At 41.5% G+C, this 288,358-nt stretch overlaps 2 protein-coding genes, 1 long non-coding RNA gene and 2 pseudogenes across 15 annotated transcripts; 3 read left to right on the top strand and 2 right to left on the bottom strand.

The window, feature by feature from the left end:
• Window positions 1–9,068: 9,068 nt before the first annotated feature.
• RIC8B (RIC8 guanine nucleotide exchange factor B) lies at window positions 9,069–117,822 on the bottom strand. 9 transcript variants are annotated; one of them, XR_013764297.1, is made up of 13 exons: window positions 117,331–117,822; window positions 116,729–116,788; window positions 108,921–108,968; window positions 77,933–78,541; window positions 68,598–68,692; window positions 57,168–57,396; window positions 56,302–56,397; window positions 46,560–46,704; window positions 36,765–36,909; window positions 25,557–25,676; window positions 22,145–22,228; window positions 16,894–17,852; window positions 9,069–10,998 (listed from the first exon to the last, which is right to left on the bottom strand). XR_013764297.1 is itself a non-coding variant. In XM_079143096.1 (11 exons), the coding sequence occupies exons 1-11, from the start codon at window positions 117,412–117,414 to the stop codon at window positions 10,887–10,889; spliced, it is 1,743 nt and encodes a 580-aa protein (XP_078999222.1). In that variant the 5' UTR covers window positions 117,415–117,822; the 3' UTR covers window positions 9,069–10,886. The 9 variants fall into 9 exon arrangements, 5 of the variants coding, with proteins under 5 accessions (XP_078999222.1, XP_078999224.1, XP_078999223.1 ...); XR_013764298.1 differs by lacking the exon at window positions 22,145–22,228 and having other exon boundaries at window positions 16,894–17,070; window positions 17,714–17,852; XR_013764296.1 differs by having other exon boundaries at window positions 16,894–22,228.
• On the top strand, window positions 43,849–44,809 carry LOC306662887 (ribonuclease P/MRP protein subunit POP5-like; annotated as a pseudogene). The gene has a single exon. The product of its transcript is annotated as a ribonuclease P/MRP protein subunit POP5-like (transcript).
• On the top strand, window positions 93,264–107,001 carry LOC306662889. The gene is made up of 2 exons (XR_013764301.1): window positions 93,264–105,219; window positions 105,257–107,001. It is a non-coding gene; the product is annotated as an uncharacterized lncRNA (long non-coding RNA).
• Window positions 117,823–128,297: 10,475 nt separating the features above from the next.
• Window positions 128,298–287,363, bottom strand: RFX4 (regulatory factor X4). 3 transcript variants are annotated; one of them, XM_079143091.1, is made up of 18 exons: window positions 287,178–287,363; window positions 262,627–262,713; window positions 238,845–238,905; window positions 224,566–224,689; window positions 202,850–202,911; window positions 198,931–199,144; window positions 197,422–197,499; window positions 190,954–191,117; window positions 170,137–170,237; window positions 168,129–168,187; window positions 165,358–165,502; window positions 163,146–163,240; window positions 162,668–162,785; window positions 151,984–152,103; window positions 151,492–151,653; window positions 139,975–140,137; window positions 138,257–138,395; window positions 128,298–130,278 (listed from the first exon to the last, which is right to left on the bottom strand). In XM_079143091.1, exons 1-18 carry the CDS (start codon window positions 287,218–287,220, stop codon window positions 130,006–130,008), a joined length of 2,208 nt encoding a protein of 735 aa, XP_078999217.1. In that variant the 5' UTR covers window positions 287,221–287,363; the 3' UTR covers window positions 128,298–130,005. The 3 variants fall into 3 exon arrangements, with proteins under 3 accessions (XP_078999217.1, XP_078999218.1, XP_078999219.1); XM_079143092.1 differs by having other exon boundaries at window positions 151,492–151,650; XM_079143093.1 differs by lacking the exon at window positions 262,627–262,713.
• Window positions 184,150–185,527, top strand: LOC306662295 (G patch domain-containing protein 4-like; annotated as a pseudogene). Its single transcript has 2 exons — window positions 184,150–184,516; window positions 184,625–185,527. The product of its transcript is annotated as a G patch domain-containing protein 4-like (transcript).
• Window positions 287,364–288,358: the final 995 nt, after the last annotated feature.

Below are 288,358 nucleotides of genomic sequence, written 5' to 3'. Positions count from 1 at the left end.
CCCCTGAGTTCAATCCCTGGTACACCACCCCCAAGAATTTCAATGTATTAATTGGTCCCTTAACAGAAAATATAGGGCTGCTTACTGGAGAGCAGTTTGGCTAGATGTAACCAAAGCCTTAAGGATGTTTATTCCTTGCTATCCAGTAATCCACTTCTAGAGGTCTATGCTAAACAGGGGACCAGAGCTCTTTACTGATGCCACTGTAGTAGGGCCCAAATAATAAATGACTAAAAGAAGCCAGCTACCTACCAGCTGTGGGGACATGCTTACGTTATGACGGTGAGCCTCATAAAGCACAGATTCACTGTGCGACTTGTTAAAAGCCAAGTGTTTCAGAACATACAGCAACACAGACCAATGCTCGTGTATAATAATGAACTTGTGAAAACACATACAAACCTCTATCCAATGGGATCACAAATAAAAAATGTGTAAATGTGAAGGGAAAAAAAAGAGACTCGCACGAAACAGCACACTGTTGACCCTGAAGACGTTTGGTCAGTAGGTTGGCGGCCCACGGGTCTGGCCACCGCGGGGCTTAGCTGCTGGGCAAAGTTCAGCCTCCAGGGTCCCCAGGCCGCTCCCCTCCCTGAGCACCACCAGGCCAGTGTGCTCGAGGGCTGGGACAGACTCCTGAGGCTGGGAGAATCCCCGGGCACACCTCAGCGTGATGCGCCTGCCCTCTGACAGCCACAGAGAGGGCCTCCCTGAGGAGGGCAGCACGGGGGGCAGAACCTGGGAGCCAAGAGCCAGAGAATGGCGAGTCAGGCTCTGCCTGTGCCTCTGGGCTCCCCCGGTTCCCCATCTGTGAAGCCAGAGGAATGGCCCTCCATGATCTCCAGGCCGCCTTTGGGCTTCACCATTCCCTGGTCTCCGTCGGTGGAGCAAATCCTGGTTGCTCCAGGCATGGCAGGGCCTCCTGGTGGCGGAGGACAGCAGGGTCCTTGACTTTATTCCACAGGCCCGCCTTCCCTGAGCTCTTTGGTTCTCACCTCCCCTTTCCCACTTCTGCCTCCGTGTCACCAAGAGTGGTAGCAAGCAGTCCCTTTCTGTGTGGCAGTGAGAAGCCCCTCCTGAGCCGCGTCCATGCGTTCACTCCGTCAGGAACCGGCCTGCTGCTCTTCACAACCGCCTGCGGTCGTCCCCCTGTGCACTCCTTTCTCTCTTCGAGCGCCTTCTTTTCCTTGTTCCTCTGTCTTACTCAGCTGGCCTTTTTCCATCTAAAAGAACACGCTCCCGTGGCGAGTGTGTGAGTCAGGGTCCAGTCGAGGCATGGACGACTGGGCCTGCTCATGCCAGGCACGGAAAGCTCCGGAAGGGGTGGCGGAGGACCAGAGAGCTGGCCCCAGCAGGGCACCAGTCCGCACGTGGAGCTGAGCCTGGGGGTGCCGGGGCCTCGGAGAGCTGCCGCCTCTTGGGTCGGGAGCCAGGTGTCTGGTGCAGGCCTGGGGTTGAAGGACTGGACGCGGGGTGGCCAGGTAGCGGTCCACCACTGAGCTGCAGCCTCGGCCCTGCGCCTGAGTTTTCTCATGTGTAAACTGGGGGCCATGCATCCAAGCCTGCCCCCTGGTTGTTGGTGAGGTTCAAAGAGGATACGGAAGGGCAGGTCTCACAAACCCTCAAGGTCCCCCGGGCGGCCAGGGCCTGCTCACCTCTCGCAGCTAGTCATGCCAGAGCCACGGCCTGTCTTGGGTCTCCTGACCCCGTGTTTTCAACCATAAAGTGACTCAGCCTCTCCCTCTTTTCTGCCTTTTTCCCAGGGGCAAGGTTCAAATAGACCCCAAGTCTGACCGTCCGGGGGCATTTCTCTCAGCCAGACCAGCCCTGCCCCCCACTTGGCGAGGCTGCCCTGGGCCAAGCCTGGCACCCGTCCGCTTTGGTGCGCGGGCTGGGATGGGCCTTTGTTGCTCTCTGGGCTGCGCCCCCCTTGCCTGTGGCCACTTTTGCTCGTTTCTCTTGGGAGCTGCCTAGCTGCAGAAAAAGCCTTTGGAACCCTGCTCTTTTCAGCCAGCCTTTATTGAATTTTACCTCCATGTTTTTTCTTTCCAAATAGGAACATCATTTATCTTGGACTTTAAGTCGCGGAGGTCTTTAGACGCTTTCTCTGTCCCCAGCTGCGTTTGTTGACACACAGGCAATCTGTTTCTTGCTTCCACTCCCCTCTCCCCCATGCAGCCCCCCAAGCAGGCCATAAAGTGTCTACAGCTGTGCCTTTTATGGCCCTTCCTTTTCTACACCCACAAGGGGGACGAGCTGGAATATAGCATGGCCATGACTGCTGACAAAAAGGGACAATTTTAAAACATTTTTGCTTTTCATCAGAGAAGCTGATGGCACAAAAGAAAGTGCATCTTTTTATTGTAAATGCTTTTTAAATATGGGTCGCTTGGCCCTAAGCAGCCCCAAATGATGGAGAAGTTCAAGCCCAGAAGCAGTCTCGAAGATATCGGTTTCACTCCCTGGCCTTTTAAATTATGCTAATTGACACCAAAAGAAACAGGGAGCGGGTGGGGGTGGGGTAGGGAGGCTGGTAATGGCCAGCAGGCCCCCGACCCCTCGGGTCTGCCTCCAGCTCTCTCCTCGCCTCACAGTGAAGAGCACGTGAAATGTCTGCCACGCTGAGCAGGACGGGCCCAGACTAGTCGAAATTTCTCACTTTTTTACTTTTCTTAATACTTTCAGAAAGTATTAAGGGCTGGTGGCCTGGCTGTCAGGACCGGGCAGTGTTCCCAGCCTTTCTGGAGAGGAGACTCTTCTTATGTTGGCTGAAGACCCTAGAGAGGGAGCTGTCGAGGGCCTCCTGGGGTCGTCAGGGGGGCGGTGGGAACAGGGGCCGAGGGCAGAGGTGGGCCTGGAGGGTGGAAAGGCTGACACCTCCCAGGGGGTTTAAAGGTAAGATATCGGTAGCAGGGCTGCTCGGTTACGGGGTGAGCCTGGAAGGAGTCGTCGTACCAGGTTCACAGTAGACCGCCCGCCCAGCCCCCAGCTTCTCTTCTCTGGCGCTCTGAACCAGGATCCGCCTCGTGGGAAGGAAGCAGGACCGGAAGGTCTGGACCATGGGACTGAGGATGAGGATGCCCACGCAACTGGAATGAAGGCTGGGCCGTCTACTCCTGAGAACCAGCCGTCTAGGTGGCTCAGAGAAACTGGATGTGCACTCAGGCTGGACTCAAGTCCTGCCTGCTCTGTCCGGGTACCTCTCTGAGCCACAGGGTCCCTGTCTGTGAAATGAGGTTGACAGCGGAGGAGCTCACCGCCCGGCGTTGCTGGGAGCAGTAAATGAGCTGGTGTGTGGGAGGCGATGCTGGGGGCATTCAGCAGTCCATGACAATGTCTGATGAAACGGAATCTGACCCGCGAAGAGGACACCCAGGATACAGCTGGGCTGCCTGGATGGCTGGACGGCTTTTCCAAGACATTCAGATTTGAAACTAGAAAGGAAGGGTATCAAGGGGTGCTTAGAAAGCCTCCCTAGGTGGAGATGCCCAAGGAAGAGGCCCGTTGGACCAGGCTGGGTGTCCCCTGGTTGGCAGAGCGCGTGGCTGAGGATCTGCCTGACTGCTCTCCGCTCCAGATCTCCTGCTAAGTAGGCAAGCCACCCGACCTGCTCAGCGTCCAGTTCCCCTCTGAGAATGAGGAACAGTGACGGCGATGGCACAGGTGGTTGTGAGGATGGCGACCTTAACCATGGAAAGCCCGCGTCCACGTCTGTCAGAGCTCCTGCTCACTGCATTTCACTGTTCTTCCTGAGAACTCAGGCGGGACAAAGCACCGGTTGAGGATGGCTTAGCTTCCCGTCCCTTCTCTTCCTTCCCTCCTGGAACTTTCTTCCCTCAAATGGAAGAGAGTGATTGGTTGCCACAGGATTCTCTCTCTCTCTCTCGTCCATATTTTTTACTGGTGTACTCTAATCTTACATAGTGGTGGGATTCCCTGTTAATGCTTGTACATATTACTTGTATGTATTAATATTTGTATGTATTACAAGTATTGCAATAAAATTTGGCGATACAGTGATACAATTGGATAGGTGCAGACGTTTACGGAGTGGCCGCAGATCAGCTCATGACAGTGTGGTGTAGTAGGCACGGGATCTTCACTCTGCCAATTCCAGCTTTGTTACTCTGAGCCTTATTGGTTACAAGGTCCTTCCCTATTGATGACAGTAGTAAATGTCATAATACATGGAATATTTGTCTGTCTTCTGACCATTTTATTCAGGGATCCTTAATATCCAGTCTCTTCAGATTCCTTCTTTTCCCAGTCAGAAGCGTCCTGGCTGCCAGCGCTCGAGAAGGAGGCCAAAGGCACCAGGCAAAGTGGGAGGTCTCTTACCTGTTTCAGTGGGGAACTCCTCCCCATCTTCTGTGCCTGAGTCCTTCGAATTAATCTCTTCTCAGGGAAACTCTGGCTTACACTTGGTGTGGTAGGAAGAGAACAGGATAGGAGTTGTGTGGAGGACAGTGGGGACTTGCCTGGTTTAAACCCACACTCTCATCCTCATGTGTACTGGTCTCTGACTCGGAAGCCATTCTGGGTTCTGTAGGGTCTATCAGCAGTTGCTGCAGATGTTTGATTGGCTTTCTAGGGAAAAAGCCCTGACTTACAGTGTTTGCTGATTCCCCAGCGTAAACGCTTCCCCCATAGCAGATTCCAAGTTGCCATCATGATATCCTGAGCATGGATTTCATAAATCTCTTACCCCTCTGTAGTGTAATGAGATCCAGGTTTGGCTGAGACTGAAACCTGGCTACATCTCTCTTCTTTCCACAGCATGCCTGCTCCTCTCCTTCCTTTACCAACGATATCTTCATATTCTTTCAATACTAAGCTAGTCCAATTTTACTTCCTGATACTTGTTACCAAGGGTTCTATGTCTTTTCAAATACAAGTATCATTATTTTTAAATTTGTTCTAATTAGTTATACATGACAGTAGAATGCATTTTGACACATCATACGTAAGTGGAGAATTTTTTTTTTTTTTTTTTTTTTAAGTCTGGGTTTTCCAGGACCTCCTTTCCACATGATAGCTGTTTATCATGTTTTGACTGACAAAATACAGATGGGCAAAAGGGTACTGTGAATTCAATAATGTCTATAAATGAACTTTCATTTTAGTAATCTCATACACAGAGTACTTGCATGTTCAAGGCACTGTTTATTCCGTATATGCTGGGTGAACTGCTGTAATTTTTGGAACATCCCCTGAGGTCCTTGTGTTAAAAGTTTCCTCCCCAGCTTGGCTCTACTGTAAGGTGATATAGACTTTAAGAGACGGGGCCTACTGAGAGGTCTTCCTGACACTGGGAGTATGCTCTTAAAGAGGATTATGGGATCTCAGCTCCTTCTCTTCATTTCTTTTGTTCCTGACCATGAGATGAACAAGCAGGGGGCTGCTTCTGTGATGCAGTCCCCACCATATTGTGCAATCTTGCCACAGGCCCAAAAGCAACAGGGCCAACTGACCATGGACTGAAACCTCCAAAATAACCTTTTCTCTTCATAAGTTGATTATCTCAGGCATTTTATTACAGAATTAGAAAGCTAACACAAGGACCATATAAATTTGCAGTATTTGAAGTAACTTTTAGCTCTACTCTTTTGCTCTCAAAGTTACTTAGTCAATAGATTAGGAGCCAGGGTTTTAGATTATCTTTCCCCAAAATCATTCTCATTCCTGAGTTGAGTTTCAATGAGCTTTCTTGCCTTTCTCTAAGACCAACTTGTTAACTCAAGCTTTTTAGTGCTTCCTGAATCCACCCCTTTGTCCACACCCACTGCCAGGGCTGTAATCTGGGCCCAGTTCCTTCTTCATATATTGAGGCAACGGCTTTCTGGTCTCTTTTCTCACTGTCTGTCCTTTCTGCAATCTGTTCTCTATCCTGTGGCCAAAGTGACCTTCCTGTGTTCCTTTCCTGAAGTACTGCTACTCTTGTGTCTAAGACACTGGATGCCTGTTTCCATTGCAATGCGGCTCCTTGAGTCTGTACACATCGTGTCCATTTGCCCAGGATCTTGTTTGAGCCTGGTGCTTCTGGCAGGAACAGCTAGTGTTCACAGCAGGCACATGCTCAGGTTCACGTGTCACCTGTGAAATTTCCTGTTATCACCCCACAATGCCCCTGACATCCTTCAGATTTCAGTCATGGACTTCTCATGCTGTGGGCACTGTGGGGAGGGGGCTTTGGTCATATTTGATCAGGCACCTTGAACAGCACCTGGTACTCAGGTCATGCCTGATCAATGCTTACTGAATAAATTGATGTGGATCGGTGTGCTGGTGAGATTGGGCTTCTTTTTGAGACTAACTCCAGAATGGAAATCTCTGCACTGTAGATATGGAAGTGAAAAAATGTGGTAGGAGTCAATTTCTGTTTGACTCAATTCTGTTTTTCAATTCTCAATTCTGTTTTTCCTGTTTCAATCTTCTGATTTTTTTTTCTTTTAAATCAATAAAAGGACTATTGCATTTTATTCTGATTACAAAAACATTCATGCATTCTGGTGTCTGGCTTGAGTTGAAATTTTGCTATGTATAGCAAATTAAAAGCAGAGAACAGAGAAACAACATGTATCCCATTTGTTTACAATAAAAAAAAATACAAATACAAAAAAAATAAAACTTTTATATATCTCACCATTGGAAAAAAAAAAAAGCAAATAGTGTTTTTTAGTTTTCTCATCTGAAAAGTGGGAACTTTTACAATAGGACTTATCTCCTAAGATTGTTATGAAGATTAAATCAGAATGTGCATGTGAAGTGCTCAGCACAATGTCCACCACAGTGTTGCTCCATGTATTTTTAGCTGTGATTTTGTTCAATGCAGAAAAGGTGGAGGTCTTTGAGACGTGGATACAGCTGCAGGCTACTGCTCAGGATGGTCACTGTGTTGTGTTAAATGTGAACCTGACTCCAGTAGTCTTGGAGGTTTTTATCTTTTTCTCAGGCACAGCCTTTTCTGGCCAGGGTTCACCTAGACCACAGAACGCAGTGACTGGAGTCCGTTTCAGCCACCTTGCTACTGGAGACGCAGAGGGGAGCATGTTCAGCACCTGACTTGGGCGCAGTCCCTATCTCCCAGCCCCTCTGCTGCAAGGAGGGCGGCTCTGAGGGCTGGCGCCACGCGACTGGGGGTTGGGGCACGGTTGCCTCCAGCATGCGCTCTAGAAACCTCCCTTTCCTTGAGCTTCTCAGTTGTTACAGGTCTCTCCCCGCCTCGCATGATTTGTTCCTTTTCCACATTGTGCTTGTCACAATCAATATTTGTGACAGGCATCATTGTTTTTCTTGTGATAACACATGGCTCTGTAACCTTGGTCACTTGCTCCACTTTTGGAATTAAGTTTCTCCAAGAAACCTAATGCCAACAAGTGGCTGCACACTGAACATGGGTGACTTTTTTTTCTTTTTTTAAATCATGCAGACATTTCTAAGTTGTCTGGCTCCCTTGCTACCTCCCAGTGGCTCTCCTTGAAAGCTGTGGAGTCACCCTGGCATTCAATCTAGCTGTCATGTGTGCTGAGGCTTCTGCAGGATGGTGCTACAGGGTGGAGTGTCTGCTTCTCCTGGGCCACTCCAAGTCCTGTGGCTGCAGTGCTGAGGCTCATGCTGCCTCGTGGGAAGACGGCAGGCATTTTTGGTGGCTGGGAGCAGGGGCTCTAGGCCTCGATGTTTTGTTAGGAAGACTACTGGGTAGGCAATCACTTTGCCAGTTCATATTATGGAATATCATATAGCCATTAACTTTTGAAGAATATTTATTGACACGGGAAAATGCTCACAATGTGTTAAAGAAAGCAGGATACAAATCTGTCCAAACAGCATGATCCCAATCATGTAGTAAAATAAATTATATACGCATAGAAAAAAACACAGGAAGGAAATACACTGAAACATTAACAGTGATATCTCAGGGTGGTGGGATTTGGGGTAAAATTATTTTATTGCTTTTTGCATTTTCCAAACTTCCCACAAAGAACACGCATTATTTTTATCATCAGGGTAAAAACGGAAATGAATGCAAGTGACACCTGGTCCTGGGAGGCGGCTAGACTGATGTGGTACTAAGGTGCTCACTCGTACAGCCTGTCTGTGTGCTCATTCCCGAAGAAGGGGTAGCATCTGCCCTGCCCACCTCCCGGGATTACCATCATCTGGCAGTTGATCTTCCACAGCAGCAGTTCGAATGCTTTATTCAAGACATACTCTGGCACCCCACTTCTGAGGTCAGCAGGGGTGTAGGCAGAAGGGCCTGCATCCCTGGCCTCTGACCTACCTACCCTCAGGATTCCGGGTCTCCATTTGAAACCCAGTACTACCCAATGAAGCTCGCTTCCCACTCTGGTTCCCTCCCTGATGAAAACATTCTCTAAGGTTTTCAAGCTCTGCTGAAATAGTTATTGCTTGAAATGGCCTGAGACTGACCACCCTCCCCGCCCGACTGTTCCCCACACTCAAAGCCTAGGTCGGGGCGGTGTGCTCCATTGCACAGTGGCGCAGGGCAAGGAGGGTGCTGGGAGTCAGGCGGCCAGTCTGACCCCTGCTTGCTGCGAGATGCCTCCGGGAGCCCGCGTGCCATCAGCACCCACAGGTGTCAGTGCTTGTCCATGTTCAAGGTGAGGTCACTCCCAACTTCTCCCCTGCAAATTCTCCCTCTTTAAAACCGAGGTTTGACACCCAGCACTGGGAATGCAAAATGAAAGGAAATCACAGCTACTTAAACAGGGCCATTCACTTGCTCACTGCAGAGCTGGCAAGATGGCCTTCCACCACAACGTCTTCATGACGCAGGACGACACTCATGCCGAAGGGATCTGATTTTAGAAATTACAAAAATTCACTTGTAGAATGAAATAACAAAAATATTGTTTTAAAAAACCCTTTCCCACTAAATCTAAAATTAAGAATTGCCAAGTTTTATTTTGTTTATTGTTGGCTAAAACAGGTCATTCACAATCTCTTCCTCAACTATTTTGGATGAAATTCCTTAATGTCTTCACTCTTCCTAAGTCTTTTACAAAGTATTTTGGTTAATTTATTCTTTTTTAAAAAATTCACACACAAAAAAAATTCATGGGCAGAGAATGAGTTTATGGGCCATATTACTAGAAACACTTATTTTCTGGGTCAACTAGGGTATCCTTTGGTGAGCGGAGTCTCGATTTGCCACGTCTTGACTCGTTTCTTCTTATCTTAACACTGTTTTTGGTGGTCTTTTCCGCTTTCAGTCTAGCAGCCTCTTGTCTTTTTTTTTTGGCAGGGGCAGATACTCAACATGTTGAGAGAGGTATGCAGATTTTAGTAGAAAGGCTAAGAGTGATCATCCGCGGACCTCTCCTGTAAGTAGTTGCAAGAAACTTGTGACATCTCTCTGGCAGCTCCAAGGCCTTTTAAGACTCAATTCCTGCCTTGTTTTGCCAAAGAAGTAGCTGTAACTTCTGGATAAATGACATTTTCACTGATACTTCACCTGTTCTCACAAAGGCTATTATGATGACAATGAGATAATGGTTGGAAAAGCATTTTTAAAAAGCATTAATTGTGAAATAGTGTTGTTCAGCCCACGCAAAGAAACACACACAGATGGCTAAATTGAATCAACCCCAATGTTTTATTTAATTTAAAGTTTTAAAAGGCAGTGGTTAAGCACATTATCTATGTGTGTGTATACATATGTACATATGCATGTGCATACACACACCACATACATACATACATACATATCAAAGGAAACCAATCCCTTTCCAACTTTAGCCACTGATTAGCTGGGCCCGCTGTCTACGACGGCATGACGGCGTCTCTACATCTTCATATGACCAATTCTAATGGTAAAAATAAACAGCCTTAATCAGCTTAATGGTAACTATTTGTGTTTCTTTCCTTTTTTTTTTTAAATAAATAAAGTTACCATTAAGCTGATCAATATGGTAGAAAGGTAGAATACACACACACAAGCATACACACTGACCCCAGTTTAAAACATGATGTATGAATGACCTTTATGTACAGATGGCTGCCTCTGACTCTCCTACCAGAAGAGGCCACAGAACAGCTCCTGTTAGTCAGGGAGTGCCCCCGCCCTGGCTGGGATGGAGGGTGTGGATGTTGCCGGCACCCCGAGTCAGACCTCAGAATGCACGCTCCCCACGCAGCGGTACATAGTCCGGTTCTGCAGTACTAGTGTTCAGGTACATTAGGGAATAAACAGGCATCTGTAGCTGCCTGGAAACTAAACCATCATTCATAATTCCCTACAGGGAGAAATGTATACTGAAGTTTTAGTAAAGTGACATACAAACTTCTAGTGTAGCCAGTTTTTAAGTCTGGGGGCTCTGTGTGTGTTGTGTGTGTGCTTCTGTATTTATATAAAATTGAAATGAAGAGTGGGGCTAGATTTACAGAGCAGCTGCCTGGCTTCCATTTAGTCAGTACTGATCTAAGGAGTCACTTGCCTCCGTCCTTATTTACTAGCTCATTCTGCTCTCATGCGCCTCTGGCTGCTGGAGACTCAGAAGGGGCCGCTCACACAAGTGAGGAAGGACCTGGCTAAATTTTCTGTTAAGAATCTTGGCAAACAGAACTGCCAGATTTGGCCAGGGCTGCTTTACAGAATGAAGTCCTTCGTTCCATCTGATGAAATGGAATCACTGTTTTCCTGCTTCTAGTCCCTGTAACTCTGCCTAACTACGGCTTTGTATGAATGCCTCAATATCGCAAAACACAGGATCACCTCTTCAATATGCTGGGTTCTCAATGAGTAAACCAGTTAATGTGTTTCTAGCCAAAGCAAGGGCATAAATGTTTTAGAGAAAAGATTCCCCTGGAGCTACAGAGAAAAGATGCTGATAAAAGCAATACTGAGAGCTGAGCAGGTGACGCTTTCAGTCTGTGTCAGAGCTGGTCTCCTCCAGGACAGAGTACTGGTTGAGTGCTTCCTCCAAAGGCGTTATTGTCCCATCAGGTTTTAGTCCCATTGGTTTAAGCAACTCCTCTCTGGAAAAAGAGATAAAAGAGAGAAAAAAAAAGTATTCACCAGCATCACACATACGCCCCACCCCCACCCAAATCCACATCCTTTTAAAAGAAAAGTCTTTAAAAACCAAAGTATTTTCTCTCAAGCTCTCTCTGTGTGTTTGTAATAGGAAAGATGAAAGGGGCATGGAAAGAAAGAGAGATAAAAGACTCCATTCACACAGGCCAAACCTACTAAGCCAATTAAAAGTATGAGAAGTCAAGGTCTAAATGGGCTCAGGACAAGGAGCAGGTCTCTTCTGTTTTGAATAAGTAACTTTCCCCCCCCTTTTTGTGGATTTGTTTTGTTTTAGTGAAGCTAAACCTGCCAAAATTTCACCTGCCCCAGGCATACAATTAAATGGCCGATTGGGCATGTATGCGTTTCATTCACTGGTAGAGATGTGTCCGACTGGATTCTGCTTTCGGTCTCTAGTGACACAGAAGTACTTGTTGATTCATTTCAGATCAGTTGGCCTTCCTGATTTTCTTCCCCATCCCCCCCCCTTTCTCCCTTGCTTGTTCTTTCCCTTCTTCTTGTTTAAAACACCATTGCTTTTGTTTGTGGCAGTTTAATTATGGGATTGACAGCCATTTTAATCTCCTCAAAGCTCCCCAACTGCCTCTTTTCAGCTAATCCAATTATATCTACTCCACAAGTTATAGCCTCATCTGAAGATGATTAATTATTGATTAAACCAATCAAAAAGCATCAGCAAAGATTTATTTCATCTTTTCTTGGACTATTTATTTATTACATGGAGATTATGGCCAATGTACCTGTGGAGTTGCTAACTCAGTCCTCCTCCCACCTCAAAAGGTCAGCAGTATACTTGAGGGGCCTTAGTGCCATGAGCTGCTTAAAACTTATTTCTCACAGAAATGGGTATCGCTTCCCCAGAACATGGTGGCGGCAGCTGTAATGTTGGTGGGATGTGCACTGAAGGGAAACACTTCCTATCCCCCTGCCTCCCTCAGGCCAGCACAAACAAGGGCTCCCTCCCGGGAAGGGGCAGTCACACGGCTGTGTGATGGTGTTACAGGCACCCAAAACCTGGGGTGAGAGCAGCTCAATGGTCGCCTGTGAGACCAAGAGGAGCCTCCTGGAGAAGCTCTGGCCTGCCGGGAGACTATTTCTGGGAGTCTGAAAAATCCATCTGGGAAATGTGGTGGGTAGGTGGCTGGCTGGCGACACTGAGGCTCCTTGAATGTTACAAAGTAGGCAGTGTTTCCTGATCCAAGAAATGGGGTAAAAATCACAGAGCTTAAAGTTGGAAGGGGCCTCAGAGATCATTTAGTCCAACCCCTTTCTTTACTAGAGGAGACTGAGTGACTTACCCAAGGTCACTTATCTAGTGGCAGAGTTGGACTTGGGACATGGGTTTCTGGATCCCAGTCCAGGGCTCTTTGCGGCACAACACATCTGAACTAACTGCCTACCTGCTCTGGTGCAGTGCACCTGAGTGCACTTGTTCAACATCTGCTCAGTGACTATGTGACAGGAACCATGTCACATACTGGGAAGACAAGGAAGACTGGGTCCAGCTGCTACCTTTGATGAGCAAGTGAAATAAATATATGAAAAATAACTTAGAACGTAATGGGGAGATGCTATGAGAGAATCATGAACAAAGAACTGTGGCAGCTCCTGAGATGAAGCACCACCCCAATGCCTGGGGGGCGGGGGGGAGGTGCTACCATGGGGTCCTGTGCCAGGCAAAGGGCATATTTCAGGCCAAGGAGACCAAGTCAGTAGCTCTGCATGTTCCATCACCCGGTGGGGCTTTGGTAGACCTTTTAGGATTGTGCCAGTTCATCTTTTCTATCTGTGTGCTCTCACAAAGCTGGAAAAGGGCCTGGTGTTTGGACAGTGGACTGACTCAGTGAAGGGACGGCAGGTGGGATGGATGCCAAGGTCATCTGCCATCCAATAGTCAGGTGTCTTAAATGCCAAAGTAAGGAGCTCAGACTTCATTCTGTAAAGAGTATTCGATCAGGTTTGCTTCCTCTGGCAGCAGTATGGGAGACCACACTGGAAGAGGTGGCAGAGAGACAAGTCCTTAGGAGGTCACTGTAACAGCTATGTGGGAGAGGAGATGGAGCAGGGTTATCACTGAGGTTGTGGGAACAGAAGGCAACACTTCTGGGGGAGATCTGATGACCCACGTAGGGGAAAGGGTCGGTGAAGGCAAGGAGGAGAGTCCCTATAGCTGCAGGGTAGATGGCCAAGTGGATGTGACATTATCTACTGGAGCAGAACAAGGGAGACAGAACAGATTTGGTGGGAGACACTGGTATCTTTCAGTACTTGAAGAGTTTGAGTTGCCTGTATGACAATCAGGTAGAAATGTTTGGTGGAGAGTTAGAAATGATCTGTTTCCATTAAAACTTGTCTCTAGCATGGACACAAACTATACAGCTATAATTTACAATATACATCTTCCTAGTTCCGACCGACTGTGCTGAAGAACTCTGTGCTGTTGTACACTACATACAAACAACCGAGGCAAAAGGAGAGTGGGGGCAACCTGTGGGGAATGGAAACTGAGGGATGAGGAAGTTCGAAGGCCTCTATATAGGGCTTGGTGAACTGAGGGCAGGGAGGTGGGGTAGGGACAGCAGGGTAGGGAGAGGCAAAGTAGGCCTGGCAGATGGGACTAGAGTTCTACCAAGGACACTGATGAATTGCTGGGGGGACAGTATCATCACCCTCTGGACTAATACTACTGCATCTCTTTGATAACAGGATGATTCTGGGGATAAGCTACCAACTTGTATGAGGCATCTAGCACTTTCTCATCTAAAACCAGGGGGAACATTTTCAAATAAGGTCTGTAAGCTTCATCCTTATTTCCTACTCCAACTTTACAATGGAAAAGTATTACCTAGCATTACGGTCAAATTATGGGAATTCGTTTACAGAACAAAATGCCTCATACATATCTAGTTCTCACTTGTGAACTATTTAAGTGTTCATTTTTTGGTGCTTTGTATCTGCCCTCCATGGAATGGAAGCTCCTCAGAAGGCGTGGGTTATTTTTCTTTTCTCTTCTGCATGGCTGCATGCAGTGCTCCGGTGTACTGGCCTTTCTTCAGGAAAGATACCAGTGAGAACTGCCACTTATGTAGACGAGTTAAGGCAGCATTGTAATGTTGTGGAAAGAACAAAAGGATGTGGAGTCAGGAGTTCTGTCTGAAGTCCTGATTCTTCCACTTACCAGCTGTGTGCTCTTGAGGAAGTCTCTGAGTCTGTTTCCCCGTCTGTGAAATGTGGGGGTCACGCTAATAACTAGCTCTACTTACTTCCTAGTAATGATGTAAGGATTAATAATATAACAGTGGCAGTAACAATAATGTAAATCAAAGAGTTCTGTGAACTATAAAGGACTCAAACATTTACTATTATTGTGATGTAATTAAAAAAAAAAATACATACAGGTTTTGGAATCAGATAGAGCTGGGTTCTAATTCTGGATCCAACCTTCCCTAACCATAAGACCTTGAACTTCCTGAACTTCAATCTCCATATCTGTAGAACCAGGATAGGAATACCCACCTCAGTAAGTTGTCATGAGGGCAAAGACTATAATACATATCAAGTATGTAAGTATAATGGCTGGAATGCAGCTGGAACCCACAAGTTGCACTCCTGTTCCTATATGCTTCCAGGTTTTCCCAATGCCAGTTAGGAATAAGTGGGGGAAGAATATGCAGAAGCAAAAAAAGAAAAAGAAAATAAAAAGGAAAGAAAAAAGAAAAGAAAAAAAAAGACATGGTCCCTGTCCTCAAGAAGCTTTTAGTCAGTTCAGAAGATAAAACACACACACATTAAACAATATTGAAAGAATTACAGAACAGCAGATCAACAAGCTTGAGATGATTAACAGGCAGAGTCCTGCTTTCCCTAAGCTTTATAGTTCATGGATTCACCCTTGCTGTATTTGTATTTTGTTTAAAGGAGGTTTTTTTGTCCTGTGTGGGAGTAGGAAAGGATCATTTATAGACATGAGACTGTTGCATGAACACAGGTTTCTCAATCTCCCATCCTAATTTTCTGATGTTTCTATTCTATAACTATAACCCACAAACACCAAAATGAAATCTTTATTATAGAGACTCACTCCTAAAAGGCTTGGCAAACAACCTGTTTACATTAGACTGTTTTCATTAATTTTCTGTTGTATTTAGATCAGAAAGATGTGGACAGAGAATGGAAAGCTGTAATGAACACCACAGAAATGTTCCTCCACCAGTCATATGGGCTATGCATGTGTGAGGGACATAGGAGGAGACAGGGACACTGACTACAGGCTCCTTGCAGGAGGTGGACTCAGGGCCAGGCTCTAATGGCAGCGATAGACATGGATTCATGGGAAGAAAAGCATCCCCAAAGCAGAAGGATTAGTCAGGCGAGGCACAGAAGCAAGAGTTAGTTGTGTGCAGGGATTGCCAAGCAGGCTGGTTCAGCAAAGGAAAAGGAAAAAGAAAGCTCACAAGAGATATGGGGTATGAAAGGATCTGAATGGAGACCTGAATCCTAGGCTGACAAGTCTGGATTTGAGTTATGAAGGTATTTTTATCACCTATTTCAAGAGCCCCCCATATTTAAGAATATTAAAAAAAAAATAACTGTCATTACAAAGTTTGAAAGCTATGAAACAATACTATTTTAACATATTAAAAAGAAAATATATTTGCTTTAGTTAATCAGTTTCCATATCCGTACGTGTCTACACAATGCCTTGCAGAGAGCAGAGCTTCAATAAGCGTCTATGAACTACTTTTTACTTGCACTTGATATCACTTTGCATCTTCACAAAGAGAAAGGCAAGTGTCTTACGGGACTCCTAATAACTAAACCATGAATAAGAGGTAAACTAAATTTGTGGTTAAAAGATTCATCAAGATTGAGTTTGGAAAGGTGTTAATATTACAAAGGAAATTCTGCTTTATGCTTTCCAGAGATTTCTTGTTCTCACTAGACTATGAGCAACTTGAGGGCAGAGTCCATGTCTTATCTGGCTTTAATCTGCCAGTACCTAGTATAGAACACAGCACATAGTAGATGCTCAGTGTTTACTGAGAGGCTATAGTACATGGGTCATGACATAAAGGGAGAATGGTAGAGAACCATTTGTCAGAAATCATTCTCATATTATTTTAACTGTAATTATTTCCTTGATGAGTCAAGGTCATCAGACATTCTGATGGTCCAGAAGTCAGGCCCCATTTCTGTACAGCCTAGAATTACCAACCACTAACTGGTACAGACTTGGCTTTTTGTGTATGGGACATCAAGAGATATCTATTCTAGTCTCAGATCTTCTACTAACTTGTTATGTGTCCTTGGGCATGTCATTTGCCTTTCCAGGCTTGAGTCTCCCTATCTATAAAATGAGGGGTTGGACAAGATGATCCCCAAAATTCTACACTAAGTTCAATAGTCTAAAGTTACTCAATAATTTTGATCTATTTAAAAAACTGCTAGATTTAAAGACACTCAAAGTTATTATTCTAGCCTCTGTTTCTAATCAAGATAGTCTAAACCTAAGAGTGAAACACAACATCCTACCTACCTGTCAGTGGAATACACCGAGACCACAAACCCTTTCTGCAACCTACCAGCAGATGATTAAAATGATTATGTAGGTAAATCAAAGCAATGGCATGTGTTACACAGAAGAATCCACATTCCATCATGGCCCTCAGTAAAAAGGCCATTTTATGAAAAGTTACTGGTCCTGAATTTATAAAGGTCCTGTCTAAAAAGGACGGCTAGGTGTCAGATATGTGTATCATGATAAAACGGAGATACTGTATATTGAAATGTGTATCAGGATTAAGATATTCACATAGCAACAACTCCTTCATACTTACCTTCAATGCTATACACAGGCCTTAACATAGGTTAAGACTGCCCTCGTTATCATCAAAAAGTACAGTGATGTCTACTGGATAAAGAGCCCATTCTAGGCACTGTGACAGTATCATGGCGGGCTTCTCATCTGATCAGGCATCTGGCCAGGGAAGAGATAAGCCTCCAAGAATGTTCAACTGGAACGAAACATCATTTAGAAATTTGATCTTACTAAGCGACAAGGAACCATAATCTATAAGGGCTTGGCCAGGCAAGAGGACACAGGTAAAGCACGTCCAAAAAAGGAAACCCTACTTTGCCCCAGCCTAACCCTTTGGACTGCTAATGGAAACCAAAAAAAATTTCTTAATGATCTAGGGGTGGGAGATTATGGGATTTATATATATTTAAAATTTTCTGGCTCTTTTTTTCCCCAGATAAATATGTTAACAGTTTCCTGAGCCACCATTCTCCTGTAAGGATGGCACTCTGGAATGCCTGGGCTTATATAACTTCTCAGGAACTTAAGAGAAGGTCCCACTTTTTAGGGCTCTGGTTCCTGTGTGACTCTTTCCCCCACAAATGAGAGTGCAGAATTGGGGCTCAGATACTAATGTACCCAATTGCACATTACAGAATAGGTCAGATGTGTGTGTGTATAGAACACCTTACTTGACCTGGAAGCAAGAGAATACTCTTGTCCACAGCACGTTTTTGTGCAATACAAACAAAGCATTCAATTCAAGTGTACTTGCTGAAAAACAGGACATAATTAAGCAGTTGGTAAAATGCATTCTTGTTTCCCACTTGCAGATCTCCCAAGAGTCCCTTCGAATTTACCTATACGAGTTTCAGCTTCCCGCTTGCCACTTAGCTTGATAACGACTCAAAAATCATTCCCTTGTTTTCAAGGGCTCTTCTTTCTTGTCTGCTCTGTGTACTACAGGGCAGTATTGACACATGGAATTAATGACAGGGTCTGTAATGAAACAACAGTCATGCAAACACCAGTCTGCTCTTTTGATAAAACAGCATGTTAGAGACCTATTCACCTCCCTCTAATTGAGTACTGCACAATCGTTCCGATTCTTTTATGTAACATATTTTGTTCTATGATTAGAAAAGAAAAGTGTGTATGTGTGTATGTATGTGTGTGTGTGTGTGTGTGTGTGTGTGTGTGTGTGTAATCTATGAGGCATTGCTTCCTTCAATCACCCCTGATTAATTCTCCGTTTTTAATGAGGGTGGCTGCTATTTAGGCAGGTTCTGTTACATACTTGTTTTGTTGACTTCTGTACAATGTATAACAAAACCCAAGACAAGATAATTGGGAACCATTTATTTGGCTCAGGGATTCCTGCTCTTAATGTAAGGTTGGCTTGGAAAAAAGAACCCTGACATTTTAAGTTAGCCATTTCATATTTAATTCCTTTTCAAAAACATTTGAAAGATGGGATGAAAAGCTAGTATATAAATAAGAATTTTCATTAACACAGACCTTTTCCAAGAATGCCTGCTAAATGGAGCCTGTGATAGCCCAGAGAAAGCAACTCTATAGTCTTTGCTATAATTCCAAATCTGGGAACAATCCTTATAATCCACTGCCGTGCAAGGTCTTTTCAAAAAGCTGTGATTTTGTGTGTTTTTAACCCTTTTTTCTCACAGAAATTGCATAACCTTTGAGACTGAGGCTGGTTATCATGTTCAATTACATACTGTAAAAGTGTCCTTTGCGTTTGGACCCTGACCCTCTTTTTTTTTTTTTTTTCAGTGCTGGAGATTGAACCCAGGGCCTTGTGCTTGATAGGCAAGCACTCTACCAACTGAGTTATATCCCCAGCCCTGACCCTCCGCCTTTCATTGCATCTTTCATCTGGTGGCTTCTGAGTACTGGCCAGTTCTATTGATTTTTCACTAAGCCTTTAACCTAGTAGGAAGGATGGTATGGTGGCTCTTCCAGTGCAAATGTGAGGTTTTCCAGCTATATCTTTCAAAAATGATTCTGAGATTCTCCTCTTAGTGCTCACCATCATACTGTGAGATTAGGTACAAGTGCGAAAGTAAAATATTACTCCCAAGACAAATAGATATGGTATACTGCTCACATCACCATGTCATTTCACTTTGTAAAGGTAATTAGGAATTGTCTAAAAGTTAGTTTTTTTTTAGTGTGATATCATGTAAGAATCTGTTAGGATACCCATTATCCATTCTCTCTTTTAAAATAATTCAAACCCAGACCTTATAGTAACAGAATTATAGAAATGTTACAGTTTCCCTCATATAAAGCTTTTCTTAAAAATATAACTATTTCTTGAATACATGATCTTATCTTTGGTAAGAGCTCAGCTATGATATGAAAAAGCAGCCTGCACGATGCTTGTCTTCTCTACATCTTAATTATCTTTCAAGGTAGACATTTGTGCTTACTATTGGTATTTTGAGCTCTGCATTTATTTAAAATTTAGAAGTCTTATTTAAATACAATCAGACTGACAAACTTTTGAGAGCTGTTGGTAAGTTTTCAAAACAGTATAATATCTGGAGTCTGAAGACAGAACCAAGTCCTGATGGGTGTCCTTAACTAGAGAACTGATCTGGGATCAGTTATTTAATCTTTAATATATTTACTTCTTAATAAAATTCCTCTTATTTAATTCACAGAACTATTTTAATGATCAATGGAGATAACATAGAGAAAGAAGCATTTTTTATAGTTAAGCACTATGTAAATATTAGTGTTTTATTATTGTTCTCATTTCTGTTAGATTGCATGCAAAGCTTCTAAATATTTGCTACCAAACTCACATTAATCAGCATGGTTAAGAAAATAAAGAGAAAAATTAGGAATAGTGCTAGAAGAATAAAATCAGTTTTATTCTTAAGTGATGATGTTCTTTATTATTTCCTTGTAATCTACTTATAGAACGTCTCTACACTGTAGTCCAAACTGACAAAATAAACATGAAGCAGTCAGCATGCTAACTGACACTGTTGGAAAAGAAACAGTACAAACAGAAGTCCTTTTATTATCGTCCCAATTAGGAATACTTAAAAGTTCAAAACTTTCAACTTGTAAACAGCTAGTAGAGATCATTCTATTTAACACATTTCTAATGATCAAAAGTCATTTCAGCTAGTGCTTTAACCTGCACTCCAAGCAGTCATTCCTGCTACAGATCTAAAGGACAATGACTACCAACAAGGAATATGGCATCCTGCTCAGGTGTCTTATCACTGGAAGGGTCTTCTATGAACTAAGACAGAAGTACTGAGCTTCTCAAATTAATCCTCCCTTGCCCTGTATGCTATTAATTTAACTGGATCCAAGTCCCTGTAATTGAATTTCCAAGCAACCTTACAGTACATTTTAATGATGGAGAGCAGTGCTGTCTAATAAAAATATTATGCTAGACAATGTAAGCTATAAATGTAATATTAGGTATTCTAATAGCCACATTGAAAAAAAATAGTTAAAATTTAAGTGTATTTTATTTAACTTGGTAGATCAAAAATACCATTTTGACAGGTAATCCATATTAAACAACTAGTGAGATATTTAACATTTTTTTTTTTTTTTTTTTAATTATAAGGCTTTCAAACCCAGTGAGTATTTTACATTTAGAGGTCATCCCAATTTGGACTAACCACATTTCAAGTGCTCAATAGTCATATAAGGCTAATGGTTACCATACTGGACAGTGCCGATCTGAAGGATATTCTGGTGGAAACAATTAGATCTTTATACATTTATACCTACAACAGGGCTTTAAAAATTGGATGTTTCTGAAATGTACCTGAAAAACATTTTCTTGACTAACTCATCACAAGGTAGATGTAATCACAGTTGTTATTTTTGTAAGAAGAGTAAAATATATTATTTATAAGGAAAAACTATATAATTTTACATTTCAGTCCTAAATTACTCTTGGCCTTAGTAAGTTAAAAAATAATCTTTGGACTAAAGCAATTATTTTTATATTTGGCACCTGCATTTATTAAGAAAGCCACATCCCAAATATCATTATGGCTGGCAAAAAATAACATTTTTTGAAAAACTACAATTTTTGGCTAAGTGAGTGGATGAGAAAAGGAAGAAATGGTAGGACAATTATTTATTTATATATGTATAAATTTTAAAACAGGTTTTAATGGAGAACAAAGGCAAACAGGCAATGTACTTTGATAGAGTGAAGGTGGAGTAGTAGATTAATCAAATCTGGCATCAATTAAGGAACTAAGAAGTCAAAACTAAACTGTTTAACTTGGACTATCATTCCCTTGGTTAGTTTAAGCTTATGTCAATCAATGTTCTCTACCCTTTTCTGGAGCAGGCTTGTTACATGGGAGCCACCTGGTGCACCCAAGCAGACGCGATGCTGTTAGGCACACTGGACTTTTTTTCACACAACCAACATTCTCATCTCTGACAGGGCTTTTACCACTGAGCTACATCCTCGGTTCTTTTTATTTTTTAATTTGAGACAGGGCCTGCTAAGTTGTTGAGGTTGGCCTTGAACTTGTGATCCTTCTGCATCGGACTCCCAAGTCACTGGGATTACAGGCATGTGCTACCATGCCCAATCTAGGCTTCAATTCTTATGTTTGATAAATATTATAATTATCATTCTATAGTAAAGAAAATTATGCACCCAAATATTTAAATTGGCTAGTCATGATCTACAGTGCTTTGTAGAATTTTCTTTCAGCTATGACTTTTATCAAGTCTGGACAAGAAATGGAACTAACAAGTATGCCTCTAAGTCTTAGGACATGTAGGCTACTTTACAGAGCAAGAAAACTGACCTTCAAATTTGGGGACCAGCTGTTTTATCATTTCATCATCACACACTGAGGAGACCAAAGGTACAAGACACTATACTAACTAGATACGATGGGATTTATAGGATTCAGGTGATTTTCTAACTCTGAAGACCTCCAGGTGCACTGCCAATCCCTATACAAGGGACATAAACATCTGTCACGATATAATCCTTATACTAAAGAAATACAAAATCACTTACAATACTACTAAATCATTTGGTATTCAATGGAAAGAAAATATTTGAGCACTAATCTCTCCACTGTCTTTAGAAGTCTAGTTGAGAGAAAGTTGCTAGGGTGGTGAGCTCCTTGAGGGAGTGGCTAAGTCCAGCATGGGGACAAAATGAAATGTAGTTTTAAGTTTTACATTGGTGGTTTACACTTTTTAATAGTGAGTAACATCTATGCCCTACACCAGGCTCAGTAACAGTACTTGGCATGACCAACCTTAGTCATCACTTTGGTAAGTGCTTTGGCACGGGCCATTGTTGCTAACCACCATCCTGGTGCAGGTCCTTCACCTTTGCTCTCCTATGGATGGAAAAAAGGAAGTGTGTAGTGTCCATTCCTTGGCCACGTCACCTCCAACCCTATCCTTTACTCACATGCCTTTCAATTCAGGTGCAGGAGGAAATGATTTCATTTTGAGAAAGGAAGTTAATTAGACAAAGCTGAAGTACACTTTTAGCATAATAAAGGCTTGGTTGAATGCAGAACTTCCTAGAGAGACAGCTGAGGGAACTAACCAATAGTACAATGCTGAGAGTGATTAGGAAGTATTCTGGCAAACACTTCCTGTAACAGACAGACACAGTAACACAATGGACAGAGCAAAGATCTTGAGTTCTGGAAAATGAAGTTCCTAGGCTCACTTTATAATGAAGCTAGAAAGATGTATGTGAAAGTGTTTTGTAAACTGTCAAAAGGAAAGGGATCGTCATTAATCAATAGCTTAGAAATGTTTTGGTCAATTCTTTGGTCCTTGCTTCCCCCAGTGATAAATCTGGTAACATACTATTAATCAAATAATGATAAAACAACCTAAGATCTTTGGAAGAAAGATACAGAATGCAAATACCAAAGACTTTTTTACTAATGAGATTAAATTTTCCTTTACCTGCAATGAATATTCATTTTTCCATTAAATACCTTTTAGATGTCAAGAATCAGCACAAATGCTACTACCTTCCCTGTGAAACACATCCTAAATCATCCAGACAGAATGAACTGCTCCTTTTCCTGGGTGCTTAAGTTCAACATAAACCTCATTTTGTCATTATTTCCTTCTACTTTGTATTCTAGAATAGATTACACTTGTTAGGATGTGAGTTTTCCAAAGGCAGAGACTGTCCATTTACCTCTGCATCTCCCTTGGATTCCTAGGATAGTGTAGCACAGAGCATCTAGCAGAGAGTATCTGTTTAGTAAATGTTCCCTGAATTGTACTGAAGTTAATCTATTTTGGCTTAATGACATTTTTTTTTTAACCTCAAAAAAAAAAAAAAAAGTGGAAAGAGAGAAGAAACTTAAGACTAATGAGAAATACAGCACAACAACAAACATGTAAAACGCATAAAGAATGGTTACATTCTTTGCATTCCTACTTTGGAATGCCCACTACCAATCTTCAGACAGTTTTGTCATTCATTGTTATTAGTGAGAGCAAATGTTAGAAAGCACACAAAGGCAGACATTGTAAAAAACCCACCACATATCATGCAAAAAGTGTATGTGATTTAGAATTATTCCCAAGGTAGTTGTTTGCTTCAACTTTAATGGCAAAATTGGGACCATCAAAGCCTACACAAGACATATATGCTTTGCTTTTATTCATGCAAAAATCAGTACCACCTTCCAATTGAGTTGGGTATTGCTGGGTGCCTCCTGGTTAGTGTGCATCTTCTTTAAGGCATATTTTAAATTAGATGAGAGTTGAGCATTTCGGACTTGATGTTTGTGTATTTATTTATTGATAGCTTCTAGAATATGTGGATTCCACTGAGATTAAAAGAGGGAACTGGCACCTTTATCTTCTGTGCCTGTATGAGGGATGCCTTATGAAACTGGTAGTATCGCTAATGATAAGCCAAGTGCCCAGATTATACTGCATTATCTTAGGCAGTTTTTCCCCCATCTTCTACTTTCCTAGTTTGGATTTTACTCATTCAAGGTAGATAGGCCAGTTGAAGAGCATCTGTGTTAACCTTTAAAAATTCATATTGTTGTTCAGAATATGAAATTTTTCAACTTAACCAATTCACTGTCCTAAAACACTAATAATGCTCCACTCAGGTCTCTGCTAAGGATTCCCCCTCCAGTTTCTACCAGATGGGCTCTGGTGGTTCTCATCCTCACTTGTACTTCCACCCATGTTTCATTTGTTATGTCAGACCCTTCTGGAAGCAGCCAGCACATTTGTATCTTATTTTTGTATAAATACGTTTAAAAAAAATGGTGCTCGGGATTAAACCCAGGGCCTTATACATGCTAAGCATGTGCTCTACCCTGAGTTACATCCCCAGCTAATATATTTTGTTTTTATACTTTCACTTAGAACTTGTTATTCTGCCTCAAATAGCTTTGCCCTATCTCAATATCTTCTCTGTGACTATTAATTCCTTCAGGGAAAGAACATGTCTGTTCCATTCAAAGGTATGGAGAATATAATTGCCAACAGTCAAAAATGTCTTTTGAAGATTGTGAGCACAGTCAGCTGTAAACTTTAATCTTAGGAATAGACAGATAATTAAAAGGGGTAGTTGGCAGTCCTCAAGCTGTAGTTATACTTTATAGATAATGAAGTTAGTTACTTCTAAACAACTTCTACCATATTGCTAGCATCATTTGAAAGCTCAGAGTGCAGTGTCAAAATACCCACACTTCTTGTCCTTCCCACGTCAGTCTCTCAACCTCACCTATTTCTACGCTAAGCCTCCTGCTCTATCCTTCACCTGTGCTTATTTTTTTTGTAACACCTTTCCTTTTCCTGGGTTGGCTTCTTCTCTTGACTGAGGGGTAGTAGCTCTTTTTGTTTTTTGACCCACAAAGCTACTGTGAAAGAGGAGATAACCAAAGAAGTTCACCTTAAAATGGTAGCTGCCACCAACACACAGAAGCACTCACTCAAGATGGCTTAAGGAGACAGTGACCCAATGTATGACTGGAAAATAGAGGGATTCAGTCAAGTATGAAAGGATTTTTTTCTAATAAGTCCTCTAAGATGACTTGTTGCTGATTAGTATATATTTGGTTTAATTATTTTCAAAACTGGTTATTTTTTGGAGGGCAAGGAGATATGAAGCAAGAGGGGAAGGGCAGATTGTTTTTAGAACCCCTAATTAATGCAGTGCCTGCTTTCAGAAAATCCTTCGTTTGAGCTATTTCTTTTCACTTTTTCCTATTGGGTGCATTACATTTTAGAATTCTTGGTTTCAGCAGCAACCCAAAAAAGCAGAATTGCAAACTCGCACATCAAAAATGAAAGGGAAAGAAAAGCGCATAATGATTTGGAACAAAAACAAAAACAGGCTTAAACAAAAATACAAGAAGCAGCAAAATCATTGAACCTAACTCATAGCATCTTTTTGAAGACAGGGAGGTTAGTTGGTTAAATATTACAGTGATCTAGTAGTTACTATCTTAGCTTTGAGAGTTTAAATGTTTAAGAATGCACATCCAGAAGCGGCACATGTAGAAAAACCATGGTAGCCAAGAGGTGTCTGACTACTGCTGCCTGGGCCACCCTGTTCCAATCAACATGGATTTTCAGAGTTGCTGTTCTATGGTAACTCTCAGTGAGAGAGACAAAGAAATAGAACATTTTCAGAAACCAAGCAAAAAATGGATGGGAATACAATACCTGGAAAGTTTATCAAGCATGTTGACAAGTTTCATGGCTTCATATTCTTTTTGTTCTTCTGTCATTTCATCTATGGGGTTTGGCATTGGTTCCTCTAAATGACCAGTGATAAGATTAATGCTACAAAAAGAAAAAAAAGTTATGCTGTATGTTTAAAAATTATGCTCTTTCTATACTTTTCTGGTCCAAGTTTTAAGTTATAATAAGAAAGAGTATAATAGCCAAAAAATTGGCAATAATTCTGGTAGTAATTTTATGGTACAGAATTGCTGCAGTAATTTTAAAAATTGACTTCTAATTTGGGAAATGGGCTACAGTCATTATTTAAAAAAAAAAAAAAACTAGACTTGCCAACTTTTTTTTTTGTAAAGGCATGGTTGCTTTTTAAAAATATAAAATTTGGTGCCGTTGGATAAATATCCTTGGATGCACAGTTTATTCATTAATTATAAGGGGACAAATGACTTCATAGAAGGTGAAATGAGGAAATCCATTTGTGATACAGCATAAAACAAACATGTCAAAAAAAACTGGAAAAATGATGACAGAGAGGCTGCAATCTGGAAATGAAAGCATGCCAATTTATAATCTCAGGAAATTAGTCCATTAGTGAGACCACAGAGGGCAATGAGTGTTTAAATAATAAAAGGTAAAGCAGAAGAACAATTTTAATTAGATTTGATCTGACCTAGGTAAAAAAAGGAATGAAATCTAGCCCACCAAGAGACAATGTACCATCTTGGCTTTCTAGAAATAGATTTAATACAGTTCTTATAAGGAATACTTGGCAAAAACTTTGTATGACATTTTAATACCAAACAAATTATTCTCTTAAATAAAAGCCATACTACTACTACTTTCTTTCTTTTCTTCCCCCTGAAGTGGGGAAATAAAAGTCACACTTCCAAGGGCTGCTAAATCTGTAACTTAAAACATTTTTCTAGAGAAGCAGACAAGATGTTATATCTTGTACCAAACAAGTACAGACAGTTGTTGTTGCTCTGACTAGGGACTGAACCCAGGGGTACTTTACCACTGAGCTACATCCCCAGTCCTTCTAATTTATATTTTGATACAGGGTCTCACTACATTGCTGAGGCTGGTCTTGAACTTGTGATTCTTCCTACCTCAGCTTCCAGAGTTGAACAACCCCTGCAAATAGCAAACTGATAAATTGTTTTCTAGGGTCTAGAAACACCAAAGTTTTCAGAGGTCAGCCCTTCAGGATAAGCAAATGAATGAGCCATGTGGAGTGCCGTAGACTAGAGTAAACTTGAGAACAGTGCCAGTCTGAATTTTAAAAGACATCATGCGAGCCAAAACAAAGATGCTGTTATCAATCAGATCCTCTGGAAGCCCATACACAGCCCCCATTTGAGACTTCTGCTTAGACAAGTCACTTCCTTCACTGACTAGGGCTCAGCTCATTTGAAGTAAAGCCTAGCTCACAGGATATTATTATCTATTACCTTGCATTTCCTTTCTTTTTCTACATTACTCGCAGGCTACATAATTACAAATTTTGTAGGAAAGCTTAGTGCTCACCATCCTTGAAAACCAGAGTTAAAATGCGTGTTGTCATTCTTGCATAGGACATATATGTCTAGAGCTCTGGTTAAAAAACTTGTTCCCTTCAGAAACTCAATATTTAATACAGAAAAAAAAGCAGAATTGTTTAGGCAAAAGGGGGAAAGAGGGCAGCTGAGGAGAGTGAGGCCTACGGCCCCTAGTTTGTCCTCCCCTGCTTGCTTCCTCTTAAGGTACCCTCTAGGCACTTTCAGGAATGCTAGGGTTCTGGGAAACCTAAAAACCCACAGGCTAGTCACTAATTTTTAGCTTGGGCAGATGTATACTGGAATCACTTAGGAACTTCAAAGAAAAAGTCTGAGATTCACCTTAGATCAACTAAATCTGTGTATGTGCATGTGTGTGCACCAAAGTTTTCTAGGTGATTCTGACAAACAATGAGATTAGGAGCCTCTGGGCTACAGTGCCTGTGCACACACCCACTGTGTGCTACTAATTCCTCTTCTTTTTTCAGGTGCTCATAAAAGAGAAAAAGACCTCTAGTCAGAGGCCATCAACAAACAATGCTGAATGGGTCACTGTATTTCCCAAAAATTCGGACAAGGGTTTTGAGAACTATGGAGATATATCCAGATGCCATGCTGAAAATACAACATGACCACCCATCCATTATTTCCTCAGGCATATGACAAGAAGTCATTTGTTTTCACTGGTTTCTCCTTTGCTACCTGCTAAGTTAGAAAAAAACTACTTGTCTTAATAAATGAATAAATGTACTTATTACATACACAGACCACTTCCCAAACAGATGAAGGAAACCAGGTCTTGGAATAAAGTACAAGGGAAGGTAGATATATATATATTAACTATGGAGATCATGCTCAATTGTCACTTGAGAGAAGGTTTCTCTTCTCAAATTTAATGGAGGTATAATTTGAAAAATTAGATCTGTAGACTGTTTTGAATATGACATCAGCACAAAACATCAGGGACAACTTATCAGGAGGATGTACTGGTAAGCCCTGTGGTATTGTGGGCACCACAGCACACAGTCAGATATTAATTCTTAGATTAGAACATGCTGGTTCTTTTCTTGGTTTCTTAGTTTAGTGGAAATGATGTCTATTTTCTATAGCTGACTTTAAGTCTCCTAGCTGATAAAATGACTTCATGGCTTGCTCTGAAATCCTTTGCTAGTAGGAGCTTAAGCACAGCAGTCACAAACTCATTCTTACAGAGTAAAATCTCATCTTCTATCCATGCAGTAAAACATTCCAACCTCTCCAAAGTCACCTCAGGGATCCATGTTTCACTTTTTCCTTTAAAAGGACATTTTACCCTCTTGATAGAATGCAGACAAAGCCACAGAAAACAAGTCAGGGCACTCAACTGTGCCACTCTCTTATAGGGAAATGCCACTGTCCTGTAGCTGGAGACAGACAGTTCTTTCTGTCCTCCTGCCCCGCCCTCCTTCAAGTCAGTCTCCTGTAGTGTCCCTACCCGGAAAAGGAAAACACATAAAAGTCACCATGACAACTATGATGTGAGATTTCATAAAACACTACTGTCAGATGAACAAACACCTGGCACCTTAACAACCTCCCATAGTAGTCTGAAGTTTAACTGTGCAGGTTTCAAAATCTTAGCTCTATTAAATCTTAGGGTTACTTTTATTTTGTTCTAAGAGTGAGTCTTGGACACAGCCTTTAAAGCTCTGACTGGTGGACATTTGATTGTGTTTACATTTATCATATTTTCTCCCTCCCTGTCTCTGCTCCCCTCTCCATCCTCCTAGCACTCTAATCCTGTGATTATTAATGTCTTCCAATTAGGTGACAGGAAATATCTAAATTCCTATGTTTGGACACTTCATCATGCACTTTTTATTATTATGTTAAACCACTGTATGAACTGACAGCAGCTATGGGCCTAGAGACAAAAGGATTAAGACATAAAAAAGTCTTAGCAGAGGAATGGATGTGTACAAGCTGAAAAACATTTCAAATCTTCCACTCTTTCTTCACATTGTTTCCATTTTTGGCCAACAGCAACAGTACTAGATCATTCAACAACAACAACAACAACAACAACAACAAAAAGCCATTAAAAGTTCTCTCAAAGGGCTGCTGTGGTACTCAACAATGTGATAAAGCACTTTTCCTAGCAAACTTGAGGCCCTGGTTCTATTCCCAGCACGGGGGGCTGGGGGAAATCCCCTTAGCTACATGAAAGTTAACTTCAATTTCTAAAATGTAGATTAAATTTTACTCAGAGCATTCTGGTAAAAGAAGCAGCTCTAAAGTCAAATCCCTACAGGGACAAAGCAGGTAAGATGAAAGTGAAGAGAGAGGCTGTGAAGCTAAAGGAATCTGTGCCTGATATGAAGGGGGCTGCAGCTACTCAATTCCAGCAGCTGGTTGCTCCGTGAGGACACAGGCCCTATTGGAACTGCCAATTTTTCCAACAAAGCTAGAAATCCACATTTTCATCCAAAATATTTGAATTCTAAATGTTGGCAAATAATTAAATTATCTTAAGAAGCACTATGTAAAATAAAAAGCAAAAACCAAAACCACATAACCAACACTAAATGGGTAAGCCAAACAAAACATGTTTATGTGAGCTAAATCCAGCCTATGTACTGACAATTTACAACTTTTAGGAAACAGGTCAGGGTTTGGGTAAGTGGTATTTTGTAAGTCCTGACCAGGGAAGAAGGAAGCAGGTGGGGTTGGAAAGGAGACATTATACGGGAATGAAGCAAAAATGCCCTTCCAGGACACTCCACAGAATATTCCCCCACTGAATAACAACACGGTCATTAACCATATCCTGTTTTTCTTTAATTCCATTGCTTGGCTCCCTCTCCTTAACCAGACAAGGGGCTTGGTGAAGGTAGGAAACTCGATCATCACAGAATCCTAATGCTGAGGAGGGGCTGACCAACTCAAAAAAGTACCTTATTTAACAATTCAAAAAAATGAATTAATTCAACAAAAATTTATTGAGTACCTACTGTGTGCCAGGCATTATTCTGAAGGACATCTTAATGAAGAAAAACTGATGCAAACAAACCAAACCCTCTTTCCTCATGGAGTTTACATTCTAGTGGAGGAAACAACAGATTTAATGAATAAGGAAGCTTATGGTGAGGTAGGAGGTGGTAAGTGCTGTGAGAGAAGAGCAACACAGGCATGGGGTGAAGTGGTGCAGGCAGGAGTGCTGCTACCCTTAATAAGAAGCTGATACCTGAGCACAGACTTCAAGGAGGGGAGGCAATAGGACCCAGTAGCATTCCAGGCAGAAGGACCCTGAAGGTAAAGGCCTCAGACAGAAGTGTGTCTGGAGTGTTTAACAAACTGTGAAGAGCTTGGTGTGGTGAGGGCACAGCAAGACAAAGCCCAAGTATGGCTGAGCATGGCCAGGACTTTGGTTCCTGGCCATGGTAGGGTTTTCAGCAGTTGATACAGTCTGATATATATTTTCTAAAGATCACAATGACTACTGTGTTGAAAACAAAATGAAGGTGGTCACAGAGAGCTGGGCATGGTGGCATAGGCCTGTGATCCCAGTAGCTCGAGAGGCTGAGTCAGGAGGATCACAAGTTCAAAGTCAGCCTCAGCAACAGTGAGGTGCTAAGCAACTCAGTGAGACCTTGTCTCCAAATAAAATACAAAATAGGGCTGGGAAGTGGCTCAGTGGTCGAGTGCCCCTGAGTTCAATCTCCAGTCCCCACCTCCAAAAAAAAAGGTCACAGATAGAATCAACAAGACCAGTTGGGGGGCTGGGATATAGCTCAGTGGTAGAGGGCTTGCCCAGCATATGTGAAACCTAGGTTCAATTCCCAGCACTGCAGACAAAAAACAAGCCAGCAGTGGTGCATACTAGGAAGGCTGAAGCAACAGAACTGCAAGTTTGAGGCCAGGCTCAGCAATATGGTAAGACCCCAACTCAAAATTTAAAATAATAATAATAATAATAATAATAATAATAATAATAACAATAATAATAATAATAATAAATAAGAAGGGCCGGGGATTTGGCACAGTAACAGAGAGCCCCTGGGTTCAAAATAAACCAAACAAAAACCCAAGACCAATTAGAAGGCTATTAAAAAGATCCTGGAGAGTGATAAAATTTTAACTTGGTAGCAGTATTGACAATAAGGGGTGACTAAATTCTGAGTATGATGAAGATACAGTCAGAACTATCTGACAGATATATATGCATATTTACAGAATTTGAATGAATCAAATAGAACTTTGTGTTTTCAGGGATATCAGGGTATATAAAGACCCATTTACTTTCTCGTTTTCTGTTCTGATTATGTCAAAGTATAGGGAAGCTATAATGAAGGTAAAACACATCTCCCTTTGAAGGGCTTGGAGGCAGAACTCAGTAGCAGTTAAACCAAGCTCTGACTTCACACCCACTCGAATGGTTATTATTGAGAACACACATACTCACTCCCCTCCAGAACACAGCAAATGCTGTGAGGAAGCAGAAATAAGGCAAGTCCCGAACCCTTGGTGGGAATGTAAAATGGCTGCAGCTGCTATGTAATGGTGTGGCTATTTCTTAAGAAATTAAGCATACAACTACCAGATGATCCAGCAATTCCACTTCTGCATATTGATCCAAAAGAAGTGACCAGGGACCTGAATGGATGTTGGTACACTCATGTTCAGCAGCATTATTCATCACAGTCAAAAGTTGAAAGCAACCCAAGTGTCTGTTGATGATGAATGGATAAATACAATGTGGTGTACACACAGAATGAAATACTATTCAGTCTTAAAAAGGAAGGAAAATTTGACACATTCTACAATATGGGTGAATCTTGAAGACATTGTTCTAAGTTAGCTAGTCACAAAAGAACAATTATGAGTCCATGTACTTTAGGTCTCCAGATTTCAGGGAGACCAAAAAGAATGGTGCTTACCAGAGGCTAGAAGGCGGGAGAACTTCACTGGGGAAGATGAGAAAGTTCTGGAGATGGACAGTGGTAATGATTGGGAAATCTTATGTTACGTATACTTTACCCCTGAAATAAAAAGGCAAAGTAAAGAGCACAATAAAATGTGCTCCGCCTACCTCAAAAAACAGTAGAATCCCTCAAACACCACAAGCTCTGGAGTCAGGCTGACTGACATGTATGGACTGTCTGTCCTGAACAAGTTACTTGACTTCACTAAGCTCACCCGTAAAATGGGAATAACTCTACCTCAACAGGTTGTTGTGAAGATGAGATAATATTTGTGAAGGTTTTAGAATAGTGCTTGACACATATTAAGCAATCAATAAATACCAGCTATTACTATCATAGTTGAGGCACATGCTGAGAAATAAGAAATGAAGACTTCAGATGATCCAGGAAGTGATTTATTCCATTTAGTTATCACTATGGAGACATGTGTATAATATTTATTCACTAAAGAAACCACACAACAACTAGGGGTTTTGTGGAGTTTGGTATAATTAAATTCACATATAAGATGTTGTGAAGAGATACAAGTTCCTAAAAATGTCTCAAGTAATTTTAGAATTAGCGTATAAATGTTAACACTAATTCCACATTAAAGAAGTAGGATAAATTATGAAACCACATCCTAATCCAAGTCTTTGCATTAGATTAGCAATGGAAAGAACTAGGTAATGTGGTGTCATTCTTTTATTTGTCAAGTAGTTATTAAATGTTTACCATGTATCAGCCACACAAATATTGAATACATTTACATGAATATCAAGATGCATGTATGCAAGAAGAGAAAGCTCCAAAATGTCTTTTTAAGTTATAGTACTTTACAGGGCTGGGCTTGTGGCTCAGTGGTAGAGCACTAGCCTAGCACATGTGAGGCACTGGGTCAGATCTTTGGTACCACATACAAATAAATAAAATAAAGGTCTAGTGGCCATCTACAACTAAAAAAAAATTTTTTTAAATTATACTACTTTTAAAATGTTTCCTATTAGGCTATTTGATTAGGAGTGCTACTTTTCTATAAAGGGTCTAGAAAACTGATGGCTGTGAAGCTACAGAAAATGGAAGCTGGAGCAAAGCTCAGCACTGTAGTTCAGCTAATACACCTGGCCTCTTGATGGTCTCAATCCAGACTAGAATACGAGGGAAAACTGAGTTCAAATTTGAAAGTACAAAATTGATATTACTGCAACAATTACAAAGGGGTAAACTTTTGGAGCTGGTGTGCCATGGCAGAAGTGGCAATGATTTTATTTTCAACTCTGGTCTTTTAGTGATCTGAATTTAGATGTGCTTCATGAATGCTTACAGTAATAAACCCCAGTTCCTAGAGAGGCTATATATCAATTATACCATGACAGCCCAAACTGGACAAAGAGAAATCATGGTTTTTGGTTCACATACTTCAAGAAACATTAAAAACAAAGGAATTATTTATATAACCCAAGCATAATGAGACAGCTATATTAGAACTTGATTTAAGCAGCACAACAAAATCTTGACAAATAAAAGGAAAAAAAGGATCTTGCCTTATGCTTAAGAAACTATCTATTCAGCTGCTGCCACAGCTACAGCTAAGATAAACAGTCAAGAAGGAAATGCCCCTGACTTTGCTTAGTGCAATGATTTTAAGCTTTGGACATAATTATGAACTAATGTGGAGTGTGAAGAACGTCAGAGGTATCCTAGGGAGTTTGCCCACTTTTGGCTACCCCATTTCCCCCTCCATAAAGACATCTCTTTAGACCTCAGACATTGTGTACCTAATCTGAAAGCCACTGTTCTAAAATGAGACAAATGTCAAGCATACAACATTCAATTGATGTTTAGAATGATATAAAGCCATGTTAGTCAGAAGGTAATGTGTCATTCTTTTATTTTTATCTATATAGTTAAGGGGTCTCCATGCTCAGAAACATAGAAGAAATAGGTTTAAAAGTTAGAATTTAGACATTTGGTTGCCCTTTGATAAAGGACCAAACTTCATCTGAAAATGTAACAAACCTGGCTAGACATATACCAAAAACCTATGTGGCATATAACTTAATTCTATTTTGTCTAAATGTGCAAACTGCAGAAAGTCATTTCCAGCCCATTAAATACATTTATTTTGACATAAAAAGAATTGCTGTGATATTAACTGTCTCTCATAGACTGAATGTAAACTCCATGCAATTCTCAGTTTCAGATTCCAATAAAGGATTACAGGTTACCTTGGTGCATTAATCAGAATCCACTTACATTTTTGACAACAGGACTAGGGCCAACTGGATGAAGAATAATTTCTCTGCTTCTGCCAATACTAGCAACTGTTGTGAATAAATGTATCATAAGAAAAGCAAACTGGATCTTGGGAACTCTGGTGAAAGGTAATCGGGGTAGGAGAAAAGGCAATCCTCTCAGATGCCAACTTTTTAAGCTTGACTAGATTAGTAAGAAGTTTTCATTACAAGTTCTTTAAGCTCTGTAGATTGCTCCTAGAGTACAAAAGGTCATCCTGCTTACGAAGTACTGTGTTTGTCACCACTTCCACAAGTACCACTGAAGGAGTAATACAGTAAAGATTCCACCACACTTTTCACCTTAAAGAAGAACAATTAAGAGAAAAATAGATGCAAATCTACCTGAAGGGGGAAGATGTGATGCTACGTGAAAAACATTTATATTTATAATAATCAATATTTAAAAGACACAATATTTGACAATGGTGATCATTCTAATCATACCATAACACCACTCCTATGAACAGCATAAACCAAGTTCAAAGACTGAAAATGATTCCAGTTAAGATGTAAAGCTCCAATACAGTCTTCCCATAACAGAGCCAAAATATTAACAATATCAAACATCACAGTTATTGATTTAGACAGAAGGTGCTCTAGTGAAATCTTCTATGTCAATTCTATTTCCTATATTATTAGGAGAGACCCAGCGCTCCTGTGTTCTCTCTGAGCTCCTTCTTACCACAGTAGCATTATGGAGCTTGCTAAGTATATGACCATGAGTATTATAAAAGTTATCCACCAAATAAAACAGATAATACACACTGAGATGCAAAGATATGAACCAACCATGAGTATTCTTTGAGTTTTCTGCCTTAGCTGACTGTCCACATGTCCTGGGAGTCAATGAAAGCCTACAGTAATCACCTCATTTACAATATGAGATGTTTAGATGGGAATCGGTGGCACACACCTATAACCCCAGATGCTCAAGAGGCTGAGGCAAAAGGATTGCTAGAACTCACAGGTTTGAGATCAGCCTGGGCAACTTAGTGAGACCCCATCTCAGGGGGGAAAAAAAAAAATGCTGGAGGGTGACTTTTCAAGTAGGGTGTTTTTACATGTCAAATGAAGAGATATAAAACATTTAATTGCTATGGAAACATAATTAATGGAATGGAAAAACCAAGAGCTAGTATGACTAACTTAGCATGATGACTTAGAGAAATAAAGAATAATTCCTCTATCTGAACTTGTAATATTTGACAGAGACGCCCAATCTATAGCATCTAAATAGTGGCAGTCTTAAGAACGTACCGTTTAGTCACTGCTAGCTTCCGCTGTATAAAGATCCTTTTTCCCTAAGACACATTCTGTAAGATCCTGTGGAGGATGAGAGATAGCACTGGGAATGCTAAAAGCAACACTACCTACTCAGACCTGATTTGGCAAGAAATAGGTCACTTATCTTACTATTCTATAGGGAATGTCACTTTCCTCTTCTGACAACCTGTTACTTTTATGTCAACAGGGCATAATCTGAATGTAAACGCCCCCAAACAAAACAAACCCCTCCAAACCAAAATTTTCAGATTATGATCATCTATACTTGATCACTTCATACTATCAATAGAAAACAATATCTCAACATTACTGATAATGCCAAAAGGGAAGGGCACCTTCTTAATGTTCAGTAATGGAATCCAGCAAAAACTGCTCAAATAATTACTAATGAATGGAAACTAAAAAATTTATCTGAGACAGAGGTTGAGGGGAATGAAAAGGATGGGGAGGGAGCAGAAGGAAGGACAGGTGGTTTGTTGGGGGCGGGGAGAATTAGTGATTTTAATTTGTAAGCACTGACTTTGACTTCATAGTTTCAGGTTTGCCTTTTCAGTGCACTGATAACACTTGTTAAAAATTGATCCTTAAGTGTACGTTTGATTAAAATTCAATGTGGAGCCAGACTTCTTCCTTTGGATAGTAATATGCCTTGTTGCAATATTTTTTTGACTTGTAAGAGTTCTTCCGTAAGGGAGAACATCATAATGTATGGAACTAACATTTAGATTTCTGAGAAAGACTGAAATATCAAGTAACCAAGTTAAATATTTGGTCTTGGTTAGACCATATAAAATCTCCTATGGAAAGGGAAGGAAAATAATAAGCAGTCATGTTTTTAGTAGATGATAGACTTCTAAAATCACCAGCTCTCTTAATACTTGAGAGAGGACAATGAACACGTTGAAAACATCATGGGACAGAACATTTCTTGCAATATTATCCTTCCTCAATCACTTTAAGTCATTCTCTAAGACACTAGCTATGAAACTGCCTCTAAAAACACCATTAAAAGGAAAGCTTCCAAATCCACAAGAGAAAAGAATCACTAGAAAATGAAAGACAAAGAAAGTGAGAGGTAAATAACCAACTCATAGGCACAGCTATAGTTAGATGAAAAGAAACTTGATACTATACTTTGGTTTTGCATTTTTGTATTCTTCAGTGTCTGTGTCCTCGTCCTCTGAGTACCAATTATCTCCTCTTCCTCCAGCCAAGAGGCCTCTGGCCGCCAACAGTCCTGCGGCGTTCCCATAGCCAGTGTATTTCAGCAGGCTATCCACTGTAAAATAGAATAGGGTTTTAGACAGGCGTTTCCGGGTGCTCAGCATCATCATCAACCACTCACCGACCAATGCAGGGAGGTTTGTGAAAGTGGTTATGCCAAACTTCCTACAGATTCTTTTATATGCTTTAAGGACTAACAGCCTTTTTTGGAAATCAGAAACTTAAACAGCTGTTCCAAACACACTTTTGGCGGAAGTGCAGGTCACTGGTAAGGGTCATGTTTCAATACTAAAGTTTCTAATCTTAAATTTTACATTTCTAAAGTTCAGTTTTAGAGAAATCACAAGAAACTAGAGATAAGAAAGGTCAAATTTGAATTTTGCCAATACGATTTGTAATGTAAAATCTTAGGCTTTGTAAGAATCAGAGGTAAAAGGTATAAGAAATAAGAAAATTTAAGGGTATTAGTAAGTAAGTTAGTTTAACTTACTACTATAAAAAAAAAAAGCAACAATATGTAAACACATGAAGCCCACTGAGAAGATAGGCCCAGAGCCAGAGAGGTGAAGTTCCAATAAGGACTCTATCACTTAGCGACCTTGGGTAAGATATTCTGCAACTCTACCCCAGTTTTCTAATCTATAGATATGGAATAATAGCCATCTACTCCACAAGTTAATACCTGCAAGGGATTTAGAAAAGCATCTGGTTACTTTAATTCTTTTCTCTGATAATAGTGGGTAAAAGAATTATTTCAGGACCCCCCCACCCCCCACTGCCCACAAAACAAAAAACAAAAAAACACCTAAAGAAGCATCTGGTGCAGGTCTTCTGTAAGTATCACCTTGCCAATCGTGTGTGATAGTATCTCTAAAACAAGCTGACAAATCAAACTTTTGCAAAGAAACCCTGTACTATTGGGATTGTGTGTGTGTGTGTGTGTGTGTGTGTGTGTGTGTGTGTGTGGGAGGGAGGGAGGGAGGGAGGGAGGGAGAGAGAGGGAGAGAGAGAGGGGGGGGTGGGGGGGGGGGAGAAAGTATTTCTAAATACTTTTGTAAAAAAGAACCTAAGAAATAATTAGCCATTTATTTAGAAGTACCTTCCTTTTCTTGAGGTACAATTTCAAGGTGAATACTAGTGTAATTTAATCAAAAGATAAAAGTGGACAAAATTTACTTAAGATCTTCAAAAAAATGTAGATAAAATGTCACCCCCAAGAACAGAAGTAGAAAACAAAACAACACAGATCTTAATTATGTATAAAGCCATAGTTTAATCTACATCTGAAATATTACTGTAATTCAGGTCACTTTTCTCAAAAAAGACAAACAAAGCTGGAGAACAGTCAGTGGAGGGCAATTAAAATAACTTTGGGGGTCTAAAAAGGGTAGTGGGTAGAGAAACAGATGGGTAAGAAAAGGGGCTATATGTGATCAGAGTATGAAATCATGAAGGGCATGGACATGATGAATATTCCAGGATAGTTTGTTAAATTTTTGACCTAAAGGGGACCTTCTAAGACACTGAAATTAGGTACTCTGGGGACAAATAAAATAAAATTCAAAGAATGTAGCAAACTCGTGATATTTGTGCAAAAGGAAACATGGCTTAATAATATAAGTACACTAAATGAGATTTACTAGTTATTTTTAATCTTAAAAGCTATTGGTAACTGTGGTCTCTTTAATGATAACTCTCAGTGGGTGCTAGATAGGATTGTATTAGAATTTAAAGAGGGATCATGTAACCTAAAAGCTCCCTGAATAAATCTGATGTGCCCCTCTTGTGACAGTGGGTCCCCATGATACAGTGATTTAGATAAATTAATGGATTATTAAACTAGGGAAATAAATCAATGTTCAGTGTATACAGGCATTTTTTAATATTCTTGGAGGTCAGACATGAATTTAATGCATGGTCAGACACAAAGCCACTGAGGACACAGATCACAGATTTAAACCCATGTAGCACTGATGCTCTCATTGCAAGCACTGCTGATAAGGCTTATTTTCATTTTTATTTTTTTGTGCTGAATTCAGGGCCCGGTGCATATTAAGCATATGTTCCACCACTGAACTATACCCCTAGCCCCAGGCTTATTATTATTGTTGTTGAAAATAAATAAGTATGTTCAGTGCTTCCAGAAAAATAATATTCACTGAAATCATTAAAGTCTAAATTGTGGCAATAGGAATAAATGGTTTCAATGAATATACCTAAAAACTAACAGCAATTTAAAATGACATAAAGCATTTGGCTAAAGATTAAAATAGTTTACGAAAACAAACGTGATGAAAGCCAAAACAGAAGTAAATTTAATACCAAATAACTGCTCTTATGCAGAAAATTCTTCTGAAAGCTGGTTAACAGTAAAAATGCCTGACATTTTTATGAAAATATTTACTGTTCTTTTACTGGAACAAACATGTGCCAACTCTGTGACAGGCAGTGTGGGTTACAAAGATGATTTAAGACACACTTTGCCTTCAAAATAATTAAGGCTGCAGCCAGTAGTTTTAAAGGCAAATGAACTTTTGCTAAAGAGGTAAAATATCTGAAGGGAGTTAGAAAAAGGGAGACAAATGGAATGCAAAATCCTCCCTGAGAAGCACTGGGGGAGTGTCTGAAGTTACTTTTTATTCTATTTTCAAATATACCATATAATATTCTATTTGATGTTGGGAAAGTAGAAAAAGAAAAGTGACTGACCTTGGATGTTAAGGTAAGCTGCTAAGACAGAAGATTTTCTGGTGGTTCTAATGTTTCTCCCTCTCTCTCTCTCTGTCTCTCTCTCTCTGTCTCTCTCTCTCTGTCTCTCTCTCTCTGTCTCTCTCTCTCTCTCACACACACACACACACACACACACACACGTTCTCTGTCATAATAATTATCCATGTAGTTAGGTAAAAATGTTGCTGAATAATTCAGCATTCAGGCAGAAAGTTTCACGTAGCATTTCACCACTCCTTTACCAGGATGCTAGAGGGCGCTCTCTGAACAGAGCAGAGAAACCAGGGCAGTCAAGAAGAACGTGGCAAAATCAGATCCAACCAGACATCCTTCTCCCTTCTCTGTACACATCCTTTTCTTTCTGGTCAAATACAACTTTTAGAAATCCATACTAGTAGTTTCCTAACTAGTGTCCTTATTCCAGAGTCACATTTTTCTATTCCTTATTCTACATAACTGCCCAAGACATCTTTGTAAACAGAACTGATTCCTTCCACCAAGGGTTAAACTCGAATTCCAAAACGGGTCTAAAGGGCTTTTCATTTGGTGGCCTTTGCCTTCTTTTCCCAACTTATCTCATACACTGTGGACTTATCACATCTTGAACTAGTCTTTTTTTTCTGTCCCTACCAGTTATTTCCCATTTCTTTGGATCCTTTTGCAAAGACATTCTCTGACTTCCACACTCCCTAATCATTCCTTCAGTCAGGATGCCATATTATTACTCCTCTCTCGGGGAACTTACTACAGTATAATGAAGTTATTTTTTCTTATATGGAGAAATACATAAGATGGTACATTCCCTAGACTGGATTTATAGAGAGCATATATAATGCTCTTTTATTAAACAGTTATGGAGCACTTACTTTCTATAAGGTTCTTTGTTAAGCATGGGGGCTCCAGAGATGAGTACAACATGATCTCCAACTTAAAGAGATTCAATGTCTGGAATTCAAGCTCAACCAATAAAGAGTGACAACGTGGCAAATATCAAGTTTTAAAAACAGAGATAAATAAAACTGGCACAAAGGAAAGAATGATTTACTCTGCTTGTAATGGTGAAAGAAATCTGCAGAGATGAGGCTCAAGCTGGTCTTCCAGGTTCAAGGAAAGTAAAGCTTACCCCATGATAACAAAAATGGGGAAGGCATCCCATGAAGAAATAAGGCACGCAGTATGATTAAGCAGGAAGGGTAGCATGGCAATAGCTGTAAAATACCCTATATAGGTAAGTCACAGAGGTAAAATTTGCATTTTACTGTGCAGGTGTCAGGAAATCATTTAAAGTTTTACATGGGAGAATGACAAGATTATATCTGTTGACTATATCAGTCCCTCTGTTAGCCACGTAGAAAATAAACTGAAGAAAACCTGACTAGAAACAGATTTATTTTAATAGTTTAAGAAAATAATTTTAAGGGCCTGCACCAAGGTAGTGGCGTGGGAACAGAAAGGAAGAAATAAATAAAAGAGGTATTTAGGAGGTAAAATATATATGATGTGTTTATTAATCTGCAGGTAAAGAAGATATTTGGGGTAACTCCTGGAATTTTGTCTGTAGTAAGTAGACAATGGTGCCTTTCACAGAGAAAGTGATCAAAGGATAAAGAAAACACTGAGGAACATGGGAATGGAGATAATGAACTTGACTTCAGATATCAGTTGGAGGTACCTGTGAGACACTCAAGTGCAGAAGTTCAGTGAGCAGATGGATAAGCATGATAAGTTCAGGAGAAAGATTGGGGCTGGAGACAGAGATTTGGGAAGCTATTCAGCAAAAAGGTTGAAGCAAAAGCCAAGGGAGAGGTAAGATTACTCAGGGAGCAAAGTAAAGTGTGAATGGGGTCAGAAGATGACTGTAGGGAGAATTAGGAATTAAATATGGAAAAGACAGAAATCAGCAAAAGTGACTGAAAAAAATAATAAAGAACAGAGGGGGTCAATGGATAATCTAGGAGTGTGTGGCAGCATAGAAACAATGTCAGTTGTCAGCAGTGTCAACTGTTTTAAGAGTTATAGGCAGATAAAGATGAACTTGGAAATTGCTGGCTTGCAGTAAGTTAAACACTTGGGTAGGTGTAAGGACACTGAAAAGAAAAACAGGTAAGTCTTTCAAGATGTCAAGATCTGAAGGACAATGATATAAGTATGTATATAGTTTAAGGAAAGCACATAGGGAGAGTTAAAAAAAAAAAAAAAAAGAATAGAGTAACAAGTGATGAAGCAAGGCTTGTGCAAAGACAGGAAGAGAAAAGATCAACAGGAAGAGACTGTTTAGCTCCAAGCTAGACACCTATTCCTCTGACACTGGAGACTAAAGTAAATATGTTAAGTGTGGGGCTACATGCTGAGGGAGTTCAAGTCTAATTTATTTCTGTAATTCAGCCCCTCCCACAATGTTTCATATATACTAGAAATTAGCAAATATGTTAAGGGTAGGGGGCAGGACCCCACAAAAGCAGGGGACTAATTTTATAAATTATTTTCTTTTGATTAAACTATGTAAGGCCTATCTTTAGCCCCCTTGTAGAAAGAACACAATCTGCAGAGTGATACTAAAAGTTTAGTTATGGCAGGGTTAAAAGAACAAATTGGTGGCACTAAGTTAGACTTTTGGTCACTTTCAACTGCAGATGCTACTTTGCCTGGCACAGATGAGTATTTAAGACACCTAGAGGGCTCCTTCTGTGCCTTGTCTTCCATAAGATTTTGCCTGTTGTATCTCATCTCAACTTCCTTCTTCATGTATTCTTTGTGTTCCTAACCCAATTTGATTACTGTTTACTGTTTCTACCTTATTGTCTGAGCTTTGAGCATTGATCAAAGTACCTTCCTTCACTTGCAAACTTAGGTATGCATATCCTAAAGAGGAAAATTCAGTCACTCTGACAAATTATTTGAAATTTATTTCATTTTGGTAGTCTATCTCCAAACCCAACTTTTACAAATCTGATGACTTTTAAGTTGAAGGTAGACTATGGATCTTTTTTTTGGCCCAATAACAATCCAGTGTTCTCGCTTCTCTTGAAAAACTTGGAAGATCTGATAACAAATCTGATTGTTCATGTTAACTATAACATGAAATGCAACATCCACTTTCCACTCCTGTGGTATCCCCTTGCTCCCCACCCACAACCCACTGTTGCTCCAATGGTGAGTTGTTGGAAAGTGTCAGTTTCTATTCATCAGTCCACCTGGCTGCCTTTTATCACTAGCCTGGCTGCTATAGGCATCTGAGTCTGTGACTCATTAGGGCAGAGACCCTGTTTATCTTGTATACCTCAGAAATCCCAGGGTCTAGCTCAAAAAATCTTTTTTGAATGAGTGAATTTTTATTCCAAAGTAATATATCTATAAACTTATAATCAAATTGGAAGGAAAATCAGGTAACTATATATAGAACTGCCAAAGTTCAAATGAAAAACATTACCGTGCTAATGTGGATTTACTTTGGATTCAAAGTTACAACTATGATACTGGATCCATGTGAGAATAAAGCCAACCATTTCAAATGGAAGAAAAATTAATAACATTTATTTATAAATGAATATACCATATTTACTACAACACTAACTCATCAGTAAGGTGATTATAATTAGATATATATTTAGTTATGCAGTTAGCTATGTAATATTTAGATAAAGTCAATGGAGAAACATGCTTAATTTTTGCCTTTTTAAAAGATTTTTTTAAAGTATGCAAGGAATGCATATTATAAATTATAATACAGAAAAATGAAAAAGAAAAAACCCAGCAGTAATCTTATTCCTCAGAGGTAACAATATCAATAATATATTATCACACATTATTTGTAATATATAATATTGTTTTAAAAATATTTTATAATGATTTTGTGTGTTTTTATACCTTTATTTATTTTTATGTGGTGCTGAGAATCGAGCCCAGTGCCTCACACATGCTAGGCAAGCGCTCCACCACTGAGCCACAACTGTAGTCCATAATATATAATAGTTTGACAAACCTTTTTATTATGGCACAGGGGATTGAACCCAGGGGCACTCTATCACTGAGCTATATCCCAAGCCCTTTTTTATTTTGAGACAGGGTCCCACTAAGTTGCCCAGGCTGGCTTTAAACTTGTGTTCCACCTGCCTCAGCCTCCTCAAGCATCTGGATTATAGGTATGCATCAGCAGGTCTGGCTCTGACAAACCTTTTTCAATCAACAGGTATATAGATAAGTGCCTTAGACTTATATACATACACATACTTAAAAAAAATTAAAAAATTTTTTTTAGGGTCAGGGCGGAGGTCGCCATGGTGCGGTTCAAGCACAGGTACCTGCTCTGCAAATTGGTGTCAGACGACCCTCACTGTCGCCTAAGTCTAGAGGACCGAGTGCTGGGTGGCCTTTTTCGGGACACGATTTGCCAAGATACACGGGACTTTTGGCGCAGCCGCCTGCTTGATCGGTTTTGCGGTTCGATACCTCAATGCCTATACTGGAATAGTGCTACTTCAATGCCGAAAAGAATTCTACCAACTTGTGTGGTCAGCTCTTCCTTTCATCACATACTTGGAGAACAAAGGACACAGTTATCCTTGTTTTTTCAACACCTTACACCTGGGAGGTACAATTAGATTCAGTACGACAGGAGACAGTTGTTGATCTTGTTACATAACTGCACCGATGAAGGACAGCAAGAAGCTATACAGAAGTCTGTCACAAGGAGCTGTTTACTAGAGGATTCTGGTGAGGAAGAGCTTTCAGACAATGGTGGTGAAGAGGCTGCTGAAGCAATGGAATAAACTTCTGCTTGCCACAAAGGTGGCTACTGTGTCCAGGCCCACTTATGGAAACAGAACATTCTAGGAGGCAGCAGCATCTACAGTTTTCCAAACTGGAGGACTACCAACCAGAAGACAAGTGACCAGTGCAAAATGGAGGACTTAATTAAGTTGCCTTTAATATCCCTTGGCTCAGTGGTTCTGCAGATTGTAAAGGCTCTGTAGTTACATTTCTGTACCTAATCGCTTGGTTGACATCAGGTTAAATATATTTAACTTTTATAGCATTTAGCATAAATTAGAAAAAGGGGATATAGAATTCATGTATGGCCAAGTCTCCCCATCTACAACCTGACTGACTGTAGATGAAAGACTGACTCCCTCTGTGGTATTATTTTTTTAATACTTAGCCTTCCTTTGAGGCTTTGTACTCTCAACCCCCAAGCTGGATCTTAAGCAAAATAAATCATCTGGAATAGAAAAAAAAAATTTTTTTTTAGATGTTGATAGACTTCTATTTTATTCATTTATTTATATGTGGTGCTGAGAATTGAATCCAGTGCCTCACACATGCTAGGCAAGTGCTCTACCACAACCCCAGTCCAAAAACAGATTTCTGATCTCAGAAAAACTGATTCAATTTAGTCAACATTTACAGACAACTATATGCAAGACATTATGATAATCACTTTGTTCCAAGACAATATATCAATCCTTTTTCAAAAGAAAAGTATTATTCAAAAGAGCAAAAGAATCTGAAATTATATTAACCTTAGAGGGTTCTTCTGAGAATTAAATGAATTATGCATAGACTGTCAGGCACATGATCGCTCTAATTCCTAAGAGTGATGCTTACTACCATTAGGATAATGATCAATCATGATGATAGTATACCATCTTAATAGAACTTAAGTGTTCAGCTCAATGTTAGAAATGAAGTTTAGAAAAACATTCAGTTGACTTAAGATTTTGAAAGGAGTGAACTTTTTCATCTCCAAATTATCTCTCATAAAACTTGAGTACTTCAAAAAAAAATGGAACAAAAAAATCTGCTTAGATGGGATTTTATATTAGAATATTTATAGACTAGAAGAAAGAAATACATGTGAGTACCTGAACAATTTAGCCAAAGTTCTTTGGAGAACTTGTCTTTTGTAGAGCAAATAATCCATACAATTTTACAAAATATTTTTAATGGATAGATCTCCTTCAGGAGATAATCACTCTGTATACTCTTAAACTATTATTTATTATATTGTAGTATAGTTTATTTTAAAATTTATCTTTACCACTATGTTATCGTAATCTCAAGGATAAGGGGCATATCTCATGCATTTTTGTATTTCTATCTAGTATATTACATAGCTCATATTCAATAACCATTGACTGAAGAATTTAGTGAAGAAATCAAACTTTAACTACAAAAAGCATTAAATACAGGAACTGACCCAGGTCTATGCCTGTTTATCAAAAGAATAGCACTTAAATTATTACTATTATTATTATTTAACCCTTGATTCCTTTATTTAAAGAACCCAAATAGACACAGAACATTGAAATTAGCTGAAATTTTCTGGAAACTCCAATTTTCTCCTCTTTAAACCTCTTTTAAAATAATTTGGTCTTTTTAGATATACAGGACAGTAGTGTGTATTTTGATATATTATACATACACGGAATATAACTTATTCTAATTAGGATCCCATTCTCATGATTGTATATGATGTAGCACCTGAATTATTATGCAGACTTTTCATAATGGCTGCAGATTCTTTCCCATCAATATTAAGAAGTTTGGGTTTAGGATACAGAAAGTAAAGTTTAAATGTATGTGTTTGGCAATATATCTGTTTGTGTATGTCTTAATGAATTCAGAAGCATATAAAATGCTTTTTTATTTTTTGTTTTTTGGGTACTAGGGATTAAACCCAGGGTCACTTTATCTCTGAACTACACCCCCAGCGCTTTTCTTGAGATAGGGTCTCACTAATTTGCGATCCTCCTGCCTCAGCCTCCCAAGTAACTGACTGGGATTACGGTGTGTGCTAACATGCCCAGCTTATAAAATGCTTTTAAATTATTAATTTTTATTATTTTCTCAGTCCCTCTAGTAACAGTAGATAGTAAGCTCTGGACAGGATGGAAAATGATGGTTACTACCAACAGGAAAATTTCTCAAGTTGATTCCAAAAGATAAAAAGCAGGGGGCAAAGAGAGTTTAACCTACCTCTCTCTTTGCAAAGGACAAAAAGGAATTCAGCAGCAATTTGCTTGACTCCAAGGTCAACATGTGTCATGAGGCGCACCAGCTTATTTCTCACAGTTGAGCCAACTTCAGGTCGATTTGTCACATCCCTCAATGGTGGTAAAACCTGATGGCACAAATGAAAAAAACCATCATCAACTGAGGGTACCTGAGTATTTGAGGGTGGCTGGTCTTGCAATTGGTTGGTCTTGTAATATTTACTGGGCTTAGTTTTATAAGAGTGAAAAAATAAATAAATATAGGTTAGCTTCCAAATAAAACTGAACAACAAACAAAACAAACCTCAAATAATTTGATGTCTACAATGAGGCTTCATTTGAACAGAATCTTCTCTGCTATATCACCAGGCTCTCCTGAAGGTATTTCTAAACTTTTACTCATCTCAGTACCTGGAATGTTGCTTCTTGCCCCTATCAAAATCCATTTCAAAGTCAGGTTCTGAAGGTTCTTTTTCTTCCACAGAAACTTCCTTAATCTCCAGAGCCATATTGATTTCTTCATTATTTTAAGTCTGAAGCATTTTCAATATTCACTAAAAAGAACAACACTTACGCTTTCTTGATGTTTATAATAAAAAAAAAAAAATGGCTATTATGGGTTAAGCATCCCTAACAAGAAAATCTGAAGTGCTCCTGAATCCAAAACTTGTTGAGCACCAAGAGGATGCCACAAATGGAAAATTCCACACATGACAGAAAAACTGACCTCATGTGACATATTATAGTCAATCATGGGTAGACAAAATATTGTATAAAATTACCTTCAAGCTGGGTATGGTAGTGTACACCTGTAATCCTATCTACTCAGGAGGCTGAGGCAGGAGGATTGCAAGTTTGAGATCAGCCTGGGCAACTTAGTGAGACCCCATCTCAAAATAAGAAAATTTTAAAAAAGATGGGGATGTAGCCCAGTGGTAGAGTACTCCTGGGTTCAATCCCCCATACCAAAAGCAAAAAACAAATGTGACAAAACAAATAAATAAGTAAAAAATCCTTCAGGCTATGTGTATATGGTACATAAAAAACATAAATAAATTTCATGTTTGGACTTGAGTCCCACTGCCAAGATATCTCAGTATGTATGTGTGCAAATATTTCAAAATCAACCTAATTCCAAGCATTTTTGGTAAGCGATAATGTGTAATTATTGGGCACTTTCTACATGCTAGTTGTGGTAATAGAGGTATACATACATTATTTATAATCCTTGTAGTAACCCTGCAAAGAAGTAGCAACATGACCTTCATCCCTATTTTATAGATCAATCCTCAAAGGGCTAGTGTCACTTGCCTACGATGTCTGCTCCTATGCTCACTCACCCAAAGGTCCACTCAGATACTTCTCTCTGGCTCTCCTATATGACAAGTTGCTTTGTCTCAGTCCTTTTTATCAACACTCTTTTCCTGTCTTGTAAGTGTTGGAATATTCAAAGGCTGAGTTCTTGAGCAACTTTTCTTGGTTATGTTCATTCAGACTATTATTGGTGATTTCATCCAATATAGTTTCATACGATCTCTACCTCCTCATGACTCTTGAATTTATATCTTCATGTTGATATCTTCCTGACCTCAAGTTTTTTTAAATCACTGAACAGCAATGTATTACAGGATTTTACAAAGGGCTATGGAAAGTAATAGATAAATGTGAGGGCAAATTATATTAAGATTGACTTTCTTTTTTAAGATTACATCTTCAATGACTCTATACAGAGAATATTCAACATAACACAATATTTCATATGCTGCTGCCACGTTCCTTACAGACTGATTACAGAACAAATTAGTGTCATGAAGACATTCCTCTAACCTTTATGCTAGTGCCTTTCAGTCTGTAATGGACATTCCAAACACCTGTGGATGTTAAAAAGCAGATTCTGATTCAGTAAGTGTTGATGGACCTATGATTCTACATTTCTCTCTTTTTTTTTTAAATGCTGCTGGTAAATTTTTATGCATATAATTCAGTCTTGTTAACGATCAGTGCAATATTATACAACAGATCTCTAGAACTTAATCATTTTATAAATTTTATTATACCCATTGAATAGGTATAAAATCCCTAACCAGAAAATCTGATGTGCTCCCAAATACAAAACTCGTTGAGCACTGAAAGGATGCCACAAATGGAAAATTCCACACATGACGGGAAAATTAACCTCATGTGACAGGTCACAGTCAATTACAGGTAGACAAAATCCACACTCTCCCCAAGCCCTTGGTAAACATTAATTCTACTCTGTTTATGACCTCCAGATTTTTATAGGCTTCTCAAATTTAGCATGTCCTAAATGGGACTCTTGATGCTCCCACCAAACCTGCTTCTCCTACAGTTTTCCATCTCATTAAATGTTAAATTCATTCTTCTAATTGCTAAGTAGAAAAACCTTGGAAATATCATTCACTCCTCTCTTTGAACCCCACATTCATCTATTAGCAAATTATGTTGGCGCTACCTCTGAAACTCACCCATGATCCAACTACTTTTCACTACCAAGTCCAAGCTATCAATATTTCTCCCCTGGACTAATATCACAGCCTTTTAAGTGATCTCTACTTCCATCCTGCTCCCTCTATGATTAATTCTCTATAGCAGCTAGGATCATCTAAATTTAGAAAGTCAGGTCATATCTCTCCTCAGAGTTCTCTAGTTTCCATGACTTCCCATATCGCTCATAGAAAAAAGTAAGGTCCCCGTAATCCCTGATGAGGTTACATACACTGTATTTCCTGCTACTTCTCTGACTTTGGTTTTACTATTCTCCTGGATTTGCTACTACAGCCACACAGACTTCCATGGAATTCCTTAAACATGCCAAGTATTTTCTTACCTCAGGACTTTGCATTTACTGTTCTCTCAGCCCAGAAACTATTTTTCTAGAAACTTGCATGGTGTTCTCCCTTACTTCCTTCAAGGTCTCTGTTCAAACATCACTTATAAAATAATTCTCTGACCACCCCTTCACTAATCTTTGGCATGCTCTTCTTTACCACCCTGCCCCTGCCTCTACTATAACTTTTCTCATAACACTGACCACCACCTGGCATAGTATATGATTTTTGGTTTACTGTCTGCCTCCTTCCACAAAAGTAAGTTCCATCTAGAACTTACAGAGCAGGGATTTCTTTCTTTAGTTTACTGCTCTCTTCCCAGTGCCTGGAGTATTACAGGTCCTCAACATATATTTAATGAATGAAGGGAAAATGAATTAATTCCAGTAACTTCTATTAAGTGATACATTAGTCTGTTTTTATTACTACAAGGAAAAACCTGAGGTGGGCTAACTTCATGAAGAAAAGAGGTTTATTTAGTTCATAGTTCTGAAGGTTCAAATTCCAGGATTGTGTGGCTGTACCCATCAAAGGCAGCTTTGGTGAGGTGGAGAATAGTATCAATGGCAGGGGCATGTGTGGAAGGAAAAAAAAATCACATCTTGAAACAGAAAGCTACAGTGTAACTCAGGGTTTGGGCTCACTTTTTAACAACTTGCTCTCACAAACTCTCAAGGGTCCCACAAGAGCTACATTAACCCCTCAGGAGGGCACTCCTCCAATGACTGAAGAACCCCCTCCATGAGGATCCACATCATCTCCCAACATCACCACTGTGGGAACCAAGCTTCCAACACATGACCCCTTGGAGGACAAACCATACCCAAACTGCAACAGGTGGTTTCCATATAGTTAGGACTTATGCTAGGAAATGAGAACAGACATAAAGTCAAGTAACAATTTACTATGCATCTACTATATGCCAGACCCTTTATGAATATTTTATTTAATTCATTCAACTAACAGTCTTCCTTACCCTTCCCTTTTTCTATAGCTCAGAGTGCCTACCATGTATCAGAAGGTTTTGGAGGCATTGGAGATATGGCTATAAATAAAAAATAGAAACTAAATCTCAGAGAATTGAATATTTTATCCAAATGTTATAGAATCCATATTTCAATATATCTGGCAAGGTACAGCACAACACTAGGCACAAAGTAACGGCACAAAAAATTTCTTATTTGATTGTGCCAACTGTACTGGGTTTATCTCCCATTTTTAGAAGGATGAGACGTAATAATTATAGCATGTGTTCATAGTTCCACATTGCAAAAATCTATATTTACAAATGTTATCAAGTAAAAGTTGTTAGATATTTGTTTTGGTTCCTTAAGTTTTCTTTAAATGTAATTTTGTTGTTGCTATTTTCTACCACTCCCAAACTACATATATATTTCTCCCCAAGTACTGCCCTCCAGCAAATTTTTCTTTGATAAATTGTGTCCAGTTTTTCTTTGAAATCCATTGAATATATATCTCTTCTATAAACCTCTCAAGACTAATTCAACCTGGGTCAGTAACTTCTACCATCTGTTTTCTAACTGCCCATATGCAGAATACTCAAGACCAATTTTCTTTGGGTATATGTGAGTTGGATTTAATTAGGTATTCGCTGCTGGCCATAACAACTAATTAGCCATAGTTTCATTTATACTATTGTCAAAACTAACAGCTATTATCTTTTTTTTTCCCCCTCTTTTGGTGTTGGGGATCAAACACAGGGCACTCTACCATTGAGCTACACCCCAGTCAATCATCTGTTACATCACAGTCAACAGGCATCCTCCTCAGAAGAAAGCTGATTTCTGAATTATGCCTTGTGCTATGGTTTGGGCACAGTCTGAATGAAAACCCCAAGGTCCATCTTAGTCCCTAGTGTGGTAGTGCTGAGAGAATAGTGAGACATCTAAGTAGTGGGGCCTAGAGGGAGGTCCTTGGGTCACTGGGGAACTGTCCTTAGAAAGGATTAAGGTAACTTCGGTGGAACTCTCAAGCTCCTGCAAGAGCAAGCTGTTGTTAAGAACAAACTGATTACTCTCTGGCTTTCCGTTTTGAGATATGATTTATTTCTCCTGAATATGTTTCTGCCACAATATCTTGTGGTTCTCACCAGAGTTGAGCCAATGCCAGTGGCCTGCCCTTGAACCTCTAGGGTTAAATAAACCAGTTTTCTTCATAAAGTTAGCCTGTCTCAGGTATTTCATTATAGTAATGAAAAACAGAATAATACAGAAAACAGGTAGCAGAAGTGGCACTGCTACTCTAAGTATACCTGAAAATGTGTAGGCAGCTTTGGAACTGGGAGATGAGTTTGGAGGAGTAAAAAAGCCTCAGAATGGGTTTGGTGGCACATGCCTGTAATCTCAGTCGCTTGGGAGGCTGAGGCAGGAGGATTACCAGCCTCAGCAATTTAAGGAGGCCCTAAGCAACTTAGCAAGACCCTATTTCAAAATAAAATATCAAAAGGGTTAGGGATGTAACCCTCAATTGTTAATTGCTCCTGGATTCAATCCCTGGTACCAAAAAAAAGTCTAGAATGCTCTAAGCATATAGTTATGGGGAGATTCTATTTTAGTCAGGGCGCAGAAGAAATAGGGAGCTAATTTTGGATGAAAATGGAGAATTTGATTGGAAACTGGAAAGTGTTGTCATCGTTATATCACTGTAAAGAATTTGTATTGCATCCATGCACTACATCCCTATAGAACCATATAGATGGCATGGACTAGTTTGTTTGGCAGAAGAAATTTTAAAAACAACAAAGCATCCAGGCTGTGACATGGGAATTACTGGCTGCTTTCAATCAGATTTACAGTGAAAGCTGGGAGCAAAAGGAAACAGAGTAGGAAGACTTAGAAAATTTACACCCCAGCAAAGGAAGGAGCAAAGAAATAGGAGTGTAAGGATGTAGTCAAGGACTAGACAGAGGGAATGCTTGCTGAAAAGTTTAGCAGGAGTATTAATCATCAAGACAATTGGAAAAGGCTTTGAGGGCATCTCACAAGTCTTCTGGGTTACCTCTCCTGTCACAGGCCAGGCACAGCTTATGCCAGTAGTAGATCTTTTTGGCATCTACATAGTGCTGACTCTGTAGACATGGAGAATGCAAGAATTATAGAATCATGGTGACTTTCACCAAGATTTCAAAGGAAGACCTGGGAAGCCAAGCAGAAATTTGTTGCAGGGTCAGAGCCTTTGCAAGGAGCACCTAATAGGGCGATACATAGTAGTAGATACATGGGAGTACAACCAATGTAAAAATCCCAGAAAGACAGTGACTAGCAAAATGTCATATTCACCCAGGAAAACCACCAACATTAGTAATGCAGTCATGTAAGGCTGTGACCAGCAAAGCTGTAGGGTTGGGAATGTTCAGGTCTTCCTACCCCTTGATGAAGAACTTGGAACTTGAGGATTTAATGTCTGCCCTGCTGGTTTCTGGTCTTGCTTTGGGATAAGTCACCCTTTCTATTTGCCTATTCTTTCCTTTTGGAAGGTATATCCCATTGTATACATGGCCTCCCACCTTTGTATACTGGAAGGAAATAACTTATTTTGATATTCTAGACTCACAGTTACCTTGAGTCTTAGATAAAACTTTGTACTTTTGAATTAATGCTAGAATGAGTTAAAACTTTGAGACCATTGGGGAAGATTATATTTTGCATTGTAAGAGATACTTGAACTTTGGGAGCCGGGGGTAGGATGCTATGGTCTGGATATGGTTTGAATATATCCCCCAAAGTGTCATGTGCTAAAAATTTATTCCTCACTGTGAGGCATTTAGAGAGTGGAAACTTAATCCCACTATGGTGATCAGAGTTGGTACTTTTGGGAGGTGATAAGGATTAGACAAGATCATGAGGATAGAGCCTCCACAACTAAATAAAGGTGGCTTTATAAGAATATGTGGGGGAGAGATATGAGAAGGGACAAAGACAAGTGCTCTGTCTTCTCCAAGTGATGCCCTACATCTCCTTATTCTACTAGCAAGAAGGCCACTGCCAGATGTGGTCCCTCAACCTTGGACCTATAGAACTATAAGCCAAAATAATAAAGCAAGTTTCTTTATATAATTGTCTGCCTTAGATATTTTGTTATAGTAATAAAAGACAGACTAATATATTCTCTATCTTTAGTTATCTTTTTGCTGTTATATTTTACCTGCTTACCTATATTGTAGTGTTTCTTGAGGACAGTAAGTGGGCTTCATAAGCTTTTGTATCTACATTATATGTGGCCCAAGGACTTCATATAAAGAAGCTGATTTTGGCTGTCCAAGTTAGAGACAACAAAATCTAAACAGTTTGCTTGAATGCTGATCCCAAGGATATCTTTGCGAAAAAGCATAAAATAGAGAAAAGAAAGCATTTCATTTATTATTCTTCACCAAGTCCTCTTAGTCAAGGTAGAATGTCTTAAAATAATAAAACTTAGAAACAACCACAAATTATTAGTATACTTTGCTTAAAAGATTATTATGCATTTACATCTTTCTTTCAATGAACTGTGAATTCCTTAAAACATATAGTCCCAACTTTCTAATTTTTCTTCCTCAGCCATATCTATTAGTGTTTATTAAATCTTGATCATAAATACAGACAGACAAATGAATCTGGTTTATTTATTAGGGGAAATTCTATGTGGTAATAAGTGAACAATGAGGTGAATGGTGGCACCATATACTGAGATGTGGAAAGAAGGGGAAACACAGGTTAGTCACATGGGGAATCATAAAAAGCTTGGAACATGTTAAACCTAGGATAACTGCTACATATTCAATGGGAGGAGATGAGTAGACAGTTCAGTTTAATATGTAAGTCTGGGACTTAGGAGAAAGGTCAGGGTTAGAGATAAAAACTTTGGAGTCATCAGTGTACTCCCAATCGATACTCCTGAATAAGATCACCAGGGAAGTAGAGATGGAGACAATTACAGAGGGTCCAGGAAAGAGTCAAAGGTAAGTAAAAAGAATACAAATGAGGAGTATAGAAACTCTTGAGGAACACTGTATAAGGATGAGCAGAGAAATGGGAAGGCACTGAAAAGTAGGATGAAGGAAAAGTCTTTTTTGTTGTTTTAGGATGGAACATGTGTTTGGGTGCTGGCAGAAATAATCTAGGACATTACAAAAATAAAGTTTAATGTAAGAAGATAGAATAAGTACAGCGACAAAGCTTATAAGATAAGAGGGAAATGGATGCAGAATAGAGGCTGGTGACAGACAACAGTGGGGATAATTCAAAGGCTGTAAGAGAGGAAGAGACAAAGTATTAGCAGTAAAAATACAGACAGTAGATGCAGTAATGAAAAAATGAGGTTTTCTCTTAATTTCTTATGGAAATCAGAAAGTAAGGTCAACAAATTAGAATGAGAAGAGGAGAGAATAGGTGGTGGACTTTCAAAGAACAAGGAGCTATAAAATAATTATCTTGGAATGTTCTGGGGAGCCTCTTGGGGCCAGTGGTCTTAAAATTTCAATAGACTAATCCATATGGTTATGTTATTTTCTTTTACCCTGTTCAAGTGCTCAGTGGAAGCCCAGAGTAAATAGAAAGCTGCATTTAACCTATTTGTTGGGTTTTTGTAGGTAAGTATTACTTGCGGGAGACTGAGAAATGTAAGTTAAAGATGTATGGAAAACAGAGACTGTAGTAAAGAGCTACAGGTGAGATCTAGCCTGGCTAAGAAAAAGTAAGAATACTAGGTGAGTGGAGGAATAAAAAGTATGATAGACCGACTGTCCTCATGGAGACAACAGAAAGTTGAACTGAAGCACTAAGAGAAGGTGCTGGAAACTGGGATTTTTAGAGGTCAGTTTTATTTACTGTTAGAGTCAAAGTCTTAATTTAAACTATAATCGAAAAGTTTAGAAGTCGTCTTTGATTATTTTTTCTTTCTCAATACATATCCCAATCTATCAGCACATTATGAGTTCTACTTTCAAAACATATCCTAACCTATGAACTCACTGCTATCGCCCCTTGCCAATCTGTCATCATCAGGCTCTCTTTTGGGCTGGTCTCCTTGTTCCAATAAGGTCTACTCTACAGTCGACCTGAACCAGAGTGCCTTAAAATAAAGGTCACTTCATTTCTCCTCTCAAAACACTCACATTTTCTTATCTCATTTAGAATCAAAAGTCCTTACAAGCTGTGTTCTCTGACACTTATTTACCTCTTACTTGATGTACCACTCTTTCCCTTGAGTGTTTCTATCTAGTCATAGAGGCTGCCTTGCTTTTCCTTAAGCATACCAAAGCATCCTCTTATCTCAGGGACTTTGAACTTGTTCTCTCGAGTAGATTCCTTTCCAGACATTCTCAGAGACATTTTTCTTACTCATTCAACTTTCTGCTCAAATGTCATCTCCTCAAAGAGGCTCTCCTTAAATATTCCCTTTCTTTTCTCCTGCTTCAACTGTCTTCAGATCACTTACATTTCCTGTTAGTACATTATATTTATCTACTTTTTATTCCCTACAGTAAGGTAAGCTCTATAAAGGTAAAGACTCCATCTGTTGTCCATTGCTCAGAACAATGCTTACAAAACAGCACATAGATCTCAATAAATAGTTGTTGGATAAATGAATAAATGACTTAAAAATACACAAGATCATTTGTTTTAACTTTTTTTTTTTTTTTTTGGCAGTACTGGGGATCAAACTCAGGGTTCTGCACATGCTAGGCAAGTGCTCTCCCACTGAGCTATATCTTCAGCAAGATCACTTATTTCTTGATTAGAAGATTTCAAAGATTAAAACTAAATTTCCTGATTTTCTGAAAGAAAATCATTATGTGAGAATTCATTGGTTCTATGTTAAAAAAAAAATACAAATAAGATAAACTTTGAAATGTAATATGCATTAAGCAGTTACCTGATCTTTGAGAAATTTTCTGATGTTTCGATGGGCTCGGGAACATTCTGTTAATAAGCTGAGAACTGGAGTTAGACCCTCTCTATAGCTGCTTCCCTACAAAGAAAATCATACATGCTCCATTAGTTTAGTTTCTGAAAGTATTCCTTTCTGCCATATAACCTGAGCATACGAATCACTTTCTTTGTGGGGGGTCTGGTGAGGGGGAGATACATCTTTTATTACCAAAGCTTAAAAACTATTTTAAAAATGTTTTTTTCTAACAATATTTCCATTTTTTTCCCAGCTATGTTCATGTTTTTGTCTGGTTTTATCCTTCCTTGATTTTCCTATATTTTCTAGGGTTCCCCCAGCTCGGCCTATGTGCTTAAATGAAGGAAAGGTTCTGATGACCCACCTATGCTCCCCTGTTGCCTTTTAATATAATTACTTGATAAAATGAGTGGCAGATCAGGAAAAACAGCTCACAAGTAGAAAATTGGAAAAAAAAAATTCTTTTAAAAAGATGTCTTTTAAAGGCATTTAAGAAAATATTAAGTTTTTGAGGGTATAACTTTTACTTCTGGGACTTTCAAAGTACTTACATGAAACAGTAATTAATTTTTCCTTTATTTTCAGGCACTAGTCACAAATTTGGTAAGCATATTTGTATAAACAAATATGCAGCACTGAACAAATAAATTCACTACTTTTCAGTAATTCATTAAATATTACAATGAAATGCTTTCTAAAGTAAAATTATGCAACATGTCAGCTATATAAAAAAAAAGCTTAGACTTGAAAATCATGGTCTATGGGCTGTATGTATGGCACATTTACAGGTTTTAGAAGCATCTTCTCAAAGGCTTCCACTTTATCAGCCTTACCTTGTCTATTCTCTTCTCCATAAAATTGAGTAAAACATGAATGGCTTCCATATTCATACCATTGTATACCATGGTATTGTTTTTCAAAACTGTTTCTTTCTCAGCTGTTTTATCACTGGGCAGTTCATCTAAAGTCGTTGCCTCTTGGGCTGATTCTTCATGGGTTAATGGACAAATGAGAACATCCAAACAAGAGACCGGAACATTGCTTAAAAGGTTGACTGCATTGCTGAAAAGCAATTTAAAAATACAATATTTTAACTTGATTGAATAGTCCTTTAAAATGCAAACATAATAACAAGTTCAGAGGTGACTTTCAGAAGTCAATTAAAATTTTTCTTTTTCAAAACAAGCCATTAATATTACTTGGCACTTATTAAGAGAAAATAAATAACTGTCTCAAATACACATTTGATAAATTAGGAAGAACAGATGTAAAATGGATAGACAAAAATCACATGATGTTATGTCACTTTCTGAAATGCTAAAATAGAAATAGTGAGCTTTAATGCCAGCCCTTTAATTTTAGTATGACAACAATGCTAGCTTTGCATCTGGGGGAGGAGAGCTTGGGGAGGGCAGTTTTAAACCCTTCTGTGAATCTACAGGTATTTTTTTTTTAATTTTTAAAAATTTTATTTATTTATTTTTGGTACCAGGGATTGAATCCAGGGGTGCCTAATCACTGAGTCACATTCCCAGGCTTTTATATATTTTATTTAGAGACAGGGTCTGAGTTGCTTAGGGCCTAGCTAAGTTGTTGAGGTTGGCTTTGAATTCACAATCCTCCTGCCTCAGGCTCCCAAGGCACTGGGATTACAGGTGTGTGCCAGCACGTCCAGCTTCCACTGGTGTTTTATTATTCCTTAGATTACACCATAAAGCATTCAAGAAGAAATGCAGAGAAGCAGCTTATCCAACAGGGGTGACAACACTGTAGGATTAAGTTTTGTTCTTTCTAGATGTATAAATACAATTTTTAAGTCATTCCATTTTATGTAAGACATTCACAGGAAAAAGGAAAATGGTGTTTCTTCTCTCTCTCATCAGAAATGATGAGACTGGAAATGAGGTCATTTCTAATCTTTATCTACTAGGCCTTTTGGCTATATACTAAGGAATACATGAGCTTGAGATGCACCAGTAGGGGGAACTCAAGCCTTGTGTTTTTGGCATTCCCTGAAAACCTTGTTCTGTTTCTCAGTGTACAAGAGAAATGACACTAATCATTTCAAAATTAGACTTGGTCGCAATGAGCATATTTTGTTCCATGCATTATTTCATATTTTCATCTAAAATAAGAAGTAGTATTCTATGCTAACTGTATCTTAAACTCCTGAGCCTCAGAACTTCCTGATAAACAACAATGGAAAGAGAGGCATTACATTTCCTAGTGACAGAGAAGCAGATCTAAAAATAACCACATCCTGACTAAAAATAAACTCTTGAAAATGTAATTTAGAAGTCTAACCACTTGGAAACCAAGTTCAGGGCTTAATCCATCTGATACTGTCTTAATTTAGATCACTATAGTCTGAAATTCAATTTAAATTATAGTGACACTGTAAAAAAATAAAACAAATAGAAAATAGGAAAATAAAACACCAAGGTTTTGCTCTCCTTTGCCATGAAGTGTGGCTCTTTTCCTTTAAGAATAAATACTTCCTTTCTTTTTGTGTTATGGAAAAATAAAAATTGGTAAGAAATCTTTTAAAATTAAACAATGCAGAATAATGAGTAATAATGTATAGGGCATCAAAAAAATGCAGTATGAGCAAAAATCATTTATCAATTCTGTAAATAAATAGTTCTTGGTAAAATACAAGTTATTTGGGTGTCCTCACTAAAACCTACCCCATTAGTATTATACAAAGTATAATTTTGGTTATTTATAAATAATCAAAGGTAGTCGAAATATAATGCTTTCCCTACAAACCTTCTTTTAAAATTTTTTCTCAAGCTTCTATAGTAACTTCTTTATAGTTTAAAATGGTTTGCTTCTGATATAAGCATTTGGAAATTGCTATTAAATATCATAAGTTCACTGGGGAGAAAAAAGTATTAAAAAAATGGGGAGAAAAAGGGGTTAAAAAAAAAAGAGAGATATACCTAAGAATGACTTTCTAAACCTATACAAACCTTTATGAAATGTTAGAGTTTTTTTTCCTAAACATAAGACAATAGGCTCTGGACCCCATCAACAGTATGATTCTCTAAATCTACCAAAGACCAGACTGAAAAGTGTAAGATAGGGCATTTCATTACAAAAGAATGTTTCCCCTTTAAATTTGTTTAAATTAAGCAGTTTCCAGGAATTCAGTAAATTTAGGAAACCAAATGTACAACTGGAATCAACAAATATTTGAAGGTTTTAGGTTTTTCAAGAAAAGTTCCCATATTCTCATTTCTTATTAAACAACTGGGTTCCCAAACAACTACAAAATTAATTTTCTGGCTCACTGTGTTTGAGCTATTCTTTTTAAGTAAGGAAGGCCAGCTTTTTGAGCTCTGTCACTTCTCTGACAGTTTTATTTGTGGTAGAAGAGTGTATGAAATTCTCCAGCTACCAGGAAGTCAGTGACTATGCACAGATTTGCACAATGGTGTTTGCATTCCTACTCCAGGGGGTAGAAATACTGTGTATATTACTCTCTCCTTTTCAGCTTCCTAGAGGTCATTAATCACTGGGACATGACATCCTCCCACTCAGGCTCCCAGCCCCCTCCTGATATGCAGATTCAAAAGCAAGGTCTATTTCAGAGCTCCTGATTAAAGCTTTGTGGGAGAGGGAAGGCAACCCAAAATCAGTTCTCTATCAATCGCTGAACATAAACCAAGGTGACAACAAATGACACTGATGAGCATGCTAATGGCCTGTGTAGATAATCTTTCTGGTCAAATGCTATCTTCTTTATATTTGGGGTTCACATATCTTTTTTTTCAAGGCTAGAAAGTCTATTAAAATAAATCTTAAGATCTCCAAATGATTTCCCTTCTGCTTTCTTTATTAAAAAGAAGATTTCTTAAAAAGTACTTTTTTCTTCTGTGGTGAGAGCACATAAGATCCATCCTCCTCAGCAAATTGTACAATACAGTATTGTTAACTTCAGGCTCATTTTCTTTGTTCATTCATCTGCTGATAAATATTTAAGTCATTTCTATATCCTGGCTATTGTGAATAGTGATATAATGAATATGGGAGTACAGATGTCTCTTAGAGATAGTAATTTTATTTCCTTTATATACACCCAGAAGTGGGATTGCTAGATCAAATGGTAATTCAAATTCATTGAGGAACCTATCTACTGTTTTCTGAAATGTCTATACCACAACGGCAATTTACCTTGCTCCTAACAGCATACAAACATGCCCCTTTCTCCACATTCTCAGCAACACTTGTTATTTTTTATAATAGCCATTATAACAGATGGGAGGTGCTTACTGTGGTTTTGATTTGCGCTTCTCTGATGACTGGTGATGCTGAGCACTTTTCATGTATCTACTGCATTTCTTTTACTGGAGAAATATCTAGTCAGGACCTATGCTTTTCCCCTAAGTATTCTTATAAGAGTTTTATTGTTTCAGATTTTGCATTGAAGGAATTAATCAATCTTGAATTTATTTTTGTGTATGGTATGAGGTAAGAGCCCAGTGTATTCTTGGCATCTTTGCTGAATCACAGTTGACTGTTCGTGTGTGGGTTTATTTCTGGGCTCTCTATTCTGTTTCACTTATCTATGTCTGTTTTTATGCAAGCATTATAGTGTTTTTGATTACTGTAGCTTTGCAATATATTATGAAATCAGATGCCTCTTGCTTTGTTCTTGCTGAAAACTACCTTGATTATTCAGGGTCTTTTTTGATTCTCTTCCTTCTCCTCAAGAAAGGAAGGAAGGAGAAAAGGCGAGAAGACAGGCAAGCAAGTAGGTAGAAGATGATTCTGTATTCAAACTACTCTGCCCTTCTCTTCCCTGTGGTAAGATAGTTTACCGATGACCTTAAACCAGAGTTGTGCTGGCACGCAGTAGATGAAGAAGCCTGGTTATGGTGAAATAAAGAATGAAATAACAAGTACAAACAGCAAAGTGAGGTGGGACACATGCGAACATACTGGCACATAAAATGACCCACTGGGGTGCAGGTTCTGGTTTTATATTTTTATCTAAAAAGTTGAAAAGAAGTTTTACTAACATTTAATAAACACACTGACACTGTCACCCAACCTGAGTCATATATCAGGTACTCCCCATTCATAAACATATGCATGGTATCTTGAGGTAAGAGTTGAAATTTCACATCAAAGATCTGGTGGAATCAGAACAGAGAATGCAAGAGGACCTGACTAGGAAGAAGAGATTCCCCTTATGAGGCTGCAGATCAAAAATAAATGCACAGTGATTCCCCCCCACCAAAAAGGTTTCTTTTATTCCTTAATACAGAGAGGAGCCACAAGAAGATTTTAAGCAGGCATTTGCTTTGATCTGTCAGATTATGTAAAACTTTCCCATAGGGCTCAGAAGCCTGGGTATACAACTATAAGGGAGGTGGTCTGTCAGATCTTGGATGGGTATGTTAAGACTGGCAGAAGATGGTAATGAGGGAAAAGAAAGAGGTTGAAATGATGAACCTCTTTAGGTTCTCTTTAGGTACAGATGGAAGGGTGGGTGGAAAGTAAACCCCTTACAAGGGGTTTCTAGAAAGGAGAAAAAGTAATCAGCAGAGGTGTGGAAGAGGACAGAGAACAGGAGGAGTATGAATGAGGAAGACTTTCCTCTGGAATTATCAGACCATGATGAGCTTGTACCTTACTTCAGTTAGCAATTATTATTTGAATAAAATTCACTGGGAAACTCAAAAACTACCTTATAATATCTTTCTATTCTTGTCCTGAATTATTATTCCATTTTTCATAATATTTATGTCTCATTTCCTCATTTAGTGTCTATGTTCCTGCAGGGTATGGCACTGTGGAGTCCTTTAAACCACCTAGCTGGTACTCAGCTATAGTTGTGAAAATCTCTTTTTACTTAGATAACTGTTATCTACAGAAAATCAGGTTAAAGGGCTGAGAACTTTAATAAAAACAACAAAACAAAATAAAATCTCCCTTCTTCCTGATTTCTCCAGATAAAGTAAACTCTCCTTTTTCTAAACACCTGTATAAGCTTGTTCATATCTGATACCACACTCACAAGAAACTATATTTATTTACTTACAAATAAGTAAATAATTGGTGATCCTTGGAGAACAGACACTGTACTGCATTCATCTTTGTTGCCCTAAAGTTCAAAATGGTGACTAACAATGGTAAGTGCTCAATTAATAAATATAAATAAATAAAATCATTCCATTGAAAAAATTTATTAAAAGTGTGTTATGCATGATGATTAGAAGACAATACCGTTAAGATGTCAATACTACTCAGTGTTCAAATTTAATATAATCCCTATCAATATCCAAATGATATTTCTTTGCAAAAATGGAAAACTCGGGGCTGGGGAGATAGCTCAGCTGGTAGAGTGCTTGCCTTGCAAGCACAAGGCCCTGGGTTCGATCCCCAGTACCGTAAAAAAAAAAAAAAAAAAAAGGAAAATTCATCTTTAAATTTATATGGAATATTAAAGGTCTCCAAATAGCCAAAATGATCTTAAAGAAAAAGAAAAAGAAAAGAGCTGAAGGACTCACAATTCCTGATTTAAAATTTAACAAAGCTACAGTAATCAGAATACTGTGGTACTGGCCCAAAGACAGATCAATGAAACAGAACAGAGCCCAGAAATAAACCCTCACATACGTAGTCAAATGATTTTTGACAACAGTGCCAAGACCACTCAACAGGAAAAGCACAGACTTCTCAACAAATGGTAGCTAGGGAAACTGGATATTCTCATGTAAAAGAATGAAGCTGGACTCTCACCTGGATTAGGCAATAATTTCTTAGACATGATACCACAGACAGAGGTGACAAAAGGAAAAGTAGACAAATTGGGCTGTATAAAAATTTTAAAATTTTGTACATCAAAAGAATCTCAGGGAATAGTGGCCCATGCCTATAATTCCAGCTATCCAGGAACTTGAGCAGGGGGATCACAAGTTCTAAGTCTAGCCTCAGCAACTTAAGTGAGACCTTGTCTCAAAACAAAAGGAAAAAAAAAAAAAAAGCAGGGGAAGGAGGAAGGTGTAACTCTGGTAGAGTGCCCTCGGGTTCAATTCCCAGTAACGCAAAAAGACAGTAACAACAGAGTAAAAAGGCAACACCAAATGAGAGGAAAGTCTGCATATTTATGTAAGTGAATACACAGAGAACTTCTAAACTCAACAAAATGAACAATGTGATTTAACCCAGGTGCAGTGGTGCACACCTGTAATCCCCGTGACTCAGGAGGCTGAAGCAGGAGGATCACAAGTTCAAGGCCAGTCTGGGAAATTTCATAAGACTCCTCTCAAAAGTAAAAAGAGGCTGGGAGTAATGGCAGAGCAACCCTGAGATAAATACCCTGTACCACAAAAAATAAAAAACGGGCAAGTACTCGAATAGATATTTCTTGAAAAAGATATAAATGGCCAACGAGCACCTAAAAAGATGCCCAGCATCACCAATGATTAGGGAAATACAAATCAAAATCAAAATAAGATACCACCTCATATCCATTAAGTTAGCTACTGTAACAAAACAAAACAAAAAAATTGTTGGTAAGGACATGGAGAAACTAGAATCCTTGCACACTGTTGAGGGACTGCAAAATGGTTTAGTACCTGTGGAAAATAGTATGGTGGTTCCTCAAAAAATTGAAAATAGTGGTTGGCTATGTACCTCAATAGTAGAACACTCATTAACATGCCTAATGCCCTAGGTTTGATCCCCAACACCACATCAAACTAACAAACAAAAAACACCTAAATTTAAAAATAATAATAGTAATGATTACCAAATGATCTATCAATTCCACTTCTAGGTATATAACCAGCCAAAAGAAATTAACATGAACTAGGGATGTAGCTCAGTGGTAGCGGCTTACCTAGCATGCACGAAGCTCTGGGTTCAATCCCCAGCATCACAAAAACAAACAAACAAAAAACAAAACAAAAACAAAAAACAAAAAACAAAAAAAGAAAGAAATGAACACAGGATCTTGAAGTCATATTTGTATACCCATGTTCACAGCAGCATTATTAACAACAGCTAAAATGTAGAAGCAACCCAAGCACATATACCTACAATGTGGTATATATCTGCAATGTTATCCAGTCTTAAAAAGAAAGAAAAGGCAGACATTATGTTACAACATTAATGAATCTCAACGATGTTATTCTAAATGAAAAAAGCCAGTCACCAAAATACAAATCTTGTATGATTTGTAGTGAGGTCCCTAGAGCAGCCAAATCCACAAAGGCAGAAAACAGAATGGTGTTACCAGGGGCGAGGGAAAGGGAGGTATGGAGAAGCTATTGTTTAACAGGTACAGAGTTTCAGTTTTAGAAGATGAAAACTTGTAGAAGTGAATGGTGGTGATGGCTGCACAACACTGTATTTAATATTACTGAACTGTATGCTTAAACATTGTTAAGATGGCAAATTTTATAAGGGTAAAACACAATTTTTAAAAACTGGAAAGAGAAAGTCTGCCATGTTTAAGACATAATGTTTAGCATTGTAATGAGTCAGGTGCTGAACTGTCCCATTGGTATGTGAGACAAAATGAATTAGTTTAAGCAAGTAATAAGGAAAACAACAAAAAGCTTTGTAGATGCTAATGTACTCAGGTGACTAAAAGAGACTACATTGAAAGCCTAAAATAAATTAAATCAGATCTGGTCTTCTCTCCTTTCCAATGTATATGCCATTCCCTTCTCCCCACTTGCCTCCAAAATAAAACAAAACCACATCCCACACAATTTTGGGGGCTAAGCATTCATTCATAAGCTCATTAATTATGGACAGAAGTGCTGAAAATACTTTCAAACAGTAGAGATGAAACAAAATTAGAATGTCTTTTTATGTATCAAAAAATATCAGTTGGATAGTATCACCAACTGTCTTGTTATCATAAGCATAGACAAAAGGAAATGAAATGGAACAAACAGAACAACTAACTAAAATGTTGATTAGTGGAAATGAAGGTCAAGGTCTGCTGTCTTTGTGAGCTCATTTTATCTCTATGTCCATGTCCTCTTGATTAATCTGGAAACAAAACAAAAACAAAAACAAAACAAAACAAAACAAAATCCCAGCACTGTCTTATACAGGCAACATGACAGAAAAAGTTGCCAGGCTTTTTAGTCACTCTTCTGCAGCACCTTTATAGGTTTCTGACATGCTTGTGTCACTGAACATATCTGGCTTCAGAAAAAATTAAGAATAATGGAAAATGAATTTCTTTACATGATTGCAGGATAAATATGTTCCTAAACAAAATGTCATGATCCAAAAACTATTTTCTTTTTATCATTTTTTAAATAAATAACTTTCAAAAAAAGATCCAGAACTGAATATTAGATCTAAGAGCCAATACTCTTACTTTAAAAGCAGTTAAAAAAAAAAAGCAATATGGCTGCGGTGGCAGCAGCTCCTGTTACTAAGAGCTTACTCAGGGACAGGGAGAGGGTGCTTTATGAACTTCTCACTTAATCATCATCACAACCCTTTGGGTTTGACAGCGCATGACCACACACTAGTCTGTCTATGATTACCCATGCATTACATTTTTCTTTGAAACTGTCACACACACAAAAAAATAATTAAGTACAAACTAAGGAAATAACTAATGAATGGGAATGAGAGATGACTTTGAAATATTCTTACTTTTTTGAAAAATTTTAAGCATTACCTATGTACACTAGCAAGCATGTGCATACAAACACACAGAGAAATTATTTTCAGGGTTGCTATATTGGAGCAGATTTTAATAGATTTATAATTCTAGTAAGTTCCTAAAATAGCTCCTGTGGTTAGAGCAGTTTTTTCTGTATTTAAGTGGATTAACCTAAAGTCATTACTGCTCAAAATGATACTAATCACTTTAATTCTGATTAAAGGGACATGTAGGAACATTATAGACAAACAGCTAAGTCAGCAGCAACCTCAATCTTTTTAGGAAAGCCTTTGAGAAATATTCATAATCTTGTCTGTGGCTCTTATTTACAGCAAAGTCTAGATTTTTTTTTATCAAGCCAACTTTTAAGATAAAGGCATATTTAAAGAAAAAAGGAAATACACAAAGAAAAATAAAGAAATCTGATTACTTTTTAAAAAATTTGATTTTAGGGGTGGGGGATATAGCTGAGGGCTGAAGTGTTTACCTAGCATGTACAAGGCCCTGGGTTTGATCCCTCTAACTGTAAAAACAACAAAAAATTTGATTAAAAAAAAAATCATCTATGGAGTTATCTTCTCTTTTGACAAATACTGTGTTGTTATTAGATATTAAATTCATTTACAGAGAATTCCTTAGCAATATATTTATAACTAGCATAATAAATTACTGTCAAAATTCTTTCTCCTCACAGCCTTGTATAACTACTTAACTTATATGTGATTTCCAAAAAAAAAAATCTATTTATCGAGCTTGTAAGTCAATTTTCTTTTAGTTTTAGTGTTTAGATTTCTATTATTTTATGAGTATGAAAAAAATTACAGTGGGTAAAAATGCTTAATAAGATAATTTTAGGATATGATTTGTTGTAGTTAACCTGATTATTTAAATTTTTTTTTTTTTTTTTTTGGGTACGGTGGATTGAAACCAGGAGTGCTCTTACCATGGAGCCATGTTTCTCGTTTCTGAGCCCTGTTGTTTTGGAAACATGGTCTCACTAAGTTACCTAGAGCCTCGCTAAGTTGCTGAGGTGGACCCCAAACTTAAGATTCTCCTGCCTCGGCCTTCTGAGTTGCTGGGTAAATAGATGTGCACCACCAAACCCAGCAACCTAATTAATTTTTAAGGGCACAATATCAAGAAAATTAAAAGAATGATCTATAACTATAGAAAAAATATGCTTCTTAATCATGAAAAAAAACCAATCTTTTGAAAGCTCATAGAGCAGAGACTAAAGATAATATACCTAGAAACTCAGTGCAACGTCAAATAAGATACTGACAAACATAACTAAAATAATATGGACTGAAAAGTAACAAGGGTAAGTTTTATTTGTACTCTGGTTGTTTCTATGAAGTTTTTAATTAAGCCATATTTGAAAAATAAAATTTTAAGTGCTCAAAAGTAGAGAAAAAATTTTAAGTGTTCAAAAGAGGAACCTCATGTTAATTTCTTCAGTTAATTCCAAAGCTGTTTATTTGGAGACCTGAATTTATCTGAATCGTTTAAATTACCATTTGTTAAAAAAAAGTAAGTATTAAAAAACAATACCATTCACATTCTTAAAGAATAAAGCACAAGGAGTCTTATGATGAAGTCAGAAGTCTTGTTACTATAAATCTGATCGAGAATAGAAAGTAAGAAAACTAGAAAATGCATTAATTCTGATTCAGTTTCTCTAAGAGAAAACACACACACACATATATTATTCCCAGTGCTGGAGATGGAACACAGACCTTGTGCGTGCTAGGAAAGTACTCTACCACTGAGCTATATTCCCAGTCCCAGAGAATAATAAATTTTAACATCAGTCTATTAATAGTTCTAACAGACAAACCACAAAATTTTAACTACCTTTAATATATTTTATACTAGACACTGTGATTCTATTCTTATAAAATTATTTTTAAAATTATCATTGCTTAAATATACAATATATAAGAGCATTTATCTCTTAAAATGAAATTAATGGAAGTAATACTCAAGTGTGGTAATTAAAAGCAGGTCAAATCCTAGCTCTTTTGCTTAGTATGACTGTCATCTTGGAGAAAATAATAGCTTGATCTCTCTATGCTTCTGTTTCCTCCTTTATTCAAAGGTGAAAATAGTAATACCTAACTCATAAGGTTGGTGTGATGATTAAAAGTAGTCAATCTATGTGTGTGTGTGTGTGTGTGTGTGTGTGTGTGTGTGTGTGTGTGTTGTGTGTGTGGTTCTGGGGACTAAACCTAGGGTCTGACAAATGCTAGGTCAGTGCTCTACCACTGAGCTACATCCTGATCTCAAAAGTTAATCTTTATATAAAACAGCACTCAGAACAATTCATAGACAAGAAAGTGTCAATAACTGTATGATGTTATTATTATTGGTTGTTCTGGATTTTACGGTGGAATACAACAAAATGTCAAATTCTTTCTCTTGCTGGAACTCAATATAATGAAATCAAAGAAGACTGAATGAAAATTTCTCATCATGAAGTGGTTATAATTTCTGACCTACCAGTTACCTGATTTACTATAACATTTTCATTTTCTTGTGCTTAAAATGATTAAACTGAGATATATAAAAAAAAACAAGATCTAAGGATATTCTTCATTGAGATATCAATGTTACCCACCTGTGCAACTCTTCTGTTTTGTCTTCAGTTGGACCTACGATTAGTAAACAATGGCGAAGGACAGCTGCCATGACACGGAACTGATGAGAGTCACTCTGTGGTTAAAAAAAAAAGGAGAGTAAAAATTGGGGGATCAATGCCTTAATGGAGAAGTTGGGTGCATTACTATAACACCTGTTTCCCCAAACATTCTTATACTATACAGGGAGCAGCAGGATATTCTAGGAAGAATTCCCAAGGCAATACTAAGTAAATAGTCACTATCTTATATTAGCAACTCCAGCCACTTCCAGAAATGGCTGACACCAGTTATATTCTGATCTAGCTACTCTGCTCTACCTTTGCTGAAGATTCAATTCCACTTGTTTTATTTTTATTTTTTCCATTTTCAGAAAGTCAAGATTCTTTCATTCTATGGTGTACTGCTCCAATTTACTAATCATTATAAAGGTTCAAATTGGAAGTTATTTTAGGAGTTGGCTGTACATCCTCAATAAAAATGTCTCATGTCTTAACTTCCAAAAATAATCCATCAACTTCATTTTGATCAATCCTCTTAATATCCCATTTCCTACAAAACTACCAGAAAGTGAGAAAAAACAAGTGATCTGAGTTTATCTCCTCCTACTTTGCCAACAACACTCCTTGGCAATGGTATTAAAGAGACAATCATCTGCATCAAGGTCTTATTTCTTAAGTAATTAAGATGACACAGGAAATTAGAGATAATTAAGATAGAGATCCTGGATATGCCATACTTCAGGAAAGCTCTAATCACTTGAAAAGCTATTAAAAATTTCAAAAATTTCTTAGCATAAAATTGATTTCAAGTCCATTTATATATGAAATATAAATCATATATATATGTTATGATCATATATATACACTATATATACATGTGTGCGCATATATAATATATATACAATATATAATATTATATATATATATATATAATATTATATATATATATAATATTATATATATATATATATATATATAATACACACACACACACACACAGCCCTTTTAGGAAGATGTCTCTCATCTAGCAAATAGGGTATACTTTCATTATTCATGTGAATGATAATATTTTAAACACATGTATATTTGTAAGAGATGAAGACCTCAGTGGTATTAATAGAAAAAGCACTGGATTTGGAGTCAGGAGCCTAGGTTATGACCTAAAACAAATCATATAGCTTCCTGAACCTCAGTTTCATGCAAGAGGTTGTTAGGATTAAACTAAATGCCATGCATAAAAGTACTTTAAAACTTACAATAAAATACACAACGGTGAGGGGGAAGCAGTCAAAGGGTGAGGCTGTGAAGAGCTAAAACAAGTGATAAAGAAACAACTGTGTGGGCAGGAGGAGAGGGAAAAGGGAAAGAGGGACCAGTGGAATGCCAGAGGCATGGCTCATCATCCATCCCCCAAGGCCTGAGTGAAAACTCTCTCATATGTAAATACACTTTCACTTACTACAAATTACATAAAGTACACTCAGACTCAGGCCAAACTCAACCATTACTTAACTCTTAATAAGATCAAATTTTCCTTGATTTTGAAAACTAACTGGAGAATCTACTTCCTTTTATTCAAGATATAACACTCTTTCTCTTCTCATGCGGATGGTGACAGGTCTCCTGCAAAACTATTCATTTTGGTCTTTCTGTTACTTGCGACTGCAAAGCAAATCCTACTTTCCATTGCATTTCCTCCTCTTCTAGTTTTTAGTAACACCTATCCCCAAGTTACGCTTTCTGTCTGTGATGCTCTCTTTTACCCTAAATTTACTAAGTTCTCTCCATCTCTCTACTCAAAAAACCTTCTGAAATGACCAGACTGTTTGCCTCTGCTCTTTATACTGCTGATTCCTTTTCATCCTCCAGGTCTCAGCTAAAACATCTTCTTAGAGAAGCCCCTTCTCTGATCACCTGACCTAAGTAGATTCCTTCGTGATTCTCTATCTGAAGATTTCTTTTCATGAAATCATAATTTGTAACTTCACATTTGTTTACTTACTCAAAAATCCTTGTTTTCTCCACTAATTTATTACCCTCATGAAGATGATGGCATCCCTTTAATAAGTGATCAACAGTTTTTAATGTAAATGTTGTATAATATGAAAAACAGAAAAGTGACCAAATTATAAGCGTGTGGCTAGATAACTTCTCACAAAATGAGCACATTCATACCAGCATCATTCAAAGTCAAGATTAAAAGCCCCAGAATTCTCCTCACACTCCCTCCAAATGACAATCCTCTGCTCCTGAAAGGTAATCCTAACTTCTAATATCACAGGTTAGTGTTGTCACTGAACTTTGTATGAACGAAGCCATAGCATATGTGACTGTGAGAGTCACCTGTGTTGTTGTATGTAGTTAGTTTTCTCTTCCCCATTGCCTGAGAGCAGTGCTATTCCAAGTGTGGTGCTGGTCCATGCCTGTCTGTCACTGATCTGAAATGTCATGAATACAGAAGGTACTGTGGGAATATTTATAAACTTTCTGAGCAGTTGGACATGTATGTAATACTGGATCATACAAGACTTTCATTCTGATAGGGAAAAAATCTGGTCCCCCACCACAGATGGGGTCAGAAAGCACTGCTATATGGTGTTCCAGTGTACGAATGTATTATCATTTATTCATCCATCCTACTCTTCATAGACACTTGGATTATTTATTGTTTGGGGGTATTCTGACGAGTGCTGCAATGAATATACTTTTTACATGTCATCTGGAATGCACTGGATATACACCCAGGAGAGGGTCACTGAGTCACAGGGAACACACATACATCAAGCTTTAGAAAGTACGGCCAGTGTTTTAAGTGTTTTTACCTACACTTCTAATGGTTTCTCTCTAGCTGCACTGATATAGATGTAGTCAGCCTCTTTAACTTTAGTCATTCTCATGGATATGTTGGTTTTTTTTGTTTTTAATTTGCATTTTCATGATGACTAATAAAATTAAGCATCTATGTTTATTGTGTGTCTCATGTTTATTGGTCATATGGTGTGCCTTTTTTTTGAAAGTTCCTATTTAAGTCTTTTGCCTATTTTTCTGTTAGTTTGACTGATTTATTTTTATGGATTTGTAAAACTTTCTAATATTCTGAATATTTTATTGCACATATGTGCTGCAAATATCTTGCCCCACTTAGTGGACTGCCATTTTCCTTTCTTCTTTTAAGGTACTTATTTTAATGAAGGATAATATTTTCCTTCAGATATGATCCATATTTTATCCCATCTTCTTTGGAAATCTTTGCTTATTTAAGAAATGTTTGACCACGCATGATGGTACATGCCTATAACCCCAGCAACTCAGGAGGCTGAGGCAGGAGGATCACAAGTTCAAGGCCAGCCTCGGTAACTTAGCAGGACTCTGCCTCAAAAATTTTAAAATAATAAAATAAAAATGGCTAGGGATGTAGCTTAGTGGTAGAACACCCCTAGGTTCAATCTCCAGTACTGCATAAAAAAGAAAGATCTAACTTATTTGAGATAAAGTCACAACAATAAACTTTTAAAAGCCTTATTATTTTATCCTGTATATTTAGGTCTCTTATCTAACTCAAATTCTCTTTTGGGGTTATGGTATAAGGTAAGGATTCAAATCCATTTTTTCTATACAACTGATCCAGCACTATTTATGAAAAACCCTGTTGTACTTCCACATCACCATATGTAACATAAACCTACATATGTGTAGGTTTACTTCTAGATTTTTCTTCTATTCCATCAATATCTCAATAAATAATTGTTAAAGCAATGCTATCATTTAAGAAGTCTTACTTAACAAAGGTTATTGTGGACACTATTTCCACTGTTGATTACTCTGCTGTGTGACTTTTCTTAATTTTCTAATCTTTGGTGTCCTCATCTGTCAAATGGAGTTAATAATGGTCCTCACAAGAACGCCGGAAGGACTGAATGATTTGCTCTTTATAAAACATTATATAATCACAGCTTATACAACTATTTTCTTTAAGTTTCATGATTTAGTTTTGACATCTTTAGGATATCAATATTCTCTCCTTTGAAATGATACCACTCTCAAAGGCTGAGAAGGGGAAAAATCCCTAATTTTCTAAAGGGCAAAGGAAAAGAAAGTAGGTTTCGTTTATAGTAGAAATTAAAATCAGATAATGTTAAAAGCAGGATATAAATTAGTAAATTCTTTGGGATCTCTTCACAAAGCTTTTGCTTCTTAATTATAGTTTCTATTACTATATTCTATTACTATTGCTTTTTTCCCCCTCCTTTGCAAACTGTGGAAGATTTCACTTTATTTGGGAAAAATATTCATTTTCTCCTACCTTTTCATTCAAACTTTAACTTGTTTAATCAATGCCTGAGAAAAAGCCCAAAGATCCAGAATATATAGCCTTTGAAGTCGCTGTACACTGCTGAAGTGATTATTATTTTTAAACATAGAAATTATAGAAAATAATCTATAATGTTATAAACAACTTCTTTTATTTTGAATGTTTCCTCCAAAATTCATATTGAAATCTAGTTTTTCTTTAACCGTACTGGGTGGTGGGATCTTTAAGAAATGTTTGGGTCACAAGGGCTCTGCCTTTATGAATGGTTTAATGCTATTATCATGGGAGTGGGTTAAGATAAATTCTGGTGAGTTACAGCACCCTTACATGTTCACATGTTCTCATGCACACATATGCATGCTCTTTCACTATATGATGCCTTATCAAGAAAGCCCTCACCAGTTATGACCCCTTAATCTTGAACTTTACAGACTCCAAAGCCATGAGCAAAATAAACCTCTATTATTCATAAATTGTCAGACTGTAGTATTCTGTGATAGCAACAGAAAACGTACCATGACAGAACCATAGAGCCATTTGTGAGGATTTTTTTTTGGGGGGGGGAGAGGGGAGGTGCAGATAATTGGAAACTGAACCCAGGTGCACTTTGCCACTGAGCTATATCTCCAGCTCTTTTCATTTTTTATTTTGAGATGGGGATTTAAGTTGCTGAGGCTGACCTCCAATTTGTGATCCTCCTGCCTCAACCTCCAGTGTTGTACAGGTGTGCACCATGACATCTGGCTCCACCTGTGTTTATATGTATTACAATTTCCGTACTAGAATTTTATTGCCTTGAAGACAGTGATGTTTTACCTTGCATTTTGTGTGCCTAACATAGAAGGTGGCACAAACTGGATACTTAATAAATGTTTGTTGAAAAACTTATTCAACAAGAAAATACTACACAGCCTCAAGCTTTATTTTTAAGTAACATCCTATCCTTTTCTAATTTTCCTTCAAAGTCTCTAAAATAATCATGGAGCTAACCTCTTTATTACAGTGTGACATTCTCAAGTAACTTTTGTGGGCACTCACTGTTTTATCTCATTCAAATAGCATCTTTTGACTCCTCCAATAGATGTATTTCTGTTTGTACTTAGTTTCTGGCTAAGCTTGCTGGTCCTTGTACTTTCTTATTACATTGCATTGATACTTAGGAAGCACCAGAGAGGGAAATGTGTACTACATAAAGGACCCTTAGATTCACATGCTCTCCTCTACCAACTTAGGAAAGCTTAGGAAAATGCTAAAGCAGGAAGCAGACAAGACTATTTGAATTAACTTTTCTACAGCTAACTTTATGTCCTGCAAAAGGAATCATTCAACCTTTTCAAATATACTACCTCTTGGAAAGGGAAAGAGAGGAAGACAAGAAGTAGGGAGGGAGGGAGACACTGGACCCACATGTGGAAATAAGGCCAGCCGTATTTCCCATGGAAAGAAATCCCCAAATTAATCTGCTGATGGTATCAACAGGCAGTCAGGAATTTAAAATGAGGCCTGAATCTGAAATGAACAAATGGCACTCATTTGCTAAACCTTACAAAAAAATCTAGTCTTTCAATTCCGTTTTTCGTGAACTATAAATGAAAGCAGTCATAAAAATACTTGCTAAAACAGTTAAAACCAAAACCAAATTCTGAATTTTCCTGTAATTGTCAAGATGGCAATTGTGAAACAGGCTTAAAAAAAAAAAAAAAAAACCTATAGAAGTGAAATGCTTAGCATCTGAAAAGGTATACTAAGCACCCTTCTTTTGAAGGTCAGTTGGGAGCAATATATCAAGCAAAAAACCTGAAAAATTTGAAATGCTCTCGCCCATCAATTTCAGGTTATGTACTAGAACTTTACAACGACAAAATTTACTACATTAATATTTAAAATAGCAAGTAATTATGATTTAATGTTTCCAATAGAGTATTTGTCAAAGATTGAAAAATCCTTATGAAGGAATATTCATAAATATTTTTATATTTACACATAATAGTATTCTTTATATTCACAAGTATTTGAGTTCTTTCATGAGGATTCATCATCTTTAACAAACAGGAGTTAGAAAGTGGTTGTCAAAGTTTAGTTTTTTTGCAGAACCCTTTTTTATCCTTCAAAATGAAATCTTAATTACAACCTAAATTTAAACAACAGCAATAGCAACAACAAAGGTGCTATTTTAAAGTGGAGCTGGGGAACCTGGGACATCACCCACTCACCCAGAGAGGATACTCCTAGGAACCTCCTGGCTTCAAGAAACACATTTTGAAAACTCATACTCTGTGTGTGTGTGTGTGTGTGTGTAGTGCTGGGGATCAAACCCAGGGTCTCGCCCTTGCCAGGCAAGCGCTCCTCCACTGAGTTACATCCCCAGCCTTGAAAACCAGTTACTAGTCTTCAGGAACATCTGTTATGAAACAAAGATGAAAATAATAAAATGACTGCATTTTGTGTGTGTATATGTGAGTATATAGAGGAATATACAGACAGAAGTACATATTTCTATTTGTATATTATATAATGGAGAATGGTTGGAAAGATACACATCAAAATGCAATTGGTGCTTCTTTTATGAGGGATGAGTTTTCTGATAGTTTATATTTTCTTGCTTCTATGTCCTTTTCCTAGATCCTCTACAATGAGCCTGCATTATTTTCCTAAGAAAGAAAATAACATTAGTTATTTTTAAAGTTGGACTCTTTTGATTAAGTTTTTCATATTCCTTTATTTTAGTTGGTCTTTTCAAGTATTAACAAGTATTTGGGTGCTTGCTCAATTAGAGTAAAACACTGTTCATCTGGCAAATTAAGGAGACACTGAAACCCAGGTAAAAAAACTCTTGGTAGCAAGTCTTTCTGCACTCTGATTAGAGGTTTCTTTGAACTAAGATGTGAGCACCTCACTAAAAACTACTCTGTTTTGGTTTCTGTGGTCTTTTGATACACTGCTCAATTTCTAGGACCCATTCACCCCTCTATTCTTCAGATGGCTGAATAATTCTGAATCTTCAGAGTTTCAGAGTCTTTTCTTACTCTATATTATGTATTGTCAATCACTGCACTGTTTCTCCCTTAGCATTTAACACAATTAAAAATTTTTTTTTACTGACTTATCACCTGTTTCACTCACAAAATGGAGGTTCCATGAACAATGCCTGTTGTTTGCCAATACATTATATAAAGCCCAGTGTAATGTCTAATGATTATCCATAAATATTCGTTGAGTGACTAAATGATAAAATATTTGCTAAGAGCTGAATTTGGAGACTCATGCAGACATTCTTTTCTAAATGGGTTGGCAAGGATCCTATTTTCATTCCTGTTTATATTTCTGAAAACTTCAACAACAGCCAAGGGTCATGCTGACTATGCACATTTCATAATGGCTGTATCAATTGATCCAGGACTCCTAAGAGGTAGTAGGAGGTCTGGATACCTAATCTAGGAATACTGGTCCTTTATCAGCAGCAGATTCTTTTGTTTTGGAGAACCAACATTCTATAACACAGAATGAGTATCTGCTACTTCAACATTTCCTAAAGCTCCTTCCAGTTCCTCTGTTACTTATAACTGAAACACACTAATGAGGGTGAATCTCAATTTACTAATTTTTATTACAAGTCATCCCACACATATACCGATGTGCAGTCCCCTGAATTATAAACTGTTTTTGTCAGGAATCTGAACAGTGTGAGGTGCTATTTTAGGTATAACTTAAATAAAAGGGGCTCCAACAATGGCAAACCAACAGTCTCAGAGTAGGTCTTGCAACTAAATGGAGAACTTAAAAACACAAAAACAAACAGTGTAAGAAAAATAACCATAGAAGGTACCAAATAAGCATAGAGACATAACATTTCAAATACTTCCAAATATTTGGTTTCAAAGCATAAATGGAGCATGTGGGCTTTCCACATCTTTTCCTGCCAACTCTCAGGAAAAACTGACCATACTACAGTCATCTAAAACAGCTGTTAGGACTGATCTTCAAATATTTGGTTTCAAAATACAGACCTATTTGCACTTTAAAACTCATGCCTGCATACTCTCACTATAGTACTGCATCGAGATAATCCTTTTAAAGTAGTTTGCTGGCAAACACAGATCTTTATTCATGGATGAGAACTATTTCAAAAATGGATACAGCAAAATGCTAACCTAAATCCTAAAGTCAATTGGCTCTCTTTTTTTAGGGCAGAGACTAAATTTCACTAGTCATGTAAGGTTAAAGAGAGAGAAAATGTGAAATGTCTGGATCTTAGAAGAAAGGAAGAGTATATGTCCCCTTTACTTAAAATTGTTGATTTCCTTAAACTAAGTTTTGTTGTTAGCATATTGTTCTTGTGTGTATTCAAATATAAACTACCAAATCTGCCTCACTTTGGTTTGCTTAGAAATAAGTGGTTTAAAATAACCTTTCTCACACTCTGGTGTAATTATGCTTTTTTTCTAGCAGTGTGTACAAGCATGGATATCTCTAGTTTGTAGTTTTTTATTTATGATAGTTATTTAACACTATATAGTAACACCTAGGAGACCAGCTAAAGGGTATACATACATATAACATTTTTTGTTCTTCTAAGCAGACATTAATGACTGATCAGTTTTAATTGGCTGGCATTACCATAGCTTTTAAGATGACAGCCATCAAAAATATCTATACCTTTATTAACCACCTTGTTTTATTTCCTTTCAAATCTTATTGTTTAAATCTTGGTCCTGTAAAAGACACTCTGAATAAAAGACAGTAATAGTACAAGTCAGAAAACTATATTTGGCATCTTACAGGACAGTAGTCCATCTTCACCCTATTCTTCCTATAAATATTACACAAATGGAAAGAGTAAGAGTCATGGTTAAGAAATGCATCACAGTTCATACAACTGATTCACAGAGGAACTGGGAACTTTTGCCATTTTCGAACTGAACACTCTTTCCTTGCAGGCAGCTATAAGAACAACCCAGACAATTAAATTCCAGGTAGGTAAGAATACCATTCTCAACCTTACCTCTTTATGCACCTTCCAACTGTCTACTGTCACATTGAAGAGAGCTTTGAGGGCCTCAATGGCACAGTCTGTCTCCTGAGGTGAGAGAGGAGGTCCATTATGATCTATGGCCGATTCATACTCATCGGTCCACTTGATGCTAAAGGCACTTTCCAAGATCTGGGTTAGCAGCGGTAGTCCCTGGAGCTCATAGCGCAATTGTGACCTGATGTCAGTGTGCAAAAGTGACAGGAGAAAGAGCAAGCGCAAGTCAAAGCACTTAATGTCATTGATAAATTTTCGGTCCTTGCACTTTCTCAAGAGGTTACAGAGCTTTGCAGCAAGATTAAGTTCCAGGCTGAGCTGCTGTGCCATCTGACTGTTGAACACAATGTTACATAGACACTTTAATGATTCCACAATAACTGGGAACTCTGACACCTTCTCCAAAGAATCATCCGACTCATTTAGCTTGGCTAGTCTCAGCAATATCTGCATGTTTTCCTTAGTTGTTACAGGAACTAAAATCTTTTTGTCTCTGGAGAGAATGCGGAGTACTTCCAGGCAGGACACTTGACATGTTGTTGGGACGTCTTTTACAAGGACTTTAAATATGCCTTCACAGAGTTTCTGAAAAACAAGAGAAAGTATGCAAGTCATTTTTTGATTCAAATGATTTAAAACAGAATATGCGATTTCTTAGTACACCCTGGTCATACAACTATGGAAATACTGATTTTTAAAATGTATTTCCATTTTACATACTAATTTTAAATGTATTCCCTACCAACGTATTTAATAGCAGTTAAGTATTAGGGCAAGTGTTTATTTTTTATAAATCACAAAATATTAGAACTTAAAGAGAGCTTATATTTGGTGTACTTCTTTTACTTTACAGATATGGAAGTTGAGCCCCAGAAAGGGTAACTGCAATGGAGCAAAGTGAACTAGCTCTATAGTAAGAGCTAGAGTATGCATTTTTCTACCTTCTAAGTCCATTATTTTTTTCTACAAATCACTTATTGTATTTTAAAATGACTAATTTCAAATGTCTTAGACAGCTTTGGATTTTTAACAACAGACTAAACAGTTATCAGGGTTGAAGGCAATCAGTCTAAATCATAGTTTTTCCCTCTTCAGAAATAAAGATTAATGGTCAAGAACTGGTTCCCAATTGCCCATAATACATGCTCTTTTTGGTAAAATAACTGAGGGAAACATGCATTTCTGCCAAGGTTTAGTTGTGCTATTTCTTTTAAATTTATAGCTCCATGCAGTCATCCCAAGTGTTCCTCTTCTTTAGCAAAAATCTCATCAAATGACCCAGAGAAGAATTTTTGCGGGACAAACTGATAAAAGTTATTCTAAATGTGGGTTTCCAAAGAGGATTCAGCTAGCATACATTATGTCTTGAACCAACTGCAAAAAAAAAGTGACTCCTCCATGCAGACTAACTGCAAAAAAGGGTTCCCTCTAGATGGCAAATTATGAAAAAGTCCCTCTTCCTCTGGGTAGTCCTATGCAAGGACATGTTGTTTGGGAAGCTCCGAGTAGAAAGAATCTTAACTCTCCTTTGTTCTCTTGGTGTAGGCTGTAGATTGTGTGAAAATTATTTATATCATTGTCAAATTTAAAAACTACTGATCATTCCCTCCAAATTCAATGTCAGCTTTCTCTTACCCTTATATGTAGACCAAGCAAGTATATTCATTTCATTGCTAGATATTTCTGTACTCTCTTACATTTTATAAAAACAACAATGACCAGGACCAGTATAAGATATTAACTTATCATCAGGACTTGAACTCTTGAGAAAAGAGGCTACCTGGGTCAAACATGATCTTGGCAGGAATTCCAGGCTGTGTGCAACTTCTCAGCACATCCTGGTCACACAGCTATGGAAATGCTAAATTTTTTTTTTTTTTTTTTTTTTTTTTTGGTGAAGCGGATACTGGGGATTGAATTCAGAGGGACACTTGGTCACTGAAACACATCCCCAAATCTATTTTGTATTTTACTTAGAGACAGGGTCTCACTGAGTTGCTTAATGCCTCACTTTTGCTGAGGCTGGTTTTGAACTCGGGATTCTCTTGCCTCAGCCTCTGGAGCCGCTGAGATTACAGGCATGGCCATTGTGCCACTAATTTTAAATGTAAATAGGTTCTCTAAATAGAGATGAAAAGGATCCTTACCCAACAAACTAAAAAAATTTCATAACAATGTCAACTTTATCTTGCCATACCTATTAACTAGAAGGGACCTTCTTTTAGTGTTTTGATGTCATTGTTAAGGCAGGTTTTTTTTTGCTTTTGTACTGGGACTGAACCCAAGGTGCTTTACCACTGAACTATATCCCCAGTTCTTTTTACTTTTTGATTTTGAGACAAAATCTTGCCAAGTTGCTGAAGCTGGCTTCCCATCTCAGCCTCCTGAGATGCTAGGATTACAAATGTGCACCACTATGCCTGGGAAGAATACCCAAAGGACTTAAAATCAGCATGCTACAATGATGCAGTTACACCAATGTTTATAGAAGCTCAATTCACAATGACTAAGCTGAGGAACCAACCTAGGTGCCCTTCAACAGATGATGAACGGATAAAGAAAATGTGGTACATATACACGATAGACTATTACTCAGCCATAAAGAATGAAATTATGGCATTTGCCAGTAAATGGATGGAACTAGATACTAAGTGAAATAACCCAGTCCCAAAAAAACCAAAGGCTGAATGTTCTCTCCTATATGTGGATGCTAACACACAATAAGCTGTGGATGGGGATAAAAATTCATTCTATTAGACAAAGGGGAATGAAGGGAAGGGAGGAGGAAGGGGAATAGTAAAGACAGTGGAATGAATTGGACCTAACTTTCCTATGTTCATATAGGAATATACGACCAGTGAAATTCCTCATCATGTACAATCACAAGAGTGGGATCCTAATTAGAGTAAGTTGTACTTCATATGTATGTATAATATGTCAAAATACACTCTAGTGTTATGTATATCTAAAAAGAACAAATAAAGTCTTCAACCCCAAATAAATAAATAAATAAATAAAATTTAAAAAGCACAGCTTTAGAAGTGGGAAACCCTTTTTGCAGCTAGTCTGCCTGAAGGGGTCACCTTTTTCAATTGGTTTCAGTCATAATAAACGCTTGCTGAACTCTCTTTGGAATCCCATGGTTGGAATAACTTGTCAGCTTTCAATATGACTGTTAGGTAGATTATTGCTATAATATCTCTTGAGAAGTAGTAACACTTTTTGGACAATGACTCTTTTTTTTGTTGTATTACAACTTTTTAAAAAAGAAAAAAAACACATCAAATGTTTTATATATTTATATATTTAATAACACATTCCCTGCCTTACTCAATACAATAATTTCTATTCAAAGAATAGTATAATAAACAAATTAATAAACCATCTACCACATTTGGATGAATCAAAAAGAGCTGGGCTTTGTATGTGTACAAAAGAACACACTGGACAAAAGTACTGAAGGAGCAGCATTCTTCATGACTCCATCTAAGTGCAGACCCTACTTCCATGTTTCAAAGGTGTTCTTGTATTTGCCCTACCAATATTTTTTAAAGCTTTTTCATTATTGTTGCTATTGTTGTTTGGGGTTTTAATTTTGTGGGTTTTTTTTTTCTTCTTTTGCAGTGCTGGAAGCTGAATTCAGGGTCTCATGCATGTCAGGCAAGTGTACTCTACCAATGAGTTACACCCCCTGTCAATTCAAATATTTTTTAAGTTGACTTTTTTCTTCCTGAAATGCACCCTGCTCTCCTCAAATATCTTCCATAGCTCCCTGTTCCCCACAGAACAGAGCTGAAGTGAATCTACTGTCTCCTTTCATGCTGCTGTGTCCTGTCACATGCATCTCTCTTTTCTTCTACAGGTTTTCTGAACTGACCATAATATGTCCTGAGATTTTCTCCCACTGTTCCTTCAGCATGGCATGCCCTACCACCATGTTCACCTATTAGGATCCTACTCATTTTTTAAGGCTTAGTTTGAGGGCTCTCAACCCACTCTCTTCTTTGCTCTATTTCTGTCTGTACCTCCCACAAGCACTTGTTTTTGCCTTTTATAGAATAAGCTATAAAATGTCACACTCCTCCAGGATCCTTAAAAACAAAAGCCATGTTTTAACTGCATCCCAGAGGTTGGCCTATGTGTAAGATCTAAGTGCAAAATAACGTGAACTCCTAAAGATGACCTGCACTGAAGTTTACCACCTTCCCAAAAATGACTCTTTTACTCTTTCCCTCCACCAGCTACCATTCACCATTAAACCTTCTCTTCCTCTTTTTGCAAGTACAATTAACCATCATTATATTATATTGAGGTGGAAAACTTTTCTTTTAACTTTCAAAGTACGTGCTATTTATGTAAACTTGTTTTTAACTGTTCAACTGATTTTTTTCAATCTGAAAATAATTTGGGTCTTAGATAATGACAGGAATACAACTTTATCCACTAAAGTTAATGGAAATATTCTGTGACTTAATAACTTCACTTCAGAGATTAGGTTTTCAGGAATGACATAAAGTCATAAGTTAAGGATCAGAAATGCTTATAAAATATAATAAGAAAGTGTCTTGGTCAGATGCAGTGGTACAACCTGTAATCCCAACTACTTAAGAAGCTGAGGCAGTAGGGTCATAAGTTCAAGGCCAGCCTTGAATTTAACAAGACTTGTCTCAAAATAAAAATTAAAAAGGGCTGTGGATGTAGCTCAGTAGCGGACATCACTGGGTTCAATCCATTGTATCATGAAAAAAAGAAAGAAAAAAGTCCTTTTAGGGATACGAATAGAAGTCAAATAATGTTTGCAGATCATTTGATACTATACTTGGAAGATCCAAAGCATTTGACCAGAAAACTCTAGAGCTAATTAATTTAGCCAAGTAGCAATATACTAAATCATCATACAAAAATCAACAGCTTTTCTATATACCAACAATCAATCTGCTGAAAAGAAATAAGGAAAACAATTCCATTCACAATAGCCTAACAAACAAACAAAAGAACCACCTAAGAATAAATCTAGCCAAGAAAATATAAGACCTCTACAATGAAAATTATGGAACACTGAAGAAAGAAATTGAAGAAGATACTAGAAGACAGAAAGACCTCCCATGTTCATGGATAGGCAGACTTAATATTTCAAAATAGCCATATCACCAAAACTAATCTAAAAAGTCAATGCAATTCCCACAAAAATAGCAAGGACATTCTTCACAGAACTAGAACAGTTCCAAACTTCATATGGAAGAATAAAAGACCCAGAATAGTCACAACAACTATAAGCACAAGGAGCAATGCTGGAGGCATCACAATACCCACTTTTAAATTATACTACAGAGCTATATTAACAAAAACAGCATGGTGCTGGCATAAAAATGGACACAAAGACCAATGGAATAGAATAAAAGAAACAGAAACAAACCCACAGCAAAGATACAATCATGTGATCCTTGATAAAGATGTCAAAAACACACACTATAGAAAAGGCAGCCTTTTTAACAAATGGTGCTAGAAAAACTGGATATCCATATGTAGAGGAATGAAACTAGATCCCTATCTCTTGCCCTGCACAAAAATCAACTCAAAGACCTAGGAATTAGACCAGAAATTTTACAACTTATAGAAGAAAACAGGGTCGATACTCGAACATAAAGGCACAATCAATTATTTCCTCAATAGGATTCCTAAAACTCAGGAAATAATTACCAAGAACAGCAAAGGAACAAAAGCATGAAGAGAGAGCCTACAGTGTGGGAAAAGTCTTTGCCAGCTACTCTTCTGACATAAGATTAATATCCAGAATATATAAAGACTAAAAAAACTTACCACCAAATAAATAAAACAAATAACCCAAACAATAGGCAAATGAATGAAACAGACATTTTTCAAAAGAAGAAATACAAATGACCAACAAATACACTAAAAAAATGTTCAACATCTTCAGCAATCAGAGAAATGCAAATAAAAACAACAATGTGAGGGTAGGGGAAGGAGGAGGTAAAGGAAAAAGGGGGGAATTGTGACCTGAAATCAAATTCTACACATGTAGATTTTGTTTGGAACCCAACTACTATGTATAACTGTAAAGCTCTAATAAAAAAAAGAACGAAACAAAACAAAACAAAAACACTACACAGCGATTTCATCTCACCCCATTAGAATGAAAATCATCAAGAATACAAACATTGATAAATGCTGGTGAGGATGTGGGGAGAAAGAAACACTTATACACTGTTGGTGGGATTGTAAATTAGCACAACCATCAAGGAAATTAATAAGGAGGTTCCTTAAAAGGCTAGGCATGGAACCACCATATGATCCAGCTATACCACTCCTCAGTATTTATCTAAAAGAATTAAAGTCAGGCTGGGGAGATAGCTCAGTCGGTAGAGTGCTTGCCTTGCAAGCACAAGGCCCTGGGTTTGATCCCCAGCCCCGCAAAAAAAAAAAAAAAAAGAAACAAAAAAACAAAAGAATTAAAGTCAGCCTACTATAGCAATGCTTACAGCAGTGCAACTCAAACAACCAGCCTAGGTAACCATAAACAACTGAATAAATAACGAAAATATGGTGCAATGGAGTTTTATATAGCCATAAAGAAAAATGAAATTTTGTCATTTGCAGGAAAATAGATGGAATTTGAGAGCATTACGTTAAGTGAAATAAGCCCAACTCAGAAAGTCAATCATCATGTTTTCTCTCATATGTGGAAGTTAGAGAAAAATAAAGAAAAAAAAGTGAGACTTCATGAAAACAGAGGGAAGACCAGCAGGAGTAGAAGGGGACCAGGGGGAGGGAGGAGAGAAGGGAAATGGGAGGCATTAGGGATGAGATTGATCATATTATGTTATGTGCATGTATGAATATGTCACAATCCTACTATTATGTATAATTATACACCAATAAAAATTAATAAAAAAGAATAAAAAGCTCTTTATAAATGTCCATTAGCCTTGTTAAGCTATGGTTATTTCTATAACCAGAAATATAAGACCTAGCAGCCAAAACTTATAAAGAAAACATCCCAAGCAGTTTCCCAGTGCCAGTACCAGGGGTTGCCAAAAAACATTTTCAGCAGTTTGTGCCTGATCTGAAACCCTGCAGTAGACTATGGTAATTCTCAAACTTCAGCATGAATCATACTTACCTAAAGGGCTCATCACACAGACTATTCCGCCTCACCCCGTTTCTGATTCAGTAGGTATGGGGTGAGACTGCAGAACTGGAACTTTAAACATGTTTTCAGTTGATGTTGCTGTTGGTAGTGATCCAGAAGGTACACTGAGAACGACTGTATTATGGTTAGCAACAGACTAACGAGGGTAACTGACCAAATGTATAATAGAAAGATGGGCACAGGAAAGTAGGCAAAGTTGAAGGCTATTAGCACAAACACCTAACTTTTTCACTGCCCTGTGCTGAAGATGTACAAGGGTGGCAGGGATCCGTCTGGCCACAATGCTGTTTTCAAATGTTGAAAGCTACTAGAAACATGAAGCACATTATTTGTTAAAGGTTGGTCCTGGGCTTAAAATGTATTCATCCTACCAGAGCCCCGAGAACAAAAACAGCGTGAAAATTAAGAGTGGTGGTTCTGGGTTCAAATTGCTTACATTCAATCTTGGCTCTTATACTTATTAATAGTATAACATTGGCAAGTTACTTAGTTTCTCTGGGCCTCATTAACTATAAGAATCAAATGAAATCACACACATACAGCATTTAGGACAGTGCCCTGCATGCGATGAATGTTCAGTACAGGTTATCTTATATATATATTATATATAAAGTCCTCAGCTTGGCATTTAAGATCCCTTAATGACCTCTTTTTTCCAGTTTCCTTCATTCGTACTATTCCTAATCAAACCATCCTCTAGCTACTTACCTTTCCAAACTACTCACATTGAACTCTTTGCTTTCTTATCCCTTCCTTCTACATGCATCAGTCCTTTTCCTTCTCTGCTTACATAAGTTTCAAACATTCTCCAAACCTAAGCCTAAAATCTACTTTCAATATAAAGTTTTCCCTAACCACTTCAGTCCCCAACATTCTTCCTTTCCAAGAAATATCCAAACCACAATTTGCAGCAATCATTTTAGGCTTAGCACATCTGTCCTGTTGATTTTCTTCCTGAATTTGCTTCAACTACTAAAAGCTCTCAAAGTAGAAAGGACATCTCTTTTTATGAAAGAAATGTATTATAGTGGCTTTTGAATCAGAAAGACTTGGGTTTAATACCTGGCTTTGTGTGTCTTTTGGTTTTTGCCAGTTATATGGTTTAGACACATTATTTAACTTCTCTGAGCCTCAGTGTCCCCTTTGTAAAATGGAAGTAATATCCACATCTCATAGTACTGTTATGAAATAGACTCTGGGACATCATAAGTAGTCTTTTTTTATCTATTCTAATTAGTTATACATGACAGTAGAATGCACATCATACATAAACAGAGTGTAACTTCTTATTCTTCTGGTTGTACATGATGTAGACTCACACAAGTCATGCAGTCATACATGCACACAGGATAATACTATCTGATTCATTCTTCTGTCCTTCCTCCCCAGATACTCCCATAAATAATCTTTAATGGTGACTTTTATTATGTTTTATTACTTCATAGTCTTTACAGTCCCTAGCAGAGCAACTAGCACTTCCAAAAATAGGTTAAGAAGTTCTCCAAATCTCAAGCATTGGTAGATGTCTATTAATACTACCTTGATGCTTCTTTATAAGAAGGAAAGAAAGTAGCAGAAGAGACTGTTCTTGTGATTATATTAGTAGAGTGATTTGCCCCACTGGATAAAAAAGCCTTTATACACAGGCAACAGAAGTTATGTACCTTCATATAAAGTTCTTTTTTTCTGAAGAGTTTAAATTATTTAAATACATGTTCTTTATAAATTTTATAAATATAAAATTAATAAAATGCTTACAGAAAACAGAAACAATGTTCACAATTATTCTAGCTGTTATATTTTATGAATGACAGAAGGCCTTATTCTTCTTCAACCTACTTGATTTTCAGTAACACAGATACTACTTATACATAGTTTTCATCATCATGTGCATATAATTTTGCTTCCTGATTTTTCAACTCAACATAAGCATTTTTTCATATTACTACAGAGTCCTCATAAAGTATTAAATAAGATTCCTGCTTTCAAAAAGTCTTTAGCATGAAATGCAGCAAAGTTTAGAAAGAACAACAGATTGGCATCAGAAGGCTTGGCTTCTCAATTTCAGTTTTTGTTTATGTGCTTTGCAGTTTACAGTTAACTTTTATACATGCTTATTATATATTCTTATTCAACCTAAGAAATGCTTATTGAACACTACATAATTCCTACAAAGATTAAGTGTATAAAGACATTTAATTAAGGAGGCCAGCACTCAATCCAGATCATCTGATTCCAATGTAAATTCCACTGTAAATCAATGATAGCACCATGGCTGTCTCTCACTTATTGTGATCTTGAGCATGTCACTTTATTAGGTATCTTTTTCCCTCTGTATCACTAAAGCAAAATGCTCTCTAAGACAACCTTCTTCCAGCTTCATAATGGCAGGTTTTCATCAAGAATCTAGAATCAGCTTTGATTTTAGCTACGAAACAAGCAAAACAGACTGAAGAATATGATCTACCGTGGTTTATAAACTGTCTTAAGAGGTGATTTCTAAAAATAATAAAAAGTTAGAAGTCACATTTAAAAAAATTTTTCAATCACGTAATTTTTAAATATATTTTAGTTGTACATAGACACAATACCTTTATTTTTATGTGATGCTGAGAATCAAACCCAGTGCCTCACACATGCTAGGCGAGCACTCTGCCACTGAGCCACAACCCCAGCCCAGAAGTCAAATTTTATACATAGAGAAAAATGACTACTTAAAAGACTGACATCACAGTCAACTCTACTTTGGTAACCCAAAAGAGGTTTTTAGAAAACACTTTGGAGACAAGTGAGATTAGTGCCAGTTCACACACTATTACTAGAAATGTTGTGATAGGTACATAAGTTTGCATAGGTATAAAATATTAGGGGTATACATTTTGAAATCTTTCAAATTTGACTTTGACATCTAAGAATGTGATTTTTTTAAAGTTATTAACTTACAGTATAGAAGTACTGCTCTACTACAAATTGGGGGAAAATGAACAAACAAAAAACCTTGGTCCTTTATCACAAATCATTTGAGAAGCACTATTCTACATGATGTATTTAATTCTTCTTTTCTTTAAATGTGTAACAAAGGTAGTAAAATTTAGTTCCTGGAATAACAAATAATGTGAAGCTTCATAAATGTTCTTATCTAAGAGTGTGTGGCATTGTGGTAGAAACTGAAGTTGTTCACCAATAAAACCTACTCTCCCCTTCTTATGTATGTAGTAACAAAACTGTGGCATGTCCATGGCTGCCTAGCTACTACACCACATTCCCCAGTTGTTCTTCACAGACATAGGACTAAGCTCTTGCCAACAGAATGTATATGGACTTGCTCAATGCCATTTCCAAGACTGGGTCTCTAAGACGGTGGGTGTGACTTCTCTAATTCCCTGTCCCCTTCTACAGCCTAGAACCTAAAAATGGCAGTCCAGTCCAGGACAATGCTCAGATGGTGAAACATAACTTGACAACTTGGAAGGAAACTAAACTTCCTTGAAAAAATTAATGGAGCACAGTCATTCACCTACCTGGATAACCACCTCAAACCTGTTACCTGGAAAGGTAATATACGCTTATATTCCTTAAACCACTTCTATTTTGTTCCTTTTTTTTTTTTTTTTTTTTTGGTAACAGGGATTGAACCTAAGGGCACTTAACCACTGAGTCGCATTCCCAGCCCTTTTCATTTTTTGTTTTGAGGCACAGTCTCATTAGGTTGCTTACACTCTCACTATGGTTGCTGAGGCTGGCTTCAAACCTGAGATCTTTCAGCTTCCTGAGCCACTAGGATTACAGGTGTGTGCCACCACACCCATCTATATTTTGTTCCTTCTTAAATTGTTGGTCCCTCTGTCAAAAAAACTCAGCTTTAACCTAAATAGAATGCATGTAAATTTGAAACATGGTAGCTTATCAATGCTCCACACAGAAGCTCTTGTGCTATCATTCCATAAATAACAAATGTTATATTTTACTCAACAACTAAGCAACTGCTCTATTAATACCAGGAGGTAGGTCAACTCAGGCCAATTGTGTCATACTGGTTTCTATATTCATTTGTTCATCTAGTTATCCATCAGTCGTGAATTATACAAGTGTCTAGTTTATAAATCCAAGGCAGTGTGGACAATGATAAACTACTAAGGAATTTAAAATCAAGTGAAGAATTACAAAGAAACTCAAGTTCTGGATAGATCTTGGTGGGAAATTCCTCAGCCCTATCATTACTGACACTCTGAATTGGAAAATATTTGTTTGAGGAGGATGTTCTGTGTAATGTGGGGCCTTATTAGTACCTTTAGCCTCTGCCCATTAGATGCCAGTAATGCTCCACCACTACCACCACTACCATTTTTGGTTCTGTAGACAACCAAAAATGTCTACAGAAATTGCCAAATATTTCCTGAAGAGCAAAATCAATTTATCTTACTGAGAAACACTGAACTAAACATAAAATACTATAATACAAATCTGAGACACCATAATTAAATCTTATGTAAGGGAACCAGACCAATCCAGACAAAAGCTGCCTTTGGAAGCAATATCTAAAGTGATACCTGAAACACACATGCTCACTTTCCATTCAGCCATCCAACAAGTATGTTCAGTATTGAAGGTACTGTGCTAGGTGATGGCTGTATAGTGGTAAACAAAGACATAATTCTGGGGTTTTGGAGATCATAGTCTAATTGAGAAAATAGGTAATAAATGAATGAAAAGAATATAATTAAAATGTTACTAAATATTACAAAGGATATGAACAGGATGTTTTAACTGGATAAAGAATCAACTTTAGATAGAGTGATATTTAAGCCAAGTTCTGATAGTGAGAAGCAGCTAAATGTGCAAAGAAAAAAGCAAAATGGGCTGAGCCCGGTGTGTTTAAGGTCCTGAAAGCCAGGCAGGTGATCCTAGAGGTAGACTACTGTGAGATAAAATTGAGGTAAGCAGGAACCAGATTATGGGGAGTCTTATAGGCTATTGTAAGGAGATTAGACTTCACTTCAACTGCGACGAGTTTATAATAAAAAGTCAAAACAAAAAAAATTGCCCTGGTTAAAGGGGAGCAAACACAGCTTCAAATATGGTATCAGTGGAGAAAAAGAAACGTGGGGTCACTTGCTCCAAATTTAGAGGAAAGATCAACAAGAATTTCTATTTATGAGTGGAGAAGATTTCTGGCTTATTCAACATATAGCCATTTATTAAGAAGGGAAGGTTAGGGAAAGAACAGATTTAGGGAAAATTCTGTAAGGTGACATTAAGTTTTAAATGTTTATAGAAGTGTCAAGTAGGATACTGAATATATATGAGCTGTGAGCAGTCAATGGGGTCATGCTTTCTAGAATGAATTAAGGGCATTTAATTTATGAATGGATTAGATTGCCTAGAGAAAAATATAGACAGAAGAGGAAGACTTATGAGCCATGAAAAATGCCAACATAGACAAAGATGATTAAGAAATATCAGCAACAGAAAATTTAGGGTTTGGAAGACCACAGAGGACAAAGTATTTTATGAACACAGTGATCAACCATTTCAAACGCAGATGAAAGATCAAAAGGCATAAGGATCTGGCAATACTAGATTACAATGACCTTAATAAAAAAAGTTTCTGAAGAGTACTGGGAGGTGAGAAAGTGGAGAGGTAGATCCCTTTCAAACATAAAGGAAACAGAGAAAAAGGATGGTAATAAGGAATATAAAAGCTGGATGCAGTGGTATATGGCTATAATTCCAGCTACTAAGGATGCTAAGGCAGAGGATCTTAAAAAAAAAAAAAAAAAAAAAAAAAGGGACTATAAAGTTAAGAGCAGCTGTCTTTTTTCTTTTAAAGAGAGGATATGTTAGTCTATGTCTGTATCATAAGAATTTTTTTTTTTTTTTTTGGGTGCTGAGGATCGAACCCAGGGCCTTGTGCTTACAAAGCAAGCACTCTACCAACTGAGCTATCTCCCCAGCCCCCATAAGAATAATTTGTATTTAATCTTGAGGAAAATGAGGAACTTCTTGCAGTGTATTAAGTAGGGGAATGTCATTAGATTTGTACTTTGGGAATTATCACTCTGATGTTAATGTGGAAAACAGATAAGCAAAGGAGGAAGGACCAGAAGCAGGAAAACCAGTTAAGAGATTATTGCAGTAGCCCCAGTAAGAAATAATGGATGTTTAAACTGAGGTAATGGAAATAGAATTGGGCAAGTGGAGAAAAAAAGAGATTTTAAGGAAGTAGAAACGACTGAATGCTTGGTCAAGGTTGAAGAAGAGGCAAGGAATCTCTCAGGTCCCTGGCCTGGATAACTGGTTAATGGTGATGTCATTCATTCCTGAGATAGGGGACTTAATTCCTAAAGCTGGCAGGAAAAAAAAAAGTTGTCTTGTAGACATTTCTCCTTAATCGTTCCCCCATAGATACCTCAAATAAAATATATCCAAACTCATTAACTAGGAAGAGGTCAGATTCCTTATAACTTAACTTTCTAAAATTCATATTTAACTACTTGTCACAATGTCCTTGATCCAGGCACAATAACTTACTCATTAATAATTGTGTGCATTTCTATGCTTTTTCTCATGTTGCTCCCTTTACTCAGAAATTTTCCCTACTCTTGACTTTCCTAAATTATTTCTATCTTCAAAAGAAAGGCCACCTTTTTCACCATCCCCCAGCAGGAAGTATTCTCTTCCAGTTCTAAATGCAGAGTACTTAATCTCTACTACTGTTATAGAACTTAACACTTCTGACCTTGAATTATATTTATGGAGACTATGGAGACTTACCTCTTACCAACTTTCCAGGGACAGGATTTGTCTAATATATTTGGTACAAAGATAGTGTCGAATATGCTGAAAACTCACACATGTATATACCAAGTGTGACATCTTGAAAGCACTGCTTCTCACAGAACATTAAGTCCAATATTCATAGGTCATTGAGGTTCTTCTGCATTTAATTCCTAGTTATCACTTACTTTTTATTTAATTTGTTCTTTTTAGATATATGCTGCCACTTACTTTAGATGTATGACTGAATAAATTGCTCAGCTTCTTTAAATTCCTTATTTGTAAAATGGGTATAATAGCATCTACTTCATAGAGTTGTCGAGGAATTTAAAAAGATGATGTATATGTGTTTCCCCAAAATTAAAGTCAATAAGTATTACTTATTACTGTAACTACAACACACATACCATTACTAATATCACACTTAGAAACTACCAGGTATTGTGAATTGCTATCAGACAGATATAACTTTGCTATTTACTACCCATAAAATCTGGGCAAGTTATTTGGTATCTCTGACCTTTAGATTTATTACCTATGAAATGGGGATAATACTCCCTGCATTACAATGTTGTTTACTAAATGAAATAATACACAGTAAAAGCTAAAATTTTATACTTCCAAGAACAAGACCTACGAGATCTGATTCACTAACAGTATTCTTAAGGAGGCTTGTTTTTCTCATTGAAACAATAAGCCTATGGGTAGATATGACAGCTTTCTCTGTGACTTTAATGAACTCAGGACTTCAGAATTCTTGGTGATATTCAGGTAGTGGTTAATAGATTAGAATAAAAATGGGCCAATGACAGAAAATTGAAACAGTGAAAAAAGAAAGGGAATACTGCACAAATAAAAAGATTAATGTTTGTTTTATTTACAAGAAACAGGGAAATGCAGTAGCTCTCCAGTTCAAACTGGAAAGAAGGGCAGTGTACATACATAGCACAGGCACTCAGTTCAACCTGGCAGCAGCCACAGAACAAGTATAGACCAGAAAAGAGCCAAAGAGTCAAAAGAAAGGAGTACAATTTCCAGAATCAGAATGTTAAGAGTTAGAAGCAGCTATGGTGACCACCTAATATCAATGAACATTAGCAATGTAAAAGGTCTTATAAAAAAATAGGTTTTGGGCAAATAAGTTTGGGAAACTTATGCACTATGGAAAAGAAACCTGTTTAATTTTTTTAACTGATATTTCCTTAATTTATTTGTCCACACTCTTAAAAAAATAACAACACTAACAGACTCAGAACAAGGAGATAGTTTACTCATTTTATGGATACAAAAACTGACTCACTGGGATTAAATGATTTTTTTTTTTTTTTCCCCAGTGCTGGGGATTGAACCCAGGGCCTTGTGCTTAGGAGGCAAGCACTCTACCACCTGAGCTATCCTCCCAGCCCAAGACTAAGTGATTTTACTGAAGTAGCACAGAAAGCTACACTGCAAAGAGACTCAGGTTTCTATTGGACTCAGTTCTAATTTCTTTTCTATCTAGTAATATAAAGAAAGCAAGCAAAAACAGGTGTTCTTAACATTAAAAGCAATTCTGGGTTCACCTAGGCCTGTGAAGGGAAATGAGGTTGGATATTTTCTTCTCTCCTTAATTAAACACAGTTAAGTTCTTAAACACAATTCTACTTTTTTCTTTAATGTTTCTGTTCTTCTACTGTAGTGGTGTAAAATACCTAGCCTTACAATATGTCACTTTCTTGTTAGTAGGCATGGAGTTCCCTCCCGCCTTTTTTTTTCTGACCACAGTGTTAGGTACACACTTGATTCGTACTCTTCCTCGAATAAACCAGTACTCTTGTAGTGATGGGATGGGATCCTGCTCTTAAAATAGGCTATGCACATTCATCTGGGAGATGCGGACCAGTGCCAGAGATACTTAAAGTCACAGGATAATCCTAGTATATCTTCTTGAACCACTCTTTTACTAAAAGACTTATTGGAGGGAAGGGATTTCTAACTAAGAATAAACAAATGCATTACAAATCACAATATAAAAGCCACATGAATTTTTAAGATTAAAAAATGAGATGTCAAAGGAATTTTTTGTATTTAAGGCAGACTCCCTTGAAAGATGTCTTCTCTCAAGGTTATGCCTACACTCTCTCCTCTGATGGATGTCAGTGGATATACATTCCACAGGGATCTAATTTTAGTTCTTAACTGGAGTTGAAGGTCAGTCACTTAAATCTGATAGTTCTAAACTTTTGCCCTCGGTATACAGTTTGTGAGTGAGAAAGGGGTGGGAAGAGGAAATAAGAAAGGGGAGGGATCTTACCATAATTAATAGTTAGAAATAAGCTTACTATAATTAATCCTTGCAATGGTGTTGCCAGTTCCACAAGACAGACCTATTCAAAAACTATATTTAACAAAAATATTAATGGTGACTTATTGCCAGAATGTTAAAATGTGCTTTTAATAAAAGTCAGAGAAAGGATTTTGGATGTCCAATTTGGAATTACTTTGTAAAAAGTTAAAGATGAGATTTTCCTAAAAAAAATACTTATGCAACTGGGTTCATGTATATTTAGCTTAATATTATATTTATATACTTTGGGGATTTTTCCTAGTTGTAGTATGGGAGGAAATGGCAATCCTCACTTTCTATTTAACGCATACAGTCTGTGAATGAGGTTTTATCTCACTTCTTATACTTCTTCTCTAGTTTTCCTTCTCGTACATGTTCATTTTTCAGTAACAAAATCGTTCTGGCTATGTTCTACATTGTGCTAATCCTGCCAAAAAGACAGAGTTCTGAGTAACGATAATTAAAAGAGTTTGGCTCAACTTTCTTTGCTAATTAGCAATCCTGAGAAAGACATGTTGCATCATCAAGAATTCATTAGCAGATGAGAGAGTCAACTTAGGTGTAAATGATAGCTTATAAAACTAACCAGTTGCCCTTCCTTTCTTGACTAAGGGCAGAAATGGGTATGTCAAAACTTTATTTCTCTTCAACACAGTACCAGACACCTCTGCTTCTTCTACTAAAGTATCTTTATTTTCCAGAGAGTCCTTTTCTCCACACTGTTTATGAGACATTTTAGTCTTTTAAGTTAATACACTCACAGATACAGAGATATGTTCATTTGTTGCATATTAGAATTCACCACATGCGAAAATATGACCTCGTTTAGCTATTAGTAAGTTCTTAGCGTAAGCTATAGTTTGACTATGTAGTATACTAACAAGTTTGGAGGAGGGCACTGTCACAACTTTTACCTCATGTTGATGGCTTGTATAGATCCTGATCCCATGGATCTTTGTAGTCTTTTTCAGTATATCAAGATCTTTCCTATATACATTTCTTTGGAGTTCCCTTATTTTATCTCCAATGTCATCTACCCCACAATACTCAACAACTTATTCTGAACTAGTTCCTTTCTCTTTGATTCCCTGTTTCTCAGCTCTAGTAGCCCAGGAATGTATAGATGATAGGGACTCTGATGGTAAATTGATTTATGGACTGAATGTTTGTGTCCTGTTCACTTCCTATCTGTTGAAGCTCTAACCCCCAAGGTGATGGTATCTGGAGATGGGGCTTTTGGGTGGTGATTAGGGTTACAGGAGACCATAAAGGTGGGCCCCCACTGGTGGGATTAGTGCCCTTATAAGGAAGAGACACCAGGGAGCTTGCTTTCTTTCTCTGCATGTAATTCAGAGAAGAGGTCATGTGAGTGCATGGAGAAGGCAGCTGTGTACAAGTCAAGAGAAGCCAACTCAGAATGATACCTACCCTGTTGGCTCCTTGATCTAAGAATTCCCAGCCTGTGTGAAATAATTTTCTGTTGTTTAATCTACACAATATTTTGTTATGATAGTCTAAGCAGATTAAGACAGCTAAAGAACAGGGACAAGAGGGAAGTGATATGAGACAGTGTTGTGATATCAGAGGTCTCCAAGATACAAGAACACTCTAGTAGATATCTGCAGGGAATGGTACCAGGACCGCCCCATGGATACCCAAATCCAGGGATACTCAAGTTTCTCACATAAAATGCTATAGCGTTTGCATATAACCTATACATATCTTCCTATATACTTTAAATCATCTCTAGATTACTTATAATGCCTGATAAAATGTAAATGCTACATAGTTGTTATAATATATGGTTTAAAGGAAAAGTCTGCATATATTTAGTACATTTTTTCTTCTACTATATCTGTCTGTAGATGATTGAATCGGAAGATGCACAATCCAAAGATATGGAAAGTCAACTTTAGCAGAAAAAGCAGAAAGAGAATATTTGAGATCTTTCTAGTTCATAGTTCTACTATTTTCTGAATTTGGATCTATAGCAATTTACTGAATTGTTCTGAAGCTGAATTTTCTCATCTGTAAAACAGAAGTAGATCTATCTCACAGGCTTAATGGAATTATTTAATACAGACAGCTGCTGAGAGAACATTAAGGTATAAGGCATCTTATATTTACTTAATGGGAAACAGTACAATTGAAATAAAGGAAACACCTGCATTCAAACACAGCTCTGCCCCTTGTGGCTATGTGATCTTGGGCAAATTTCTGGAAGTCACTTGAGAATCATTTCCTTATCTCTAAAATTAGGGATAATAACCATGACTCATAAATATGAGATGAGATAACATTTTAAAACCTCCAGTATAGTGTTTGAGGTAAAGTAGAAGGTATATTATATCATAATGACAGTCAGATGAACAAATAAATCAAAAACCTACCAGGCACATTCTATAATGGCAAAAAATAGCTAAAAGTTTTTAATCTGTATTTATCTTTTTTTTATATTTACCTTTTAATGGCAAAGTCTCTTGAGAAAGTCAAGTAGCAAGGTTATAAACATAACACTACCATTTTATATTAATTCTACAAATTATCTACTATTTAGATTTTATAGTATTACTAAGCACTTGTGTACATAGCCCTAATACAAGCATACAACTAAAATGTTCCCAATTTAAAATTCAGTGCATACAAACGGTTTAAGAGAAACACAGTCTAACTAAGACATCTATTTTGGGTTAATGAACTACAAAAGAAGATGACTCAAGTAATTCATAACATCAGAGTGAACACATGTAAATGAATAAGGAACAGCAAGTATTTTCAACACATAACAATTTAAGTTGTGTATTAAAGGGTTGAAGGAATAAACTGTAAGAGAATTTAGTCAGAAAAAGCTCCCTGAGGATCAGCCCTACAAAGATGATCACTGCAGGCAAGAAAGGAGATCTAAGACCTGGTTTGAGTCCCAGCTCTCCAACTCACTGTGAACTTGGATAAGTCAATCTCTCAAGTTTTCACCTATAAATGGAAAAGTTGGAAACACTGGTAATGACTGGTCAATCTATCAAGACTCTGAATTTTCCATTAATTGAAGATGTATGAAATTTCATTTTCCTTAGCATGTGATCAACATTTTTTTGTGATCAACGTTTTTAAGGCAGAAAAATGCTAACTACTGAGATAAAGAAATCTTGCCAAAAAATAAAATAAATCTGAGGCATCTAAAAAGCATCTGCAACACATCTAAGTTCTACAGGTCAAGAACTGTACTGTCTGTGGGAAGAGCTGACATAGACATCTTTACTAGTTATCCTGTTCAGTCACTTACACTGGAAAGCATGCTTCTGTTTCCTGTCAATGCTGATAATTAGTTCATTGTCAAAGCTTTGTCTATGCTCTGCATCGAATCTCAAATTTTGGATGTCTAAAATCAGAAAATGAATAGAATCGATTCATAAGCTGCACAATGGGTCAATCCAATTATTAATGAGTGGCAGTGTGGTGAAACACATGGTCTATGAAGCCAGACTGCCTGGAATTGAATCATGGTCTTCTACTTCACTAGTTTAGGCAAGTTATTCCTGTGTGCCTGTGTCCTCACCAGTAAAATAAACAAAACAACAATATCTACTTTATAGCTCTGTGTGAGAACTAAATGTGTTCATATGCATCCAGTGCTTGAAAAAATGATGGGCATATAGTGTATGCTATATATTTGTATTTAATTTTAAAACAGCGTCATCAAGATACAATTCACACTAAAAAGTTCACCCTACTGAAGTACATTATCCAGCTTAGTATATATATTCACACTATGCAAACATCATTGGCATCTAACTTTAGAAGAGTCTCATTACTCCCAAAAGAAACCCAATACCCATTAGCAGTAAATCTGATTCCCCTCTTTCTCTAATCCCTGCAATCACTAATCTACTTTGTTTCCACTGATCTGCTATTCTAGACATTTCACATTAATGGAATCATACAACATGTGGCAATTTATGTCTGGTTTCCTTCACTCACTGTCATGTTTTCAAGGTCCATCTGCCTCTTATGTTACTTTCTTTTTTTTTTTAATAATCAAATAATATTCTACAATATGGATATAAAATATAACCTACCTGTTCACCAGCTGATGAGCATTTTGGTTGTTTCTACCTTTTGGTTATTATGAATAATGCTATGGTGAACATTTGTGTACAAGTTTTTGTATAGACATATATTCCCATTTTCTTTTACAATACATCTATTGTAGCAAATTGATACCTAGAGTGCAATTGCTGGATTATGTTAACTGTTTAAACTTTTGAGTAACTGCCAGATTATTTTCCAAGGTGGCTATACAATTTTACCTTTCCACCAGCAGTATATGAAGATTTTGATTTTTCCATGTTCTTGTCAACACTGGTTATCATCTTTTGTTATTATCTTACTCTTTTATCCTAGCCATTCTCATGGGTGTCAACTTCTACTTAAGGGTGGTTTTGATTTGCCTTTCCCTGATAACTAATGAAGTCAAGTATTTTTTGGTCATTTGAAAATCTTTGGAAGCATGTCAATTCAGATCTTTTGGCCATTTTTAAGTTCAGTTGTCTTTTTATTGAGTTCTTTACACACTCTAGATATGTCTATTATCAGATACATGATTTGCAAGCTATTTTCTCCCATTCTGTGGGTTTTTTTTTTTTTTAATCATCCTGTGAGGCACAGATTTTTTAACTTTGAAAAATCCAATTTATCTATCTTTTCCTTTTGTTTATGGTTTCAATATTATCTCTAAGAATCTGTAGCAAAATCTGGGGATACAAAGATTTACTTCTGTTTTCACCTGCAAGTTTTATGGCTTTACCTCTTATATTTGGATCTTTGATCCATTTTTTTTTAAATAATAAGGTGTGAAGAAAGGATCCATCTATGTTCTTCTACATATGGTTATCTAGGTGTCATAACATTTGTTAACAGCTATATATATATATTCATCCTCATGCCAGCTCTAATTGTCTTGCTTAATACTGCTCTAAAACATGTTTTGGAACTGAAAATTGTTGAGTTCTCTAAGTTTTGTTTTCTCCAACTTTGTTTTGGCTATTCTGTGCCTGCTGCAATTACACATGAGTTTAGAACTGGCTTGCTGAGTTCTACAAAGAAATTACTTGGGATTCTAAAAAGGACTATACTGAATCTGTGGACAGGTGTGAAGAATACCAACAGTTTAGCAGTAGTCTTTCAATTCATGGAACATAGTATGTGTTTCCATTTATTTAGACTTTCTTTAATTTCTTTCAATAAATGTTTTATAGATTTCAAAGTATAAGCCTGAGTTACATCCTTAAGGTTTGGTATATACATCTTATCTGCTATTATACTGCTAATTCCTTTGGGATATAGAAATGTTATTCCTATATAGCACTCTTCTCTTTCTCCTCTTTTTGTAGTATATTGCTATAAATATTATACCTATATATGTTGCAAACACAACAATATAATTATTACTTCATATAATTCTCTTAAAGAAGCTAAGAGAGGAAGTATATACTTAAGAGATTTTGTTGTATTAGCCTTCTTATTTATCATTTCTGGTTCTCTTGATTTGATCTCATGAATTCTAGTTTCCATATGGAGTCACTTTTTAAAATCATGTTCTTTATTTTTTTTTCCTATGGATTCAAATTGCCATTGGAGTCACTAGCTTTCAATCTCAAGAACTTATTTCTGGTGAGGTGAGTCAGTGAGCAACGACTCCATTTTTATTTTGTCTTTTTCAATCTGGAAATGTCTTTTTCCTTCCTGCATTGCTAGAAGACAGTTTTGCTGAATGCAGGATTCATGGGCAAGGTTTCTACTTCGGCTACTTTTCTGGTCCACATTTCTGAAGAGAAGTCAGCTGTGAATCTTACTGAGGTTCCCATGTAAATGATGAGTCATTTTTCATTTGATGCTTTCAAGATTTTCTCCTTGTCTTTGACTTCTAGCATTTTAACTGATATATCCATCTGTGAATCTCTGTGAGTTCAATAAACTTCCTGAGGTAGGTTTCCAATAAATATGGGGAGTTTTCAGTCATAATTTCCTCAAATGTTTTCTTTCCCTTCCCTTTCTCCTTCTGGAACTCACATTATGCATATACTATGAAAAATATGGTCCCACATTTCTGAGGCTTTCTTCACTTTATTCTTTTTTTCTGTTTTTCATCTTGCCTACTCTCTATTGAGCTTTTTATACTTCCTTTTCCTAGTTCCTATCTACTGTTCAGTTTCTTCAGTGAATTTTTGTTATTCAACTACAGAATGTCAATGTGGCTTAAAAAAAACAAAAACAAACAAACAAAAAAACACCCTTCTATCTCTGTGTTGATATTTTTCACTTGATCTGGCATTGTTATCACATCTTCTATTGCGGAGGTTTTTATTAAATCCAACATCTTGTCACTCCCACAGGCAGTTTCTTTTGCCTACTTTTTTTCAACTACGTGGTTACTCTTTTCTGTTCTTTTGTGTCTCATAATTGGGGAGGGGGTGATGACATTTTATATATTATAGCAACTCCAAGTTCTGGTCAACTCCTTTCCCCTGTTCTAGGACTTGCTATTGTTATTTGCTTGTTTGTTTGTTTAATGACTGGCTGAATAATTTTAGTGAAGTTTATTCTCTACCATCTCTCCTCTCAGTGTGAAGCCCTGATGGTACTAAGGGGTACACCCTTGGATAAGCCCAGGAACTCTAGTATGACTGTCTTTGACAAGTATCCCTTTGACTTTCTCTTTTCTTGACCACATTCAGGTGCTGTCCTAATTGCTGGTTGATTGACCTATTGTTTTCAACAATGTCCTAGGGCAAAAACTGCTCCACAAACTGATCTAATCTGTTGGAGCTCTTTTGAAAAGACAATTCCTGAGGTCAATACTTGAAATTTGTTCCGACCATAAAAGAGTTCCTTCCAGCTAACGTTTTCCCCCTTTTGTCTCTAGAAAACCAGTTGGTCTTCAGGTTAACCAGTATTTCTAATGAATCTGTCAATCTACCCCCAACTGCCTTTCACCACCTTAGGCATGACTTCTCCACACCCCACTGCACAAGTCAGTGTGGCATTGATAGCATTCATGCCTCTCTGTTGCAAAGTCTCCTTCTCCCACTGGGCAAAATTTCTGAGTCCTGCCTTTGCTGCTGGAAGCAGAGACAATAGCATGCTTCTGAGTGACAAACCCATTTTAAAACCCACTTGAGAGTTTGGTTGAGGTAGGTGTGCAGTAGCCCCAGGTCTCTTGGTTTGCTTTTCCTGTGGTGGAACCAAGTCCCACCAGCCAGGATAAGCATAACTGTGGCCCTAGTATTCTCAGCAATGTCACACTTAAGGTACAGCCTCCACTTCCTGGGTAGAGGTTAGATGGAAGGTAAGGGGTCTCAGAAACAGGTAGCCAGAGCAAGATGAGAACCGTCCCTCCCAGGAAGACAGGTATCCAGCTGAGAGGTAGGGGAAGAGGGAGCCTATGTTCTTCACTGCACCAGTCTGGAGAAGCTTTTCCAGAGGAAAATGAGGGGGCAGATCTCATTTCAAAAACCAGTCTTTCATTTTTCTTACTGAGTTTTAGATTTTCTTGAATGAATTGTTTACTTAACTGACCATATACCATTGGGGTTTTTTCCAAAGACTTAAAATGATTGTTTTTAAAAATAATTTTTGTCAGGGCTGGGGTTGTAGCTCAGTGATAGAGGGCTTACCTAACATGTGTAAGGCATTGGGTTCTAGTCTCAGCACTGCATATAAATAAAATAAAGGTCCACTGACAACTAAAAAAATAAAATAATTTTTGCCAGTATCACTGGAAAGCAGATGTGTAGAACTTCATATACTGTTATGGCTGGAAGATAAACTGACTCATGAAATTTTTATATGAGACAATGCATCTGAGGCTCTAAAGTATAAACTGAAGACACTAACAGAAATCTCCAGAAATGATCTACAGATCATGTACAGACTGCCACACCTAAGGCCTACTATGTTAGGAGAGTTATTCCGTCATTTCCCCATAGATTTGATGTCCTTCAATGCCTGGGCATAACATCTAAAATGAGAAGTGGAGTTTGAAATGAAATTTTAAATCCTTTTATTTGAACTACTGTAAGGCATTCATCCTATCCTAAGCTATAACTCAGCCTTTCTAAGTCAAGTCTTGTGACAGATTCCAGGTAGGCAGGAACTTTAAAAGTAAAAAGTTTAGATGTTCTTTTGGTATAGTATACTCTTTAAAGAGATCAAGATAAATTATCTTTAAAGCTTTTAGTTTCAAAGTGAGAACTATACTTGTACCATTATCAAAATATCCCCTTCGGTAAAGACATCAAATAAAATTTGAGCCATAATCTGCAAGAAAGCAAGCTAGTTTTGCTTTAGTAAAAATTAGAGTTTGACAATTTCAGATGACAGAAATAAGTATAAAGGGTCTTCAGAAAAAGCATCCACCTCAAGCTATTCCCAAGCATAGATTCACAAGTCAAGGATATATGGTTCTATGAATTTGGTATATTTTTCTCAGAAGAATCTAATACAAATATTTGCCCATTCCTTTTCTATAATCCACAATGGCAATTCTCATGTATCTGTAACAGAAAGTGTCAAATCAAACACTATATGCAAATAGTCAATTTAGGAACCTAACACAGGACCTGGTATAGAGGAAATTACTTTAAAAAAATTATAAACTACAGAAATCTCTAATATGCCAGATATATCCAAGTCTGGGAGTGGGAAATGAAAAGACAAAATATCAGTATTGACAAAATGAACATTTGTATTCATATACATTCATTTCACTTCATAAAATGGCCCTGTAATTAATACTATCCTAAACCTAACAGCATTTTTATATAACCCAAAAAAACTATGTAATCAAGAAGGTTCAATTTTAGGGAAAAATATATAATTTTAATAAAAGAAAGTACTGTTTTTGGCTTACACCTCAAATAACACTATTATAAAATAATATATTGCAATATATTAGGTTACTGTAAAATTATTATTCTTAAATCATTATAGTCTATTAAAATAGAAAAGTTTAAAATATAGAAAAGGGTACAAAAAATATAACCACAGTAATAATATTCTGGTAGTGCCACTTAGTGAATTTCCTTATAGTCACTTTTCTTTGTACAGTTTTATAGTTTGTATTAGTTTTATATGGTAATGATCATATTATATGCATACTTTTGAATCCTACTTTCTCAGTGAGCAACTTTGTAAAGGTGTGCTTTGAGATTCTGCTGTATAGTTGAGAACAAAACACACAAACCCAAACAATATGTAATAGTCACAAGAATTCTGGGCTCTATTCAGTCTCCAAGATCCCTCCAATCATTTAGCAGGCATCTCTTGTATGTGACTATTCTATGTCACATGCAGAGGTGGAGGTGAACATATAAAGATAAGTAATCCAGAGTTCTTGTCCTCAAAGAGCTCACAGTCTCAATTTGGCAATTATCTTATGCCTTAGCAGAAATAAGGGCTTACCTGTAATGAAATATACATGAAACCTAGCAATTTTAAACTTCACTCTTTTGAGGAAACTTACTATATTCACAAAGATTTATCTCAGACAACAAATATTTCCACATTTGATAAGGTTTCATTCTTATAGGTTAAAAAGCTGCAAGCTTTTACTTATTTTATGACATCCTTTTCAACTTTTATTGCAATTAATATTTTTTATAGGTTTTGAGGTCTTGGGCTTTCATTTCCTCAAGAGGCACTTTTCAGATTATTCATTATTTCTCCTGCCCCATCCTACATATTTGCATGATACATTTGTTTATGTACTAGTAGGTAATCACAGCCTACCAATATAGGTAGAAAATGTAAAGCAAATGCTTCAATAAACACAGGTGCTTATATCTAAATATACAATGATCCACATGCACTGGAAACTATTTGCATAATATGCTCAAACATTAGAATTGAATCTGCCTTTACAGTTTGAGAAAAATTTAAGTACTCTCAGCTGCTAATTTCCTTTGATAACTTCCAATCTGTTTAGTTGCCTAAGTAGTGTCTCAAGTTGTGAAATAAGAAATAAAACAAGGTAAAGGATCACAATTTCAAATCTTCTGAAATATACCTCAAGTTGTCATTCATGTAAACCTCAGTTTTCTTATCCATAAAACAGGAATATTCCCATCATACAAGCACTAGTGCTGAGAAGCAAATCTTTCTTAAAATACAAAACACTACTAAGCATCAGGAAATGAGTCTAAGGACCATTCATTTATAACCATATCTGAAAACCTAATATAATCAGGTTTAATTTTTTTATTAAAATATTTTTTTAGTTGTAGATGGACGCAATACCTTTCTTTTATTTATTTATCTTTATGTGGTACTGAGGATCGAACCCAGTGGTTCATACATGCTAGGCAAGCGCTCTACCACTGAGCTACAGCCCCAACCCGTTTTATTTTTTGAGGGGCACTGTTCCCTTACACTACTTCTACTTTTTTTTTTTTTTTTCCTTTTAAATACGAGAAAAGTGTTACTATGTTTTTCAAAGACAGCACCATACTTTGAGAGGGATGATGCTGTTACCAAGTGGTTTCTGGCAGAAGGCTCCACAAACACTTTAGGAAAGAGAAAAGTAGAACTAGGCAGCAAAATAAAGTGTGCAGTAATCTGAATTTGTTTTATTTTCAACTGGGTTTAATGTAGATAAGTAACGATTATTTGTGTCTCTGCATTGACAACTTAAAATGCTGTTGGGTGTAGATCCTTTCCAACTGCCCAATAGTTTTGATGTCAAAATCTAAAAAGGACTTTAAGCATGAAGGAGTCAATAATGGTTTTAACCCTTGGAGACTTAAACAGATTTATTTGCCAATGTTTTTCCATTAATGAAGATTACCTAGTTAAGTCCCTAATGACACTTGTTTATAACAGACCTCCCAGGAAGAATTAATCTGCATACTATAACCAAAGTTAGTGCTGTTACAGTAGTTAGTAATAGACAATCTAAAAGTTAGTAAAAGACAATCTCTCCAGAGATCTAAGTTAGTAATCTAAGTTAAAAACTAAGTTAGATCTAAGTTAGATCTAAGTTAGAACCTGTACCTGCAGATTCAACCAACCTCCAGATCAAATATATTAGAAAAATAATTGCATCTGTACAGAACATGCAGACTTTTTTTTTCACTGTTCTCTAAACAATATCATATAACAAGTATTTACATACATTTACAATGTACTAGGAAAAGCAGACAGAAGGATATACATAAATGATATGCAAATGCTATACCCTTTTTTATAAGGGACTTGAGCACCTGGAGATTTTGGTACCCTGGGGGTGGGGCGGGGGGAGGTTATTCGGGAACCAACCCCATATAGATACTGAGGAACAAGAGTGCTTGGAAAAACGTAAAGTTTTTCTACTACCCTGCTGGAAATAAGCAACATGCTGTATTAACAATCGTGTGGGAAATTTTTCTCCCTCAACTATAATTTATATAAGGTGAAGGAATCTCTGTCTTAATGTACTAATTTCGGTCAGTGAAAGTACTACTGAAGTCAGATTCCTAAAGCACTATGTATCTACATATGTAGTACAGATTCTCCCAACTAAACATGTCACAGTCACCTTCCTAGGCTGAATCCCTATCATGAGTTTGTTGAACAATATGTTCTAATACTTGCTTCTTTTTTTCCCCATTAACTCTTCCATTAGCACATAACATCATCTTGCTCTCTTTTTACTACATCATAGTATTTCATTATGTAAACGTGCCATAGTTTCTTCAAATATTCTCTAATTGCTGGACACTTGGTTGTTTCCAATCTTTTGTTTTTATGTACACTGTTTCAATGAATAACTTTGGGTTCAATCTGTACACAGACTTGTAAAATGTGACACCGTATGGTCAAAAGGTAAAAGGCATCTATAATTTTCATAGATATTGCCAGTTCATCTCCCACAGGAACCATGCCATTTTGCACTCACATCAAATGTATGAGTGTTTATTTTCTAAAGACTATAAAAATACATATAGTAGGAGCCCACTCCCCAAACTCTGACTCAAGATAAAAGGGTTGGGCCTGAATAGGTCTATCTTAAAAAACTATCCCAAAAGCACATTCCTAATTGAGAAATCACTATTTTAAAAGGTATTCTGTCTTACATTGTTCAAATCCAAAAGAAAGTCTCCTTTAATCTCCAAAGTTTATACTCCATGGTCACTCATGCAATATTTTTTGAGTGTTTATAATATGTTGGGTATTCCAGATGTCAAGGATATAAAGATGAATAACAGTACCCGTCATCAGGTATCCTTAGGATCTAACAATGAAAGATACAGACATACAATGATAAGGTGTAAGTATTAAGCATAAGAGATGTACATGGACTGTTATGGGAACACTGAAGAGGGGAACTTTATCCTAACTGCATTGCCGGAGGAGGACTGCTGAAGGAGGTGCTCCTAAGGTGAGGAGGAATTAAGCAGGTCAAAAAAAAAGAGCTAAACACAAAGAAGAGGGCGTTTTAGGTTGAAAACAACACATGCAAAAATAGGAAGGAAAAAACAAAAGGGATATGTACGTGTATGTCACTGCAAACATCTTATATGGCCAAAACATAAGATACAAGGAAATGAGAAAATACGGGCTGCAGTAACAAAGATCAGATCACTGAGCATCTACTATGTCACCTTAAGCTTGAATTTTGGGGCTGGAGCTGTGGCTCAGTGGTAGAGCGTTTGCCTGGCATGTGTGAGGCCCTTGGTTTGATACTCAGTACCACATATAAATAAATAAAATAAAAGATCCATTGACAGCTTAAAAAAATATATATATATACATATATAAAAGATACCACTTTAAAAAAAGAAGCTTGAATTTTATTCCATAGGCAAAGAAAGTTAACTAAAGCGTTTTAAGGCTAAGAAAGACAAGGTCAGATTACTGTTTTCGATTTATGGACAATCAGCTGGAAGAGCAAGTAAATGGAAAAATGAAAGAACAGTTAGAAAACTGATGCAGAAATCCAGATGAAGGTCTGAATTAGGGTAGGGATTAAGGGAAAATGGACTGAAGAAAACTTAGGAGGTAAAATGAGATAAATATACACATTAGATGTAGGGAAAGAGGTGAATGAAAGGATGATTTCAAGGTGTTATCAAGGAAATACCTTGGGAAGTACTAGATTGTTTTTATAACAAATATTTATTGATGTAATAATTTTCCAATAGGGAGACAATGCCTGTAATACCTTGTTCCTCTAATAAGAATCTCATATCTACAGGCAGCAGAATTTTCCACTGACATGAGACAGTGGGCCCATGGAGTGACACGTTCTACTTCTAAAATGTCTTTCAGGAAAAACACCCCTCCATGTTAAAGAACACTATCATCACGTGTCAGGCGTAAGGGAGAGCGAGGACTTGCAATGACTGCCCTCTATCTGAAAAAAATTCCATCTTCTCATTTTCTCTCAATAGCATCAGAACTTTGCTTTGACAACTAGGTTCAGGGTGTTAAGCATGGCCCTTGGTTGACCTTTATTCTCACATTAGGCCTGTCAGGTAATCAGCTGTCCTGGTCCAAGCAAATCAGAGTGACCAGAGTTGCTCACAGAGAGAGTGTGCAGAAGCTTGGGGAGCACTAAGCAAATATCCCAGTTTGTGCAGCTCACAGGGAAGTGTTTGGCACTTGGCCCTCCTCTCCATACCCAAATCCCCTGACCAGACTTCTAGACCTATGACATCTGCTCCATCCCCCTGAATTTGTCTATCCATGAAGTACTAAATTTAACTTTTTTTTTTTTTTGGCCTGGCACAGTGGCACACACCTGAAATCCTTGTGGCTCAGGAGACTGAGGCAAGAGGATTACAAGTTCAAAGCCATCCTCAGCAACTTAGCCAGGCCCTAAGCAATTTATCAAGACTTTGCCTCTTAAAATAAAAAAAAATAAAATAAAAAAGTGCTAGGGATATAGCTCAGTGGTTATGCACTCCTGGGTTCAATCCTTGGTCAAAAAAAAAAAAAAAAAAAAGATTTAAGCTATTTTTTCAAGCAGCAGTGATAGATGATACAGTCATATTCTCTTATCTAATTCTAGTATTTATGAGGCCAAGATAGATGTATGGAGCCCAGCAAAACAAAAGCAAAACTAGCGTGTTTATCCTCATCAGCATCATGTTTTAACCAACCAAGTAAAGCAACAATAGGCAAACCCGAAGGCAAGCACACCCTGCGTAGTCACATCTCTGATGCACTCTTTCTTCTAATAACTCTCTACAGTTGAATTTCTTGACTCCATTTTCCTCCATGCCTATGTAGCCAGTGACCCAGACAACTGCTAACAACATAAAAGCTTTCAGCAAGGGGAAGGATATGTGGTTGAGCTCCTGGTGCTGCTTTCCTAAACCTAACCCATCCCAGACAAGCTTTACATTAGCAAGAAATTTGGGCAAACTGAAGTCCGGTCACCAAACAAAGGCAACTTTTGGCAGTAAGGAAATCTGGGGAAAGAGTTGCCCCAAAAACCTCCCCACCAAAACATTCCCATGCCAAATCTAATGGTCCTGTAGGGATGGAGAGGAAGGGAGTTGTATGTTAACCAAATCAGGCATCTATCTTTCTTTACAGGGTTCCTATAAAAGAAACTAAATACTAATCATCAACTGAAAATAAGTCCACTGCTTAAAAAGTCCAGGAATAAAACACACAAACACATGCACACAAAGTAACATATCAAAGCTTACCTTTCTCTTATCTTCATCTGTTGATTCAAATTTGAAAGTAGCCCTATGCTGAGGAGGGAAAAAAAGGGAAACAATATTATTTTAAATACACAGATTTTAAACTTTGGCTATGTTTAAAAACACATGAACTAAAGTCCCTCTAAAAAGCTGCTTTACCCTATCTCAATATTTTTAATAAGAAAGAGGCAGGCAAGTAAGCAAATAATTATAAAGCAGTGTGAAAGACTGTAACAGAAATATACACAAAGGAGTACAGAGAACCAAGCTACTAATTGCCCAGGAAAATCTGGAATACTCGCACAAAGCATACAGCATTTGAGCTATTCCTCGAAGGACAAATGGGAGTTTGCCAGGGGGCAAGTAGAAAGCATCCCAGGGACAAATGCGGAAACTCAGATGTGTGAAACATTATGATATATTCATGAAACAAGCAGCTCTGAGACCAGAACACAGGACACGTGCTAGGGGTCGGGGGCATGGAGGAAGATGAGAATGGAAAAGTAGGTTGAACAGAGATTGTCAGTGTTGTGGAGGAAATTGTATTTCCTTTGTCATATGCAATAAATCATCAGAGAACCATAAATAAGGACACAATATTTTAGAAAAGTAATTCGGTAAGAATGAGAGTTTAAATCATGGCTCCACCCCTCATAAGTTGTGACCCTGAGCAAGTAAACTGACTGGGCTTCTCATCCGAAAACAAAGAGTAGTTCACAGGTAAGTGTGTGAGTTCAAAGAGCTAAGACAAATAAAATACTATTTCAGTGCTTGGTACATAATAAATTTCCAGTAAATACTAGGGTTATAATGATGATGATGCCAATGATATTGAGGAAAAATAACTGGAAGGGAAGAGGGTTATTAAAATTCTCCTGAAATAACTGGCAACACTATTTTCCACTTTATAAATGAAGCAGGAGAGAATGGAGGATAGAATAAACTGACTTAACCAGCGAGAGGTGGGTACAAAAAAATAAAATACAGTACAGAATTCCTCATTTTCCTATCAAGTTTCAGTCAAGAAAATCAAGTACTCTTATGAATCCTAAGACCTCCTTTAAATAAAACAACACACAATAAAAAACAACTCCAAACATCCCTTTACTTTTCCTTTGTATTTCTCTCCTTGGCCACACTGACAAATTCATACTGGCAACCCACCAGGAGTTAAGCATCCTAAGTAATAAACATAGCATCACTACAGGAGGTTCTGTGTTGACAGTTCTGTAGAAGAAGCAACTTTTGAAATTAAATGAAATGGAGAAAAGTTGGCAGAGAAGCAGTTCTGAACATACAAAATGGTTAAAAGGAAGACAAGAGGAAAAGAGATATGAACCATTTGAAGAAACCTCAAGGAAGCTGTCTCAAATATGGTTGTAAAATAATTAAAATAGATGAAGTCAGGTGGTAAGGGTATGGATTTAAAAATTTCAGGACCTGAAATGGCAGATAGGTGAAAGAAAATCAGGAGAAGACTAAGGAGGTAAGTAGAATTCTGGAAGAGTATTTTAGGCAGTAGCTTACAGGCTAGATTGAAGACTGAGGACATAAAGTCATGTGGGGAATGGGCATCTATAATCCAGGCATGAAATGGCTGGTGGCAGTATAAATTGACACAAACCTTAAAAGGGAAAGTGATTTGGCAACACATATTAGAAGCCATAAAAATATTTATCCCCTCTGACCCAGAACTCCTACTCCCAGGAATTCATTGTAATGAAATCACCCAGAAAGAGAAAAATTTTCTATGTAGGCATATTCTCTGCAACATTTTTTAATATTGTGAAAGGAGACAACCTGAATAACCACAAGAGACTGATAAAATGTTGTGCATGCAACAATATTCTATCGAACATATCATATCAAGCTAATAAAATATTACATAGCGACTTAAAAAAAGATTCAATGTTGGAATATTCTTTTTATAATAAATAAGGGAAATTTTTAAAATAAAGGATAAATGTCAGGCATGGTGGTACACACCTTCAATCCCAACTACATGGGGGCTGAAGCAGGAGGACTGCAAATTTGAGGCCAGTTGGGGTAACTTAGCAAGACCCTGTCTCAAAAATAAAAAGGGATAGGAATGTCGCTCAGTGACGGACCCCTAGATTTAATCCCCAGCACCAGAAAATAAATAAGTAAAAAAAAAAAAAAAAAAAAAAAAAGGATAAAGTATGAATGAATAAACAAGAAAGAAAAAAAAAAAGGAAGGAAGAAAGAACAGGTTATAAATCTGAGAACTATACTTAGGAATTTATAGACCTGAGGTTTAGTTAAAAACTAACATTAAAGATAAGGAAGCAGCAGACATCAGGCATAAGTTGTAAACAGAAGCTCAGTAAAGGTTCAAAACAAATGAAAATAAATAATTCTACTTAGAAACCAAGAAGGCTTATTTTTTGCCATTCTACATAAAATATTAATTCCGTAAATTATCTGAAATAAATGTACCTAGTTAATATATTATGGTTCTCATAAACTTTTTTGGCATTTATAGGGAGGCGACAAGAAAAAAGAAATTGACTTTTGGAAAGACACCCATTAAGCTATAAAAATATCTTTTAAGTAGTTCCTATGTAGACTTAATCTTTTAAGGTAAGAATTTAGAATAATACACAAGGGCTGATTTTTCTGTTGCATTTAAATGAAAGGCTAATTACAACATTTAAAAAAAAAAAAAAAAAGAGAGAAAAAAATCTTTGTCCAACCAGCATGAGGGGCTTAATTTAATTAGAAAACATATTGGTATGTGCGGCACTACAAACTGAACTCAATATACCAAGCAATTCAGAAGCTCAACCCTCTAAGATTATCTGGATCCAACAGAAGTTGGCTTCTATAAGGCTAACTTTTTAAAATCCAATTTAGATCATTCCTAACATATTCAGTACCTCTAACCGTATTCTCTCCCCCTTTCTAAAGCTCAAATGAGGGGAAAGGGAGCTAGTATTACTAGCTCTAAATGCCTTTCTAGTAACTGTTACCCAATAATCAACCACCTCACCTTCTCTATAGACTTAATTTCCAGAGGAACAGGAACAACAAGTGAAATATAAATTAAAGAGTAAAACCATTTTTCATTTTAGAGACTGAGCAAGCTAGAACAGCTCTGTGACACAAAACACCTGTAAAGAGGACTCCTGTCTAGGTTTACACTGTATGAGTAGGCTCTACAAAGCTCCAGCATCAGACAACCTTGAGTCTGAGTCCACGCCTGCCGCTTACCAAGTGTGACCTTGGTCAATTTAAAATTCAACTCTACCATCACCAGATTTTCCTTATTTTTATGCATTGCACCTTGCATATGGTAGGTATTCATTAAATGGCCCTATTCTTACTATACAGCCTGGTATGGTGTCCGGCCAAATACTATTAAAGAAGTAGGAAAGTTCTCAGAAAGTTCTAAAGGTATACTCAAACAGCACAAATGCGAGGGAATAAACCTAATTGGGGTGGTGTGTGTTGTGCTGTTTCATGAACAGAGATTACTTCTTGAACTAAAAACAAGTAATAGATTACATAACCCAATCTGGAAATAAGAACAAGGTATAACAAAGAACAGCCCATTAAACATACTCCTCTGCAAAGACCCAAGATGAACTCATTAAAGAATCAGCTCAGCCTCAAAATTAGAAAGCAAAAAGTTCCTACATGTTCCAGCACATTTACACATCCCAATCAAATGTAGAGGCTATATTTCTAGAAATGTCCCAATATTAGGTTTCTAGGAATCAGATTCTTTGAGCATATAAATGAAGATCACAATCCTATTATGCAGTTTTTCCCTCTACGAGGACTACTCTTGGAGACCTATCTACTGACCTATCTACCTTCATTAACTTTTACTCTTCATTTGGCCATAAATTTGCCCTATGTCCAAATTCTGCTGGAAGCTTGCTATAGGACAGTCATATATCCAGGTGGCTTTCCAGTTTCCATCACAGTTGATGACTCTAGGTCAGTTTCTTTGTTTATTAAATGAGGAGTTTGGACCTAATTATCTTTGAGATTTCTTTTAGTCAAAATATGATTCTAACTGGGGATGCAGCTCAGTGGTAGAGCACATTCTTAGCATTTGTGAGACCCTGGGTTTAGTTCTCAGTACCAAAATAAATAAATAAATAAATAAATAAAATCCTGTGATGCAAGGAATCTGATATTACTGTGCACCTCAGGGCCCTTGATGGCTGTTTTTTGTTAATAATGATAATGATAGCAACCAAATCTCTCTGCTAAACCTGTTATCAGAACATGCCCTAAAGGAGGAACAGGAGCTTGGATAGTTTAGACTAGAGCAATAGATCCCCAAATGAATAACTCATCCTATAACTAAAGTAGAAGTGATTAGGGCTCAAAGGCAATAGCATACTGCTCCTGAAAAAAGCTTTTTCTTCTGTGTTCAAAAAAACAGGACAGGGAAAAGGCAACATGGCGCTATAAAGAGTCCTAGAAATAAAATGTGCGGACCAAGTCTGCTACTTCCTAGTTATGTACTCTTGAGCCTATACAGAGTTGCTTTGTCTCTCTGAACCTCAATTTTCTAAGAGAATACTTTCATCTCCCTAATAACTTTTTTAATGAGATTATATATGATGACATGTGAAAGTTCTTAGAATGACACAAAATACGTTGCAGGCACTCAATAAATGTTAACAGGTGAATTGAGAAGAGTGAAAAACAATTGCTCCTACTTTAAAAGCAAATCAAACAAAACAAAACAACTTTCCAACTGTCAATCAACTTGCATTATGCCCCTGATGAATAAGCAAGTTTTGCTCGTTTTGGGAGACAGAGATTTTCCCTCTCCCCAAGATAAAACAAAGGCCAGGGAATAAAACACAGTAAAATACAGTTTCCTGGAGTCAAACAGGTAACTGCTATTCTGAACATGATACAAAATACACCACACTAATGATACTTTCTATAAAGTGCAAGGGTTGTGGCAAAAGGGAAAGAATGGACTATATCCCTAAATTTCTTATTGTGTTGTCAACTTGGTGTCACAAGTTTGGTGTTTGCCTTTGCTATTCAAAGCTAACAATTAAGGGTTACTTCCTCAATGGCAGGCCATGTTCTAAAATATTTTACACATATAACTCACTTAAACTGAACAATCTGTGACAAAGATACTATTATTATTCTCATTTTACAGATGAAAAAACTAAGGCAGAGCAAAGCTAAAACCGTGTCTCAGGCTATACCGATCATAAACTGATGATCAGCAACCAAGCAGTCTGGTTCAAGAACCTATGCTCTGGCCCCACAACCTCTTGAGTACTCTGATCATTATATTTACAATCCTGAGTAAGCACCTCATACATGTACTGTGCTCACCGTTTGGCATTATATTTCATTTAATCCTCACAATCAAGTAACAAAATTATGTTATTATCTCTATTTTACAGATAAGACAACTGAGACTCAGAAGACTTAGAATAACTTGATCCAAGCTGGGTACAGTGGTGCACACCTGTAATCCTAGTGCTTCAGAAGGCTGAGGCAGGAGGACTATGAGTACACGGCCAACCTCAGCAACTTAGCCAGACTGTGTGTCAAAATAAAAAATAAAAAGAACTGAGGATATATAGCTCGGTGATAAGGCACTCCTGGGTTCAATCCTCAGTACCAAAAAATAAATAACTTCTTTTATCTGATGCCAAATCCCATCTTTCTTCCACTTTACTTGAAAGGTCTGGCTTTATTAGAGAAATAAGGTAACAAAGAATCCCCCCTCTCCTTTTCCAATCATTGAACTAATCATTCTTCCCCTCCATCATTCATTCCTCTTTTACTTAAATTCCTCAATGTTCCATTGTTATCTCTTATTCCAAACACTTCTGAAATCCATTTTCCAGATAATGAAATTGAAGCATGTGGTATCCAACTTCTCTCTCAGGGTTTTTTAGTCTCCATATACTAAAAAGCTGGGCAGTTTCATTTCACTCCTCTACTCTTATTACCTGACCACTATTATCGAATTTTCCCTTCCATCTCATCTGCTCCCGAAGTCATTTACTTAGAGAGGCAAAGCCTCACTGCAATATGAAGCTCAGCTATTTTCTTTGTACTATAATCAGCCCTACTATACTGGTCCTACTATAATCAGCATTAAACATGACAGTTTTCTTCTGAAAGAGCTACCAACCCCATTTACATCAAGTCAGAATACTCTCAGGGTTGGCTTGGCTCAAAAGTACAAGTATCTGGGAATCCTCAGAAGCACTTCAGAAGATCACCTTAAATAATACAGAATGGAAATAACAATTTTAAAAACATTTCCAATGTGAAAAGGGGGAGCTGGAGATGTCCATTACGTAAGCTCTGACAATGGTTGGCCGGGAATGGTAAGTGAAGACCAACCTGAAGAGAGATCAAGGAGAGGAAGAGATAAATTGGAGGAAGCAAATCTGGGGTCTAATTAGTTTAGTCATGAAAGGAAAGAGAAATATTGAATGACGTGATAAGATCCAGTTGGAGGCTGTTCTTCTTCCCTCTCCTATGGAAGAAAGTTCTGATTTATTGCTGGGTATCTGGTACACACTAAGTGCTAAATAAACATTAGTTGTTTCAACACAATGGCCAAGTTTTCTAGTATATTTCTATCTTCTGAAAAATGAATCTATAGCTGCCTCCTATCTTTTCTGTGAAACAAACCAAGTAACAAACCAAGTTAAAAGAACATAATTTACGGAGCATGAACTCCTACATATTAACTGAATTTCTTCTAAATTAGGCAAAAATGCTCAATAGTAAAGCATATCAGAAAGTGAAGGGACTGCTGGGCATAATCGCTAATGTCTGTAACCCCAGCTACTTCCGAGGCTGAGGCAGGAGGATCCCAAGTTCAAGGTCAGCCTGGGAACTTACCAGAGATCCTATCTCAGAATAAGAAATAAAAAGGGTTGAGGGTGTAGCTCAGTGATAAAGGGCCCTGGGTTCAATCTTTAGTAATGAAAAAGAAAGTGAAGGGGCTAAGATATGAATAGACTATAACCAATGCATTCTCCCAAAGAAAGTGGCATAGTAGAGAGAGCTGAATTTGGACTTGGGACAACCTCCATTCAAATCCATGCTCCACCTTTTATTGGCTATGTGGATCTGGTACTACACTGTCATTCTAAACTGTATCATTTGTGAAAGTAGGAATACCACCACTCTATTCACCCGGTTGTCAGAAAGATTAAAATGAAAATTCTTCATAAAAAGGACAGTGCCTTATTTTGGATCTTTTTCACACAGGGCAGAAACAGCACACTGGCAGCTCAGTAATACAGACCATATGCAAGTAAAGTAGCAGGCACAGAGCAAAAAGAAAGGGGGAAAATCATGAACTGAGGCTAAGAAAAGGAAGAAAAATGTTACATCTAGGGTGTGACTTGGTGTTGGGTGTGTTTTCACAGAAGGGAGTAGTCAGTCATTCCTATACAGTAGTCTTCTAACAGAGCAAAGGTGTGGTATGCTACCTTTTGAAATGAACGTGTAAAATTCCTGGAAGGAAAAGTAATGCAGAGCTAACGGTTCTCAGATTCAAAGAAATGACTGGGATTTATAACAAGATACCATTTCACTGCAAAGTTGTAAAGTGGAAAGAACAATAAACGGACAGTTTGCAGACCTAGGCTGAAATCTTGGCTCCCAAGTATGACCTTGGGCAAGTTACTTAACCCATCTACAGTCTTAACTGTAAAACACTGATAATACCTCACAGGATTGCTGTCAAGATTAAAGGAGATAATGAATAGCAAAGCTGTTAATGCGATACAAATAATAGGTGTTATTAGGAGTTAGATTCTCCACCCACTTACAACATAATATGTCCATGACCTTGGGCGTGATTTCAGTTCTTTGCACCTCGGTTTCCTCATCTATAAAATGGGAAGGATGATAACATCTACCCTATAAACACTTTGAGGAATCAAATGAGATCATATATGAGACATCAACACCTTGAAAACTGAACAGTGGTGTAGGTATATAAAGAACTGCCATCGTTGCTGACATGTTCTATGCATGTCAAGGGCTGTGTTTATGCAGAGAAGCGCGTACTTTTATGTTACACAGGTGAGGAAGCCTCGCATGCATTTATGTATCCAAGAGTGCCGCACAGGGCAAAACTGAACATCTATGGATTCTGGGGGTGTGACTGGGACGCCCAGGAAGAGGTCCGTACGACAGGCTGAAGGGCCAGGAATCCAAGGAGTGGGCGCCAGAGCCGGGGTAGAGGGGGGATGCAGGGTGCATGGATGGGAAAGGCTGGGGGCACAAACACGCATGCCCAAGCCGGAAACGTTTTCGGGGGAGAGCAATGCGCATCCCCGGAATGCGGGGGGTGGGGAGGGATGCTGTGTGCAAGCCCCGAGGGCGGCCCGGGGTGCCAGAGCGCACGCCCGGGGCCAGAGCTCTTTACCTTGTCGCTGTAATCCCTCAGGACCCGCTCGATAGCCCCCGCCTCGCCGGCCCGGACGATGTAGAGGGCGCGCTCCTCATCCATGGCCGCAGGTGCGGGGGAGCCGCGGCCGCTCTGCGCTCCCGAGCCGCTGCCTCCAGGTAGACGCCTCGCGCCCCCGCTCGCTCGCTCCTTCCCAGCTTCCTTCCTTCCCTCCTTCCCTCCCTCCCTCCAGTCTCCAAACCCGCCAGCCTCCGCCCGGGCAGGCCCGACGTCACCGCCCCTCAACTTTCACCCCGCGACGTCACCGCTCCCCAAGCAACCCGTGCCTCGCCGCCGCCCCCGACAAGGCCCAGCTCTTGGCCGAGGCTCGGCGAGCGGCCTGAGGCGGGGTCAGGCCCGGGACCCTGCTTGCTCTCCTCCGTCCCCCAGCCTCGGAGAAGAGTCCAGTCTTTTGAGTGCGCTTTCACGGGCAGAACAGTTCTCTCCTGGCGCTCCTTTATGAATCATTCTCAGCAGACGAGAACAACCCGGCTTTTCCCCGCCCATCTGTGGGCCAGCGGCTAAGTGGACTACAATTCCCTGCATGCAATGGGGTCATCCCACTGCCATCTGACTTACCGGCGAGCCGAATGGCTTGCCGGGATTGGTAGTCATCCAGAAGGCGAGACTTCCCCCCGAGGGCATGCTGGGAACTGTGGTTCTACGAGGGCCGGAAACGGGAGTCCGGAGACCGCCTGAGGCCAGCGGCCGAGAGACCGTTAGGGGGAGGGTCTAAGTCTCTGCCCTGCGGGGGTTTTTGTTCCTACGCTGCTGACGGTCCTGCTCCAGACTTGGCTGGCTGGACTGACTGACCGTCGCGGAAACCGCCACTCCTTGGTGGGAGCTGTCAAGCACCGGTCCCATTCCCTGTGTTCTGGTTTAGCGGTGCGGGTCTCCGAAATCCTTGCCTTCCTCCCTTGCTTGCGGTCTCGGCATGCACGCAGTGCTGTGGGGAACTGGAGGCGGTTTTCTGGATGAAAGGGAACTCGGAGAGCTTTTGCCTTCACGGTACATGCCCGCCGCGCGTCCCGTGCCGACGGAGTTCCACCCCGTGTTAGGTGCTGATCTCACAGCACAGATTTCTGTGGAACTAAAAGGAACCCGAACAGGTCGAGCACTTTGGCCTAAGCCCCATGATCAATAAGAGAAGTCGAGATTCGAATGCAGTTCTTTCCACGAAGGTAAATGTCATAGTACCGATGCAGTAGGAGAGGAGGTGGCGATGGAAGAGACTCGCGCTGGCGAAACGTGGACCAGCTGCCAGCCACGCACTCTGTCACATACTTCGCCCCGTGTTCGCTCAGTTTCTTACAAATTCATTCACAAATATTGAGAACCTGTGCTGTGCCAGGCCCTGTTCCGTGCAATGTTGGTACAGTGGGCCCAGAAGAAAGCCCCCGCCTTCGTGGAGCTAACAACTCTGTTAGAATCATTTTTAGATGAGGAAACAGCCTCAGGTTAATTCATCAAAAATGCAGGTTTTGGAAACTGAATGTGAATTTAGAGCCCATGCTCTTTCTGTTCTCCCAGGCTTTTTTGATAGAGTGGATAAATTCTCCAAGCAGTGTCCAAGTTCTGCACTCCAAGCAATGCCTCCCTTGCCAGCCTCTCCCTCTTGAGCTGTGCTGAAAAGGATAAATAGAGGGAGCAAAAGTTTACTCATCTAATAACTGAATTTTTTCTATATTGTGCTAAGTATTCTGTTAGACTTTGGGAATTTGGAGGTAAAAAACAAACGAAGCCTGTGGGACTTTTGGCTTTACTGAGGATTATACTGTTCATGCAGCAAACGTTTGTTGAGCATATTGTTGAGCCAGGCATCAGGGTGTTAGTCAGCTTTCCATTACTATTACAAAATACCTGAGATAACGTAATGAGGAAAAAGATTTATTTTGGCTCATAGTATCAATCCATGGTTGATGGGCCCCGGCTTGTCTTTGGGCCTGTGGCAAGGCCATATATCGTGGTGGGAAGTTGAGGTGGAAGCAGCTGCTCACTCTTGGCAACTAGGAAGCCAAGAGGCAGGAAGGGGCAGGAGGGCCCTCTGTAGGGCATGCCCCGAGTGACTTAACTTCCTTCAACTAAGACTCACCTCTTAGGTCCCACCACCTCTCTATAGTACCATGAGCAGGAGACCAAACCTTTACTACATGGCACATTAGGGGAACATTTCAGATCTGAACTATAGCAAAATGGGTGCTGCATCTGTAATGAATTGTAGGAAAGATATGATACATCTCTTGAAAAAGACTCTTCTTAGGTCAAGCTACAGTCCTAAGATGATGATAATATCTTGCAACTGTTAACAGTTTATAAAACATTTAATATACATCATGTCAGTAGATCACTGTGAAAGGTATTGTCCTCACTTCATAGATAACAAAGTCATGTGAATGAAGTGACACAAATGGGACACAAACTTTGGGCGTTTGACAAAGTTTTGGGTACCTACTCTGTGGCCAGTGATGTATTAAGTGCTTTTCAGGTAACTTTATTTTTGGAGCAAGGTTCTAAAGAGGATATTAACAAACACTGTATCCCAGTAAAGATGTTTCCTTTAAAACTGGTCTTACACATGTCTTGGAAGTGTCTGTCTGCTAGAAATAGGCTTATGTTTTTATGCTCCAATCCTATACTTCTAAAAAGAGATTGAAAAAATGTGAAACCACATGAATTAATAGATTGGGAAATTGTATTTTAGTAATTTTAATTAAGTGTTATAAATGAAAGGATCTTTTGATTGTAATTCAAGTCATCCTTTGACCACTGACGAGACTCTGGTCCCAAAAAAATTAAATGGTTTGTCCAAAGTCAATAGTGAAAAGCAGACACCGGGACTAGAGCCTAGACTAGCCACTACATCACTTTACCTCTCTAAGTATTAGTTATGTGGGACTTTCAGTGACTAGAGACTTGTCCAGCACTCACTCCAGTTCATATTGATTTTTAGGTGGTGCATGGAATTAGGTCCAAGGAATTAGGATTTAGAGCCTGTGTAATCAAAACAATAATTCATTTATTCACAAGTCAATGCTCTGAGAGTATAATAACATTCACTAGGATCAAATATAGCCACATGAATATCTGATTTAACCCTTATAATAACTAAAAAATGTAAGGTCAATGTAAGGACCAGCACTATCTTCTTTCTTACAGAGAAAGGGGAAGTTCAGGGTGTTGATTAGCTTGCTCATGAGCAAATAAGTCTGCTAATAAGTGGTATCATTAAGGGATAGAAGTGCTCTTGGCTCTGATAACAAAATGTTATGGACTTTCAGGTTAGTGCCAATGAAAAAGCTGCAAATAGATACTAGTCATTTATTTTGGACTTTGATATATCCTGCTGTGGCATTTCCTCTTGCCATGACAATGGACTAGTTGGAATGTGCCAAATTCAAGGTCTTTAAGGAGTACCTGGTGCTAACAGCTTTTATAATCCAACACTTCCACATACCTTTCATACATTTTCTTTAGAAGAAAGCAGAAATTTAGGAATTAAACAACTCGGTCTAGTGATTGCAGCTCCAGATTTGAAGTTCAGAGAATTCCATTCATTCAAGATGAGGTTGTATAAAAAAACAAATGAGAAACAGGTAGAAAGGAGACAAAAGGGAGAAAAAGGAAACTAACTTTAATCTAAAAACCTTGTGCTAAAACTCTTCATACCTTTTCTCCCCAGACCAGTTTTCTCTCTTAGTCTCATCACTCCCAAATTCTTGAGAAATCTATAAATGTTAAAGTTACTGTAAATTTACTCACAAGTTTAAAGTTACTGAACATTCACACTCTTATGGAAGTTGCCCTGTGAACTGTGAATTAGCCTACACAATGTACTAATACATGTAGTTTTAGAATAGATTAAACAAAGGGAGATACCATGTTTTAAGGAATCTGTAATATAGGGTACATCGCCAAGGTTATCTGTTGATCAAATGGAGGAGACAACTTCAACCTAAAGACCCTGAGAATGGCCAGACCACCACAAACTATTGTGGTCACCAGGCTGATGCCATCCCCACATACCTCCCATGCCCCTCCTTCATTTAGAAGGATTTTGGTATTTCTAAAGCTTTCTTTAGAAGTTTGAGACTCCAACCCGCTGCTTCTCACTCCCATGATAGCTGACACTCTGCTCCGAGAATAAGTATATTCACCTTTCACTTTCTAATAAAGCTCTTACTCTTTGCTAAAACGATGCACCCTTAAGTTCTTCTCTGCCACATGTCAAGATCCTGGAAGGGCCAAGTAGAGGTCACTTCTGCCACTGGAGAGAGACCTCCTCAAGCACCCTTGTGGTGACAAAGATATGACCTGTCTCTCAGCAACTACAACTGTGTGAGACCACTCATTCAGCACCTCTTAAAGTGTCCTCAGCGGTAAAACAAAGGAATTGATCCAAGTATTATTTTTCTCTTAGTTCAAAAATTATGTGATTTTTTAAAACAACAAAACTTCATTTGAATATGTTCATTCTTAAGAAAAATGTATTAATAAGAGGGTTTGTACAAATCAACTATCAATACTAGATATATGCGTATTATTGCTTGGGCATACCCATAAAGATTCTATCTAGTTCAGTGGAAGTTTCCCAGTTTATTGGGACAAGCCGCCAGAATTGGTGAAAACCACTGAACCAATATTTTGGTAGAGGATCAACTACTGGACTAGTGTTTTAACTTATGTGCATGTAACTTAGTCTTTGAGAATTTAGAATAACCTGGCAAAATGTAAGTAACTCTTTATTTCTTTTTCTACCAAGAATGAAGCCTCACTCAGGCTGGGCATGCAGCTTAGTGGTAGAACACTTGCCTAGCATGTGCAAGGCCCCGAGTGTTTAATCCCCAGCGCCATAAAAAAAGAAAAGAGAATGAAGTCAACCTTTCAGCAAAGCTAATTAATTTGTTCCTTTAACAAATACTTAGTGCTTTTTGGAACACAGCATTATCTTAGGCATCATGAAAATTAAAAAGTAGAAATAAGTAGAAATAATTAGTAATCAGTGGGATAAGGAAAAGTTAAACCTGAGAAATGTTTCATAATCAATGATGGCTTTATAACCAGCCAATCCAGCTTCAGTTTACAATGTGTTACATTCCTGAAAACGTTACCATACAATACCAAATGACATAAAATCAAGTAAACTGGGGAGACAGGAAAGGAGGGAGGGTCTGTTGCTGGCTAGTTTCAGATCCTTATGTACATTTTGTCTCTGGATCCCATTTACAAAATTAAATGAGTTATAGATGACTTCAAAAAAAATTTTAACACTTAAAACTTTATGATCACTTGATCCCAGCCTTTCAGTGCCTTTATGAGATTCCTCAGTAATATTTTCAGTATTCTAGTTGAGCCTATTCCATTAGTCCTTGGCAAATTTACCTATAGTTGTTTAACAGTGACTGTGCACAGTGGGGCTCTCACATTAAGCACATGAAATGGGCCTTGCCCTTTGGTAGTTTCTTATTTATCCAAGAGCTGGAATGTGGGTCAGATCTATTTGCATCTCACTTGGAATCCCATCCAAACATCTCTTGGGAAAACCCAGCGCTTTGGGTGGCAGTGTAATAATGTGTTGAGAAAGAACCTGGACTGGGAACTGGAAAACCTGGTCTTTACTCCTAACTCACTATGAGTCTCAGAAGCCAATCATTTGTCAAATTCCTTGAAACCAAACTGGCAACTTTTTCTTTTTTTTTTTTTTTTGTAAAAATATGAAAGCCAAGAGACTGTTGTTTGAATTTTAACTCTGTCTCTGTGTTTAGGGATAGGTCACTTGCCTTCTTTGAGCATTGAGTTTCTCAACTGTAATGAGCATAATTGTATCTCCTTCACAGGATGTTGTAAGAGTTAAAAGAAAGGGCTGTCAAAGTGGCTGGCACAGGAGACCTGGCAAGGAGTGGCCACTCAAGTGTTAACTGGAATGAAAAAACTGAACATTCCACACAAGGATGCTGTAAAGATTCGGGGCTAAAGGCTATGTTATTCCTAAGGATGCACAAATGCGTGAATTTTTGTTTGTTGGTGCTGCGGCTGCAATTGTTTTTAACAATAAAACAACAACGAAAAGTAATTCCAACATACTGCTTTGGTATTTAAGCCTTTGTAATAATACCTTTAACACTGACATGGTGTAATAAAATTTGAGATTGTGACTGGTTCTGTGTGTGTGTGTGTGAGTGTGAGATAAGGAGTCTGAAACGCTCCTGCAGCCCCCCCATATCAGTACCTTTGCAGTTGACTTCATTGAGATTCATGTGTCAGAGGAAATACATTTCCACGACTCTTCTTCCCACCACCTTTTGCAGTAAAGCATTAATTTACTTACCAACATTGATTAAACTCTTAAGGTTCCACCCTAGGAGGAGGTGGCAGTGGACAAAGGATTATTGTCATTCATCATCAACACATTTTAGTCTTCCCCTCCAGTTGCCTATGAAGGATTAGCATTTCCCTGAAAGGAGGAGGACAGAATAAATTGCATCCACGGCCAAAGAACTGCCAGCTCCTTTCAGCTGGGGGCACATACCGGGAGCTTTTCCCATATTAGTCAGCTTTATCTCAACTTTTGGGCAGGGCCTACATCTGAATTTCATGGGTTTCAGGGTCAGTCAAAACAGAATTGTAGGGTTGTTGAGGTCAGAGGCCACCTCTGTCAAAGGGTAGTGACCTTAACAGCGAGAGGTAGCCAAGCCTCCTCTTTCTCCCCGCCCTTCCCTCCCCAATGACTTCATTCCAGTGCTTGGCTCATTGCTCCTCCCCTGCAGAGCTTTTTTCAACCTGGTAATAAAAATCCTCCTGTGACCTGGTATTTTTTTTTTTTTTTTTGCATTATTATTGATTTTCTTTGTTCCTGTTTCTCTATAGAATGACCAAGTCTTGGACCTTGATAATGCATCGGACTGTATGTACCTTGGGAAACGACAGAGAGGAAGCTGGTCTGTCGTTCATGTACAGTGGGTGGAACGCCACCTTGGGTGTAGAAGCTCCGATGCCCAGCTTAGAAACCGCCTTCATTCAGTGAGCACAAAAATTCCCCAGAATTTCTGAAACTCTCTTGGATCCCAGTGGATTCTTTTACCACGGTCAAGGTTGATTTAAAAACTGCAAAGCCGCTTAGGAGAGAGGAATGGGGGTGGGGTGCTGTGGGAACAAAAGTAGTAAGGAGGAAAAAGACAATGTGCTGTAGCAGAGAGCATGCAGAGGGGCTGGGAGTAGTTTTCCAATCACAGATCTGCCCGTTAAACTGGGTGACCTTGGGCAAGACGCTCAGTTGAACATAAGTGCTCGCACCCCTGACCCGGCAGAGGGGTTGTGAGAGGTGGAGGCGGTGCACAGAGTGCACCTGATGCACAGCAGATGCCAGAAATGAGGACCGCAAGGATTGGGGTAGGTGGGTTTCAGCCCTGTGCTCGGTAAGAGGTGAGAAAAGTGTGTCCCGGCTCCTCCTTTGACAGTTGTCCTGCCTTGACTACTTTCAATCCTGGAGAAGACGTTTTGCGATTTATGGTTTCTGAGGGGCATAGCCCAGGCCAGGACGTTTTTGGATATCATCCCTCCCTCATGTGGGCACCGTTTGGCAGTCCCTTGAGAGTTCACTTTTTAAAACTTTTCTCAGGCTCTTCTTTTCTATTAGGAGACCATTATAAATACCAAATAGCAGCACTGCAGCTGTTTCTGGGGCTGATTCTCTCCCCTGCTGTCACGGTCAGACCTCATTCTTTGTCATAATAGATCCTAAACGACTGGTTTTAGCTCTTGAGGCATTTATGATGAGAAAGGGAGGCGTGAAGCTGGGGAGTCCTACTCCTCCCGCCCACTGGCTCTTGTCACCCACAGGCCTTTCCTAGCAACAGCTCCTTTCTTCAACTCTGGCCCACGTCTTCCGCCCCACCTACACCAGCAGCAGCAAAACATGGGGGCGAGAGGGCTGGGAGGGGGGCCGAGGTGCAGGAGGCGAGCGTCAGGGAGGCGATCCATGAGGCACAAAAGGTTCTGACCGCCCCCCCTTGGAAGAAAAGGAAGCCCCAAGAAGAGGAAGCCCAGACTGCATGCACACTGGCTGAGCTCGGGAGGTCGCCAAGAACTAAAGCAGAGAAGTTGCAGGTTAGAAGGGCAGGCAGCAAAGTGGCAGGGAGCTGGTATGACTGGAGGGCTGACAAAACTGCGGTTCGGCCAGGTTCACAGCTAAGGGAAAACTGCACAGCGCAGACTGATGGGGAGCGCCCCCCCCCCCCCCACAGGGCACTGTTCACCATTGAGACAGACAGGAGCCCTGTAAAAAAGAAACTGGCGAACATGTTCAGGCAATAGTGATCCCTCTCTTAGAGCTTCAAGATGGGAGGGGTTGTGTTTTTCAACCTTGATTGCATCTTGGAATCACCTGGGGAGCTTAAATACTGATGCCTGGGTCACATTCTGGGTCAGATATCCAACTGTAAGTCCCATCCTCCTTAGAGCAGAAATGCCCCTTCTACAACCTATGTTTGGTAGAACCAGGATTTGACCTCACTTCTACTTCACTTTAAAGTCAGTAAGTATATCAGTATGCATATTTAAAGCTTCCAGTGGGGACAGTTTCTATACTTGAGGCTCTTGCCTGGGTCTGAATTCAAAGCCTTCACTCTAATATTTCAGAGAGTTTTCCTCCTAGGCTCCAGAAGACCTACAGTAACCCCCTTTTCCCATACCCCTGACCCTGTAATAAGGAGTGTATTTATACTTCTCCCTCCCCAGGGTTCATATTTCAAAAGTCCACCTTTAAGAGGTGCAAGAATTTGGGACAAATATTGTCCCTTCAACAGATTCACCTCTACCATTTTGAAGGATTTCACTTTAAGGCAAATATTAATGGCAATGCTAAAAGGAGGGGAAACTTTCCAAAGAGTACTCTCCTGAGTGGCAGAAGGGAGGGTGGGGTCAGAGAGGAGGCAGGGCGGGGCTTTCATGGTGACGGTGCAGGTGTAGGGATTGAGCTCAGGGGCATGAACCTTAGTCCATCTTGGCATCAGTTCCTGGAGCCAGCACCTTCTTTCTCCTGTGGCTGCCTCCCTGAATCGCTGTCCAGCTGCCAGTCCAACCCATTCCTTTTCCCTAGCTCTCCGCCCTCCTTACCCAACCCTGCCAGCCCTGGTCCATCAGCACACACACTGTAATTTGGAATGTCAGAGACACATAACATGCTTATTAAGGTCCTGAGCAGGGATGTAGTCCATCCAGCATCTCGCGAAGGGGAAGCCATGACTTGTTACATGATATCATCCTCTCACCCCCTTTAGGTTGGATTTAATCAACAACAAATATTTTTGGACTATGCCTGGATTGCAGTCTCTAAGGAGCCACAAACTCCCTTTCTGTCCAGACGAGGAGTACACCAGGGTCTGACAGAGGACACAGCAGGGTGGATGCTGAGGACGCCATAGGCCTGCAACGTGGGTGAGCCGTCCTGGCTGCTGTTCATGACTTCAGCCAGTTTCAAGCTGGCAGAATTCTTTTCAGAAAAAGTCCTAAGAGGGGAGTGTTCCTTTATTGCCAAAACTCCTCTGTTATTCCTCTGACAAGTGACTGGCCCCACTCCCAGCTGCCAACCTTGCCCATTCCCATTCTGGTGACTGGCTAGGAAGCCTCAGAGGGAGAGAAGGTGCTTGGAGTCGTGTGCTCACGCAGCTGTTCACTTCCCCCAATCAGATCCTTCCCAATTCTGAGGTTGAAGGTTTTAGAATAATTGGGAACATGGGTAGTGCTCTCGGTTCCCAGGGGCACCTTGTGCTCTGGAGAAGATGCCCAGTGACTCTTTGCACTCATCTCAAGCTGCCTGCTTTTCCACAGTGCTGACAGCTGTCACTCTTGGTTGTGCTGTGGAAGGAAGCCCACATTCTCTCCCTTGAAAGTTCCTGGAGTGACCCTTCTGTCCTTTGGGCCTCAGACTCTTGTGATTATTTTTGTGTTTGTTGTATAGTTAATGACCTTGTGGCTGTTGCTTGTAAATGGATGTTGCTTATTATGTGCTCATACTACCTAGCTAGAGAATTTGGTAATTACTTAATTTTTTTGTACTTAGTAAGTAAAAAAATCACACTTAACTACCCTCTTACATTTATAGAGCACTAGCTTTGAATTGTAAGAAAGCAATAGGGCCGGTTGTCCTCAGGTTTATTTAACAGTTATTAAATCTGAGAATTCATTCTTCCGCTCCCTTGCTATGGATTGTAGATGAAAGAGCAAACTACTAATAAGAGAATGAAATTCAACATCTTTTTTCTTTTTTAAAAATATTATTTTAATTGTAGATGGACACAATACCTTTATTTTATTTATTTTTGTGGTGCTGAGGTTCAAACCCAGAACCTCACTCGTGCTAGCTACAACTCTAGCCCCTACTTTCTTTGCACAGAACAACATAGCTAAGTACATTTAAGAGGATGCTATGTATAATATATAAATAATTTTCATCTTAAAATCATTTTCGCTTATCAATGTTATATAATAGTAAATAAGAGCTTCATTTTAAATACATCTTTCAAAATGCAAACTGAATTGTCAAATTCTCATGCCTTTTAGTTAAGACCACCACTAGTGCCATTTCTGGGAATCTTTGGCTCTGAATTTCTCTTAGCTCCTAGATTCTTAACATTTGGACGAAACACAGTCTTTAAATTTCTATATTCTTCTCCTCTAAGCCACAAAATCAAAACGCAGTGCTGGAGAAGAATCTAATACTTATTAAGTATTCAGTAATGTTACTGTTCTGTTCCAGAAGTTTATTAGCAATAAAAGCACTGCCTTGGAATATCTTTACACCCAGTAATCATTAAAGTACAATGAACTAAATATCAGGGGAACTCTCAATATGCTAAATAATATTTTCTGTAAGAGCTGAAAGGCTGCTGCCTTTTGCTGACATTAGCCATCATGCAAAGTTAGGACAAATTCCTGTATGCGGAACGTGTCCCCCACAAGCCTTAATTAGGGTGTATGTACGATATTGACTTATTAGTCAAGGACAGGATTTGTGGCCTATTCAGATTTTTTTTTTTTTTTTTTGGTACTGAGTTGCTTAGGGCCTTGCTAAGTGGCTGAGGCTGGCTTTGAACTTGCGATCCTCTTGCCTCAAGCCTCTCAAGCCATTGGGATTACAGGCATGCACCACCGTGCCCCACAGCCTATCCAGATTTTAATGATCATTGCATGACAGGATGATGGGGAACTGGGTAAAATAACCATATATGACCACTTAATTTTGTTATGCCCACTTACACCCTAATGCATTTTAAAAAGAAAAAAAAAGATATGTTATTAATATGCAGACACAGAAGCCATATCAAATGCAAAATGAAAAGGAAGCAGGTCATTTCAATACTTTTTATTTGAGTGTGAAACCATTCATATCTTGCACAAATGTACAGATAAAACTTTCCAGTTTAGCTGTAGACATGATTATCACACTAAGTGGTGTGATCAAAGATTTTATTTACACAACAATTTCTAAAACATCCGATGTCATATTTCCATTTATTTCTTACCCATAGGGTAATAGGTCCACCATAATTGCTTGGTGCATTTTATAATACAGAAAGAAAACCTATGTTAATCTCTAACAAACCTCACAAATTGCTACAAATCTGACAGAAAAATCCTACGAAAAAAAATTTCCAAAAGTACAATACATTTTTATTTCCACACATACACAGTATAGTATAGGCTCAAAGGCACAGCTTTGAATTTTTTTTTCTATCAAAGTGTTGGAAATTATTATAGTCTTATGAAGGAACCATGAAAGTCGTTTTCACACTTGGTGCTTGGTGAGTTAAAGTTTGGTCCAAGCAGCTTCACAAAGTTAACACAGCAAAGTGGAATGTGGTTCTCAATGCCATAAATGCACATTCTCACAGAACTTAACTTAAAAAAACCCTCTCCTGCATTTCGCTGACACTAGCCATTGTGCAAACTCAGGACAAATCCTTGTATGTAGAAGAACCGGTCCCCTACAGACCTCAGTCAACTTAAGGCAATATAGAACAGGCCTCTTCCTTCCCTCCAAACAGTGCTTACATTCCAGGACAATGCAGGTACTGTGGCAGATGTGAGTGTAACAGGGGACCTAGAGTTTCCAGACACCTCCGCTTAGCCCTGGTGCTCCAGGAAGCAACGGTGACAGCACGGGGAAAAAGGAAGGTGCGGAACATGTCTGAGGGCTGTTCATTGTACGGACAGGTAGCAAGGTTATGCTCTTGGTTCATTATGTGCCCGTCCAAGAACGCAGGCCAGATTCCATCTCTAGTATCCATCCTTCAAGACTAAAGAGCTTTTGTCAACAAGAAAATGAGTAGCCTATGGGGAATGGTTGCCAGCACAAAGCAGAGTCGTGGAACAGAGGGAAAAGGCACAGCTCGGCCTGCCCAAGATAGTGCTCTATAGAAACAGTCAAGTCTGGCTTGGCTACAGGAACCCAATCCCACTGACGTTTAGTAAGTCCTGTTTCTGAACTAAAGTTTCTTCATCTATATTGAACATCCTCCCATTCATTAAGATAATGGATGCTTAGGAACAGCCCGCGAGTTATGATGTACAGAGATAAAGTCTTCTGGAGGGTGGGTATTGGGTTTATTATTATTATTATTAATTATTAATATTAAATATGGATTCCTATGATAGCAGTCACTTAGCCCATCCTGTGGAGGCCTCTCCGTTGATGTAAGCAAAGCCAGGAAAGTGTTGCATGTGCTCGTACTCAGAATTCCTGCGCGTGGTCAGGGGTGTGTACATGTCACTAGAGTTTCCATACCTCGTGGAGTGCACAGACGGGCTTGTGTAGCACGTGTTGGCTGTGGGCACCTCTGGCCATCGGGGAGTGACAGGGGTAGGATGCAGCCTGGGAGTACTGCTCATCAAACAAGGTTCCATCCGGGAAGTGGGGCTATTAAAAGGGTACTTGTTGAGGGGAAAGAAATTCCACAAAGTTAAAATTAGCTTGAAGTTGCATACACACAATTTCACTCATGTGCACAGTTTAAGCTAAATTTCTCGAGCTACTGTTCATGAGAGTTGATGGAATCAGTGAACCTCTGTAGGACTGAGTCTTGGTCTGAGGAAGCAATCAGTAGAACTGCGAGGGATTCACAGCCAAGCTGGCTGATGTCACTCAAGCAATACCACTGGTTTTGTTCTCCTAATCTGGAATATTGGGGAAGTTAAACCCCAAAGGAGGAATAGCCCCATTAGGAATACTGGGGTGTGTGTGTGTGTGTGTGTGTGTGTGTGTGTGTGTGTGTGTGTGTTGATAATAGCATGTCCAGATAAACGTGGACGTATGGCTGAATGGATGTGAGTTTTATCATCAGTTATGGAGATGTGACAAGTCCCACTCCATCAACCCTGAGAACAATATTGCCAAGTGAAACACAATGACGTTATTAAAAATAGCATTTTACAGTTGAACTCAATTATGAACTGCAGCCTAAAAGCAGGCTTTTGAAGAGAAAGCAAGTCAACAGCTTCCAAGGTTATTATTAGTGCCTATCAGTTAGAGAACATCTTTCTTTTTGGCTCACACTCACTGAAGTCCTGAAAGATCTGCAAGTAGGAAATGGTAACTTATTTGGCTTGGTGTGAATGTGGAGGAAGGAGTCAGGATAAGCCAAGGGAGGAGGCAGGGGAGGGCTTTTGTGCAGGTCAGAAGAACAGGTGTTAGTGGCGACAAGAGGAGGAGAAGCAGCTCTAGAAAGGATTAGGAAGAGAAGTGCCTATGAAGTGCTGCTTCTTTTACATTCTTTTCTGTTTCCAAGACAGCTATGCAAATAAGCCCCTTTTATTAGGATCAGAGGGGAGGAAGGGGAGGAGCCCAGGGCTCTCTTTGAAAGCTCCCCATTTGCAGGCTAGTCAGCACAAAGATTTCCTTGCTGTGCTGAGGGCCACCCCAACAAGGACAGGAGCCAATCAACAAGGATGGCAAGGACAGCAAGGAGGAGAGAGAGTGTGTGGATGTGTGAATTCTTCTGCTCCCCATCTGTCTTCCCTGACAGTTGGAGAGTGGAGCCCCAAGGGATTAGGTGGGAGGCTGCCTCCAGTGAGGGAGGCAGACAGGCTGAAACCTAGACAGCAGGAGGGGGTTGTGACGGTGGCTGCTCACTGTAGTCTAGGTGGACGAGGGAACCTCGCTGCCTCTTTCAGGGGCAGCCAGAGGGAAGCAGGGACGACTCTTAGGCCTGAAGTGTTGCAAAAACCCAGCTCACCAGAGATCAAGAAAGAAGGATGCAAATTCTAGTAGCGAGTGTTCCCTAGGTAGGACAACACGCCTTCAGCAAGGCACCGCCTCCTCCCAGTCAAGAGAGCAGTCAGGAAAGGAGGAGACGCGTGTAGGTGGTGTCTGGGAAAGAAGGCACCAAGGGCTGTTGCCAAGGAGACTGCGGACAGCACGCCAAGGCTTTCGTACTCCCAAGTCAGATTAGAAACACTGGCGCCTACCCACGTGTTTTGCAGGATGCTGTTGGGGTGGCAGCCATGGCGGGCCCTCAGGCCTGTGAGGTGGGCTTCTTGAAATGCCAGAGAGACAGACTGAGGAAACAAGATGCCAGGTCCGTCTTACCCTTTCTGATACTCTCCCAAGTGAGGCCCCTGGGGACCTGTTGTACGCCCTTCCCTCATGGTCTCTTGCTGGTGCAGAGGCCGCCTCTGGTCCTGTGGCACACTGAGTTGGTCCTACCTGTTGCCTCTGCCTAGAACCCTTCTCAACCACCCTGCCCCCGGCTTTGCACACCTGACTTTTGATCACTTTTCAGATCTCTGCTCAAACGTCACCTCCTCAGAGAGACTTTTCTGGACACTTTATCTCAGAAGCTGAACCCCCACCCTCCTCCTCTCACCATCCTGCTTAATGGCCAGCTCGTCTCCCTGGCTCATACTCATACACTCCAGGGGGCTTCGTCATGTTCATACTGTATTCCCCACATCTGTCACGGTGACTGGCACCTAGCAGGTGCTAAATCGTATTTGGCGAATGGACCCTGGGACTTCACCACCAGAAAGAACCTTAGGGATCATGTGATCCAGCCCCACATTGTAGAAATGAACCAACTAGAGCCCACACCCAAGGTCACACAGAGCTGGTGGAAGAGCTGGCATACAAAACCAGTCCCACCTGGGGTAGCACATTTTCCCCATGTCAATCTGACTGCCCTAAACGCAGCTGACCTGCCACTGTCCAGTCACACAGGAGCAGGAGACCACTCTTTTGGAAGCCAGCCTGAGAACCTTTCATCTGGCTCCCTCCTTCCGCACAGAGCCCAGGGCTTGGAATTCTGGCCTGGCCGCAGCCGGCTGGTTCTAAGGAATCCTCCCTGGCCCTGGCTGGTGTAGGTAAAATGTCGCAGTACGGACTGGAGCTCCTTCCCACGGAGCTCATGAGAGTGTGTGTTGTGTGCCCCATCAAGGAACTTCGATGCAGCTGTGCCCAGAGGTTGTGTCATAGACTCAAAAGAGCAATTGCCTGGAAATGAGACTGGCTCAAAATATCTCCAGTGTGACAATACAATTCTGTTACCACCGAATCCGGCATGGAAAATTCTGTCCTGTTAGGTCAGCTAATTGCAAATGAGTCAGTGACTCGTTTTCCCCATGGTGAAGAGACCATTGAAAGGGAAGAGGGCTGAAGGCGGCTGCCTTGGCCTGGTGATTGAGAGGACCAATGAAACCTCTATTTAGTTTGCTGGGAGTGGCAGGGGCTGGCTGGCCTGTGGCACCCGCCTCACCTTTCACACTTCACATCTGGTTTCATGCAAGGTCCTTAGGCATGCTGGGCACAAACCCGGGGTCCAGAGAACTCTGCTTGGAATAAAGGCACTTTTTGTTGAGGGCCCATTACAGGAAGTTACCATTCTCTGGGTCAAATCACAAGCTGTTGCTACCAGTTTTTTAAAATGGAGAGAAATCAGCAGTTACGAGCCCTTGAGAAGGTGAGGGGTGCTTGTGGGCATGTGTGGGTGTGTACAGGAGTGTGTGGTGGTGGAAGGTTCCATCAGAGGCCATTGCACAAGTCCATCTCCGTGTGATCACTCTTGGCCTCTTTGGAACCGAGTTAGGAAGTCTATTTTGGGAAATGACTCCCCACATCAGGGGCTCACTTTCCTACGCTTGGAGAGGGAAGAATGAGCCCTTTATCCTTGCCCCTTACCAAATGGACTGCTGCTTGAGTGAGGGGTGAAAGGTGGCCGAGCCTGGAGCACAAACTGTTTTCCTATGAAAGGCGGCTCTCACTGCGCCCGAGTACTGCCAGGGCCGCCCCAGGCAGGCTTCCTCTTGGCCTCTCCTGAAAAAGGATGTAGCTCCCCAAAGTCCTTCTCAGCCCACATCTGCTGAGCTTTTAGGGTCAGGATGAATAGAATTAATGTATGTGAAACACAGAATTCCCATGTAGTAAGTTTTTAAAAAGTGTTCGTTATTATTGATGTTCCTCCTTTCTGAAATGCATAGGGGCGTGGTCCACTAATGACAGTCACTGACCATCTTGTCCCACTTCCCATTTTACAGGTGAGGAAATTGAGGTCAAGCGAAGGGGGATGCCCTGCTGAGGTCATACGGTGACATAGCCTCAGAACGAGGATCCGTTCGTTCATTCATTTCATTAACGAGCACTGACTGAAAACCCACTAAGGGCCAAGCTCTAGGCAGGGCCCTGGGAATACAGTGAGGGAAAAAGGGCCCAGTCCTTGCCTTCACAGAGCTTGTTTAGTGAAGGAGACAGAAGTTAATTATATAGTCACACAAAATGTAATAACATTACACCTGGTTTTACAAAGCATAGTAATATGTGCAAATTGTGTTAACTGTGATCCACGTCCTGTTCTAACCTTTATCAACTCACTTGACCCTTTCAGTGACCCTATAAAATAGTAGTGTCATTATCCCCATGTTTCAGATGAGGAAGTCAAGGCACAAAGCTAATCAAGAGGCAGAGCTGGAATTTGAACTCAGGGAACAACATTATAGTTGACTATTTTTTCCCCCTCTTTGGCCCAAGATGCTATCCTAAGATGCTAGGAGTACCCTAGGCTAACTTTGTATCACCCGCTGTCCCTGGGCTGGTTTGGGCTGAGGAGTTGGAGATCCTGTGAGAGGTGGCGATTGGCTGACAAAGCTGGGTCGGAGCAATTCAAATGAGGACTAAGGAACAGCTTTCTGGTTCATTCTAAGTGTCTCTCAGCCGTAGAGCTTCTGGAGGATGAAACAGTATTTGAGCTCTAGGGCCCAGTGCACATTTAGGGTAGAGATTCCATAAGCATGTATTAAATGATGCTCAGAAATATTTTATAGCTGTGTATCTGGTCTGCTGTGTTTTCTCTTTTGGGTCAGGAGTGGGAATGGGGAGCCTGGGAAGTAACAGTTGATACTATCCCTTGTTCACTACCTTTGATTCAGAACAAGTGTTGTGTAGTAGCAAAAAGGGTCTAAAATAATTCCAACCTTCCAGTGTGAAATCTCATGCATCTGGGCACATGGATTCCCAGGTTTTGAGAATTCAAGTTACCTGGGTATTCCAGGAAGAAAGCAAGGGTTGTGTGAACAAGCCATATGAACGAGGGCATGCACATACTCTGTGTCAAAACTCAAATGAGTTAAAATTATTGTAAGCATGTAAATGCTGGAACACGTATTGTTACTGCCCTCCACGGACGTGCGGATCAGTTCTTGAAGGCAGGCCCAGAGGCATTCATTTGCAGAAGTGACTGCAGGCACTCTGGTGCAGATGACCAAGTAGGCGTCTTGGACCCTATTGTACAATTGTGATTTTTCTTCAATGCAGACTACTCATTTCCCCAGTGAGTCTGATGTCATGAAGTGTGATATTCATTAGTCAGAACTGGGACAACTTGACCTCTGCTCTGGACAACTAAAACTAATTAGCCCTGCAATGAATTCTTTCCTGTGTGCTCAACCTTAAACCAAAGAACCAATAAAGGAAGGAAATAAGGTATCTTGGGTATGTGCTGCTTGTGTTTGAAACTTTCTGAGAGTAGTGGTGGTGATCTCTTGAATTTACCTTCTACCCTCCAAAGCACAGTCGTTTCAGTGCCACTGGCTTCAGGACAGGGCCGGGAATTGGGAATCTGCCTTTGGGTCTGATTAGCCACTTACTGGATGCAGGACGTGGTTGCCTTCTGAGTGCCTAATTTTTAAAAACTGGAGAAAAATGCCACCTTCCTAGATTGTGAGGGAATTCAATGAGTCTATATATTCGAAGTGCCTAGAGCAGTGCTTGCCACACAAATGTCCATGAAACACAAAACAGCGGGTGCTTCATCTTTAGGCAAGACTGTCCCCTGTCCCCTGGAGGGACACTGACCTTGTCCCTCAAGCTGGGTAGAAATGTTATATAAATATCTTCACCCCACAAGACTTTTCAGATGGAGACTAAGGCATGAACCTTAAAGCTCAGAGAGGGAGGGTGTGTGTAGTGTGTACGTGTGTGTGTTGGAGACAGGAGTGTGCCATGAGTCCTCATCTGAAGACCACAAACCATAGTGCAAAGAAGCTGGCCAGGGACTCTGGACCTCTCACATTCAGCTTAGAATCAGAGGGCCCCTCCAAGGGCTTTGGTTTAGTCTGTGGGTCCTTCTGTTAAGACCAGCTATTAAATGATAGTGTTCTATTTGGGGATGGTTGCGGCTTCCAGAGCAGATGCTACAGATCTAACTTTGGTCACCAGGGTCTTCAGGACCCTTGAGGAGACCTTGGTTGCTTTTAATGGTAAGGCTTTAAAAACATCACTCCAGAAAATCAGATCCTGAAATTTCCTGGTGGGGTGGTAGGGAAGCAAGGTAGGGGCATGATGAGGCAGGGAAGACAATGCCAGGAGCGTGGGCTCAGGGATGCTGTCCCCACAGCAGGCATGCTCTGCCCCCTCCCCACCGTGCATGCTCCCAGCAGCCACTTGAAGGACAAATGAATGAACGAAGGATCTGCCCGTGTGCTGCGCGTGACCCAGGCTGTGGCAAGAGTTCAGAGTCATTCCCCAGATCCCAGAAGGGAGCAAGGACTCTGCTCCCAGGAGGGCAGTACCTAAGGAGCTGGCATCTCTGTGTGACGTAGCTGGGGACCTATAATGAATGCCCCAGGTGATGATCTAGTGGAATCAACTTCTTGGCTCATCTGGGGACTAAACCAGGGCTCCCCTTGGTACTGTACATGGAAATCAAAACAAATGCCTGTTGGCCCCCAGTGCCCCTGTATTATGGCTACATGTTCCCCGGTGCCCTCCCCGGAGACGAGTGTGTGTGCCCACAGTTGATGTAATTGTGGCCTTCTTCCTAGCTTGCCATCCTGCCGTCCTGCTGAGTCTCTCCTAGGCCCCTGCAAGTGCTTTGGAGCAGTGCCCTCTGCCTTTCTGGTTCATCCTATGGGGTCCCCGAGAGGTCTCAGGCATAGCCCTGCTTCTGCCACTCCCTGAGTCAGCCATGGCTTCCCACACCTGCAGAATCGAGTGAGTGCTCAGCTCATGGAACCACTGTTCATGCTGATGGCACCTGCCATATGCTCATGTGAACATTTAGGGACAGCCCGTCTCTGAGAGGCAGCACAGGGTGGGGCCTGAGATCCTGGATGGGAGCCACACTGCCTGGGTTCAAACGCTCAGCCAGTTGCCCGAGTCTCACTTCCCCTTCTGCAAGGGTTATCTAGAGGACGTGCAAGGTGCCTGGCGCAGAGCCTGACATTCGTTGAGGAAGAATTAGCTGATCTTTTGGACGGTGCCATGTCCTGTGACCTGGGGATATAGATTTAGTCTTTGCCTTCAAGGAGCTTGGGGTAGCCTGTAGAGTCAGGCAGGAAAGTTGGTGACAACAGAGTGTGAGAAATATGACTCAAAGTGGAATCTCAGAGAGCAGCACGTAATGAGGAAGTGCCAGTAAGGAAGGAAGGAAGCTAGTACTGTCAGGAAATGCCACCAAGAAGGTAGATGTTTGTCCTGAATGACAAGCAGAAGAGACGCACAGCCAAAGGAATAATACATGGTAAGGACAAAGGGTAGAGGGTGGTGACTAGATCAGAAAGGTAACAAATCTTGAGAATCATGTTAAAGAATTGAACTTGACCCTGAAGCATTGATGTGCCAAGGAGGGAGTGTCATGGTCAGTTGGGTTTCTGCCAGAGACTCTCCAGCTGCAGTGTAGGGGCTAGACCAGAGATGGGGTAGGCTTTAGAGATATAGAGACCACCAGAAAGTCTTCTGTCACTCAGTTAGAAATGATCCAGGCTGGGGCTGAGGCAAGGGTGGCATGGATGCAGAGACACAAGGATGCAGAATTGAATGGCTGATGAGCAGTTGTGTTTGGGGCCAGCACAGTGGAAAGACGAGCAGAATGCCCAGCACTGGTATCCCATGTGTGACCTCAGTTTGCACCTGCCTCAGGCCACAGAGGGTCACTTGTTTGCTAGTGAGGAACCCAAGGAGATGTGTGGCCTGAGAATGATCAGAAATGGGTCCATTTTGGAATTCTCCTGGTCCCAATTATATGTGGCCTGGACTGGAAAGCCAGACTGAGGGGCCTGAGACCAGTTAGAACGATGCTGGGAGGCTGGTCCTGACAGGACTCCGTGATGGAGGAGCTGCGAGAGGAGACCAGAGGCCCACGGTGAGGGTGGCTGCCTCGAAGAGGACAGCAGATGCATGGCCCATGGGATCCTGTCATTTGAGAGGTCAGAGAGAGAGGGAACTGAAGAACTGCTAAGCGATCCAGACCAGTGAGGGGAAGTGGCGCAGGATTGCTGGCCTGGCACCCAGGGTGGGCCACACGAGGGGCAGAAATGACGCCGATCAGTGCCCTCCCTGGGGACACGCGGGCCGCAGCACGGTCTGCAGAAGGTGCTTACTGGTCGAGTTGACTGGACTTGGCACCAAGCAAGACCACCCACTCACCTGTGCAGAGCTCCGGTGATAAGGGGAGTAGTGGAGTGGCCCAGAGATGGCCGAGTCGTGAGGGAGGGCCGGATACTGGCTCTGCATTGGGTGAGGATGCTGGTTGCCATAGCTCCCATAGTTATAGCTTCCTGTGTACCTAAAATGCGGCAAGCACATTGAACAGCGTGAGTCAGAACAGGCGACAAATCAGTTTGACACCTTTAAAAATCACCCTCATCTACTCTTCCGCCTTTTTGGTCTTTTTCCTATTTTTCTTCTTCTTTCTTCTTCCTACCATCTCCACTCTGCAGACTTGTTTTGGTGAGTTGAAAACCCCAGGGAGCTTTCTCTTCTCCCTCAGCACACTCCACCGGCGCTCAGGGAATGGACTCTAGCCCTGAGCAAAACACAATTTGTGATGGAAACCTCTTCTCCTACTGTGCTAAGCAGCCCCATGTTACATCCTGAAATCAAACAGGGGAGACAAGAAGAGGCATTGGGATTTATGTTTCTGTAGGCCCCTTCCTCTGGAAGCACCATGGCGGGGCCCACCAGGCGGCAGAGACCCCAGTTCTAAGCCCGGACCCCTTGCCTTTTAGCTGTGTGACATTGAGCTACTCACAGCCCTGTTATTCAGATTTGTGCAGATGCTGCACAGGGTCTTTTGGGGGATTGTCTATGAAGACACTCGATACCTCAGAGTCCTCTGTAAACACAGGCTACCTTAAGGATAACATCTCTGTGGCAAAGATGCTGATCCGTGGCCACAGAGTGTCTATTCTGCCATTCCTGCAGATTCAAACACTCTCTGAAGCAAAACTGTCAGTCTCTTCTAAATGTACAGAAAATACTCTAAAAGGCCCCCTGAGGAAATAATGACTCTCCATTGACCCTCAGGGGCACCCTGACCTATGGAAAAGTACACCAGCCTCCAGGCCTCTGCCCACCTTCAGGGTCTCTGCCTTGCTGCCTTGCGCTGGGCCCCTGGGGGAAGGAACCAGAGCGCTCCTCTGCACCTCCTCTGGTGCCCCACAGCGGGTCTCTTAGAACCTGGTCCGTGAACGGCTGCAGGGGAAGCCCCCTGCACTACAGGGCAGCTTCTCTTCAACATCCAGTGTTTTTCAGATTACTACTCATTAGGTCTTATAAGGTCAGTGTCTTTAATGAAAAACAACGCATCGTGGAAAAAGGCTACCGTGAGTCAGGGGGCACCTGTGAATGGATTGGTCAGCAGCTTATTCATCACACCATCATGGCCCAGATTTGAAAAGAAGAAATATGGGCAAAACAAATGGTTTATTTATCTGAGTTACGAGTACTGCCTGAACCTCCAGGGATTCCCTGAAGCCGGGAATAACTGCAGCTCCTCAGGGACCTCCCACTTGCTGGTAGGGAAGCCTGCCTCTAAATGGAGTCATAAAGACTTGGACTACCACGAAGCTACAGAGTTCACAAGGAGCCACATGGGGGGACTGCTGGAAGGCGTAAAGAGGGAAGAACACAGGCTTGGTGCAGACGTGCTTAGTCTGAGCTGTATGACCAAGTCTCAGTCTCCTCATCTGTAGAATGGGGTCGCTAACCCCAACCTGCCTGCATTACCTGGCCGCTGTGGGATTATGAGAGGCAGTTATACACAGTACAGTGCTGAGCACACTCTGACAACCCAACAAAGACTGGCAGTTTTCCTAGCCTCTGGGGAAATTTCAAGCCCCGCAGCATCCCAGAAAGTCACCTACCCATGCTCCTCTCTGTGGGGGTAAACTGGTATCCTGTGTGTGACGGAGGAGGAGGGCACATGAGTGCTCCTCATACAGGGCAGCTGTTGGGAGTTTTCAGCTGGGGACCCAGCAGCAGTTGTCACTGTGTATGTTAGAGACCAGGTATATGACTGCATTGCTCCTGTGGAGAAAAATTAAGATGCATTGATCACTAGCACAGTTTTTTCTTAGAACATTTTAGTGGCTTCCCCTTGCTTTTGAGCTGAAGGCCAAACTCTTTGCAAGGCTTGTGTCTTGGCCTGTGGACCTTACCTCAAGTCTTCCTATCTGATCCAGCCACAGATTCTTCCGAAAACCACAATTCCTAGAACTCCAGGACCTTTGCATACGCTGTCTCTGCTGCCCCAGACATTGCTCCTCTCTTAATACCCACTTATTCTTCCTATCTTAATCCAGAGGAGCTGTCTCCTAACCCAGCCAGGTCAGCTTCCTCACTGCGCTTGGACTTTGATGGCTCCTACTGCAATCTGTAAATCTGCACTCATTAGAGAAAACAATGTGATTAATGCCTACCCTCCCCCAGGAACTGTAAGCTCCATGAGGAGGAGCGGAGGAGGGGTGTCTGCCGTGTCCACCATTAGATCACCAGTGCTGAGCACAGAACCTGGTGACCTAAAGGCCCCCGATAAAAATTTTAAAAGGAAGAAAAGAGAAAGGGAAGAAAAGAAGGGAGGGAGGACGACACAGGAAATCTCGGGCAATGGAGCCCTGGCAGGCAGGCACTGCAAATTAACTTTTCAGCACTCAACAGGTGTTAAGATCCAACAAATTGCTTTAAGCAAACTTAAGTAGATTATTGGGCTCTGCCTGCCCAGATCTTTTTGAAGATTATGAGACAGAGACCTGGACTGTGACTGATTCCATACATATCATTAATTCCATTTATTTCCTTTTAATTGGGTACCTAGAAAGTGCTAAGGACTGGGGTGTGTGGGGCGGGGGAGGCCAGACAAACTTAAAAGTTCTCAAGATGCTTAGAATTTTGTAAGATGGTCACAATTTAAAAAAAGAAAATGAATGAGCTTATTATACACTCATCAGACAACTTCATTTCTGATAAGCTTTTTTTTTTTAACTTTTTAACTTTATTTTTATTTATTTATTTTTATGTGATGCTGAGGATCGAACCCAGTGCCTCACACATGCTAGGCCAGCGCTCTACCACTGAGCCCCAGCCCCAGCCCTCTGATAAGTTTTAAAATATGTTAACAGTGAAAATAAACATCTTTGGGGGGAAGAGGATTTAACATCCCCTTTCAGGCATGTGAAAGCTGGAGAATTGGTTAAGGGAAGCCATTTTTTAAAGGTGAAATAAAAGAGAAAATTTGGTCCTCCAATTCTGTATTTTCTGCAGCAGACCATTTCTATCTTAAAATTGCTCTAGGAAGTTAAAGAAAGGGTTTGCAGTTTTCAAATTCAGTTCTTTTCATCCCCAGGGCTTTGCAAATGGCACAGGAGAGTTGATGCGCTGACAGTGGTGTAGCAGGAGGAGGCAGAAAGTTGGTGAGGATCAGCACTGTGCCAACTGTGCGACAGGACCTCAGTAAGGAGTCCACGCCTTAAAGAAGGTGGAGCTGCTAATGCTAAAAGAAAGCTAAACCAGTTAGGAGCCATAAGATAGTAAACAAATTACTCAGAAGTAATATTATCCTTGGAATTAGGATCAAACTGGAGTTTCTTTCGGACACCCTCAGAAAGAGGGTGAACTGTTCAATAACATCCTCGACAATACCCTCACAACAGGCTTCATCTTGATTCTTCCCTCATTTCCACACAGACTGCAGGAGAGGCAGCAGAGAAAAGCACAGAACATTAAGTAGCTTGCCCAAAGTCCCAGAGTGCTCTGGTGGCCCATGGAACCCAAGCCTGTCTCATACTTTCCATTCTTTCTACCACAGTGTCCCTGTTCTACGTCCTGATTCTGTGTGTGCTGGCCAGATCTTGGTCAAGGCTCTTAAACTTTATGAGCCTTTGTTTCATCATTGGTAAAGTAGCAGTAATAATATCCTGCAGGACTGTCGTATTAATTGTTGTATTTATGTCAAAAAGCCTGACGTGGCAGATTTTTAATGATATTCAAGCTCTCTTTATTATGAATTCAGGTATTCTTATATGAAACTTATATTTTCATTCTAGACCCCAAGGAATGAAGGTAAGTTTCTTGGGTCAGATTCTATCACTGGATACTATATAATTTGACCATTTTGATTTTTCGTCCCCAAAAGTCCCATGTGTTACAGGTTTGCTCCATAGGGTGGTTCAACTGGGGGATGGCGGAACCTTCAAGAGGTGGGCTTGGTGGGAGGTGCGAGGATTTGGGGTCATTGGAAGAATGTCCTTGGAGGGGACTGTGGGACCCCAGCTCCCTCCTCATTATCTTTTGCTTCCTGACCATAAGGTTTAAGGTTGTCCTCTGCCATAAGCTCCTACCATAATGTGCTGCCACAAGCCCAAAGCAATGGGGCAAAGTGATCATGAACTGAAACCTGTAAAACAGCAAAAGTAAACTTTCTCTTTTTACAAGTGCGCTATCTCAAGAATTTTTTTATAGTAACAGCAAACTGGCTAACATCAGTGATGAAACATTTATAACAACAGTAATTTAACCAATTACAGCAAACATCTAAACATGTTTTCCTCTAAAATTAGCGTTTTTATTCAGCAGTATGGCTAAGAGTACCTCTTCCTGCTTTGTGCATCTGTTCCATATTCTGCGTCCAAAAAATAATGACTTTGGAAGACTACATGTTAGGCATCATTTATAAGAAATGCAAGATCAGAAGGGAAAAACCTCCAAATGATCACATATCAGATGACTGGATTAAGCTTGTCTGCCCTCTGTTTTAAACTTCATATGATATTATTCTTATAATTTAAAAAATACTCTTTTTATTAAAACAGGTTATCTCTGAGTGGGGATTCAGGGGTGATTTTTTAAAAATTTCCCTTTTTTAATTTTTCTGTAATGAACACAAATTGTCTCTGTAAAAAGAAAAACATTAATAAAATCCACCAGACAGATTTTACTCTGGGAAACATAATGGGGGCGGGGAGTTTGGGAGAACAATGAGCCAGCCACAACAAGCAAGTAATTAACCCTTTAAGCTCCTGGGACCTCAGGGGAGTGTAGCAAGGTCAGTGGATATTTATAAGGGGCAGTCTAGGAAGCCAATAGTTTTTTTTTTCCAAGCAGTAGGAAGACATCATGATAATAGCCATCACCTGAGAGACTGCAGCAGAAGTTACTTTTGTATGAGCCCTGGGGCACAGCAACTGTTCCTTATTCATCTCTGTATCCCAACAGAGGGTCTGCCAAATAGTAGGTGTTCAGTAAATTTTTGTTCCATTGAATTTGTTGTTGAAGGAGTAAATGCTGCTAGAAATAGACGTTATCAAACAAAAAGCTAGTGGAACTCTTGGAAAAATAGGCTCCTGTGGTCTGGGGAACAAAACCTCTAAATGGCCATGTGCCAGCAATCTAACACATCCACTCAGGCAGGCTTAAGCAGATTAACACCTACTGGCTTGGGTGAGAAACCCTTTTTGCCTGGGGAGCAGAAAAGAACACCCCTTGAATTCTCTCTCCTACAGTGGGACCTCCAGTAAGAATTGCTGCTGCCATCGCTTCTTTTTAAGGAAACTAATAAAAATCTGTGCAGCTAGACAGTTTGTGCTTAATTTCGAAGACGGCTCTAGTGCTTTTTATCTGTTGGTAAAACAAGAACGACTCTCTCCTACTTGTCTAATTCCCATGTTTCCCCATATTCCGTGCCCACCCCCCTTTTTACATCCTATTTATTAGAAGGTCTGAGGAGAATGGCAAAGTCCCTGGTCTTTGAGAATTCACTGAAGGTCCCACAAGCGGCAGTTCGAGTATTGAAACTTCTAGAAGGGAACATTTCTTCCCAATCCCAGCAAAACATTCCTCTTGCTGAAAGTTTTTTGGTTTGTTTTGGAAGAGGTGTTAAGTACAGGACAGGAAGGATGCTTGGATCGTAATAGCTGTCAATAATGATTTGTTGAATAAATTAGCAATGATCATCTAACATAAACCAGGCCTCATGCTGGTTTCTTTTCATACATTGGCTCATTTAATCTTCACAACAACCTTCTGAAGTAGGTAGTAGAAAAGTGAGGCCCACAAGGTTGAAGGACTTGACCAGGTAAGTGGCAGAGTTGGGATTTGAGCACAGATCTGCCCAATTCCAAAATCTTTCCATACTTGCTCCTCACACTTGGATGGGTGTTTGAATCCCTGGAGATGTTGTTAAAATTGCAGCATGTCCTCCAGCTTGCACTCTTGCTGTCCCTGTTGCCTAGAATGTTCTTTTCCTCACCCTAATATTTATGTGGTTGGCTCCTTGTGATTCTTCAAGTCTTAGACAAATATCACCTCCTTAGAGAGGTGATCTCTGGTAAGCAACTAAGGCAGGTCCACATTTTATACTTTTTTGTAGCACACTTTTATTTTCACTCGTGGATCTGACAACATTTTAAAAAATTTTATTGGTACCAGGGACTGAACCCAGGGGTGCTTAACCACCGAGCCACGTCCCCAGACCACTTTACTTTTTGTTTAAAAATAAGATCTCACTAAGTTGCTTAGGGTCTCACTAAGTTGCCAAGGCTAACTTTGAACTCACAATCCTCCTGCCTCAGCCTCCCCAGCACGTGCCACCATGCCCAGCTGACATTTTGAAATTATACACTTACCTGGGGGATTACTTCTGCATTGACTCTTGCCCACTAGGATCTAAGTACCACAAAGGCAGTAATGATGTCTTTTTCACTTCTGTACCCCCAGGGCATGGGTGAGACACAAAATACATATTAAATAGGGGAATGAACAAAAGAAGGAGCAAATCCAAGGTCCCAACACCAAGCCAAGACTCGGTGGTGCATTAAACAGTCTGATTTTTAGTCCCAGTTTACTTATTTTTTAATTCTTTTCCTTTAAAGAAAAGGAAGCAGCAGGGTTGAAAGAGGAGAAATTCACTATAAATGAGTCACCAAGGTCTCCAGGCTGGGCTGCACATCCACCATGTCCCACTCAGCTTTGCTGTCCTCAGAATAACTGAGCTTTTGTTATTTGGAAAGACTAGGGGTCAGTCATCTTTGTTACATCCTCAACTCAACTGATGTGCTGAAAACGCAGCTGGGCAGGCCAGATGTTTTACAGTTAGGGCCATTTATGAGGAATTTGCCTCCTGTGCCATTAGTCATCCTAACATCTCAGTGATTTAATTTGCTGGTTTTGTGTTGCAGGGAACCCATGGTGGGAAGTTGAAAACATGAGTTTAATAGTTAACTTTTATTGTCATTGCTGAAGGAGGTAATATTTAAAATGACATCATAAACCAGGGTTTTAGAGCCCTTCAGTGGCCCAATCCAGATGGAGTAGAAGCCCAACATTTTTCTTCAAATGATATTAAAGAATTACAGTCCAATGTCATGTTAAATGGGTTGATCAGTTTGGCACCACCTGCCAGGCTCTTTGAGGAAAGAAGAGCACCTTTTTCCCTAAAGTTTTCTGGACTTTGCGGGCCATGGGGTGGTGGCAAGTCCACAAAGTTGCGGGGCAAGGGGAGTGGACAAATGGGCTGGATTTCACCCTGCAGAAATCTGTTCAAATAGAATCCTTGGGCCCATCTCTTGTCACGACTTTGTCACAGACTAATAAACCCAAATAGGCTCAGTTTCAGGTATCTGATATTCCTTTCTTTTTCCCTCCCCTGCTTTAAAAAAAATTGAGTACAGTCTTAAGGAAGCCTATTTAGAAATACATGCAAGTGTGGATATGGGACTAGAGGGAGATGAATGCACAGAGTGGCCGTTTTCCTGATGAGATGTGGCTGTCCTTGCTGTCCTAGGCCTTGTATCACAGGATGCCAGAAGGTTCTGTGCAGTGGACTTGTTTTCACTTTGTGCTCATTAAGCAGGCACGATACTGTTTTCTTTTTCACTGCTGGAAAAATGAGGAACTGTGCATCCAAAGTGAGATGCTGATTTGTTGGAGAGTCACAAGTATGATTGGCCTTGACTCTCAACTAGTTGAACCTCATGGTAACGTATCCTCTGGTAGTTGATGCTCAGGGTATGCCAGAAACCCAACAAAGGACTAGGCCACATCAATTTTCACATACAGGTTTTAAAAGAACTTTTTAGCCAACTGTTGTTTTGTTTTGTTTTAATTTTCCCTCATCTTTATTTTATTTCTTGCTTCCTGGTTTGGGTCTTAAAAAAAAAAAAAAAAAAAAGATTGGTTTTCCTCTTTTTATTATAAACTACTTCAGAAACTTTTTGGGAAGTAGATGGGATATAAATCTAGCAATGATTTAAAAACAAACATTAACTGGACACAAAAACCATGTGCTGAGTTAACTTTTAAAAAAAAGAAACATGGCAAATTCATTTTATAAGATTTACAGAATTATTTTCTAATTTACAATACTGTTGAATGAAAGTCCTCAAATTGTAGATGCCTACCATAATAAATGTCTTAATTTTGGGTGTACATCATGAGTAAATAATTTATGCTTTATTGTAAGTCCATAAAACCATACATGTTGTTAGGAAATTATGTTTCCTCTAAGACTGTGACCCATTGCCTGCCAAGGTCCAGTCTAATTTAGCAATGGAGTATTTCAAAAGTGGTACTTGAGAAAAATGTTATGTGTAGTTTTATATAGGATGACATTTTAATGCCCCCCGGAGATATCTGAGAACAAAGCTGGAATGTGCCAGAATCTTCAAAGCTTACAGTCATCTGAAGAGAACCTGTTTCACATTTGTATTTCTAAGAAGCTACTTTTATGACTCTTGAACACATTGCACAAAAATCTCTGAACACATTTGTGATATTCCTGTGGCCTTGACTATTATCACACCTGCCACACTTGAGGTCCCCAAATTGCTATGAAGAGAGCTAGGCAGACTCACTACTTGGATGAGAATTATGAGGAGCTAGCTTGTAGAAATCTTTTCTGCATACTCTTCCCTTCCTCTCATGTCCTGAGAGTCCCCTGGTTTGATACGTTGATACACTGTGAGAAAACATTTCACTCAAAGTATTTCAGCTTCATAATGCAGAACTGTTTTATCTGCATGATTTCCCTGTTTATTTCAGAAGTGAGCATGTCATCACTGACAGACAGGTGTGTCTCCCTGGTGGGCAGGACTATTCAAGGAACTGACCCTGGCTGCTCCCACTGCCCTTGCTTCCTCCTGAGGGAGGCAGGGGACACAGGGTAGTTATTCAGATATTCTAATCTTGAAAGAACACCTGAGTGACCCAAGACCTGTGAACAGCATTTTGTGTTCAGTGAACAAAGTTGTCTTTTTTCTACAATTCCTCTCTCTGAGTTTTCGAAGCAGGAATTACCCACTATGGAGACAAAATGAAGCTGGAGTAGAAATCAAAATATGATTTCAGGTGCATCTGTATAAAAAAATATGGCGGTGCTCAAATCTAAATTTCACAAAGAGGGGGACCCTCGCTATCTGTCTACTGAAAGTGAAATCAAATCTTGACTTAATGCCACTTACTGATAACCCAACTTGTTAATACTTTGAAGGATCCAACCTCCTTAGTAGTGGCTGAGACAGGGCCACTGAGTTAGTTGGCAAGTTTCTGCCCCTGGAAAAGTATAAAAGAGGGCAAGCATCTTCTAGGCTCTTGAGCTTCTGCTCAGTCCCTCTCTGAGTAGTACTTCTGGAAAGAGAAGGAACTTCGGGGAAGGAATTAATCCAGGGATGCATATCTAGAAGTGTTTAGAAGCCACTTGAGCCAGGTGTGGTGGCTCATGCCTGTAATCCCAGCGACCCAGGAAGCTGAGGCGGGAGGATGACGTATTATTCAAGGCCAGCCTCAGCAACTTAGCCAGACCCAAGCAGCGTGGCAAGACCCTGTCTCAAAATAAAAATAAAATTAAAGAAAGGACTGGGGATGTGGCTTAGTGGCTAAGCACCCCTGGGTTCAATTCCTGGTACCAAACAAAACAAAACAAGTCACTTGAGAAATATTTGTGGGATAAATGGAAGGATGTGAGTGAATGAAAGAATGAGGGACAGGGTTGTGGCTCAGTGGTAGAGCACTCGCCTCGCATGCGTGGGGCACTGGGTTCAATCCTCAGCACCACATGAATAACAAAATAAATAAATAAAGGCACTGTGTCCAGTTACAACTAAAAATAAAAAAATTTAAAATTTTTTTAAAAAAGAATGAGTCATAAGAGATAGCATCCTGAATGGGGAATCTGATTCTGGTCTGTTGGTCACCCCCCACCCCCAAAAATGTGTTTTGCAGTTTATTCTGAAAATAGCCCTATTCTAAGTAAAACTAGGTCCCCGTGCTGTGGGACCTGGAGGAAGATTCTAACTTGGGGGTGAGGAAATGTCAAAGGAGACACTAAGGATTTGGCCAGGCAGAGGATGGAAGTGGAGTAGGTGTGGAAGGAGGAGAGTCGCAGAGGGGGAGCTTCAGCATTGAGCTGTGGGTTCTTTGCCCCAGCCCTTTGAGAAGGCATGAGCTTCTCACCAAAATAAACCCAGTGAGCAGTGTGGGAGTGGACAGATCAGAGTCTGGAGGGGGTCTCCAGCTGGAGTCACGGTGGATGTTCATGAGAAGTGATGGGAGTCTGGACCAGGTGGCCTGAGTGGGATAGGAAAGAATGGATCGGTCCAGATGTGTACCAGGACAACAGGACTTGGGGTATGAGGGAGAATGCCAGCAGTCACCCCCATCTGTTCACCTTCCCTACCTGGCTACCCACTATTCTCCATTTCTCGGCCACTTTCCGTTACATGGGCCATGTGGCTGAGTCCTTGCTGATAGACTGTGAGTGCAAGTGTGGAATGCCACCTTCAGGCCAGCACTTCTCAGAAAGTGGATTTTCCGCCTCCATCCCCTTTCTGTCTTTGCCAGCTAGTTACAAATTCCGCGCAGACTTAAGGCTGTGGGGCTCCAACTGGTGAGCATCAGAGCAGCTGCAAGTCTATTGAACAAGATTGATGGACCCAGCCCTGGAGTTTGGGAGTCATTTGGTTTGCTGGGACCTCCTGCAAGCTTTTCTAAGAAATTCCAAGGAGATGCTGCTACCGCTGGTAGCTCTGGGGTATGGAGAGTCTAATGAGGAAATGTTTGCTTCCAAATGGTTGCTTTAAAGAGAGCCTCCACTGGTGCAGATCCTGCCTGTATCATTTTCAAATATGAAATAGATTTCTGTTGCATTAACTCCTTACATGTTTGGGTCTACTTATTTATAGCACCTTAGCTTATCCTAACACAGAAACTGAACGAGAACAAAGATTTGAAACAGACTCTCAGATCAGTACCTGGGTAAGGGGAGGATAGTACAGCAGGATTGAATGAAAAAATAATGAATTCATTATCACAGCCCTCCAAACCCTCAACTCCACAAAGACCGCAGTCTTTGGGAGATCTCTCTTGATAACCTCCCCAAACAGATGAAATCTCTCCTTTGGGAACACAATAGCATTAATTTATACCTCACATGCAACATTCTTTCTTCTATTATAGTTGTTTCTATACTTCTGTTATCCCTCTGTTGACTCCTGGTAGCAAAGCCTTGGCCTATTAATCTGTATATTTCCCATAACGCCCAGTGTAGAACTTGGTAACTTGGCACATCTTAAGGGAAAAATACCTATATTTGCACAGATACATATAAGTACATGTATTTATGTACATTATACATATATAATGTATAGAATTCAGGATTCAAGATTTTCAATGTATTTTTTCTCTGTATTTAAAAAATCCTGTTTCAGATGTTGAATCTAATGCTGCTGAGAAGAAGTCTGACACCATCCTGATTCTCTGTCCTTGGGAGGTTTTCCACGTTTTCTTTTGGAGAGCTAATAAATTATCTGTGATTTTCTTCAGTGACTTCAGAGGGTTCACTCACTCTCTCTCTTTTATTTCAACCTTGTCTCTTTCCATGCTGTAAAACTGTCAACCATCATTTCTCCACTTTCTCTCTATGCTTTCTCCAGAACACTTATAAAATGAATATTGGAATTTCTGGATTAATCATCTCTTTCTCGTAGCATAGCTTGTATCCTTAACATTTCTTTGTTTCTTTGTGTTACATCAGAGAATTCCTCAGCTGTCTTTCAGTTCACCAATTCTCTTTCAGTTGAATCTAGTTTTCTATTCAATCTTCCTGGTGAAATTTTACTTCCACAATTTCGCGTTACTTGAAGATCTCTACTTGACGCTTATGGGTATGATTTCCTCCTTAGCTCTTTTCAGATTGTCCTGCTAACTTTATTCTTTTAGATATAAATTCTCCTTTTTCTTAGTTGGTCATTTCTCTTTCAAGGTACTGGGCCTCCACTTTGGTGATATTTTTATTGTGGTAAAAAACACATAGCATAAAATCTACCGTTGTCGCCATTTACAGTTCTGTAGCGCTGAGTCCATTTGCTGTGCTGGGCAACCCACACTACCATCCCTCTCCAGAACTGTTCGTCTTCCCAAACTTAAACTCCGGCCCCATTTCCTCTAGCCTTTGACAACTGCCATCCTACACTCTGAATTTGAGCCTTCTAGGGTCCTCATTATGTGGAGCTGCATAATATTTGTTTTATCGTGTCTGGGCTATTTCACTTAGGATAATGCCTTCAGGCTCACCCATGTTGCAGCATACATCAGAATGTCATTCCTTTTGAAGATTGAGTAATATTTCATTATATGTGTATACCACATTTTATTTATTCATCCATCAATGAACACTTGGGTCCTTTCTACCTTTTGGCTACTGTAAATAAGGCTATTATGAACACAGATATACAAATATTTGTTTGGATCTCTACTCTCAATTCTGTGCATGTCTTGGGCTGCATGTCTCCCTCTGGAGCAGCCTCCATTGGTCACGTGCAGGGAGCCCTAGCTTGGCTCATGACCAGCTCTGATCATAGCTCCTGGTTTGCTTCTGCTTGCCAAGCCTTAGCATATGGCTTCCTGTTTGCCCACGCTTTCCAGAGATACTTCTCAGTTTGGGGTTCATACAGAGTTTCCTTTCTTGTTTTCAAGAATGAACCTTTTTTTTTTTAAGATGGCAGAATAGAGGAGGTCACTTTCCTGGCTGCTTCGTGGTGTGAAACCAAGAAAGCAGATAGGCAGTGTCTCAGCATGGTGGGTGGAAAAAAATAAGGGACTTTGTTTTCAAGAGAGGCTGTGTGTTAATTTATCTTACAAATGATTTTAATCATTTCAGGGGCTTCATTTGGGGAGCAGAGATTTTATCAGGTGATTAATCTGCCAACTTGAAAACAGCAGCATATGGAAGATACGCCAGTGAAGAAATTGGTACCTGCAAGTCAGTCACAAATCCAGGAAGGGACCTTGGTTTTAACATTGTCTTTCATCGTTCGAGGAAGAATGTTTTTTCCAGAAAGCTCCTGCTTTCCATATCTACTCCCCACCCAGACCTTTTGAAGACCTTGCATTACCTGTAGTGCTGAGGCCAGTGTACTCTGGGGAGGGGTTGCTGACGGGGGAGGAGGGAGGTGGCACCTCCGCGGATGTGGCAGACTTGGCTGGAGAAAACGATGGCACTGGTGAAGGGGTTGGGGGGGCCGCCTCCGTCAAGATGATCTCTTCTCGGACTTCTGCTAGAGGAGAGAAAAGGCCAGTTCTTAGAGCCAAAATGTCGAGGCAAGTGTCTTCAAGGGACTTTAAAAAATTAGAGACACTTCCTCATCTGTGTCGCATCAGTCACTTCCCTGCTTGAAACCCCTGATGACTCCTGGTCACCACCATGCCCTTCAAGGTGACTCCCACGTACACAGAGGCCCACTCTTAAGAAGAAAAGACATGATGGGTTTCATGGAGCTTGATCCACTTGCCATAACTAGATTCTTGGGGAGATAAAGAAATACAGCCCGGAAGTAGGGGCACCTCCCACTGCCAGGGGGTCGGTTCCCAGCCAAGTGCTGGCTTACCAGTGCTGCCTTCTCCCTTCATGGCTCGCATGAGCTCGTTGGCCCGCTCCTGACAGTGCAGAGATTCTAACAGGTAAAGCACGTAGTCATCAAACATCAAGTGGATTAGGTGAAAAGACCCTGGTGAGAAAAGATCAAACACAAAGTCAGTCATGTCATCTCGTGCCCCTCCACCATCGGTTGACAATGCTCACTCCCATGTTCTCTAGTGAGGTGTTTGAGAATCTCATTTCTGCACTCATTATGATCTCCTTAGGGTCATAGGTTGCTCTTCCTTGCTCTATTCCCAATCTCATCAACCCCCTTCTCTGTTAGTATGCCCTCATTAAAAATTGGCAACCACCGAGCTATCGGTCCTCATGCTTCTGCGCTCCCACATACCCGCTGACCTCACCCTAACCTAACCCGCCACCTGTGCAGCACTTACTGACACAGTGTCATTCTTATCTCTTCCACGAGCATATTTGGTTTCCCACTTGGCCTGTAAGCACGTTCATGGCAGGGACTCTACCTTCTAGTTCACTGGTTTCAACATACCCGAAGTAACTCTGGGAGCAGAATTGAGATTTCAAATTTGTAACAACGAAATTCTTTCCCTGAGTCTTTCTGAGAGTACATGGGACTTAGAAAAGGCATCCAATTGAAAAGATGTTATTTTCAAGCTGTGCTCTTCATTTTCAATTAGGGTAGATGATTTCATAAAAGGGAAAGTGAGCAGTCATTTTTAAAAGTTCTGTGTGCTGGTTTCTGTGCTCAAAGTCTTACACTCTCTAGTTTAATTTCTACAACTATCCTGGGAAGATAACTTTTTTATTAGTGCATATTTATTATACAGGATAGTGGGTTTCATTGTGACATATCTGCACATGCATATAACACACTTTGATTACTTCCCCTGCCCCGTTACTTCCCTTGATCCTCCTCCTGATTTCCTTCCTGGTCTCCAATAGTGAGGGCATTTTTATTCCTATTTTTCCGGTTATTCCCCTTAATCCTTTTGAATGTTAAAAACAAAATCAGATATTTATTGAGCTTTTGCTCTGTGGCAATCACTATGTTAACCACTGTAGATTATGCATTTGATACTCATCATAACCTCATGAGCTAATACTGGTTCTTTTGCAAAGGAGGAAATTGAGACTGAGAGAGGTAAAGTAACTGTCCAAAGTCACAGTTGTTAAGTGGTAGAACCAGGACTTGAACCCAAGTCTGTCTGCTCCTGAAGTTACTTTTCAAACATAAAGCATAATGATGCTCTCTAAGAGGACAGGAAAAACCTACATTGCAAAAGTACCAGAATAACAAACAGATGCTTAATAACATCAGATGCTTAATAGATGGTAGACATCGTCATCATGATCTCGAGAACCACGAAATGACTGATGTGTTCATAGAGGTAGAATCAAATAAGTCAAAGATAACATCAAATACTTAAAAGGAAAGGTGTCCATGCAAAGAAGTTATGAGCTAAGTTGATATGGATAGAAAGAAACAACTGTGAAATAATGAATTAGAATGGAAAACTTTGGATGTCAAATAGGTTTAGGCTAATAGTTTTAGAATAGGCAGACACCTTGGAAACCATCTCCCACAACCCTCTGGTTTTATGGGTTAGGAAACAAAGATCTGATGAGCTAAAGGAGCGTGCCTGAAGCCACACCGTTAGAAACACCAGAGCTGGGCGTGGAGGCCAGTACCAGGGGGAAGAGTTGATCTGGGCTTCAGGCTCTCTTCCTTAATGGCACTGATCATCTACCCAATCAATCTGTTAATTTTCAATCATCTTTGAACAACCAGAGTTTGTAAAGCTACTGCCACCTGCCTGCTATTGTGCTGCACACTGAATACAAAGAATGCATAAAGCTCAGTCCCTGATTTCACAAAGGCTACAGTGTCCTTAGTAAGCAGGAATCCATTATTAAGGTTATTGGGCAATAAACAGTTCGGTGCCAGGGTGCCAGGGCCATAGGAGCGGAGAAAGTACAATAAAGGAAAATAGAAAGGGAGATAGAGAAAGATTGATGAGAGAGAGAATCAAAGACACTGAGAGAGGCTATTGCAGCTAATGCCCCCTGCTTTCTCTCTCTTTGACACTTACCTCTGTCTACTATACTGTATATTTAATTCATTTCTCTTTATGGTGTACCTCCCTCTCCTAGACTATAAGCTCCATCATGCAGGGATTTTTGTCTTGCCCCCTGAAAGTTCTATACCCAGAATCCAGAACAGTGCCAGGCACACAGCAGAGGCTCAAGCCAGAGTTGGCCACTTTATCACTTTGTTGCGCTCCTGGAACTTCTGAACAGCACTATCTTCAGTTCATACACGAGGGAAAGGAAGGCTCAGAGGGTTTAATCACCTTGCCTAAAATCATAGAGCCAGTGAGCATCAGAGCCTGATATGAAAAAGATGTTAGGATGGAGACAAAAGACATTTTTGTTGTTCTGATATCGTGACCTGACTGCATTTTATACAATCTAAGATTTTCTTTTTTCCCTATGAAAAAATTCCAAACACAGAAAAGCAGAAAATTTAAAAATGAATGCCAGTGTACTTACCACCAGCCTGTGTAATATCTTAGCATTTTGTCACATTTGAATCCATTTTTTTAACTGAAGAAAAGATAAAGCCCTCTGTGTTCCCTTCCTTAATTCCTCTGTTGCCCTCATTTTCTTTGGAGTAATCACTACCTTGATTTATTGTTCACATGCATTTTATGTTCTTGCTACATGTATGTATGTATCCATGCATAACATGTGATATTGTTTTCTATTTGGAGATCTGATATAAATGGTATCATATATTACACAGCATTCTGCAACTTGCTTTTGACCTTATATTTTTAGATCCATCCACATTGACACACATAAGTCTACTTTAATGGTTCCTGTTCAAATACACCACAATTTATCCATTCTTCTGTCGACAATTTCTCACCTTCGAAAACTGGCTGCAATTAATATTTCTGTACCTGTTTCCCAGTGTCTGGGACGAATTGATGGGCCCAAGAGCACTCCCAACGTCAGTCTCAGGAGGTCCTGACAACTTGCTCACCAAAACGATGCATGATTTTATTGGTAGTATGTGAAATTTAGCATTTGCCAGTCTGAATGGTATGACACGTTGTCATTATTATTTGTATCACCCTAATGACTACAAAGTTGTGCATCTTTTCATTTGATCATTGTCCATTTGAATTTCCTCCTTTGTGAATTGTTTATTCATATTCTTTGCTCATTTTTCTACTAAGTGTATGATGATCAGAAAAATGCTGGGCATTTGTCTTTTTTAAAAAAATCTAAAGAGGTTCATTATACATTCTGAATTTTAATCCTTCAATAGTTTCACACATTGAAAAATATCTTCTCCTTTTCTGTGACTTTTATGTTTTCACTTTGCTTATGGGTATACTTGTTAAACAGAAGTTTAAAACTCAAATGTGGTCAATTTTGGCAATATTTTCCTTTGTGCTTTGTCCTTTTTCAAAGAAATAATTTCCTCTTCTGAGATCATGAAGATATCACTTCATGTTTTCTTCCAAGAAGTTAAAGAACTGATTTTGTTGTTGTTGTTTTTCATTTGAATGTTTCTTTTCAGAAGTTGTAGGGAAGGGAATTTATTTTGTTTACCCCAAACTACTTCTTTCAGAACATTTCTCCCCTGATTTTAATGCCATCCTTGCTGGGTGAATCATCTAGACGACACCTATGTTATAGGAACTGATAATGTGAAGGCCAGCTTCAAGCTGGTCTGTCTCGGGCATCTCTGTTCTGTTTCTTCCCTCCTTTTGTCTGACATTGTTAGAACACACACTGTCTTTATGATGAGCCTGAGTCTCAGGTAAGTGAGTCCTTGTCCCTTGTTCTACCTTCACGCCATCTTCACATTCTGGGCCTTTTGCTTGTCCAAAAGAGTTTTAAGGTCTGATTATCAAAATTGAAGAAAGATTTGGGCTGGAATTCCATGGATTTGAAGAGAGTTAGTTATATCTTTTTGAAGTTGAGTCTTTCCAAACATGAGCATGGTATATTTTCATAACTTTTAAAAATCTGTCCTTGAAGATCTTAAAATAATTTTTGTTAGAATTATTTCTAGGTAGTTTTTAGTTCAGTTGCTATTATTAATGGCATATATATACATATATCTATACACAAATATATATTATGTATCTTTTATATACACAAAGACATATATACATATATTGGTAATTCAAGTTAGTGCTATGAATGTCAATGATTTGATAAAAACTAATCTGTTACCTGGCTGAATTCTTGTTTGCTCTATTAATTTGTAGTTTCTCTTTCTTTGTCTATAGTTGTGACAGCTTATAAAGATAATTTTGTGTTTTCCTTCCAATTCTTTTGTTCTTTTCTCACTGCAGTGACTGGGACCTCTAGGATGTATTTGTTAGTAACAGAAGTCATTCCTGTATTTTCATGACTTAAATGGGAAAACTTCTAAAATGTCACCATTTAATGATTTTTGTTGCAGACTTTTAGATACACTTTAATAATTAAACAAATTCCCTCCTAGTCCTAGTTTGCTAAGGGTTTTCTCAAAAATCATACTTGAGAGCTGAATGGCATCAAAATTTTTTCTCTGCATCCACAGAGATGATGATATGATTTTTCTTTTTTAATCTATTAATGCAGTAAGTTAATTGGTCATTTTTCAGACTTTGAATCATACTTGAATTTTTGGTGTAGACCTAATTATCTTGATTTTTTAAAAGAAAAAAACTGCCACTGAATTAGATCCGCTAGTATTTTCACTAGAGTTTTTTTCATCTATGAAAAAATGTGTGTTTGAGTCACAATTTTCTTTCCCTATATTGCTCTGTTTTTTGTTTTTGTTTTTTTCAGTACTGGGGATTAAAACAGGGGTGCTTAACCACTGAGTAACATCCCCAGCCCTTATTTTATGTTTTATTTTGAGATAGGTCTTGCTAAGTTGATTAGGGCCTCACAATTGCTGAGGCTGGCTTTGAACTTGTAATCCTCCTGCCTCAGCTTCTTGAGCCACAGGGATTATAGGAGTGTGCTTCCATACCCGGGTCTTCTGTTGTTCTTGCCAGATTTTGAATTGAGATTAGCTTCATTAAATGAGTTTTATTGCTTTTCTCCTTTTATTTTTATTCTCCTAAATATTAATTTTCATATCTTCACATGTTTATTTTCATATGCTGAGAATTATATGCTACTTGTAAGTTTAGTAAATCTTGCCTGTAAAAATATATTTGCCTAAATAAATATTGTCAAAATGGCCATACCGTCAAAAGCACTATACAGATTTAATGCAATTCCTACTAAAATTCCAATGATGTTCTTAATAGAAATAGAAAAAGCAGTCATGAAATTCATTTGGAAAAATCAGAGGCCCAGAATTGCCAAAGCAATCCTCAGTGAGAAAAGTGAAGCAGGAGGTATCACAATACCAGAGCTATAGTAACAAAAATAGCATAGTATTGACACCAAAACAGACATGAAGCCCAATGGTACAGAATAGAAGACACAGAGACAAACCCACATAGATACAGTTATCTCATACTAGACAAAGGCACCGTAAATGTACACTGGAGGAAAGATACCCTCTCCAACAAATGGTGCTGGGGAAACTAGAAATACATATGTAGCAAAATGATATTAAGCCCCTATCTCTCACCCTGTACGAAACTCAATTCTGTTCTTTTTCTTCCCTCGCTTTAGACTAAGAGACATGGGCATAAGACCAGAGACCCTGTGTCTACTAGAAGAAAAAGTAGGCCCAACTCTCCATCATATTGGCTTAGGAACTGACTTCCTCAACAAGATTCCTAAAGTGCAAGAAGTAAAATCAAGAATCAACAAATGGGATGGTATCAAACTAAAAGGCTACTTCACAGCAAAGGATACAATCGAGAACCTGAAGAGAGAGCCTACAGAATAGGAGAAAATCTTTGCCATCTGCACCTTAGATAGAGCATGAATCTCTAGGATATACAAAGAACTTAAAAAAAAAAATTAATGCCAAAAAAATAATAATAACCCAATCAATAAATGGGTAAAGGAACTAAATAGATACTTCACAGAAGAAGAAATACGACCAGTCAACAGATATATGAAAAAATGTTCAACATCTCTAGCAATTAGAGAAATGCAGATTAAAACTCTGAGATTTCATCACTGTAGTCAAAATGACAAGAAACAATAAGTGTTGGTGAGGATGTGGGGGAAAAGGTACACTCATACATTGTTGCAACCATTATGGAAATTGGTGCAACTCTGGAAAGCAGTATGGTGATTCCTCAGAAAACTTGGAATACAACCACCACTGAAACCAGTTATCCCACTCTTTGGCATATACCCAAAGAACTTAAAATCAGCATACTATAGTCATGCAGCCTCATCAATGTTTATAGCAGCTCAATTCACAATAGTCAAGATATGGTACCCAACCTAGGTACCCTTCAACAGATGAATGGATAAAGAAAATGTAGTACATATGCACAATGGAATATTACTCAACCATAAAGAACAACGAAATTATGGCATTTGCCAGTAAATGGATGGAACTGGAAACTATCATGCTAAGTGGAATAAGCCAATCCCAGAAAACCAAAGGCTGAATGTTTTCTCTGATATGCAGATGCTAACACACAATGAGGCGGGGAGAATGGAAGTTCATATGATTAGACAAAGAGGAATTAAGGGAAATGAGGGGGGATGGGATAGGAAAGACAGGAGAATAAATTGGACATATCTTTCTTATGTTCATATATGAATATACAACCAGTGAAACTCCACATCATGTACAACCACAAGAATGGGAAGTTATACTCCATATATGTATGATATGTCAAGATACATTCTACAAGTGGGCTGGGGTTATAGCTCAGTGGTAGAGCACTTGCCTAGCATGTATGAGGCACTGAGTTTGATTTTCAGCACCACATACAAATAAGTAAAGGGCCATTGACAACTAAAAAAATAAAAAATTAAAAAAAATACATTCTACTGTCATGTATAACATGCTGAAATGCATCCTTTGTTTTTGTTTTGTAAATGAAGATCTGTAGATGCCAATTTCCCCCTTAGTCTTTGTATAACTGAGTATGTCTTTGAGTTACCCTTACTCTTGAATAATAATTGACAGTCTCAGCATTTATTATTCTAGTGTCCTCTGGTGACTGTTACTACAAGTAATGACACTGTAATCAATATTCTTTCCTCTTTTAGCCTCTATTTTAACCCACGTGTACGGTGTATCTAAAACCACCAGTGTCTGTCATAGCCCTTTTGTGCCATGTATCTGAGCCCAGGGTAATGGTGACAGTTGAATAAGCAGGAGCATTGTGTTCAGGCAGATCTGATTTGACACAGAAGTCTGCCATGCGCCACCTTGATCTTGGGCAAGACACTTCGCCAAGCTCCCTTTTCACCTTTGTAGAAAGGTACCTATTTTTACCTGCCTTGCAGAGTTAATGTGAGAATTAAATATAATGTGTGCTTGCTAAATATATGTTATAATAATTACCCTTGTCCTGTCTTTGTCTCATTTCTGTGTCTAATCTTAGGCAAGTCCTTCAAGTTCCACCTCAGTTTCCTCATCTGTCACATGGAGGGCACTAATAGGAACCCACAGCATTATGTTAGAAGCAAATGAGAAAATGCCTAGACCTTTGTTGTCCTGATATTCAACCTCGATGAAGAGGCAGGCTGGTGTGGGAGAAGGGGCTCCCCCGCGAGCCTGGGAACCATTCCGGGCTGAATCAGTCTGCCACCTTGCAGAGTCCATAGGCAGGTCCTCTTTTCTCTCCGGATCTTTGCTTCTCTACTTGATACAGGGAAGACAATCCCTGCCCCCCAGTGCTTGGAGAGGGCTTGAGTGACACTGTGACTCCAGGTCCTGCAGTTTAGCAGGTTCTGTATGATAGAGAGCCAGGCCAGGACATCTGAGCGTAGAGAAGCAGTCTAGAAGGCTGGCCACAGCCACTTGGTCTGCAGACACCCATGGGGCCTGCCGGCCTTGCCCAGGGGGTGAGCTTTGGCTCTTGGCTGTAAACATACACGTGAAAGCGAGAACTCGGTGACGTGCAATCTGCCCCTCAGCCGTCACACTGGGGCTGCTTCTCAAACTGTTTTACACTGAGGCTCATAACCGTGAAATGAACCCAGAATGAGATGGAAAGGCTCCAGTGCTGACTGGGGGTCCAGGTAGCCGGTGGGCTGAAATCAGACCAGGCAACGGAAACTATGGTGTGCTTTACTGAACTAGAAATGTAAATTCGCTCAGCTCCGTGAGGGCTGAAAGTTCATTGCCTGCCACCCTTGCTGACTGGTTTTGCTAGAAACATTACTTACAGCAAAGAAAACTCTGGCTATTTTAGTTCATAGCATAGGCTCTTTGGGTGGAAAGGAATTAGAGAGAAAAGAGTGAAAAGGAATTAAGGAGAAGAAAGGAGTCAACTACCTTTGGAAGGGGCTGTTCTGGGGAGAGGTGGTCGAATCCCCACAGGATCTTTGCGGTATTCCACACGATCATTGTAATGGTCAGCCCGCGAGGCTGGCACCCATTCACAGCACCAGGACTGAGGACCGGGTGGGAGTTATGAGATATATGGAGCTGGCCCCTGGGGCTGGGGGAGGGGGCCAGGGAACAGAGGGCTCTTTTTCCTAATTAGCTGTTTTCATACAGGGAACGCATGACCCAAACACAGCCACCAACTGGGTCTTTGACATATACAGGCAGAAAGGGGGAGCTGGGCTTTTGTCTGCCGCAAATTCTTTCAACTTGCCTGTCACCCCAAGCTGCAAAACTCAACAATGAGTCAGATGAGCTGGACCATTTCAGATAGTTTGCTAAATGGACTTGGAGACAGGTATTGTTTCAACTCATTCAAGGTTGAAAAATACTGTAAAAGTGAAATTGGGTTAATATCTCTTTCCTTTTCTAAATAATTTTTTTTTTTTTGGCTGTTTGCCTGAGCTTCCAGCATATTCTAAAATAGTGTGTACTTCAAAAAGAAATAAACACATTTTAAGGAACCGTACTTCTCAGTAATAAATTCAACCTATTTATAAACCTTAATTGTTCTAACTGTCCAAACTTCCTTTTTCACATTGACTATGAACTCAATAAAAACAAATGACTTCCAAGGAGCATTAGAAAGGGAGCTGCCTTTGCTGTCTAATGGAAAGCAGTCGGTATGATGCTCCGTTCGTGAATCAGCAAATTTAAAAGTAAGGGATAAAACAAGAAGGGGATGCTCGCTCTGTGGATGTGTACATGTGTGTTTGTGTGTGACACTGTTGAATATTTAAGTTTGGATCAATGACAGAAATCTCAAATTGCTTTCAACCGTTTACTTAAGTGAAAGCAGTTATGCACCAATGATTTTTCCAGACCTCGAGGTAACATGTGCTAGCACTAACTCTGCTGCCTGGAAGTCATCAAAATGCCATGCCTGATGGCACTGCCCAGGTAGCCGTCACCAGAGCATTTCCATACTCAGCTCTCCAAGAGAATTTCCATCTGTAGCCACGCTGCAGGAAGGTTCAGAGAACTTCCAGCGCTAAGGTTAAAGAAACTTGCAACAAAATGCTTCTCTGAGTGGGCAAACACGGTCTTTCATGGACAGATTTGTTTAGAAAAAATCACGCTGTGTCTCACCACATCGTCACTTCATTGCATAGCACAACTGGAAAATGGTGACAGAGACCATAGAAAGCTAGATGGAAACATGTCAAATTAAACCCAGCTCAACATCTAGAGCTGACCGGCTCAAGTGGAGATAATGAGAAATAAAACCACATCCCTTAAATAGAGAATTGAAGCAATTACCCAGAAAATTTACCAGCAGTCCTTTTCCAAAATGCCTATAAAATGAATACCAAAGTGTCTGGAGACTTTGAATGTTCACATAATGCTTTAAAGTCCCCACTTTAAGGACCCAGACTCATTCATACTTCATTCTTTTCAGTGAAAGACAGAAAACTGTCCTACTATGTAGCAGAAGCCTTCACTTGGTGATTAGGTTTCTGCCTGCAGAGACAGAACCTCTGGGCAGAGATTTCAAGGCCTGCTACTCTAGAAAGCAGTAGATAAGGACTTGGGTCTGGCTGTCTCCTGGAAGTGATGAAAACCCCAGGGTCAGCAGAACAAAAGGTAAAAGGAATGCAAAGTTCTCTTCTGGGGATTAGGCTAAAGTACTTTTGAAAAGAAATATCAATAAAAAAAAATCAAATGTCAATCATTTTATAAATGAAAAGGAGTCATTAAAAAAAAAAGTGTCCATCAGGCCACTTGCAAGTGTTTAAACTCAGAGGGCTCTTCATGTGCCCTCTTGGGAAGTCCACAACTATGGAATTCTGCAAAACAGTCCCATGGAAGTGGCAGGATGGCACGGGGAACATCTTGTAAAGGGGGCGCCCAGTCATTACTATTTATTCCTCCTTCAAACACAGGTCATACTCTGTGTGTGATCCTCTCCTTTTGAGACTGGATACTTTACTTTCAGCAGGCAGTGTCTTCTTTCTCTCTGAAAGTCCTAACCATGTCAGGTCCCCCCAACAAAGACATGTTTCCAGCAGAGGACCTTGTGGTCTCAGGGATAGCAAGTAGGACTGCAGCCAACTAATTCCACGGAGGTGGATTCAGTACATGGAGCTCAGAGAGAAGAAATGTGGGGAGGAAGGGGTGGCCTTACCGAAGCTGGGGGCACTATGCAAGGTCATGTCCCGGATCACCCTTGTGCCGAAACAGGACCACATCAAGAGGAACTGCTGGGCCACTTTCTTCAGGGACCCTTGTCTCTTGGCAGCCACCTACAAGGAAATGAATGACTTTAATAGTGATCATCTTGACTTTTCATTTATTACTGTTTGAAAAATGACAGGGAGGGGCTCATGGGTCTTCAAGTTTAATACTGTAGAACAATGTTTTGCAGCAAAAATACATTTAAAATTAAGTCTTATGCTAACACTCAATGTACACAGTCGACGAAAGAGAGGCTGACTTGGCTGAATCAGGGATGGGAGATGCAGAGTCCTGCCTCCTGCCACCTTCCACCTCCTAGAGCTTATGGCTGCTGGTGGCTCACTGTGGGCTCTGTATTAGCCAACTGTTCACAAAGGCAAGTGAGGTGCTGCAGGACCCAAGGCTGCCTTCTGCTCCAGCTTACCAACCTTTACAACGCATCGGTCCACCATGGTATCCAGCCACTCTATGTAGGACTCGATGGGCGACTGCTCCTCCAGCAGGTGGTCAAACTCCTGGTATACTGTAAACAGAGGAGAACCCCACACTACTCCTGCAGTTGAGTTGAAACAGAGGTGCGCCTCAAAGGAGCAGAGGGATGCAAGATGAACACACTAAAACTGAACAAATCAGCTCCAGAGTCCGGGCAGGGCATTCACGGTGTTCTACTGTCAAGGCCCCACCCCACCTTCCCAGGCTCATCTCCATGCCTGTGAGCGCGTAAGGTCTGGCCACCCCATGTATTTGTCAGTTCCCAGCATGCTCTGCTTTTTTACACCTCAGTCCTTTTCTCAGGCAACTACTGGGGTTGGACTGCTTGGTTCTTCACCACCCAGCTGAGATGCAATCCTTTAACCCTGCCTCGGGCCCTTGCCAGCAGAACTGATCAGTGCTCCTCTGTTTTCTCATGGCGCTTAATTCTACCACTAATAACACTGGGTTATAGTTGGGTATGTGAATGTCTCCTTGCTAATTCTTTCGTCTGATATCTTTATTATCTTGTGCATTATCTGACATACAGTTGTTATCCGGTAAATACAGGCTGGAATGAATGGGCAGAGGCACTGCTGCTCTGTTGGTCCAGTTAGTTCACTGTGGTTCAGGGACTTCCCAGCTGTCTAGCCGGGAGATGCAGGGCTGACACCCATGCACTGGGCCATTGGCCTTCAAGCTTGGTACCCATCCTTAATCTCCCCTTCCTGACCCTGCATCACCAAGCACTGTCCTCTTTGGTAAGATACAGTGCATTTGTGAATTATTTGTTCACAAATCATTTACCATTAATTCTGGTTGTGAGGCCCAGAGAAGACCTGGTTTCACATCCAGCTTTGCTACTTAGTGGCCACATGACTCTGGTAAGCCTCCCCGACTCTCATCTGTAAAGTGGAGGTGACAAGGGAGTGTTCCTCACGGGGTTGATGTGTAGATTAAATGAAGTCAGCATATGGTGGGTTTAATGCAGGACCTGGTACACATTAGACAGTTGAAAAATAACCGTCATTATTTCAGGGATGATCTCTAAAATTCTTAACAGGGGAAGAGTGGACTGGAGGCAGCTATGGAGGAAGAAATAGGGCCTGAGCTGAGACAGGGCTTGGCCAGGAAGAAGCCCTGGAAGGGTCCACATGGTCCAATATTCCAGCTGCTCTGCTGGCCTCGGAAAAGTCCTTAAGGGGAAAGAGTCATCAAATAAACATCTTAGAGGACTTTTTGAATAAGCATCATAAGTTCAGATCGGGGGACTGGAGATATATTCCCCTCAAGATGACAGTACAGAAGGCATATTCTGGAAGGCAGAGGGGCCTGGGCCTTTCTGAATAGGAAACGGCATCTCTGCAGCATCCTGAACAAGGTCACTTGTGCCACATGGAAGGTGCAGGGTGCTGAAGCTGTCACCTCCACCCACCCTCTCAGCATCCATCTTTCTGAGACCCTCCAGAAGGAGTACTGATCTTCCCTTCCTGTTGTCAAGCTGCCTTCTCCTGAGCAGCATGGGAAAGGAAGAACCACCAGAGTGAGGAGGTGGCCGTGGACTGAGACAGGCCACGGGGATGCCTGGGCAGGATGGAGGGTGACGGGGTCCCGGGGCCTCTCCTGCGCTCTTCTCGTGGGAGCAAACCCACTGCCCAGGCAGGTGAGTGTTTGGAGCAGCACACTCAGTCTGTCTGTTGGAAGTCTCTGTCCACACAGACACGAGTGTATACTGGCAGAAGTAAATCACTGTCCACCCCGTCTCAAGCGTTAATATGCCTGGAAGTTTCTCCTGCCAAGAAGTGCACCGACTCACATGACCTTCCGCTGAAGCACAGCCACACACCCTAGGCTGACATATGCGGAGACGGGCAGTAAGTTTTAGTCCTCATTCTTTATGTCACCACCACGGAGGTATGCTTGGCATTCGGGGTCACATGTGGGGTCCTTTACATGACATTGTGTGCTGCCCAACTGCACCAGCTGTGTTGACACATGTCTTCTAAGTCAATTGGCCCTGCTGTCTGGGTCAACACGTATGATGGGAACAAAGGGGGAGGGGACCCAGGGAGAACGAAGGGTAGAATGCCACCTAAATAAATATCAAGATACTCTGTCTTTCTTCTGAAAGCAAACTCAGAAGGACTGAGCCCTGGTGGAACGCCTTACACTGGATGATGAGTTTCCGGTGTTCGTCGCGAGAATCTTCCATGGTGTAGAGGGTTTGCTTGGTGATGCTGTTCAGGTCCACATTCCTCCAGTCCTCCAGCATTTGGAACGTGATGTCTGCACTGTGGATCACCGTTCGAGATGCCTATAACCCAATGCAAACTACTCATTAGCTTGCAGGCTGCTAGGTTAAAACCCCTTAGCTTTGTTTTCTTTTAATCCTCTTTAATGAATCTGCTTATGACATTCCGTAAACGATTCTGAAATTTAGGAAAACTGCATTTCAGGAAAACAGCAGACAAGTCCATAATGCAGAAGACTCAGACGCTGTTTCCTCCTGATTCTCTTTTCCCTTCTCTCCCACTGCAAGGAACTACCAAGGTGGCCTAGTCTAGACCAGACCCTGCTGTTCCCAGTTCCTTTGGTCTTGACCCCATCAAACAATGGGATGAAGGCCAGAGATCTGTCAGCTTTCTGATGGAAGCCTGTTGGATGGGGGCTGTGTGCTTAATAGCCAGTGTGTCTCTAGCACTTGAGAAGCAAAGGCCAGGCCAGATTTAGGAAATGTTCCTGCTACCTCTGGCCTGTGATAGGTTTAACCCCAGAAATTTCAGAATGTGTAATTCTCATGTTAATGCATTCTAGAGCAGTTTAAGCTCTAGTTTTCTGGATTTTGCTTTTTTGTATACTAGGATGATTAAAAGCAATATGAATAGTTGAGATGGAGGAAAAAGGAAAGTACATCATAAGACTCAGTAGTGTGTATAATTATCTTTTAGAACGTGACTTCCCCAGCAAACCCTCACTATTGAACTTAAATTTACAAGTTGGAACAACACCAATAAAAGCAAAGAAAAACATACCCAGGACCATTTCCTTTACCTGCATGTTTTCAAAACATCTTTTAATAAAATAAAGAGATTAAAAATACATAAGGACATTGTAAATCTCCTAATGCTTCTGAATTTTCAGCCCATTGTAAATAATGACAATCCTTGTTAAACCCAAACTGTCCAAGCACAATAATACCCCACTTAAATGACTAGAAGTTTTTGAAGGCCAAAAAGGCCTAGAATATATCAGAAGCAACTGGATGTAAAAGTCAGGTTTCTGGATTTGAACATACCTACTTCATATCCCGACTTGGCTGCTAACAAGCTCATTGATTTGGGGCAGGCAAGATAAACCTCCATTGACTGCTTTATGACACGGAGAGGTGATATACCTATGTACCAAGGGGGGCCGCTACTGAAGGTTGAGATAATGTTTGAAAAGCATAATGTACAGTGTGGGCAGTCAGAGCTCAGTAAAAACAGCCGCTGCTGTTCTGGTTGCTTCTCTTTGCCGTGGCTGTGGGGTAGCTCAGGGCCTTTGCATGTGGTGTTCCCATTCTTCCTCCACCTTGCCCCAACAGCCCTGTGTCATGATGGTCCAGCTTAAGTGTCACACCAGAGAGGGGCTTTGTCTGACTGCCTATCCAACTAGAATGCAGTACACAGTCTACTTGTTATGCTCTTTCCATTCTCTTTCCTTTGTAAAACTCACATTTTGTTGTTGTTGTTTGCTTCCTCCCCTGCCAGGGACAGGTGCCACTAAGCATAGTGTTTGAGTAGACACTTGAGACTTCGTGGAATGAGTGGCTGAGATATGAGTGCCACGTGTCTTACTTGGTGTGTCTGGAAGAGCCGGGATATGTGAATCTTGGGTCTGAGTGTTAAAGGGAGTCTTCAGTTGGCTCTCGTTAGTCTGGCTTTCTCTGTGTGTGTCTGTGTGTTTAGGTATACGAGGGCAGATGTTCTGTGGTGTTTCATTTCTAGCACCAACCCAGTCTTCTGACGGATCCAGGAATGTGTCTGAGGGCTGCCCAGTGGATGGGAAAGTGACATTTGCCAATTAAATTGCATACTGTCTTGTGTTTGGAGAGTGGAGAGGGAATGTGTGTGTGTGTGTGTGTGTGTAAGCTTGTGCATCACTTGGTTATAGGCATGGCTGTGGATGCTTATACCTACAATGTGTTGAAGGAGCAAAGTCCTTCCTAAGCTATCTGAGCCCCAGAGGGAAGCACCAATACCATATCTGTGTTCCCTGATGTGACCTAAGGAGCATTCTTCTAAGCTGGAGAAGAGGCCAAAGGAGATAGGGCACAGAGTGGGGTCTTTCACTTTTCCTTCATACACTTTCATGTTTGAATTTTTTATGGTAATACATGTCATTTTTATGCTAAAAACAATGCAGATCTGGAAAAACGAAACAAAATTGGGCAAATATTTAAGGTCCTGTGTAGCTTTGAACTCTTGGATGCCACAACAAACAAATCATTCTGTTTATCCCTTTGAATTATCTGACTCGGAGGCTCACAGTGGGGGCGATTTCAACCCCCCAGGCTGCACTGGCCTTCACCAAGGGGTGGGTGGGACTATGGGCCTCTAGTGGCTACTGGCTATGGACACTGCACAAACAACTCCACACAACAAGAACTTAGGCACACACAAATGCTAACAGGAGCTGAAAAGCTGGTTGACTTAAGGGAAACCCAAAATTGTGGCCCTCCAATATATCTGAAAGGTTTAGGGGCAACTGATGTCAGAAATGATTTTGCATATGCGTTGACACTAGTTACTGGTTACCAGTTTTATTCCTCATCTGTGGAAGTTGAACGTAGTAGGAAGAGCACCCTGACAGAATGCAGGAAGTCGTTTTTCTGGATTTTTCCCCGGGGTTTGCAATGAAATGACTCAGCAGTGGGTAACAGACATAGAGGGGACAACTACCTGGCAAAGATGATTTAGTGATGTTTGCCGTCTCAGGATTTGGGAAAACCTTCTCGACACTGCAAGAAGAAAAAAGTGAGTTGGAAATACATGCATGCTTTAAGATCCCACCTTGATTTTCCAGGGGCAGATCTCAAAAGGTAGCTTTCTCCTTTTTCCTAAATCTGTCTCATCGCCCACCCCCACTTCGTGCACCCACTGGCAAAACCCTGCATTTGATTCTTTGTTCTCCCGTTTGGGTTCAACCACTCTTTCCTAATGGTGATATCTGGGGTGCAGATTTCAAAGTCACTCACACGCCACACTTGCAGGTGTGAGAAATGATGGCGTCAATCAACCGTGAGTAAAGGCAATTACTTACTTGTCTTTCATTTCGCTAATTGCAAGCTCCATCACTTCTCTCCATAAATAATTGCAGGAATCAAATGGAAGCTTTGAAGAAGTCCCTTTAAAAAGTAGTATGTCTAATAGGAAATCTTGATTGAGCCTCTGTGGCGTGTGGGGGTAGGGAGCACTCTAGGGTGGAACCTGGGCTGCACGGTGATGTGGCTTTGGCATTTTTTGCCAAATTATTTCCGTGACCTATTTGCAGGTTCTATGATCACTGCCTTCAGGAACATAATAACAAGCAACATAACAAGCTGATCATTTAAAGTGAGGTGACCTTGTATCTGTGAATTTTGAAGCAGACAAGATATGCACCTGCCCAAGGTCTTACAGTTTGGGGTGACTAGTCTCCCCACCCCAACCTTCTCCAGATGCACTCGAGGTCTCCCTGGGAAGGCGGCTTCCTCCAGGCAGGCACAGGTGGAAGTTCCAGCAGACCTCCTGGCTGCTGACTTTGAACGGGTCTGTTTTGTCAGCTTAATTAAAATGGGCACCGGGCATTCTTCTCATTAATTTCTGAACTGGTCAAGAAATAGTCCCAAATTTCCCTAGGATTATTCTAATTTGTACTCAGAGCTGGTTTGATTTGAAAAATAGGGTGTGGGGTGGAGGAATGGGGATGGGGGGGGCAGATGAACTTCTAATTTTCCAGGCCGATCAATCGTTAATCCTTCTCCTTAATTACTTTTTCTTTAACTTTGTGATGTGGAATTTAGTGCTGGAGAAAAGAAAAGAACTGAGAGCCGTGAAATAAAGCGGCTTTATCAATAGGTGATGGGCACTGCAGGCGGCCCCAAAGCACCTCTGAAAGGGCTCCTTTGCCTGTGGAGAGAGGGTCATTTGATCGCCTTCATTTTCCTCACTGGCACTTATTTTGGGCAAGAATAGCAAGCTGCATTCAAACGGGGCTTTAAGAAACATATATTTTAAAGCCCTGTTTTGCTTAAAATCATTTCATCTTTGTTTAATAGCAACAAATGAGCTGCACACAATGCTTGTGTCTCACACAAGCACTGACACATGGTGATAGAAAAATAGCAGCAGTTTTCTTAAGACACAACTCATGCTGGGCATGAGCGGCAATGCTCTGCAAAGAGCCACAGCCCAGGACCCCTTATGAGAAATATTAATTTGGCTTTCTAATTAGGCAGAGACTGCACGAAGCCCTGAGCTGTTCTGTCTTCAGCTATCGCCATTGTGTGGGCAGAGCTTCAAGGAATCTCAGGGTTCCGAGGTCAAGCCAACCTGAGTTCGTGGCTCCTACTGACCAGCTCTGCGGCTTTGGGGAAGTTGCTTGGCCTCTCGGATTCTCATCTGTAGACTAGGGATACTATTTCCGACATTGCAGAGGTGGCATGAGGATGTCATGGAAGAAGGAATATGGTGATGATAAGCAGAGACTTGGGAGTCAGAGAGACTGGGAGTAAATTCTGTCTGTCACTTATTACCTCGCTAAGCCTGAATTCTTTCTGTACAAAGGAGACGTGCGCTGTTCATAATTAACACTCAGTACTTAGCACCATACCTAGTGCTTGGTAGTCAAATGGTACATGGGAGCTGTTATTTTATGTAAAATGTCTGGCACTGAAATGTTATATTCTGCTCCCAAATTTGTACTTACATTCAAATTTGATGTTTCGCAAATTTTCTGGGAGGTCATGGAGAGCCACTTTTAGCCACTCATCCAGCTGCTTGGCAAACTTTCGAATCACCTGAGTTAAGCTAAAAAAGAGAAATGGTGCTTTTTGAGTGCCTCGTGTGTCGCTCAGTCCTCCTAAAAGGTCTTGTTTCCCCTAATGGTGTGTTGGCCGCTACCAGGTGGCTCCAGTCATCTTAGCAGCTCAAGGACAGAGCTGGCAGCCCAGACTTTGTGGACAGCTGGTGGAAGGGACTAACCAGGGCCAACTTGGTGTATCATGCATAATTGTAAAGCCCACTGCAAGGTGAGGTGGCATCCAGAACTCTTTCTGCAAGCAAAACACGCTCCTTCGTGTTTTGGAAGATGGGGGCAGATGAAGACTGTGGGCTGCGGCCTGAGAAGGCTGTTTGGCTGTTGGCCTTCCCTCCTCATGCTGTCAAAGTCCCTCTTGTCCACGCCCTCTCAGCCAAGCTGGAACCCCATCTGCTGCATTCGGAGATACCTTCCCACTCAGTTTACCAAACTGCTGCCATTTGGCAGAAGCTGGGAAGCAACCATATTTTTAAAATTGGCAACAGCCCTAATATGGGCCTTGTAACTGTATTAGATTTGGAGAGTCAAGGACCATTTTGAGACAAGAAGTGGGAGGGGCCAGCTGTGCAGGGGATGGGAGGGGCCAGCTGTGCAATATGAGATGGAAATATGGAGTTGAAAAGATACTGAGGGACCCTTTCAAGTCCCACCATCCAAAACATCTGCTCAAGACCTCCTCTCCGGTTTCCTTCACGGGAAGTCCTGCTCGGCCATGCTGTACACGCGGACCTCCCTGATGTGGACGACCCACGTCATCCTTGCCTTCGACCAGCGCCACCTACCCTGCCCTGGTTCAGTCTTCCACTGTCTCTCTCCCCTCAGACCATGCTCACCGACTTCGCCCTCCAGGGGTTCTCCATTTTCTCTGGTCACCTGCTCTTCCTTTCCCATGCCTCACATCTCTACCCTCTAAGTTCCCTCCCCAACGATTGGTGGCATCACTCCCTGCTTCTCAGGGACGAAAGCACAAAAGGAATTCCATCATCGACCTCCTGCCACCTGCATGGATCGTGTTCCTTCTTCCCCACAGATTCGAAGAGCGAGTTCTCCCGTTTTCCCAGGACTAAACTCACCCTCCTGCCTTCCAGGAACCTCACATTTCCAACTGTCCCTTCCCCTGCATATTCAACTTCTTCCTCTCTACTGGATTATTTCTCTCATCATTTTAATGCATTTAAGAATGCTTTGGGGAGGGGTGGGGGGAAGGGAAGAAATAACAGAATGAATCAAACAACATTGCCCTATGTAAATTTATGATTACACAAATGGTATGCCTTGACTCCACGTACAAACAGAGAAACAACATGTATTCCATTTGTTTACAATTAAAAAAAAGAATGCTTTGCCTTAAAAGTAAAATAAATAAAATAAAAACTCATTTCCTCAACTCTCCTCAAGCTACCACCATGTCTATCTCCCACTTAACAAGCATCTTCCAAGAGTGTTCCAGACTCTGTCCCCTTTTCTCCACTCCCATTCACTCCTCACCTTGCTCCTGTCCCTCAGCTCCAACAGGGCAGCAAGCCCCATCCATGATGCAAACCCAGTGGACTCATTATGGTTACCTCACTTGAAATCTTGGCAGCACACGAGTCTGGTACCCACCTCTGCCTCTTGGACACTCCTCTGAGTTCCCTTGGCCTCCATGACTCTTTCCTTCATGACTGCTCGTCCCCGACACAGAGCTCATGACCCTCTGCCTGGCTGCTTTGTCTTCCAGATCTAGCCCTGGGCCCTGTTCTCCTAGAGTCCTTTTCCTCCCCGGTTAGTAACTTCCCTGTGCCCTCAGCTTCAGTCAATATCTGCGACCCTTGTACATCTCCAAGCCCACTGGGTCCATGAACTCTCTCTTCACAGGTCCCAAGGTCAGGTCGAACTCAACAAGTCCAAAATGAGTTCTTGATTTTCCCCTCAGACCTGGTTCTTTTCTCATGTTAAACTCCGCTTTCCATGAAGTTTTGTTTTCAACTCTATTATGAAAAGTTCCAAACACATCCCAAGAAAGGATAACAAAACTCCAAGTGCCCATGACTCAGCTTCAAAAATCAGCAATATTTTGCCAGTTTTATTACATGTCACATTTTCCTTTTCAGAGTGTTTTAAGCAAACTCATATTATTATTTACGCCCAGAAACTAAGCGTGCATTTTGGACTCACAAGGTTTGAATGGGTATGTGTGTACACACATACATGCACATGAGTGTAAAACCTCCACACCATGAGAATGCTTAGGACAGTGAACGGTAATTCCTTAACATCATGTAAAGCCCAGTCAGTATTCAAATTTCCCTATTTCTCTCTAAGACATCTTTTTGTCTGTTGGAATCAGGATCCAAACAAGGTCCACATATAGCATGCAAGATATAACATTGCCTGGCGTGGCGGCACATGCCTGTAATCCCAGTGGCTCAGGAGGCTGAGGCAGGAGGATGGGGAGGTCAAAGCCAGCCAGCAAAAAGCAAGGCACTAAGCAACTCAGTGAGACCCTGTCTCTAAATAAAATACAAAATAGGACTAGGGATGTGGCTCAGTGGTCAAGTGCCCAGAGTTCAATCCCTGGTACCCTCCTCCCTCAAAGAAGATATAACATTGCCTCTTCAATTTCTTAAATCTTTTTTTTCTATTTTGTGTCATTGATTTATTGGTGACACCATTACTTGCACCTTGGGATATCCCACAGTTTGATTTGACTTTGTTCCTTATAGTGTCATTTGATCTACTTATGTATCCTGAGTGCTTTCCCTTAGGTCTAAAGACTTGATTAAGTTTGACTTTTTTAAGGTAAGAAACAGTAGGTGGCCTCTGTGCTGCCTGCTGCATTGTCTGATAAGGATCATAATGTCTGGGTTTTCCTCATGAAATGGACTCATTTGGCCTCCCGTCCTACCAAGTACTGCAGGTTTTACCTCCAGTTCCCTCTCGGGCCCATTCACTTTTCTCCCTTTTCTGTCACATTCAAGCCACCATCGTCGCTCACCTGGACTATGACATTAGCTTCCCTGTCTACCCAGCTCCCCACCTCCACCCCATCACAGTGAGAAAGGGATTTTTGCAAAACCTCTGCAGTGTGATCAAATGTACCCTCTGACTAACGCCCCTCGGCACTTCCACAAGTTCTTGAAATGGAGAACCTAGACCTTGCCACACCCCAAGGCCCGTCCTCTCACCTCCTTAGCCTCCCCCACCCCAGCTTTTCTTTCTCCTGCACTGACATTCCAACCCCACTGGCCCTCGCCCACTTCTCTACCCTCCTCAGGGTCTTTGCGGCTGCCCTTCTTTCTGTCAAGAGCCCCTCTCCTGCTCAACAGTTCTGCATCCATCCCTCCACCCGGGTATTACTTCTGCAGGAAAACCTTCCCCTCGAAGCCCTGAGACTGTTCAGAGCCCCGATGATTCTTCCTGGAAGGCCCATGGTTGCGATGATACACTAACTTGTGTGGTTATCTGATTAGTGGACCTCCTTCCCGCGAGCCGTGCGCACGCCAAAGGGCAGGGGCTGTGTTTGCTTGTCGCTCTGTCTTCAGCACCCAGCACAGTACCAGACACCCAGTAGGCACGCAAGCACTGCTCAGAGGAATGAAGGCATGAATGAACGACTTCCAGTTGCCAGACAGACAGACCTCAGGTATATTCTCCCCAGCAGGCCCTGCCCAAACCATCGCCTCTCCCCCTCCACTGTGATGACGGCCACTCTCTCCCTTGGCCTGTGTCTTACTCTATTCCCACAGCACTGGCCTCCTTTCTCTCTCTCTCTCTCTCTCTCCTCGCCCCTCACCCCCATGGGGGATTGAACCCAAGGGCACTTAACCACTAAGCCAATTCCCAGCCCTTTTTTTTTATTTTTTAAAATTTACATGCATGTATTTATTTATTGGTACTGGGGACTGAACCCAGGGATGCCTACCCACTGAGCCATACCCCTAGCCCTTTTTATTTTTTATTTTAAGACAGGGTCTCGCTAAGTTACTTAGGGCCTCTCTTGGTTGCTGAGGCTGGTGTTGAACTTGTGATCCTCCTGCCTCGGTTGCCCTTGCATGGCTTTGCACTTTCGGTTTCCTCTGCCTGGAAGGCTCTTGTCCCCACGATGGCACGACTCTCTCCCTCAACAACTTCCAGGGTTGACCATGGTGTTCCAGTCACCAACCTCCTCACTATCTCAGCTCCTCCACTGTCTCAAGATTCTTGATTCTGCTACATATGTTTAAAAGATCACTTTGGCTTCCAAGATTAAAATCGACTACAGGGCGGCAAGGACAGCAGAGAGCTCTGTTTGGATACCCTGCACAAGAGCTGTGACAGTGCAGATGGTGCAAGGCCAGCAGGCGTTCCGGGCAAGTAGATGTGGCGTGTGAGGACAGACTCAAGCACGTCTTTCTGAAAGCAAAGGGAGCAAAGCTCCCCTGTGCCTTGCAGGCTGCCTGGTCCACGGGAGCTGTGAGTGTTGAGTACGGAGTGGACCAAGGACTGCATGTGTCAGAAAGGCCAAGTCCAGAAATGGTACTCATTATCGGCACACTGGATCCAATTTCTAAATGAGAAGATTTTTTAGAATGTCTGGCTGCTTTGGACAGGTCAAAATGTAGAAAAGTTCTGGTGACAGTCCAATAGCGGGGAGGGCTGCTTGCCCTTCTCCAACCATGACATGTTCTGGATACTCACAAGGAGTTGGAGCTGGAGCAGGGGAGCGGCCTTGGTGGGGAGCAGAGACTAAGCAGCAGGACTGTGGATAGGCCTTTCACTTCATGCAATCATTTGCTTTTATTATGCTAATGAAAAGCAGGGAGGAAGTCAGCCCAGAAAAGATTCTACTTGGGGATTTGGAATTTGGGTCTGTAGTCTTTTAGGAGAGCTGCTTTGCTGTGGTGTCAGGCAGCAGGTGAGGAGTTGACTCCCCTGTCACCTGGTCTGAGAGATGCCTCCCCAAGCCCCAGGCTGCTCTACTTCCTGCAGCATCTGCTGGGGCTGTCTCTCTCTTGAGGATGACATTCCTTCCTCCATGGGGGTTCACCTGCAACCAGAGGCTTTCCCCAGCCCTGCCCCCCCTCCCCACTCCCTGGACTGGGACTCCAGGGTCAGCAGTGCACTTTGACTGGCCCGCTTCCTCCCCTCTGTGTGTCTATGGCTCCAGCTGTGGGACTCCTCCTGCCTCTTAACTCACTGGCAGGTCCCCCCAATGGTGATGCTGTTACAATGGCAACAGGGTGATAATAGCAATGACCTGTTAATGAGTGCACCACCGCCAAGCTAAACACTTCACACCTCCTCTCTTGTTTAATCCTTGCCTCAGCCCTGTGAAGTAAGTACTATTAGTCCCAACAGAGGTGAGAAGCCAGGCTCAGAAAAGTCATTAGTCCAAGGAAATGTGGCAAGTGACAGAGCCAAGATTCAAGTCCAGGTCTCTCTGATTCATACTTGTTCTCCGCTGTCTCAGGTGGTGAAAATAACCGCACCTGCACTTCTTAGGTGCCTGGGTCTCCAGAGCCATCTCCTGATTTTCATTGCTATTCCTTTAACACCTTGGGTGTGGTCCTCAGTCTGCCAAACACACACACACACACACACACACACACACACACACACACACACATTTTCTTCTGCTAAAGCAATTGCTGTTAACACACACTATACCAAGATCACTTGAAAGAGGTAAAAACCCAAATTTGAGAATGATATACCTTTCCTATAAATAAAAATATGATTCATGTATACTGGGTAATAGTGTCACTTGTTCACCTGAAGTTCAACATGCTTTTCTGAGTTGGAAAGAAGGGGAGAGTCTGAGTCTGTGAGTTAGGAGCTGCACCCCAGCCTGGCCAGGGTTGAGAGAGAATGGCTAGAGTTGATACTCATTTCCATCCAGATCAAGCACATGGCCGGGCACACAGGAGGCACTCAGACAAGATGAGAAGTGAATATGTAAAACTGAGAGGTCAGCTATCAGATGGACCTCCATCTTTTAAGTAACTTTGTCTTCCTGATTTAATGGGAAAAGCATTAGATTTGTAAGTCAAATCTCACAGCGGTGCCAGGTGCAGCAGTGCATGCCTGTAATCTCAGTGCTTGGGAGGCTGAAGCAGGAGGATCTCAAGTTCAAAGCCAGCCTCTACAATTTAATGAGTCCCTAAGCAACTTAGCAAGACTCTGTCTCAAAATAAAATATAAAAAAGGCTAGGGATGTGGCTCAGTGGCTAAGCACCCCTGGGTTCAATCCCTGATACAAAAAAAAAAAAAAAAAAAAGAAAGAAAAGGAAAGAAAGTAAATCAGTGGTAATTATTTACCTATGTAAGGTGTGTACACAGCACCTGTAATGAAATATTAGGAGTATGCGAAATTTTCTAATAATTCTATGTTTTGCCAATCCCTCAGAAGGCACCTTTGTGATCCAAAATGAAAATAGAGATTTAGCTATTATCCAGTTCACTTGATCACTGCATAAGAATGAATTCAACAACACAAAGCCTAAATGAGACACACACACGTGTACACATAAATATGATTATAGAAACTGAAATTCTGTCTTCATTCAGAACTGTTGAATGGTGCAGAAAAGGCTGAGATAAAATTTGGCGGTAATCTCACCTGCAGGTAACTTTCGTGAACCTATTTGTTTATCTTGATGAGCCTATTTGTTCCACTTGATGGAAAAAAGCATCATTCCCACCATAATAAGAAAAGGCTGGATAATCTACAAACTCATAATTTTAACTCATCAAAGAGCTCAAGTCGCAACCACATAGCCTGGAATTGTAAGACCTCAGAACCACAGGGCTTCCTTAAGACTGAGATAGTCCAAGCAAAAGAGAATCCTGTTGCTGTCCTCGGCTCCAAACTATCAAAAGCACCAAGTCTCAAAGCAATGGTCGTAAAGTTACACAGGGGAGGCTCTGCAGCAGGAACACTGAAAATAATAAGCCCAACAAACAACGTCCAACCTACGTGAAGGTTCTCCAGAAAAATTAGAAGCTGGAGGTACCCTAAAGGTAACCACAGCAAGTACAAGGCCGAAACCCAGTGAACTCCCAAATGAACGGACTGACTCCACACCTTACAGTCAGAGCCTAGGAGAAGAGGCATGTCCATTTCTAGGCATCAGTACTATTAACCTCAGTGTCTACTGTTATAAACACTGTTCTGCAGTCAATCAAAAATTTTAAGATACACACGAATATTGAGAAAAAGAACTTACTTTCAAGAGAAAGCAAGTAGCATAACCAGACTGTCAAACAACAAATTTAAAATAGTGTCAATTCAAATGATTCATAGTAACATGAATCTCATGGAAAAGATAAAACAGTAAATGTGAACACATGAGGGATTTCAGCTGAATGCAGGACTATACAAAAGAACCAAAAGAAATGTTAGATATGAAAATAAAAACAAAATATGGTAACAGAGATGAACAATACTTTCAACAGTTCCTTCACACTGACAAATCCAATGAAAGAATCAGTAACCTCCAGCAGGTCATTAAAAATCATTCAATTCAAAGTCAAAGAGAGAAACCAGCGAAAAAAGAAAAACAGCTTCAAGAGTTGTGGGACCATATCAAAAGGTCTAATTATCTTGTTATTGAAATGCCAGGAGAAAATAATGAAAAATATTAAAGCGCAGATCCAAGAGGCTCAGAAAACTCTAAGCAGAATTCATAATGAAACAAAACTCTTAGACACATCATTGTCAAATGCTGAAAAGTGGAGTGAGAGGGAGAGAAAGAAAAGAGAGAGAGAAAAAAAATTTTGAGGGTAGCCAAAGAAAAAAGGCATATTTCACACAGAGAAACAAAGAAAAATGTACAAAAGGCAAACATGCAAGTCCAAAACAATGGGACGAAATCTCTAAAATGTTGAAAGTAAAATACACACACCCTTGTCAATTCAGAATACTATACGCCATGAAAACATTTTTCAAAAATGAAAGAGAAATAAATTATTTTTCAGATAAACAATGAAATAATTCCTAACCACCTAACCTGCAATATAAGAAATGTTAAAAGAAAATTCTGCAGGCAGAGGAATATGATATTACACAGATAGTAATGTTTACTCAAAGAAATGAAGATTAAGACTCATTAGAATGAAGATAGATATAAAAGATTGGCATCCATATCGTGAATCACTCTGAAAGATAACTATCTAAAGCAGAAGTACTTACAACATTTTGTAAGTTTATAGCATATATAGAAATTAAATGATAATGGCACAAAAAATGGATGAAAAAATGGGAATATACTGTTGTATAAGATTCTTATACTATGTGTGAAGCAATATAATAGTATTTGAAGGTATATTTAACTAATTAAAGATTATACAAGCCCTAAGCAACCATTAAAAAATTTTTTAAAGTGTAAGTAACAAGCCAACCATGGAGATAAACAGACTGATAAAATAGAATTAACCCTAAACCAGATACAAAAAGAAGGAAAAAAGGAACAAAAACCAGTGAAGCTAATGGAAAACAATTAGCAAGATGGAAGACTCCATCCATATAATGAAACTAAATGTAAGGGTCTAGATAAAGCAACTAGAAGGGGAAATTGTCAGACAGATTGGATTAAAAAAAATAAAAGGTAAGATTTCAGTTTATGGTGACTATAAGAAATCTATTACAAATATAAAAAAGAGTGACCAGAGGAACAGGGTCTGAAAAGATGCCATGCAAACACTAATTCTTTTTAAAAAGCTAGAGCATATATGTTACTATCAAAGTAAACTTCTGTTTAAGAACTATTACCTGGGATAAAAACAAATATTACATTTATGAAATGGAGTCCATCTGTCAAGAAGATATAACATCCTAACTTGTATGTATTTAACAATAAAGCTTCAAAATCAGCTTCAAAATACATGATGCAAAAATGGATAGAAATAGACAAATCCAAAAGTAAAGGTGGAGATGCATTCAATAGAACAAATGTACAGAAAGTCATTAAGGACAAAGAAAAGCTAAACATTATCAATTAACTTGACTTAGTTGACAATTTATAGGCCCCTTCACCAAATAATAGCATGGAAAAAACATCAACATAGACCACATTTCTGGAGATAAAACAAGCTTCACTAAATATAAAAGAATTGATATAATACAATGCTATACTCTAACCACGAGGAAATTAAACTAGAACTCAATAATGGAAAGATACCTGAAAAATCTACAAATATTTAGAAATTGAACATTCACTTCTAAATAACCCATAGGTCAAAGAAAAAGCCATAAGAGAAAGTAGAAAATATTTTTAATTGAATTAAATTGAAACTACAACATATGAAAATTTGTGGGATATCTCTAAACAACAACTAGAAGAAAATTTGTATCATTAAATGACTTTATAGGAAAGAAGAAAGATTTGTAATCAATGACCTAAGCTTCCACTTGAAGATATTTAAAAAGAGCAAAACAAACCCCAAAATAAATTAAAAAATACAACAAAATTGAAAATAGAAAAAATTTAAGAAACTAGAGAAACCAAAAGCTGTTTTTTGTTTGTTTGTTTGTTTGTTTGTTTTTTAGAAGATCTATATATAACATTGACAAATCTCTAGATCAAAAAAAAAAAAAAAAAAAAAAAAAAAAAGGAGACACCAATTAACCAGAGCAGGATTAAGAAAGGGGACCTTATTACAGACCCTACAGTTTTTAAAAGGACAATAAATATCAACAACTTTAAGCTCATGAATTTAAAATTCTAGATGAAATTCGACACTAACTCTTCCAGAAAGAGAAGAGAGCATTTTCAGCTCATTTCATGAAGCCAGGAAAATCAGTCCACTCAAATAAGAGAAATGTATTATAAGAAAAGAACCTGAAGATCAACAACTTTCATGAACCTAGATATAAACTACTCAATAATTTATTAGCAATTAGCAAAATTCAGATCTAGCAATGTATTTTCTATAAATCACAATCAATTAGATCTACCCTAGGGAAGAAAGACTGCTACAATATTTGAAAATGAAACATAAAAATCTTCCATATTAACAGGCTAAAGAGGAAAAACCATATGATGATCTTGAATCAGACAAAAATATCCAACAAAATTCAGAATCCTTTCATGAAAAAAATTCTCAGCAAACTAGGAATGGAAAGGAACTTCCTCAATCTGATAAAGGGCATTTACAACTATACCTAGCATCATATTTTGTAGTGAACAATGAATAATTTACCCTTAAGATCAGGAAAAATGCAAAGTTGTCTACTCTCACCTAGAGGTCCTAGTCATTGTAATAACATAGAAGAGAGAAAGGTTATACAGATTGTAAATCAAGAAACAAAATGGTCTTCCTGGGCACAGTGGTGCACATTTATAATTCTAGTACATTTGGAGTTGAGGCAAGTTCAAAGCCAGCCTCAGGAACTGAGAGAGGCCCTAAGCAACTTAATGAGATCCTGTCTTGAAATTAAAAATAAAAAGGGATAGGGTTGTTGCTCAGTGGTTAAGAAGACCTGGATTTAATCCCTCATAGAAAAAAAAAAAAAAAAGGAAAAGAAAAGAAAACAATAAAACAAAAGGGGTCTCTTATCCTAGATCACACTTTTATACTAGTAAAAATCCAAATTAACTAATAAGTCAATTTATTAAGATCTCATCACACAGAATCAACATACAAAAATACATCATGTTTCTGTAAACTAGCAATAAACAATTAGAAACTGAACTTTTAAAAAAGTATAATAGCACCCAAAGCATGAACTATTTAGATACAAATCTAGCAAAACATGAGCAAGATCTACATGCCAAAAAACTGTAAAACGCCAATGAAGGAAATAAAGAGAATCTAAACAAATGGAGATATATATATATACCATGTTCATGTATTGGAAGACTCAGTGTTAATGAGATATCAATTATTTCAAAATTTATCTACAGAATTCTCAATCAAAATCCCACAGGACTTTTAAAAATTCTAGAAAATTAATATGCCAAAACATAGGACCAATTTTGACAAAGAATAACAAAGTCTCACTACTTTAAGATTTACTATTAAGCTATAGTAGTCAAGCCAATGTGGTATTGGTGAAAGGTGGAGCGAATAGACAAATGGAACAGAACGTGAGAGTTCAGAAGTATACCACAAATGTATGGCCAAATAATTTTCCACAAAGCTACAAACCAATTCAATAGAAAAAGACTAATAGAAAATTCTATTAATCTTATAAACAAATGGTACTGAAATATTTGAATCTTCAGCTGCAAAAAACAAAAATGAACCAAACCTTGACCTCTTATACCCGCATCATATGTAAAACTAAAAAATGAATCAAGCTGAAAATGGGTGGTGCATGCTTATAACCCTGTCTACTGCTCAGCCTAGCTAAGCAGAGAGGATCACTTGAGCCCAGGAGTACAAGACCAGTCTGGGCAACATAGTGAGGCCCTGTCTCAAACAAAAACAAAACCCAAAATCTTCTAGATGAGAACACAGGGGAAAATTTTTGACTTTTCATGGCAATGAGTTATTAGACAACACTGAAAATGAAATCAATAAATTTTTTTGATAAATCAAAATAAAATGAAAAAAGCAAGTCAAAGATTAGGAGAAATATTTTCATAACACATGTCTGCTGAAGAACTTATATCCAGAATATATAAAGTACTCTCCAAACTCATTAATGAATAAAACAACAACCCAATAACAACAAATAGGCAAAAGATTTGAACAGATATTTTGCCAAAAATAGATATGTGAATGGCAAATAAGAATGTTTTTAAGCCGCTTGACATCCTTAGTCACTGACATAATGCAAATTAAAATCACCATCAGATTCTACACAACTTTTACAATGGCTAAAACAATCAAAATCTCAATAATATCAAGTGCTGTTGAGGATGCTGAACAATCATGACTGCCAACATTGCTGTAGGAATACAGTGGCAAGTTCTTAGAATGTCAAATGTATATTCACTGCGCACCTTGGCAATCACACTCTTGGTATGTAAGCAAAGGAAATGAAAGCTTTCACAAAACTCTGTATGCATATTTTGATACTGGTACATTTAGAGAATTGAAAAACTGGAATCAGCTTAAATGCCCTTCAACTGTGAATGGAAACACTGTGTGTATCCATACTGTGTAATACTATTGAGCCCTTAAAAAGATCAAATTGCTGATACAAACAACATGGGCTGTGCTAAGCGAGAGAAGTCAGACCCAAAGGCTACTGTACGATTCCATTTATACAAGATTTTGGAAAAGGCAAAACCAGAGACAGAAAGTAGAAGAGTGATTGCCAAAGGCTGGCAGTGGGGAGAGGGATGACTAAAGAGGAAAATGAAGGTATTTTTTGAAAGTGATGGAACTATTTTTATCATATAGACTAAATAAAAATGGCAAATGGTAATGGATATAAACTCCAGTAGACCTGAATTTAAAAATTAAAATGAAATAAACAACAATTATAGGAGCTACACAGTAAAATTGGATGGCACAAGTTCACAAGAAGTCTTACCTTTGAGTCCATGATAGATCTAAGACAAAAGACATTGATACAGCAGAAGAACTAAGTAACAATAAAATTGATCCAAAATGTAGTAAAATAGTAAGTTGTTAAATCTTATCGATGTTGGATGTAGATGCTCATTAAACTCTTCTTTTCTGCATGTTTTAAATATGCATTATGAAATAGAAATAAAATCATTAACCAAGGGGGAAAAATAAGATTGATCCAAATAACATATGCATCAAAGTTTGAACCTTAAAAACTTGAGTTCCTGGGGCTGGGATCATATTGTGCTTGCCTAGTATGTGTTCTGGGTTCAATCCCCAGCATCAAACGGGGAGAGAGAGAGGGAAGGAAGGAAGGAAGGAAGGAAGGAAGGAAGGAAGGAAGGAAGGAAGGAAGGAAGGAAGGAAAGGAGGGAGGGAGGGAGGAAAGGAAGGAAGGGAGGAAGGGAGGAAGGGAGGGAGGAAGGAAGGAAGGGAGGGAAGAGGGAGGGAGGGAGGGAGGAAGGAAGGGAGGAGAAGAAGAAGGGAAGGAAGGAAGGAAGGAAGGAAGGAAGGAAGGAAGGAAGAAGAAGAAGGAGGGAAGGAAGGAAGGAAGGGAGGAAGGAAAGAAGGAAGAAAGAAAGAAAGAAAGAAAGAAAGAAAGGAAGGAAGAGAGAGAGAAAAGGAGAAGAAGAGAGGAAGGAAGGAAGGAAGGAAGGAAGGAAGGAAGGAAGGCAGGAAAGAAGGAAGGAAGGAAGGAAGGAAGGAAGGAAGGAAGGAAGGAAGGAAGGAAGGAAGGAAGGCAGGAAGGAAGGAAAGGAAGAAAGGAAGGAAGAGAGAAAGAAGAAAGAAAGAAAGGAGGAGAAGAAGAAGGAAGGAAGGAAGGAGAAGAAGAAGAGGGGAAGGAAGGAAGAAAGAAGAAGAAGAAGGGATGGAAGGAAGGAAGGGAGGAAGAAAGAAAGAAAGAGAAAAGAAGGAGGAGAAGGAGGAGGAGGAGAAAGGAAGGAAGGAAGGAAGGAAGGAAAGAAAAAAAGAGAAAGAAAGAAAAGCTAAGTTTCTTCTTTTTAAGTATCAGTGGAACATTCACAAAAACTGGTGACATATTAGACAATTTTAAAAAAATATCTAAATGAAGTCCCAAGAAGAAATAGTTTGGGCAACAGTTTCTAATTAAAAAGCAATTTAAAAAAATGAAAATGAATCATATAACCAGAAAACAATAGCCCTTAGCACTTTGATATTTTAGAATGGCCTTTTAAATTCTTGATATAAAGAACTCCAAAATGAAATTTTAAAGTGTCTAGAAAATAGTAATATTAAAATATTATGTATGAAAACCTAGGAAATATAACTAAAATAGTGCTCAAAGAAAAATCTAAGACTGAAATAACTCATATTAATAATCATGAATGAAAGAAAATGATCAAGTATTTATTTTTTGGCCAGTTCTATTGTTGTTGATAAAACCCAAGTATCAGGAAGATGGCGGCGCCCGAGTCAGGGGTGGCACATGTTTCGGCGGAGAGCACCTCTCAATGACGGGTGATGTCATCTCTCCTGTGGTGAAAGCTGAGCCTCTTTGCCCACCATGAGCTTCACCCCAGAGGTCAAGAGTCGTGGGATGAAGTTTGCTGAGGAGCAGCTGCTAAAGCATGGATGGACTCAAGGACGGAGTTCAGATAAGACACCTTTCCAAGGAGACCACTCATCATAATCATCCCAAGCCTGACATGCCGTATCAGAAGTTTGTGAAGACAGCCACGCTGACTTCGGGTGAAGAGAAACCAGACAAAAACTTGGAGAACCACAGTGATGATGACAGCCAAGGGCCCATGCCTCCAAAGATGAAGTGCCAAGATTTGAACAAAAAACTCAGTGTTGAAGAAACATTTTAGAGGGAAGGAGAGATCGAGCCTTTACACCAGATCTGTCTGTAACTCCTCATCTACCCCCACAGTCTGACTGATGAGATGCTGCTCCAAGCCTGCGAGGGGCGAACAGCACACAAGGCTGCACGTCTTGGGATCACAATGAAGGCCAAGCTTGCTCCGCTAGAGGCCCAGGAGCAGGCCTTCCTGGCTCATCTTAAAGGCCAGGACTTTGAGACCTCTCAACCACAGTCTGAAAGTAAGCTCCCCAAAAAAAAGAAAAAGAAAAGGAAACAGAAAGAGGAAGAAGAGTGTAGAGCAACTGAGAGGAATGTGGATGAGGAACACCCAGAACACACTAGGCCCAGCATCAGGAAAGGCAAAAAGAAGAAAAGACGACATCACAAGCAAGAGGTCTCAGGTGAGAGGGGGGAACAACTGTGAGGAGTGAAGAGGAAGAGGCTGCAAGAACAAGTGGACTCGAGGAACTAAAGAGCAGAGAGCAAGCCCACCAGCATCCTAAGAAAGAGAAGAAAAAGAAGAGGCAGCACTGTGAAGGGGAGGAGGTGGAGGAGCAGACCGTGGTGTTGGGTAGAGAAGGAAGCGGCAAGGATCCTGCAAGTGGTGTTGGGAGAAAGGAGGTGGCAAACAGAGCACACGGTGACCGATGCAGCAGAGACAAGCAAAGGCAGCAGCGTGAGGAGGACTTGAACATGGATGATGAGGAAGAGGAGGAGGCTGCTCTAGAGGGTGAGGCCAGGGAAGCAGAAAGCATAGCACACAGTAAAGGAAGCAGCAGAAGAAAGAAGACAAGACAGCAGTGTAAGGAGGAGGAGGTGGTCTTGGATGTAAGCTGTGAAGTCCATGATGGCAGGACCGGGGAAATACGGAGCAGAGGTGAGAAGAGGAGGTGGCAGCAACCAGGGGAGGAAGGAACTAGAGTCAACACTGACAGAAGCACCAAAAAGAAGAAACGGAACAAGAGAGACTGAAGTTCTGTTAAAGGTGGGGCTCAGTTACTTTTCAGTTGTAGCCTCAGAGACCTGGGGCAAAGTCCTACATGAAGAGTCCCTCCCAAAGAGGAAACTGAGCTTTCTGGAATAGCAGTCTTCTGCTGGAGACAGCCAAGAGCCATATCTTAGTTAAGGGAGTGGACATAGTCCCCCCTGCAGCCTCTGACCCAGAGATCATGAACTCAAGTGCTTCCAGGAGCCACGCAGCCAAGGAACAAGGTGTATAGGGGGCTATGGGAACAGGAATATAGATAGGTGCATCCCTACCAAAAGAAGCCCAAATGTAGACTTATGAGAAATGTCTTGGTTTTTAAATATCTTGAAGGCTAAGAAAATCATAAATTGGGGCCTATGGGCTATACTCAGCTCACAGGTTGCTTGTTTCTAACACTGTACCAATGATTAAACATGAACTTTAGCCCATACAGGTAAATCCAAAAAAAAAAAAAAAAACCCAAGTATCAAACACATAGGAAGCACTCAATAAATATTTGTTGAATAAATGAATAAGAGTACACCTTAAGGAAAGTAAAAGGATTAAGTTAATAAAATAAAGCAGAAATTAATATGTGAGAAAACAGAAAAAATAAGAGAACCAATAAAATACTTAAGAGATTATTCCTTGACAAAAACTTACACAAGTAACAAAGAAAAGGAAAAAAATACAACTGCAGAAATGAAACAAAACATAAAAAAGCAGAAAGTCAATCAGAATAACCCACTTGGTTCAATCCTAAGCAAATAAATTTAAAGATCTGGAAGAAATGGAAAATTTTCCAGGAAAATATTGTTTGCCAAAACTTAGAGAAGATAGAAAATATAAACTGACCAGTTTCTAGAGAAAAGAAAGAAAAATGTCAAAGATCTGCCTCCACAAAACGCCAGGCATAGATGCTTTCAAAGGACAATTAATTTGATATACTCTTCAAGTGCAAATAATTCCGACACTATGTAAACTGTTTCAGAGTTTAGAAAAAAAGAGGAACGCTTCCTTTTATGCAATAAGTGTAAAATTGATAGCAAAGTCTGACAAAGATTAAATACCCAAAGAAAACTGCACATCAACCTCACCTAGGACTTTTAATGAATAAGATGCAAATAAAACATTAGCAAATAAAATCCTGCAGTACCTCTTAAAGAAAAATGACTAAGTAGGTTTATTGTAGGAATATAAGAATGGTTTCATATTGGGAAATGGATAGTATGATCATTTCCATAGATGATGAGAAAGCATTGGATAATGGACAACAACTGTCCTTCATAAAAAATTTTAATAAGATGGTAATCTCTTACAGTGCTAAAATTTGTCAATTATCAGATCAACATTGTGCTGAATGAAGAAATACTAAATGTATTCTAACTGAAGTCAAGGAGGACCTTAACATGTTCTTGAAGTAGAAATCAACATAATTAGACAAGAGAAATAAATGAGAGGTATAAAAATCAGAAAGACAAATATAAAATTGTCTTTACTTATAGAAAATATTATTTGAAACCTGAAAAATCTAAGAGAATTTTTTAAAGGTATGCAACAGTAAGATAATTAAATTTAATATGATTAGGCCAAATATACAGATATCAATAGTTTCATATATAAAAATATTTTTAAAATAGGTAAACAACCACCAGTCAAGAGATATGAAGGAAAAGATTATAATTACAACAGCAACAAAGGTCAGGCACTCTGGAAAATGCCTATAATCTCAGTGACTCAGGAGGCTGAAGCAAGAGGATTCTAAGTTCCAGGCTAGCCTGGGCAGCTTAGCAAGACCTTGTTTCAACATAAAATAGAATAAAAAAGGATAGGTATGTAGTTCAGTGGTAGAGTGTCCCTGGGTTCAATATCCAGTACTGGAAAAAAGAAAAAGCAACGAAAAGATGAAATATCTAAGAATAAATCCAAAGGGAAATACATAATATTTATATGAAAAATATTTATGACATTCCTGAAGGTCTTAAAAGGAGATCGGAATAAATGGAAGAGCAAACTGTGTCTAAGCTAGGAATTTTTAGTTTCAAAAAGATAAAAATCTCCCTAAACTGATCTATGCATGTAGTACAATCTCCTGTGTATATACACAGTACATACTGGATAAGCCAATGCTAAAATAGTTCATACTGGAAAATAAAATGTGACAATAACAGGAAAATTCTCAAAAAGGAAAGTCATGGTGAGGAGAGCCAGCCCTACTAGATTTAGAACATGTTTTTAAAAGTACAGAACTTAAAACAAGTGATTGTGGAACATGGAGAGCAATATCAATAGTACAGGTAGAGCTTTAGAAATAGCCCCAAGTACATACAAAATTTACTGTGTGACAAAGGAAGCATCTCGAGTAAGTGAAGAAAAAGTGAATAATCAATGTATGGTTTGGGGACAAGAGAGGTACAGACAAGAGTGAAGTTGGACTTCACATCTTATATCAGGATGCATTCTAAATGGAGCAAAAAAAATGAAAAGGAAAACATCAAACCATAAAGGGACGGAGATAAGCCATGGAGAAATTATTTCACAAATGGTACAAGAAATACTTTTTAAACTATGACACAAAATCCAGATACTTGCATCTTATAGAAGAAAAAGTAGGTCCAACAGTGATTGAAAAAGACTTGGAAGGAAAAGTAGGTCCTGATCTCAGAATCTGTATCTAATTTTAATCCTTCAGGTACCCTGAAAACAGAATTCTTCGGAAAGGAATAAGTTCAAGTATATAGTTGGTACTTAGCTAGGTTATGGTAATCACACCTTTTAAGCTAAAGTATTCGGGGAATGAGCTACCTCCATCACCTTTGTGGCCTGTTGCTAGTTAATAAAACCAGGAGATTAAAAAAAAAAAAAAAAAAGTAGGTCCAAGTCTTCAACTTGTTGGCTTAGGATCAGACTTCCTTAACAGGACTCCCATAGCACAAGAAATAAAAGCATCAATAACTGGGATAGATTCAAACTAAAAAGCTTTCTCTCAGCAAAGGAAACTATCAGCAATGCGAAGAGCGAGCCTACAGAGTGGGAGAAAATCTTTGCCACTCATACTTCAGATAGAGCGCTAATTTCCAGAATATAAAGAGAACTCAAAAAACTCTACACGAAGAATACAAATAACCCAATCAACAAATGGGCTAAGGATACGAACAGACGCTTCACAGAAGAAGATCTACAAGCAATCAACAAACATATGAAAAAATGTTCACCATCTTTAGTAATAAGAGAAATGCAAACCAAAACTACACTAAGATTCCATCTCACCCCAATTAGAATGGCGATTATCAAGAATACAAGGAACAATAGGTGTTGGAGAGGATGTGGGGAAAAAAGGTACACTCACTACATTGCTGGTGGGGCTGCAAATTAGTGCAGCCACTCTGGACAGCAGTGTGGAGATTCCTTAGAAAACTTGGAACGGAGCCACCATTTGACCCAGCTATCCCACTCCTCGGCCTATACCCAAAGGACTTAAAATCAGCATACTACAGAGATACAGCCACATCAATGTTCACAGCTGCTCAATTCACAATAGCCAGACTGTGGAACCAACCTAGATGTCCTTCAATTGATGAATGGATAAAGAAACTGTGGTATATATATATACAATGGAATATTACTCTGCCATAAAGAATAATAAAATTATGGCATTTGCAGGCAAATGGATGAAATTGGAGAATATCATGCTAAGTGAAATAAGCCAATCTCAAAAATCCAGAAGAGGAATGATCTCACTGATAAGTGGATGATGACACATAATGGGGGGTGGGAGGGGGGCAAGACTGGAGGAAGGAGGGACTGTATAGAGGGAAAAGAGGGGTGGGAGGGGTGGGGGGGAAGGAAAAAATAACAATGAATCAAACTTCGTTACCCTATGTGAATGTATGATTACGCAAATGGTATGCTGTTACTCCATGTACAAACAGAAACAACATGTATCCCATTTGCTTACAATAAAAATAAATTTAAAAAATCCAGATACTATAAAAACAACTCGTAAACATAAATATATTTTTCACATGGCAAAAACCAAAAGAACAAAGTAAGAATATTTGGGACTCTATCAATCTAAATGGGTAATATCCATAATAAATAAAGAGTTCCTAAATCAATATGAAAAAGCATCAATCACAAAGTAGGAAAGTAAATAAGAACAGAGTTCACAGAAAGAAAATATAAATAGCTCATAGATATGAAGAGATATTCAACTTTATTATAAGAGAAATGCAAATGAAAACTTCACTAAGTGAAGTGTAGGTCACATGTCCTTTGAACCAGGAATTCAGCCCTCTAGGAATTTATTCTGCATATATACTCCATGCAATGAATTGAATAGTGGCCCCCTAACACAGGTCCACCCAGAACCAGTGAAGGTGACCTCATTTGGAAAAGGCCTTTACAGATGTGATTCCATTAAGGCTTGCCATGATATCAGTTTGGATTAACCAGTTGGGTCCTAAATCCAGTGGCACGTGTCCTATCAGAGACAAGATAAATAGAATACATTTGTGTTGTTTTAAGCCACCCAGCTTGAGGTACTTTATTACAGCATCCACTTGAAACAAAAGCATTCCACCGTGAAAAGAAGGTACGCACAATGTCATTCCTCACAACATTGCCTGTAGTAGCATAGGACTGGAAACATCAAGAGAACCAATTAAGAAAAACGCACTTTATAAACTGATGTGGAGTAATGCTGTCTGAAACAGTTCCAACAAGAAACAGATGCATGGACAGGTATGGGGGACTCTTGCAACCTGGAGCAAGGAGCACTGGTCCTCACCAACCTTTGGGTCCAAAGGACAACTTGGAAGGGAGTAGAGTTCTGTGGAAGGACATGGCCAGCAGAAACAACCTCACAAGGAGAGGGCCAAAGAATCTCCTGACTTCACTGTCCTCCCTCCCTCTCCAGGAGGAGCCCATGAGGCAATCCAAGCAGTCAGCACCCCAAACAGAGGGCAGCAAGGAGTGTGATCGAGAATGTGTCCACAGGGCCCTTGTAAGCTGTCCAGCATAATCTCCAAGGTGAAGTTGGCTTGTTTTATAACAAGGCACACCACAGCCTGTGCGGTGTCACCAAACAAAGAAAAATGTAGTATGCACTGGTTACATGAGCATAGCAGGTTAGGGTGGATCCCAAGATGATTAGCTCTGATGCTCTGGGGAGCCCCGGGGTTGTCTGGGGAACAGGAGCGGGCAGGAGAGAGACTTTTCACTGCATACCACACTCTTACCTTTGCAGTTCTGAACCACAGAAATGGTCCAAATATAAACATTACTCAAAAATATGAACTTTTCATTTCTTAAAGTTCAATATTAATGATCTTCACAGGGGACAGTGCACAATTATAATGAATGGAAGAGAAGCGGGAGTAATCAGTGCCAGGGACCCTCCAGAAGGGGGGACGAGAACACTTGTGCCCACCTGTCGGGTAACGCCTGCAGCACGGTGGGCATGAGCACCCCGGAGATAGCTTTGTAGAGGATGGAGTCGCACACGCCGACGATGTTCACCACCGTGGAGGAGCCCAGCACGGGCAGCATGTGGGGCGGCATTCCTTGCCAAAAGTGCAGAAGGAAGCTTTGAACCTGTATCAACCCACAGAGAGAACCACGAGTTTAGATGGGGCTGTCCCCGCAGAGCCCTGGGACTCTGCCAAGGCGGCCCAGTCTGCAGCCCTGTCATCTACCTCCCCTGCCGCAGCAGAAGCTGCCCCCAGCCTGGTGTGGGTAGGGAGCTTCTCCTGCCTGGGCCATCCCCCTGCGCACGTGTGTGGTATGTCCACTACTGGAGAACCTCCTGCCTGGCAGCCTGAGGTCTCCTCTGCCCGGAAGAGGGAAGCACATGAACTCGTCGGCCCTCTGGCCCTTTCAATGCTTGCTTTAGTCTGAGACTTGAAGGGAGGGAGGGTGGGGTATTGGTTTTTGAAAGGTCAGAGCACGAGTTCTCACTATTCTTCGAGACCACTGCTTCAGGGGCTCCTGGGCGTTCTGGGGAGGGGAAAGGGAAAGAGGTGGGAGTGGTAGGTAACAGGAGTGTAGCCAAGGGAAGGAGAGTAAGTGCCACGCGCAAGATTCAAATCTGTGCACTCAAAACAAGGTAAAGTGGAGGGAACTTTTCATATCCCAGATCTTCATTTTCCCTAAGAGCCCTGACCAGCTGATGGCAGGTGTGATATCTGGGCGGTAAGCTACATGGGCCATGAAGTATGCGCGATCAGCTTTTTCTTGGTATCCCCAGACCATTAGCACTGAGCCGGAATACAGTAGGCACTCAAAATGGATTAACAATTACTGTAACCACAGCAGGAGCTCAAGCCTTGTGTTGGTGGATGGACGGTAGAGTGAATGTCCAAAGCAGAGAACCCTTTGGTGCGCCCCCACTGAAATGTTTCAACACATGAGCTCAGGGAGAAGACAGAAAAGGGGGTCCAGGGGTCGAGGCGAGATAAGGGACATGAAGGGAAATGGAGCATGAACTGGTATATATAACACCATCCAAAAATATCCAGACTTCAGTTATCATTGAGGAACGGTCCATCTCGAAGCTGGAGAACAAAGAACTCTGAATTTTCATAAATTCTAATGGACCCGACTTGATTCCTAGACCATGATGTATCCTTCTTTCCATCCCAGGTAGACACTCTTGAACCCATATGTAGCATTTCCCATGTCCCTGGTTCCCCAAATCAATCCTGGTCAATGGTGGAAGCTACTTCAGTACTTTGGGGCTGGTGTTCTCCTATGTGCCAGGTACTCTGCATAGTTTCTCTCGGGTAATACAGCAATACTACAGCTGAGAATCTTTACTCCCATACCCAGAGTCACTAAGCATCTGCCTCCATCCTTCCACCAATCAGTCTACTGGATGATTGTTGTTTACGTGGCAACTGGGCTTCTGTCCCATTTCTAAGGCCCATTTCCCTCCCTGGGTTGCTGTCTGCTCCCCAGATTTCTTTTTTTTTTTTTTTTTTTGCGGTGCTGGGGATCGAACCCAGGGCCTTGTGCTTGCAAGGCAAGCACTCTACCGACTGAATTATCTCCCCAGCCCTGCTCCTCAGATTTCTAACCTGGAATCCTGGAGCATCCTTTAGGCCTCTTCTAGGAGGAGGGTCTTATTTTCTTCTCACCAGGGAGAGGGGGGGCCCTGTCTATCTCTAGCCTGGTGGTCTGAGTGCAGCCTCCTGTGGACAGACTTTCCGCTGCCCACAGCCTGCCTGAACTTCCCAGTGTAAGCACTGGATGGAAGGCTGGAGGAAAGGCAAGGCCCCTCTGACTTCCTGGGGAGAAACTGTCATTGCCAAAAGCATGACCAAAGTAGGGAATGAAGTTAGGTCATTAAGTTGTAAGCCTTAAGTTATAGCCTTATTTATTCCACAACAATTAAAATATTGCCAAGTTTTCAACCACATAGAAAATTAAAACAAAATCTGGATGAGCAAGGAATGACTTCAGGGTTCCAATCCTGGCCCAACTAACAACTACAATATTCCTACGCATCAGTTGCCTTATCTGTGAAAAGAGGACAATAGTAGTCTTTACTGCATGAGTTTTGGCAAAGATTCAAATAAAGTAATTATTACAGGATTGACATAGCATAGATGCTTAGTAAAGGTTAGCTGCTCTTGTTGTTACATCAACAGAGGCACTGCCACCATCAAGCCCAAGAAATCAGCGTACTTCCCCAAGTGTTCAGGACCCTCTTGCTTCAGTTTGAGTGTGGCCAAGTCAGGATTCCTTTCAAGGTTCTTGTTCTATTATCTGAGCTATCTGGTGGCTGACTAGTGGCCCAGCCTGGGTCTGGAGATGGTCACCATCATGGACAAGGTGCTCACCTCCAGAGAACCCTCCTCTTTCCTGATCCTAGCTCATCTCTGGACACTGGGATGAGCTGGACCTTCCTGCCTACTTCTCCCACCCTGGGTAAGAAGTTCTGCTCAGTTGATTCCTGAGAGATTCTGAATCCATCTGCCTTACTTGGCTCCCCTTGCATGTAGTCCTCTCTCTCTCTCTCTCTCTCTCTCTCTCTCTCTCTCTCATATATATATATTGTGTGTGTATGTGTGTGTACACACACACATACACACACAATCAGTTTGTAGCAAAGAGTCTGGAAAAGATCATATGCTGTGTAGGGTAAAACAAATCTGTGGGAAATCAGTGTCTTTAGCAGGCATCTGTCTGTTTCAAGCCTGTTTGGGCTGCACGGGGAGCCCTGATCAGTCACCAGTTTCCTGATGGCTTTTGTTGAAAGTCTATCGTCCAGTTTAGACCTCCCTCCCTCTCTGTTTTAGACTATTTATTGATCAGTGTTCTGGTTCCTTTGGGTGAGAAGGAACATGAAGGAAGAAAAAGAGTGTAAAGCTCAAGAGCTGAGTCCTGGAGGTCAGGTGTGACGTGGACAGATGCAGTGTTCTCTTTAGAAGGGAGAGAGGATGTGACCTCTGGGTGAACAGGACAGCAAGGGGAGGGACAGGCAAGAATCCAAGCTTATGGCTTGAGTAGCTGGTGGAGGGTAGTAGGAATCTGAAACTCAGGAAAAACAGATTTGGGGCAGGAAATTAAGAGCTCAACTGAATCAATGGAATCTGGTGCCCAGGACTAAGTATATGGGAGATATTAGCTTTTTTTAATAGGGGGAAAATGATCATTAAGATGAAATAAGATAAGTTGCATAAATACCTGGCATTGTAGGCATGGAAACTTATTATTAGATATCAGGAAGAATTCTGATAAGTTCTCTGTACTCCTTGCAAGCATTATTGGTAAAAGAATCATAGGCAATGATTGAAAAAGATTATTTAATGTAAATTTTCTGGGTTATCTGTTTCAAGCTCCTAAATTCTCAGCTCTTTTTCCCTTGGCCCAATGAAGTATCAAGAGACTTTCTTAAGAATACCTAAGCAGATTTTCTATTTCATTTCCATGTCCATGTTTAGTTTATTGCTAACATATTGGCAGCTTGCAGAAATACATCTGAAGGCTTGTAATTGGGGGGTTTAATTGTTCACAGGATTCAAAAGATCTCATTAAAGTAATAACTACCCTAAATACCTACCATCTATCATGTTCTGGTATAAAATCAGACTCTTTATACATATAATTTCATGTATATCTCATGTATTTTACTATGAAGTAGATATAATTATTATCTCCATTTTTTCGAGATGTTGAGACTCAAGGTAATTACTTTGCTCATGGTCACCGGCTAATAAATGGTGAATTTGAGTGGTGGGCTCAAACACAGGGCTGTCGGACATTATAGATCACTGTGCAATGATGTTCAGAGAAGACGTTACAAGGGAGTCCCTACATACAAATGTGTGTTCTTTGTACTTGTTTGACAATGTTACAAGTCAGTGGCATTTTTATACACATCAGTTATATCCACTCACCCACCCACCCATCCATCCACCAATCCACTCACCCAGGCACCCCCCCAAAATATGTACTGAGATTAAGAGTGTGTCTGGCCAGTAGTGAAGAAAACATGCAAATTTTGCACCCTCCAGGGCTTATGATGTAGTAGTAGAGACAAACAATAAATAAGGAAACAAATAAGATAATTTAGCCTAAGTTGTAATCTTGATCAGTATCCAAGATTTTGAAGATTTCAAACAAACAATAAAGCCAAGGTTGCCAGAGGCACCCACAATTCATTTGCCAATAATTTTTCTCAGCTGGGGGAGAAAGTCATGCACTCAAAGGTAAAGTAACCCCTCCTCCTTTGTTTCTTTTGTGGTTGGGTACAACGAATCATGTCTTGATTATCAATCTTGAAAACCACCAACAAATATCCCTACCAGGGGAGCGGGAAGGACTTCAGACTAAAGGGGTCAGGTGACAAAGGGTGAGTCTCTCCATTTTCTGGGGGATGTATCTAATAAGAACGAGCACTTATATGACTGTTCACAGTTCATAAAAGAGTTTTTGCCAGGCACTCTCATTGCCTCCTTCTAGTAATCCTGTCAAGTACACAGGTGGTTGTGCTATTTTTATCTTCAATTCTAGGATGAGGAAACAAAGCTGGTAAGGCAGAGCCAGGTTTTCCAGCCAAGCCTGGGGCTCCGAGTCTGGCACTGTTCCCGTAGGAGCACTGAGCTGGACCACTCACTGCATCTCCTGCATCCTGACAGCTGGCTTGCTCGTCTTAGTCCCTCTAGGCTGTCTTGCTCATCTCTCTAATGGTGCGTGTGGCAGTACTGGGTGCTCAGTAGGGTTGGAATTAGGGGAATGGAAGTGAAATGAGATGTTGAGAGTGAGTTTTGAGTTAAATAAAGCTACATAGGAACATGAGGGAGGACTGTCACTAATTTTGTTGTTTGAGAGGGACAGCTGTCCATTATAGGTTGGAGTCCCTCCTCCATATAGTGCCCAGGGATGGATCACCTGCCCCCATACCTGGCTGCATCAAGATGGAACCATGGGACATGCTCTTGCCAATCACACAATGGTGATGTGTTTTCTTTCTGAGCTGATAAGGTTAATCAGGGGGTATACCTACCCATAGCTTTTTCCTCTACCCATCAACTGAATAGAATTCTAAGACTCTGGAATGGGTGGTAGCCGTAAGATGGAAGAAGCCTTGGTCCCCAAACCACCCCCAGAAAATAGCCCTACAAAACTAAGAGCAGCCATTTTGGACCATGACATAAGTGAGGAACAAATTTCCAGTGAGTTAAGGTTTGAGGGTTATTTGTTGTAGCAGCTGGTGTTGTCTCAATCAATCACGATTCATCATTTGCCCAGACTGCAGTGATCTTTGGAACATATGACATAGCCAAACCACAGTTTGAGAGAAAGCAGACATTTTTCTTTCTTATAAAAATCCCACCAAAATGGTTGCTCAAATAATTTGGGAGGTTTTAAAGGACATTTTAGGATTCAAGTGATAAAAGCCACGAGGAGGAAGACGAGTACTTCTCTACCAACACACAGTTCTCTTTTCTGGAGCTGTGTCTCCGAGTCAGTAACAGTGTGTATGAGTGTTCAATAAGCATCTACTGCCACGAGGCACGGACAATATGGGCGAAGAGCCTGCCTACCTTCCACCATTTCATACCTCTCCACCACAGCACCTCCCGTCCCCCAAAACTCAAAAGGAATTTCCAAGGTATTTTCCACCAGTAACTACTGGTTTTTATAGCTCTTTTCTCACCCACATTATCTTCTCTCAAATTAAATGTTCATATCCAATTCTAGGTTTTTGTTGTTGTTCTTTTTGCCTGAAAGGTATTTTCTTTAAATGGCAAGGGCTCCAGCTTACAGGGCAAGATGTGTGGTTTCTTGCCATCCCTCGGGAAGGCTCTTTTGGATGGCATTTTATTGTCGGTGTGGTTATACAACAGGGGCCTCAATCCTTTCCACTTCCTCCTCTCTATTCTTTATTTAATTGTAACATTTTGAAATAAAAATGAAACAGACTGCTTACATTGTTTGTGTTTAAAGACGCCCTAAAGCCAGAATTTGATGGAAATGTGGGTCAGAACTTGAGAATAGAAGGTAACCAGCAACTAATGCACTGAAGTGGATGGCCTCAGGAAAAGGCTAAATCCAAAATATAAGAAAGCTTTCCTTAAGTTTCTCAGAATCTGTAATTCTGGGTATACCGAGATGCAGGCAAAATGGTCTTCCCAGAGGGCCAATGGGGTAGGGTGTGGTTCACTAGGCAAATCAAGGAAAAGCCCAGGCCACCTGCTCTGCACACACAAGTTCTGGAACATGGGGATAATAATAGCACCTGGATTGTAGGGCCCCTGTGAGGACTAGGGGAGTCAAATGCTTCCAGACCCCAGGCAGGCCCAACACCTGGCAGAAGTTCATGAAGTAGGAGCTCATGGCAAGTATAATATTTTAATACAGAGTATTCACAGCTCAACACGTGTTGACCTACCTCATCAAAGTTGGCTCTTATTACAGTGTCCAGTATTCTCTGACAGTGTGTTCTGTACATCATAATAAAGGTAGAAACCTGTGGGGCGGGTGGAGGATCAACAACAAAGGCAGACGTTAATACACATCGTGGCTGCCCTTGGAATTTCTGTGTTGAAGTCATTCGTTCCCTGTTGGAGGGACTGCTTTCCCTAGGTGGGGGGGTGTCCCTGCCCCGGCCCCCTGCTCTGGGCTCACGTGGTACCAGAGTGTGCATCTCTACCAGGGCATGCCCCATTGTCCACCCTGAGTCAGAAGGCTCCAGGAAAATAAAAATGACCTGTTACCCATGCTCCTGTACCCAGCAGCCGGGCTTGTTGAACCAGACGCTCCTCATTGGCTAAATTACTGAAAAACTAAAACCCAATGTGTATTGACAAGAAGTGCTTCTGCTAAAATCTCTATAAGACTTTAGGAAATTCTCTGAAATCTACTCAGTTTTTTTTGTTTGTTTGTTTGTTTGTTTTAAATTCTCTTCCCCCTCTTCCTTACCATGGTGTAAGAATTTTGTTTAGAAAAAAAAAAATTCATCTGGTCCTTAGATTTTAAGAGTCCTTTACAGATAGTTCTTTTTCTTCATTTCAGAATGTAGACATGCATTTTATATAAACCGAAATTTGCTTAAGCAAGTGTCTGTCTTCCTGCTAGACTACAAGCTTCCTGGAAACAGACCTTGGGTCCCGTCCTCCACTGCATCCTTGCTCCGATGTGACCCACAGGCTTGTAGAAGCTAGATGCGGGTTGGAGCACCAGCACGTTAGAGACCTGGTGCTCCTAGGAAACCTCCTGGGCTGGCTGCTCTAGCACCTAGCCCCCAAATGCCCTGTGATCTGAACTTTCTGATTCACTCTACCCATAAAATCTTTTTTGACTATGAAAGTAGGATTTCACCAAATCTCCTGCAGCACATGGAACTTTATTCTGTGGAAAAGCAATCCACAGGAGCGGGTTCTTCCCTTGTGAAACGAGACAGCATGATGTCTTAGAACAGGTGTGCAGGAGGGTGGAGAGATGATAGAGAAGACAGAGTTGGATGGATGAGAGAGAGACATGGAGGTAGGTAGAGATGGTAAAGGTAGGCAGACAGGTCAGAGTAAACTTTAAAATTTTAGAATAGTTTTGGATTTATAGAAAAGTTGTGGAAATAATAGGGAGAGTTCCCACAGACCTCACACACAGCTGTCCTTATTGTTAATATCTTACATGTCCGTGGTACATTTGGCACAACTAAGAATCCAGTACTGGTACATTATTACTAACAAAATCGCTGTTTTTTAAAGTCACTGTTCTGCAATAGAAGTGTGTGTGTGTGTGTGTGTGTGTGTGTGTGTAAGAGAGAGAGAAGAGCTAGCCACTCCACGTGTGTGTGTGTGTAAGAGAGAGAAGAGCTAGCCACTCCAGGTGTGTGTGTGTGTGTGTGTGTAAGAGAGAGAAGAGCTAGCCACTCCAGCTTCCCCTCAGGTGTGGTTACCTTCTCCTCAGGCAGGCTGGCTGGCAGATTTAGATCTTTGACATTTGGAAACTCTGGCAGCAACGTTCCAAGTTTGGACCGGGGTGAATATGCCACTGTCTGTTTGCTCACTTCTTTCTTGCCCGTCTCGCTCACCCAGGCGGCTCCTTTCTTGGAATACATCACATCATAATATTGGGAGCTCTCCTTCACCGCAATGCCGTAGTAATGGTACCTGGGCCACAAAGAGACAGAGGGGGGCCCGTATGCACTATGATTAGGTGGGGTTTTCTGAGTTGGTGGGGGGGTTCGCCCAAGGCCAAGGTGGCTGGGCATAGCCTACCTGGGGCTGGCAGTGTTGACTCTCCTAGAAGCCTTGTATCTCTGAAAACTAGAATTAAACCAAAGTTCCATGCTGCCAGCCATCAATCAGGCAGGTAAAAATAACCAAAATCGCCTCCTACAGAAAATGTTAAGTCAAATACTTTGCAAAGCAGAGAGGGGATGAAAATTTTTCCATTTGTACTTGATCTCTATGTCTGCTGAATGTGATCCCGGGGGCACAGCACTTGATGTCCTCCTCTGTGGGGACCCAAGCGGCAGGATGTGTTTATGACTGCTAACTGCACTGCCAACAAAAATTCATCTGGTTAATTGGGAAAAAAAAAAAAAAGACAGTCTCACTGACTGAACAGTATTTTTTAAAAAGATAAATTCAGTATTTCAGTTGACATTGAAAGTCAAAAAAAGACCAGAACTTTTTATTAACTCAAAATGAACTTAATAATAGCAACATTTTCCATCGAGACCAATGATGGCAGCTACGCTTTGTTTGGATGTCAGCCACATCTACTGAGCACTTGCTACGGATTGGACACTTTGCAAAGTGCTTTACATAAATTGATTTGTAAAATAACCCTATGAAATGAGGACTATTATCGTTTTTCTAAAGGCGAGACAATGTAGGCAAGAAAGCTCAAACAATTTGTTCAGGGACCTTAGAGCCATATAGGGCAAGAACATGTTCTTGACTACAGGTCATTATGTTTCATTAGCAGAAAACAGCACGGTGGTATTTTAAACCTTAAGGTGTGCCAGGATATCTTAGGGAGCTTAGCAAAAGTTGAAATTCCTAGACCCCCTTTTCCCAGGACCAACTGTTTCAGAACATCTGAGAACGGGGCCCAAGAATCAGCACTGAGACAAGTATTGCTGGTGACCCTGAAGCACGTCAGTTTGAAATCTCTGGTGCTGAGGGCTTGACTTACTTAATCTCACGAAGTCCCCAGGAGGCTGAACCAGTAGTTATTACCCCCACTCTACAGACAAGGAAACTAAGGTCAAGAGAATTGAACTCACATCCCCAGGGTCACCCAGTGAGTTAGTCGTAGAGGCAGGGTTTGAATCTCGAAAGTGCTTTAACCACTAAACCAAGATTCTCAAAAGTGACTGACCGTGAGACTGCTGCCCATCCCCAAGATTCCAGTTTAACAAATCTAGATTTCACAGCCCCTGGCTACACCAGCCTGAGGCACCCGTGGACCTTGCTTTCAGAAACGCTGCATGGCACATCCACTACTTTTCTCTACCCATGGCTATGTGGTGGCAGTCACAAGATAATGCAAAAAAAAAAAAGGCATTTTGATGAACCAGAAAGGTTTCCATAGGGAGGGAGGAGCTGAACACAGAACCTTCCCTATCCCGACCCCGTTACTTCAGTACCATTCTGTGATATTTCTGCTCAGTGGGCACCTCGCCTCTATCTGAACGCCTCCTGGGACGAAGAACTCGGGCCCTCCAAAGGTGGCCCAGTTCATTTTAAGCCGATATAGTTATCAGAAAGTTCTTTGTGTGGAGCTGCTGTCTGCCGTCTGTGCCTTCTACTGCCCAACTGTCACGTAACTGCCTTTCCATCAGAGGCACTCCTTGGGGGAGGGGCTCGTTCCAGAGGCTGCGGAATCACCCTTCTGTGGGGAGGCAGTTAGGACAAGCCTCGTTCACTTAAAGAAGTCCCCCTCCGTAACTTCAGATCACCTATATCTCTACCAATCAATGTATCTATGCCTATCTATATATACAGTTATAATACATCTAGACCAGACCGCCCCTTGATTATTCAGCATGTATGTTGCTAATCTTGGCAACCACAATAAAGCTCTTGGTCCCTTCTCGGCTTTTCTACTTTGGTTCTGACGGGCACATCAACACTCCTCACTGGCCACCCCCCATGTCCGTGTTGAGGTGAATTTGCTGAGAGAGAGCTTTTCATTGCCTTTCCAAGGGCTGAGGGGGGATGGACCTGGGAGGATCCTTCTGAGGAAGATCTGATACACTTGACTATACCAATTTTTAAAGAAGGATATTGCCCCATTTGCCAACCAGCAGGTTAAAGAAAAAGAAAACAAAAACAGGTTCTTTCATGTGAATAGAAAGGAACTTTCTCCAAACTTATGCAGGATGGGAAACTTTCCTGTTCTGTTTTGACCATCTTTTATCTCTGACTTTACTGTCTTTACTATTTTTACTCTTCTTAGAAATGGATGATGATGTATTATTGGAGCTAGTGACTCTTTAAAGACCCAAAGTTGGACAAAACTCATTTCCATTCATTCGACACCCGCCCATGCATCCATCCACTCATCTGTTAGACCCAACACTTGGTATCTTCCATGGAGTGCTCACCAACAAACAAGGAATGAGGACTTGGCTTTTGTACTTCGTAAGCTTACCAAAGTTGAAACCTTTAAACAGATACCACAAATTTTCTTTAGAGTAATCACCTTGAAAAATTGTTAGGCATTATATTTCAAGATGTCCTTTGATCAAAAATTTTCCCTTTAGAATTTGCCCCAGCAGCTTCTGAGTCACACACAAAAAAAGTTACTCATTATTCTCAGAACTTTACCAAAAAGGGTTTTTTCCCCCAGTTTGATCATCCATTTTCTGTCCCTAACATTCCCAAAGTCAAACCCACCCCTGGAGGATAAGAGGGGTGTCAGAAGCAGGTTAGGGGACTGGGGGTTTTGCTTATGGTGGCAGATAGGCATGCTTTTGAAACACCCTTAGAAACCAGGCCTACAAGTCCTAGATGGTTGGTTGAAGAATAAAATAAAAGCCCAGGGTTTCATAACTCACTCTGCTGACCTGCTTACCACGGTCAAGGTTTAGAAATGCTCTATGCACCCTCTAGTGGAGTCGCCATGAACAAAGGAAGCTGCTTAACTCTGGGCCAACCCAACTCGCACGTGTGACATGCAACACTTTTTGGAAACATCTGTAGAGACGAGTCCTCTGATGTGGATTTTAATGAGGCCTGACCAGGACAGGACGAGATCCCCTTCTCTCTGACACACGCCTGGGAGACAGGTGTCCTATGGCAGTCTCCTCAGGTCTTCCCTAAGCATCACCTCCTCAGGAAGCCCTTCCCTTTTTGCTGGAAGCTCTCTTGTTCTTATCTGTCTTGCCCATCAGATTGTTCCCAGTTCCCAGTACAAGGATATCGTCCCTTGTGTGCCACATTGGAGCAGAGTTTCCTGCCAGGGTTAGTACTCATTCGTTGGCTCCTCTGGCCTGCTAGGATCCTATTAGAGCAGTTTGCCCAGTAAAAACAGTCCAAGTGTCCTGAGATTGGTCCAAGAAGCCACAAGGTGCTCCTTGAAAAGATGCCCAGGCTATTGGACAAAAAAAGTGCCTTAAGATAGGGTGGCATGAAATCAGATTCCATCCAGCTGGTAGGCCAAAAGGTCCCAAGCGACTGAAGGACTTCTCTTCCAAGGGTCCTGAGAGAGGGGATCCAGCTGTCATAAAGCTGCTGTGTGTTCCCTCTAGGCACAGACCACCTTGCAGGCCTGCAGGTGGAGCTCAGCATGAGCGGCGTGGGGTCCCACCTATCTCCAGGCCCAGAGATGCGGCTGTGAGCAGCAGGACAATGTGTGCTTACTTTGACTGTCCTCGGGTCCCGAGTCTTCTGGTGGTCAGCTGAGGAAACTGCTGCCTTATGATCTGCAAGTCAACACAAGAATCAGTTACCCACAGGGAGAACTTGGGGGCACAGTGACTGAGTTTTTTACAAATGACAATCATACAAAGGGAGGGAAACAGGTTCTTGGTACCATCATTTGTTAGGAGTCTGTGGGACCCTGGAGAAGACAAGGCTGGGGAGGCAGGGGGAGTCCCCGGACGGTGGTGGGCTCCGATCCTGAGGGCCTCTCACATGGTCCCTCTGTGCTTTGCTCCTTCCTACTCAACGGAGAAGAGCCGGTTGGTCTAGAACAAGCCACTCCCCTGCTTAAAACCCTCCATCACACTTGGAACCGAAACCCACACTCGGCCTGTGACGGCCCTGCTCACCCCTGCCCACCCCCCGCCTTCCTCTCCTGCAGTCACCCGGATTCCCCCAAGGCTGGGTCCTTGTCTCAAACCATTCAGGATTTGGGGCACTGTCACTCTGCCCACAGGTCGTTTAGACCAGCCAGTTTCAAGCAGCACAGCCATGCCTTGCTACCAATGGGCCCTGATTTACACCTTTTTATACTTAGCACCATAGAATGATCTTGTCTGCTTAGCTTGGGTCTCTTCCTACTTGAACACAAGGTCCATGACAGCCAGGACCTTGCATGGGGCTTGGCATGTGGAAGAGCTTGATCCACATTTCATGAATGGAGGACTGAAGCTCCGATCCCTATCAGGAGAGCACATCCTTGACCTGTTAGCCCAGGAGAGGGTACTGACCACTACGGCCCAGGGCAACCACAGATTCACAGGAAACCTGGAGGAGAGATGGAAACACACCAAGGGGCCTCTTTCCTGTGTGTTTACTGAGATGACGTTTGTGGAATCAGTATAAAGGAGGGTTGTGTGTAAGAACTGTGGATTTAGCTGGGCACAGTGGCACACGCCTGTAATCCCAGTGGCTGGAGAGGCTGAGACAGGAGGATCGCAAGTTCAAAGTCAGCCTCAGCAAAAGTGAGGCACTAAGCAACTCAGTGACACCCTGTTTCTAAATAAAATACAAAATAGGTCTGGGGATGTGGCTCAGTGGTCAAGTGCCCCTGAGTTCAATCCCTGGCAACCCCCCCCCCCCAAAAAAAAAAAAAAAAAAAAAAAGAATCTGGATCAGGATCAGTTGGTGCTCAGTTCTTTTTAGGTTGGATGCCCTTTGGCAAGTTCACATGCAAAGGACTTACTTTCCCTATTTGTGAAATGGGAATGATAATAACCTTTACCTTGGGGAATGCTTTTGAAAATTTAAAAAGTAAACATATGTAAATAATTTGCAGCAGAATCCAGCACTTAGTAAATACTCTGTCTTGTCCATTATTACCACTGACTATTTTGATGCCTTGTGTCCTACTTCCATGGACTTGACTTTTCAAGTCTAACTGAATTCTTCCAGAGCCTCTTCCCTTTTAGCTCAGTATTGAGCAGACACGTGTGGTCAGAGAGTAGCCTGTACACTGCACTCCCTGGAAGAGAATAGCGGATTTCCCACACTAAGCCATAAACCTCAGGAGCTTTCTCCAGAGATGGGGATGAATCTCTTTCCCTCTATTCTCACTGTCCTTCCCCCACGCCGGTACGCTCATCAAATGATTGACTCACTCAACAGACAGGTACTGGGGCCCTGAGAGCTGTTTGAGCTTGGACATACCATTCAACCTCTCTCTGCCTTAGTTTCCTTGGTATATGTGAAGACTCGGGAGTTAGAAGGCACCCCCTAACTGGAGAGACAGGTGATGGTGCCCCCAACTAAAGCAGCCTTTGTGTGATGGAAAAGAAGTGGCCAAAGTAAAGAGGAATTGAGAACCCAGAGTGGGTGGCAGGAAGATGGCCCGTTTCAGTGTGTTAGGGAGCTGACCTCTCCACCGTGGAGAACTGGTGGGGCAGCAATTCATCTGAAAATGGATGAAAAAGATCACAGGATGTTTAGAGAAGCTGATGTGATAACATCCAAAGCCACTTTGGGAAGTAAAAAAGAACCTTAAAAATATTCTGTTGATAAAGCGTTGTATCATGAGTGATATCTCGTAAGTGAACAAAACCGATCTGGTTTTTCTGTGCATTCTGTGAGGGTGCCACTTTCTTAGGGAACGTACCCCAGTGTCTTTCACGCTAACTCCTGTTAAACTGAGGACCTGGGCTTCTAGCTTCCTCTCTGTCCCTCTCAGGTTGCTGCACCCGGATAAAATGCAATACGGAAGGTGGGCTGATGACAGCCTTCTTGAAACACTTGGACCCTGTGTGTGGTCTGGGAGTGCATCAGGCTTAGTGGCCCTATCACCCTGGGCTGACAGATGGCCACGCACTCTAGATCCTCATCATGGGACTGGTTTCAGAGCTGGGATCTGACGTGGCTGCTCATGAAGGTGCGACACTGACAGAGATGATGGTGTAGATAAAGGGGAGACAAGAAAAGCATGTAAGTGGAGCTGGGGGTTCTTCACATTGGTTAGAAACGTGAGTGACGCTCTGGGTTCTGAGTTTCCTAACCACCCACGCAGAGAAGATAATAGAATAGGATTACAAGAGTCACAGTGTTATCAAGAGAGGTGCATGCTACGTGCTGAGCTCTGCTTTTCTTATGCTCAGCCCTGGAAGTTTCTCCTAGGCAAACGGGCACAGCAGTGAGGCACCATATTGGACCTCTGGTGTTGGTGGACGTGATGAAAATAATACTCAGGGTTGTCAAAGCCGCAGTAGAACAGGAGTGCTCAGATTGCTGAAGACATCGCTTATTAGTACCACCCTTCCCAAAGGCATTTTTACAATGTATATCAAGAGCCACAAAATACTCATTTTTAAAATCTATTAGTTCTAAGGAAATCATTTAAAATAAGAAAAAATCAAGTGTGAGACTACTAATGAGGGTGAAAAACTAGAAACAATATGAATGTCCAGTGACAGGAAAGCAGCTAAATACAGGACAGCACACGCACTCAACAGAACTCACATGCCATTAGAAATGATGGCTACAGAGCCATCATGATGTGAAGAAACGCCATGACAAAATGCCAAGCGAAACAGCAGACCTAAACCACGTGTATGCTGGGGCTGTGATTTGTGTTTGGACAAATATAGGAACACACAACGGAACATGGGGAAATACAAAGGGCATTTGTTCAGGTAGGGGATGGTGGGTAGAACAAAAGGTTTTGGATGACATTTGTGAACTAAGTCGACTTTCTATGCAAACGGAAAAGGATTTTCTTATTAGAAATATTTGTAATTGACAAAGGAAGTTCCAGAAAATCTGGAAAGCAGCATAGAAAATCTACCAGCTTGCTACAGTGCTAGTTTTTCTTGTCCTTTTCTCTCTGAAAAGTAAATCACTCCCCATTCCCTGCAAATCAGCTGTAAATAATAAAAGAAAGCAGCATTGTTGTGTTTGGTTGCTAAGTCTTATTATTACTTGATTTAAGAGACTGGGCTGAGTTCTGAAACCCTCCCAAGAGTTTATTCTAATGGTATCCCACACAACATCCTCAAAGCACACAGGCAGAGCCCTGACGCCTGCTCTAGGCCAAGGGACCAGGACTGCAGGCTGGGTGGGACCACTGGGAAATGGGACAGGTCTTCTGAGGCCATTCGTCCCACTTTTATGCATTGATACAGCACACAGGCCATGTGTTTGTGATCCCCTGCACTGGTGTGACAGGGGCTGGGAATTCACTGACCTGTGATTAAATCTGTGCCAGGGTTTTTACTTATTCCTTTTGAATGGTATGTGCGTCCATGCAAGCCGTTTGCACCTTTGTGACCAGTATCACCTGCTGAGTCACCCAAGACAGGCTCCTCAGCCTGCTTAAGCAGATGTCCGTTGGTTCTGCCTTCCAGACGTCTCCTGCACCTTCTCCATTCCCCTGACCCCCACCAATCGTCTCTGCCCTGGATGACAGACTGGCCACCCTGCCACCATTCTTGCTACCTCACCAGCAGGCTCTGTCTAAAGGGCAAATATGATCATTTCATTTCGTCCTTGGAGGTGCGAGGTACCTCTCACTGCCTACTCTGGATAAAGTCCAGGCCACTCTGGCTGGTCCATGAGGCCCTCTGCCATCTATTCCTGCCTAACTTCCCAGACTCAAATCCAGCCACCACCTGGGTGCTCCCCAGGTTCCATACTGGCACCGGTCTTGCCATTGTTCATGCTGTGTCCCCTCCCACCCCCGAGAAGCTCCTCTCCTTCTTTGAGTGTCTCTTACTTTCCTTGCTTCATGCCCCATGAAGCCACAGGAGCGCCCGCCTGCTCCCCTAGTGCCCTGGGAGGCAGACCATGGTTATCACATGGGCTTTGGCTTCAGGCTCACTGGGGTTGCAGTCCTGGTTGAAGCACTGTGCCAGCACTTTACCCGGATCATCTCAGGTAATCACCGCAGCAGTCCAGCACCAGACTCCGCTGCTGTTCCCTCTGTACAGATGGGTAAACTGAGGCATGAAGAGCCTAAGCCATCGTATGGAGCTACACAGCTCACAAGATGCAGACCTGCTATTTGAATGCTCCCAGTCTGACTGGACACTCTACCACACCAACATTATTGCTTCTGGATGAACAAAATCGTCCCCAAACCCTCATCCCTTCCCTCAGCAGCAGCCTTCATATCCTAGGTCGTATCCTGCATTCCCACACTGAGTGAATGCGAGGAACGAGATGAACTCTTGTTTCCGTCTTCAGCGAGGGTTTCTCCTGGCTCCCTGCACGGCTCTGAGCCTCCTTGGAAATGCTCTGGCAGCCTCTGTCTGTGCAGGCTCCATCTTGCCCTGTTCCTGATAGGCTAGGGAAAGTGGGAAACAGGCCAGGGGATGGTGACATCAGCAGGCAGCCTGATATCTCCTCTTAGATGGCACCTGCTCACATCCTGGAAAGTGGAAATGTGAGGACTGGGGACATAGCTCAGTGGCAGAGAGTGTGAGACCCAGGGTTCCATCCCTGGCATTGGGAAAAAAAAAAAAAGAAAATCATTCGGTTGGATAACTGAGGTCACCAAGTAGATTTGCGGTTGGCATGACCAGATCATTACCCGCCACGCAGAGGTCTCCAGCGTTCCTCCCAGGCCGCCTGAGTCCAGTAGCCTGCATTCCTCCATCCTCTCTCGACACCTCCTGACTACCTGGTGTTGCACGGTTCTCTGAATGCTTCCCAGTTACTCCCCGCTGCACTCCCCTGTCCCTCCTCACCACCACGTCCCTAAAGGCCCCCTGCCTTCCGCCCCGCCCCCAAGCATGCACTCCACTCTTCCAGGAACCCTTTCGGAGGCCCTGACCAAACGGTGTCTGCACCTGCCACTTTGAATCTGCAACAGTTCCACCCTCCCTTGACCACAGTCTGAGCCGACCTGCATCCTCCCGTCTCTGGGAGCCTAGGACCATGATCCTCGCCTGCACTGTTGCCCAGGGTTCCTCACCACCCTGCTTCCAGCCTGCCCTACCCAGGCCCGGGGCTCCAGCCCAGCACGTCTCGCATGGTTCCCTGCGCGGCACTGTGGTGCTGGACTTGCCCACGATGTGTTCTTTTTGGCTCATGCCCTTTCTCTAGCCCTTTGCCGCCTGATGTCCACTCACCCTTCAAAGCTCAGCTTGCACCTATTTCCTCCCAGACGTCCTTCCTGGGTGACTTGTTTGGTGACCATAATTATCTGGTCCATAGAACCTTCTTTTAAGTAATTTGTTTTTAAATTGAAAAATAAAAATCGTATGCCTTTATGGTAGACGGTATGATGTCCTGACATGTACGTAAGTGTGAAAGGGCTAAATTGAGCTAATTAACATATGCATCACTTCCCAGACTTCTCTCTGTTTAAAAAAATTACTCTCAGCAATTTTCAAGACATTGCTAGTAACTCTAGTCACGGTCTGTGTAGCAGATCTCTTGAACTCACTCCTCTTTCTAACTGAAGTCTTGAGGGTTTCAATGAGCACCTCCCAGCCCCTCCACAGAACCTCTGTGGATAGTCAGCGGTCCACTCGGCTCTACAAAGTCCTTCCCCGGGCCTCTCACACTCTACACCAGCTGGATCTCCGGCCCATCTTCTACGATTCCTCGTGTTCAACAAGCTGCAGCCTCAAAACCCACAACAGGCTGCCTAACGGAACCTGGCTCGGATCATTCAACAGCAGCCTCTGTCGGACTCCTACTCTAAGTGGATGCTTTGCAGGGCCCTGAGGGATACGACCTGAGCACAACAGAAACAGCCTCTGTTAAGGAACTTACGCCTCATTGTGAGAAGACCAAAATGAAACACATGAAAAAGTCACTGTCTTATATCAGGGAAATGCCACAGAGGGGAACAGATGCCACTGAGGGACAAGGGAACGTGGAGGTGGGGGTGTTGTTTTGCTTAGAATTTTGAGGACTCAGGGGTAATGTGGCATATGAGTGATGATAAAAGGAAGGGAGGGAATGAACTCTGGCCACCTGCAAGAAGAGGGAGCAGCCAGTGCAAAGGTCCTGGGGTGGGAGTTAGTTTGACTTATTTCAGGAAGAAAAAGAAGGCCAGTGTGGCTGATGGGACAGGGCTCATGTGGGACTTTGCAGGCCTTCTGAAGCACTTCTGCTTTTACTGAGTGAGATGTTCCCATCTCACTTTAGAAGGATTCACAGAGGGGAGTAAAGATGAGATCTGACTGTATGGAGAATTGACTGTAGGGGACAAGGGTGGAAGCAGGAGGCCAGTTAGTAGGCTATTGCAATAGTCCAGGCAGGAGATAATGTGGCTGAGTACATTAATTCATTGACTCAATAAATGAAAGAATGAATGAATCATTCCTTTTGTCATTGGCCACTGAAGTTGTTGTCAGTGTTGTATTGATATAAATAATGCTATAAGCAATAGCTTTGTGCATAATGATTTTTCGTTGATATTTTATTCTTTCCTTTTTTCTCTCTCCCCCGCCCCCATCATAGTTTCCCAGATGGAAAGCTGTTTGATCAAAGGGGAGAAACATGTCTATGATCTTAAAACACACTGTCAGATTGCTTTCCAGGAAGTGTAGAAGGGCATTAACACTTTTTAAAAATGTGCTAAACTGCAAAGCAGAAAAACCTTTTGTTCTTTCTTCCACGTGAGCATCAGTTCCTTCCTCTATTAAATGGATGCTCGGCTCACCTCACAGGCTCGCAGCAGGGTGGGGGGCATCGGAGAATGGTACCAGGCTGGTCTCCTGGTGGAGGCAAGAGCTCAGGCAGGCAGGCTTTCCCGGGGCCCTGGCTGGAGCGGAGGGAGAGCTGAGCGGCTGCCAGGTGGGGCTGGGGAGGGTCCATCTGCTGGCACCCCACACTGCCTCCCCGGCCGCCACCCTCCTTTTCCAGCCCATTCTCCTCCACACCCCGCTAGCACTGTGCCCTTCCATCGTTGCATGTTTTTTAGGACATCCTCATTCAGCCCGGTTTCAGGTTTTTGCAGCACGTGGCGCTTTCCCAAGCAGTACGTTTGTGTGGTTGGAATATTTGATTCTGGCTGTGAAAACTCTTTTACCTAAAAATATCTGATGGCCAAATCCTCTCCTCCTCTGAAAAGAGAGACAGGCAATTTGAAGTAAGGAGAGGAAGCTTGTTAGGAGTCGGGTGGGGGATGGGAGGAAGCGTGGTACCCGGGCACATTTCACCCAAATGGAGGTCAAGACTTTTCCCACTCGGAGCAAAGAAAGCGCTGCTGCAGATGGCACCCCCTCCCCGCAGCCGCAACAAAACCCTGGGCTGAGGGGGCTTGGCTCTTTTTTTTTTTTTTTTAAGTGTTTCTTATGGGCTGCAAATTACAAATTATTCTCTTCTCCTTTCACCAAATCATCAACTGGTCCCTGAATCTGAAAGCCCAGCACAATTTAGTTTGAGTCTCAAAATGCGACGTCGGTTCGGCCCCACGGAGGCTGTTCAGCTTTTAATTTCTGGAGCAAGACTCAGCAAACAGTAAAACACTTTTGTGGAGCTGTGAAAGTTGAGCTTCGCGGTTTGATAAATGAGCAGACGGGCAGGCAGCCCCTCTTTCTCTTTTTGTATGGATTCAATGAAGCCTGCCTAAAGAACACCACATGCTGTTCTAGCTACTGATCTAACATTCCGCAACATCCCGGCCTTCCAAATTCTCTTTAATTACTCGCGAATCCCACCCTTCTCTCTTTCAGCCTGGGCAGACAGAGCTGGGGGTTCTGGGGGCTGGGGTGGGAAGCAGAGAAGCTGCAGGAGTTCTTTGAGGTGGTGGTCGAGTTATTCATCTGCGCCCTCCAGCCTGCGGGATACCCACCCATGAGTTTTATGGGTGCAGTTCTTAAAGCAACACGACTTGTCAGCAAAGCCTTTGGGAAATGACATTTCTAAACCATCCCTCTCCTGTGGGACGAGGAAGGGGAGCGGGGAAAGAAGGGACTGACACCACTGAGCATTGCTGGGTGCCAGGCACTGACCAAGGTGTCTTAAGCTCAGTATTAAACTTTATTCACAGAAATCCCTGGAGCAGAGGACAATGAAGCCCACTTTACAGGCAAGCACGGGAAGCTTTATAAGACAGTTGCTTGGATTCACAGACTGGTCAGAGGAAGAAGCAGGACTCCCCTGGCTCTCCTCTCCTCCACCTGGAGTCAGCAGGTGTCCACTCACTGCATGAATTCCCCCTGTCCTGTGGTGGCACTGCCTCAAAAGACACTCCAGAGCTACACGAGAAAGTCGCTCATTACTCTACAGATTGCCTTTGTTGGTGATCCTACGCTACACTGTGGCCATCAGTTTGATCTCCAAACTTAGTCATCAGATTTTTTTGGTTGTTTCCATAAATTCAATCCACCCTCAGTAGGCAAAGATTCTCCAGTGAGAAGTGATCTAAAAGAAATTCCAGGGCGAAGGAAGAAGAACAAATCCCCCCACTCGTGGGCGGAGACAAAGCTCAGGTGTGCATCAAGAGTCACGTGTGCTGAAAACAGCTTCCCAAGAGGGCTGCGGGTCCCAGTCCAGGGGTCTTCTGGGTGTGGGAGAAGAAAGGCTTTTCAAGTAGCAAGAAAGGAGAAACACTTCCTGTTTTATAACTGTGTACCGTGGAATCTCGCGGCTCCTTATGCAAACACTTCAGAAAAGATTTTTTTGAACAAGAGATGGAGAAAAATGATCAGGGAAAGAAGTTGGTTAAAGGGATCTAATTGTCACAAGTTATCTGGAAGCAGGTACTCATTTGCTTTTTTGACTATAAACCTAGTCCCTTTTCAGAGGAGAAAAACGCATGGTAGGTGAGGGCTTTGAGACATACTGCCTCAACGCTTCCATTGTGAAAGGAGTGTTTGCCAGAGGAATTCAGCTATTGCAATGCTACCCAGTTAACATTCTTTTTTTTGGGGGGCGGGGTAGCATTTCCTGGATGTGGTACTGGGGATTGAAGAGACAGTGCTGCAGGTTCCAGAGGAAATTTCTCAAGGGAAGTTTCATAATTTCTATGAGAAATTCATATTGAATGCAAGGAGGCAGAGGCAGAATTTCAAATCACATGGGTGGATGGATGAAGGATTCTGTGAAAACCCCAGGGCCAGAAAGTTCATAGAGAACCTGTTATCTGTAGGGCAGCAGCATGGGTGGCAACTGCAGGAAGTCCAAAAATCCCATGCGGACCCAGCCTTGTCTTGGGCTGCCTGGATCAGGTGTCACGCATGCATGAAAGAAGACAGCCATCACACACTGATTTAGCTAGAATGAGGTGAGTTACATAAGATGCAGGTTAAGTTAAAAATGGAATAATTCTGTAGATCATAATAAGAAAGGGTGCGGGAGGAGATGGCAGTATGTGTGATGTGGGAAATTTTTAGAACAATTGTTCTCAAAATTGTTCAGGAGGAAGGGCACCTAGAAGGGTTGGAACATTGACATGTTGGTGATGATATGTTAAAGACACGATGCACTGAAGTAAAGGAATGTTGCTACAATACACTGAAGTCAGGATTATAGCTAACGTGTACTGAGCGTTTATATTTACCCGGCACTGTGCTAAGCAGTGTCTTTAAGGCTGGTATCTCAGCAGTTCTCCAGGTGGTTGCTAGCGTTATTCCATTTGATAGCTGAAATAACTGAGGCTCAGAGATATTAAGAAATTGCCTAAGTTCATGCAGCTAGTTAAATGGTGGAGCCAAACAACTTGACTTCAGAATTTTTACAAAGCACTATACTGAAAAAAAACAATAAGCAGAATATGCACTCTGGTGTGAAATCAGATATTCTGATTTAGACACTCCATAGCATGTAGCAAAAATTAAGAAAAACATGTAAGTATTTAAAGATTTAAAATAGAAAATTCTGACTGTGTGATTAATTTATTTTTCTTTTGAAAATTGCAAAGAGATCATTCCTGAAGGATCCTTCCAGAATGCCCTCATTTTCTGCTGTGTCACTGTGCAGATGTGCAAGTGGCACCCACCCACAGATGAGGACAAGAGGCAAAGATGGGCAGATTGAAGGGACTCTCAAAGGAAAAAGCCATCATGTCAATGAGAAGACTGACTCATCTCCACTCCAGGTGTACACCACTGCCGAAGCACAGGTCCAAAATGGAGGGCTCTTCCTCATTGCTCAGATGACCAGCAGGGAGGACGGAGCCAAATATTGGAGGAAGAGCCACCTACAGCCCACCCTGCCAATGACCTCAAGGCCTCATTGGAAAAAGGCAAGATGGAATTAAACTGAATTCATACCAGTATGCACACCTGTCAGCCCAGCTTCCCTTTATCTTGTCTTCTTGTCTCTACTGTTGTCTTTCCACCACCCCATCCTGCCAGTTCAGCTCTTGGGGGCATCCATCCCTACCCTTAAAAGCATTAATTTTGGAAAACCCATTCAATTCTTCTAGGTCTTAATTACCTTATCTGAAAAGTAAGATCACACTACCAATCTCTAAATCTCATTAACATATTAAACTCACACATATTGGCCAGGTGTGGTGGCACATGCCTATAATCCCAGTGGCTCAGGAGGCTGAGGCAGGAGGATCAGCAGCCAGCCTCAGCAACTTAGCAAGGCCCTAAGCAACTCAGTGAGACCCTGTCTCTAAATGAAATATAAAAAAGAGCTGGGGATATGACTCAGTGGTTAAAAGAGCCCCCGGGTTCAATCCCCAGTACAGAAAAAAAGAAAAAGAAAGAAAGAAAAGAAACTTATATGTATTAATGAATTACCCTATTCTATTCTAGGTGCATTTTGAAGGGAACTGAGGAATCTGAAATGTCAATAAGCCTTCAGGGGAGGCATATTTTTGAGGCTAAATGATCTCTTTATGAATTGAATGACATCGTCACAACTGCCTAGTGCCTATCCATAAATTGGCCTTTTCATAAAAAGATCAACAACTTGCAATCCATAAGTCATGTCACCGTCATGCAGTCTTAGATGATCACATTGAACCACCCATTACTTCCCCAAAGTGATAAACTGAGGGGACAGATGCTTCCCCAGTTATGATGATCCAACTTCAGAGTTTCTGACTTTGAACTGGTTGTGAAAGTGACACACTTACAGCAGAAACCAAACTTCGAATTTTTAACTTTGATAATCTTCTGGCTAGAGATTTGCTGTACAATACCCCGTTGAGATGCTGGGCATTGGCAGTGAGTGGCAGCCACATGGTCATGTGGGTAAAAACCTATACTCTACAGTGTGCTGTGTTGCTAGCATTTTTGCGATATAGGTATTTGATAAATTACATGACATTCAACACTTTGTTTTAAGATAGAATTTGTGTTAGATAGTATTGCCCAACTGCAGGCTAATATAAGTGTTCTGAGCATGCTTAAGGTGGACTAAGTTATGGCATGATGTTTGGTAGATTAGCTGTATTAAATGCATTTTCAATGTATGGTATCTTCACTTACGGTGGGTTTATCTGGGTGTAACCCCACTGTAAGTCAAGGAGCATCTGTATATCCTACACACTTTCAGGATCCTGGGTTTCATTTTATAGATGTGACATGTAAAAGGATGCATGGATAACTGGAATGGCTTTATGTGGATAAAAATGGATGGTTGCCTACCCCTCCTTCTTTCTGACCAATAATTTTATTTCCAAGAGATAACAGACCACATTTTCCTGCCTTTTTGATAGCCAAGGGCAGCCATTGAGAGGTAAGGGAGAATCACTGGGTTGGGCTCTGGGAAAGTTCCTAAAGAGGACTGATTTGGCTGGGAGTTTTTGTCTTTGCTCCCGTTTCCTCTTTTATTTCTATTTATTGCTTGGAATATGGTTTTAGAGTCCAGAAGCCATTTTGGACCATAAAGTGACACAGAAATCAGAAACCATCTGTGAGGATGGTAAACCATAAACACGGGAGGAAGCTGAGTCTCCAGTACTTTTATCAACCTCTCTACATGGAGCTGGGTTATCTTTTCCTAGACTTAGTTTACGTAAGAAAAATAAGACCACTGTTTTTTTAAGCTTCTGTTTAGGAACAGGGACGGGTGAATTTTGCCCACATCCTCAACACAATTCCTAACTGAAAGACCTTCAGATTTCCACCCAGGATTTACTTTATAGAAGAGGCTCCAGGGTTTAGCTCCTTTGTATTGAAATCTGTCATCAACAACACAGATCCTAAAATCAGCTATCTCATCTTTACCTTGGAACAAAAACAGCATTTCTACATGTAAGGAGCTTGGGAAGTTGGTCACTCTGTCCTAAAAACAAGTAAAACCCTGAACAAACTAAAAAAATCAACAACTCTTCTTGGACAGTAAGAGATAGAAGGACACAGGCTAAATGACTGTCCCCAAGATGGAAGAGACATACACGGAATTGCAGCTTAATGAAACAGAGACTCATGAGTGGCAGCAGCCCTGGGACCCACTGTCAGAGTAGGAAAACCTGAACTGTAACTGCTGAGTTGCTACAGGTTCAGTGTGGATAAGTCTGAGAGTTAAAAATAACTCCAGGGGGACCTGGTAATAAGGGTCCCATACAATATTGACAGATTTACCCCCAGGAGCTCAACCAGGTTCCCACAGTAAATATGAGAAAAACCCACTTATGCTTCTGGCAGTGGGGAGGGGAAAAGGAACCATTTGAGACATGCCACAGTACTCTGTTCTTAACAAGGGCCCTCAGGAGAAACTAGTTAACTGGAGCTTAATCTTCTGGACTTTTATCAAAGCCTAATAAATCTGGGAGGAAGGGAAATATGCCACTCCAGTTAACTCTAGCCTTCTATGTGCAAGAAGGTAAACACACAACTAGCCAAATCTAGCAATCCAGGGTGGGGAGAGCTGAGAAATACCTATGAAATTCACATTCCAGTGGTGGAAACTCACTAAAGGACTGAGATCTAGTCATAGAACCAGAGAACACTACCCCCACACACACCTTACCACCACAATTCCAAAGGAATTTCTTTCAACTGATACATTGTGCCCAGGCAGCAAGTAAAAGTTACAAGGCAGACTAAAAGGTAAAAAACACAATTTGAAGAGACAGCAAACATCAGAATCAGACATGGCAGGGATTTTGGAATTCAAAATAATTATGAATAACTTGCTAATGGCCATAATAAAGAACAGCATGCAAGAACAGATGGATAATGTAAGCAGAGGGATGGAAATGCTAAGAAATGACTGAAAAGATATCCTAGAGATCAAAAACATTGTAGCCAAGGTGAATGCCTTTAATTATCTTATTGGGCGACAGGACACAGTTGAGGACATTATATCTGAGCTTGACAAACTCTGAAATACAAACTCTGAAAACAGAAGAGCAAAGAGGACAAAGACTGAGGGAATAAAAGAACAGAATATGAAGGACTATGAAGGCAATTATGAAAGATGTAAATATGCATAAGAGGCATATCAGAAGGAGAAAACAAAAAGAAAAAGAAGATTTTAAACACTCATACCACAACAGAATTAAACTAGAAATCAATAACAAATAGATAACTGGAAAATCCCCAAATACTAAGAAGCGAAGCAAAAACACTTCTGAATACACATAGGGCAAAAAATAAAACAAGAGAAATTTTAAAATACAAAATGAAAATAAAAACACATCAAAATTTGTAGGATGCAAGGAAAGCAATGCTTAGAGGAAAATATATGTCACTGAATGCATGTGTTGGAAAAGAAGATATAGCTAAAATCAGTAATCTTAGTTTCCATCTTAAGAAAGTAGGGAGAAAAAAAAGAAGAGCAAATTATATCCAAAGTAAGTAGAGGAAAAGAAATCATAGGAAGTAGAAGATAAATCATTGGAATTGAAACCACAAAATCAATAAGCTGGTTATTGAGAATATCCTCAAAACCAAAAGCTGGTTCTTTGAAAATATTAATAAAATTGATAAGCCCCTAGCCAGACTAAGGAAAAGAGAAGGCACAATTTCCAATATCAAAAATGAAATAAGGGGACATCACTATAGGTGCTACAGACAGCAAAAGAAGAAAGGAATATTATGAATACCTTTATGCCCACAAACTTGATAACCTAGAAGAATTGGACAATTTCTTGAAAGACAAAATTTGCCAAATTCCACACAAGAAGAAATAGACAACAAGAATAGGTCTATATCTATTAAAGAAATTATATAAATGATATAATGATATCTTTCAAAACAGAAAGCATCAGGCTCAAATACATTCACTCATGAATTCTACCAAACATTTAGAAAAGAAGTTATACCAATTCTCCACAATCTCCTTCAGAGATTCCTAACTCTTTCTATGAGATCAATAGTATCCTAACACCAAAATGAGACAAGGATATTAAGAGAAAATCACAGACAATATTTCATATGAATATAGATGCAAAAATCCTCAACAGACTATTAATAAATTGAATCCAACTATGTTTAAAGGAATTGTATTTCATGACCAAGTGGGATTTATCCCAGGTGCACATGACTGGTTTGACATTTGAACATCAATTACTGTAATCCATGACATCAATGGGCTTGAAAAAATCATATGATCAGATTAATAAATGCAGAAAGAGCATTTGACAGAATCCAACATCCATTTATGATTTTTAAAAAACTCTGCAAATTAGACATAGAGAAGAACTTCCTCAACTTGATAGTGTCTACAAAACCATATAGCTAACATACTTAATGGTAAGAAACTCAAAGTTTTCTTACCATAATCAGGAACAAGGCAAAGGTGTCCTCTCTTACCACTACTTTTCAACATCCTACTGGAAGCACTAGCTAATGCAAGAAGAGAAGAAAAGGAAACAAAAAGTTTATGAATTGGGAAGGAAGAAGTAAAACTTTGTTCACAGATTACATGATTGTTTATATAGAAAATCTGTCAAAGATTTACTTAAAAAGAAAATATAACAAATAAAAATCTCTTAGGACTACAAAGAAATTACAGCAAGGTTGCAGGATACAAGGTTAACATACAAAAACCAATTGCTTACGAGGGTTGGAAAGCAATCATTTGTAAGTTAGAGAAGGCCTTTGCTCTGAAGCTTGAGCTCCGGTTTATCCTTTGAGAAGGTTTACTTTGCCATTGGCTAAATGCAGTGATGCTCTATCATAAGCAGGCGGAGTTTTGTTTTAGAGTTTCCAAAAGCCCAGTGGAGGAGCAGAAGAAAGATGACTTTGGTGGAATTAAAACCTCCCTCGTTCTCAGGCTGCCCCGCATCCCACTTCTATGGAGGCGGCAGTTCTTTCTCTGCGTCCCTCGAGTCCTTGCGTTCACAGTGCAGAAGGTGCATTTGCCATCTTGTTCTGCAGTCAGTCTTGAGCATGTGTCCCCTCTGCGGGGCTACCACCTCAGCAGCCCCCTTCGTCACTGTGGAGCTCATCTCCCAGCACTGGGCAGGGTCCACCAGGGACTGAACAGAGGGGTGAATACTGTGAATACTGAACAGAGGGGTGACCTCAAGTACTGAGGAGGAATCAGAGTGGGAAATACTGGCTGGGGTGTTCACAGAGCCACAAATCCCCAGTTGGGAAGACTGGAGTAGGCCTTTCTCCACTGCAGTGACCAGCACACTTACCCTTGAAGTAAGAGAGGCTGAGATTTCTCTCTTCAATTCTATCATTTAGAAATTCACCAGGTAACAGCTATTGACTATATGAAAGTCAAAAGGACAAGTGTTTGCGTAAAACCTGCCTCCACACGTACCCACTCTATCCGAAACAACTCATTCTGTGTCCATGAGATGGTTAAGGGCATGGAATCTGGATCCAGGCCTGCCAGGTTTACATCCTGAACCTACCACTTACTTGCTGGGTGACCTTGACCAAGCCCCCTAATTTCTCTGGTACTCATTTACTCATCCATGAAGTGGGAATAACAACAGTACCTACCTCTTAGAGGGTTCTTGAGGATTAGATGAAAATGACATGAAATGTTCTTAGAACAGTGCCAGGTACACATAAAGCCCGAGGCCAAGCTTCACTATTTAATTGTATGAGAACTCTGAACGTTGCATTCTAGAGCTAGACACTTTTATCATCTGTTAAAAAGAATTGCCTACTAAGGCTGGGGCTATAAGTCAGTGGTAGAGTGCTAGCCTAGTAGGTGCAAGGCCCTGGGTTCATAAAAAAAAAAACAAATTGTCTATTTATAAATCATTTCATGCTGAGGCAACTTAGCTGGGTATGATGTCCTGTGTATGCTAATCTTGATTCCTATTACCTTATGTTTGTTTCAATTTATAGTTTGGTTGTTCTCTAAAAGTTTATTTTGCTGCTTTTGTGGGAAAGCTAGGGTTATATTTGGGAAGTGTTTTTTCTCAACCTGAGCAACCTGGAGAAACTGTGGCAGGAGGAAAGGTCAGGGACAGCAGATCAAAGCACGTCCCTCCCTCACTGCAGGCCCCAGAGCAGCAGAACTGAGGGAGGGGGAGTTTTGAAGTGGATGTGAGGTCAGTTTTAAATTGGAAAACTGATCTGGAGTTTTAATGCCGAAAGAGAGCCTAAATTATTGAGAAGAAGCTTGTTCTTATAATTAATCAAAAAGCAAAAAGCTCTTAAATCTGTCACAACATCATTAGTTTTCATGGAGAGAGGACAGCCGGGGCCAAACTGTGAACACAGCAAAGCGATTTTCTGTTTATGCTTCTCTGAGTGAGCCTGTTTCACGCCAGTCACACTTGCTGGGGCTCCTCTGCGCGTCTCTAAGAAGCAGAGCATTCACACTGGAAGTGCAGTGAGCTGGCCCCAAACCTCCCACGCCTGGACTGCAGGGTGACTCCCCAGTCACCTGAGGGGCCAGAGCAGCCCAAGGGTGGGGACAGCAGGGGGTGGGCTAGAGAACACAACCCTTCAGCAGTGTGACCAGAGCCACAGGGACCCTCCACACCCATGCCAGGACACTTCAGCCAGGAGCGGCACTGAGGGGCCCCGGCTGGCTCCTGCTCCCTTCCCTCCTCCCCACCCCTCCTCCACAGTCTCCATCCCTCATCCCGAGAAGCCAGAGAAGGAAGAGCCTGGCCAACCCCCCCAATCTCTTTCCCAGAGCAAATCCCAAGCCACCGGACAGCAGAGGCTCCAACTCGGACGTTTTACACTGGGCTCCACTAGCCCCAATGAACTGTAATTGTTCAACCAAGACAGATGTGATGGCTGAACAGGGGACTTGGGCCGTGGGATTTCCCTCTGTGTCATCCAAAGGCAGAGCAGGAGTTAGAGTTTCCGAGGCAGCGCTTCAAAGTCAAAGCAGCCGTCTCCATGTGTAAACCTCGGCCAGCCCCTCCCTACTCAGTAAAGGGACTGCTGGAAAGGGATGCAGGATCAGTTTCCCATGGTTCTCACCCAGGTCGGACATGTTCACATATGTGTAAATGAGTTCCATGGTCCCTGGCAAGTGGCATTAATGTAAGTCATCAACCTTTGCAAGGATCTGAGGGCTGTTTAGTGCCAGCCTCTGTCCTGGGTGTTGGGGATGCCTAATGAAATGAGAAAGGCCTGTGGAGTTTCCATTCCAGGGAAGGAGACAGGTAAAGCAACTAATGACACAACATCACATAGATATATACATATATACATATATATATGTCACACACACATACAAACACACATGGACACACATTTACTGTTTTTTCTCAACCTGACGAGTCTATAGCAGCAGGAGGGATAGGTAGCTGTCTTACACACACACGCGCACACACACACATACAGACAGATAATATATATGTGTATACACATACACATAATATGTAGGCACATGTGTGTATGTATATATAATATGGGAGGATGGTTCATGTAGTGACAACTATAAAGACAAAGCATGGCGACACTGTAAGGAAACGGGAGGTGGGATAAGGTGGGACCAATTTTAGACAATGGTCATTTCTTCCACTGGCAGAGCACGTCACAATTTTGAACAATGGTCTCATAAGCACTGTCTAGTTTTATCCCTAGAGTAGCTTGGTGAGGGACTAATCCAGTCTAAAGGTAAGGAAATGGGAGCTCAGAAAAGTTAAGTGCCTCCAAGCCAGGTGACCTTACGTCACCACAGCCAACAACAAAAGCAGGTGTGATGCTGGTCTAGCTTGAAGCTTTGGTGTTTCCTGAACTCCTAAATTAATTCTGGGACTAAGGTCAACACAACATTTCTGGAAGCCAGTTTTATGATGTGTGACCGTGGACTGGGAAAAGGGATTTACATTTCAGAACTTGCAGTGAATCACCTGCTGCCATCCACTTCATCAAGAGCAGTGTCCCAGTCAGGACCCGGGGACAACATTGGCACTGTCACCTCAGCCTATGGGCAAGCTGAATGGGGACTACTATGGATATATTTTCTCTCTAAAAACTACCCAAAATATTGAATCTCACCTGCTCTGAGCTAAGAGTTTGTGGATGAATCATGAGTTTGGATGGCTCTGCTCAAGGAAGGGCTGGTCCACCACTGCACCCCAAGGCCTCACAGAACTACGGTGCCTCTCTCTGGAGGAGACGGAGGCTGCAGGATGCTGGGCCCCTCAGGAAAGGTGAACAGATCTGGGCTTCCAGTTCAACAAGCTCCCGGTGGAAACCCTCAGCAGGTACCTTCTCTCCTCTGCAGCTGAAAGGACAGCCCCAATTCCAGTGCATTTCAAATTGATAGTGAGGCAGCTGCAAAGAGCATTTGCATTTATGCTTTTATTACCATTAGAGTATGAATTTGCTTTTGGACTGAAGATAAGACCCAGTTTGGATGCCTTTTTCAATGACCATTTTGGAAGCAACTGGCAATTCTTTTTAGGGAGGAACTTATTGTTTGGAAAAATATCTTGAAAAGTCATTTGGGGTAAGTGAGGCATGTATGTGGGCAAAGATGTCAGCAGAAACCAAGGACACAAGAAGAGAAGAAATTTGGTAGGGGAGAGAAAATGAGGGAGAGAAAGGAATGCAAGAGGAGGAGAGGGAGATAACAGAGAAGGGCTGGGACCAAAGATGGGAACAAGTTGAGGACCAGTAAACCTCCACTGTCATGGAAACCTGAAGAAAATTGGCAGATGGGGGATGCCTGTCCCTGTCCCTGTCTGGCATGGCAAACTCCCTGCAAACTTCAGTCTACTTTTGTGGACTGCCTCATGAAGAACAGAGAGGATGTTCCATCCCCATGGGGTGGAACAGGGCTGTTCAATAGAACCTTCTGTGATGATAGAGCACCATCCAATATGGAAGCCTCCGGGCACAGGTAACTACTGAGCAGATGAAATGTGGCCACTGGGACTGCCAATGAGCTGGGTTTTTATTTTGTGTAACTTTAAGTGAGTCGGATAGCCACGTGTGGCTATGACTACTGTAGGGAACAGCACAGGGGTAGAGAGAGGTGACCTGCACAGAAGGAAGAGTCGCAAGTCAAAGTGATGCTGAGAATGTCAGCTCTTGGAATCTGCTGAAATCCTGGACAGACTTGAGAGCTGTAGTGGGCACGGAACTGGGGTGCTGATGGGGAGGAATGGACTTCAACCAGTTTTACCTGGAACACGAATGAGGTCCAGGAAACCCCAGGCTGACATTAGGGATACAGAGTATTTGAGAAAAAAGAAATGGAGGGCCTTTACATAGGCAAATTAAAGTTTCTAAAAATGGTACAAGTTTTTCTTTTCTCTTTTTCCAGAATCTAAGCTAATGAATGTGTGTTTACACCTGTACACCAGCATCTCATGAAGAATTCATAAGACCAACAGTTGTGACGGAACTTAAATACCTGAGTTACCAGATGACTGAGTGAAAGTCACCTCCCTTGGACCCTGCAACATCTCCATGAGGAAGTGGGGACAGCACAGGCTGAGAGGCTGAGTGACGAGTCCAGAAGAATCAAGATTCTTGGTCCTCTGGCTCACCCAAATGGCCCCTCCATCCACATGTAAGAGACCTTCCCTGGCCTCTCCGTGGTGGTTGCTATGAGGAATGTGTAGATAACTCTAGGACCACGACACCTGGTGCAGCGCTGGTGTGACACTCACTCACAGTGTGCACTTCCTCCCCCTGCCTGCCGGACTGAGCCCTTCACAGCAGAGCCCGGGCTAGGTTTCTTCCTGGGACCCCCACCACTAGTTACCATGGCGCTGCCACCTGGGCCATCTCATCAACACTAAGGGACTCAAGAATGAACGAAAGAAAGAGTAAAGGTGGTTTTTCCACTGACTTTTTAAAAAGTTCTTTCAGCTTGGAGAAATAATGATAACGCCTCACAAAAATGTTCTTCCCTCCCTGAGTCCACACAGAGCATCTTCCCCATTCACTGAATGAAGACAGTTCTCAGTCACTCGGTTTCTGAACTCTCCAATGTGTTTGACTCGGACCTGACACTGCTTTTGTTTTTGTTTTTCCTGTTGATGATTTATCTATCTGTTGGGGATCTGAAGGGGGAATTCCTGAATACACTGGCCTCTTTCTACCATTTCAGTCCTTGGTTAGTCTGTCTTTAGAAAACTGGTAAAGAATAGGGGGCAGATCAAACCTGCTACTTCTTGTTAGAGGATGCACTAAAGTTATAGTTCTTAAAAAAGTTAATAAAAAAAAAGAGCTAATACAAGGAAGAAGAGTTTAATGGGATTTTTGTGTGTGTGTGTGGGTGTGCGTGTGTGTGTGTGTGTAACATCTAGACATTTAGCCATTAAGCAAATAGATGATCAGACTTAAAGAATGCACCAACAGCTTTCATTGACCTGTTCAATAGGAATGGTCAGGGCTAATAATTTTTTGCACACACAGCCCTAAGCGAAGAATATGTTTTTATCATATGATAGATAGAGTCAGGCCCCAGTAATATTACAGATAGTTTTACTCCCAGCTAAGGACTCCCAAACCTCCAATCTAATGATACAGGGCCATTTCGCAGTTTCTCCAAAGTATTCACTTAACTAAGCCAAGGAGTTTACCTGACTCAGACTCAACTGAAATACACTTAATACACTTGTGAGTTCAATATTTCCCACTCAGAAGTAACTCTGTACAAATTAAATACAGAAGAAATTCAAGTTAGAAATTCATTTCTAACTTTAAACCATTTCTCAATTGTTTAAAAACTTGTAGAGCGAACTATTACCAAGTACTTTGGTGTTACTTTGCTTTGGTATTTGATTTGGGATTGCTTTGTTAAAATTGTTTGAAATTTTCGCAGGGAAACATTACAGCAAAGCATTTATCTTGATAACGTCAACAGATAAGAACAAAGATACTTTAAAATGCTTAAAGACTGTGTGTAGATTACGCGAAGTTGCTGGGGGGAATGGGGTGGGGTCCGGATCAGCCAGGTGAGGCTGGACTCACCTTCCCAAAGCTGGCGGCATTGACGGGCTGGGTATCGTTCTTCTCACAGAAATCCAGGTAATGCATATAGAGGGCACTGCGTGGAATACAGACGCCCTCTGCAATCTCATAGTTCTCCTCCAGCCTAGGGAAAAAAATGCCCAGTGAGTGACAAATGTGTCACCTTCTCCAAGCAGCAGGTGTTCTTTCTTTCCAGTCCTCCTCGGGAGTTGGGCAGACCTCAGAAGTCACATTCCTCCTACAGATGGGGAAACTGGGACTCAGGAAGACAAAGCAAGCTGTGCAAGGTCACGTGTGGAATTAGTGACCTTGCACTAATCAGGATCAGAATACTGCCCCTTTGGGTATGACCCCAGCCCACTTTTCCAGCCCAAATTCCTAGACCCTCTGCTCCTTTACTCTCATTGTCCTAGATGCATTCTGTCCTAGGTGCCCCCAGATGCCAAAACTATTCAGGATATTGCTGGCACCCCATGCAGCCAGGCTTCAAACACACATCCACTGTGTGGAACTGGTTTTTTTTTTTTTTTTTTTTTATTGTAAACAAATGGGATACATGTTGTTTCTCTATTTGTACATGGAGTCAAGGCATACCATTTGTGTAATCATAAATTTACATAGAGTAATGTTGTTTGATTCATTCTGTTATTTATTCCCTTCCCCCACCCCTCCCACCCCTCTTTTCCCTCTATACAGTCCTTCCTTCCTCCATTCTTACCACCCTCCTTAACCCTAATCCTAAACCTAACCCTAACCCTAACGCTAACCCCTCCCATCCCCCATTATATGTCCTCATCCGCTTATCAGCGAGATCATTCGTCCTTTAGTTTTTTGAGATTGGCTTATCTCACTTGGCATGATATTCTCCAATTTCATCCATTTGCCTGCAAATGCCATAATTTTATCATTCTTTATGGCGGAGTAATATTCCATTGTGTATATATGCCACAGTTTCTTTATCCATTCATCAATTGAAGGACATCTAGGTTGGTTCCACAATCTGGCTATTGTGAATTGAGCAGCTATGAACATTGATGTGGCTGTATCTCTGTAATATGCTGATTTTAAGTCCTTTGGGTATAGGCCGAGGAGTGGGATAGCTGGGTCAAATGGTGGGTCCATCCCAAGTTTTCTGAGGAATCTCCACACTGCTGTCCAGAGTGGCTGCACTAATTTGCAGCCCCACCAGCAATGTATGAGTGTACCTTTTTCCCCACATCCTGGCCAACACCTATTGTTGCTTGTGTTCTTGATAATTGCCATTCTAATTGGGGTGAGATGTGTGGAACCGTTTCTAATGAGTACAAGTCAAAGGGTTAGCAACCTTCCAGGACAAAAACATGAGCTCTGTGACTGAAGGTGCCCAGAAAGTGCCCAAGAGAGGGAGAAAGACAGGTCCATCCCTTGCTCCACAGCAGTGAGATTCTGGAACATCAACAGAGAAAATGTCAAGGCTGCCAGAAAGAGACAGCAGGTCACCTGCAGAGGGGCATGAGTCTAATGGCAGTACTGGTGTTACCATCCTGGAGTGTCTTGGTTGGCAAGAGCAGCGAAGAGGGATTGATTGTCTGGGGAAGCAGATGCCCAGGTAGAGGTTGCAGAGCTGGACAGACACTAACCCTGTGACTGGAGGGAGGGTCAGTGTCACAGTAGGAAAGTGAGCCCTTGATCATTCTAGGATCACCTTTTCCTCTGCTGTGTTAGAATTCATGACTCTCTTAACGAGTATAGGTCAGGGGTTCTGGAGGAGAGAGCTCTCTAACTGGGATTCAAATCCCAGCTTCGTCACTCACTGGCATGGTGACCTTGGGCAAGTTACTTAACCTCATGCCCCAATCTCCCTTCGGAGGTGGTGATTTGCAACTGCCTGCTAAGGTAACCAACGTCCAACAGGATCACGTGCGACATGCATTAGCATGGTGCCTGGCACACTTAGGCAAACGCACAGGAACCTCATTATCATTCACATTTCACCTCCGTTTACATCGAAGGCTCCCATCTGTCCACACTCTGGGATATTGGGGATCTAAAAGAAAAATAAAGTTTTTTTTTTTTTTTTTTAATTTTTGACCTGAACACCTCAAAGTTAGGCGTTCAAATGAATCCTGTGTCCACTGTCATAGACAGGTTGGAAGGTTGAACACCTCTTCCAGTAAAACTCCTGTGGCACTTGACAATTTGGGAATTTCTCTTTGGACTTTGCCTTCAAGGCCTGGGGCATACACCACTCAATCAACTCACCAACTGAAAAGATTTCTCCTTTGATCATGAATTGGATTTTAGGAATCAACCCAAAGCCATTTGGAACCAAATTTCAGGGATAAAGTGACAAATAGTCCTTTCCTCCCAAATGTTGTTTTTTTTTTTTTTTTTTTTTTTTTTTTGGGAGGGGGAGGTGGAATAAGGCATGACTCTAAAGCAATGAAATAAATGTCCTCAAGTGGCTTCAAACTCTCTGAGAGCACTTGCCAAAGAAGTGGTCCAGCGCTGTCGTAACGCAAGTGGAATGAGGACACGGCCTCCCAAGGTGCCCGCTTGAAAGGGCAGTGCCCATTCAGCTCATTCCAACATGTGGTTGAAAAAAAATCATTTCAATCACTTCATATTGAAATTCCACGTACAAATACAACCCTAGGGACACTTGGGTAAAGTGCTGAGTGGTCCCAATCATTTCGTCCATTGCCACCTCTTCCAGGAAGGGGAAGGAACACTGAGTGACCACTGATGATTTTTAGAAATATTCCAAGAAATGGTTTTATGTTTTCCTTTCTAGGTGACCAAATGCACTGAGCCTGGGATAGTGTCTGAGTCACCTCCGAATCTTTGAAGTCTAGCATATTCTTTGGCACATAATAGATGGACAGGTTATTTCAGTCATTTTTATTCATTTGACAAATATTTATTGATCTCTCATCACCTCCAGATTTTAGAGATATCATGGTGAGCAAGATAGTCCTTGCTTACAAATAATGAACAAATTAGTGGTAGACAGATGGACAAAGACATGATTAATTTATAATTTTCAACAAATATTTGCTGGGTGCCAGGCAGTTTTCTTGACATTAGGAAGTAGTGGTGAATGAAACATGCCTGTCCTGAAAAGGTTTACGTTCTGGTGTATATGTCCCCAAATCAGAAATCGGTATTCTAGATGGGTTTCCCTAAGGGAAACAGGTTTCACACAGAAAATAGTTCCTTAGAACTGTACTAAGGACAAATCCAGTGTGGGTGAAACCCAGCCTGTGAGGTTACTCTGGACCCCCGCCTGCCATTCACAGTATTCCTGCTCTATAAACAAGTTCAGGGGTCCAAATAACCAGCCTAGGCGCTAACTCATAGAGGCCACTGGAATAATGCAGTCTTCACAAACTGGGGTCTCACAGACGTGCTTTGTTTGAACAGTATTGACCCGACTTTTAAAATCCAGGACATTTCACATAAGAATCTGGATTTCTGGCTTCTTGTGAAAAAACAGATCTGGCAACCCTGGACCCATATTCCCGCATGACAACAATTGGCCGTGGTTAGATGTGCCTTGGAGTTGGCCAGAGTCCTCACTCCTCCCTGTTTTCTTACACCAAGTCTATTTTCTGTTCCTTGTCTGGCTCCTGTAAGCACTTGTATTGGCATAAGCCATGACCTATGTCCTAGTTCACTTTGCATTTTATTTGGGGAGAATTAACACATAAGAAATAAGAATATTTAAGTACTGTGAACTCCTGACCATAGGTGCAGTTGAAGGTGGGAAAACTGTGTGTAGTTGAGAGTAGTTTCATAGAGGAATTGGGGTTGAAATGTTGTAACAACAAACAACACTGGCATTTGGTGAGCTCTTACTAGGTGCTGGGCACTGGGTGGCCATGACCTCATCTGATCCTTACAATGACCACATGAGGAAGGTATTGTATCTGTCTTTCAGACTAGGAAACCGAGGCTCAGAGAGAGCAACTCATTGCTCATACAGTCAGGAAATAGAGTTTGTCTCACGTGAAACCTCTGTGGTATTCTGCCATGGTAGCTGCAGGGGGTTCCTGGCAAGAGGAGCAGCAAGAATGAGACACAAACGTGTCACGGGCCTTGGATAACGGAGACGTGGAGACGGGGGTCTGAATGGGAAGGAGGGTTTGTGAAGGGATATCTAAAAGGAAACATCCCGGGGGCTATGGAGACTTCAAATGCTCCACAGACGAATACGGCTTGGCATAACACAGCTGGCAGTTAGGGATCGCTATAAAAATGTCATCTTCAGAAGAGGACAGTGGAGTGCTACTCAGAGCAGATTGAAAAAGTGAACACTCAGAGTGTTTTAGACAATTCTTTTACCACTGTGACCAAGAGACCTGACAGAACAATTCTAGAGGAGGAAAAGTTTATTTGGTGCTCACTGCTTTAGAGGTCTCAGATCATAGATGGCCGACTCCATTGCTCTGAGCTCAAGGTGAGGGGGAATATCATGGTGGAAGAGGAAAGCAGCTCTGGTTTTGACCACCAGGAAGCGCAGAGAGACAGCGAGAGCTCCACTCTCCAGGGACAAAATATATACCCTAAAGACACGCCCTGGTGACCCACCTTCTCCAGCCACACCCTACCTATAGTTGCCACCCAGTTAATTCCTATCAGCAGATCAATGCACTGATTAGATTAAGGCACTCATAACCCAATTGTTTCACTTCTAAACTGTTTTACACTGTCTGTACATGAGCTTCTTGGGGACACCTAATAGCTAAACCAGAACACAGAGGCAGGCAGACCTGAGTGTTTCTGGGAAGCAATAATAATAATAATGTCATTGATAGCAAAAATAATATTAACTTAAAGTTTAATAGGTTCTATTTGTTGGTAATTGGATGCAGATAAAAGAATGTCAAAAACTAAAAACGAAAAATAAAAGCAACACCCCTCCAAGTTTCATAGGTTGCATTTTATGCTCAGTGTGTCATTTAGCAATCTCCTTAAAGAAGGATCTGTTTCAACACTTTAGATCCTCATAGTGTGGGACATTTTCCAGCCTAAGGCATAGACATGAACAGCTGGGCAGATGGAGCCTGGAGCCTGATGTGCCGTGGGAGGAGGAAAGTATCCCCTTTTGCTTCTCTGTGCTGATGATTTCCTGAAGTTCATGTTTGTCAGAGAATCCATGGATGTAGCCAACAAATATGGATTTCAAACCACTCAGAAATCATCTTACATATGATTCCTTGAAATGATAGCCAGTTCCTTTTTTTTTTTTTTTTTTTTTTTTTTTAAGCATGGGAGCAGCATGGTCAATTTTTCCTTTGGAAAGTCACTCTGCACCTCCATGGTGGTGAGCCAAGGTAGACTAGCAAGACCCGGTTAAATGGCATTTGTGAATGAATGAATGGAGGGATGGTGAGGAGTTATGGTAAAGAGCTCAGGAAGACAGGATGGGCATGAACTGAAGTAGTGGCTGTGGTGACAGAGGTAACAGAGGGACTCCTAGTTGGTGGGAAGGCAAGATCTCAGGTTCCTGATGGGGCTGAGTGGTTGCTCGAGGCTCCATTCTTATGATTAAAAATGCCCCTGGGCATTTCTGGAGGGAAAATGCCTTCAAATGTAGTGTCAGACAGCATGGGTGCTCAGGTAAACACCTGGCTCTTCATCCATTATTTATGACTTAAGCCTGTGTCTGAGTTCCTTTTTGTTGTTCTTGTGACCTATTTGTTCACTAAATCTGGCCAAGAGATCAAGATTACAATACAAGATCCTGCTTATAATACGCCACATTAAATGAGCCCATAGCAACAACAAACAATTTGAATGAGATGTGTGTAAGTCACAGTTCACATCGGCTGAGCTAATGAAGCAAGACCTGTCAAGGGCCAGGGTCTTCCAAGTAATGACATTTCCACCACGTTTTGTTCTTCTTATGGAAGCTTCTGAGCCTCGGAGTAGCCAGGTGGCTTATGACTATGAAGCATTTTAATCAGCGGTACGAATGGATGGATGTAATTGGCAAGGAAGGGCACCTCTAAGGCTCAATGGGTTTCTACAGGAATAGCGTCCTGACACCTTTCCCCAAACCACCTCACAAAATCCAGAGGCTGTGCGTGTGCCGGGGCTGCTAATTGGAATGTCTGCTCCCTGACCAAGGCACAGCAGTGAGAAAGCAGTTAATTACTTCTCTTCATATCTGATGATGAAATTTCCCCTTTACGCCTCTTTTGGAGGACATCATTAGTCTGACACGGTGCACAATGCTCCATTATACCTGGATTTTTTTTTTTTTTTTAATGATCACGAAAAAAATTCCTGACTTATTCTGTTTTCTTAGCTTCTGCTTAACCACTTGATCATATTTGAATTGAGCCTGTCCTATTATGGAGAGATAATGGAGCTGGTCTGCTAGCTCGTGTGAGTCATGACCTGAGGCGTGCATTTTTTAAGAGGTCCTCAGGGGCTTCAGCGTGCAGCCTCCTGGGATGCACAGAGGAAGCTTCATGTGGGTATTTGACAATGAAGAACAAATGTTTTGGCACCGACTGCCACAGCCCTCTCTGTCCTCAGGTTAAACCTGTGATTCCTCACATGTGCACCCAGCTGTATGTTCTAAGCATCCACTTCTCAAAGTCCTTGTAGACAGGTCTAGAACTGACATTTTTCTTCTATTTTACCAAAAGTCAACATAATTTTTTAAAATAATAGCTTTTCACAGAGATCTGAGACTGTAAACTATGAAAAAAAGAAAAGAAAAGAAAAGAAAAGAAAGAACTTGGTAAGCAATCAGGACAAGTCTAAGCCCATCGACAGAGGATGGGGTTGTAGCTCAGTGGTAGAGGACTTGCCCAGCATGCACAAGGCCCTGGGCTCATCCCAACACTGCAACAAAACAACCGGCTCCCTCCTAACATAAGCCCAGCTTCCTTACTGGGCATCAGAAGTTCCCACTATGTGACATTCATATTCACTATCACTACCCGCTCAAGGTGAGTAATGTCATCCCCATGATATGGAGGAAGAAGTGGAGGGTCAGGGAGAGAAAGAGACTTGCCCAAAGTCACAGGGTGGAGTAGACCTAAGCCAAGATGCCTCCAAAGCTCTCATTGTATGTTTGGGTCTGACATTCATTTGGTTGGTCAGCATATATTTACTGAGCATCTACTATGTGCCAGGCACTGCAGAATGCCAACAAGAAGACACCACTCCTGTCCCCTCCTTTAAGAAGCTGGCAATTTATCCCAAGGAAGGTGGGAACTAACCGACAATAAACTCCTACTTGGTGGTGTTTAGCTTGATTCAAGTTAAGGCTGACTCCATACAAGGCCCAAACAACATGAAACAAATTTCTTAAAATCCATTTTAATAAATGACAACAGTTAAGCTCATGAATTGCTGCTGATTAGACAAGTCAATCAGAAGCATGTTTGGGTGGACCCCCAGACTTCTTCCAGGAATTCTGCTGGCCTGGCCTCCTTGTTATTGGAGGTCTTCTTGGGGATCAGGTATTTTGTCCCCTTAGGAAGAGTGGGACTGTGACCTTCTGTTGTGTTCAGACAACCGCCTCGGTCTCCTCCTCCTTAAACAAAGGTACTGTCACATGCCATGTGGTTAACAGTTCAGCTACCAATGAACCACACATATGACGGTGGTCCCATAAGGTCATGACAGACCTGAACACCGCTATTGCTGGTGCCAGTGGTGTACAATCATGCACGGTCCGTAATACTTGATGATCATAAGTGGTGAGTTCCTAGTTTATATATTAGCTATACTATTGTTTCATCACCATTTTAGAGTGTATCCTTCTACTTCTAAGGTCACTGTAAAGCAGCATGCCCTGTCCCACAACCAGCAACCTCAAAGGTCTTGTGTTTACTGCGTCTCTTAATGGCATCATTTTCTCCTGTGCTTGATTTAATCTTGTGTTATTTTGTTTATCGTGACCCTAGGAGCAATAGGCTCTGATTAACACATGTGTATACATATACCCATACATACGTGTACACATACACATTCCTACAGCCCAGGCGTGAAGAGCCACCACCTAGGTTTGTGGAGTGCACTCTGTGGTGCTCACATAGACACAGCTGCCTATCCCCGCAGCTCTCAGGATGCATTCCCACTGGTAAGTAGCCATGACCATGACAGTCCAGCCTAGTCTGTAGGGGCTTCATGAGGAGTAACTGAATTGGCCAGTGATATCACCTGTTAAGGTTCGCATGTGAGATGTCCCTGAGAAGTCCATTTTAGACAATGAAGGATTGTTCCAAGATAAAAATGATGAGATTATAAGAGCTGTGGCCTAATCAGTGCATTAATCCATTCGATGGACCAATAACTTGGGTGGGGTGTGGCTGGAGGAGGTAGGTCACTGGAGGCATGCCCTTGGGGATTAGGAATTATATATCTTGTCCCTGGCTCTTTGCTCTCTCCCCTTCCTGGCTGCCCTGAGCTAGACAGTTTTCCTCTGCTCTGCCCTTCTGTCATGGTATTCTGCCTCATCTTGGGTCCACAGCAATGGAATTGGATGACCAAGGACTGAACCTTTGAAATCATGAGCTCAAAATAAATTTTTCCTCTTCTAAGTTCCTTCTTCTTTTTTTCTTTCTTTCTTTTTTTTTTTTTTTTTTTTTTGGTGGTATTGGAATGGAACCCAGGACTTGGCACACGGTAGGCAAGTACTCTGCCCCTGAGCTACATCCGCAGCCTTCTAAATTGTTCTTGTTAGGTATGTTGTTCACGGTGACCCAAAGCTGGCTAGCACATTACCTGAGGAGCTGGGCACAGTCCCCGTGTGTCCTGAAACTGTAGATTTGGCCAATGCAGAGCAAAGGACTAAATCAGAGATTTTTGCTCTTGCAATGACTGAATCTGATCAGAACCTAGGGCAATCTAATCCCTCTCCCAGATTTGGCTATTGCTGACTGAGTCAGTGTTCCAGAAAGGTCTGGACTTAACTAGGTTCTGCTCAGTTTTTGGCTATTCAAGTGCATCATTACTATTGCTATTTTGAAAAAAAAAAACAACAACTTGGCATTGTCTAAAAGCAGGGCCGCAGGTTTTGAGCGGTTGTCAATACTTCTGTGGGGCCCAGGCGGCGGCTCTCAGCAGGGAGCTCTGGTGGCATCAAAGCCGAGCTGCACCTTCCCTACCATGAGCCGCCCCTTCCATCTTCCCTTCCACACGTTCCCTGTCTATCCACCTCCACTCCACGATGCTGTTACAAACAGGGCCCCAAAGAACATCTCCACATGCACCCCTCTGCACGCTGCGGGCAGGTCTCTCAGCATTGGCATTGAAAAATGGAACCACTCGTGCACATGCTTAAAATGTTAGTGGGCCTGCAAAGCCTCCCATGGGATGCTTTACCATTTCCTGTTTTCACCTGCAGCCCAAAACACCATGGTCATTCTGAAAAGCACCTTGCTCTTGAGCAGGCATCTCCTGCTCCGAGCCCCTGAGCCTTTGCGCCTTCCCCCTCCATCTGCCTTTCTCCATCCGGGGCTGTTTGCCAGTGGGACTCGGTCACACCTATTGGCATCGGGGCCCCTCTGGTCGTATTCAAAGCTAAAAATGTTCAGCCTTCCTTTTGGGAATCCTGTGGCCTAACTTGTATTCTGAAGGCAAATATTACGTCAGTTGGGTCACTGTTGAGTAAAGAATCAAGTCAGAAATGCCAGGGCCTGGCTGCGCCCAGTGAGCGAGGCCTAGGAGCCATGACCTGGCCTCAGACTTCAACACGCTTCTTTACTACAGTGCCAGGCCCAGTTTCCCACCTATGATCTCTGAGGACATCTTAAAGAGAAGCAGTACATTTATTTTGTCTCATGTAAATTTGAAATGTGGACATCTTGTCAACCACTAAAGGGCTCATTTTTACATTCTCAAAAGGAAAATAAAGCCTCCCTCCCCACCCCTGCCAAGAAAGTGACACTTTGACCTTCTCTCCTCTAATTTTGGGGGGAAAGCCTACTTGCTCTTCAAACTGCTGAGAGGAAAACTGTCCCCACCTGAAGGTGCGCAGGCATGCTGGGGTGTGTGAGGGGAGGGCCGCAGAGGGGGATGGGCGCTGGTGGCCAGTGGGCCAGGATGGCTAAACAGGCTGCTTTCCATTTTGAAATTCTCTGTGTGAATAGAGGTTATTGTGCAGCCGGATTCCAGCAGCGCTTACTGTCCCCAGCGAGTTGGGATTTACTAACCCTCGTGACCGAGGATGCTGGAAAGTGTTTGGCAGAAGGCATTTGACAATATTTGCCTGTTTTCTGCTGGGAGCTGCCTCCAGATCACGTGGCCATGATTATTTTAGTCTGCCTGGCTGCCGTTTTACTTGTTCTTAGAGGGGGCCTGTATCTAGGGCGGTGGGGAGGCGGCAGGGGCAAGGAAGGAGGAGAAGCAAGAGCCCCAACTCCAAAGACAAGCCAAATGTCCCAAGAGCTCGGCCCTATCAGGCTGGCACCAGGGTGGGGAGGCCAACGTCCTTCCCGGCCTGCCTTCCCCACCACCGGGCCATCCTGATGCTGCACACTGCCCTGGATGGAGATGGGACAACAGGGACATAAATACCTCAGAGAATGAGATTCTTGTTGTGGAGTAGGGGGTCCTAGATTTTTGTTGTTGTTTAATTTTTAAGTACTTTGAACTGTGAGTGAAAATATAAAATGGTAAAGCATTCGATAGGCAGATTTGCAATCCCATTAACATTTTTAAAATATTTTTTTAGTTGTCAATGGATCTTTTATTTTATTTATTTATATGTGGTGCTGAGGATCAAACCCAGGGCCTCACACACGCCAGGCAAGCGCTCTACCAGGGAGCCACAACTCCGGCCCCATCCCATTAGCATTTTAAGTGCGTACACACAGCAACTCTTTGATGCCAACATTGAGAGACACTCCCCCAGGTGTGCGAGGGGGGACATGTGAAGGTAATCTTTAGGACCTTATTTGTAATACTAAAGATGAGATTTGGATACAACTTAAATGTCCACCAGAAGGCACTGGTAAAATCAGTTCTGCTGCTGTCCCGCATGCAATACTGCATGGATGGACTTCCTGGAGAGGAAATGCATTACTTGTGTAACTAAAAGAAAAACAAAAAAGCAAACACCCATATTTATTAAATGTACTTATTTCCTGACTTTTTCTAAAAAGCTAACAAATAAAGAGAAAAAAAAGAAGATAAAGGAAAGAAGAGATTTAAAATGTAAGCATCTCAGATTTTACAGAGATACATCAAATCAGTGGTAATTCAGCTCAGATTTACCTCTGCGCTCCCAGGCAGCCAGAGCAAAAAGGAGACACATTGTAAGTGATGTACTTTTCCTTGTGAAATGAAGGGTACATCCAGTTCCTTTGGAGAGAAAGCGTCTATATTTAAGTTATACCGGAAAGTAATTGCTCATGGGGACTTTACAGAGGAGGTCCCGTGACCTCCACCATGACTTCCAGCGTCTCTGTTTCTAACTTTAGAGAAATGTGGCCATTTTCTTTCCACTGTTTATACCTCCCCTGCCGACCTCTCCTCCTTCATCTGTATCACTGTCCTCTTATGCTATGCTCCAGCCACACGGGCCACCTTCTTGTGGTGGCTGGAACAAGGGCGGCCTGCTCCCTTCCTGGGAAGAGTGGATGCTGTGGTGTGCTGGGTCCCCACGGCTGGGAGGTCAGTTGCTGAGTCCCTCCCCGGAAGCTATGCTCAGCAGGACATAAAGAGAACCACCGCTCCCAAGCAACACACCCTCTGGGGAACACCCATGTTCCACGCTTGACTGGGGATAAAGGCTGGAACCCAGAACCTCAGTCAGGGCCACCGCCGAAGGCCAGTACTGCCTGGGAACTCCTTGCGGGTGGGCTGGAACCTCCATCCCAACTTTGTCACAGCCCAGCTGCATTGGTCTCGTCCTGCCTCCGCAGGTGTGGCCACTGAGTACCCTCTGAATAAACCATCTGTATGCACATGCTTTTGAGTCTGGGGAGCCCAACCTACAGCAGTAGAATCTTCGCAGAAGCTGTTCCCTGTCTGGAATGTTCCTCTGCCCCTAATTTCCCTAGGGTGGGGTGTCAGTGAGGGCATGTCATGTATCTAGCCACCGAATGTCACCCAGAGGAGCTTTCCCTCGCTGCTCAACTGAAACAGCCACTGTGACGCTGTCCTATGATCCAATTCTAAGCCTCTGCACAGCACTCACCTCTAGGTGACACCTTCCTTGTCTACCATTCAGTTCCTTCTCAGCCTATCTTACTCACCTCTGCATTCCCAGAGCCCACAACAGGGCCAGGCAAACAGTAGGTGCTCAGTAAACATTCCTTGAACTAGTTAATGACAGAAACCCTATCTTAAATATGCAAAATAAAGGGCTTCAGAGGACAATTTGAGTTCTTTGAACACCTTGATACCTTTTGATGAAAATAAGACTAAAATGTACACATAGTCACATCTGATTTGTCCTGGAGAGCAAATGTATTATTAGAAAACAAAACAATCCAATGTGACTTGGAGGATGATATTTCTTCTGGGATGACCTGTGTGAGCCTTCACTTAGAAGAACAGACAACTGAACAGAATTCTGCACAGTAGGAGTACTAGCTGTGCCAGAAAGGAGGTGACCAGGTGGTCCTTAGGTGCCTCAGAAGGAAGAGCACCCTGGCAACGCCAGACCCGGTTCAAGCCCATCAACAGCTCACTGCCCCATCAGGACCACACTACGCATTAGAGGCGATTGCTATCCTGTTTCACAGGGGATCCGCCCAGGCACAGAGGGTTAAGACCTTGCCCGAGGCTGCACCGCTGGCAAGTGTCAGAGCTGGGAGCTCAGCCCTAGGAGTCAGTTGTGGAGGCTGCACCCCACAGCCTCACTGTTGCCAGGCAGATGCCAGAGAATCACAGAAAACCAGACACAAACAAGACAATTTTCTCGCAGCCTTTTCAAATGTTTTATTCTGAAATGTACAGCACCTTGGCTTATTAAAGCAAGAATGTCTGTCAATTTCTAGAAGCTCCCACTCCCAACGTCCTTTGCCCAGATGCCTCATTCTGTGTCCTAGCATTATGGGGATGGGCATGGGGGAAGTCTATCTGAGAAGTAGAGTCAAATTTTAAATGAAGCAAAAAGCAGCAAATGCAATGAGATAAACTTTATAAGGACAAGTGATGGAAAGAAGCCATAAGGCTGGGAAAGGAGCTCTTGAAAACAACCTTTGCTATTCTTGGGGCAAAACAACCTGTCTGTTCAGACCCAAGGAGAAGACCTTTCCATTCCTGAATGCTTTCTCTAAATGATGTGTGGCTCTCACCTCTGCATGGATTGGACTATAAAGTAGAATATGATTTTCTCATTCAAGTCCATATGCTTCCTTTTCTGATCCATCCCTGCTTCTCTCTCCCTGCTTTTTCTCTTCCTTTCTTCCTAAGCATGGATTCCCAGTTAAAGAGACCTGGCCAGATTCCTGCCTTTCCCACTTAATGGCTCATTTAAGGCAAATGATGTAGCTGCCTCGGCTTTGCTTCCTCTTCTGTAAAATGGGCCCAACATACTAACACCATGAACTGCAAGAAGGAGATGAGGCATGGGTACAAAGGGCCTAACGTGGAAGCTGGCACAAAAGAGACTAGTTCCTTTCCCTGCCCACTTCTCTCTCCCTCTCCTTCATTCCTTTAAGCTTGTTGGGCTGCACTGCTGGGCAATAATAGCCTTCACTGTCAAGATCCTCTGAAGGGCAAATCACAGGCACGGAGAGCTCTGGTGTCAAAACCACAACGTAATTTCCAAGTAAAGCTTTTAGAAGAGAATTTATCTGTAAATATCAAATGTGACTGTAGCCACTTGCCCATCATCAAATATGTCATCAAGTCTAGGAAATTCAAATATCAAAGAGAAAGCAATGCTAGTGGATTATCTTTGTTAATATGTTACTGGTGTTAAAATAATTGTACAGTTGTAATTAATTATTAATTAATTATTCATTCTTTTGGGGCTCATTGGTAAGGGTGAAAATACCTCTCATTCTATAGTTTGCAGCAAAATTATTAATTATAATAATGGAGTCTTTTAAGATCAATGAATAACATCCATGTGGAATCCAGTTCTTACCAGTGTTGTGTAATGAAAAACAAGTCTGCCCACAAATAAAATAAATGAGAATTCAAATCTCCAAGTTAGATTTAAGTTAAGCATTTTACATATACCAGAAAATTAAATAGATTTCAGGTGGGTTATTGCATATCAAATTATCATGACAATGTCAAAATATCGACACGGTGTCCTATCCTACATATATGAAGATCTACAGCTTTCTTCATGTTTGCCAAGAATGGAAACTTACCATTGCAGAGTAGCAGGAGTGGAGTGGGGCTTGGATGCTCTATTATTTTCTTTTTCCTCATCTGTTAAAGGAAAGAAAAAGGAGCTAACTTCAGTAGGAAACAGAAGGAAAAAGGAAAAGGCCTCTCCACTCTCCCACATTTCAAAAGGCAATGTTTCCCTCCAATGGTGACACATTGAAACAGTAGTTTGGCTTTTATAATATTAAACTCATCATACCTGAATACAAAAAAAAAAAAAAAAAAAAAGGAAGCTGACTTTTATAGAAAACTCTTAGGTCAATTTTGTTTTTATTTGACACCACGTGTCTGTCTGAATGGCATCTTCACCACTGGATACTGTGGATGTGCTTAATCACTTGCTGTTTCTCAAGGAAAGCGGGTCCTTGGACTCCACAATTTTGACCCTAAGAACAAATTGACCTCACTTGCTGCTATGGACCAGTGTGTCCCCCACAAATTCATGTTGAAATTTAACCCACCAGGTGATGGGTTTAGGATGGGGGGGCCTTTGAGGGGTGATTAGATCATGTAGGTGAAGCCTGTGGAAACGGGATGTAGGGCCTTTATGAAGACCCCAGAATGCTCCCTCACCCCTTCTGCCATGTGAGAACACAGCAAGAAGGCTTCACCTGTGAACCAGGAAGTGGATCCTCACCAGACACCAGATCTGCTGGTGCCTTGATCCTGGGCTGCCCAGCCTCCAGAACTGTGTGAAGTGAGTTTCTGTTCTTTATAATTCCTCCAGTTTATGGTACTTTGTTACAGCAACCTGAGCAGACTAAGATGCTCACTGTGTGCTCTGAGACCCCAGAGGTGCAGAGAGGTAGTGTAGGATGGTGAGTTCACAGAAGAATCCAGTAGCCATACAATAGGGCAGGGGCCAGCAAACATTTTTGTGTATGACCAGATAGTAAATATTTCAGAGTTTGCAGGCCAAAAGGCAAAATCAATAATGAATATTATGTAGAATTTACAGGATAAGATACAAAACAAATTTCCACGGAAATTTGATTGACAAAATTCAAAATAATAATCATCACTGAGTATAATTTTCATAGTATAGGCCTATTACTGAGAAGAATTGAATTGTTTCTTTTTGTTGGGATTCAGTTAGTGTTCCTCATCATCAAATAGATTGTAAAAACTGATTTGTAGGAAAGATTCTTAGCTTGTAGCCCTAAGAAAACAGGCATCAGGTCAGATTTGGTCCTAGTTTTCTAACTGTCCAATACAACCATCTGAACCACAGATTCATCTCTGCCACCCTAAGGAATCACTCACAATTTTATCATGGATTACATATAGTCAGTCTCTTAGCCAATTTCTAACGAAGATTACTGATAGGAATGGCCGATACAAAATAACTTCTTTATCTGCAAACTTCGACCCAAGATAATTAGAACAAATAGTCTCAAAACGAAATGAATTATGTCAAAACCTACAAATATGATCAACAAAATTTAATACATAGATAAGATCAATGAAATCAATCTCTGTTCTAAAATTTATAAGGAAAAGGATTGGTACTAATGGAAATAGTTTAAGTCATACAAAAATGGTATATACTATATAGAACATTTTTCCTAAAACTTTTATTTAGCTCAATAAGGTTAAATCCAGAAAATATTTTCTTGATGGAAATTTTATCGATGTTGGTATAATTCTGATTAAAAAGTCTGCTCTTAAACAGTGTGGCAGGAAAGAGGGCTATGAATTCAACAATCATACATACTCACCTTCTTCCTTATTAACATAGGCCCATTTGGAGGGGCTCACACATCCAAAGATTAACGCCTCTCAGTCCTAGAGAGGTGGGTGAATGTGGGCCATTTTAAACCAATCTTGATAATCAATCTACATCATCAAGTTGCTGATTGGATTAGGTGGGGCATGTGACATGATAGCCAATCACACCTGAGAAGCCCTCTGGGTGCTTCTGAGAAAAACGTCTTTCCCTAATTAAGTGGAATGGGTGAGAGACTCTGTCTGACCTATTTTTGTATGTAGCTGAGAGGTCACAAGATTGGGAGCGACGCAGCAAGTTTAGGATTGGAAGGGAGCTGCCTGATCATGAAGTCAACCCCAAGGAAGACAGAGAGGAGAACAGGGAAGGATTGGGGGCTTGAAGATCCTGCTTGCCTCCCATGAAGCAGCCCTAAAAATGGCTGCCTCTTTGTCCTGTGAGATAGTACAGGCTCCTCGGCTGATGAAACTCTTTCAGGTGGATATGCTTTTCCTGCCCCCAAACCATTCTAACCAATACAAACAGCCAGCTGTTCTCAGTGTCAAAATGTCAAAGACCTCATGGAATTTACAGCTGTCTATGCTACTTTGTCAATTTGAAGTTCCTTCTAGGTGTTTCGCATCCTTCCAAGCCTGTAACAAATGACTCCCCGTCTCAGAAGCTTCCCTAATACTAAGTCAGGAATCACTGATCCCAGCGGTGTCCTACAATCAATTACTTTTTTCTCAGTTGAATAATTTAGCCACTGGGTCATGATTTCTGTCCACAGCCATCTCCTCTACTTAGGTGGGCAGGATGGCATCCGAGTCCCCCTCGTGCCACCTAAGGCAGTGTCTTCCACTTGGCACTGAAACAGTTATGCCTGCAGTCATCGATATTATGGGGGGGGGGCAGCATAATGAAGAGCGTGAACTTGTGGGTCTCACGAGAACATGGGTAAATAAACACACGGAACCTCAGTCCATCTCTTGCTCACAAAGAGATAAGAAGCCGACAAATGGCATGAACTACTTGTATTTCTGAGAGTAAAGCAAATTTTAAATAATGATAACTCCTAGTGCTGCTCTCTATATAGTAAAACTGACAGTCACATCATTCCTGTTTACAGTGTTTACTGGTATGATGTTTTTGATAGGCTATTTGTCAATAATATTGAGAGCCATCTAAAATGTTCAGTTGGTTGGCCTCAAAACCCAACTCCCAGAAACCGTACTAATTATACTAAGCAAATAAAAAGAAAAGTCTGTAAAAAATGATCAATTATATTTTTAAAAGGAAAAATATATAAACAATCTAAATATACCTTTATCTACCTTGTACTGGTATGTAATTAACATTTTTGTTTACCCTAAAACTTTTTGCTTTCAGGTGGTATTTTTTCCCTGCATCTTTGAACTTCAACATTTTGGTCAACCTGGACAAGGTAACCAATGACTTAGATTCTGGTATCAGCCTGAAAATTTATCAACCATGAATAAGGCAATCATTCAAATCTCTTGGGATTCATCTCTCTATCTACAAAAATGTCATTATATTGTGCTATTATAATGATCATACTACTTAGTTCAAAAAATATTTATTAATTACCTAATTTGTGCCAGCTAGACACTGAGGACAAAGAAACTAAATTCTTGGTCATGCACATGGTGGCAAATGCCTGTAATCCCAGCAACTCAGGAGACTAAAGCTGGAAGATCACAAATTCAAGGGCAGTCTCAGCAGCTTAGGAAGGCTCTAAGCAACTTGGTAAGACCCTGTCTCAAAACATAAAAAGGCTGGGGGCGTGGCTCAGTGATAAAGCACCCCTGGGTTCAATCCCTAACACACACACACACACACACACACACACACACACACACACACACAAACTGAACTCTTGCCCTTGAGTTTGGTTGGGAAAGAAAAACAGTGAGAGAGGCCATGTTCAGTAAGAAATGGTGACCGTGATTCAGGAAGGCAAAGAGCAGTTTTCCAACTGAAACTGCATAAAAACAGCGGCTATCAGAGAAGACTTCCTGGAGGAAGTGGTACTGAGCTGATTCCAGAGTGAGCCAGAGACAGAAGCCAGATGGCAGGGAGATGGGAAGCAGTTGGGGACAGGATAGGGGAGGCAAGAGACAAAGACCCGGGGACCTCAGAGATGGTGTCACCTTCCTGAAGCAGAGTGGCCTCAGTACAGTGAGGAGAGCCAGAGGGACGCTGCCCACAGTCCAACTGCCCTGATCGTGCTTTAGGGCAGTTCCTGTCTCAAGACTGAGGATAATACAATGCCGACCTCGGAGGTCACAGGGCAGATGAAGTGAAATGAGCTTGATGAGGAGAGAGCGTGGGCTGCCCTGGCTGGACTCGCGGGCCAGGAGGCATTCAGAGCAATGCTCGGTGGGGACCCAGGGCTGGCGGTGGGCAAGGGAGGCCGGCAAAGGAGGCCAGCAAGGGAGGCTGCCTGCTTCCTGGGGAAGGTTACCGGGCAAAGACAACCACAGCACCCAGGACCCTGCGAGGCTGACACACACCAGGGACATCACAGCTTCACACGGGAGCTGGTGCTCCGGGTTTCTACAAACAACATTTTTCTCTATTCACAGAAGTAATACATGCTTATTCTTTTAATTTGGAAAATACAGAGGAAATATGACTCTCTGCAAATCTCAGACCCTCTCAATACAGGAGAATACTGTTAACTTGTCATCCCGTTAACCTCTGGTCTTCTTTCAAGATTCTCTCTTCACAGACAGGCACACATGCACTCAACATGAAGCACGTGAGGTCCTGTTATGGTCTAGATGTGATTTGTTCCCCAGAAGTTCATGTGTGAGGCAATGGAAGAATGTTCAGAGGTGGAACAGCTGGATTGTGAGAGGCGTAACATAATCAGTGGGTTAATCCACTGAACCGGGTGGTAACTAGGTAAGTAAGGTGTGACTGGAGGAGGTGGGTCACTCAGGCATGCCTTTGGGGGTCATGTTTTGTCCCTGGCAAACAAAGAGAGTGCCCTCTTTCCTTTCCTCTCTCTTTCTCTCGCACACCCCCTCTGCGTCCTGGTGGCCGTGGACTGAGCTGCTTACTTCGGTCACGCCCGCTGCCATGGTACTCTGCCTCACCTCAGGCCCAGAGGTATGGAGTTGGCCAAACTCAAACTAGGATCTGAACCTCTGAAACTGAGTCAAAATAAACTTCTCCTTCCAAATTGTTCTTGTCAGCTAACTGACACAGGGCCACGCCATGCGTCCTGGTTGCAGCTGCCCTGTCATCTTTGAAAGGACAGGTCAGACTTGAGAAGAAGACACGGAGGAAGGGGTACGCCGAGAGGACGCAGGCTGGTCTGGGACTCTGCCACGGTCCCCGCCCAGGCAGGACTTGTCTCTTGTGTCAGGTTTTTTACCCACTGAACTTTGGGATGTCTCCACTTCTGATACCAACAAATGGGAAGAACGGCTCGGAGGCGGGCACATCTGGGATTGAATTTCAGCTTCCTGCCCGACTCTGGGTGGGATTTCGAGCAGTAACTTGACTCACCTATGCCCCCCGAGGGCCCTTACCCTAGAAAATGACAGCCATCACATCCCACCAGGATGTTCTGAGGATTAACTGTAACAACGTAAGTTAAGAACTACCTAGATTTTTAAAAGAACACCATCACAAGAGTAGCATTCTTTGATCGAGTACTTAATCTAGGCACTGCACATCATTTTCTGTCCGCTGTCAAAGTGCTCCCGAGGTGCTGTGGAGTTTTATATGGCCATTCTATAAATAAGGAATCCAAGGTTTGACAGGGTCAAATAACTTGCATGAGGCCCAGCAGGCGGTGAATGGCGACTGGACCTTACTTGGTGCTTGGCAGTACGGTGGCTACGGACAGCATTGAGACAAGAACCGCTCTTCCCACAGCCAACAGGGACCCTCCAGCTCAGTCATCGAACAGGTGCCATCTGCCTCTGAGGCTCTTCTTCCCCTCTGGACCTCCAGTGACTTTGTGCCTCAATTCAAGGGTCTGAATGCTCAGCCTCTTTCCCTCAAAGGGGGATATGTGTCCCTCCCAGGCCTGATCTTCCGTTTTCAGGACTCAGTTTTAACTCTGCTGAAGGACTGGTTACTTACTCACTCATTCATCAAGTACTTATTGAGTGTCTACTACATTCCAGCCCGAGGCCAGGTTCCAAAGACAGAAGACAGACACGGCCTCTGCTCTCTTGAGCTCAGAGTTCAATGATCAGCAAATAAAGTGCAGGTCCTAGACAGCACTGTGGGCAGGTCCAGGGGCGTGGCAACACTGACGTGGGAAGTGGACAGGGACCTCAAGGGCGAGCCAGAGCCCTCTACCTAAAGGAGCAGGGGGCACATTTTGATGAGACCTCGGGAGCCCTCCTGTCAAGGGTCTTTCCATCCTAACAGGCAGAAGTGCCTCGAGCCAGGTGAGGCCCGTCCTGCAAAGTGCATTTCAGGCCACAGAATTCCTGGAGCCATTCTCAGCACGCACAGAGTCACCGCGTTCCAGTGTCCACCTGCTGGTCCTGCCCCAGCCAGAGAACCACGGGACGCTCCAAAGGCCCCTGCCAAGATGCTCCTGCGCCGAGTCCTCTGGCTGCTCTGGCTGCTCCCACTCTGCAGTCAGGATTCCACCAACCACAGGACCTCAGTCCAATTTCTCTGCTTCTGCCTCCTGATACAAACTGGTGCAGAATCTCTAGGCTCAGATCCTGGCGCTACCCCTTACCAGCTCTGTGTCTTAGAGCAACCTTCTGGCCCTCGGTTTCCTTATCTATAAAACAGGGACAAAACAGAACCAAGCACTCAGGGCTCTAGCAAGGACGAACCAAACTGCCTGGTACAAGGCTCATGCCACAGCAGTGCTCCCTGTGCCGACAACAGCTGCTGGGCTGTACACCCAGGTCCCTGTCCTGCCCGCCTCAGGACAGGTTTATGCACTCTGTGCTTCAGAGCGCCCTGGCTGTCCCCTAGCCCAGCCCACTGTAGGATGTGGTCACTGTTTGCTCTCCTTAGTCCTTAGTTATGGCTTGCTATAACAAAATGCCATAGATCAGATGGCTTATAAATGGAGATTTATTTCTCACAGTTCTGGAGGCTGAGAAGTCCAAGATTAAGGTTCCAGGGGATTTTGCATCTCTTCCTGGTTCACAGATGCTACCTGCTCACACTGTTCCCACATGGCAAATGGGAGAGGCAGCTCTGGGGTCTCTCATGTAAGGGCACTGATTTCACTCATGAGCTTATCAACTCCTCAGCTTCCCCTCCAAATGCCATCACTTTGGAGGTTAAGTTTCTACATAGGAATTTGGGGGGGAAACAGCTATTCAGTCCACAGCACTGGCCAACAGTTCTGCCCTGCTGCCCTGTAGGCTCCCTGGAGCACAGACCCCACTGTGTGTCTCCAGCACCCAGCCACGGTGGGGTTCCAGAAGTATTTGTGGAATGAATAAGGGACTTGAATAATACCACAAGTAAATGCTGGGACTTCTCATCTGGTTTCAGCAAGCATGCGAAATAGCAATTCCTGAACACCTACCAAAGGTTCATGAGGGTCTAGCACTTGCCCCAGCTCTTCATTTTATGGTATTTAATTTTCACTGCTGCTCTAGAAAGTGAACGATTTAACGTGTGAAACATCAAATACGGTGCCCTAAGCATATTCAGCACTTCATTAATGTTAGGGTTAATTATTAGTATCTTCTACTTTTACAGAGGAAGAAACCATAGCTCAGAGAAGTGAAGCAATTTGTCTGAGGTCACACAGTGGTAAAGTAAAGACAGATCCAGTCTAGCTGGTGGCAAGACCTCCCCCAACCCCGACATCTGTGAGAGCTTCACTCTCTTCAATTCTGTAGTAATGGACTCAAGATTTTAGAGAACATATTATCTCCCTAATCACTTCTTCCTAATTGAATTCCCAATATTTGTGAACCCATTTTAGAATACTTCCTGCTTTGAGCCAGTTTGGCAGAGCCTAATATTGAGGGAGAACGTTTCTAAATTAATTACCTCTTTTCAAATCCCAGGAAAGGTTCAAGTTTACGTGAGTCTTGAGTTTCATTTCAAAGTCCCAATTCTATTTCCTTTCATTATACTGACCTGGCTGCACCTGGCCAGACCCCACCTGTTGGGAACAAGTGGCTGCCAAACGTTCCATGTCCCCCGTCCTCCTCCTTCCCTGCCCCTGCAGAGCACACCAGCCAACGATCAGGGTGCCTGGCACCCAGGCCTTTGGCAGTGGGCACAGGCCGCTGGCAGCAGACCCTTCTGCCCGTGGGAACAGGGCTAAGTCCCAGACAAAGCAGTGATGTTGGCAGTCTGTCTCTGAGGAGTGCACACCTGCCTCCTTCCCTCCTCTGGGTGAATTCCTTCCCAACTTTGGTGTAGAAAAAGGCCTGTGATGCAAAACCCAAAAGCCATAAAAGAAAAGATTGATAACATAAAACTTCCCAAGTCTCCACGTGAGGGACAAGAAAACACACCGTAAGTACAGAGATAATGACTTGCTCGGCACACTGTGATCATGCCACAGACAACGAGCTCATCTGTCCATCGCAGAAAAGAGCTCCCATAAAACCAGGAGGAAAAGGACCCAGCACCGCGAAGAAAAATAGGCAGAGCCCGTGGCAGCCAAAGGAAAACCAGAAATGATCCTCAACGTTGAGAAAATGGCCTGTCTTCATCAAAGCAAGAGAAACCTCACTAAGACGGCGCTTCTCAATCGTCCGATTGGCAAAAATCCAAACTGGGACCACACAACTCTTGCTGTGAAGCTGTGGGAAACAGGCGCCCTCCTGCCTCCCAGGGGGAGCACAGAAGGTGCGACCTCACATGGAAGGTCTCCCGAGAGAAGCTGGTGACATCCTAAATGCTCTTTATCCAGCGGCCTCACATCTGGAATTGATCCTACAGCCACGCCTGGACTTATCCAAAATGATACACACACAAGGAGATGTGTTGTAGCTTTTCTATAACTGCTACAGTCTGGAAGCAGCCCAGGTGTTCATCTGATTAACTAAATTATGATACGTCCTCACAATGGAATACTACACAGCTGTAAAAAAGACTAAAACCTAACAAACAAGACTGAGGATGCTTTCTATAAGCTTGCTGATATGGAGCACTCCTGCATTAATCATCTTAAGTGAAAAAAGGAAATCACAATAATGCATATAGTGGGCTATTTTTGGTGTTTAAAAAATAAACCCATCTAGTTCCATTTTCATTTGCCTAAGGAAATATTGGAAGAGTGTATAATAAATGAATAAAAGTGCCAGCCATTAGGAGGCCACCGTGGTGGGCAGGAGAAGAAACAGAGGTGGGCAAGACTTCTTGACGAGCACCTTTGAAAGCACTTTGGTTTTTGAACCATATGAAGGTATTATATATTCAAAAATACTCTAAATCTGAACAAATAAGAGTATTTGCCTGGGAAGGGGTCACTTAAAGGAAGAATCCACTCAAATGGTCAGGTGGTGCTGGAGTGCCCCAAACTGAAAGCAAACTCTAAATTCCCGTAATAATAAATACCCAGACTCTAGCACAGCTCTGGAGTCTGTCTTGCTTCTGCAGTATCTGCGTGCCCCATAAACACTTCAAGACCCTACTGTAGCAAGTGCTGTGAGTACAGTCAGACTGAGTCCCTTCCCCTCAGGGCACTGTGGCTCAGTGATCACTGAGGAGAGACAGAGGGGCCCTGACAGGGCTGGGAGCCCAGAGGAGGGAGCACCTCGTTCTCTACTAGGCAAGCGGCGGCGTCAACCAGAGAGGCCAGAGCTAATGCACCAGAGACTCCTGGGGCAGAGTGGGCCCCCTGGAGGGCAGGGTGGAGGTGGAGGTGAGGAGGAGAAGCCTGGGAGGGGTCCCTAATCATAACCTAAACTCTGGGGCTCGTGGGACGGCCAGCAGTCTTGCAGTTCAGGCCCCACCCATGACTAAGCCCATAGCAAACACCCCACAAGATCCTTTAGACAAAGCCAAAGGGCTGGGGGTGCAGCTCAGTAGGGGAGTACTTGCTTGGTGTGCACGAGAACCGGGGTTCCCTCCCCAGCACTGCAAAAATAAAGAGCAAAATAAAGTAGAATAAAAGCAGCTTCGTAGGACTCCCCGGTAGAAATCTGTCCTGGACTTTAGTGACTGCCCTAGCTATCTGAGTAGCATCTGAACCCACTGCTACTGGCAGGGCGCTTCTGCCCGCACCTCGAAGGAAACGTGAAATAGCCCTTGCCACGTGGAACCTGTTTTCTCTCTGGGGAGCTAGCTCATCTCATCACCCACAACCTTTTCTTCTTTTGTCTTTTTTTTCCCTGCAAACAATTTCAAATAAAGTTTAACTACATTTCCTCTCCTCTGGAATCCCTTTTATGAAGTTACAAGACCCCAAATTAGATAATAAGCTAAGATGTCCTGACTGAGCTCAATGGAGACAGAGGTGTACCTTTCTCTTTTATAACCTCAAAATGTGATCCTATTTTAACCTGGTAATGATGAGTCACACTACCTTGTGATCCACAGTGACCCAAGCTTTCCTCTGCCATCGTGCCATGTGCTGTGAACATCCTGTCACCACCAGACAGTCAGCAATTCATGATGAGTCAGGGGAAGTGGGAGGATAGAGGTGAGCACTTCAGAGTGAGGGGAAATGGAGAAGCAGGAAGGGGCTGAGAGGAGCAGGGAAAGCGGAGGGAGCAGGGCACAGCGGGGTCGTGCCCGGAGAGGGGCCTCAGCCTACACGTCTGAGCAAGCCCAGTAAGTCGTGCGGAGAGAAGGAGGGCTCAGGACTCCTGCCTAGGGTGCAGGTGGGAGACTGGGGTCCTTGATTTAGGTAGCAGGGAAATGGGGACCTGAAGCTAGAGGACCTGGACAGCTCTGGGGTAGACCCGACAAGTTCTGCTTCCTGCGGAGGGAAGCAGGATCCCAGCGTCCCACTGCATTCCTGCTATCTGGACCCATCCTATCAACCCAGGCCCTCTGGTTTTCTCCATCCCTTGAACGCAGCCTGGTCTCCTCAAAACCTTGAAAGTGTCCTCCTGGCTCAAGTCCACGTGCACGGAACCTCCACGTTAACGAAACGCCACCTCAACCTGCCACTCCTCCACCCAGCTCCTTAGGTGGCACCTCGGTCATTGAATTCTAAGTCCCTTGTCTGGAGTTCCAGTTCCCCCAAAATACGGGGCCTAAACTCACATTCCTAGCCCTGCTTCCCATGATTCTGCAGTCTCGCTGCTCAAGAGAATCTGGAAAGCTCTCCACGCTCAAAACTTGTCTCATGCTTTCTGCTTTCTATTCTTTTGCCACCACTGCAGGAGCCACATGGATTCTTTAGGCAAATGCCACCTCCTCCGGGGTGTCTTGCCCATTACCTTCCAACTTTGTGACTTCTCCCAGATGTCAACATGCAGAATTAGTAAGTCACCCAAAGATCCTGTTCAAATGCCAAGCATGATCAGGGTCTCTGGTGGGCATCTCTGAAGGCTTCCAGGGAGCTCTGTGTTGGAATCCAAGACCACACTTGATGTGGTGAGGTCTTAAGAACACCTTGCATTATTTGCATGAAACTGATTACATGGAACTGGAGACTATCACACTAAGTGAAATAATCCAATCCCCCAAAACCGAAGACCAAATGTTCTCTCTGACATGCAGATGCTAACACACAATGGGAAGGTGGGGTGGAAGTTCTTTGGCTTAATCAAAGGGGAATGAAGGAAAGGGAGGGGGGATGGAAATGGGAAAGACAGTGGAATGAATCAGACATCACTTTCCTATGTTCATATGTGAATACACGACCAGTGAATCTCCACATCATATACAACCATGAGAGTGGGAAGTTATACTACATGTATGTATACTATGTCAAAATACACTCGACTGTCATGCTTATTTTAAAAGAAGTTAGAAAATATATAGAAGATAATTTTAAAAAGAAATCATCACATGCTGCCTTATATTATTAATATACATACATGTGCTTCAAGTTTCCCCTTATAAATTAAAAATTCTTTGAGAGCAGGGACCCACAGAAGTCACAGTTTATGTAGTAAAAAGAAAGACCGCTGTAAAGTCAGACAGCTCTACATTCCAGTCTTAACTCTACCACTTAGTTGCTAAGACATTAAGTCATATGTAACCTTTGAATTTCAGATTCCTCTTGGGGGATGGGGATTAAAAAGTTCTCCCTTCAGAGGGCTAAAAGCAATGGTGGTTGTGATTAGCCCAACCTGCTGATGCTCTCTGGATTTTAACACTGGCTCCCTGCTCTCTCAGGTAGTAAGTGCTCTGGGAATCTTCTGGGCCCAGCTTCTGCAGGAGCATCTGTTTTACCTGTGCAGCTCTGTCCAATCCTCTCTGGATATGATGCTCCACCCAGTCATGGACTGTGAAATGCTTTTAGAGTCCTCCTACTCATTGTTGAGTTATGCCTGCAGAAGTATAGAGACCTGACATCTGTCAGGGAGAACATGCAATCTGTTCAGGTGGGAAGTGAGAATTTATGAGACCTGACCTCTTGGTCATGTTCTTTACCCCTCAGTTGTTTAGGTCTTACCCTATCGGCCCAGGGTTTTCTTCCCAGTTGTATTTTGCCAAAATGAAACTCAAATCAGTCTGAGAGGGGACAATGAATATTCTTAGCTCTGTTCTTAGTGCTTCTACAGACAAATAATCAACTCTTCACTGGAGAGTATTTGAAACCTGAGGGTCCACTACATTCTAAGAGGAAGTTCAAAGAGCAAAAGGTGAATGTTTAATAGCAGATACCCACCGACTTCATTCAAATTCTAGCTCTGCCTCTTACCAGCTCTGTGACTTTGGGCAAGCTACTTAAACCCTTTGAGCTTCAGTTTCCATGTGTCTAAAGGAGCTTGTAATAATAAACTACCTCCTAGGACTACTGTGAAATTCAATGAGACCATGGAAGTAGAGCACTTCTTATTGCTTAATAAGATGATAGCCATATAAACACATTAACTATAAATTTATAGATACACAAAATTCTGTTTAACAACATATTCTTTGGGGAAAAAAAGACTGAAAGCAAACATAAACAAGAGTGGTTACCTCTGAATGTGGGATTAGAGGCAATTATTTTTTCCGCATAATTTTGTATAAATATATGCACAATAACTTTTATAGTTGGGTGACTGAAAACAAATACAGCATGTGACCTGAAACTTCTTTATTCTTTTATCCAGACAGGAGTCAGTGACCCACTTCTAGATCTAGCACTGGGTTGAACTTCCTGTGTCATCTTAGAAGGTCTCTTCACTTCTCCAGGTCTAAATATCCTTATCTGAAAGTTATAGATCTGATTCTCTCCATGACAAGGTAGCTTAAGCTAAATCAATTCATTCATTAAAGTTGATTAGAAAAAAATAGATAAAATATATAAAAAACTATTTAAGCACCGGAAAGAAAAAAATGCAGACAGGACTGGGGAAGTCTAGAGAGAAAGGAAGCACAGGAAGTAACCTCTGCATCCACCTTGGCTTTTCCCCTGAGAATCTTTCCAAATCACTACACTGGGAAATAAAACCAAGCACAGAGTATATGAAAGGAAACCACATGTAAGGGGACAAGCACATCTGCGTCCAAACTCCCTTCAAGTCTTCAGCCCACTCCTAAGCTGCACTTGTAGATAGCAAGAAACCACGAAACGGAGGGGGAAACAACTACTAAACCTAAAGAAACAATCATTGATTAACAAGGGTCAGAGATCAAACTGACCCTCAAGTAGAGGAAACTTGGTAAATATCTAGGGCTTTCATTGGAGGACCAAGAAAGACCATCCCCTGGGAATAAAGGCAAAACCCTAGTAGTATGAACAAAACCAGAGCAGACCAGAATTGACAAAGGCTTGACAGGATCAAGAGATTTGCTGGGTCTCTATCTGCTAAAACTAAACTTAACATTCATTATAGAAACTTGGCATCTCTTACCCAAGAGCTTTTTAACTTTGTACCCATAAGGTCTAATATTGAATCAAAAACTGTAAGGTATTACTAAAAAACAAGACAAAAAAACTGAAATCAAAGAGAAATAAAAAAATATAGAAAAGCTAGAAATAGATCCAGAGATGATTCAGATATTAGAGTTACCAGAGAAGGACTTTAAAACAACTCTGGGCTGGGCCTGGTGGCACACTCCTGTAATTCCAGCAACTTGGGAGGCCGAGGCAAGGGACTGCAAGTCCAGGCCAAACTCAGCAACTTAGCAAGGCTCTGAAAAACTTAGTGAAACCCAATCTCAAAATAAAAATAAAAAGGACTCGGAATGTAGCTCAGTGGCAAAGTATCCCTGGGTTTAATCCCCAGCACCAAAAAAAAAAAAAAAAAAAAAAAGAACAACAAAACTCTCACACGTACACACATGCACACACAAACTATGGTTAATATATTCCAAGAGAAAAGAAAAAAAAAATGGTCAAAATAGAGAGAATGCTAGAGAAAACAATCAGGACTATCAACTGAAATTTAGAAACTATGAAAAAGAATCAAATGAACTACCTAAGAATACAGTATCTGAAATTAAGGTCACCTGAATGGACTTAACAGCAAACTGGACATGACAGAAAATAGGAATTGAGAACTGAAAGGATGGTCAATATAAAATACCAAACTGAAGTACAATGAGAGACAAATAGACAAGTCAGAGCAAAATATAAGAAACATCAGAGATATAGTCAAAAAGTCTAATGGTTACATCATCCAGAAGGAAACAAGAAGGAGAATAGGGCAGAAAAGATATTTGAGAGGCAATGGTCAAGAATTCTACAAATTTAATGACAGACAACCTGTATAAAAGACTCAGCAATTCCCCATGAAGAATAAATATAAGAAAATCAGGTGTATGTACATTACAGTCATGCTTCTGAAAACCAAAGATGAAAAAATATCTTAAAAGCAGCAAAAACAAAAAGGTACACTACATTCAATGGAATAAAAATCTGATGACTAACTATTCAACAAACATTTTTGGAACCCAGAAGATGATGGGATGACAAGTTTAAAGAGTTAATGAGAGAAAAAAAAAAAAAAAAAAAAAAAAAAAGCCCCTCACCAACCTAGACTTTTATACCCAGCAAAAATATCCTTCAAAAACCAAAAGTGGAATAAAGCTGCTTGTCTTGATCTACACTACGCTACACTACGCTGCACTACAAGTAAAGAGAAAGGAATTTCTTTGAGTGAAAGTAAAACTGACGGAAGCCTGGAATGACTGATAGGAATAAAGAACCCTGGAAATATGTGGAAAACACAAATTAATATTGTGTTCAAAACATTAATAATAATAATAATGTCATGTGAGGGATAGAACATATTTAAAAGTAAAACATACTAAAGTAAGAGCTCAGAGGGTGAGAGGGGTGAGCTCAGAATGACAGAGAGCTCTTGCACCAAGCTTGACGTGGGGAAGAAGGAATGTGAGGTGGGTGTAGTAAGAGGAGAGCGCGTGTTGTAACGTCTCAGATTTCTGCTCTGAAAGAACAAGTGCTTGGAAGGCCAGCAAAGGAAAACATCCCAAATCGAACAAAAAAATCCCATTAATCCCTTTCCCCACAAAATAAAAAACAGGTGGATCAAGTTAAAAAAAAAAAAAAAAAGAAAAGGACATTAGTTGATTTAAACCCAACATTATCAGTAAGGTCCTTAAATTTAAAGGGTCTATCAAACTGGATTTTTAAAAAAATTGTATTTTAAAAATCTTTAATACTGGAGTTAGGGGGTGTGGCTCAGTGCAGCCCAGTGGCGGAGCACATGCTTAGCATGCATGAGGCTGGCTTTGGTCCCCAGCACCAAAAAACCAAATAAAAAAGAAAACTATAAACAAACAAATACTGAATATAATGAGATTGAAAATTAAAAGATGGGGAAAATGCCATAAAAACCCAAATAAAAGAAAGCTGGTATAATGATATGAATATTGGACAAAATATACTTCAAGGCAAAAGTATTACTAGAAATGAAGTCAAAACTTTTAATAATAAGGATCATTTCAACAAGAGGATATAGTGATCCTAAATTTCAAAGAAATGAATACATGAAAATATATTTTAAAAATTAACAAAACTGAAAGGATACATAGACATAACCATAATCAGAACTAGACACTTTGATGAACTTGTGTGTCTCAATGACTGAGAACAAACCAACAATAACAGCAGATCAGTAAGGAACCTGATTGACCAACCTGATCAATCTGACTTATAGCTAAAGAACACTCCCATCCAGGGACAGAAAAACACACATTTGTTTTTCAAGTACACATGGACATTTACCAAAATAGACCCTATGTTGGGACAGAAAGCAAATCCCAACAATATCAACTATTAAAATCAAACAGAATGTGTGCTCTGACCACAGTAGAGTTAAAATGGAAGTCAGTGACAGAATGAAAGCTGGGAAATCCCCAAATGTTTGGCAATTAAGCATTGGATTTCTAAATAAACCATGGGTAAAAGAAGAAATCACAATAGAAATTTGAAAATATATTTATTCAAATAAATAATAATAAAAGTATGACATCAGAAAAAGTATGGGATACAGATATGCAAATGAATAACTTTAAAATCAGCTCTCAGGGAAGGCTGGAAAATTAGTGTCTATCCCAAAAGCCAGAATAAGACCACAAATTAAACTCAAAGGAAACAGAAAGAGGGAAACAATAAACAGAAGAGCAGAAATAAATGGAACAGAAAACAGATGTAAATTGAGAAAAACAAAGCCAAAAGTTGGACCTTTGAAGACTCAATCCAATTGATAAACCCTGGCAAGAGTAATTAAGAAAAATAGAGTAAACTTAAATTGCCCAATGAAAGGAGACTATCACTACATATGCTAAAAACATGACAAAAGTAATGAAAGGGAAGTCTGAATAGCATGTAAATAAATTAAAAATTTAGGTGAAATGGATTCCTTGAAAATACCAACCTAGCCAGGCACAGTGGTGCATGCCTGTAATCCCAGAGGCTTTAGAGGCTGAGGCAGGAGAATCATAGGTTCAAGGCCAGCCTCAGCAACTTAGTAAGGCCCTACGCAACTTAGTGAGACCCTGTCTCTAAATAAAAAAAATTTAAAAGGCTGGGGATGTGGCTCAGTGGTTTAGTACCCTAGGTTCTATCCCAGATACAAACAACAACAACAACAACACTTATTAAAACAAAACAAGAAATAGAAATATATGAATAATCTTATAGCCATTTAAAAAATTAAATGTATCATTAAATACCTTTTTTCAAAACAAACAAGAACACCCCAGATGACTTCAATATTGAATTCTTCTAAATTTAAGAAACCAATCTCAAACAAACTCTGCAAGGTAACAGGAAATTCCCCAGCTGTTGTTTGAGGCCTGTATGATCTTGTTACCAAAACCTGGCAAGGACATTACAAGGAATAAAAATCACAGACCAATAAATCTCATGAACATAGATACCAAAATCCTTCATAGAACAATAGTCAGTCTAACCCAAAAATATATAGATGGATGTGGATATATGGATAGATAATACTTCGGACCAAGTGTGGTTTATTCCAGGAACGCAAGATTGGCTTAACATTCAAAACTCCATCTGTGTGATTCATGACATTGACAGATTTGTGAGCACTCTGATAGATGGAGAAAGAGGGTTTAAAAGAAATTCAACAACCACTCAAGAAAAAAATCTCTCAACAAATCAGGCACAGAAAGTAATTTTCTCAATCTAATAAGGAGTATTTACAAAAATTCACAGAAGCATCACACTTACTGGGGAAATACTTATTGTTTTCTCTGAAGGCAGGAACAAGGCAAAAACATGCACTCCCACATCACCCCAACACTGCACCCATGGCCCCAGTCAGTGCATGAGCACGGAAAAGAAAATACCAAGATCATAAGGGAAAATGTAAAGTCATCGTTCTTATCAGGTGATAGGATTATGTTCAAAGAGTATTAACAAATGCACACTCATAATAAATAAGTAAATCTAGCAAAGTGGGTGGATGCAAAGTCATTACCTAAAAAATCAATTGTATCTTCATATATTAGCAATTAATGATTTTAAAAATTAAAACAATACTACTTACATTAGCACTGAAAAACATCAATTACCTAGGAATAAATCTAAAGAAAGATGTGTAAAACCTCTATGCTGAATATAAAACACTGCTGGGAAAGATTAAAGATGATCTAAATACTTATAGCCTAATACTGCACATAAAAATTGGATATTTAACGTTGTTAAGATGTCAGTTCTTCCCTTAATTTTTTAAAACAGATTCAATGTAACTCCATATTAAATTTTAACAGGTATTTTTTGTACATATGAAAAAAATATTCTGTAATTTATGATTTATATGGAAATGTAAGAATGTAGCTTATCCACAACCACCCTGAAGAAGAAGAAAAAAACAGGAGGTCTTACACTACCAGATATCATAACTTATTATAAAGGTACAGTAATCAAGACTGTGATATTAACCCAAAAAATAGACAAATAAGGTCAATGGTTTAGAATAAATCTCCAGACACAGATCCAAATATGCATGACTTGCTAGTTTATCACAAAGGCAACTCTGGAATTCAATGGGCAAAGGATGACCTTCTCAACAAATGGTGTTCTGTCAGTTGAAAATTAATAAGAAAAAAAGCACTTTGACATCGTCTTCACTCCATATACGAACATTCCAGAGGGACTGTGGATATAATGTGAAAGGTAAAATATACACAACTTCTAGGTGAAAACTTTATAAGAGTTTCATGTCCTTGAGGAAGGAAAAAATTTTCTTAATAGCACACAAAAAGCACTAACTATAAAAGAAAAAGATAAATTGAACTTTATTAGAATAAAGAACTTCAGTTCATCAGAAGTTATCATTGAAAGGATAAAAGGGCAAGCCACAAGCTAAGGAAAATACTTGAAATACTTTGACCTGAACAATACCTCCTCAGGATATAAGAAAAACTCTCACAATTCATTAAAGAGAAAACAACACAATTAACAAGACATGCACAAGCAAAAGACAGGAAAAGGTAAGTTTGCAAAAGATACCCAAATGGCCAGCACGTATGTGAGATCCTACACCCCTTAGGTGTTAGGGAAACACAAATTAAAACCACAGTGATGTGCACTATGTACCCATGGGAATGGCTAGTTTTGAAAAGAATGACTATACCAAATGTTGGCAAGGAAGTGAGACAATCAAAACTTTTAGAAATTGCTGCTAGGAGTCTAAATTGGTACAGCTACATTGAAAAACTAAAACTAAATGTACGTATATCCTATGGTCTAGTCATTCTATTCCTGGGAAAATAGCAACAAAAATGAGTGCCCATGTCCACCAAATGACATACGAAAATGATCAGAGCACCAATCCTTCACAAACTCTTCCAAAAAAAGGAAGAGGTGGGCACACTTCCAAACTCATTCTACAAAGCCAGCCTCACCATGATACCAAAGCCAGACAAAGACACTAGAAGAAAAGAAAATCACAGACCAGTATCTCTTGTGAATACTGATGCAAACATCCTCAGTAAAACACTGGCAAAACAGAATTCAACCACATATTAAAGGGATTATGGGCTGTGGCCAAGTGGGATATGTTCCTTGAATATAAGGATGGTCCACAAATGCAAATCAATCTATGTATTACACCAAGCTGCAGAATGAAGGGGGAAACGATCATACCAATTGACACAGAGAAATGCTCTTGATGAAATTCAAAACCCTTTCAGGACAAACACTGCAAAGCTAGGCACAGAAGGAAACTACTTCAATGTATGAAAAACTCACAGATAACTTCATACTCAGAGATGAAAGTCTGAAAGCATTTCATCTATGATCAGAAGCAAGATAAGCTTGCCTGATTTTACTGCATTCGACATAGTACTAGTCAGAGAAATTAAGGAAGAAAAAGAAAAGGATTCTAAATTGGTAAGAAAAAAAAATATCTTTGTTCATAGGTGACATGAATTTTATATGTAGAAAACACCAAAGATTCCACAAATTCTCCCTCACACAAAAAATGTTAGAACAAATAAATTCAGAAAGGGTGCAGAATACAAAATCAACACATAAAAATCAGTTGCTTTTCTAGCCAGGCGTGGTGGTGCACGCCTGTAATCTCAGAGAGTCGGAGGTTGATGTAGGAGGATCTCGAGTTCAAAGCCAGCCTCAGCAAGGTGCTAAGAAACTCGATGAGACTCCATCTCTAATAAATACAAAATAGGGCTGGGAGGTACAGGTTGCCTGAGCTAGCACATCAGGAAAAGCTAAAAGTTTAGATTGTAAGAAAAGAAAATAGAAGCCATGTTGTGAAGACCTGTGTTATAGGTACTTCATCAGTTTGGAAGATATGAGTCTAAAATAGCCCGCAGTTTGATTCTTGAAAGATCTCTGAATTCTGTGCAGTTACTTGGGCGAGTGGGCCAGGACCTAGTCCTGAGACAGGTGGAAGGGAAAAGTTCAGTAACAGTATTTTCTCTAGCAATGAATGAGATGTGGCAATCAGGGGAGAGTAAAGAATACCAAATGGGTACATTGGTCAAAAGACAACGGCATAGAATATCGGTGTCTCAGCTAGACCTTAGAGATGTAGCATATCAGTATGTAAAAAAGGGTCTCAAATTTATGTGGAAGGAAAAGTAGACTATGGTGAATTCATGGATAAAAATAACGTGAGGCGACAAGCAACAACCATCATAGCTGATAATGTTATATTTCTGAGTGATCAGACAAAAGAAAAGGCATAAAATGGATGATTCTTCTTTGGTCATTGTTTGGTACAGTTCCATTTCCAAATCATGTATGGTCTTTATAGTTTCTAAGAACAAAAATTAAAATGCTCTTTTATATTAAAAAAAAAAGTAGGACTGGGGATGTGGCTCAGTGGTTGAGTAGCCCTGAGTTCAATCCCTGGTACCAAAAAAAAAAAAAAAAAAAAAAAAACAGTTGCATTTCTATACACTATGAACAATCTAAAAAGGAAATTTAGAAAGTAATTCCATTGACAGTTGCATAAAATAGAATAAAATGCCTAGGAATAAATTTAACCAAGACTTATATACTGAAACTTTAAGATGTCGCTGAAATCAAAGACATTCTGTTTTCATGAATAGAAAACTTAATGTTAAGATGTCAAAACTACCTCAAGACATCTACAGATTCAATGAAAAAAATCCAATCAAAAACCCAATAGCTTTTTCTCCAGAAACAGAAAAATTCATTTTAAATTTTATATGGAATCTTAAGGGACCTTGAATAGCTGGAACACTCTTGAAAAAGAATAACCCTGGAAGCCTCACATTTTCTGATTTTAAAACTTGTTGCAGAACCACAGGGTGGTTCTAGCATAAAGACCGACACAATGACCAATGGAATAAAACCAAATCCTAGAAATACACCCTGAACATATATATATACGGTCAAATGATTTTTGACAAGGGTGCCAAAACCACTAAGTAAAGAACAGTCTTTTCAATAAGTGGCATTGAGACACCTGTATATCCACATGCAGAAGACACCTGACCTCCCAAGTATAACTCAAAATGGGTCCAAGATTTAAGTGTGAGACCTAAAACTGCAAAACTCCTAGAAGAGAACCCAGGCAAAAGCTTTATGACACTGTATTTGACAGTGATTTCCAGGATACGACTCCAAAGGTGCAGGTAACAAACAAACCAACCCAAAAAATAGGTAAATTTTTTCTGAACATAAAGTACATAAATCTTATGTGAATAATTTGTTATGGTAGAACTACATCAAAATAATAAACTCCTATGCATTAAAGAATACAATGAACAAAGGGGAAAATGTAAATTATATATCCGATGAGGAGTTAATATCCAGAATATTCAAAGAAATTCTACAACTCAACAGCAACAACAAAACAGCCTGATAAAGAGTGGGCAAAGGGTGTTTCTCTAAAGAAGATATATGCAAAGATGTTCAATATACTAATCTTGAGGGAAATGCAAATCAAATCCACAACGAGAAACCATTTCACACTCGCTAGAACAGTTGTTATAAACAACAAAGAAAAAACACAAAAACAAAATGACAAGTGATGGCCTGATGGCCAGGATTATGGAAAAATTAGAACTTCTGAGCATTAGTGAGGATATAAAATGGTGCGGCCACTTATCCACTTATGGAAAACATATTGGCAGCTTCTCAAAAAATTCAACATAAAATTACCATGTACTCTCATGGTTCCAACTCTGGGTACATACCAAAGAGAATTCAAAGTAGGGACTTGAACGGTTATTTGCACATCCATTTTCATGTCATCATTCACAATGAGCAAAAGGTAGAGAAAAACCAAATGTCCACCAACAAATGAATAGATAAAGATAGGTGATATTATTCATATGATGTAATATTATCCAACCTTGAAAAGGAAAGACACCATGACACATGGTACCACATGGATTAACCTTGAAGGCATTACGGTAAGTAAAATAAGCCAGTCACAAAATGACAAATAGTGGATGATCCCGTTTGTCTGAGATACTTGGTCAAACTCATAGAGGCAGAACGCAATAGCAGTTGCCAGAGAGTGGGGGAAGGGAAGAATGGGGATTATTTAATCAGGATGGAGATTTTAGTTTAGGAAGATGACAAATGTTCTGGAGATGGAGAGTGGTATCGATGGTTGTATAACAAGGTAATTTTTATGTGCACGCATCATACTGGGGATTGAACCCAGGGCCCCGTGCATCCTAGGCAAGTGCTCTACCACCGAGCTTCATCCCCAGCCCCAAGATGAATATACTCAATGTCACACAGGTTAAAATGCTAAATTTTGCTATACATACCTTACCAAAATAAAATAAAACTTAAAAAAAAAAAACAGAATGCCCAAAGATGCTTTATTCTTAATAACCAAAACCTGGAAACAACTTACATATCTGTCAACATTGAAATGGACATGTAAATCGTGGCATAGTCATATGGTGGAATACAATGGAGCAATGGAAAGAAAGAATGGTGGCAACGTACAGCCACAGGGATGAACCTTGCAGTCTGTGGAGTGAAAAAAGCCACAGAGAAGGACACAGAGTTTGTGATGCCATGTTTGTGAAGTTTCCGAAACAGGTGAGACCAGTCTACAGTGTTAAAAGTCAGCGCAGCAGCGACTGACAAGGAGGGGACGTGGGGAGCCTCCTGGAGGCTGGAAATATTCTTTATCCTTCCTTGGATAGTGAGTGCACAGGTGGACATGCAAAATAAAATTCATCAAGCCATTCACAGAAGATTTATGTTCGATGTATCTCAGTTTCATAAAAGAAAGCAAGATGGCGGTGACAGAATGACATGCTGCAAGTAAGCTGTAGGGGAGCTGGGCAGACATCCTGGGGGATTGTGGTGGTCGCAGCCTCGAGCACTGAGAAAACTAGCGTCGAGACTGTGTGCCTCACTAGCCAAGGCAGAAGCACTCTCCCCATCCTGCTGGAAATGACATTTATAATAAGCTGCCCACACACTTTTTTTTGGTGCAGAAAGTGCAAATACAAATCCCAGCTGGTCTTCTGCTCTTAAATACAGGCCACCCAGAAGCCCCAGGCTGTCATAGCACAGGGAAAGGTGTAACATGGGAATTTTCATCTTGAATATAACTCCGGGACTCTAGTGCAGGTTCAGAAAAATTTTTTTTACTTTCCAATAGCAAGAACATTTGTGATTCCAAAACCAGAAACCCACCACACAGCTCCTTTAAACCCACATCAACGGTGGACACAGAGGATGGTTTTTCCCATCTGGGATCCACATTTGCCCAACTGGAGAATCACTCTAACAGGGTCTTTGGGGATATAGGCCAGCAAGTCCACTGCAGAAGATGAGTCTGTAAACACCAAGTTTTTGCTGTGGCCTTGATTTCCATGTCCATCTGACTGAATTCCACTCCCTTGTGTGGACTATTACAGGGAGGGCCTGAGGTATTTCATAAACACTTGGAGAACATCCTGTTGCGGTGGGCTCACCCCAGCCTAGCCATCTAGAGGCTCTGTCCTCCTGTCAGGACACTGGTCATGTCTGGGACGTCATGGAGGAATGAGTTTCGAGCACTTACTTTCATCGTTAGAAACATTCCCCAGAGATGTGTGGCTGGAATAACGTTTGTTTTCACTTTCATTGAGACATCTTTCAATCCAGCTCTCTAAAAAAACAAACAAAAACACAAAAAAAGAGAAATCACAGAATTGCTGTGTTTGTGAGAAGACAGGAACATCATAAATGCATTAGCTGTACACGATCATCAGCCTTCACAGGCATCTGCCCAGACCGGAAGTCGACTTTGGTGAGGCTCTTGCGTGTCACTGTGGATGAGGTTGTGCTGAGTAGTTGGGGCAATATGGCCGATTGGAGCCCCACTTGAGTACATCTTGGTCAAAGTCTACTGATTCTGAATCCACAGCCCAGCATTACCAACTGAGGATTATCATTCTCGGTAAAAATACATTCCTGAGGACTGTTTGTAAAACACAATTTTGTCAACTGAATCACTGATGGTGGTTTGCAACTTGTATATTAGGAGAACTTTTTCTTCAAATGAAAATGAATGGAAAGCAAACAAAACCCTGGGGAATCTAGCTGAAGAGGATGTGGGCAGGGAACCCAGTAGAGACCTTCTCTTATCCAGTAACCCCAAAGGGGCTCTTCCAAGCACAAACTGGAGTCAATAGTACAAGAAAACTCAAAAGCACTAGAGTAACTATGTTGCACTTTTAAAACCCAAAGGACTATGGGGTTCTATCCAATTTTAAAGGCTACTACATACTTTTCACCACATAGCTTGATGTTCATTCCATTTTCTAGACTGCCCACTATTCGTTCATTCATTCAATCATTCATTCAACATCAGCTAAAAACAGTCAGTAGCTTTTTTGGAAAACACTGTGTTCCAATGAAATAATATATCAGGGAAAAATTTGAGCACAGTGCCAACTTTGAGCTTCCTCAAGCTCAGGTACTTCCAGAAATAACATCGGGGAAATGCAGAACACCACACCTAGCTGAACTGAACCCTGTGGGAACGTGCAAAACGCTCCCACTACAAACATTCCCGGCTACGTCGTTCACCACATGTCATAGGCCACTCCTGCCCAGATAACCCCCCTCTACCACTTCATGTTCACAAGCTGCACCCCTCCGACATCCACTTCTAAAGGAATTCTTCAGGTCTTTTCCAAGGTGAAGTACCATATTTACTGTACTGGTGAACTTCTTAGTCATTTAACATGTGCAAAACTGTGCTGTAGTCTTTATTAGTCTCATTTTTTTAATGTGTCACTGACAAAGTTTTTGAGCATTGTATCCTTAAACTTGTTTTTTCAGTAAACTGCTTTTTATTGTGCAATTTTGCATGTGGGTGATTCTTAGGAATCCATATGTGGCATTATGGCAGGATTGAACTATAGCTCTGGCCTTGTGCTTTTGAAAAGGACACTTTCCTGCTGGCATTTATTGAACACCCATTTTATTTTTTAAAAATTTTTAATTTATTTTTTATTTTTGGAACCAGAAATTGAACCCAGGTTGGGGGGTGCTTAACCACTGAGCCACATCCCCAGTCCTTTTTATTTTTTATTTTGAGACAGGGTCTCGCTAAGTTGCTAGGGTCTCACTAAGTTGCTGAGGCTGACCTTGAACTTGATCCTCTTGCCTCAGCCTTCTGAGTCACTGGGATTGCAGGTGTGCACCACGGCATCTGGCTATTGAACACCTATTTTAACATGCCAAGCCCCATCTCCACATTATCTCCTCAAAACAATTTTGGGAGCAAGGATCTTAATCTCTATTTTTGCTAGAAAGCAACTGAGGCTTAGAAGGACTTAGAAGTATGACTTCTCATAGTTCAAAGAACTGAGGAAAAGACCTTGGTTAAAACCTTGGGTTACAAATTGTCAAAGAAGCCAGGCTGATGAGTTTGCTCTGTAGAGATGAAAGAGTAAATGCAAACAGCAGGGAGAACTGATGGATTTTTGTTGTTCCATATTTCATGCTCCAACAAACTGTTCTTGTAGAAGCTCCTTCCAAAACTGTAAATAAGTAGGGGGAAGATATCCAAGGGGAGAAACAAGAGCCAGCCTGTTAAGAGGATATGGAAATCTGGTGTTTCCGAGGAAATACTGAGGAGCAGGAAAGTTGAAAACATTAACACACTGCCCCTTCCAGATACCAAGTGAACAACGTAGAAACACGCAGCTTGCCATGTTTTCAAACTAGGGTGCTCGAGGTGGGCGCTTGTCATCACATCGTACCCCACAGCACTCCGATTACACATCTCCAGAATCCTTTCCAGGGCTTTCCAGAATGTCTCCACTCAGACCTTCTCACCCCTTCCAGTTCTGGCACATTTCCCTGGTAACAGCCATGGCTGATTTTGAATGGCAATTACTGAAGTTTGCAACTTCTGCCTCAGCTGAACCATACCCCCAAAAGCAACATCTCTTGTTCTAAGTCAGTCCCTGGTCTTCCCACGTGCACATGGGCACACACACACTCTCACGTAACACCCCCCCGACCCCTTTCCACAAGAAACTACAATGAAGGGAAAGAAACACCCTCTCACTCACCTGCCGGTACCAGAATCAGGCCGGTTCACATCAGAGTACTTAGAAGGACCTGTTCTCGGGGTGAGAACCCCCAGTGATTGGTGAGACAAGCCCTGAAGAACTCAGGGGAACATTCCGGAGAGGAGCTAGCTCTAAACCCCACATGGGCCAAGACAGTGAGCCCCATCCCACAAGGGCTCAAATCAAGTAAGAATTGCCTGGGTGGCTGAGCCTCTCCTGCCTCCTGCCCAACCCCAGCACGGAACAGGGATAAAAGCAACCATCCAAGAAGCAGGTGGTGGGGCAGGCACCTGAGAAAAAGAGAAGACATCTCAACAAGTAACCCTTTCCACCACCCACGCACCCACCTAGGTCCCTCTGGCTCCACGCTGCTACCCACTGTGTCTTAAGGGCAAGCGAAAATAAGTTTGGTCTCACTGGCACCTGGCAGACAGATCTGGAAAGACAAACGTCATGCCTCCGTTGTTCTGAGTGAAGCGTCCCATTTGCTTCAGCTCTTTCCTGGGAGAACTGCACTCACTCCTTTGCCCTCTGATTCACCTGTTTCTGGACGCCCTCTAGTCCGTCATGACCACGTGAACATCCAGCCCCCGGACAGATTCTGGGCGTCCAGATGGTGTTACAGCAATGCCATGGAAGTCTGAACCCACACGCTTGCAGTTATGCTTTCAGGGTTTTGCATTCCAGACTGTACAGATGTGACACTCTGATATATCCAAACAGGCCACTGGCTTTGGATCTGCAGGTGCACTGTGACACTTGTCTTCTTCCCTAGTGGGATCCTCAAGAGAGGCCTCTGCAGCTCCTGTCCCATAGTCGAATAGCTCCATTTGACTGTAAGGCCTCTATTTAGATAAATCGAAGTAAACCTATGAGGTTCAAAACTGTATTTAACAATTGATTTAAATCTCACAGAGGTCAAGAATTACTCAACCAGAATGACATAATATTGAACTTTGAATAAAGCCCTGTGTTCATCTACTTTATTTATTTGTAGATTACATGGTTTAATAATGATAAAGGCCCCCATCTACTGAGCCCTTATTATGGTCCAGACATTGTGCAAATACACTGCATACACCCCCAGATGGATCCTCATTAGAACCCTATGAGGTAGGTGCTATTAATGGTATCTTTCAGAAATTTTAAAACTAAAGTTCTGAGAGGTTAGGTGACTTGTCCAGAATCACCCAGGTAGTAAGAGGCAGAACCAACACCTAAATACAGGTCCTAACCACGAGGCGCACTCCAAGTGTGAAGCAAGCTCTCTTCTCCTGTGTCCCACACAGACCAGAACACAGTTCCAGTGTTGTAGCCTACATCATGGCCCACCCTCTCTTAGAGCTTCCGCTAAAACTCCACGTCTGCATTAGACTTGTTGTTAAGTGCATTTACGTATTTCTTCATCAGTCTTTGTCAGACGTCACAGGCTCTTCAGTTGAGAACTTAAACACCTGAAGAATGGAGCCCATTTGATTCTTCTTTTGACTCCTCATGAATACCTAGTATAAAGGTCTCCCATAGCCTGGCCTCAATAAATGTCACCTTAGCGATACACATGATGTCTAAAAATGCAGAGCATCTTAAGTAGATCCATCCACATAGCTGTATAATTTCCTAATTTTTTTAAGCACATAAGGTCTGAAAAAGTACAACACATCAAAGGTGATTATCCAAATAAAAAAAGAAAAATTCAACATTTTTTTGGTGCCTTCTAGATATGAGAAGTTTTAGGCTATAGATGATAAAAACTTGAACAAGATTAGCTTCTACCTTCTGGTTAAAATCTAGAAAGCAAAGCATATGGTACTGTGAGCTCATGAGAGCAGGACCCCCTTGTTTCTGTTCTCCATCTTGAACCAGGTTGTGTCCTGTGTCTGGCCCCAAAGATGTTGCACAATAAATACGTATTATTGAACGCATTGCTTTTTTCCAAAACCAGTATTAAGTTCCTACTGTTGTGCCAGGTGGTACATTTTCACATATGTGACCTGAAAAAGTATTACGTGGTATATCTTAATATACCTATTTATAGATATTCATTTGGTCGAGAAGCAAAAGTTCTGGAGCCAGGTGGCTGTGGGTAGTGACATGGACTGATGCTGTGTTCTAGGAGCCACATGGGACACAGAGGAGTGCTCAGTTCACACTCGGATTACTTCCAGTTCCCAATTGCCTCAGTGTAGAGCCACAAAAATCATCTGACCTTTTAATAAGAACCAAGCTTGTTGTAAATGCCCAAAAGGATTTACTGATGGCTGTGAGTGTAGGCGCCTGGGCTGCCAAGAGCCCTTCACCTGACTCACCTGGGATCTTGGGAGGCAGGAGGATTTCAGCTCATGCCTGTGATTCTCTCTTCAAAGCAGGTTACCCCACACTCCGTAGAGGCAGCCCTCTTCACTTTGGATCACAGGCTTGGAAACCCTGATTTGAAATGATTTTTGCTGTTTTATAGAATGAGGTTGTGCAGAGCCATCTATGTGATTGGCTTTTCTGGGACATTGTTCCCTCTGTATCAGCAAAAAACAAGGAAGTGGCCACATCCAGGACCTGGCATGCCCACTGCAGCCCCAGGCTCAGAGTGGAGCTTCACCAACATGCATTGATCTGGCAAGTGGAGCCCATTAAGATGATTATCAAAAGCCAGGTAATCCTTGAAGCTTACAGAGCACATTCACAGGAATCTCTTATGTCATCCACCCATCTATTCATTCATTTTGCAAATAATTAGCAATTGTCTTCAATGTAAAGTTCTAACAGAAGAGATGGTCAAGGAAGCCAATATATTATTATAGCAGTGGGCCAGGGTCTCAAGAACTAAAACTAACTTGTTTATTTTTTAATCATTTATTTACTTTCCCCACTGTTTTAGTCAGCTATTTTGCTGCTGACTTAAAGACCTCAGCAGAACAATTGTAGAAGAGGAAAAGTTTATTTAAGGGCTCATGGCTTCAGAGGTCTCAGTCCATTACAGCCAGCTCCATCATGGCAGAAGAGTGTGGCAGAGGGAAGCAGTTCACATGATGATCAGAGAGCAGACAGAGACTCCAGTCTCCGGATACCAAATATATATCCATAGCCCCAGCCCCAGTGAGCCACCTCCTCCAGCCACACCCCACCTGCCTCCAGTTACCACTCAGTTAATCCCATCCGAGATTAACTGACTGATTAGGTTAAGGCCATGACCCAATCATTTCTCCTCCAAACCTTCTTACATTGTCTTACACGTGAGATTTTGGGAGACACCACATGGAAACCATAATGCCAGCCTTAAAAAGCAAGTTCCAACAACTCTGTCTTGTTCAGTACCTTGTCCCAAGAGCAGAGACCTGTGTCAGGCACACAGCTGGTAGAGATGACTGTGATGATGACAATCACAGTAGGATGAAGGAACAGAGAATGACAGACAGGAAGGTCCCCGCCAGGAAGGCCTCTGAGGAGAAACAGGATTTGGGCAGAGACTGAGTCTAGTGAGGAGTAAGGCTTTCGAAGATCCAGAGAAAGGGCTGCACCAGGAAAAGGCCCCGAGGCCAAAGCCTGCCTGCCTCTGTAAGATGGCCAAGTGAAGACGTGGAGTGGCCAACCGGATAAAGTGAGGACAAGCTGAAAGAGGAGACAAGAGGCAGGCCTGGAAGTGTGAGGTTTAGAGTTGCACAACAAGATTTTCAAACCCCAGCCTGACACTTACTATCTGGTAACACTGGGATGGTTTCTGACCCTACCAAATCTCTCCACAGATTAACAGAAATACCCCAGGTAAGACCTGGAGGGTATGGCTTTATGGGCCATAAAAAAAATGAGGAAGACATAATCTCCATCTACCAGCAGTTTGCAGCTGAAGGATGGGGACTGATGTGTGATGGTGATTTCTAGCCTTCAGTGGTGTTGACATTGAGTGTCCTCCCCGTGCCCATTGCTCAGATTCACATCACACGCCTCATCTCTACTCCTCAGATCAACTGAAACGGAGATTTTCATCAACTCTGAATTGCTAGAGACTCAGAGAAGCTAGACAGCGAGCAGGTCAGATCTGTCTGGCATTCTGTCCCCATGGCGCGCTGCCTCCCTGAACTAGCGAGGAAACAGGAGAGCCAGGTGCCCTCGTAAGATACTGAGGGGCTTAGGCAGCAGTGCCTCCAGAAGAGGCGAATTCCAGCCAGTCCTGTGAGGATCGGCCACCTGCCTGAACAAGGAGGAACGCGGGGCATTTCGGGCCGGAGGGCTGTGTCACAGACAAAGGCACAAAGCTGTGAAAGGCCTGGTGCGTTCTGGGAAAGGTGAAGGTTCACCGACCCGTGACCCAAGGCGTGGTGGGAGACAGGTGGGGAAATCCGTTAGGAGCAGCTTGCAGAGGCCTTGCCCACCAGGCCAGGAAGCCCGCAGGCAGCTGGGAAGGCAGGGGTGAACACGCCGCGCTTTGTTCCTGAGGAACTGCAGAACAGGGAGGTCTTATGCAATGCCTAAGAAAACAGTGTCACTGGGTTTTTCATAGAAGGTGTTGTTCAGACTCCTATATCAACAGTCTTCCAGGGCACAGTGCTGGGGCCTACTCTAGGAAGTTGCAGCTTTAGAAACGCTACGTGAGGGGTGACAGGCCACACTGGTGGCTACCAAGGAGGGCCTGGCCCAGCTTCCTCCCGTCCCTGGCCATTACCAGTGGAACCGCGCCTTCGTGGCCTGCTCCTGTCGCCCCGGGCACCTGGACGAGTTCTCCTCTTGATCATTCTCTCCCAGCCTCTTTTCTCTCTCCCCAGGCCCCTGCTGGTGGTCACACACAGGAACAAGCGAAGAGTCTGGGCCCCAGGAGGCAGCAGCTGTGGCCTCTCCAGGGGGCCCCTCTGGTCAGCAGGTTGCCATGGCAACGCCACCGGCCCTGCCCCAGGGGCCGCTGGGTTCCAGGAAGGGGCCCTGCCCTGCCTCCAAAGGGGCAACCCCACCCTGCCCCTGCTTGTACTCCTTCCCTCGCTCACCAAACATTGATTTAGTGCCTACTGTTAGCCAGGCTCTCAGGATCTAATGATGGACAAGGCCAACGAGGTCCCTGCTCGCAGGGAGCTTATGTTCTGTGATGGAGACAGAAAAACAAGCCAACAAGATGACTCCAGAAACAGGTCAGTGTTATGAACAACATAAAGCTGTGCGGTGGGATGGGGGGTGCTGTTTTAAGGAGTGGGGACACAGAAGGCCTCTCTGGGGAGGTGATATTGGAGTTCCAAGACCTGAGGCAGGAGCAGGCTTTGGAGGGTATGAGGAGAAGCCAGGAGACCAGTGGGGGCAGTGTGTGTGTGTGTGTGTGTGTGTGTGTGTGTGTGTGTGTATGAGAGGAAACAGGCCAGAAAGTCAGAACGGGCCCAGAGTGGGTAGGGCCTTGGCCCTCATAAGAACTTCATATTTATTCCAAGTGTGCTAAGAAGCTGAAGGGCTTTAAACAGGTGACCCAGATGATACTGGCTCAGAAAGGGTAGCCTACTAGGGGACTTACATTCATCATCCACCTAGTCACTCTTCAGCTAGTCATGGATATTTATGGAGTACCATGTGCTGGCACTGATACACAATCTGCCCCGACAGACACAATCTCTGTCAACAGGAAAGCCCGGAGTTTAGCACAGGACTCTGCTGCAAACAATCACGCAAATAGAGACAAAATGACCAAGAATGCCAGGAGAGAGAGAGAGAGAGGAAAAGGAGGCCTGACCTAATCTGGGAGTCAGGAAACTTCCAGGAGGAAGCTCCATTAAACTGACAGCTAATAGTGAAAAGTCGTGAACCAGGTAAAGATGGGGGAAGAGTGTTCTTGACAGGAAGCACTGCACGTGCAAAGTTCCTGAGGCAGGCAGAAGGATGCTTTCAAACAAACTGACAAGCAGTGTGAGGGCAACACACGCATTCATTCAGGTTTTATTTCAACACATTTATGGGGACTATCCTGTGAGGCACTGTGATGCTAGGGGGCAGGTGGATGTACAGTCCTGAGTTCCACACTCAGTGCTGGGCTGAATCTGGACTTTATTCAATAGGTGGTTGGGAACCTCTCAATGTTTTTGAGTAAAATGTGGGAAAAGCAAAGCAACTGAGCAGCTCCATCTAGTGCTGCTAAACACAGACTTAGAGGAACCGGAGGCCATGGAGTAGGGTGACTATATTACTTATCCAAATCTATACAGTTGTGAACTTGAAAAGCAGTATTATTAATAATTTTTGCCAGGACCACAGGTATAAACCAGAGTTGTCTCAGGGACTTCATGGTCTTCCTCTGTAGGCACTGCAATTGTCTAATTAAGTTTTAGAGACACTGAATTGGACAGACGCAAGGAGAAAGACAGGGAGGCCTGGATGAGGAATAACAGCATCCTCGCCAGTCAATGGGACCAGCGTCTCCACGTACCTTCCTCATCAGCTGGGGTCTCAAGCACAGCCTGCTACAGATGAATCCAAAGTGACGCTAAGAATGTTCTCCTGGAACGTGGCTCCCAGCACCATAACTACGCCCTGCCTAAGATCAGGCAGCTGGTACAGGGCTGGGCCAGGATTTGAATCTGGCTAGCAATGAACCAGTAGCCTACACTGTAAAGTCCACAATCACTCACACTTTATAGAGCCTCATCGTGGATGCCGAGCTGTGTCTGATGTAAGACAAAACACCCAGTGGGAGCTCCTTAAGGAAAACTCAACAAATAAAATTCTATTTATTTAAGGGGTCATTATTTGCCATGTATGAGAATGAAGAAGTAACTCTCCCCAGGGGTGCACCTGTGACCTTTCTTCACAGATCATAAACTTACCACAAATCTCTAAAGGAAAGGAAAGAGACCCTAAGGTGTTGAGAGCCATGTCCTGTTGAAGATGTAAAAGCAGATGTCTGCTCTGAAAACAGCCTGAGAAGGCCAGCGCTGGTGCTCTTCCCTGCACATCCAGGGAGCCCAAATTTTCATTTCCTCTGGACTTTAGCAGGGACCACAATGGCTACTATCTATTATAGCAACCATTTCTATTTCTATGAAGACAGTACTGATAAAATACATGAAAATCTGAATCATTGGGACCAAGCCTACTTGCTCAGCATAGCACCTTCTTGACACCATGGCTTCTTCTAATTTCAGGGGAGTTTGTTTTGTTTTGAACTCTTCTGGGCTTCTTCTCACCCCGTCTGTTGGAAGACGTGGATTCCTCTGGAACCACACAAGTCAGGCACTCCTGGCTTCAGGACCCAAACAGACTTCAACCTAGCCTGAACTTTTGAGACAAATCACCAACATATCATTCTTTTAGGCAAAATGTTTTTCCTCTTCTGTGTTAATCTGTCACAGAAGTCACACTTTGAAATGCTGAAAAGGTAAATGTGTTTGTCCCCCTGGGCCACCCCCTAACCCAGGGAGAGCTCTTCCTCTGTCTGTCTTGTGCCACGGTCTTCGTCCAGTTACATGTGTCACTGTGACCCAGCACATGGGCCACCTCTCTTCCTTCCTCTTGACGTTCCATCCTGTAGATCTCTCCTGCCACCACAGTCGTCCTGACCGTCACTGTGTGACAGATGCCCAGTGTTCCACCAAGTTCATGGTCCGATTTTCAGTCACGTTTTAATGAACAACTTGGGCACAGTATGTTTCTTGTCTCTTTTCTGTTCTTTTCTTTGAGTCATTTCCCAAGAATACCCAGGAAAGGGAAAGTAAGTAGGCAATTTGGTGGCCAGCTACAGACCGATGGTCTGAATTCTAGTCTTGCCACTTCCTAGTCAAATGACTTGAGGCAAAGGAACATCTCTAAACCTCAGCAGCCCTTAATGTACAGAAAGGGTGCTGGTAATCTCCCTATCTCATCAACCGCGAGATTTAACTGAACAAATGCAGAGCAAGCACTTTACCTAGTTCCTGGCACTACGCAAGTTCTAGATACATGGAACCCTATAATACACATTTAAACCTGAGGTACTTAATTTTTTTTTCTTTCTAGAGGCAGCATAGTAGTTAAAAGCATGGACTGTGAAGGCAAACTTCTGGGTTCAAGTCTGACTTCCTCACTCTGTGACTTTGGATAAGTATCAGATACCAACCTTCTTGAGCCCCAGTTTCCTCAACTGCAAAATGCAGGTAGGCTCAGCTGTACCTCCTGGAGTTTGTATGAGAATGAAGTGGACAAGACACATAAAGAACGTAGCTTCGTGACCACGCCCACCCCTGAGCATTCCTTTCAGTCCCTTCTTGTTACTTTTCCTGTTTGATTTTGGATCTCTGGGTACAGTGAAAAGAACATGGCCTTTAAGGTCGGAAAGACACTAATTCTAATCCTCCCCTACACCAAACTAAGTAAGCTCTGCCACCCTAGGCAAATTACTTAACTTCACAGGCCTCAATTTCCTTCCTATTAAAAGCCATAGTAACCCTGTGACGTTATTATGAGGATTAGAAGGAATAATATAAGCTCCTTAAGAACAGATTGTACCTCACTCACCTGCTATTCCCCGCACTTAGGACCGAGCTTGGCACAGAACAGCAGATCAATAAGGAGCGCAGGGAAGGACAGAAAGGGAGGGGAAGAAATGAATTCAAGAGCATCAACATCCTGCCAGGCACACAGTAGGAGCTCAAGAGAGGGCCAGTTCATCAGTAGTCTGTTTTCCCAGGGCCATGGGGCCTTGAGCCCACCTTCCTAGAAGGACAGCAAAGAGATGAAGCTCCTTGTGATATTAAAGACGGAATTGATTATGTTAAGAAAGTATCTGTCAGGCCCCGATTACGTGCCAGACACTCTGGTAGATGCACTGGGCTAAGCACAGATAATAAAGGCACGCAGAGATCTTGAGGAACGAGGGAGAAGTTTCAAGTGAACACATGAAATGAGGAGAAATGCCTGCGGGGTAAGCTCACCATGAGGTGAGTGGAGGACAGTCAGAACTGTCAAGGGGACGCCCTTCCTTATGACTCTGTGCTCTTAACTGATGTGCGTGGTCAGATTTAAACAAAGCAGCCTCAACTTTGGTGCCGTAACAAATCTCAGTTTGGATACTCACTCACTATGAGGACCAATACGTGTGACTGAACGCTCTGAGCCTCAGTTTCACCAAGGGTAAAATGGGAATGAACGATTATGCCAAGTCACAGGTGTGTGAAGTAGCATCTTAAAGGTCAGACACAAAGAATGAATTATATAAAATTTTGTTTTCTTCTGTGTGGTTCTCATGTGTGTATAGGGGGAGGGACCTTGGAAGCCACCAGGGGAGAAGCAAGTGGTGCTCAAAGCCCTTTCTATTTATTAAGCCTTTACAAGTCCTGGGCTGGTGCCTTTCATAATCACTTCATTGAATCCTCACAATCCACTATTAAGTGGGTACTTCAATAGCCCCACTTAATGGAGGAGCAAACCGAGGCTGAGAGAGGTTGCACGCTTTGCTGCATTTGTACATCCAATCCATGGCTAAGTCAATTCTCACCAAGTTGATGGATTCCAGAGCCAGCAGTGTGATTTCACACTGTAACATGCTGTGTGAATGGAAGATGCTTTTATTTAACAGCAAGGTTTTTACAAGGAACCTATTCCAAGTGCTATCTTGTCTAAATGAGTAGATATGAAGCCCTGGATGATGTAAGATGTCAAATTTGCTGGCAGGCCAGGAGATACCAGCCCAGCAGTGGTGCCAGTTTGAATTCAGAAGCTCCAAGAACAATTTGAGATGAAAGGCACACACTGCACTAAAGCATATTCCCGGGAAGGTGCACTGAGCTCCCTCAGTCAGCTGCCTGTGGCCAAAGGGACATCACAGTGCCTGTGGCAGCCAGTTGCCCACAGGTAGCTCTGATAGTGTACTCCAAGAACTGCAGTGTGAGCTGAACACCACACTGAGCACTCTCCCTGAACATGGGTACCCAGGACGTGAGCGAGAACCTACACACCTAAGGGCTTCTTTCCAGCCCCAGGTCTCAGGAGTGACGAGACACACGACTTTGGAATCACAGTAATCCCTGTTCAAATCCTGAGTTGACACAGGGGTTTGGGCTGGACATGTTAACTAGGCTCTCTAAGTCTCAATTTTCTCATCTGTAAAATGGGAATCATAATAGCATAGGGCCAACAGAACAATTCAATGAGTATATGTGCATAAATCTTGAGCACAATGCCTGGGAAAAAAGTTTTATTAACCTGCTACCCAATGTCAAAAAGGGATTTACTTGGACAAAAAAGAAACTAATAATTCTGAAAACAATTCAAGTCATTCTACTGAAATGATTATCAATTACCAAAATGACTTGAGTACAGTTTCCTTCTTGACTCTCATCCTCCCATTCTTCCTCTGTGCCTACTTCCTCCCTCCCTCCCTTTTCTATCCTTCCCTCCCTTGCTTCCTCCTTTCTTTCATTCATTCCTTCTCAGAGATTGTCTCCAGATATTGATATTCAATCATACAGCTTTGGTATTTTCATTTTTGGTATTTTAATTTCTTTTCTAGAAATCTCTCTCAAAACCCAAAAAAGGTTGAAGACAGGATCCATAGGGAACCCCTGCAGAAGCTCGGTGACTGTAGGCGCTGTAGGTGGTGCTCAGCGCTCAGGGGCCCAGGTCACTTGCAAGCAGGGTGAGGTGGGGCCACAGCCCTCCCCGGACCCTGCATCACTCTCAGCCAAAGCTGAGAATGCCCGGCAGCCTGGGCACGCAGAACAACCCCCAACAAAGCAGAGAAATCATTCATTCTCCTAATCACAGCAAAGTTTTCAAACTTTAAAACTGAGTCTCGATTACAAGAAAAACTGTTTTTTTTTTTTTTTTTTCCTAAAAGACTGGCATTTCTGAAAAGGTCCCCTCCCCAAACCACAGCAACCTCAAAAACTCTGCCCACTGGGTTGAAAATAAAAGTTCACCAAGACAGCGAAAGTCCCTCTCACAACAATTGCTCAATGCTTTAGAAATCTCTCTGATGCTTAAAACTTTTAATGCTTTAACTGAGGGTTCCAAGCCCTCTGGAATCTTCCTTGCAAACTCCCAGCACTTTCTCAGTCAGACATCTTTATTTTCTATGCTGTCAAAGAATGCTTTATGGAGAAACTATTTTGTGTTTTAAAAGGGAGTCATCTTATAAAAGAAATAAAACTCCTAAAAACAGAAAATTTAGCCCATCTAACAATCATGTAAGGACAGCATGAATTCGTTGATTTTCTTTTTGGTGGAGCAAAGAATTTTTTGCAGGCACCCTGACTCTTCCCTGACCCTAGATTTGTCACCAACAGTGGAATCGAACACCACAAAGAAAACTTGGAAAAAGGTTAAGTACTCTTTCAATTCTATCATAAACACATTTGAGTGTACACCATGGGTCCATTTCTGGAGTTTATAAAATCCTAATAACTTCAATGGAAAGTTGGCTTACTCGTGAGCTTTGAGATTCAGTACACAAATAATAAATAAACTTGTATGAACATTCCACATTTGGACTAATAAAAAAAAAAGATAACGTGGAACTCAAAAGTCATTTGTGCTCATTTAAAAAAACTGCAAATTCTCTAACTGTAACATTGCAAGAAACACTTCCCTCTTTCAAAGTCAAATGTCTCTTGCAATGATTTTACAGGAGCTTTGAGATTCACAGCAAACGCACTAACATAGTTTTCTTCACGAAATTCATTTGTGGTGGTGTAATTAGCAGTCACTAATCACTCTTTAGATTATTCAAATGACCCTGTTCAATATCTAGCTCAGACTAGTCACTAGAATCGACCCATCTCGCATTTCTCCAACATGATGGATTCAGGGAATCAGTGTTTATGAAGTGGTAATTCTCCGTTCCTATTAAATAAAAATCGGCTGCATTGAGCAATCTCACTTATTGTCTACACAATGACCTTTTGCACGATTGCGGGGTCAGGAAGCAGATAGGATGCAAAGCGCTATCTATCTTTCACAGGGTTGGAGCTTTTCCCAAAAAGCTGTCCTTTAAAATTTAAACAAAACAACTACAACCATATAAACCCAACATGTCCAGGTTCACAGATTTAGTGATTACTGATTGATTGATGATTGCTTAGAGGCAGATTATGCTTTTAGGTTTATTGAAGATTAAACAACCTCAAAAGTGTACATTATACACATATTTTAAAATGATCCTGCTCTGCGGATCGGATCCCTCCTCACAACAGAAACCACCTCATCTACTGGCACAGGTCAGTCTGGCCCTAGTTGCCTAAATTTGGACCAAGTTCAACTGGAAGCATAATGCCTGCATTTCATTATCCTTTCTGCTTTTTTATGATCCCTCTCCTCTCTTTCTTTTTCTCTCTCCTCTCCTCCCCCATTTTAAGAATAGAAAAACTCAGTGTAGGTAAAAATCAAATGATAAGGACTCAAACAGAACAAATAGATGGTTCGTCCTCACATTAAAATAATATATGTGTATACAAGAAGGGCAAAGAACTAAACTCTTTATCCGATCCTGCTAAAATGAGTGTCAGATGACTCATCTGGAACTGAATTTGTCACTTCCTGAAAACCAAGTTACAATGATTAAGTCTTTAAAGCAGCAATGCCTGCAAGGGTGAGAGGGAGGAAAGTGGGCTAGCTGTCCCCACACTGGAAGGGCATCAGGACCCTCAGGGGCTCCCAGCTGGGATGTGCAACCTGTCTTCTCTGAACACTCCATGCGTCTCTCTTCCGTGGGTCTCAATTTGAGCCAGCAGGTGCTGCCTCTACAATGACATGCTTTCCATTCCTTTCACAGACTGGAAAGCACAGGATGAAATCAGAGCAAATAGGAACAGAGAGGATGCCTTCTTCATGGGAAAGGTAGAAAAATGAAAATGAAGTTAATCCTTTGGTCTAAACCCTTTCCAAGAGAATTTCTCTGGACGTGAAAACACAGCCTGGAAGCTGAGGGGTGTAGTTCAGTGGTTGAGCACTTGGCTGGCACGTGCGAGGCCCTGGGTTCTGTCTCCAGCACCCAATCAAAACAACAAAAGCAAAACTGGAGGCTCTGCCTACACAGCACAGAAGACATCTCTGTATGCTGAAATGGCCTAACTTTTTTTTTTTTTTAGGATTTTATCCCCTTTCCCTATCTAGACACCTAGAATTGGGCATAAGAGAACGAGGTGATTATTTTTAATAATAATAAGATCTGGTACTTACTGAGTCATTTCTAGGAGTCAAAAACTAATTTAAACACTCAATGTGCACAATCTTGTACTTTCTGAACAACGCTGGGAGGAAGAGGGCATTTTCACCAAGAAGCAAACTGAAATATAGGGAAGTCGTGTAATTTGCTGTGGATCGCACAGCTAGATAGTGGCCGAGTGGGATTTAAACCTTGGTTTGTCTCACATCTGCAAATCTCATGTTCTCATGAAGTCACACTACATCAACCTGAAGTCATATTTTAACATGTATCTGTGAATGGCTGTTAGATGCAATTTATCGTTTCTTAACTACCGCAAGGCTACTCATATTGTCACTGTTATGATTTGGATGTGAGGTGTCACTCAAAAAGCTCACGTGTGAGACAGTGCGAGGAGGTTCCGAGGAGAAATGATTGAATTATAAGAGTCTTAACCCAATCAGTGATTTAATCCCCTTATAGGGACTGAGTGATAACTGAAGTGGTGGGTGTGGCTGGAGGAGGTGGGAACTGGGGCGTGACTTTAGGTGTATGTTTGTATCTGGGGAGTGGAGTCTCTCTCACTCTGCTTCCTGATCATCACATGAGTGGCATTCTTCTGCCACACTCTTCTGCCATGATGTCCTGCCTCACCTTGAGCCCCAAGGAATGGAGTCTGCTGAAACCATAAGTCCTCAAATAAACCTTTTTTATGCTGGTTGGGTCCTTTAGTCACAGCAGCGAAACAGTTGACTAACACAGTCACCTTACTTAATGGCTTCTGCTTCATTGGATTATTCTTCCTGGGGTCTGGGTCTGCATATAAGCATCAGAGAAGCCTTGACACTCTTAGAGATGAAGCTAAGGTTAACCTCACTCAGAATGAATCCCACAGAAGACAAAAGTACACTTCATATCTATAGCAAAGATATGGATGCTTGAGGGGAGGGAAGGGGGCAGTACTGGGGATTGACATGAAGCAAATTATGTCATCTGCATCCACCAATATGTCAAAAGGAGTCCATAATTATGTAAATGTGAAATACACTATTAAAAGCATAAATTTAAAACATTTTAAAAAGGGAAAAAAAAGATACGCATGCTTTACTTATGTGCTTATTTTTTTCAACAATAATTTAAAAATTGGTCTCCATCATTTAAAGGACTATCTTAATGCTTCAATATAGAGAGAAAGTTGCAAGTCCTCTGTGCTTTTGCTAAAATTATATACACTTTATTGTACACCCCTTCCACCAACACCCTCTCCCTCATAAAACAAAAAGGAAGAAAGAGGAGAGTCTTGTAAGAAGGTCTCAGAGCCAGACAGGCTGGGCTGTGGGTCATCTACTCAAATCCTGGTTCCGCTATTTCCCACCCCCTCTTTTCCACCCTTTCCTCTTGAATAGATCCTCATTGCATAAAATGGGTTGGATAATAACAGTATCTATAACATATATATTTTTTACTTTTAAAGCACATATATTAATCATTAGAGGATTCATAATCAAGACGAGATGGAGCCTCTGCAAGCAATGATCCTGCTCCCCAGCATCCAACTGGTATATGGATACAGCAAGGGACATGAAGAGGGACATGGGATGCTGGGAGCTCAGGAAACCTGAGTGAGTTGTCATGGAAGATGAGGGCCTTGAAAGCTGCCAGCCTATAACATATATCTAATGAACATTAACTTTTAAAATATAAGTGAAAAGTTAAAATTTCTTACTTGCATTCTGACTCAGGAGAATTCGATACACAGGGTAAGGTTGATCTTGTGCCCCATATGATGAAGGTACCTGGCTCCCCTACCCCTAATTCACTGGTGAACATACCAAAGTGCCCAGTGGATGCCTGAAACCACAGATAGTACTGACCCCTATTTATATTTTTTCTACACACACATACTTATGAAAATGTTTGATTTGCAAATTAGGCACAGTAAGAGATTAATAGCAATGGTTAATAATCAAGTACAACAACCATAGTACACTGTGATAAAAGTTATTTAAAACTTATGAATTCATTACTTCTGGAATTTTACTCTTACTATTTTCAGACCATGGTTGACAAGACGTAACTGAAACTGTGGGGAGCAAAACTGGATAAGTGAAGCTATACGGTATGTCTCTTCAACCCAGCTTCTGGAGCTCAGAAACTCACTGGGCTTGCCAGCTTCTGCCTCTGATTCCGCTGTGAGCCTGTCAGATTCCCCATTTAAACTGTGCATAATAACAGTTCCCTTTTACAGCATTATGTGAACATTGCACAGGTAATGTATTTAAATTAAATTGCTTATCAAAGATATATGGCAAATTTGGAATACATATTCTCTATTCCAACTTTCGCATTCCATGCTCTCTACAGCTCTGTCAGATGGTTGTTATCAGTCCCATAAGAAATTGTTAAGCTTCCAGACCCGAAGCTCACAGCTTCTTGTGGCAGCACCACCCTGGGAAAGGTAGCAACCTTCGCATTGCCTTAACTTTGTCTTCATTTCTTCAGGTAGGTCTTTTCCTTTGTGGTGATTATCACTCACTGAAGTGCTATATTTTTGTATTTGTTTATCTCAAATTTATGCTCTACAGGAGCACAGAGAGCATTTTTGTTAAACCCCACCTCTAGCAGGCACATAGGAGGCACATAGTTTTCTGGAAGCAAGTAAGCAAGCCAAGATTTTTCTATGTCCAGAGTCCATATTCAATGGCTGTGATACAGCATTGCCTTGCTGGCCACCTAAAAGCCCCTTCAGATGTAGAATCAGCATGTGAGTCCTTCAGAAGTCACACAGAGTTCACATGGGGCCCAAGGAGATGCTCTGTGATTCTCCACTCCCTACACGCTTCCCCCTCACCAAGGGGGATGCAAATCCACCTAAGGCCAGAGTCCTAGCCAGAGTCTGGATGAAGAGGACTGGAGGAGACGGGAGGACTTCCCCAGTCTGGTCCCCAGTCTTGCTCTGCTATGTGCAAATTGTGACCTCAGGCAAGTTCCAGGTCCTCTTTCACTCTAAAAATGGACTGCAGAATTGTAGTGAGCTTAAATGGCTAATGTGTGAAAGATGCCCGCTACGCAGCTGGCGACTGCTGGGTACTCAACATGTTAGGAGTTACCCCTGCCTCTGGGCTCCAGGAGAAATCTACTTTTATGTCCCTGAGAGAGCTCACCACTTTCACCTTCACTCATCAAATACAATCTGATGTCTCTGACAGCAGGGACTGAGGCCTTGATCATCTCCAAAGTCTGCCACTGAACAGGTACTTGGCAAGATTAAATAAAATTCGTGGTATTCCTTTTCTCTTTTTTACATTTACCTGATACCTCCAAAAAAATCTGTCTTTGAATTCATTCTCTCCCCAAATCTTAACAAAAGTGCAAGTATCTAAAATAGAGTGGAAGGGTAAAAACAACATCAGAGATTTCTCCCACCTTTCCCATCCAGCAGAGCGTGGGGACCCCTGTAGGGGCAACTGAAGAGTGTCCCAAGTGACCTGTAGAACATGTAGGGTGGGCTCTCCAGGGCCTGTGGGAGTGGAGCTCTGACTGGCCGGCATTCTAGTTTGTGATGTCATCCTTTTAGACCTTCTTAGCCTTTTTGGCAAAGACACCAAGGCAAACACATACCAACCTGGCTTAGAATCACAGTCTTCAGATTTTGGAGAGGAAAGAGGGGAATCGCTGTGCTGCACAATAACGCCTCCCGGAAGGAGTGCTTGGGAGGACCAGTGTCCATATTTCCCCCACAGTATGTAAGTCAGAAGACGCACAGGAACACAGGCACATTGTCAGCAGTAGAATTTCAGGTAGACCACAGCCATCTTATGTTCAACCCACTAATTTTTAAAGGAGGCAACAGTCTCAGGTACAGAGGAAAGGGGGTGCCCAAAGTGTCACCAGAGGGGGTGGCTAGGTGCCAGAAGGGACTCACTTCTTTCTAAAAGCCTGAGAAATGGACGGCAGAGTGGTTTTCTTTGGCTGGTGGCATTTTGGCACACTGGTCAGTATGTATTTCTTTCCAACACATGTGAGAGCCTGTGATGCAGGCTTTAAAATCTAGAAGCATTTCGGTGTTTCCAAGATCAAAAATGAACACGAGTGGCCTTTTGGATTACAGGATGTTGGTCAGAGAGTTAAAGAATGGTACTTCAGCTGGCAAGGAGAAAGGAAATCAAGAACCTTTTTAAAATGGTAATTCGAGGTTCTTGACGCTTAAAGTCCCAAGTGGCTTCCCAAAATATTTTAGTATATAATTAATTTGGGGAGAGAGTTCACTAATTGTGCAGTAGCTCTGCTCTTAGTTTAGATAGCGGCAACCAGCACACAGGCTGCTTCCTGGATTCTAAAGTAAAGCCAAACCAAGACAGGAGAATCCCAGCCTGTGAACTAACCCTTCATCCAGAAGCAACTATAACCTCGGAAGGACTAGATTTATCCAAAGTCGCATTACAAGTGGCTGGGCCGCAATCATAACTCGTCGCTCTTGTCGCTGTACAAAAGGGCGGGGGCGGGGGGGAATCAGGATCTTCTCTCCACCATCGATCCCGCCCCGCCCTAGAAGAGGTCTGACCAGGCACCGCCTTCTCTTCTCTTTTCCTCCTTAACCCAGTTCATCATCCTTTCTGATCGGTTTGAGGAGAGGGATGAGAAAATTCCTCTAGGGCGACCCACGGGGTCGTGGGGAAGAAAACCCAGAATCTTTCGCGTTGGCGAGCTGGTGGCCCTTGGGGAGGCGGGCGTACTGCCCAGCTGGCGCCTAACCTCGGGACAGGGAGGGAGGCTGGAAGAGAACCGGGAGAGGCGGGGTGGGAGCAAGGGTGCGCTGGCGGGCTGGGAAAAGGTGTAGCTGCTGCAGAGAAATTAGAGACCTCAGCGCCTCTGGGAAGCAGGACCGTCCAGCACTCACACAGCGCCAGGGAGGCCCCTTGCAAACTCCTCTCCCCTCCTCGTACTCGGCCCTTTGTTGTCGGCCTCTGCCTCTGGCTCCCGCTCATGCCCTCCGGCCCCCCGCCCCCCTGAAGTCACCCCAACTGCACTCATAATATTTTGCTTTGCGCCGGGTCTGTTTTCCACACCAACTTCCAGCAGTCTCCATGGCGACGCGCTGGGGAGGGGGGCGGGCGCGGCTATGGAAATCCCAGGCCCGAGCCGCCGAGCGGCCCCTGCTAACTTTTCCCGGTCTCTGAGTCCCGCAGGCGGAGTGGGAAAGCTCGCTGTCCCAAGGCGCAGTGCAGAATCGCGTGCGGGGCTCCGGGCCCGGTCTGCGTGTGGCGTCGGCGTCGACGGGGGCTGAAGTCGCGGGGTCCCGGGAGCCCCGGGACCACGCGACACTCACTTGACCCTGCTGTCAAACCCCGACGCCGGCGCTTAGCAGGTGGCAGAGGTGGGAGCACGCATGCCCCCCTTGTCGGCCACACACACGCCCGGGGAGGGCGAGACAACCCGGTCCAGACGCGGAAGCAAGGCACAGGGCTCTTATCCCATGCTCCCCGGAGCCAGCAGACGGGTCCCCTGGGCCCGAGAGGCTGCTAATTCTCCAGGGCTTCGCCTGCGGGGGATGGAGAAGGCCGGGTCCTGTTCCCCTGGGGTGCGAGACAGCGCAAAAACCACTGGACGTCCCCACCTCGTGGCCCATGGAACCACGCGGGGCCTTGGGCCGATCCGGGTCTGTAGAACTGCGAGCCCCCTCCCCCACGGATGGGACCCGGGGTATTCAAATCCGGCTTCGGGAGTATTTTGGCTGCCCCAGCTCTGGGCTCTGGAGACACTGGCGGAGAGTGAGTAGGAGCAGAAGTTTCTAGTTCAAGCTCTGCAGCGCACCTCGCTAACGCTGCATCCCTTTTCACAAGAAACACTTCCATCGCGCAGGCGACCAACCCGGCCGGGCCCACTTTGCACAAAGTTCTCCGTGGCCAAAAATTCTACCCACGTTCCCTCCTTCGTTCTCGAATTTCCGGGTAACTGAGCAACGCTCTCCTGGACAGGACAGCCGGGATTGGACCCGCACGCCCGCGGCCCGCGTGGAGAGAGCAGGCTACCCCCTGTTCCGCACTCATTTTTGCTCCGCGTGCGGCTGCGGCGCGGGACGCTTCGGATGCGCGCGGGTACCAACAGTAAACCGCGCGCGGGCCGAACTGTGCGTCCCCTGTCCCTGCGCGCGCCTGCTGCCTTAGCAGCCTGCCGGAGCGTCGCGTTGCGGTCAGAGCAGTCTCGGAGAGGAGCTTTGCTTTGTCGGGCCGGGCGGCTAGCGAGCGAGCGGAGGGCCCAGGAGGCGCGCGCCGGCTCCCCGGCCTCCCCCGACGGGTCCATTGTCTTAGCTCCACACTTGTTGAGTATTTTGGAAAAACCCAGGGAATATATTACCGGCTCGGTGCGCGGAACAAAGGGGAGAGTTTCCGCAGGTCACACTGAAGTGGCCCCAAAGAAGGCCACTAGAGCCCTGGCCCCTGAAAAACTGTTCTCCCGGGCCCGAGGCACTTCGCAGGGATTTTCCTTTTAAGAGTAAGGGACGGTGACTGGGCTCGCCGGCCTCTGATCCTGGACACTCGCGACTGCGCTCCAGCCCTTGCTGGGCATGGTTGTTCGATCCCTTTCGGAAAGAACTAACTATATTCGTGTTTCTGGTCGCGCGCAATCTTACATAAAAGAAGGAGAATCAAACTGCTACATGGAGCGCTTGTCTCCCAAGCCAGGGAGAAAGGACCTTTACATAACAAGGGAATCCCACAAAAAAGTTAATTGGATTAAATTCTCTGGAAGGGAGGTGAGGGAAGGGTCCTGGACCAGACCACATCGAGCTGCACTTTGCTTGTAGGTTTGCAAGGCCCAGTGAAATGTCACCTGGTGCGCCTCAAATAATTTCTCAACATTGTCATTTCCCAAAACTTTTGATTTTGAGTTCAGAATAGTAACCTAGGAATATTTCATGTGTATGAAAGGGGGGCTGAGTGGGTGGGAAAAGGATTTGGGTTTTGAAACCTTTTGGGGTTTTGCAACTAAGGTGGAGGGGTCCATCGCCCCAGGACCACCAGATAAACCCAGGACAGAGAACAGAACATATCCACAGTCACACAGCCATCACCAGAAAGCACCAAGGAGTTCCAACCCTATAGAGAAATCAAATAAAACCCCCAGCTGGGACACAGTAGGTTTGGGTGTGAGGATTCCCCCAAGACCCTGCATGGGCCCCTGGTAAATACTTAGTCACAAAATTTGCAGAAATGGTTTTAATTTGGTCAAATATACTTTAATGTTGGGGTGGTCAGGAGCAGCATAGTTTCCCAAGCACTTGAGATAAAAAATATGGAAGGACTCCTTTCCTTTCTGGGCTCCAGCTTGGCAGCCTGTAGTCCCAGTAGCCAAGCCTGTGTGGCAGGTGACAACTCTTCTGCCTTCATTTGTCATTGCATTTAGGACAGAGGACATTGGGTCTCAACCTTTTCCCCACTCCCTGGGGGCTCACACTCAGCCTGGGCAGAGTAATCAGGGAGGGACTTGGGATCAGAGATAGACAACTAGCCTGGAAACTGAAAAGATGCCCTCCCACCATCAGCAGATTTGGTGCCCCAAGCAACAGGGCCACCAGGGCCTGCAGCAAAGGCCAGGAGAGACCTGAAATCTTCCTGCAGGGACTGAGGAAAGACCATCTGGAGCCATAGCCAGATGAATCCAGCCCCATCACATATCCTTTTCCAATATGCCTAGGATATAGGCAGGCAGAGATTCCATTTGATTGTTTATTTGCTCGAGGAAGGGACATGTGTCTTTGAAGACAGTTTAGGCCAGAAGGCACTTGTTGCTCATGGCTGCAATGCCCAGTAGCTGGTGTTCCCAGGCTCCCAAGCTTCTAGCCAAGCTGTTGCCTTCACTCAGGCTGCCCCTGCTGCCCCATATTGCCTCCCCCCACTCTCCTTCACCCCAAGAAACCCCAAAGCTGCAGCTCAGCCAGGATAGGAGTGACCTGGTTGGTAGACTGCCGCTGGAGGAGAGATGAACTTTAAGAGAACTTCCACCCAGAGGGGAGGCAGGGAGAGTAAAACTCAGATCTAGAAGTTTGGCGGCTCTTCAAAGGTTCTAGGAGTCCACGAATAGTCCACTGGAGAAGGAACCAAGATGTTGGGCATTTTCGTTGGAGATTCCTTGTCTTCCTCTGTTGTTAAGTGCCACAGAGCCCCTAAAACTCGATGTCCACCGGCAGCAGCCCCCAAACTACAGAGTTATCTGCAGACCTCAACGCCAGGCCTCTCCCGCTGCACTGCGCCCTGCCCTCCTTCCAGCGAGGTTACCGCCTCGGAGAGGAGTGGATCGTTGGGTGCCCTTCCCGGTTGGGAGACTGCACAGCCCGCCTGGGACAGCTGGGTTCCCATCTCCCAATGCTTCGGATTCCCCAGGACCACCGGGTTCGCAGCCGCCACTCCCTCCAGCTGCGCGTCTCCACCAGCCGGAGCCTCGGTCCCCACCTCCCAGGCACTGTGCGAAGCCGTCACCCTCCCCCGCCTCTGGGGCGTTCCGCTCGGCTTCCCGGCCCTCGCCAACAGAATCGGAGCGCTCCGCTATTCCCGGCCCCCAGACCCGGGGGAGGAGCGGGGCCCAGGAGGGGACCGTCGGCTCGCAGAGTTTCTACAAGTGGCATCTAGTTCGCCGCGAGTCAGCGCATCTTTACATAACTTTGTGTCCAGGGCAAGCGAAAGCGCGCTCCTTTAAGCACGCGCGCGCGCGCGCGAACACACACACACACACACACACACACACACACACACACACGCACGCACACACACGTTTACACACGCACACATTTCCACATTTCCACTTCCACATTTGTGCCGGATTGAAAACTTCTGCAAGCTCTCGGTATTTCCTGGGGTTCCACTGTCAAGATGACCCATCTGAACTTTTTGCAACTCTTTCTAAAGTTCCCCTTCTCCCTTCTCCTTCCCTCCCAATGTCTTCCCCCAACCCCCCACCAGTAGGACTAACCTGTGGAATCCATGTCGGGTTCCTCCAGTAACCCACAATGCATGCTCTTCCCATGGACAGCACAGGCGCCCCCCCAAAGTCCTGATGTTTGGGGATCCCCTGTGCTAGAGATGCCCAGGGAGTGAGGGAGGGGAGGAGAAGGAGAGAGACGCAGAGTGCGTGAGGGTAAAAAGATAAAGGAGGACGAGAAAGAAGAGGAAAGAAAAGAGAGAGGGGTGGAAAGAGAGAGAGAGAGAGACAGAGAGAGAGAGAGAGAGAGAGAGAGAGAGAGAGAGAGAGGAGAGCTGGGAGAAGGGGGAGAGAGAGAAAGAGCGAGCAAGCGAAGGGACACTCAGTAATCCAGCCGGGCAAAGCCAAACCCGTCAAAATGTTTGCGGATGTTTCATGGGAAAAAGCATCATTTTATAGGAGCCCCGATGGGAGCAATGTCATTGATAGGCCAGCCGGCCTGATGAATGGCCGCTCGTCAGATGGGGCCGTGGCGAGGCGCACTGTGAAGCCCATTGTGGGCCTGTTTTGAATAAGAAAAGCCGCCTCCGAAAAGGGGGGCTCAGAGCGACGCAATCCCAGCCCTCCGACTTCCCCCTTCTATTATAGCATTAGCAACGTTTTTCTTATTTAAAGTTCCAGAGGCCTTCTCCAGCCTTCGCTAGGCACTCATTATAGGCGAAATCAAAATTGGCTTAGATGTGGCCCCCCTCCCCCTCCCGGCCCCTCCCCCGATCAGGCCCCGCATGGTGGGGCCGGGGACTCTAAGAGCCTGGGGAGTCTCCTGCGCGGCCACGAGTGGGCCCCACTCCTTTCTCTCCCCTTTTGTGCCGCCCCCCTTTTCCTCCTGGGTTGGATGTTGGGTGGGGACCGTGCGGATTCGGAGGGGGCCTGTCTTGACTCCCTTCCACGCAGTTCCGCGAACACGCGTGGGGGGGTCGAGGGCGCTAGGGGAAAGGGTGGCTTGGGGAGACAGCAGTAGCCCTAAGACCCCACCCCAAACGGCGTGGAGAAGGACGCTTGGCAGGGAGGGGTGAGGGGCTGGTTCGCCTCCTCCAGAACTTTTTGTCTTTCTCTGGATCTGCGTCCTTAACCCTGCCTCTCTCCTTTTCCTCTCTCTCCCCCTCTCTGGGGTCTCTGGTCTCTCTCCTCCTCTGTCTCCGTCTCCCTCTTTTTCTCCTCCTTTGGCTGCT

The sequence above is a fragment of the Sciurus vulgaris genome (assembly GCF_902686455.1).
Source record: "Sciurus vulgaris genome assembly, chromosome: 5".
In the NCBI taxonomy this organism is placed as follows: domain Eukaryota; kingdom Metazoa; phylum Chordata; class Mammalia; order Rodentia; family Sciuridae; genus Sciurus; species Sciurus vulgaris.
Note: the sequence above shows the minus strand (reverse complement) of the source record. Positions and strands in the feature narration are given on the sequence as shown.

Excerpts from the sequence above, each read along its gene's own strand:
- RIC8B (XM_079143096.1), bottom strand. The coding sequence starts at position 117,414 with ATGGATGAGGAGCGCGCCCTCTACATCGTCCGGGCCGGCGAGGCGGGG. Across the intron at positions 116,789-117,330 it reads TGAGGGATTACAGCGACAAG|ATGAGGAAACCGAGGTGCAA; the intron begins GTAAAGAGCTCT and ends CCCATTTTATAG. Across the intron at positions 108,969-116,728 it reads GGTCATGGACATATTATGTT|CATAGGGCTACTTTCAAATT; the intron begins GTAAGTGGGTGG and ends TTCCCTCCTCAG.
- RFX4 (XM_079143091.1), bottom strand. The coding sequence starts at position 287,220 with ATGCATTGTGGGTTACTGGAGGAACCCGACATGGATTCCACAG. Across the intron at positions 224,690-238,844 it reads ACTCCTGCTACTCTGCAATG|GCTGGAGGAGAACTATGAGA; the intron begins GTAAGTTTCCAT and ends TTTTTTCCCTAG. Across the intron at positions 199,145-202,849 it reads GGGACCCGAGGACAGTCAAA|GTACCATTACTACGGCATTG; the intron begins GTAAGCACACAT and ends TTTGTGGCCCAG.